The 288358-nt window shown below is 33.9% G+C and overlaps 12 protein-coding genes across 67 annotated transcripts in view; 6 read left to right on the top strand and 6 right to left on the bottom strand.

Annotated features, from left to right (window-relative positions):
* LOC125056299 overlaps positions 1 to 28302 on the top strand; it is a 57455-nt gene extending 29153 nt beyond the window's left edge. Inside the window, exons 27-32 of the mRNA XM_047659327.1 lie at positions 2334 to 2464; positions 3228 to 3725; positions 9384 to 9572; positions 26432 to 26700; positions 27239 to 27421; positions 27732 to 28302. Coding sequence (XP_047515283.1) covers positions 2334 to 2464; positions 3228 to 3725; positions 9384 to 9572; positions 26432 to 26700; positions 27239 to 27421; positions 27732 to 28182 — 1721 coding nt within the window. The 3' untranslated portion in view covers positions 28183 to 28302. The remainder of the gene's footprint in view (positions 1 to 2333; positions 2465 to 3227; positions 3726 to 9383; positions 9573 to 26431; positions 26701 to 27238; positions 27422 to 27731) is intronic.
* LOC125056117 lies at positions 13504 to 18700 on the bottom strand. Its single transcript, XM_047659070.1, has 2 exons — positions 13782 to 18700; positions 13504 to 13691 (listed from the first exon to the last, which is right to left on the bottom strand). Exons 1-2 carry the CDS (start codon positions 18391 to 18393, stop codon positions 13567 to 13569), a joined length of 4737 nt encoding a protein of 1578 aa, XP_047515026.1. The 5' UTR covers positions 18394 to 18700; the 3' UTR covers positions 13504 to 13566.
* A 34183-nt stretch (positions 28303 to 62485) lies between the features above and the next one.
* LOC125056070 (collagen alpha-1(III) chain-like) lies at positions 62486 to 96272 on the top strand. Of its 50 annotated transcripts, none has more exons than XM_047658965.1 (25): positions 62487 to 62676; positions 78198 to 78369; positions 79833 to 80049; positions 80774 to 80967; positions 81411 to 81533; positions 81863 to 82012; positions 82561 to 82635; positions 82918 to 83061; positions 83179 to 83250; positions 83707 to 83817; positions 83895 to 83999; positions 84149 to 84379; positions 84513 to 84743; positions 86617 to 86742; positions 87052 to 87222; positions 87349 to 87393; positions 87619 to 88050; positions 88429 to 89283; positions 89365 to 90912; positions 92827 to 92889; positions 93007 to 93375; positions 93781 to 93819; positions 94207 to 95031; positions 95192 to 95254; positions 95416 to 96272. In XM_047658965.1, exons 1-25 carry the CDS (start codon positions 62647 to 62649, stop codon positions 95976 to 95978), a joined length of 6954 nt encoding a protein of 2317 aa, XP_047514921.1. In that variant the 5' UTR covers positions 62487 to 62646; the 3' UTR covers positions 95979 to 96272. The 50 variants fall into 50 exon arrangements, with proteins under 50 accessions (XP_047514893.1, XP_047514901.1, XP_047514912.1 ...); XM_047658977.1 differs by adding an exon at positions 88177 to 88275 and having other exon boundaries at positions 87052 to 87699; positions 87997 to 88041; positions 88789 to 89283; XM_047658967.1 differs by having other exon boundaries at positions 87052 to 88050; positions 89365 to 89625; positions 89689 to 89715; positions 90040 to 90912.
* Positions 96273 to 101171: 4899 nt separating this feature from the next.
* On the bottom strand, positions 101172 to 111813 carry LOC125055715 (pre-mRNA-splicing factor CWC22 homolog). 5 transcript variants are annotated; one of them, XM_047658209.1, is made up of 14 exons: positions 111697 to 111813; positions 110891 to 110980; positions 109676 to 109798; positions 108712 to 108882; positions 108333 to 108460; positions 107147 to 107256; positions 106259 to 106412; positions 105749 to 105840; positions 105441 to 105543; positions 105029 to 105160; positions 104431 to 104505; positions 103893 to 104027; positions 103565 to 103686; positions 101172 to 102696 (listed from the first exon to the last, which is right to left on the bottom strand). In XM_047658209.1, the coding sequence occupies exons 1-14, from the start codon at positions 111706 to 111708 to the stop codon at positions 101390 to 101392; spliced, it is 2754 nt and encodes a 917-aa protein (XP_047514165.1). In that variant the 5' UTR covers positions 111709 to 111813; the 3' UTR covers positions 101172 to 101389. The 5 variants fall into 5 exon arrangements, with proteins under 5 accessions (XP_047514165.1, XP_047514164.1, XP_047514166.1 ...); XM_047658208.1 differs by lacking the exon at positions 111697 to 111813 and adding an exon at positions 111476 to 111690; XM_047658210.1 differs by lacking the exon at positions 111697 to 111813 and adding an exon at positions 111476 to 111690 and having other exon boundaries at positions 108333 to 108451.
* Positions 111814 to 118814: 7001 nt separating this feature from the next.
* On the top strand, positions 118815 to 147187 carry LOC125055773 (phosphoribosylformylglycinamidine synthase). Its single transcript, XM_047658359.1, has 23 exons — positions 118815 to 119133; positions 119233 to 119546; positions 119656 to 119792; positions 120031 to 120143; positions 120704 to 120957; positions 122777 to 122908; positions 123788 to 123916; positions 125835 to 125963; positions 126965 to 127039; positions 128658 to 128849; positions 130788 to 130961; positions 131667 to 131815; positions 132849 to 133052; positions 134988 to 135183; positions 136492 to 136621; positions 137828 to 137943; positions 139897 to 140162; positions 141654 to 141786; positions 142286 to 142387; positions 143314 to 143460; positions 144027 to 144243; positions 145898 to 146136; positions 146831 to 147187. Exons 1-23 carry the CDS (start codon positions 118856 to 118858, stop codon positions 147028 to 147030), a joined length of 4026 nt encoding a protein of 1341 aa, XP_047514315.1. The 5' UTR covers positions 118815 to 118855; the 3' UTR covers positions 147031 to 147187.
* A 457-nt stretch (positions 147188 to 147644) lies between these two features.
* On the bottom strand, positions 147645 to 149033 carry LOC125055774. Its single transcript, XM_047658360.1, has 2 exons — positions 148555 to 149033; positions 147645 to 148314 (listed from the first exon to the last, which is right to left on the bottom strand). Exons 1-2 carry the CDS (start codon positions 148865 to 148867, stop codon positions 147956 to 147958), a joined length of 672 nt encoding a protein of 223 aa, XP_047514316.1. The 5' UTR covers positions 148868 to 149033; the 3' UTR covers positions 147645 to 147955.
* Positions 149034 to 151500: 2467 nt separating this feature from the next.
* Positions 151501 to 166237, top strand: LOC125056286 (glycine dehydrogenase (decarboxylating), mitochondrial). Its single transcript, XM_047659313.1, has 18 exons — positions 151501 to 151793; positions 152082 to 152160; positions 152317 to 152452; positions 153487 to 153651; positions 154293 to 154521; positions 154993 to 155216; positions 155693 to 155868; positions 156632 to 156861; positions 157659 to 157835; positions 158066 to 158250; positions 158798 to 158999; positions 159671 to 159820; positions 160718 to 160830; positions 162820 to 162967; positions 163471 to 163678; positions 165144 to 165316; positions 165687 to 165767; positions 166103 to 166237. Exons 1-18 carry the CDS (start codon positions 151605 to 151607, stop codon positions 166211 to 166213), a joined length of 2976 nt encoding a protein of 991 aa, XP_047515269.1. The 5' UTR covers positions 151501 to 151604; the 3' UTR covers positions 166214 to 166237.
* Positions 166227 to 169329, bottom strand: LOC125056287. The gene has a single exon (XM_047659314.1). The coding sequence runs from the start codon at positions 168971 to 168973 to the stop codon at positions 166625 to 166627; it is 2349 nt and encodes a 782-aa protein (XP_047515270.1). The 5' UTR covers positions 168974 to 169329; the 3' UTR covers positions 166227 to 166624.
* Positions 169330 to 169436: 107 nt separating this feature from the next.
* Positions 169437 to 184075, bottom strand: LOC125056288 (TBC1 domain family member 30). The gene is made up of 13 exons (XM_047659316.1): positions 183669 to 184075; positions 183046 to 183143; positions 181557 to 181645; positions 180794 to 180946; positions 179425 to 179561; positions 176116 to 176241; positions 175505 to 175596; positions 174890 to 174983; positions 174523 to 174679; positions 173785 to 173956; positions 170141 to 170351; positions 169762 to 169854; positions 169437 to 169631 (listed from the first exon to the last, which is right to left on the bottom strand). The coding sequence occupies exons 1-13, from the start codon at positions 183840 to 183842 to the stop codon at positions 169473 to 169475; spliced, it is 1755 nt and encodes a 584-aa protein (XP_047515272.1). The 5' UTR covers positions 183843 to 184075; the 3' UTR covers positions 169437 to 169472.
* Positions 184076 to 186628: 2553 nt separating this feature from the next.
* Positions 186629 to 190126, top strand: LOC125056107 (UPF0691 protein C9orf116). Its single transcript, XM_047659045.1, has 3 exons — positions 186629 to 186889; positions 187905 to 187991; positions 189989 to 190126. The coding sequence occupies exons 1-3, from the start codon at positions 186736 to 186738 to the stop codon at positions 190111 to 190113; spliced, it is 366 nt and encodes a 121-aa protein (XP_047515001.1). The 5' UTR covers positions 186629 to 186735; the 3' UTR covers positions 190114 to 190126.
* A 2977-nt stretch (positions 190127 to 193103) lies between these two features.
* Positions 193104 to 287397, bottom strand: LOC125056028 (synapsin). 2 transcript variants are annotated; one of them, XM_047658843.1, is made up of 15 exons: positions 287315 to 287397; positions 281707 to 281799; positions 280476 to 280602; positions 278601 to 278744; positions 276698 to 276925; positions 274642 to 274802; positions 272909 to 272994; positions 272303 to 272429; positions 270063 to 270167; positions 201251 to 201343; positions 197907 to 198019; positions 196161 to 196257; positions 193947 to 194114; positions 193531 to 193759; positions 193104 to 193375 (listed from the first exon to the last, which is right to left on the bottom strand). In XM_047658843.1, exons 4-15 carry the CDS (start codon positions 278689 to 278691, stop codon positions 193188 to 193190), a joined length of 1686 nt encoding a protein of 561 aa, XP_047514799.1. In that variant the 5' UTR covers positions 278692 to 278744; positions 280476 to 280602; positions 281707 to 281799; positions 287315 to 287397; the 3' UTR covers positions 193104 to 193187. The 2 variants fall into 2 exon arrangements, with proteins under 2 accessions (XP_047514799.1, XP_047514798.1); XM_047658842.1 differs by having other exon boundaries at positions 278601 to 278723.
* LOC125056029 (tissue inhibitor of metalloproteinase) lies at positions 218026 to 269203 on the top strand. 2 transcript variants are annotated; one of them, XM_047658844.1, is made up of 7 exons: positions 218026 to 218208; positions 260195 to 260321; positions 260531 to 260613; positions 261041 to 261149; positions 261693 to 261814; positions 262779 to 262897; positions 268935 to 269203. In XM_047658844.1, the coding sequence occupies exons 2-7, from the start codon at positions 260210 to 260212 to the stop codon at positions 268996 to 268998; spliced, it is 609 nt and encodes a 202-aa protein (XP_047514800.1). In that variant the 5' UTR covers positions 218026 to 218208; positions 260195 to 260209; the 3' UTR covers positions 268999 to 269203. The 2 variants fall into 2 exon arrangements, with proteins under 2 accessions (XP_047514800.1, XP_047514802.1); XM_047658846.1 differs by lacking the exon at positions 218026 to 218208 and adding an exon at positions 255676 to 255765.
* Positions 287398 to 288358: the final 961 nt, after the last annotated feature.

The raw sequence follows: 288358 nt of genomic DNA, 5'->3' as shown, positions 1-288358 counted from the left end.
CATGCCGGTTTCTTCAAGATACTTTTCATCACCGTAGGAGCGAGTGAGAAATGCGCAAGACCATTTGTGCACAGCCGGGGTTCGAACTTTTGACCTCAGAGATGAGTTTCCCGAGCCACTTGGACAACACTGCTCAAGTGCTCCTGAAAAAACAATTATAATGAAAAGGAAAGGAAAAATTGTCTGTTCAGAAAAGTTCAAGCCCTCTTGGCTCTTAATTAATTTGATTTGATGTGAATAGGATACAAATTAAAATTTATAATTAACAATTTATTTTGAGTTCTATATTCTCAATAATCCTAGTTTATAGATATCATAAGTTATTATAATAGATCTGGTTGCAAATATCACCTATGATTTAGTTTATTATAATTTTATAATTAACATAGTTTGATTTAACGTTATATGTTCTTTTGTTTATGATTTAACGATTTTAGATTCATAGCTACATTAACAATAACAATAATTACATATTACTTATAAATTTAAGTAAGTAATACATTTGGACTAGATATCTTAATATATATAAATTACGTTGTTTGTCCGCTATGGACTCTTAAACTACTTAACCAATTTCAATCAAATTTGCACACCGCGTGCAGTTTGATCTAACTTAGAAGATGGGATAGCTTAATTTATACCCGCAATATTATTTAATTGCAAATTATTTAATTATTATTTGACAGTCACAATTCTAACAGATGGCGCTGTGTTGAAAGTACCAACATTTCACATAAGCTACAATTTAATGGCGTAACCACCAAAAATGCATGGTGGTCCCCATGGCTGGTGTTCTCCTACCGTTTCCCTTGAATAGTTTACTACTATGTAATATAACAAAAACCTTAGCCAAAGCAACGCTTGGCCGAGTCTGCTAGTTAATATAAACAGGGCGTCCCAAGACTATGGGATATCAAGGGAAAGTACCTTAAATATAGTAGGTAGGTAATACTAACTTTTCAAAATAAAATAAAGTTTTCTTTCAGCAAAATATCCTATCTACGATATTTAAGGTACTTTCCCTTGATGTCCCATAGTCTCGTGTCACTTTTGTCATTTCGTAATTTTTTGTCATTAATTGATATTGTACTAGCGACCCGCCCCAGCACGGATGCAATGTTGATACTAAATACACTACAGAAAAATTGTGAACGTTGTATATAAAAACATAGCCGCCCGCTCCGGTTTCACACGGGTATAAAATATTATATATAGTATAAGATCCCGCTATACAACGACCTTCACTGAGATGCTTATTTAATGAAACTTATTTTATATTTAATTTAATATGTCAATAAATATAATCCATATGGGTTGCCTAGCAAATTTCAGTCCAGAGTATGTTTAATTAATATTTAAAAAAAATTTTTTTTTTTATAATTTGCAAGTAGTAAATTTTTTGAACTTTTTTCAATCAATATTTTTAATCAGAGTAGTATTACATATGTATCACTAAAACCTTCTTTTATACTAAAGATGTATATATACTTTAGTGTCACATAAAAAATATACACATAAATAATTAATTGATTAAAAACAACCTAACTTTTGCATATTCTATGGGCTTCATACTTTCGATTGGTATAGAATTTATCTAATAATCATACCGGTGAAATGTTTAAAAAAATATTTTTTTTTTAAATTAATTAAAAATACTCTGGACTGAAATTTGCTAGGCAACCCATATGGATTATATTTATTGACATATTAAATTATATATAAAATAAGTTTCATTAAATAAGCATCTCGGTGAAGGTCGTTGTATAGCGGGATCTTAGACCAATAGCATATGTCACTCAATGAATAAATGATTATAATTGATCCAGTAGTTTTGATTTATTAATTACTGCCCGTGGCCCGCACGCGTTAAATTTGGATAAATTAATAAAGAAATTTGATAAATCTCTTAGGGTTCAGCCTGCGTTTGCAATCTAAGCGGAAAAATGTAATTATTTACGACATCACATTAGAAACCTCAAAAATAAGAGTATTTCTCCACTATTTAATGGATGTTATTATACATATTTAAACCATCCTGTTCAATCACCCTATCTATTTAAAAAAACGCATCAAAATCCGTTGCGTAGTTTTAAAGATTTAAGCATACATAAGGTCAGAGAGCGACTTTGTTTTATACTATGTAGTGATATAAAATTATCAAATTCTTAATTTATAAGTTTATCCTTATACTTGTAACAGACAAAGCAAATATGCTTACGTCCAATTAAGCTAAACAATTTCCAATTAAAAATTCAACTAAAAAATGAAATAATATTTCAAACTTATGCGAATTTAAATTTAATTTGAATATAATAAACATTTTATATTTTCAGAACACTTAAAGCAACGTCTTACAATCAATAACAATGGAGAGATACATCTATCGGCTTCAGCTAATCTTGGTGTCTACAGTTTCAAAGCAACAGCCCGAACAAGAATATCACAAGTCTCTGCTTCGGCAGCGGTAAGTGGGATATCCTTAGTTGGCGACTTACTATCTCCGCTAAAGTCGATTTGCGGCTTAAATCAATGCGATGACGCCACACCTCTATCAATTAGTTTATTATAGTATAAAAACGCGTGGATATGACTTCCCAACTAGTAGAAATCATCGGAGCAGTGAGGTCGCTCCGCAAAGCGAAGTGCTAAGAAAACTTCTAGAAGGAGCTAGGCTTCCCCCAAAACCTGTCACTTCTTGCCTTCGGGCCAGTCAGTCATTAGTTAAATTAGTTGACAATTTATTCAATCAGTACAATTTTCTTCCCTGCACAGTTAATTGGATTTTGTAGGCAATTACAATACATAACAATAGTTTAAGATGAAATATAAAGATAAAACTAAAATATAAAAAACAAGGGCGTTACAACCTTTTAGGTCTGGACTCAGAATTCTGTATCTGTTTCATAATCATTTGTTTTTTCTAATAGGCAGGTAGGTGATCAGTTACCCGTGCCTGTCCCACTCATCACGATGTTTTCCTTCACCGTACGAGCGAGTGTTAAATGCACACAGGCAGAAAATTCATTGGTGCACAACCGGGGTTCGAACCTATGACCGCAAGGCAGTTAGCGATCAACTATTTATGTATGCATCTCTTTTGTTTACACGGAATGTATATCTATTGTACGTTTCTTGAGCGAGAAAATAGCCGATAGTTAGTCGATTCCTCGCCGTTGGTGGGACAACTGCTTTAATAAATAATATGACGTTCATAAATTATATTACAGGTTCAGCTAACAATCGTCGAACTTGGAACCACGTTCAATTTACCACCTCTACTCGTCCTAGAACGCGATGAAGAAGAACCACACTTAAATCTAGTACCCCTAGACCGTACGAAGCATCCGAACTGCGAATACAGCCTTTCAAACAAATGGCCACTGGACCAAAATTGGCTATACGTGGATTCAGAAGGGTTACACACACGTTCTATAGACAGAGAACACGACTCTATTGCATTCATGCCCGTATCTCAAATTCAAGTGGAGTTGAACCTAAATTGTAATAGAAGAAGCAAGCGTTCAAGCAAGAGTCTAGACTACGGTTCCAATAAATGGATTCTAACGGATAGTATTTCGTATAACCCAAGTAGGACTTTGGTGAACCTAATAGTAAGGGATATAAATGATAATGCTCCGAAATTTGAAGACGATTCAGTGACAGTTGGGTACCCAAGCGGTGATTTAGCAGAAATTGTGTTACCAAGAGCATTAGCCGAGTTAAAAGTAAGTACTAATTATAAAAGTAATCTTAATAGTTCACGTTCTGACTGTATCATAATTGGCTAGAGACAAATTCTAGGTCATTCTGTACAATTTTAATAGCTCTCAATTAAGGCGAATTAAATGGAGCGATGAAATGATGATGAAAGAACTTCCTTTTTCACTATTATGAATAAAAAAGTGTCAAATAGTGATTACACTGTGGTGGAAAGAGACAGATGGGAAGTTTAGTTAAAAGGTCATTAATATAATTGCCAATGTTCTTGATAAGAAACTATCTGATTACTTAAACGGATTTTAGGTAATTACGCGTTTTGCTAGTGTTAGATTAATTGAATGGAAATGGAAGACATATTGGCCTGTATATAAAATCTCATTAATAATTACTTTAAGAAAGAAAATACATTTAAGCTTCGATTATTTAAACATTATGTTTATTTATTTGCAAAGTGGCATCAGAGGGATAAGGACAAATATTACAAAGAATTTCGAGTTCAAAAGTAGGTCTTTCGAAATTCGAAGAAATTAAAACTTCCAAACTTTTGCTTTATTCAAACAATGAAACGGCCTACAAAACTGAATTGTGATTCAGCATGTATCTCCATACAACCTGTTTTGGGTAACCTGTATTTGTTAAATTGAAAATGATTACATACCTATTTTATATATGTCTTTATTACTAAATAGAGCTGTAGCTATTGAAAGCAATCAAAAAGTCGCTTTTGACCGACAGTTTGACCTTATTTCTTTGCATAAATTTCACGCTTTTAGCTTTTAATATTCCCGACTTTATACGAGTGTTCATTCATCATTCACTCCTTTGTAGAGGAGTATCTAAGAATCCTTTATGCGGCTGGTACTATTCACTATCAAAACGTCTAGTTTTTAACTGAGGAAAATAAGATTTTCATTAATTGAATTCATGATAAAAGTTGAATAATAAATTGCTTTCAGAATTATATCAAAATCCATTGATGTAGGTTACTTAATGTGAAGGTCAGAAAAAAATAATGCAAAACATACTTTTACTGCCAGTTCTCAAATCCAGGGCGTAACCAAAAGAACTGGCAATCAACTCTCCGTCACTTTAAATCGTAATTTTTTACATAATGTTTGCAAGCATTTGTAAAAACTACATCACGTTCCTTATAACTTGTTTTTTTTTTTTAATTAAATAAAAAACATGAATAATGTTATAAAAAAACAAACGTATCACCTCCAACTGACGACGACTCATTGGTCTAGTGGTTAGTACCCCTGACTGCGAAGCCATGGGTCCCGGGTTCGATCCCCGGCTGAGACGAACATCGATGTGATGAGCATTTGGTGTTGTGCTTAGGTCTTGGGTGTTTAAATATGTATTTATATGTCTATATATCTTTAATATGTATGTATATCCGTTGCCTAGTACCCATAACACAAGCTTCACCAGCTTAGCATGGGACTAGGTCAATTGGTGTGAATTGTCCAACAAGGTATTGTAGGAGCATGCGCTTACATTACTGTGAACAACACGCAAACACGTAGTGAGGTGAAACAAACTGATCCAAATCCAACTATTCACCACAAGTAGCCCTTGCTATATAATCCTTAACGCTGTTATTATCACTTAATATCACATAATTTTTCTATTACACATTATTACCTTTGCTCAATCTATTTTATTTGGACTTATTCCATGTCATGTGGGACAAGACGTAATGATTGCATCTTTTTTTGTTATGGCTCTGGCACGATTTGTGCATTAGCCCGCGTCAAGTATAGGATTTTTTATAATTGGTGCTTGTCTTTAGAAATTCGACCGTGTGTCCTCCATGTACGGTTTAAGCACTCGCCCGGTACCGCACAACCCTCCCAAAGGCCGAGAATAAATTTAAATTAAATTAAAACTTTCCCTCGAACCGGGAATCGAACCCGGTACCCCTCACCTAGCGGCCACTTAATAAGACCGCTAGGCTATTATTTATATTATAGGCGTAGAATAGAGCGTATTTGCCGACGTCGTTGCGCGTTCATTGTGGCGCTGTAATGATTTATGATACTCTACTGGAAGAAATGTAAACGTTCACTCGCAACGCACTAAAGCACTAAAGAACTTGCCTTTCAACTTGTACTAAAATACTCTCCTAAACACTAAGATAATGTAAATCGGCCTTTACAAGCAACTCGGAAATGAAACAGTGGGCGATTAGAAAGAGTGGCAGAGAGTCAGTTTATAAGTGACTACGAACTTTGATTTCCGACAGAACATTTACAGAAAGGAAAACCGAATTCTAATTTCAATTTTATGTTTAATTGTCACGGGACTACTTAAAAACGTTTAGATAGGCACTGCTGCCTTAGTAATGTCATTTCCATACTTATTTGGTATAAATTACACGAATTCGGAACCAGAACAATTGTTCATTAGCATTTTCAATCAGAGCAAAAGCCCTCGGGCGTGACCGCTTTAAGATAGGATTTCTTGAGGATTTTTACAATATTTATTTTTTATTTTATATATTGAGAAAGATTTACAGCTTATTACTAACTTACTTACTAAATACAATGTTCTTTTACGCCATTAAATAAATCTTTACAAATAGTTAAGTTCTAATAATATTAACTGGATTGGTAACAATAAAATGATTTTATTCAGCTATACAAATATATATCAAAGAAAGTAATAAACTAAGTAAAAATTGGTTAAGTAACACTTAACAATTTAGTATAACTTATACACCAACATATGTCATTTATTCCACTGAGGAGCTCAGATGTCATAGCTCTCCTTGCCGACACCATACTTGAGGCGAATAGGTCAATATCACAAGTTAGACTGTTAAACTATCACTTGTTCAAAGTAGTATATACTAAACAATAAATTTAAATAATTATTTAGGAATTGAATTTAAACTCATAAAATATTTAAAAAATCAAATCAAAGTGAAACAAATAATTTTGTTTTAATAGTAGTAATATGAACGTCAATAAAAAAAAAAAAACTACCAGTCTTCATTTACATAGAGTTCACATATACCTTTACTTTTCACATATACCTTTATATGTAAAAATTCATCATAATCAGTACCAGAACCGAGACATAATAACATCATATTCTAGTATGTTTGAAACCAATGTTGGATAGTGCATTGGTATTGCTATTATCTGCAAATACTGCTGAGGATATATTGGGCGCTTAATGATATGAGTAGGTTCGGACTCATGGATCGACAGTAATTGATTACCTTAAGATAACAAAATCATATTTAGAGGTTCTATCAAAATAAAATGTTAACGTATTACGAGAGTAGTCAAAACCTTATGGACTTTTCTTATTTTAATTTTAGTGTTGTAAAGTTACCAAAGTAATAAAGAAAAATTAATATATTTTTCCGAATTTCTCCCTTACATTTAAAATAGAAGTAAGTTCTAAAGCACATTTAAATAATCAGGAGATAGTATTGCCATCAAAAATAAATTAAAAAATTATAAATAAAGAAAATTATTCGTTTGCTCTCTAAACACTAACTATAGACTCTTCACATACTGTACCAGCCTTAACCAATCCCTCTACCAAATAAAAACATTCAATACTAAATGTATAGAACATATTGGGATCGAGCAGCTAACCTCCAATCTTTTAAAGTTTTTGTCTCTTTCTGTCAAATGTGCTGTATGTTATGATGAAAAGAGATAGACTAGTTATATTGTAACGAATTCATCATCAAATAAATCACTAAGAATTGGCGAAACTCCCAAATAGTTCTTTAGAACAATTAATTTCATTGTACAGTAGATTTATATAAATTTCAAAGTTAATTATGTATACTAAAATGTAATAAAATCAAAATTGTGTCGTGACTCACCTCAATGGCGCGGCGTCTTAACATTATTACTATCTACATCCTTGTAGCATGATTTATTGAGTAAACAAACACATATCAATTGAAGTCTAAAAATATTTTGTTTTTCTTACTGCATATGGTCTTGGCAAGATATTTGAAAAACACTTAGATAATATTACATCAGTGCTATAACTTATTAGCACACAGCGTCCGATTCTTTTTAGGATTATTTAATGTTGAATAAATTGTATTGTATTCTGTTTTATAAACTGAATATTTCAAATTTCGAACAACTGAAAGGAAATGTTTGATACATTTTTGCTTTTTTATTATTATGTTGAATAATTTGTCTTATAACAGCTGAAAATTTCAAATTTCGAACAACCAAACGAAAATATTTGGCACATTTTTGCTTTTTTATTATTATTATTCATTATTTGTCTTATAACACCTGAATATTTCAAATTTCGAACAGCTGAACGAAAATGTTTGACACGTATTTGCTTTTTTATTATTATTATTTTGAATTATTTGTCATACCTATATAAAACCTGAAAATTTCAAATTTCGAAGAGCGAAAGAAAATGTTTGAAACATTCTCTATTATTATTACTCGCTTTTGGGCCAAGGTTCTTTTTTCTACGCTAATTTCCACAATCAACAATATTTATCAAAATGCTATTGCAATGTCAAATGCCAGCCCGTCATTTTTTTATATTTAAAACGTCAATTTCGTATGTTTTTTAATATTACTTGTCTGTATTTTTAGCATTTTTATTCGTAATTAGCTTTGTGAGACACCTCCTTTATGGTTATCGTATAATATGGTGTTTATATAATGTTTCATGTTTGCGTTGTAACCCAAATCCAATACATTTTAGACGTTTCGGCTAGATTTTGAGTGCTGGAGAAATCCGTACTTTTATCAGGAAAAACACTACGACTAACTAATTAAAAACAACCTGGGCGTCCAATGACTATAGCAACTAATTAATCACAAGCAGCATGTTTTGTTCACACCGCTGAATATTTTTTTTAATATTTTTTTTACCTATATTATAGAATTTGTTAATCGGTGCAATTATTTTGAATACAAAAATACAAATGTTTCCAGTGGCGCTACAACCTTCAATGTCAATTCAGTCTTGACCTCAGATTGCATCCGTTTCTTTGATAATTTTAACTCAAAATCAAAATCATTTATTCATATAGGTAACACTATGTACACTTATAAACGTCAAAAAAGAAATATATATATATTAAATGCTTCTAGCTTTACATTTACTGCCAGTTCTCAAATCAAGGGCGTAGAACGGAAGAGAAGACTGGCAATAAACTCTCCGCCACTCTTTTTAATCGCCAAGTTTTTTGTTTTACACAATATTTGTAAGGAGCCGCAACTATTACACCATGTTTCACATGACATCTTAAGTAATTAATAGTTAATTAATAATAATGAAATTAAAAACAAAGATCTGTCCTCTATCAGTAGGAGGCATGGTGAAATAGGAGCACGCACTTACATCCTCGTGGGAACAGCACGCAAATATTTCATAGACAATTAGGTGATCACCATCATGCCGGGTTTCTCCAGCATGTTTTCCTTTAGCAAGTGTTAGATGCGAACCTAGACAAAAGACCATTGGTGTTGCAACACTGCTTTTGCGTTATAGTATTAAGTAAAAAATCTGTATTATTTAGTCTCGGCACGTACATTGGCCAGATTTGCTGCTGGGATTCTCCTGTGCTTTGGGAATACCCTAAAATGACGTCAGCGCATTCAATGCCTTTCGCTAACTTATTATAACTTATATACGTATAACGATTGTTCCAGGCAACTGACGCAGATATAGAAGAGAATGCAGTATTACGGTATATGAGTTCGGATGAGAGGTTCGTAGTATCTCCAACATCTGGTTCCGTTCATTTGAGGAATCGTGTTACTTTGGAAGATAATACTCGGCTGGTGGTGGACGCTGTTGATCGGAATGGTACCGGGCTTAAGGGGTCTGTGGAAATTATGGTAAGAAAATCTTTAATCTCTCCCACAGTTTCCAGTATATGTAACCTATATTGCGGGTATATTAAAGACACACACGAGCAGTGTTGGCCTAGTGGCTTCAGCGTGCGACTCTCATACCTGAGGTCGTAGGTTCGAGCCTCGGCTGTGCACCAATGGACTTTCTTTCTATGTGCGCATTTAACATTTGCTCGAACGGTGAATGAAAACATCGTGAGGAAAATGACATGTCTTAGAACCAAAAAGTCGACGGCATGTGTCAGGCACTGGAGGCTGATCACCTACTTGCCTATTAGATTTAAAAATTATCATGAACAGATTCAGAAATCTGAGGCCAAGAGCTAAAGAGGTTGTAGCGCCACTGATTTATTTATTTATTTTTTATATTAAAGACACACAAATGCACGTCAATACAACGCATTTTTTAAATTTAATCGAATATCATAAACCTAAATTTATTTAAAATTAAATTAACAAATGTACATTGTTTATAACTCAATCCTTCAAATGGTTTTAAGCAATCGTGGTAGGCAAGACTTTGCTATATAAAGTTCAAAGATAATTAGTTAAGAAAATTGTGGAATGCCTTGAATGAGGCTTTAACCCGTGGGCGGTCCATATAAATACGACGTTTTATTTTATTATTTACTGGTATGTCTTGTGTTGAATTTGTATGAATAAAACAAACTATATTATTATTATTAAGTTTGGTAACAGACGATTCATGATCCTTGTACACTGTTGCACACGGACCTAAGCCAGTAAACACAGCTTTTATATGGGATTTTTTGAAGTGAAACTTCTTTATCGGGGTTGGAAAAAAATTTAGTGTAAAATTTTTTCGTTACGCGCCATCTTTTGAAGTGAAACATCTTTATCGACGTATGGGAGAAATTTTGTAGCAGGTTACGCGCCATGTTGCTTTTTGAAGTCAAACTTCTTTATCGGCGTTGGAAAAAAATTTACACACATTTGTCACATTTTTCGGTTACGCGCCATCGTTTTTTTGTCCCTACCACGGTTGATCCGAAGAGATTCGAAGCCATTAGTAACAAAAATATATAATAACGATAACAATGATAGTAATACTAATAATTCTATTACAATTAATGAAATTCTGTAATAATCTTAGTACTACATAGTAGTACAGTAATAAGTTAAAATGAAATAATTGTATTTGTATTCATGTCTATGGTAATAAAAGCCTTTTGTTAAACTTTATCTAATTTAACGTTATTTAACCAATTTCTGTAAAGTTGCATATAGTAGATCATTTTTCGAAAAATAAGGTCATAAAGAAGTTTCACTTCTTACGTTTGTACACCTAGTACACGCACACATTTTTTTATTGACATAACTTTTACACATGGAAAACACTTTTTACCGGATTGAAGTTATGTATTATTATAAATTTACAATTATTTTACATCATTTAAAGTAAAAAATCAGTATTATGCTGTAAAGCACGCGAAGCAACGGTTAAATTTAAAATTATGTAAAATAATTGTAAATTTATAATAATACAGAACTTCAATCCGGTAAAAAAGTGTTTTCTATTTTATATGGGTTATTATTCGGTAGAAATTGCAGGTTATTCTTCAAGCAATTTGATAGATTCTTGTAACTGATTTGGGATTATTCCGGTAATGCACAAAGGAACTATTGATACTTTGTTAAGAGTCCATATCTTTACTGTTATTATTAGGTGATCAGCCTTCTGTGCTTGGCACATGTTGTATAATAATAATAATAAAAACTTTATTTAGGACAAAAGGGTTGTGATAGAATTCATATATCCCTAGTCCTCACACTAGGGAGGCCCTGTGTTGTGGGTAACTAGAAAATTATTCCGTGGTATATGGTGGGTTTAAAACAGTTTGAAAACAAATAAACAAATAAAAACATAATAATAAATTTAGTGTTACAAATTATGAGTGAATGAGTGAGTGTGTGAATGGGTGTGTATTTGAGAGTGTAGAATGTTGTGATGATCGTGCACTGTGTCTGTGTTAGTTTTTGAAACCTCAAAGTCCTACCAAGATACACTTATAGTACGGGAGGTAGCAACGTTTTCGAGAAAGAATTTCAGGTCAGCTGATTTTGTGATATGTCTTCCTTCTTGCACTTCCGGTTAGAGTCTGGGCAATCTGGCTGGCGGTAGTGGTTGCGTTCATTAGTGCGCATCCTATCTGTCCAGGTAAAAATCCTGGATTTTAAAAGCATTTTAAGAAGCGTAATTTTTAATTTTTCGTTTTTAAATACGTCTACCTGACATACTTTTTTTATTGCCAGACATTTTTCACGTTGCTAACTATGTGCCAGACGCGATTTTAAGTTTTATTTTTATAAAAATTTCAAAGCGTTTTAGAATGTCTGTAATTTTAATATTATGTTATTTAAATATAAGGAAAACTGAAAATGAATTTGCCAGACATTAATTCGGTTGTTAAGTCTTGAATTAAAATGATAAAGTATTGCAGTATGATGAAGCATTGCATTTTAAGAAGCGTAATTTTTGATTTTTCCTTTTTAAATACGTCTACCTGACATACTTTTTTTATTGCCAGACATTTTTCACGTTGCTAACTATGTGCCAGACGCGATTTTAAGTTTTATTTTTATAAAAATTTCCAAGCATTTTAGAATGTCTGTAACTTTAATATTATGTTATTTAAATATAAGGAAAACTGAAAATGAATTTGCCAGACATTAAATTGGTTGTTAAGTCTTGAATTAAAATGATAAAGTATTGCAGTATGATGAAGCATTGCATTTTAAGAAGCGTAATTTTTGATTTTTCCTTTTTAAATACGTCTACCTGACATACTTTTTTTATTGCCAGACATTTTTCACGTTGCTAACTATGTGCCAGACGCGATTTTAAGTTTTATTTTTATAAAAATTTCAAAGCATTTTAGAATGTCTGTAACTTTAATATTATGTTATTTAAATATAAGAAAAACTGAAAATAAATTTGCCAGACATTAATTCGATTGTTAAGTCTTGAATTAAAATGATAAAGTATTGCAGTATGATGAAGCATTGCATTTTAAGAAGCGTAATTTTAGATTTTTCCTTTTTAAATACGTCTACCTGACATACTTTTTTTATTGCCAGACATTTTTCACGTTGCTAACTATGTGCCAGACGCGATTTTAAGTTTTATTTTTATAAAAATTTCAAAGCATTTTAGAATGTCTGTAACTTTAACATTATGTTATTTAAATATAAGAAAAACTGAAAATGAATTTGCCAGACATTAATTCGATTGTTAAGTCTTGAATTAAAATGATAAAGTATTGCAGTATTATGAAGCATTGCATTTTAAGAAGCGTAATTTTTGATTTTTCCTTTTTAAATACGTCTACTTGACATACTTTTTTTATTGCCAGACATTTTTCACGTTGCTAACTATGTGCCAGACGCGATTTTAAGTTTTATTTTTATAAAAATTTCAAAGCATTTTAGAATGTCTGTAATTTTAATATTATGTTATTTAAATATAAGAAAAACTGAAAATGAATTTGCCAGACATTAATTCGATTGTTAAGTCTTGAATTAAAATGATAAAGTATTGCAGTATGATGAAGCATTGCATTTTAAGAAGCGTAATTTTTGATTTTTCCTTTTTAAATACGTCTACCTGACATACTTTTTTTATTGCCAGACATTTTTCACGTTGCTAACTATGTGCCAGACGCGATTTTAAGTTTTATTTTTATAAAAATTTCAAAGCATTTTAGAATGTCTGTAATTTTAATATTATGTTATTTAAATATAAGAAAAACTGAAAATGAATTTGCCAGACATTAATTCGATTGTTAAGCCTTGAATTAAAATGTAAAAGTCATGAAAAGTATTGCAGTATAATGCTTGTAGTACGAGCATAAAAAGGAATATAAAATTTGATTAAAATTAATAATCAACACTTTATTTAAATTGTCCTAATTACTAAATGTAAGTTATGAATAATTAATATTAAGTTTTACAAGTTGTTTTAGCCTATAGTGACGTCACAAAAAGAGGCATCTTCATAATCATCATCATCATCGTCGCTGTCTTTGTCGGTGTCATTCATATCATCTTCTTGGGAACTTTCGTTATCTTCTAAAACTCTATCATCTGCAACAGAAAAAAATAAACAGTGTGATTTTTCTTGTTCGTTATTAAACATTTTAGTTATTATTGATAAATGTTCCATTTAACACTTACTTTGAACAATAATATCTGCAACTGAGGATGGTAATTGATCTCCCAAAAACCAAACAAAATCATATTTGTCACCGTTAATGGTCCACCCAAAAGCCATTGGAGATAAAGATGTTGGATGTTTTAAGTGAGCATTTCTCCAAATTTTCGTCACGTAACGAACCCTCAATAAATGCTGTTCCAATTCCACTTTACAGGGTGGCAAACTGGATGAGTCAAAGTTTCGAAATTTTTTGTCAAAGTTCTCATCTGATTTTTTTGACTTAAACGTACTTGAAAATAAATGAAATCGAACATCATTAACAATCGAACAATTTTTAACTCCATACATTTGACAAATAAATTTCTCCAGGATTACAAACGTAGTTTCAAGTACTTCTTTATCATCCGAAATTATATTATCAAAAGCTAACTGGTATTCCTCAGAATTTTCTAATATTTTAAAAGGCTTAACTTTGCCTTTTCTAAAAAAAGCTGGCGTGTAATCACATCCGGTGATTGCGTGGAAGCATGGTAAAGCTTTGCATAAAGAGTCACCAAGAATTCGGTACAATTCATTGATGTTTATGTAACGCTGATGATTTCCAACACCCATATTTATCCAAATTTTCAAAGATTTTTTCAGGTGATCCATATTTCCCAGAAGTATAATTAAAATATCAGAATCAGAACAGCGTATAACAACTTCTGCGTCAAAATCGATTTGGCAAATATGAAAAATTATCCTAGAATCAGCTTCTTCGTGTTCTTCACACGATAATGATTCTTCAATAGTTTTAATTACTTTGTTATTTATCACTTTGTATGAATAACATTTATTAAAACTTACGTAAATGTTTTTATTACCAATGAACGGCAACATGTCTTCACTACCCCAGTGATCAATAAAAAAGTTAACCAAAGCTTCTTTAAATTGCACATTTTTAAGTTCAGCTGCGAAATTATGGGGCCGAATTTGGTTAGGACCGATTGAGACAGGGCTGGTTGCTTCTTCTCGCCGTAAACGTTCACAATCTTTGATAGAAGGCAAAAAATATTGGTCGAAGATAATATCAATTCGTACAGATTTCATTTGGGAGATAGTACATAGAAACTTCTTAGAAATACCTTCATAGGTTTGTGGCACATCTTTCATCAGATGCAACAAAAAAAAACCATCAACAAGACAAACATCAAAAGTTGACGGTTGTCGATCTATAGTGTTGTCCAATTTCTTCTCTATTAACTTTGCTAATTGCGATTTGTCGGTTTTACATATTGAACCATCTGGATGACACATTGACGTTGGCATCGGGGTAAGTGGAAATGCCAAAACTTTTTCAATGTCAACCTTGTGAGTGAGAGAAATTCCCAGCATTCTACCAAATAGATCTCTCTGCATTCGCAGCTCAACAACTTTATTCCCTAGCGTCAATTTCTTCTTTTTTGGCGCTTCAGCAAAATTAAAAACTTTATTTTTTTTTATTGGTTTATCAAATCTACTCTCATCATCTGCGCATTCATTGATAAATCGGTTCCTTAAATTCTCACCATTCTCTTGAATATTCAATAAAAAGTCAGCAACTTCAGGAGAAGCAGGCTTTGAAGTAGCAATGTTGTACAGATTTTCTTTATCTAATTGTGGATCGAATGGATTGCAATTTGCTTTGAGAATTTCAATAAAATCAGCAATTTGTTTTCCATAGATTTTAATTCTGTTAGGTTGTAATTCTGCTGTTATATCTTGTAAGTTCCTTAAGCCACAAACATCCAAGACGTGTGATATCAATGCTGCTCTTATGCTGTGACTTTTTGACCATCGTTGTCGTGCAGCTATAGAATTAGTAAAGTGAGCAATACCACTCAATCGTTTAGCTGCATCAGCATTTATTGTTTGTTCCAGAGTGAGATCTATCGGTATTCGTGAGAATGGTTTGTCGGTTCTTTTTACTCCGAAACTTCCTTTATAAAAATCGTCTTCTAGTCCAGGGTGAGTTTTATTGACATTATTCAAATTTTCCGAATATTTTACACAATATCGAGCGTAGTTAGGCTGATTAACAATAAAAAATAAATTTGCCATTTTCGGAATCACGTACTTAAACATTTCAAAGTCACCCATACGTATGCTTCTCGACAGGTTTATGTAGTGACTAATTAACTCGATGTAGATCATATAAAATTGTGCTGTTTTTCCGTGGTTGCCTTGTCTGGAATTTTCTACGTACCTTTTATAAGAATTGAGCAGTTCCGATAACACTTCATTTGGTATTAAATCCGTGCTCGCTGATGGTGGTAACGAAATTTTTTTGTTTTGATATTCTAGCAGATCTTCATAAATTTGTCCTTTCACAAAATCATGTTCAGCATTCTTACTCTTTAAAAATATATCGAAATGCAATATTTGTAAGCCTAATGCAATTAACGGGTGTAGACGTTTGCAACGGTTAAAATGTTTACCCTCAATTATTCCATTTACAGACCCCGAAGCAATAATTTCACTCTCAATCATCATGTGAGATAACCCGCACTTATTGATAAAAGTACCTACCGCTTTAAAAAATGCCATCATTAATTGAAACGAGCCAAGATGTATGAAAAGATTACTAAACTTTAAACCTTCTGTTGCTTGAATTTTATAAGCTGTTTTAGCAATGCCTAAGTCATAAGTAACTTGTACATAAGTTTGACCACATTCTTTACCAACATTTTGTGCTTGTTCCATTGTGTAGGCTACTACTGATACATTTGTAGGTGATAAATTAATAGGAGTAAGATAAGATACTTTCTGTTTTGGACTATTGTCTTCTATAATTCTGCAATTGAATCCTGCCCACGATGGTGTGTTCGGCACGTGAAAAACATATGAAAGCAAATGCAATAGATCAATTGTTTGTATAGATGAGAAATTTTCGGGTAAAGGTGATGTTTGATCGATTTGAACTGGCGTTAAGCGAACCAAAATCTTTAATCGCTTGCTATAAGGAATAATATCTGGAGTAATTTCTGTCAAAGTTCTTCTTCTTTTTTGAGGTGGCCTTGTTGGTGACACATTTTCGGAGTTTGCATTACCATCATCTTGGTTAAATCCACTACAGGAATAACTATCAATGTTTTGGTATATAATCCCCACAGTGTCATGTAAAGTTTCTTTTCCATTCAACGTGTCAACATATCTATCGAAATTATCGAATGCTACACCGGTGCATAGCGAAGGATTTAAAATAATGCCTGGAGGACAAACTTGGGATTGACGTACTGATGAGATAGTTGCTTCTGTTTCTAATTCTTCTAGAGTGGTATAGTTACAGCAATGTCCAAATCTATTTAAAATATTTATTATTTTTTTGCTGCTTGTTAGACTTTTTATAGTCATACCAAGAGTGATATGTTTAGATGGTTTAACAGTACCATTACTTACACAAAAAATGGCATCAGCAGCCAGTGAGGAAGTCAATCTACTACAATTTAAACTATCTCTGCGTCTTATATCTTTACCCCCCATCAATACTTTGAAGAATCGATTTAATTTATCAGGAATCACGCATTCACCAGTAATTAAGTCGTTTGTTTTAATTTTCGATGGTAATTTTGATTTTTCAATTTTTAAAATAGCATTTCGCAAGGTTAATGCAACTTTATCAATTAAGTTGTCTTCTTCAAGTTTTGTGAAATCATTTTCTAGTAAGCTGCAATCTTTATGAATGATAATTATTTTGTTTTGCTTCGATATAAATTTAATACTTTTCTTAAAATGTTTTTGTATTTTTTCTTCAAGATAATGATTAGTTATTAAACTAATATCTGACTGAGGCTCTAGTTTCTGCTCATATTCCAAATAATGATTGTACGTATCACAGAGAGATGATAAAAATACACATTTTTTTTTTTGCATTACTTCTTCTACCGTTGATACAATATGATTAAAAATATCTTTATGAATATTGCGATTTTTATGCCAAGAAGTATGTCGAATGTCTGAAACTATTTTATTATAATCATTTAAATAATTTAATTCACATAAATGATGATAAAAAATTGTTTTATTTTCAGATTTAAGACGATTAATTTTCTGTAATAATTCTTCATTATTAAGTTTTTCCATCCAGTCAATGATTTTGTCATAAAGCTTTGCATCGGGTGAGGAATGAAGATTTTGTTGTTTACCCTTATTCTGTTTACGCTCTTTATCACAAAAAAAACAAACATTTTTGAGTTGTCGATCTTTTCCAACATCTTCAATATTAGTATTAGGAATTTCATTAAAAACATTAATTTCGCTGTAAGCAACATATTCTAACGTTGTCTGACTATCTAAATTTGAAGCAGCATTTTCACTAATATCTACTATAATACTTGGTGACAAAGTGGGTGAAGTGAAGTTACTGGCATAATCTGTTTCTGATGATGTATCACGGTATTTTGCCATTAAAGCAGTAAAACTACTATAACACTGTCTATGATATCCATCTGTCTTATTAATTTGTATGGGCAGCTCAATGTCACTGTACTTTAATTTATGTTTCACACGTACACTTAAAACTTGCTGACATTTTTTTAGTTTATCACCCTCGAAAAGTATTAAATTATCGTTATGTCCTTTACATATAACACACTTTATTTTGTCATTAGCCATTGTAACTAAATTAAAAAATAATCATTAAAATTAAAACAATTCAAACATGTGACATTAGACTGACGCCAACTCCACGCTCCACAAACTTTTTAACTTCTTGCAAACTTTGTGAAAAAAGTTTGCAAGAAGTTAAAAAGTTTGTTTATTTTTGTGTTTTTTACTTTTTTTTTTTTCATCTTTTTTGTGACGTCACTATAGGCTAAAACAACTTGAAAACTTAATATTAATTATTCATAACTTACATTTAGTAATTAGGACAATTTAAATAAAGTGTTGATTATTAATTTTAATCAAATTTTATATTCCTTTTTATGCTCGTACTACAAGCATTATACTGCAATACTTTTCATGACTTTTACATTTTAATTCAAGGCTTAACAATCGAATTAATGTCTGGCAAATTCATTTTCAGTTTTTCTTATATTTAAATAACATAATATTAAAGTTACAGACATTCTAAAATGCTTTGAAATTTTTATAAAAATAAAACTTAAAATCGCGTCTGGCACGTAGTTAGCAACGTGGAAAATGTCTGGCAATAAAAAAAGTATGTCAGGTAGACGTATTTAAAAAGGAAAAATCAAAAATTACGCTTCTTAAAATGCAATGCTTCATCATACTGCAAAACTTTATCATTTTAATTCAAGACTTAACAATGGAATTAATGTCTGGCAAATTCATTTTCAGTTTTTCTTATATTTAAATAACATAATATTAAAATTACAGACATTCTAAAATGCTTTGAAATTTTCATAAAAATAAAACTTAAAATCGCGTCTGGCACATAGTTAGCAACGTGAAAAATGTCTGGCAATAAAAAAAGTATGTCAGGTAGACGTATTTAAAAAGGAAAAATTAAAAATTACGCTTCTTAAAATGCAATGCTTCATCATACTGCAATACTTTATCATTTTAATACAAGACTTAACAATCGAATTAATGTCTGGCAAATTCATTTTCAGTTTTTATTATATTTAAATAACATAATATTAAAATTACAGACATTCTAAAATGCTTTGAAATTTTTATAAAAAATAACTTAAAATCGCGTCTGGCACATAGTTAACAATGGGAAAAATGTCTGGCAATAAAAAAAGTATGTCAGGTAGACGTATTTAAAAAGGAAAAATCAAAAATTACGCTTCTTAAAATGCAATGCTTCATCATACTGCAAAACTTTATCATTTTAATTCAAGACTTAACAACCGAATTAATGTCTGGCAAATTCATTTTCAGTTTTCCTTATATTTCAATAACATAATATTAAAATTACAGACATTCTAAAATGCTTTGAAATTTTCATAAAAATAAAACTTAAAATCGCGTCTGGCACATAGTTAGCAACGTGAAAAATGTCTGGCAATAAAAAAAGTATGTCAGGTAGACGTATTTAAAAAGGAAAAATCAAAAATTACGCTTCTTAAAATGCAATGCTTCATCATACTGCAAAACTTTATCATTTTAATTCAAGACTTAACAACCGAATTAATGTCTGGCAAATTCATTTTCAGTTTTCCTTATATTTCAATAACATAATATTAAAATTACAGACATTCTAAAATGCTTTGAAATTTTCATAAAAATAAAACTTAAAATCGCGTCTGGCACATAGTTAGCAACGTGAAAAATGTCTGGCAATAAAAAAAGTATGTCAGGTAGACGTATTTAAAAACGAAAAATTAAAAATTACGCTTCTTAAAATGCTTTTAAAATCCAGGATTTTTACCTGGACAGATAGGATGCGCACTAATGAACGCAACCACTACCGCCAGCCAGATTGCCCAGACTCTAACGGGAAGTGCAAGAAGGAAGACATATCACAAAATCAGCTGACCTAAAATTCTTTTTTTTCAAACGTTGCTACCTCCCGTACTATTATGGTAGGGGAGCCCACGATGCTAAATGGGGATTTACTCGAGCGTCGTAGAGACCTATTGGGATGCAAAGCTTAGATAATAAGAAGAAAAAAATGTTATATGATATAATATACCTTTTCATCGGTGGGGGAAGCGGCTATAGATTGTTAAATATGTAAAAAAAAACTGTTGCATGGACATCCTCGAGCGCGTCAGATATTGATAGCATCAATGCCCTACGTATTTTTAATAATGTACGTATGTTAATCTGATCGTCTGCATGATGCGGGTGGTTGTATTTAAGGGTTGAAAATGAAAAAAAAAAAAAATTATCGAGCGTGTCAGATTTTCTAAGGGAGTGTTAAGTGCACCAAAAAAAAGCTCTCATTCACTAATCTGACGATTTCAAACCCACGGCCATTTTCAAAATTTGCAAAAAAAAATCGCTATTTTGAAATACTTAAGCGCGTCAGATTAAGATATATGTGGTTCATCTTTATGTTCTAAACGTATCTCTCATAATCTGACGATTATCTAGAGGGATTCGCCTGATCTGACAAATTTTTTTTAGAAAAACGGTTCACCTAAAGGGCCATCCCTGCAACTTCCCGCTAATTCCATTCCTGGGCGCTTAAAATTGATATTTTGAGCTCGCTGAGTTCAAAGAAATAACATTTCTATGCATTTGAGCTCTCCCAGCTCGAAAGTCTGATAGAAGTTTCATAGAACACTATTTTTGGAATTTTCAAACCGCAATAACTTTTGAATGGATCAAGCAATTTTCACGCGGTTGGCGGCATTCGACGCAGTTTTATCATCCTCATAATTTTGCAATTTTAATTGATCGAACCACAAATTTCGGAGTAATCCCGAAAAAACACTTTTTCGGGTTTCTTTCGTTCACGATATCTCTCGAACGAATCAACCGCTTTTGACCAGCTTGGTGGCGATCGACGTGGTTTTTCAAGCTCAAAGGCGGATTAGTTTTTGAAGTTGATCGATAAAGAAACCACTTTAAAAAAAAATATTTCTTATTTTTTTAAGATTTTTCAAAATTTCTCAAAATCTATCGGTCCGAATCGGTTCAAATTCACAGGAAATGTAATTTTGAGGGAAATATTTAGAACGCCGTTTAGTAGATTCCGATCGGTTTAAGGAAATGAAGGCATCACGCAGCTGCACGCATTTAACTTTATCGACGAATTTTTGTTATTTCGGCTTGCGGAAATCGTCAGATTATATATTTTTCATTATTCTTGAATTATTTCCTTCAAAATAAAAAAAAAATTAGCTACGCTCGAGAATGTCGAGATGACCCTCCCCTTTTTTTCCGTCACTCTCAAATTGTCAGATTAGTGGAATATACACTTTTTAGGATATAATAAACTCACCCTACCTTAATCTGACGCGCTCGGGAATTTCTGATGGTCAATTTTTTTTTACTAATCTGATCCTGTCTCCTTCACGGGCGGCCTTATATATGGGCCTCATATTTTGTGGAGGTACTTAACCGGGTACAAGGTATCCCCCTATATATTAATCTTCCGCGCTTTAGTAAATCCCGAAATCCCCTCTTGGGCTCCCCTACCATAGTAAGGCCTCTTAAGACATGTCGGTTTCCATACAATGTCTGCTGAAGATCCAGTGTTAATTGCGTGTATAGAAAGAAAAAAATATATGCACGATCTTTGGATTGAGAGTCGTATGCTTAAGCTTAGGCCAACACTAAAAAAAAACAACTACTATAATATAAATTAAAATGAAATATATTTTTTTAGTTTAGCATTTTCAGCATTGTTGGCCTAGTGGCTTCAACGTGCGACTCTCATATCTGTGGTCGTAGGTTCGATACCCGGTTGTGCACCAATGGACTTTCTTTCTATGTGCGTATTTAACATTCGCTCGAACGGTGAAGGAAAACATCGTGAGGAAACCGACATGTCTTAGAACCAAAAAGACGGCGGCGTGTGTCAGGTACTGGAGGCTGATCACCTATTTGGGTATTAGATTTTAAAAAATGCTCATGAAACAGATTCAGAAATCTGAGGCCAGGAACTAAAGAGGTTGTAGCGCCACAGATTTTTTTTTGAATTCATTTTGATGAATTTCCAAACCTTCAAGGTTAACAGGAACGTAAGTTCTTATCCAATTTTACACAGCTGAAGTCCAGCGTCGAATAAATCGGAATATAAAATATTTAATACAAAAATTCGAATAAAATCTGCAAGAAATGTGGGTCAGTTGGTTATTTATGGGCTACTTCTTACGCCGAACGGCTTCCAGAGTTCGAGAAGAGACATAAATTAAATTCATAAAACTATTTAATAGGGGTCAATTATTTATACCACATTCATAATTTTTATGAAAATTGGATATGATAAGGTTCAAAGTTCAAATGTTCCTGCGCCATTTCTTCTAGTAATAATAAAAAAGGTCCTCCTTTGTCCCATAAGTTCCATAGTTTTCCGATACATAAATCGCAACTGTTTTTCTGAAATAGGCAACAAGCCTTGAGCAGAACAGCTGTTGTTTTACCGGAGTCAAACCTAGGATGCAATTATAAATAAATAAATAAAATAAAATAGCCTTTATTGCTGTTTCTATCTTACAATAATACTCATTAATTAATACATGTTAACATAATTACTTTCTAAATACTTTTCTACTGAATTAAATTTAAATTACTTTCGAAGTACTTATTAAATTAAATTGGTTTAATCATTGTATGTTCGGCAACTGGATGTTTGTCTGGAACAGCTTGTCTGTCGACAAAGGCCTCCTCTAAAGATTAATCCGTTCTGAAGTCCCTCTTAATTCCTGTATGTTTTTGGCGAGGTTTCTTTTAACCATGAATCCGACTCCATATAGTCCAGGCGTCTCCCCGATATGGTGTAATATGTATTTGCCATGGTCTTCAGTTCTTTCCCCAAGTCTTCTCACTTCACTGATGCCAATTATGTCCCATTTAATTTCATCTAATGCTAATTCTAGTTCTTGTAATTTTTCCATGGTTCCTAGTGATCGGCAATTTATAGTTGCTATATATAGATCGTCATTTGTCTTCCTGTTATTTCTTATCTTTAGAGGGTCGTCGAGGATGCAATTAAGCAATTTAAAATTCAGCCATCTAAAACCTTTTTGTTTCTTTATAACTTTTGCGAGTAATTGGATTTTCCCGCAACGAGATTTTCGCAGAATTTCAACAAAAATGTATAAAGTGTAGTGTTGTCGCGTGAGTAAAACTAAAACAAAACATTCATTCGTTTTAATAAGATCATTTCTGTAAACTTTTCGTGCCAATAGCCATTAAGGATGTGAACTTGCACCAAACCAGTCTCACGAGGTTTGGGTCTCTGGTGACAATATCCTGTTTGTACCAATTTTTACTGTTAGACTCGTGAAAAATCCGCCGTCACGTAGCTATGATAGCATCTATGTGTCATAGACCCAAAACTGTGTTTTTCCATATTACAAACGAACGCCAAACAGGGGCCTCATAGCCTAGCGGTCTTATTAAGTGGCAGCTAGGTGAGGGGTACCGGGTTCGATTCCCGGTTCGAGGGCAAGTTTTAATTTAATTTAAATTTCTTCTCGGCCTTTGGGAGGGTTGTGCGGTACTGCTTCAACTGTACATGGAGGACACGGTCGAATTTCTAAAGACAAGCACGAATAACAAAAAATCTAATACTTGACGCTGGCTAATGCACAAACCGTGCCAGAACCATTAAAAAAAAAACGAACGCCAAAGTTCTATATTCAAAATTTACTAGTCAACCGTTTTATAGAGCTGAGAGTCTATGACAGGGCTTCTATTAACTGTGGAATTTATAAAGTATATGGGTGATTGTACTTTTTTATAATTAATTAATCTGAATGTACCTATCGTTACTATCCGTTGTTATAAGTACTTAACACAAACAATTCTTTAAACTAAATTTTATTAAGAGATTCTCGGTTGTATGTTATAAATAATATTAACTTAAAGGTCAAAGTCCATTATTTTAGACTAATCAAATTCTTAACACTTTAGACGACATAGAACGGCCCAATTCAACTTGCAAAGAACTCTCCACCACTCCTATTAATCTCTAAGAATGTTATATAATGCTTGCTGCAACCTTGCTCAATGGATAATAATTTAATGAAAAAAAACTATACTGTTCAGTATCATTTGTCATATTAGTTCCCATTATGAATTAATTACTTACATATTTTTCCTGATTGCAAAACTAACATGTACAAAACTAAACACTTTTCAAACTCGCTTTGTGTATCAACAAACTCGTAATATACATTAGCTTTATTTAAAATAAATCATTGCTGTTTCAACACTGTAACAGGCGATAAAAGGCTTAATAAATTAAAGCCACTAATTAAAGAGTCTTATAAATCTGACAAAACAACGGTACTCGACCCCAAATCTTTGAAGTATCTTTTAATAATGTAAACTTCAGAGAGTATTGTTTACTATCCAGTTGACCTTAACTGTTTACATAATATTATTTATTTACTGCTGACACTGTAATGCACATTGTTTGTCGTTTTAGGCACTGGCCATCCAATTCCTTGTAATCGATATAAACATTATTTATTTATTTCCTATTTTTACAGTAACTTAATACTAATACAATAGAAAACTAAACTAAAAAAATAATAAGTAAAACTTAGTAAGTAAAACTAAACCTAAACCTTCTGATGTGAAACATCTAACCGCACGTAAAACCGATTTCTGGCGTGGCGACGTATGCCGTGGCGACGCGTCGCCACCGTATATGATGATATATATATATATATATTTATTTATTTTAATATATCACTTTTCTACTCCCCTGCCATTGTGTCCAGGGACCTTTGCACATCACACGTCTCGCGAAAGACGCCCCGGCTACATCTGTAATATTTTTGTTTACAATATTCATGGGCGAGCCGGGACGCAATTCCTCGCGAGACCCGTTCTTTATATATATATATTATATATTCAGTCTATATGCAGTAGTGTGTACGGTGTGTGTATTTCGAAGTCACTGATTAAACGAATTAAGTAGTCACGAAATGAAATAAATTCGTAATTTTTTTTTGTATTTAATGGAAATAAATGTATATTCAATAAAGTTATTTATTAATTTATTTTATCATTATGATATATTTAGTTCCTATCACAATCTGTTCTTTTCTGCATATTACTTTTACAAAATAATGTCGATGTTTCACATCTGCCAGGCGTCCCATGACGGCTCACATTTTTTTTATAACTAATTAAAAATAATGCAATTATTGTGAATTCAGCCAGTGTGCAACTAAATATATCCGTCTCACAAGCAATAATATTAAAGTATCTCGTAAATTTATTCTGAATACGCTCCAACATTAGAGAATATTAATTATGTTTCTGTCTGCACCGATTATTTATCTATTCACCTAGGTTCTAATTTGTGTAATTAGTTTCTTTTTTTTCTAATGTGTGGCCTTTTTGGTGCGGTTATAAATAAATAGCTATATATACACTGTGCAGCTTACTTTAAATGTTACTATTTTTTGTATAATAATTGTAACTGACTTATTTTAGCATAGTAGACAAATAAATAGGCATTTTATTTTATATAATCTCATTCGGTAATTATTTTTCTAATAATGAAATGAAATACAGACTTTTAATGGCATATTTTATTTACATACTTCTTTAAGAAAATTAAAAAATAAATTAAAGCATTATTCTCCTAAGAAAACAATGCTTTAAAACAATTTTTTAATTATTAAAGTACAATGTGTCCCGATCAAGGAGGTTTCAATTCAATTTAAGATCACATTATATGTGGTAAGCGCGCTGGTTCCGAGCCAATAGACTCGCCTGCGGCTCGTTTCAAAAACTACACTCATGTTTTAATACCTTCTATTATATGACAATTGCATAAACTACTATTAATTATGTACTTTAATATTCCTTCGTTATGATACTTTTATTTCATAAACACAAGGTCTAGTGTCCGCCAATATGTAGTAAAAGATGACACTCACCCTAACAAGCCTTTTATGAATACTAGCGGCCTATCTCGGCTAAACATTTGTATTATTTATATTGTAAATAAATATAGCCTTAGGGGATAGGGAGAAAGACTTTTAAAATCCGTCCAGTAATTTTCGAGTTCTTAATAATATTATTTAATTATAAAAATAATCCACAGGTGCGGTTACTTGATAGAAATCAGATAGCCGTTGTAACAGTTCCAAGTGGATTTCTTGATGACGAATCAACAATACTGGATGAACTGACTAAGGCTGTTGGATATGATGTAAAACCACTTCGCACTACCGTAATTTCGGAAAGCCGTTATGACAACGAAGGAGACAAATCAAGGGTGCGACGTGATGCAAATACAAATGGTGCCTCGTTAAGACTTTATGTTTATGGCCTAAAACAGCGTCAACCTGTTGATGTCACACAACTGACTGAGTAAGTTTTTAATTAATATACTAACATCTTAACTGCCGACATCAACACTTAAAATACCAACATTTACATGTACTTAACTATTTATGTCTTACGATCATAAATAGTTAAATACAAAGTGTTGATACCAGAAGTATCAGTAAAGTTTAGGTACCATAAGAAACCAGTACCTATGCTAAGGCTAAACCTAAAGTTTTTGTAACTGTTTCGTGATGTTTTTTTCTGAATAGGCAAGCGTTTGCCTAACGTCCTCCGATTTTAAGGTCTAAGTCATGCCGGTGTGATGAGGTTTTCCTTTATCGCGCGAGCGAGTGTGCAGATAGAAAGAAAAATCTACTTGTGCCCAGTCGCGATTCCCATGCACTAACTCGCAGTTGGAGGCGCAGACTAAAGCCACAAGGCCAACATTGCTCTTTAGGTACGACCCACCTCTAAAAGAAGAAAGAACAGCTGGAGTTAGAATACAAATATCTAGAGTTGACAGTTATACAATTATTTTGTTGGTGGCTGAACTACTTTAACTAAAACTTGATTTTTACAGTGATCTTAGTAACATAGTAACGGTCAGCTTGGCCCGTGTCCTATCACTGGAAGATCATCTAGATGAACTACAGATATGTCCTGCTTTTGAACGTGAGATTGGATTGTTAGCGGCAACTATAGTACTAGCTGTGTTACTTCTTATCATAATTGTAGTTTTCGGGGTATGGTTCTACTTGCGAAGGTATGTATTTTACAGAAAATAATTGTACCGTCTTACAGAAAACGTCACGTTTTATCCTTATCATTTTGAATATGGGAATCTGACAAAACTTTCCTGTTTTATGGAAATAGTTTTCATCTGTTTTAAAACGTGTGTAATGAATTTTGAATGATAAAGGTACTGTCTGTAACAAGGTACTAAATATTCTTCCGAAAGATAAACAGTTTTTTGTCAACAAAATTAAATAATGTGAAACTATAACATAATGATGTTTATATGACAAACAGTATACTTCAAGAGTTTAGTAACATAGCAACATATTATTTTACAGGAAAATAGCGAACGACTACGACCAGTTCAGTGATCGAAATAGTTTGCGTTCACGAAACGATTCTATCGAATCACCAAAAGTGACCCCTATCTTTACAACACCAAGGCTTATAGGAATAGAGGAACTACGAAAGAGTGAAAAAAAGCTTCAAGAACGTCTCAATGCTTCCAAAGAAGTGCCAGAAAAGCCATCATCTAAAAATGATGAAAAAACTGAAGCAATAATTGATGTTTCCGAAAATGATTCCAAATGGCCGATTGTAATTCAATCAATTGATAAGTTAAAAGATAACGCTGATGAGTCTGAAGATGATGAATTTGGGGAAAAGGTCAAAAGGCCACGAAGAAAATCAGTTGTCACGTTTAACGAAAACGTCGAGAAAATTATACATCTTGAAGATGTGTCGGTGGATGATAACTCAGAGGCAGATCTTGAAGTTCACAAATTTTAAATTACGAATTTTGAATTTTTTTGTAACGAATTTAAAATTATAATTGGTATTAAAGTGCAAAAAATATTAGGTTTAATTGTGAGACCTAAATCTGAAATTATAATAAATTTACGATTTTAAGACTAGATTATAATTTAAATGGCGGAACCGGTTTGTAAGTTCACTAAAATGTTTTTTGAATAATAATCAATCGACGAGAGAAAATATCTTTTAGCATTCATCAGTATTATGATAATGACCACTTTAATCACAAATAATAATACATAAAAAAAGCATACAAAAGTTGTAATAGGAGGAGCTTCATCAAGGCAACCTGAAGATTGGCTAAAAGAAATCATTAAAAAATATATAGCATTAAAATCAACACTAAATATAAAAAATAAAAGAACAAAATGCTATGAAATGCTAATCATGCCAATAATAGACTAATAATAATAGACTAAGTCCTTGATACATTATAAAGGATACTCCTACCTCTGAGTAAAAAGCATTCAACACATTTATTTATTACTCTAATTTTGTGAATCTGTGACAGTAACTTCGTAATCTATTTTTTGTTTAAACTTAATGAATAATTGTAACATAGATACGTATTCTTTAACGTATAATGTCAACAATTATTATTAAATATTATTTTAACAATCTAATACATTTTATACGAGAACATAATAATTTTTCCTCACCGGTTCTTCAGAAAAAATTAAGTTTTATGCACATGGCCAAAACCCAAACAAGACTGTTTGAGCCAATGTCCTCTTTATAGCTGCTAAGATATAATCGGAGAAGTGAATAAAATTAAATTTAACTGTCATGTCTCTTAGTAGGTGGCAAATGTGCCAAAATTCACGATATTTATGGTCAACATTCTAGGTTACTTTCTACATTTAATATAAATTATTAAAATCAGCTATTTAATGTTTCAAATTCCATAAATAATAATGTTGGTATGCTAAAAGAAATAAAAGTCAGAGCTTTTCTCCTATACCAAAGAACAGGAGAGGGAATTTAATAAGTAATGTGATTCTTTATTATTTTGTTTTTTTTTTGTTTTTTTTTATTAGACTTCTCACACCAATTGACCTAGTCCCATGCTAAGCTGGTGAAGCTTGTGTTATGGGTACTAGGCAACGGATATACATACATATTATATATAGTTCTTGGGTGTTTAAATACGTATTTATGTGTCTATATAGATAGACACATAAATACGTATTTAAACACCCAAGACCTCAGCACAACACCAAATGCTCATCACATCGATGTTTGTCTCAGCCGGGGATCGAACCCGGGACCCATGGATTCGCAGTCAGGGGTACTGACCACTAGACCAATGAGCCGTTGTGTGGGCAGTGTTAGCCTTCAGCGTGCGACTCTGATCCGAGGTTAGTTAGAGTTTAGGTTCGATTCCCAGCAGTCCATTATTGGACTTTCGGTCTAATTGCACATCTAACACTTGGATCTTCATACGTTAAGGAAAACATCGTGACATGCCTTATTTATTCTTGATTCTATGGGCTACATCGAGCTTAAAGTATGGCGAGAATTCGCGCTTGTGATGTACTTCATAAAAATTGTTACATGGCAAGTACAGTAATGTTACAGTACTTCAGTACCTTAGCTTCAATGTACCTGATGGGTACGTCAGAAAGCGACATCGTCCGCCGGGGTAGCGAGCCCTCAAGATGGGCCCTCGAGGTTCGCCAGGCATTCTACCCAAGGGACAAAGAATGTTGAATTACTAGACTACGTGTAATTACCACTCTCGGCCGGGCTAGTGTTACGTACATTATAAGCCTACACAGTCTATTTTCTTAGGTAGCATACTCACTAATTGTCCTAGAAATTCGACCATGCAAACACTCCCAAAGGCCGAGAACAAATTTAAATTAAATTAAAACTTACACTCGAACCATCGTCTGCCGTTACTTCATGTGCCCACAGCTAGGACTAACCTTCTCAAAAGAGCACATATGATTCGGTGTATTAATTTAGTTAACGAATTACATAGGTTAACGGACCTTTTTCATTGTCCGTTGAGTGAACTGGCAAAAGTTCAATTATTTGTTAGTGCCTATTTAGTTTATTTCTTGTACTTTTTATTGTGTAATTTTGTTTTTCCTAATTAATTTCTTGTTTGTTTTCTTTTTGTTTCGTCTGTATATTTTATTCACTTATTGTGCACTCTTGTCAATTTAGGGTCGCCTGTTAGGGCAGGAGTGTTTTTATAAATAAATAAAAATATAAAATGCCTCAAATCCAAAAAAACTACGACATGTGTTATGTCACATGTGTGAGAAGGGTCACCTACTTGTCTAGTAATAAAAATTTAACACTCGTTCGTACGATGAAGGAAAACATTGTGAGAAAACTGGCATGCCTTAGATTAAAGTCGACGGCGTGTGTTAGGCACAGGTGGCTGATCATCTACTTGCATATAAGAAAAACAAATGATTCCGAAACATATACAGAAGGCTGAGTACCAGACCGTGGACTCAAGAATATAATACCCAACAACTCAAATAAACAATGATTAAAAATATTTAAATAACTTCAATTAAATTTACAAGTACTTTATTAAAACAAAAAGAGTTTTTTAGATTTAAACTCTAATGATATTTAAAAATATTCTGAATTAAAATGGGGCCGAGGCAGATACAATATAAGCGTATAAAATAGCTGGGAAAACTTTTTTTTTAATCTGTGAATCTATTTATAGCTAATTTGTTAAAAGATATTTTTTATAATTTTGTCGAGAGTTCATATTTATTCGCATCGTTAAATTTTCTTTATCTTTTGTTTTATTGGACGCGAATCATTTTGCAAATTTTCATTTAATTATTTACGCCCACAATATTTCGTAAGTTGCCAATGAACTTTGTGTTTATATCGGCAAATAATATTATCAGTCAACTCTTTCCCATTGTTCCTGTTTTAATTGTTCCGTCTCCCTACGATTAACAATTATTGTGTGCCTGTTTTGTCAATTGAGGCTTAATATTTATTGTTAATAGAAATTGTGTATCAACGGCCACAGAACCGGCCAAACAGGTTTAATTATAATCACATAATTTGACTGCTTAGTAATTATAAAAGGATGTAACTAGTCACCATTTATGGCATTTTATGGACGCGACCGCTCCTTAAGCCTCATAAAAGTACCGTAAAAAAGATAGAGATAATTCGTAACACTTTACTACTGCCTGGAGTGACGGAAAATGTCCATTAAGATTTCATAGCCGTTTTATTTTCTCATAAAATGCACAAAAACCTCTTTATTCAAATACTCCTCGGAATATCAAGGCAGATGCTGTAAAGAACCTAATCCTGCACCATGTTTTTTTCTGTTACACCGAAGTGTATTTCATTTTAATGACTTTTATTTAACTTTATTATACCTTCAACCTGACATTGTAGTGTCACAAAAATCAAAAACTAACCTTCAAATATAATAACTAAAATATATTATTAAAAAGCAAGGTTCCGAAGATACTGGCAGCGTTCCCCCTTTGAATAGCTAGACTAAATCTGTGTCCAAGGTAGCTGCAAGCTCTTCGGTCTCATGTAACGTCGACTAACCTTTTTGCTATTTCCTTAAAAATTATTATAGGTATAAGGACCAAGGGTCTCGACACCGAATGGGATAAAATCATATTCGGAGCCTAGACCCCTATATTTGCTTGCTTTTTTAAATCTCTCTTGAAATTAATACTAATAAAATAAGATATAGATATAGAATACTGAAAGATGTTTCTTAATACCTTTGGGAAATCGCATATGAAGTTTAGTTGCCTTTCTTTACACTTTCCGTCAACTCTATTGTGATATCTTATAGTTCTTGCAAACACAATTCTTGTTTCGGCTATAAAAAAATACGATGATCGATAAAGGTCGCCACATATATAGTACTCTTGGCTTCAAGAATCCATCAATATCGTCGGTCCGAGGCAAGATTTCGCAAAAGTTTCCATAGTCTAAATCCTCGCAAACTCGTCCGGTCAACTACCAACAAGACCAAAAAACATTTGAGATCATTTAAAAAGCAACCAAAAGCATTATAAACGTAAATCAGGAATAATGATTAACTTAGCTGTATCGATGAATATGTATGAATCCTCGAAAATATTCGTAAATTGAATTATAAAAAGACAATAAATTTCGCCAAAAATGTTCAACACCGCTAGCTGTCGTCTAAACAATTTCGATCCGGACCCGTCTTACAGTTATCCTCAACGGCAAAAAATTATCTTAAACAAGGCGCGGAAAGAGATCAAAGGATAAACGTACTTTAAATGTAATAAAAAGAAGTATAATAAATAATTCTTATCTATTTCATTGTTTCGACATGTTTTAGTACAAAGGTAAAAGCAATAAAATACAACAAATATTCTACATATGTTCGAAAGAACTAATGTGTGTAACTACAGACGCGTTCACTAATAGAACTACATTATTCCTTTAGACCAGTCATTATAGACATTCGAAATCGAAAATTTGATAATAATTCCAAAAGTTTTCAAACTTCGGTCAAGTGAATGGTACATTGGGACGACAATAAATCTCATTTTGCAACCTTGTCCGCAGTCCGGAACATTGTTAAAATTGCAATTAAATTAATTTTTGCTGTATGGTCGTGAAAAAAATTCCAAAAGTTCTGCAAACTTGGGGAAGTTTTCGATATAATATTTCATATCACGTATAAAATTTGCAACCAACCTAAGTGTACGGAACATTTTTTGTAATTAATTTTATTTTCGATATATCTGTCAAATTTGCAGAACTTTTGGAACGTTTTCCTTCAGTTTAATAAAGAAAAACATTAATTTTTAATAACAAAAAATGTTCCGTACACTTAGGTTGGTTGCAAATTTTATACGTGATATGAAATATTATATCGAAAACTTCCCCAAGTTTGCAGAACTTTTGGAATTTTTTTCACGACCAAAACTTATTTTTAACAATGTTTCGGACCGCAGAGCAGGTTGCAAAATTTTATAGTTTGTTTTAATACCACTCCCGACCTTACATCAAAATTTGAAAACTTTTGGAATTATAATGAATTAATTGTCTTGACTGACTGGACTACTTAGTGATGACATATGTGGGTGCGATTCAATTTTTATTTTCCGGTTCCCACAGCTAGTTTAGTCTTTATACTTAAAGCCAGACCAATAAAATAAAAAACCTGCTCGAGGGCGCTAAATTAACTTTGACTATAGTAATGACATTTGACACATTATTTATTGAGTCCATTTAGTTTAGACATCCTTTCCGAAAAATACTTCGTTATATTGCAAATATTTTTTCTTATTATAACTGATTCACATTTTAACGTACTTATATCACAGAATATCCAAGAATTAGACAATGCACAATCTAGTCGACACCGAACCACACTTTGACAGATGACAACAATGACAATCAATAATGACATTTTAAAGATGTTGCCATTTGATGAAATTACTTTCAATACAATTTCGCAATATGGCGAGGTTTTTTAATTTTTGGTTAATTTATTTTTAACTTTTTAGTCCTAAACAGAATCTAAATGCATGAAAATAAAACTAAGAATCTAACCTGATTGGCTTTCCAATTCATGATCACGTTCGGTACCTCAGTATCTTGTTGTCTTGGTTTGCAGGAGCCAAGCGATAGTCACTTGTTTTTTTTACTATATACTTTATACCTAATAGTTTTTTAACTATATACTTACCAGTGGCGTACCAGTAGGGTGGCAGGGCTGGCAAAATCCCACGGGCCCCCAACCTAGGAGGGCCCCTGCCCAAGAGATATTATGTTCTATGGATGAATATGAAGCTCCAATACGCATTGGGCTAGCTTGGGACTACAGATCATTCCCTTTCGCCTAAGAGAGGAGGCCTATGGCCATTAGTGGAACATATACAACGTGTAATTGAGCACGCTGAAAATCTCGAAGTTTATTAAAATTAAACTGAGTACAACGTGACGATTTTTACTGATAGGGCCCCATCAAAAGAATTTGCCACGGGCCCCAGATGGTATAGTTACGCCACTGATACTTACATACTACAATTGTAATGTCAAAGACGCAAATCTAAAGCTATTTATTTTGATTTGGACCGCCTCTTTGGCGTACTGTTCTAAAATCATATAGCTCGGATGTCCGTAATAAAAGTTTTAGGTTGTAAAGCATAGAATTACCTTTTAGTCTAGTCGACAAGTTGAAAATGGAACAAAATAGAGATACTACTCTTAAAATTATGTGCGATAGCTCATTGGATCCGGAATGACGTCTAGAAAAATGTGCTAAAAGCGTGTATTAGCACATAAAAAATTGCAAAAGTTATAGACCATTAAAGATGAAAAAATAGTGGCATTTAGTTTTTTGCCAATATTTAATAAACTTTTAATATTTAAGAAATTTCAAAGATAAAGATAAAGATTCTGAAAGAGGAGGAAATTTCTAATAAAAAACTCCTGACTCCCAGAACTCTATCTCCATTATTTATAATGTTAATTTAACGCTGAAAATAGGTCTGCGGGTGACCTTTTTAGGATTCGCGCGTGGCGTCAAAAGCGACTACGGCACATTAATTAATTTATTTAAGGTATTGAATATTTTTTTTTAAATTTGAAAAAATTATGGTGTGTTCTGAACACTATAATTAATTTATTCCCGTTGAAAATTTTACTTAAAGTTAATTTTTCAACAAGTTAAATAATTGTTAACTAACGAAATTTTCTCGAACGACCGTCTTAATTGTAAGTGAAAAAAAATGTTTAAATAATGGTCGTAAAAATATTTCGCTTCGTAGAGCCTTTCTTACATACATACTTAACAAGATCGTGCCATAAAAGTTAAAAAAATATTTATACTTTGTTTATAACAATTTTTTTACTTAAACAAAAACTTAAAAATCCATGTAATGATGTTAAAAAAAAATTTTTTTTTCTAAATCATCATATAATCGTTTTTTTATTAATACAAGATATTTATTGATTTGCAAAAAAAAAATTCCCGCCATTTGTTGATAAATTTTTTTTAAACAAATTGATTAAATCAATATTTTAAAAAAAAATTTTAACACAACTTTATTACATTAAAAATTTTATGATTTTTAAAAAAAAAAATTTTCCTTAATAACAATTTTTAATTGTTTATAATCGTTTTTTTTAATTTTCTATTGTTTAAATAATTAGTTAAGAAATTTTTTTTTTCCTAAAAATCATAATTGACAGTCTTCTATAAAGTAACAGAAAAAAATTTTTTTTTAATAAACAATTCTATTGTTTATTAACTTACCAATTTGTTATAAACAAATATTCAACTTTTGTTTATTTTTTTTCTAAAACTTCTAAAATTAACAAAAACAACCATATATAACAAAGTATAGTAAAAAATTTTTTTAATTTTAAATAAAAGTAATATTCATGATAATCAAAAAATTAAAAAAAAAAAAATTTCTATACTTTGTTATATATGGTTGTTTTTGTTAATTTTAGAAGTTTTAGAAAAAAAATAAACAAAAGTTGAATATTTGTTTATAACAAATTGGTAAGTTAATAAACAATAGAATTGTTTATTAAAAAAAAATTTTTTTCTGTTACTTTATAGAAGACTGTCAATTATGATTTTTAGGAAAAAAAAAATTTCTTAACTAATTATTTAAACAATAGAAAATTAAAAAAAACGATTATAAACAATTAAAAATTGTTATTAAGGAAAATTTTTTTTTTTAAAAATCATAAAATTTTTAATGTAATAAAGTTGTGTTAAAATTTTTTTTTAAAATATTGATTTAATCAATTTGTTTAAAAAAAATTTATCAACAAATGGCGGGAATTTTTTTTTTTGCAAATCAATAAATATCTTGTATTAATAAAAAAACGATTATATGATGATTTAGAAAAAAAAATTTTTTTTTAACATCATTACATGGATTTTTAAGTTTTTGTTTAAGTAAAAAAATTGTTATAAACAAAGTATAAATATTTTTTTAACTTTTATGGCACGATCTTGTTAAGTATGTATGTAAGAAAGGCTCTACGAAGCGAAATATTTTTACGACCATTATTTAAACATTTTTTTTCACTTACAATTAAGACGGTCGTTCGAGAAAATTTCGTTAGTTAACAATTATTTAACTTGTTGAAAAATTAACTTTAAGTAAAATTTTCAACGGGAATAAATTAATTATAGTGTTCAGAACACACCATAATTTTTTCAAATTTAAAAAAAAATATTCAATACCTTAAATAAATTAATTAATGTGCCGTAGTCGCTTTTGACGCCACGCGCGAATCCTAAAAAGGTCACCCGCAGACCTATTTTCAGCGTTAAATTAACATTATAAATAATGGAGATAGAGTTCTGGGAGTCAGGAGTTTTTTATTAGAAATTTCCTCCTCTTTCAGAATCTTTATTTGAAATTTCTTAAATATGAATAGTTTATTAAATATTGGCAAAAAACTAAATGCCATTATTTTTTCATCTTTAATGGTCTATAACTTTTGCAATTTTTTATGTGCTAATACACGCTTTTAGCACATTTTTCTAGACGTCATTCCGGATCCAATGAGCTATCGCACATAATTTTAAGAGTAGTATCTCTATTTTGTTCCATTTTCAACTTGTCGACTAGACTATTTTTCAATCAATGTCATCCACAGATATGTCTAGACTCCTAACTACACTTCAAATTTTGAAATATAATTAACTTTTATGACCAGTATTAAATATAAATATTATATATTCTAAAATGCACTGAACTCGTGAAACTTTATTTTTTGTTCTCTTATTCATTCCTTAATAAAGGAATTAATCATAATTGCTTTATAACATTCAAATTATAATTGTTTAAATCAATGTTATGTTTTATTGTATTTAATTTTCTTTATACACAATTTTGCTTAGTTTATTTTAACCGTGGGTATTTATCAAAGTTATGTCAGTCACGCCAGCTGGCACTAAGTAGCTTTGTAACTATAATATAATTTAAGACCGTATAAAGCCTTTACTAAGATTGTTTGAAATTTTGAAGCATGTGCAAATAACACAATAAAGTTTATTACAAACTTTATTTAAAACAAAATATGGTATACATTTTCTGATGTTAGTCCCCACATATATTTTTGTTTAAAGATAAATATAATTAAAGAACAACGAATAAGACCTTATGTATGCGTGAATGTTACTAAACTAACATTAAGGTAACATTTTCTGGAAAAACAAACGCAAGGTGTTTGATTCCTTCGCTATGCTAACAAGACGTAGCGAAACGAAGAGCCATTAGAACGTCAACCAGATAATGTAACCCAGCCGTGTAAATGTGATGTTGGAGAATACTTGCTACTCTTTGACGGTGATCAAATGGTAATTGGTCTCCTCGCCTTTCCACAGCATTCAGTGGGCCTTATGTTATCACTCATGCCCTTCAAATGTGTGCAATATTTATAATTGGTATTATAATTGATAATCAGGTGTCAAAGTCAAAGTCAAATCATTTATTTCAATTAGACCATCTAAAATGGCACTTTTGAACGTAAAAAAAAATACAAAGAAAATTCTAGTTGCCCCTTCCAAAAGGTAGTTTCGTGTGGAGAAGAATGGGCAAGAAACTCCACACTTACTCCTTTAAAATAGGTTTACAATATTTTGTTACATTTGTTAAATAATTATATGTGAAGACAATGTACTCTTAGAATAAACTACTATACTAAAAAAGTTAGTATACATGTTCCTCAGCTATTTACAAATATCGAAACCGTAGAATATTAACAGTGTTCTAAAGTACTAAGATTTGATAATATTAGTGTACAAGCCATGGCTGTACATTTTGCTCACTCACTTCTTAGTTTTATAAGCGTGGCGATTACCTAAATCGTCGGAGTTACGCCCCGAGAGTATAGCCAGAATCTCTTCAACTGTTACAATGCATTCATTTGTTACAAAGCAATTAAAATTTAATTATTTCGCTTATATTGGTTGGTGGACCGAGCAACCGTGCAATTAGGTAATTATTTGTTTATTGTACAATCATAATAGGGCGTTCAAGTATTACGTAACGAATTTTGGGGGGGGGGTCCTTTTGTAAAACGTTGCAATGCGGGGCGGGGATTGAATTACGCGTTAATTTTAATATTATTTTCGACTTTCCACTACTTTACAACACATAATGGTAACTTTTAGGTATAAAGAGTCACAAGGTGGTCATGAAACATTTTACTATACTTGGGTACAGAAAAACGTTACGGCGCGTTACATGGGGGGGGGTTCATAATCTCCAAAAATTTCGTGACGTACTACTTGAACGCTCCCATAGTCAGTTTAGTAGCTTAGTTCTTACCTATTTCTTTAAAAGATACTATTATTTACCTATGAATATTCAAGATTGAATTTAGTCAGGATTCGTAAATTGGGGCTACGCGCTAGTAATACTTAATAATTAGTTCTTAAAAATTTACTCTGAAATCGGCTGTTAATATACCTTTTACTTAAATATTTCTTTATTTTTCTCTACAAGAAACATGATGTCATCTAATGTAACTTCTATCCGATGAAAATATAATTTATATTCCCTGACCTACATGACCTTTCTAAGCGAGAACCGTTCACTTTTAAAGTACAACAACCTTTGTATTAACGTAATTAAGAAAATCTTTTAATCTAACCAATTAAGCATTCTAGTCTTAAGTATAATTTTGTTAAATACAAATTGATTTATTCAATGTTAGTTGCTTATTTTTGGTTTAAATCTTTAAAAAAATGGTCGCTTGAGTTATACAATTTTTTTTTTATTGGACAATTCACACCAATTGATCTAGTCCCATGCTAAGCTGGTGAAGCTTGAGTTATGGGTACTAGGCTGGATGCTGATCACCTACTTACATATTAGATTAATAAATGATCATGAAACAGATACAGAAATCTGAGGCCCAGACATAAAAAGGTTGTAGCGCCACTGATTTTTTTATTTTATAGTTTTTTAATATAACTTTGACGAATTTAATTGTGAGTTTCTTATTTACATAAATCAACGTTTCGTGAATATTTCGTGTTTATAAGTTAAAGATGTTTAATTTTAAATAAATAAGTATTAGGGAAACCTAAAGAAAACATTGGGTTTCCCAAGTAAACTGTAAACTGTTAACAAATGAAAAATCTATAATAACTTTAAACTATTAATAACTTCTGTACTCTGAGAATTGAGTAAGAAGGAATTTCCAACTATTAATTATAACATTACCCCGATGCTGAGTAATATTTACCTTTTGAACAAAGGTATTACGAAATCTAGTAGTAGGTAATATTATCGGTATCGGTAAATATATCGTTTCTTAAAACCTAAGCATATCAATCAAATATACAGTATTTACATTATTCTCAAAAATTAATAGCAGTGTACCTTTAACGCTGGCAGCATTCGCTGTATTGCGATACTTATTCGTTGAGCGATGAAAGCACCAGCTCTGGAGTCACCGGTACTATCTACCAGCTGCCAACTTAAATATTTAATTAACAAACAAACTTGAACCCCACGGCGCAAGAGTCTCTATTCCAAAGGGAACAAAATCAAGTTGGAGGAAATAATTATAAATAGTTTAAATTTCTATAAAACATGGTCTGTTTGATCACAATAAACTCAAAAACACGGGTTTTCATTCACCAATATAATTCACGAGAGAGGTTTAATTGTAAATCTAAAATCTAGAAATATAAAAAAAAACCATAAAGACCAACACGGTACCATTTTAGGTTCTGGTTTAAATAAGGAACGAAATTAATAAACAAAAATAGAACTCTTTGAATGCATTTATTATATATTCCAAAAACATAATACCTTTTACGAGGAAAATAGAAAATATTTAATCTATTAAATTTGACCTTTAGAAATCGTGATATATTGATAATAATCGTATTGAAAACACGGTTGTGAACAAAATAGGGGTTTCTTCATTTTGTGGTTTAATTTCATTTATTTCAAGATTAATATTATTTGTTTAGAGCTTTTTTATAGTATCGGTATTCGATAATCTGTAGGGAGATTCTCTTGAATTAATAACGATATGATAACGATTGATTCTTTAAAATTGCTAAAAAAGCGTATGTATGTTTAATACTTAAAATTTCAAATTTGGTGTTTTAAGCAACATTTCGATGCCATTTCACTGTTAGACTACAGTAGTATATCTAAATACAGTCATACAGCTTATATACTTTATAGACTACATATGTGACCTAAAAGCTTCATACAGATTCTAAGCACGTTGCGTTTACATGGAAATTTTGTAAATAAAAACTTTCAAAAAGAAACGTTAAGGATAAATAAAATGTCGTGTAACCTCCTTAAGAAATAAATATTTTAAAAAGTCCTGTCCAAAACGTCATCTATATGGTAATAAAATATTTCAAAAGTAATTGATCAACAGAGTAATGAAAGATTAGACTTTTCAAATTATTTAATATAGGATGTAGTCTATGTTATGAGACCCTTGGTCCGTGGGGTCCTAGCGCTATAAGGCTTTTAAGGAAATATCAAAAAGGTTAGTCGAAATCTGAGGAGACCGAAGAGCTGGCAGCTACCTCGGACAAAGAATTAGTCTAGCGATTCAAAGGGGGAACGCTGCCAGTAACTTCGGAACCTTGCCTAAAGGGACTCCTTTTAATAATATATTTTAGTTATTATATTTTAAGTTTAGTTATTGTTTTTATTGTTCTTTTTTTGTATTTATAAGCTAGGTTAAATTATAAATTATTATTTCTTTAATATGAACATTAACATAATATCAAAATTATAAGTTATTTATAATTGTTGTCAAACTTATGGTCTTTTTTTAGTCTATGTTATCATGATATGGACATTAAAAACCAGAACAATGAGTTCTGGTTTTTGGTTGGTCGCTAATCAACAAATTTTGTTCCTATGTGGTAGTTTCATTAACACTACCATTTGCATGAAATTTACTATAGTCCTGTCAAGTATACGATACGAGAAGAATACAATAACGTCAGTTTTGACAGCTCGAACACATTTATTTCACTACACAAAATCTATTCGCACTACTTATTCCTTCTCCTCCCCTTAATATGCCACGGGAGCACTACACAATTTTTCCATAATAAATATATCTTGATTTTTCCATTAACTATTTAATTTGTTGATATCTTGCTATAAGTGCAGATATTTTTAATTTGAATAGTTTCATTTTCCTTATAATAGAATCTTAATTAACAATATGCATTAAGATCCTACTGTTATAGGCCTACAAGGCTAAATTAGACTCCAAGAAGCCTGGTCTGTTTAGCAAGGCAAGACGGTACCTCATTCCGGCCCCACGTTGTTTTCACCTCTGGGCGGGAGCTCCCCAGTACCAGGTCCTTCGACGTGACCGTATTCAACGAAGAGCGGCTTGATCCCTTGAAGGTGCGTAGAGATGTACGATCTTTCTTCATCATTTACAACGGAGAATGTTCAGAAGAGTGGTTCGGAACCAGCAGCTGAGTTTCATCATCGTACATCGACGCAGAAAACAAAACTCCACCCGTATCACCTCGACGTCCGTTGTTCCACAACTAAGCTTTTTTAAGGCAGTTTTTGCGCGCACCAGCTGCCCACTGAAGTATTACCCAACCCACTCATTTTCATAAAAGATTTCATAAAAGGCCGGCAACGCACTCGAGAGCCTTCTGGTTATAAGACTGTCTAAAAGCTGCGGTATCACTGAACATCAGATGAGTCGAATAAAAGATAATCCATATCGCGGACTAGGTAGGAGCGACTATTGTTTTAAGATATTTTTTTGTTGTCAACCAAAATTGATAATATCGTAATATTATTTACAAATCGCGTAAATACGAGTATTATTAAGATGCGCACGTTTTTCAAATTACGTAATACGTTAGAGTTCGAAAGCAGGATTATTATAGAATCGCGAATCTCCAGTAAGCTACGTATTACTGCGTATAATAGAATGTTATATTTCTTTGGAAATCAATGTTCAGCATATGTGAAAATCTGAATCTAGATTTAGAAGTCACTTTTGTACCTGCGACACGACGGGAACAGCCGTGCAGAAGCAATAAATTTCATTTCCGTCCGAGCTTCACGGCAGCGAATATATTATTCAAAAACGATTCACGCGTCAAATATTTTTAATTTTTATTTTCATGCAATAAAAGTTTAATTGCTTAAGAGGATTATGAGTTTTATCTGTATGTGATACATATTTGAAATTACAAGCATTTTTGACTCGCTACTCTAGTAAGCGTCTTTGACGACTCCAAATTTCGAGTGGAGCTGAAAAATAAATATTGAGTTTTGTATCACGCAGCCCGGGTATTTTTTTTATGTAGCAAACGAGCCGCCGAGCCAAAGTGATACCACCGCCCATGGACACTCACATTGCCAGAATGATCGCAAGTGCGTTGCCGGCCTTTTATGAAAAGGCGTACCATTTCATTTCTTTTCTTGAAGGACCCTAAGTCGAATTGGTTCGGAAAAACTTCAGTGGGCAGCTGCCTTGCGATTCTGTAACTCACTTTTTGAACTCACACAGCGGTTATCACAGCGGCAAGGCTGGTTTCAAATAGTAGTTGTGGGCTGTAAAAATTGCCTTAAGAAACGCTCAGTCGTACATAACCTCACTTTCACACCATCACACAGCACAGCCGAATTAGGTATTACTTATTAACAATTCTTTCGTAAATATTCGAACCTTTTTGTATATCGTGACTTTTGTAATTCTTGTATTTCTTATTCTTTTGTATTGTATCGAAATTCATGAATCCGTGAGATCCGTTAACTTTTTAGTTTTTAGATATTTTTTTTGTAGATATTATTTTATATTACGGTTCTATAGGTAGTTTGTTTTATAAAATTTGGTTGATGCACTTCTTGCACTTTACCCATTTAGTTTCTTTACTTACTAGGGTTGCCTGGAATTCGCTTGTTAGTGATAAGACCGCCCGTTGCATCCCTTATAATTTTTATGTATTATGTTATTTGTTTTTCTATAAATGTAACGAAGTATAAAGAAATAAATTAGCTGCCGTGGGCGAATCGACCTGCCCTGCGATTCTATAACTCTGATAAACAATGAACTACAAGCTCCCACATTTTCAGAATGCCAAATCATAAAATTACTGCTTCACGACTGATTTGAGAGCGACCGCCGATGCGAAAACCGCTGTGTGAGTTCGAAAAGTGAGTTTCAGAATCGCAGGGCTGTACAAAGTTATTTATTTTTATTATATAAAGTTAATTTTTATGCCGTCTACTAGCTGATGATGTGATTCACTTTAATCGCGTTATGATTATAAATAGCAAATCATAAATAGTGGTGACTGTTTAATTGGCTCTAAGTTATTTGACCTATTGAAGTCGACTGTGTCTTTAAGGTACTTGGAAAGTAATGATTCTATTATAACACTAATTAGTTAACCCTCAATAGATGTATGTAGTATTCGGTATTTGCTGAAATAAGCTAAAGACTGTTTTTGATTGAAATATTTCCAAGAATTGTCACAATTCATTCACGTAAATACGGATGTGTGATAAATTACCACATTGCAAGGTCATTTGATTAAGTAATTCTGTTTCTTAATATGGAAAACATATGAAAATGTCCTATTATTCTTTTAGCTATAAATGAGTACATTTCTGAAGATATTTATTTATAGCAATTAAGGCTCGTGTCCCCATGAACAAAGGATTGTTATAAAAAAAATATTTTTATTTAATTAATATTTTTCATGGTAGTGAACTTCCAAAAAATATATTTAATATATAACTTCAACATAGCTCATTTTTTACTTCAGTATCAAAACTAAAATATACAGTTTATACACTTATAGATAAAACAGTTTTATTAGTAATCAAAGCAATCAAATATACAGTATTTAAAATTTTCTTAACCTACATAGTAATAATAAAAATAATTAAAGAATTATAAAAAAAAACTTTTATACTAATTCGTAGCGCGAGAAAAGCACCAGCTCTGGGATCACCGGTACTATCTACCAGGCGCCAACTTAAAACTCACTTGCACCACACGGCTTAAGAGTCTCGAAGTTGGAGGAAAGACTCATATATTGGAGCCGCTTATTATTTTCCGTTTTTTTTTTGTTTTTACTTAATAGATATACCATCAAAAACTATTAAAGTATATTTTTAATTTTACGTAAATACATAAATAACTTAATCTGTAATTCAATGTACTGTTAGATTTCTGATGAAGTGTTATTAAATATCATTAATTCGCATGCATATAATTCTAAGATTAGCTATCTTCGGAACCATGCCTAAAGGGACTCCTTTTAATGATATATTTTAGTTTATGTTAAGTTTAGTTATTTTTTTCAATGTATATTATTTTATTACTTGTTTTATGTGTCTATATTTGTATATTAATATATAAATAAAACTAATATGGTTTAAGTCATTGTAAGATTCGTATAAATACTATATATATTCACGAATACTTTTTAGTTTTCGTGACACAAGCTAATGGAATCTTTTATCGACAAGGGTACAGTAGACGAGGTCGTTAAAAGCATTCAAAATAGGTGGTTATTCCAAAATCAACACATAAATTCAAGAAAATAAATCACATTTACTATCTTTTTATTATTGATACATTTGCGGTGAATATTTTGGATTTAACGACTTGAAGATACAATTAATGAAACATGTAAGGTTCTGAGCACTCGTTTCGTTCATTTGTAAATAAATATATATATATTATATATATGTAAATGTAACAGGATGTATTATTTAATTATTTTATGTAATTTATGACTAAAGTTTTGTTCTCTTTAGCACGACGCAAAGATTTCCTTTTTTGCGTTAAGCACTCAATCTTATATATAAAATTCTCGTGTAGCGGTGTTTGTAGTTAAACTCCTCCGAAACGGCTTGACCGATTCTCATGAAATTTTGTGTGCATATTGGGTATGTCTGAGAATCGGACAACATGTATTTTTCATCCCCCTAAATGTTAAGGGTAGTCAACACCTAAATTTTTTTTTAATTTTTAGATATTTTTTTTAATTGTTTTTTATGATACAGCATTAAAAAATACATACAACCTCTAACTTTCACCCCTCCCCTATTTTTTTATTATAAATTATATACATGGCAAAACAACGTTTGCCCGGTCAGCTAGTTTTTATATAAATTTCTCTGTTGTGCGATTAATTGTTTCATGTTTGAATAAATTTAATTTCGTTGAATATAAAGGACTATTGTAACCCACCCTAAGATAACCCCAGACACTAAGAGATAAACAATAGACAAATCTTATCTTAACTATTAACATAACTATCTTACTATGATAGTCAATTATCACCAAACAATAAAATAGTTTTCAGGAAATTCCGTTTCAGTACATTTATCGCGTGTATAAATATTTGTATTGATAAAAAATTAACAAATGCTGACGAAATATTTCCTTATTGCATTCGCAACAAATAATTTGAAAGATAAACAAATCATATAAAAACTTTGCTGACGTAACTTCGTCTGCCCAGAATCAAATTTGATTGGTTTTTATTGAGGCTGTTTTAGTTTAGATAGAAAGTTCTTCATCCAAAAGAAAGCTAGAAAAGTCTTTTCCCTTCTTCATAAGTATTTATCTATTAATAATCTAACTGTATAACTTGAGATCTAAATGTATTAAAAATGAATATAACAATCAATTTCAAAATGAAAAATAGTTGTCACATTCTTTAATAATTGAATAAGCGTTAAAATTGACCTTTTTAAACTTTTGCAATGAAATTCAGTATTGCATTTTATATTATTAGCTGGGATAGTAATGACATATTATCATGCTGTATTCGCGACTCGTATAACCAGATACATGTCCTTGCAAATAACTTTGTAAGTTGTGAAACAATCTATTAGATGTCTACTTATGTCAGCAACTCACTATACGCAGTATATTTCGTCACATTCAATTCTTTCTTACGAATAAATAAATAAGAATAAATCAATGGCGCTACAACCGTTTTAGGTCCGGGCCTCAGATTTCTGTATCGGTTTTATGATCATTTGGTAATCTTATAGGCAAGTAGGTGATCAGCCTTCTGTGCCTGACGGCCGTCGATGTTTTGGGTCTAAGGCAAGCCGGTTTCCTCACGATGTTTTCTTTCACCGTTCGAGCGAATGTCAAATGCGCACATAGAAAGAAAATCCATTGGTGCACAGCCGGGGATCGAACTTTAGGGATGAGAGTCGCACGCTGATGCCACTAGGCCAACACTGCTCTCATTATCTCATATCGCTCTAACGAATATATAAAATATTAAAACTAACGTTATCAGAATCATTAACATATTTTTTTTATAATTTTGATATCAGCCCTGCGATTCTGTAACTCCCTTTTTGAACTCACAGCAGTAATTTTATGATTTGGCATTCTGATAAACAATAAAATACAAGCTCCCACCTTTTCAGAATGGCAAATCATAAAATTACTGCTTCACGACTGATTTGAGAGCGACCGCCGATGCGAAAACCGCTGTGTGAGTTCGAAAAGTGAGTTACAGAATCGCAGGGCTGTAAATGACATGGAAAATATATTATCATCATGCGATATGGCAGGCACGACGTAATAAAACATACTTTTAAAAGTTCCGGTGCAACACATTGATCGAATGGATGAACTAAGGCACTTAAACAACTGAATTGGATACAGTGGTTCTAGCCGTGCCATTCTGCGGTACGGGTATTGCTTAAATGATTATAAAGTTACTAAGAGACCATAGAATTGTTTGCTACATTCCAGAAAATTCCGAACAGATCAATTAAAGTTACAGAAATAATACGCAAGTTATACAAGCGCGATTATTTTTTAAATCGTTTTTATCTTGATATGCCGTTTGCCGCCCTAAACCATGTACTGTGTATTGTTATTGAATTCTTAATAAATTTCTTTACCATACATGACATATGTCAGTTCTGTATTTAATGAGACGTCTCATAAAATCAAATATTAATTACGCCATAATTTGCTTGCTTAGGCTTAGTTGACACCTTATACGATCCTAAAATATATGAAATTTACAATAAATTTTCCTCATGACAGTATAATTTAAGCTACAAGCCAATTTTTTGGAGAACCCGTAATCTCTTTAGGATATTAACATATTTTTTGCATACTTAAAATTAATAATCGCAAATAGTCGGTAGAAAAACTGTAATATAAAGAACGGTGTAATTTGCAAAACCATCGGAACAATCTCCATTCAGTTAAGAAAGGAAGAAAGCATCACTCAGTGAAAGACATTTTATAATCCTTCAATTCGATTAACAGGACAAATAACGGATAAAATTTATATGGCTAATAGTCCAGTCAACAAGTTCAAAAACGTGAAAAATAGAGATAAAGGTCCTAAAAATATGAGCGATGGCTCATTCGATTCGGAATCACCTTTAGAAAAATGTTTTTGAAGGATTTTGGTGCAGGTTAAAAATTGCAATTGTTATTAACAAAATAGTGAATAAAAAATTAGTGAATAAAGCTGTTATTATCACCACCAAATATAATAAAAATTTGTCACCTCATTTTCATATTTAAAATATTACATGTTATTATTAAAATGACCTCTCTAATTCACTTATAACTATTTTTAATAGATCTATTATAACTATTAGTTAGGTTGGTAGTGAGACTATTAAAAATTTAGGGTTGTAGCGCCACTTGATTATTATAATTAGCTATGTACACAATTGGCCTTTGAGTTAAACGGTTTCACGCTGGTACTCTACAACTCTCAATAGCAAAAGCGATTGCATTGCGAACACTAGAGAGTCTAAAGAGAGAACTAAAGAGTACTAGAGTAATACCAGCAGTATTCCAACTCACCACCTATCATAGCATCGCTTGCTTTATACTCCGAAGCTAATAATCGTGGTAGTAGACAAATTTTAAAACAATACAAAATATTTATTCCTAATAGTTAAATGTATATGGTTAGTTTTAGGTTTATATAATTAGTCACGGTATAAGCTATTAAATCGGAGCCCAAATCAATTAATTGGTGTCCAATAAATTTCAAATCAGATAACAGTATATCTTGTATCAGATAAAGTGTAAATGGAAAACTGATTTAGACAAAAATGATAAAAATATCGTCTATTAAGCTTCAGACCACCTGGAATTCGAGTATTTTAGTGACAATAATTTTTATATTTCACTTAATTCATCTAAAACCATGAATTTTACATTAAAACTTTCCTCAGGATTCACACAATTTATTGGTGAAAACCATGCTAATACTAGTTTCGTAGTTTATTGAGGCGGGGCATTCATTAAATATTTAAGGACTTGTCTATTAAAACGAGTAGGATTATAAAAAAAAGATAAAGTTTTTTGAGATTTTTTTTCAACTAGGCTTACGAGGTACACGAACGCAGCATGCTAATGTTGTCACCGTATCCATTTCCATCTAAGTCTAATTTTAATTGTTACATCTGTTTTTTTCCTCTTTCTTGATAATTGTTTAGTTTTGCTTTGTCTTTAATAATATTAGATTTTTATTTTTGAATAAGGTTCGTTTTTTTTTATCAAAGCTTTCTATTTTTTTGATTGCCTAAAAAAATCGCAGATGTGTTTTTGTTTCTTTTAAATTTATATCATATAAGTCTTTTTATTCAAATTTTTCGATGGACATTAAAAAATATCTACATCAGTTAATTGTTATACAGGCAATATGTTCTCGTTTCATAACTTTGTCAATTTGAAGGCTTTAAAGAGACATAATGGAATTAAAAGCCTTTATATTGATAAACGACTGACGGGGGATTACAGTGTTAAGCTCGAACGGGGCCTGAAAATGGACGTCGCAAATTTTTTATCAGGCCTTATAATTTGACAATGACAACTTAGAACATCTAACATAACAATATTAAAAAAAAATACATAAATATCGTAAGCACCGTGTCGCCCTATACACTATAAAAATCTAAATATCATTGCCTTGTGACGTGATCATTTGTTTTTCGCATGGACAAGGTGATCAGCTTTCTGTGCCTGACACACGCCGTTGAATGTTTGGGTCTAGGGCATACCAATTACCTAGGAACTAGTATCTAATAGAACTAGAATCCATGCCACCTGCTGATAGAGGACAAAATATATTTGTTTTTAATTATTTTATTATTATTAATTACGTAAGATGTCATGTGGAACATGGTGTAATGGTTGCAGCTCCTTACAAACATTGTGTAAAACAAAAAACTTCGCCATTAAAAAGAGCGACGGAGAGTTTATAGCCAGTTCTTCTCTTCCGTTCTACGCCCTTGATTCGAAAACTGGCATTAAATGTAAAATCAGAAACATTTAAATATATTTCTTTTTTGACGTTCATAAGTGTACATTGTTTACCTATATATATGAATAAATGATTTTGACTTTGACTTCACGCTGAATATGAAAAAAACATGTAAATTTATAATCTATGTGAATAAATGCATTTTTATTGTTCCCCAGTTCCACGGCTATTTCCGCACAGTCTAAGGTTGATATCCCAAAACTAGACTTACTATAACTCTAGTATGTTAAAATCTCATACCTTTTTGACATACAGAAGCCCACTCAGTCATGCTTCTGAATATCGGCCTCATTAAAAATTTATCATTGTGGATTGAAGCGTGGATGTTCACCGGGTTTACAAAGTATTTTTTGCCTTCCGTATACGGATTTCGCCACTGCACCTGCCAATATATATGGAAATATTCAACATTGTATTTAGTAATACGTGGGTTACTTGTTAAATTTTCGTACGCGCATAATTATATTGTCAAATTAATTTTGTAGCTGCTTATTGCATTGGCATACTTGAAAAAGCTTAGTGGCATTTTGTAAATGTCGAAGTGCCATCAATAGAAGGGCCGAAACTATACGCATTACGTACTTTATACATACAACTGTCTTCATATATAAGTGCTTAACAGCAAGATATTAATCATAAACACTATTTTATATAACACTTAAGATCCTACTTCCAGGTAGGTCAGAAGGCATCTGGGCTACTCTTACTTCCGCTCCAGATTACGATGGTTAATTTTCAGCTTTGGCCGCTAGGGTATCCAGTCAACACGACTTGAATCCCTCTGGAAAGTTCTTCCATTTTTCTACCTAGACCTAGACTTTCAATCAACAAAGAAGTAGACAAATGTCTTTATACTTCATTCCAATCTTAACGTTTACACAAACAAATTTTATTATCTGTAGGTTTTTGACCCTTTTAGGAGGTTGAGTCATATTAATAAACTGCTTTATTATCTTCACACAGCAATTATAAAAGGATAAATATAAAAAGAGTAATTATCAAGTCCCTTTGTTGAATGTCTTTTGTGGTAAACCTTTTATTCGGAACTAGGAAACCGCACGGCTTCGTTCGTTAATCAACAAGTAACACAAAAGCAAAAGAATCTTAACAATAGTTGCAGTTAATTGTTTGTTATTTTGTTTGTTTTATGTATTAGGAGGCAGTACCTGATGTTAAGTGATATTGCCACCCATGGACACTCACATTGCCAGAAGGCTCACTCACATTGCCGGCCTTTTAATGAGACTTTAAACTTCGTACAAGATCTTGACTGGTTTGAAGGACTAATAGTATATATGATATAATTTCTAAAGCTCTATTACGCATTAAATTGTGTTCTTGACATAATAGCACAGTTAAAAAAATAAGAAGAAATAAAAGTCTTTGTTGCATACGAAGAGTTCTTCTTTACTTGGAAATAAAGGGAAGGAGGAACATGTATCGTTCGAATAGATTACATGTGGTAATCTATAGAAATTAAAAGTGAATAATTTCGAGCTGTCAAAAAGTGATATTATCGCATACTATCACTTTTTGACAGATACAAATACTTGACAAAACTACCGACAAGCCTTTGTAAGGAAATTAAATTGGAAATATAAATCAATCAGGATTAAATTAAATTAATTATATACTGAGTCTCACTTATAAACCAATATTTAGACGTATACATATGCCAGTAACATTGCAACATTTATAAAAAAAAAATTGCAAACTAATAAAACACATACATAACGGATAATTATTAATTTTCATTAGATTCATAAGGTGTCTTAATTTTTTGAATAAAATCATTACCCTTATGATTTTGTTTTTAATACATCGTTTAATGTATTGTTCATAGCATTAATAAAGAAAGAAAAAAATAAAAAACTTTACTACACGTAATAATTTCTAAACAACACTTATAATTTTATAATTAAACTACTGTTGCATAAATTGACACGCCATTAAATCGTTTTTTATCCTAATTCCACTCAGACATCTTGTTATTTTACATTTCAAAACAGAATACAATCGTATTTATCGAACAAACGTTAAATTAATAATTAATTTTATGGGTTTAATTACACGAATTAACTGTATGGTCGTGATCATAATTGCCAATTGAATCTCTGAGATATTCAGTATACAGTTTATTATACCATTTCATCGTACCTGGTTACGTGCTGTTAGAGTCTGGCTAATGAAAGAAGATAATTATTGAATTATTTGAAAACTTTCGGATGGCAACACAGAATGTCATTGAATTTTTTATTATTTATTAGGTTAGTATGATTTATTGTCTTGATACTTCATGCAATTACTCATTTTAATTATGTTATATATTGTTTCCTAATAGTTAACAGGTATAATAGCCTAAACTTTGTTTTATTGATTTTTCGGATTCTGATTTTGATTATTCCGAATAAAGTTGTGTTTTATAATAAAATATATAGTTTAAGTTTTCTATGCAATGCTAGTCATTTTAAGTATCAATAGTAAAAGACTAAATACGTATAGTATTTAATTTCATAGAAATACAGTTACTATCAATGTAAAAAATAATAAAATAAAATCAAGTTTCAAGTAAGTTTAATTCACAAAATATATCAAACTTTTAGGGATACCATACTAAATTTGCCGCACTTTTTCGTTATTTTCTTTCATTAGCCAGACTCTAATAACAGAATCATAGACAAATAAAAACGTTTTGTTAACAACAAACAGGGTTACCAGCTAAACTATTATTATTGAAGTATTTGCTTTATAAAAATTAGAATCAGAATACCCCAATAATTGAGCTTCCTTTTTAGCATAACTTAATAAGACAAAATATAATTTTTAACTATTTATAGTGTGGAAATGCTTCCAGCATTAAAGGTACACTGCCACAGGGGCCAAACTTTTTTAAATTTATTTTAATTTATTATTAATCAATTTGTAATATTAATTCTGTATATTTGTGTGTGTGTATATTCTTTGATACACTCAAAAACCTGGGAAGCCTTAAAGGAACTGGGTATAGAGCACAAATATATAAGAATTATAAAAAACATTTATAAACACAGTTCAGCTTGTATCCGCCTAGAAAAAGAAGGAAATAAATTTCAAATACAAAAAGGCGTGAGACAGGGTGACCCCCTTTCACCAACACTCTTTCTGGCCGTAATAGAAATGATCTTCAGGAATCTGGAATGGAGGGACATGGGTATAACTATTAATGGCCGCGCGCTAACGCACCTACGATTCGCTGATGATATCGTATTATTTGCAAAAACACCAGCTGATCTAAACAAGATGATAAATGATCTAGCATCGGAAAGTGCAAAGGCCGGATTGAAGCTAAACCCGGAAAAAACAAAAATCATGACCAATGGCAACAAAGACCCTGTAATAGTGGAGCAGAACCAAATCTCCTACGTGGAAGAATATTTATACCTCGGTCAACTGATGTCTCCAGACGATAACGGAAACAAAGAAGTCGAAAGAAGAGTTGCAAACAGCTGGAAAAAATATTGGAGCCTAAAAGAAGTGATGAAAGACAAGACCCTACACAATTCAACGAAAAGCAAATTATTTAACACATGCATCCTGCCAGTGCTGGCTTACGGGAGCGAAACATGGGCTTTAACAAAAAACGTAACAAATAAACTCTCCGTATGTCAACATGCCATGGAAAGGAGCATGACTGGGATCAAAAGAAAAGACAAAGTAAGGAGTAGCAACATCAGAGGAAAGACTAAGGTACAGGACATAACTTTGAAAATAAGAAGACAAAAGTGGAAATGGGCAGGCCACATGATCAGGGGAAAGGACAAATGGAGTAAAATAATCACACAATGGTACCCAAGAGATGGAAAGAGAAAGAGAGGTAGACCACAAAAAAGGTGGGACGACGACATTATACAAGTCGCGGGAACAACATGGGGTAGAGTGGCCATAGAAAGGCCAGAATGGAGAAGGTTGGAGGAGGCCTTTGCCATCTGGCAAACGGACAAGCAAAAGTGGAAGAAAAGTACAATATACGAAAAATAAAGAAAAATACTGGCATGTCCGAATAGAGGCTATAATAATAATAATAATAATAATATTTGTGTGTTGGAAATAAATATTAAATTAGAAAAAGGTTTTTTTTTTGTTTTAAATTTTTTGCTTTAAATATTTCTTAATCACATATACGTAAATAGAGGTATAGTCCACACCAACATAGCCAAATATGTGAGGTAACCCATTTGATATTCTAGCACCTCAAAAAATCACACGAGAGCTTCTTGGTCTACGCCAGTAATTTTAATTTTAATTGCGATATTCTTTATTCATCGAGCTACCGGTTCACAAAAACAATTTATTTTGTTAACGATGACACAAAATACCAGTCAGCGAATTGGAAGTAATAAGTAATTTGAGAGTCTTGAACAATCACGAAGCGACAACGAAATGTAAATAGAGCCTATAATGATTTTAATTCAACGGTTTTAATCCAAATGCTTTAAATTGCGTATTTTCACCGGATTGCGAATTTGTATCACACGATGAGTGCATCAACCTATAAACATAGGAAATGAATCATATTTTAGTATACATATTATAATTGTTGTTAGATATTTATTTAATACTAGCGACCCGCCCCGACTTCGTACGGGCAACCGTGACCCGTAAAGCCTTTCAGATTAATATATAGCCACTCACAAATATCGCTTTCTATTAAAAATATTACTATCAAATCAGTTCAGTAGATTTAAATATTATCCTCTACAGGCTTACAAACATAATACTCATATATTAATAATATGTTTGTAATATATGTTTCTGGTATATATCAGTATAAATAAATTTAAGTTTCATAATGTTCTAAATAAAAAAGCAACATACAAAAGTAATGAAAGCGAGGGGTATAAAACAATTACCTGAATATCTTCCCCTAGAAAATCACACGGAGGAAGTTCTTCTTCTTAAGGTGAAATACACCCGTATATGAATGCTCCTTGAAGAATTTAAGAAACAAATAGAAGAATTCAAGAAGAAGCTTGCCCAGACTTCTAGTGAACAGCAAACCGAGGTTAGTTTTTTTAGTGTTTGAGCTAAATTATGCGTCCAACAGAGAAAGTTTAATTGTCTTTGATATTACTTAAAGTTCAACTTATTATATTATAATCTATCTTGTTTTGTCGGTCCATTCGCGTAAGTAACATGGATATCTCATATCACATGAAAAGCGGATTTAAGATATTACTTTTAAAAACAAAGTTAGCTCATTATCTCCTCAGATATTTTAGGTATGAATAATTTAGTTCTTTGAAATGGCGAAATTTAACCACAATTCAAATATCAAATTACGAGTTATTTATTGCCACTCGAAATCATTAATCTTATCGCAGCTGAGACCAATACATAGGTTTTTCTTATTTCTAAATAATTAAACCTAGATTAAATTGTATTACCTACACATTTAAGACAAAATAATTTGGTAAAAAATAAACTAGTTTTATACTAAATCAGTCAAATTATTTATTTCCTGTATCTAAAAATATTTACCTTATTTAAAATGCGACGTAAATAATCGTAAAAATTAATCGCGATTGCAATGTGAATATAAAAAAATATGTGGGAAAAATATTTTTTCCTGTTTCGTTTGAGATTGCCACTTTAATTTCGAATCCGAACACAGTAGCAGACCAAACAATTTTATTTGCATAATCATGAACAATCAGGCGGCCAAGCGTTTAGTGTATACATCTTCAAGGCTACCTCCCGATGAGGATATTTGGGAGGCACAGAAGACCTGCTTACAACTAGCAAAAAAAATGAATAGATGATGGAGAACAACATTGTTGTAAATGGCAATAGATATTATTCCTTTCTGTTGAATAACTCTCTCTATTGATGTATAGCATTCAAATCCCTTGAGTACTTTTAAAGACGGGAAGAGATTTCGTTTCGTCTTGTCTGGATGAACTGATCTATAATGAGAGCAGCTGAAAGAATATTATCAGTGACAAAGAAAAAACCTATGGTTCACCTATTGAAGTGTTATTATGTAATACCTACAATGTTTAAGTAAAAATACATAAGTAATATATTTCGTTCTAAAAAGGCGGTTTATACATAAAAGATCCATACATGGAAGATTTAAAAATAGGCAACGTGTTCGAAATTCAAATTGCAGAAATAGTTTTCTGATTATTGTTTATCATGAAAATTGTATGCATTTCATGCATGGCTAAGCATACTCTGGATGATTTCATATCCGGCAAAACCAGTGTACCAAAATGCTCTACGTAAATATAAAATGTCACTGGAAGTGACGCAAAATTCAATCTGTCATATTATATAGTATTTTTTAAGTTATACTTTACGCGCGTTATGAAAAATTGATGAGAGTGAAATATTACGATGCGCGCGCACCGTGACACAAAATTAACAGAATGAAGTTGCCCACGGAAGATGCTACGGCATTGAACATAATTTAAAATCAGCATTCGAATTATAATATAATTTATGTTACACTTAATGTAAGAGAATAATAATAAATATTTATTTATTTAATTTTTCAAATGTAAACTGAACTTTATAATGACTACTTTTCCAGTCTTTGATTATTTTATTGTAATTAATTATTTTCATGCAATCAAAAACTATTTTTGATAATGCCAAAGAAGTATAACTTCTTACGCGCGTACATAAGTACACACACCCCTTTTTTGTTTTACAATTAAGTGCAGACTATATATTAGATATATCGAAAATCAATTGTATATTTTTTCTCGCATTGTACGTAGGCAGATTATTCCGGTCAACGAACCTTTATATAAAAAAAATATATCGAATCTTGCAATACTTGTCTCCCGTTGCCTTCGAAGAATGAACAGTCCGAAATACCGCTATCTTTATCTTTTGGGTGCCAAATAAACATTGTGTGTTACTTTCTTTACACGCGATTAAGCCAATTTGAATCTTACAATTAATTTTATTGCAAATTTAATCAGTTTTTAATACTCTTACATTTGGTTTCCTGTTAAAAGTGAAGAATGTTGGAACAGCACAGATCATGGCAGATACCATAAAAGAAAAATAAATAAATCAGTGGCACTACAACCTCTTTTAGGTCTTGGCCTCAGATTTGTGAATCAAGTTTCATGATCATGATCATTTTCAAATCTAAAAGGCAAGTGATCAGCCTCCAGTGCCAGGACACACCGCGCCGTCGACTTTTGGGTCTAAGACATGTCGGTTTCCTCACGATGTTTTCCTTCACATTACACAGAAAGAAAGTCCATTGGTGTACAGCCGGGGATCGAACCTACGACCTCAGGTATGAGAGTCGCACGCTGAAGCCACTAGGCCAACACTGCTCAGAGATTTGGCAGATACCATAATCGTCGTAATTCTAAGGGTAATTTTCGAGAGTCGAGACCACTAAGTATGACTGTCAAAACGGATTTGACATTATCTTTCTTATTCTGATCTGAGACACCGGGTTATATTGGACTTGAAACATTTGTTAAATGAATGTCATCACTTGCTTTATTATCTATATAAGATATAGCTATATAAGATCCTCGTGTCACAATGTTCGTTCCCATACTCTTCCGAAACAGCTCGACCGATTCTTATGAAATTTTTTATGCATATTCAGTAAGTCTGAGAATCGGCTACTATCTATCTTTCGAACCCTTAAGTGATGGGTGTCCCAAAAAAAAAAATTAAATTTCTAGACAATTTTTTTGTTTTTATTTTTTTATGATACAACATACAAAAATACATACAACCCATAATTTTCACTCCTCTACGATCAACCGCTATTTTTTATTAAAGTAGATAGTTATTTTTAAGAAATAATATGGCAAAACAACGTTTGCTGGGTCAGCTAGTAATTTATAACAATTAAAAAGTTGTATAGTAACAATTTAAAATAAGGAAATGTTGTCCATGTTACAAGCTACAAATATGCAAGGAACAAAGAAAGTATCAAATAGCCACTTCTTCCTTGCGTCTTTATCCTTCTGTGTAGCATTATTGTTTAGCTTATATGCTCATGCAAAACACAATCATGGTCACACTTACCAGATCCGATCCAGAAATCGCATCGGTGGTAAATGTTTAAATGATTATGAATAACTGCATACAAATTTGTGTTTGTGTAAAAGTGATTTGGTTTTATTTTATATATATGTCACCGTAAAATTGTAAAAACCGTTAGATTGTAATCTATCTCGCGAGATTGTAAACTGTCGAAAGATTGTCAACTCAACATACTGCTTGCAATTTAACGTATTATTATTCGGTAGTGATATGAAATTGTTGGGAAGTAAAATTAATCTGTAATTGACCAAAGAAGTTTGAATGATAACTAAGTTAGTGTAGTACAATCTACCGAATACCGATAACCGATAACCGATAGATTACAATCTAACGGTTTTTACAATTTTACGTTAACATATATATAGCAACAGGCTTTTGAAACAGATTCTTTAAGACTTTAACAACGCTTAAGAATTATAAGAATTCAATAGTGGGTGTAGTTATAAATTCATTTTTTCTAACTGATCCTTCATAGTGGAAAAATGTTCGCAAACAAGTTTTATGTCTCCGAAGATCTCAATCATCCGCATAATTAAACTAAATATTTTTGACAACAAACTTAAATCGATGAGGAAAACGAGTTGTTTTTTTAAATCAGAACAACGGTTCACAAGACAAGTTATAACTAGATCGTTATTTAAATTCATAACTAAACGACGACTTTGACGACTCATTGGTCTAGTGGTTAGTACCCCTGACTGCGAAGCCATGGGTCCCGGGTTCGATCCCCGGCTGAGACGAACATCGATGTGATGAGCATTTGGTGTTGTGCTTAGGTCTTGGGTGTTTAAATATGTCTATCTATCTATAATATGTATGTATATCCGTTGCCTAGTACCCATAACACAAGCTTCACCAGCTTAGCATGGGACTAAGGCAATTGGTGTGAATTGTCTTAATAAAAAAAAGAATCAGCGTAGTGATGTTTTTTGAGTATAATCTCGTTATTAAACAAAAACGTGTCCACACATCGTCTCATACAAATGCACTTTTATAACAGGGTCCAGTGGGTGGACAATTGACGTCAAACGTGCTTTTAATGATACAGAATTGAATATGCATGAAAACCAGTGGCGTATTTACAAAGCCCGGGCCCTTCGCCTTCGCACCTTACAATGGCGCTGTCAAATAGTGAACGTCAATACGATGAAACAGCCCGACCGCCACGATTCCACATTCGATTTGCGCTGTTTACCAATTCTAAACCGTTTATACTGATTCTATGGTCTTTTAGTTTAGTTGTTTAGTTTTATCTGTTTTATAAGTTTTTAATAAAGCAAAACGGCTGTAAAAACGTGTCTAGTAATAAGTTTGTTACATTCCAGGAAATAATGTACACTGGATATGTACCACTATACATTTCTTTAAACAAAATAAAGAATTTTTGAAATTGAATTGAATGTTGCCACTACGCTAGAGCTTTAAAAGATAACACCGACAGAAAATAATACCGTGTACCTTTTCAGTTATTAATATTGCCATACCTAAGTTATGATCATTTTATTTGTTTATTTACAAAAAATACATGCCATCCTTACAGTACTAAACCAATATGAAAACAAAAAATATAATAATTACACAATATCACTACTAAGAACTCACTGTACCAACATATAAAGATGTAGATAGTGTCGGAGACAGCAGTAAGCCAAATTCCATGCCCAGTCCCAAAACACACAAAGATAAGTTACAATTATTCTTTCTATTATACGTTCTGGGGCCCCAGTTCTTGCGTCCCTGCAATACAAAACAATAACTGTCAGTGCTATTAAACGATTCTGCTTACAATTTTCTGTCCAAATTAATTTACGAGTCCACAATTTATCCAAATTCTTTACAGCGTAACTTGACGTTTTCATTAATTCTTAATGGCGTTTAAACGATTCCATTCATTTGGGAAACGATTTTTTAAAACAAGCGTTAAAATATGATTAACAATTTTGAGCGTTTATAAAATTGTTGTGTTAACACTCTACTGAGTAATACATTATATGTAAAGAAATATTTTTTTTATTTTAGATTGATTATCTGTTATGTGTCAAAACTGACGTTTAATTTAATTTAATTTAACAATAATAATTTAATTGTAATTTAAGGTCCAACCCTAATTTTTTAGTTTTTTTTTGAACAGCATAAAAACAACACTTTTTCACCCCTCTACGATCAAATCCTATTTTTAATTATAGTAAATAGTAATTTTTATTGATCTAAAAAAAATGTTTCCTAGAAATAATATACATGGCAAAACGTTTGCCGGGTCAGCTGGTAATTTATGCATAAAGAGGTTTCTCAAAGTTTATGAAAACTTTGAAGGAAAGCACTTCAAATGAATTCAAGAATTTACTTTATAATAAATCAGTTTTAAGAAATTTATCCCATATATAAATATCATAATATAAAAAACTCGCCTCTCATTAATTTATTCTAAGCATCATTTAATGTTGGTTCAATAAAACTATTTATTATAATCCTGTTATAGCCATATTTGGATAGGTGTCTACATTTCTTAATGAGGTTAATACCCGCTTTGCCGAAAAGTGGAACCGAACAACTAATCGGCAAGTCTATTTTGTCGCCATATTTCATTTATAAATAGAAAAAAATTCTACAAACTTTCTATAAATTTTGATGATTTTTTTGATGAATTTTTAAAAAATCAGTGGCGCTTCTATATTTCAAGTCTGGGCCTCAGATTTCTGTATAGTGTAAAATAAAATGGATTTTTGTTTAATTTTTTGTAATTTTAATTTTTTCTTTGATTAGTAATTGTTTTTTTTTTGTTGTTTGTTTTGTTTAATAATAGGTTATGATCTCTATATGTATGTCATATTTGCCTTTAAGTGCTTGTCACATTAAAAATTTTCGTTTGCGTTTGTTTTTACCAATGTGTCAGTGTGCCAAGCGTTGGCAAGCTTTTTCTCAATAAAAAAAATCTCTTTCATGGGATTTTTTGTAAAACAATTGTTTATTTACCGGGAATAGAACCTTTTCTTAAGTGGAACGAAATTGTGTTTCCGATTTTAGGCAATTATCTAAAACACGACATAACAAATTCTGCGTAATGTTATTGCCGTACGTGCAAGTATGCACAGCCGGGGATCGAACTCTCAGAACCTGAACATCAGACGAAAATCATCATTGTCCAAAAAATAAAAACTTTACAGATAGCAAACACTGTGGACGCAGTCACTATGAAATATATTTGATTAGATAATTATACAGAGCCGTGTTGGAATAGTCCCTTCAGCGAGAGACTCTCATACCTGAGGTCGTAGGTTCGATCCCCGGCTGTGCACCAATTTATTTCTATGTGCGCATTTAACATTCGCTCGAATGTTGAAGGAAAACATCGTGAGGAAACCAGCTTGCCTTAGACTCAAATAGTCGACTGTGTGTGTCAGCCACAGGAGGCTTTACTTGCCTATTAGGTGGAAAATGATCATGAAACAGATTCAGAAATCTCAGGCCCAAAACGCAAGAGGTTGTAGCGCCACTGATTTATTATTTTAATTAAACAAGAAATAAGTTATATTTATTAATTACATAGAATATCAGACTTATAAAAATTTAGCAATTAATACTTTAATACTTGCACGTATTATTTAATTAATCATAATTCTTCAATGGTTATTAAAGTAATGAATTCCGCCCAGAATTCTCACCGCCACAGCGCTATCTACACTAATATTATAAAAAAGTTGATTGTTTGAATTGAATAGGCTCCAAAACTACTGGATCGAATTGAAAAGTTCTTTCACCATTAATCCTAGATTATCGCCGCCAAATATAATTTAGAGTATTTTAAAAAAGTTAGATGTCCGTAATCACATCTATATTGTATAAGGTAGAAAAAAAACATCAAAAATATTCGTATGCCGGAACTTTTGACAATAGAGCAAAACAGACTACAGTTTTATAGAGGAGAGCAATATCTACGTTATTGAAACCACATGTATATTATATATTTTACTAAAATAATTATCCACCCGAATGGAACCTCGAACCCGGGCCTGAAAGCTATTAAATACGAGCTGAACTACTAATTGTTATACTTATAAACCTCTCTCAGCAACATCGAAACTATATTAAAATCCTTGCCATAGTTTTACAAAAATAATTTATATCTTGTTAAAATTTTGTAAATAATTAAGCACGTTTCAGTGTAAACTTTATTATCACAAACTTAAAAACGTAACCAATAATCTAAATATAGTTAAAAGAAATTAAAAAAGGAAAAGGTCATATTTAATTTGCGTATATATTATAAATAAGTGATTTTTCCGTTATGTTGTGGCATTTCTGGTTATCAGGGCTCTTAAATTGGCCAGTGAAACTGAATAGCGGCTCGCATTCCATTGTTCAAAAAATAAAAACCCTAAACCTTTTTCGGTCACTGTTTCGAGGTTCCTCACTTTAATTTTAGTCAAAGCACCTCACATAAATAAGATAAAAGATCTCAGAAACATTATGTTGAAATATTATGAAGTTGGCCGGCGAGAACATAGATAAAGTATCTATGCTTTACAAGTTTAATCTGTGCTAATTAAAAGTAATTTACCAACTACAAATGACATCACGGAATTGTATTTTAAAAATGGAACGCAAGTTTATTGCAAAACAATTTAAATTCGATTTTCGAAAAATGTAACAAGAAAGCGTCACAACAAATCATTGCTTTGAAAGCTTCGTTGAACCCACTAATTACCGGTTTGTTAATTGGCCATTAAATTGTTAGTCGCGACTAATGGGTTGCCAATACAGTTTCAGAAATCACAAAATATGGCAAAAGGATATAGGATTTAACACACATACTTAACACATGACACACATTAAAGGCTTCGTCGCCAAAATTCACTCACACATTGACACCTATATGCCAAATACGTTGCGGTGTTCAACGTAAGAGGTAATATAAGAGACGCATCTTCGAGTTTATACAATTTAGTTTTTAAGCCGGTTGCCTGTGAGCGGGGCATGTTAGCGAATTTTAGCACTGAGGCTTAGCTGGCTCTAGAGCCTTTTTGTGTGTTAGGAATCGAATACGGAACTTCGGGTGGACGGTGGCACCCGTCAAATCTACCCGTGCCATGGCGCCGGGAATTTTATTTTTTATTTTGGTGAGTGTTTTATTTTTTTATATAAGACGGCAGTAATTTTAAAAAATATCTAGGAAATATTAAATATCCAACAGGTTAATTATATAAGGAAATCTGTTTTAATTATATGACTAAAATTCAAGAACGTAAATTTTTATATATTCGTATTATAAATTAAATTTATGACAACTTAACGGTCAAAAAGAATCATAACATTTAATAAAAATATCAGAAATAGAATTAAAAAAATATTTAATTGTTTTTTTTATTCTAGAATATTGTTACGTCCTCATAATGTTTACGACCAAACTAAAATACTAAAATTCACACATTAAAGTTGCTAAAAGTATGCAAGTGTTACAAAGTCTTTTATTTAGTAAGTCTTTACTTTGAAGTTTATTTAAAACAGCCTTGACCTTTTCCTAAGATTGGAACTAGGGTGATATTACTTTAGCAACGAAAAAAACTTGGAGAATTTAATTTATTCCACGAAACGTCAATGTTATTAATAAAAGTTTGCAATAAAGGTTATGTTGACTTAAACCCTACCAGGTTTATTTAATAAAAAAAATTATGGCCCTTAATAAATATTACTAATTATTTGAAAAAAATCTTTTGCTTATTATTCCTGTACATTAAAGATACAAAAGTCCAAGATTATTTAACTATAAAGAAATATTTTTGAATTTGGTTATTTTATAACGTTTCTCCGGGAATTAATAATATTAAAAATTACGAGTATAATATCACTGGTTTTTGTTTATCCGATTTAAAAAAACTATATGTTATCAATTTGAGGTGTCTTTGATTGGTATGTTCTAAAATTCTAAAAATCTCGTTAAATACAGTTAATTCTTTTGGAAGAACATTCAATACAATTAAGGAATATTCGTTGAATACTGTTTAGGAGTCGGTTCTATATTATCTTACTTTGAACTTAATACAATAAAATCTAAAATAAATATTCAACAATATAATCTTTTTTAATTGTAAATTGTAAAGTCTTTTAGATTTTCGTTTAGGAGGACGAAAACATATTGAATACTTAAGAAAATAAATTATCTAGAGCTTTTAGCGCAGTATTTAAACTAGTAAAAGCTTTTATAGAAATAAAAAATTCTCTAACGTCTCAAAACTTAATTCAACTGAGCATTGGCATTTTTACTTTATATTTTTACGTAAATGTATTGGATTTTTACATACGGGATGATATACGCGCTAAGACTCGTTTCTGAATCTCAGCCTAAAAGTCGCAATAAGTATTATTTTGGTAGGAGCTAAGTTCTATTTCAATTGTTTTTTTTTTAAGTTTCTATGTGAAAAATGCTAGCCTTTATACAAAAGTGTAGCATTGTTTAGGCATTTTTTAAGCATATTAGGTATTTATAAAACATGATAATCTGATAATAATTTTAAATATTAATAAAATTTAAATAATCTGTATTAAATTTGAATATTTTATGAAATTTATATTAAATTATGCATCACATACAAACATCTGAGAATTTTGATATCGTAAGTAAAGTGGCTGTAACAGGATATTTGTTCTTAGCTATATATTATTGTTAAATATAAATTGTTATTTCTAAATAACTAGTTAGCTAGCTAGACGCCAAATGCATTATGAAAGGAGAAATATATATTTTTTAATTTAACAACAACATTAAACTCTATAAAATAATGTAATGATAATATAATATAATATTATAATAATATTATTTTATTTATTTAATAATATTTATTTAATATATATATTATATAGCCTTTATATTCCGAAACTCTATGATCAACAGTATCTTTATCTCTTGGCAAAGGCCTACTCTAACCCTTTCCACTGTCCTCTATCCTTTGCGACTCTTCACCAGTTGTAGCCTAGATAAAGGAGTTCTTAAAGTCCTATTGAGCGATGCTAGATAAATAATTATTATGTTTATTTGTTAGAGGGTAGTGGACTGATCTTCCCGCGACGACCAACCGGGGAAGGCTTAAACTCCTTTATTCAGTTTTTCATAATATAATCATCGATCTTGTAAGTCAATACTCTGACTGATAAAGTCTAAAGATGTTTAAATGTGTGAAATGGACGAATACAGAACTGTTGAACATTCATGTCTAAACACATAATTATGTGCAAACACTTAAGTAGCATTCTGGGTAAACTTTTGTCCTTCGTCGTGGTCTCAAAACCTTAATTAGTGTTTTGGACACATTTAGACAGTTATAAGAGACAAAGCTGAATTACAGACTCCATTAACTTAGTTTACAACGTATTGTGTGCCACATTGTTTATTATAGTCTGTTAAAAGCAATTGTGTCTATGTCAGATTGAATTTTACAATTTATTTACAAAATATTGCAGCCGATGGAGCCCGAAAACAAATACAATAATTAATGAATTGAAAAAAAACAATTTGCTGTCACAGAGATAGATAAATATATATATTTATTAAGTTGATAATATATAAACCACTAGACCAATGAGCCGTCATTGGTCTAGTGGTTAGTACCCCTGACTGCCAATCCATGCGTTCCGGGTTCGATCCCCGACCGAGACAAACATCGATTTGATGAGCATTTGGTGTTGAGCTTAGGTCTTGGGTGTTTATATGTCTATCTATCTATAATATGTATGTATATCCGTTGCCTAGTACCCATAACACAAGCTTCACCAGCTTATCATGGGACTAGGTCAATTGGTGTGAATTGTCCAAAAAAAAAACGGAAAAAAAAACAGTTTGTTTAGTTAAGTTTACAAAACTAACTTAAAAGTTTAATTAACTGTCGCGCTTATTTAATAACCATAACAGACTATATACAATTGGCTTTTGGATCTGTTCCAATTTCACGTTGTCAAGTGAAAACGATTAAATTCACGTATAAGGGAATAAACTTTTTAACAGTATTGTTATAAGCATCGCACTCATTACTCAACACACGTCCACACAATTTTGCAATTTAAATTCGCCGGTCACATCCCAAACTTAATACTTATACATAATCATTCATCTTGACTCGTATAGAAGAATATACGTAACGTAGGCGGTGAGCACCTACTGGGTCAGTAACCTGTTCACTTGAAAAAAACCATTCAACTGGCTATAAATCTTGGCCTTGTCAGCTGTTGCGAGTTCATAAAGTATTTAAGACAACACGAGCATTTTCTGATGCTGAAATGAATATTTGCAACAAATAAATATAATGATGTAATGGAATGAAAATAACAGGACATCGACATCAATTTACGGACTGATCCTCGTAATGGGCGTGTCGCTTAACGTGAGCCTTGAAATCCATTGACCTGTCAATCATTTCCTCAAAATACAGATTCAAGCACAGAACAAAGAGATAAAGACATCCTTTAAGTATTATCTGTATACCCCCGCCATAACTGAACTTGACAGTGACATTATGATAAACGTCAACCTCATAAAACGTATTGTTATTTTTATAAAATTTTCATTGCTGTCAAGCTAAACGTACTTACATTATTTTTCCAAAATTAAATCATTACACAATTTCGTGGGACAAAATATAAAATAAATGCTAACGCAAGCTGTAATTTCGTAATGTATACCTTTTTTCGTGTGCGCGAATTTGAACTTGGAACACAATCCCAAAAACAAAATAGAGTCAGGTGCGTCAAAAATGAGTACAGATAAGAAAAAACCTTCTTTTATGAAATATTATTTTTCTTTTTAATCGGTTCTGCAATCTGTTTAACTTTAATATTATTCAAGCATGGAAGACAATAACTTTCATTTTTATTCATCCGATGCGAGGAATGTTTACTGAAGATTTTGCAAGAAGCCGTCTTTAAATCTTTTACATAAGTTTCGATGACATGGTTTTATTAATGTGCTATATTTATAGATAACTTTATATATTTCTATTTAGTAATAAGATGTCATCTCCGCCGATAATTAAAAACAAATACATAAATTTAATAAAGACAATTATTTAAATTAAGAATTATAATATAAAGCACCTGAGAATATATGCATAATTTATAATGAATCATCGCTATTTACATACATATACGAAATAAGTCCGGTTGGGAATTCGAGATTTAACGGATTTTGTATGAGTTTAGAATAGTTTAAAGGTTGAAGAGCGGCTCACCTCAAGCAACAGACAATGACGTAATCTTAACGTGCTCATTTGATTAGCATTTATCGAATGTTAAGGAAATAAAATAAATGCAAGACATGAACACTTGTATTTACGCAATTATAATGATGTGTTTTGGAATATTTTCTTTATGTAGAATCTTTACATGAGCTGCCCGCAATTAAAAAACAAATTAAGCCGATTTTAACACACAGGCTTCAGTTAAACACACACATTCATACCCTACACGCATTATCTCTGTATATAAATAATAAATAAATAAATATATATATGTTTAGTCTGTACTTTTAATTGTCGTTCCGATTTAGAAATTATTTTGTATAATAGAAGGCTGTAAGGTTTTTCTAAATAAAAATAAACAAGACGCTAAAATAAAGTCTCAATTAAAAAACGTAAGATTCAGAGTCGTTGACTCGACTTATCGTATGACAGTTTTTGACATTTATGTATCTCAAAAACGTGGACATATGAGTCTCGATTTGACCTTAGTGTATGTATATCGTGCCAAAATATTTTATTAGCGTATTGTATTATTTAGGAAATAAAACATGTTTTTTTGTTGGCCGCGGTTGACACTATAAAAACTTCACAATTTTTTTAAAAATAATTTCGCCCTTAATATAATTAATACGTACGTATATTCATATTATATCTATAATAATAACCAATGCGATATACGAGATATAATCAAACTGTTGGTAGCTTTCCATTGGAGGTTGGCCATCGATGTCTAAAATCACAAAAATACGGAAAAACATCAAAGGTATTTAAGTTTTTTATTAACACATAATTTTATTCATTTGCACTATACAAGGCTACAATCGATTCGTTAACTAGCAAAAAATATTTTGTGAGTTTGAGACAAAATGTTTAACATAATAATTACGTCTAATTACATCTCGCAAACAGTTGTAATTGAAGTTACGTCAACAATAGTGTAGTTCCTATTTACATAGTTTGATTGTTTGCACGCATTTTATTTGATGATTAAACACATATATATCTAATAATAGTTACTTTATGAAAAATGGCGCCATCAGAAAACGGTAGGAACATACAACGTTCGAAAAGAATTCGTGCACAAATGGCAGTAAAGATTTTTGTGCTACTTGTTAAATTACTGCTGTTTATTATTCATTATTGTTGTTTCTTTGTATTCCTTTATCTTGTTTTCTTTTTTGTGTTGTGTAACTGTTAAAAAACAATATTTTTTTTAATAAGTCTTCTGTTTCTTGCCTGCTGTTGGAGTGTTGTAATATACAATTAACTAATAAGCGTAATCTATTATTGTATTAGTATATCTTCTCATGTAAGTGTATGTTCCAAACCGTAAGACATATAGAAGTATTATCTAGTTCAGTTTTTACAATAGTATACACTTAAAGAAAACATAATTCACAAATATATTACGTGCTAAATGAGATTGTTCTCACGCGAATCACACGCAATTTTGCCTAAAGCTCCGAATTCTTCCCCGAATGAATTAAGAAATAGCGTTAATTTTAAGTCACGTTTTTCCTTGTTTAAACGGCCAGATTGCTTCGTTAGACAATCTAGACCAAAGTATTTTGAATGTCTAATATAATGAATAAAGTTACACTTATATAAATAATAATGTTGTAGTAATTGATTGAGTATTTTAACTAACTTAGAGCAGTGTTGGTTTAGTGGCTTCAACGTGCGACTCTCATCCCGTGGTAGGATCGTACCCTGGCTGTGCACCAATTGACTTACTTTCTATTTGTATTCGCATTTAACATTCGCTCGAACGGTGAAGGAAAACATCGTGAGGAAACCAGCTTGCCCTAGACCCAAAAAGTCGACGGCGTGTGTCAAAGGAGGCTGATTACTTGCCTATTAGATTGACAAAGTAAATCAACAATGTATTTAAGTTATTTAATTGGATAAGGATTAATGCTGTATTGGTTAAAATCGCTTCGAAAATTAGCCATTTATGTGGTAAAAAGTAAATGACAAGAAAATGATATTGTGGGATATCCATAAGAGATAGACAGACCATCGAGTTTTCTGTAGACCTTTTCAATGTGTACAATACTTTGATAAATCTCGTAAGGTCGACATCACATTAGAAACCTCAAAAATAACAGTATTTCTCCACTATTTAATGGATAAATATAAACCTTCCTCTTCAATCACTCTATCTATTAAAAAACCGCATCAAACTCCGTTACGTAGTTTTAAAGATTTAAGCATACATAGGGACAGAGAAAGCGACTTTGTTTTATACTATGTAGTGATAATAACCGCTTATGAAAGCTCAACTTACATAATAAATCAATAATTAATGTACCCATAATCGTACACCTATGTTTATTTAAAGAATGCTCGTAAGTAGGTGGGTCGTTTTTCGTTTATTTTGACATCATAATTAAAATACGTCTGACCTCTTCGTATTGAACTGGTAAATGAACAAAAACTTGACGATGGAGTTGTCAAAGCCGATTACACATTTAATACTTAATTAAGTGTACAGCGGGTTATTAAGTTATTAAATTATAAAAAATAGTAATTGCATATAATTAGATGGTGAAAAATTAATGATTCAAATTGTTTGCAAGTTTATAGTTCGAGAGAGAATATCAAACCTTTTTTTTTGCTGGGAATCGATTCACGATATGGATTATACGTTATTAATAACTAAGCCTCTTAGGCTGTGTTTCCCGAGCTTTTTTGTACCATGCCCCATTGCCCCACCTTAGCCATTCTAAAATTCTTATGATTCAGTATACATTATGAAAACATAATGAAAAACTGAAATTGAAATTCCAAATAATTTTAATATATTTTCAAAAAGCCCCGCTTAACAATTAAATTTCCCCCTGTTGGACGTGGGCCCCCATTGGGAAACACAGCTCTAGGGCTATAATAACAAGACTTTATTATTGAATTCATATGTTTACTTTCTTTGCTTAATCACGAAGACTTCCTTCTAAATTTATATATTTAATAATTCATTCTAATAACATAACATACTTATCTAGTGACTAGCTTCACCAACTTTATATCATCACATGACCACTGTCATAAGCTATAAAAACATCTTGTTGATATACAATACATTAGTTAAATAAGACCTTGCATAATAAAACGATGATGCTATACCTACTCAAGGAAATTCAAATATTATGATGACATCTAATGAGGTTTTTGTGTCGCGTTTTTAACATTATTTTTCTATTATATTTTACGGTAAATAATTTTCATATCGTATGCATGGTATATAGTACGCGTTATCCTAATAATATTTATTATTATTTATTTATTAACACTTCGTTGCATATACATTAATATAGTACAATTGACATAATTAAATAAAAGGAGAGCAACTGGCGGCCTTATCGCTTTCGAGCGATCTAATATTATAAATGCAAAAGTTTGTAACTCTTTCACTTAAAAACTACTGAATGGATTTTAATGAAACTTTACAATATTATATCTTATATCCAAAATATCAAGCAATCAGGAAAAAAATATATATATTCTGGCTTGCGCTACCAAAACCGCTAGAGTTACATATATGTATGATGGAAATCTTCATCTTAAATAGTCCTACAAAAAAGGCGCCACAGTATATATCTATATCTTATGTGGAAGCCATTGCCATAACTACAATAAAAATTGATAATTTATTTCAAATGCAATTGGTAGTAATAAATTGATTCCTAAATGAAAATAGATATTTTTATCGCTTCTGGTAGATAAAATATGTTTTTCACGCTACATAATTTGGACAAATAGTATTTTAATCCTGCGCAGACGAAGTCGCGGGCACCAGCTAGTTTAAAATAGTTTCAATTGGTTACGACTTTTTCGAAAACAATTATTGTAACAAGCTTGCACTTTTATAAGTAAAGTAACCTTTCTTTCAAACAATTCAATTCTATTGTTTAATTAATATTTTAAGTGCACACAATCAAAGTTTCTCAATGCATGCAATTGCGTTTTTCATATTGTACCGTTTGCGCCATAGACATACATTTATCTAGCAGTATTTGATAGAACCTCCTTGGTCACACAAACATCTTAATCACGACCCTGTAGCGTTATAAAAATAATCATAAATAATGTATAATATATACATTCCGCTTATTACGAGTATTGCGCTTAGAATGAAAAGTAAATATTAATTAATAAACAATTTTTTATATTCATTTAATATGTTAGAATTTGTCATGCGTCGACCTTCACCTATTGGTACAGTCAGTTAGCGCCTCACAAACAAACAACATGAGAGAGTATGACATAATCTTTGCCGTCAGATTACCTTGACACATCGAGATAACTTCATGCAGAATTTCTTTGTTCTTTTTAATAAATAATATTCGCATACAATTTTTTTTGTAGAACGTTCACTGATCTGAATCTAGTTCACTGACATAGATTATAATATATTAAAAAGGTAAATAAATTAACAATTTTTATTGTAACAAGTAGAGCAGTGTTGGCCTAGTGGTTTCATCGTGCGACTCTCAAACCTGAGGTCGTAGTTTCGATCCCCAGCAGCTGTGCACCAATGGAATTTCTTTCTATGTGCGCATTTAACATTGTAAGGAAACCTACATGTCTTAGACCCATTAAGTCGACGGCGTGTGTCAGGCACTGGAGGCTGATCACCTACTTGCCTATTAGATTTAAAAATGATCATGAAATAGATTCAGAAATCTGACGCCAAGACCTAAAGAGGCCGAAACCAAATCATTAAGTTAATTAAGAGTTAAAAGCTAATTAAGTTATTTCGTAAAGACTTATATCTAGGTTTTTCTAACCGGTCCTTATCGCGGATTAAATTTCGTAGACCATTTGCATTGTTCTTTAAATTTATAATTAAATCTACAATTAGTAATAATTGCATCAACTTACTACGGTGTCTTACTTAAGAGTGCGTAATAGGCTAGCAAAATTCATGGCTTGACAGCCCACTCTATTGACTAGTGAAACAAACGTATGCCTAAAGTTCGCGTGAGATGAGATAGACGATATAGTGTTTTGCGAAACAAAAATGAAGTAAACTCCAAATGCTTTTTATTTAAATAACTCGTACGATACAAAATTTTTGATAAAATCGGTTGTAAAAGCTTTCCGCCAAACAAATGTGCTGTAATTCAGTAATTGTGGCTCTATAATACTCGCCATGATTGAATAAACACGAAATTAGGCAAAAGTTAGAGGTAATTTTGTGTTTGTTTTTGTATCGAGGAATTTATATTGTATTGCGTTTTTAATTAGAGTCAACCATTGAAATTATAGTGAATTAATACATATTTATTGATATTCATGCATCATTTAGATAAAATCAAATCCACTAAGAGTGATTTTGGTTAGGGCCCGCTCTGAATTTTTTATTAAAACTTATGTTTTAAAAAGATTTGTTGTGTTAAAAGAACAATCTATTACATAAATCTCACTATGATGATTGGACATTATCAAAATCAAGCTTGGAACTTCAAAGTTAACCCAAACATAGCGATACATAATTAAGTTTTACACAATATATTTAAATTAAGTAGGAGCGGCTTGCTTATCATGTTTTGTAAGTTTATATAGTGTTCCGCGTTTTAGTTTTAAAGTTTAAGTTACAAAATACTTGGAATGTACTGAATAAAAAAGCAAAAAAAAACTTTAAATAAATTACTTTCTATAATATCCTTTTCCAAATTATATTTATTGGTTTTGGCATTCTACGTTCTTATATGCGCGTTGATTTAGAATAGTAAATAAAGCAGATCATAGACTAAAAACAATTGTATCATACACGATACTTCGGTGCCTAAATATATTGTCTATATTTTTATTAGTAAAAATAATTTATAACATTCTTGGTAATTAAGAGGTATTAAAATACGCAAAATATCCGGTAACCAACTAATTCTACCAACTTCAAAGGATTATTAACTCTTGCACTTAGGTTAATTAAAAACAAGTATTTGACCTTTGATTTGAGATATCTAGGTGAGGAGAAATATCATATTTTTGATTAATTGCTTATTAAGGTGTTTTATTTGCATCAGTCGTTTAAAATGGTTCTACTATCTTTTATAAATTGATTAAAATATTAAAATAATCGTTATTTTAAATGATATGACAAACAGACACTTGTAGTCTTCCTCCTGTGGGTTTTCTGGCGGTTTAAACGTTGTCTAAGCTGGTCTCGACAAAAATTTACTCTCCTTAATTTTTATAGCAAAAAACTATAGTACAAGAATGTGTACAGTTGTCATAATTTAGTATTAAAATTCAAGACACGGGTGGCTTATATTTTAGCTATGTCCACTGCGTCCGTCGCCGTAAAGCTCGACTTAGGTTTCGCTGTCACGTACTCCAGACAAGAATCAAGAAAAATTTGATCAAAGTAAACATGTTCCGTTAACATTGTGAACGATAAAAATTCGCGAAACAATTGACATACAAACCTGAAGCCCTCGAATCATGTTATTGAATAATGTTACCAAAAATCGTCACAAGATATACATAGTTTGCATAGTAGCCTTTGTTGCTTAGTACAGACTACTTTTTGTAGTACTGTTTTAACTAATGTACTCGTACTCTTTTGAGTCAAACTGTCAAACTGTATGTACGCTGTGATGAACAGTGACAGATGAGTATGTACTTCTGTTTGTGGTCTTTACTAGTTAACTAAATAACTTTAACTAAATCAGTCCAGTTTTTATGAATAAAAAATTTAACTGTGCTACTTGAATGTGCCGTGCTGTGCCGGAAACATTTCTGCGTTTGGAAGTAGGTGAACCTAACCCGTACAATTCTTGGTTCGCCGTGAACCCTAGTACCATAGATGATAGATGCCAGTCGTAACTAGGAAAAAAACATTAGAAAATACAATAAAAATAAAATACACAAAAATACCTAGAAAAATAAGTTTAAAACATTTAATAATAATTAACATGACAGAGCATAAAATGGTCTCATATTATGGACCTCTGCAGGAAAATCCATCTGGGAACACGGTTTTACGTAAAATATTACGTAAAACCTAACGTAACATGACTGACTGAAACGCGCAAAATATTTGTTAAATTTTATTTTTATAAATATATTTCTAAGAAGCAAGTAATGAAAAAGCAAGTAATTTGAGAGAACATTTCCATCTCAAAAGCCCGTAATCAAGAAATGCGATCAAATAAAATATTATTGTTTTATTCCTCAAACTTCTTAGAAACCAAAACAAATAGTATAAATATAAAAAAATGGAGTATAAATAAAAAATAAATAAGTGGCGTTACAACCTCTTTAGGTCTGGGCCTCAGACTTCTAATAGGCAAGTAGGTGATCGACGTCGTCGACTTTTTGGGTCTAAGACATGTCGGTTTCCTCACGATGTTTTACTTCACCGTTCGAGCGAATGTTAAATGCGCACATAGAAAGAAAGTCTTGGTGCACAGCCGGGAATCGAACCTATGACCTCAGGGATAAGAGTCGCACGCTGAAGCCACTAAGCCAACACTGCTCTTGAGTATATATATCGCATAAATTAAACGAAGTCTCTTCATTTATGGCTCAATTGCTTAGTTCGTTCATTTCTTAGTAGGATCTTAAATAACTTTTTTAGTACAAACTAGATTCGCACTTCAGTTGGAACCATTCAGTTTTCGCAACCCTAAAATTTAATCTATTCCACTGTATCAAACACGTTGAAGTTCAACCAATAATCCGATTATTATCAAAGTGAAAACTTCAACTGAAGATCCAATAGTAGGCCAGTAAAAGTAGTTTTATAAAGAATTTATGATGTGATCGAGACATAAAGAATTGTACGAATCAAATGGTATTTATATTGTCAAGTGAGTTGAACTTTAACATCTACAAGTATCTCCTTGACAGTTTAGCAATAGATTGAAGATAGCAATTGTCACGAGTTATCGATTTAGAAACAATTTGTTGAAATATAAAATATTTTACGCGGGAGTACATTGGCTTGCGAATTAATATTAAAAGATAAAAAATATTTAATTAAACAGTGGCGCTACAAACTTTTTAGGTCTGGGCCTCAGATCTCTGTATCTGTTACATGATCATTTGGCCATCTAATAGGCAAGTAGGTAATCTGCCTCCTGTGCCTGACACCCGCCGTCGTCTGCGTCTAAGGCAAGCCGGTTTCCTCACTATGTTTGCTTCACATTTCGAGCGAGTGTTAAATGCGCACATCGAAATCGGTACACAGCCGGCACTAGGCCAACACAGCTAAATACTAAAAGATAAAAATAAAATAAACATATAAAAAGTTATAATTGTAAAAAAAAATTTTGTCATCCATAAAATACCTTATTGTTGGCATAAAGAATGCGATATCAATTTAATTATTTTATTTATATCGCTACAGTTACATACTGTCTCTCCCCTATAGATACGATAAAATTTGTTATTTTTTGTATAGCAAGCTATGTACTATCATAATCAAACTAAGACCTACAAAAACAATGCGCACTATTTTATTAATGTACTAGCTAACCCGCGCAAACATTGTTTTGCCATGTATATTTCCAGGAAACATTAATTAGTTCAATAAAAATAAGTATATAAAAAAGAGGTAAATCGTAGAGGGGTGAAAATTAGATGTTGTATGTATTTTTGTATGCTGTCATAAAAAAATAAAAACAAAAAAAAGTTTCTAAAAAATAATAAATTTTTTTTGGGGCGGAGACCCCTTATTACTTAGGGGGTTGAAAGATAGATAGTAGCCGATTCTCAGACTTATTAAATATGCATAGAAAATTTCATAAGAATCGGTCGAGCCGTTTCGGAAGAGTATGGGAACGAACATTGTGACACGAGAATTTTATATATATAGAGATTATAATATTATAGAATACATACGCTAAACCAGTAGGCTTTCATTTATAAAAGCAATTTAAAATCAGGTTAACTCTTTGGCTAAAGTCCAATAAAGGACAGTGGGCAAATCTATTTGAAGTACTCCAAAAGTTGCGATAAAAATCGTTGGCCGAATACAAAACATTTATTTGATTAATATTAAAAACATTCCATAGACGCGTAACGTGTGACAATTGACGTTTGAAATTTGTATTCATATTGGGATTTTAATAAATACTGGGACTCAAGTTTGACGATCCGTCCTTGACAAAACGTGTAATATAATAGAACAAGTTATTATAACTAATGGTTATTATTATATTAATAATTTATTGTTTTTATTCGTCTGTTAGTAGTCAATTTAAGGGTCTGTTTCATAATGTACGGATAAGTTCTACATAAGTTCCAAATTAGCTATTTATTACTTATTGGTAGGATAAACACTATTGTTGCGTTTCACGACTGTCAGATAGCGCTATTCGTCACATAAAGTCTATCATAAGCTGAGTCCGATGAATGTCAAATAGCACAATTTATCTTCCAAAAAATTTATGTGTTGCATAGCTATTTGGTACTTTATCCATACATTGTGAAACAGACCCTAACTATAATTAATTAGAGTGAACTTATCAAGAGATGAAGACGAGAGAAACGAATAGTCACAGAATTATGTGTTCTTCTTTTGAGTAGAGCTAACAAAGTTACCAATTGAAAGTTAAAATTTTTGATGTGTAAAGTTTTAATAAAAAAAAAGTCGGCCTCAGATTTCTGTGTCTGTTTTTTTCTATTATGCAAGTAGATGAGCTTTCTGTGTGTGACACAGGCCTTCGATTGAGGTCTAAGGCATTCCTCACGGTGATTTTCGTACGAGCTAATTAAGTAAAAATCCATTAGTGCAGAGCCGAGATACGAACACACGACCTTAGGGTTGAGTGGCTCAAGCCCAACACTGATCTAATTTGCAAAAATAGTTTGACTTTTTAAGCTTTTCAAACTTCATTACAGTTTGACTAGAATATTATAAAATTTACAGCTAATATTTATATAGTTTTTAAAATATGATGTAGTAAAAGGTTGGTGAAATAACGCACAACCATTAAAAAACAACATATAATAATTAATTACGAAAAAAATATTGGTTGTTTGTAAAGTAGGTTTACGATCGAGATGTTTACGTGATAACGTCTTATTGGTGATATAAGTTTTTGGGAAGTAAGGAATTAATGAAGATAACAATTTTTTCAAATTTTAAATTACATCTATCGTTTTATTCACACTTTTGATGATAAATTTCGGGTGTAAAATGACAAGTTTACTTATTCGACTATGATATACATTTTTCTTCATACATTCACGGAATGACTGGCAGCGCTCGAGATGAGGCGGGAGATCGGTCCGTCTCTCTCTCGTTATACCTGCGATCGCGCTCGTGAGGTTTTGGTGTGACACAAGTTTCTGAACATGTCACCCGACTAAAACAATTTTAAAGACGTTATCACGTCAAAAAATCATCTAATACATTTGCGATTCACTCCTACAAAGTGACCGATAAAGTTACAAAATAATGTCAACATCTATTTTCATTTTAGCTTCGACAAAAGCAAAATGACATCACCTAGGCGCGCCTAGACAATGTTATTAAGCAACTTGCGAAACAATATTAAACGAAGGCTTATGTTTCGTAAAACATTATGAAGGAAAAATATTTTATTATCTTTAATAACGAATATTATGCTTATAATTTTAATAATTAACATTTAAACTACCGTCTATAGTAACACAATTAAAGACCCAAGACGGTTATGTTAATAAAAACATTTGAATAATATGAACGTTTAATATAAATTATTTGCAAGAAATGTTTGCACAGACCAAAGAAGGGTTTCTGTGAGATTTGTGTGTATGTGAGCGTTTGTGTAATAATTATATATAGCATATTTTTATGGCTTTGTACCGTACTTATAATATACTAGTAGACGCGGCCAAGCGTTGCTGTGGCTAAGGTTGTTGTTATATTACATAGTAGTAAACTATTCAAGGGAAACGGTAGGAGAACACCAGTCATGGGGACCACCATGCTTTTTTAGTTCTTAAGCCATTAAATTGTACCTTTAATGTGAAACGTTGGTACTTTCAACACAGCGCCATCTGTTAGAATTGTGACTATCAAATAATAAACAAATATTTTGCAATAAATTAATATTGCGGGTATAAATTGAGATGTAAGCTATCCTATCTTTTAAGTGAGATCAAAACGCATATTTCAAATTTGATTGAAATCGGTTCAGTAGTTTAGGAGTCCATAGCGGACAAACAATGTGACACGTAATTTATATATATTAAGATATAATACCATCTGGAACGGACCCTCAGTCCCTTAACTGTGCATAGAAAACGAAGTAACTGAACCAACTATTCTTTTTTCAAAAATCTATAAATGCACTTTTTAATACATATCGTTTTTTAGTAAGAAATTCACCTCCAAGTGGTGTTAAAAAAATTCAGTATTTTATTTGTCATTAGTAAAGTTAATGACAGTGTTTGATGATTGTTTTTGCTTGTTTCAGGCGTCGCTAGCGTTTACACTTGCCAGCGAAGATGTACCAAAGAATAACCCAAAAGATATTATAAATGACGAAGTTCGCGCAGCCAGGGACTACAACGGAAATGACAATGAAGTAGTGGTTGACATCGAAGATGATGAGAAGAAACAGTATTATGAAACTAATTACGATACAAGTAAGATATTTAAATATGTTGATAGTTGAAGAAAAACTGAACTAAAAATTCAGTAGTATTTCAATAAGTTCACCACCATAGGTCACAATTATCTATTAGAGGGCAAAAAGGGGTTGCTCCGCTCTTTAGAAACATAATCTTCGAGACTTAGTTGTAAGTAAGACTTCTGTATGTCAACTCTAATGCGTTTTTGACAAACGGAGGTTACAATTGGCGCTAAAATACTTGACAATTACAAAAATTACTATTTCACAAAAAAAATACTACAAAAAAAATCACAAAATTTGCACTTCCAATATTAGTTTTTACTAGTAATTGACTTAACAATGCTGAATGAATCATAGTGTAGTTCGTATTGAGACTGTAAGTAGTGTCACATAGTATTTAATATTCTTATAAGCGATTCAAATAAAATCAAATGAATATAGGACTTCAGTCAAAAAAAACAATTAACTTAAAAAACATAGGTACTGCTTAACACAAACATTACTTGTCCTAGAAATACTTTTCAACTTATATAGTTTCCCGGAATTTTCTTCGTCTCAAAACAGTTGCATCTGCCTTTGTGATTACCTCTGGGAAAACAGAACGATGTAAATGCAGTCTTTAGTTTAAATTGATTTCTCTACAGAATATTGCAATTGAAAACTTTGAAACCTTTTCAGAATTCAGTTTAGTTGCTCTTCTTTTGTATACATTTTACAGTTTGTTTATTATTTCACAATTAGAGATGTCAGAAGTCAAAGTCAAATCATTTATGTCAATTAGCCATATTTCAAAGGCACTTTTGAAAGTCAAATGACTTTCGCTCTGTGTGTTTAAATTTAAAATAATTGTTAAGTAAACAAGAAATAACGTTATTAATACGGTAAATAGTATATATAGTATCTTTGTTTTATTTATGAAATAACCATAAAGTCCAAGACATAAATAAATAAAGCTTATAAGCTAGAACTTATGCGCCAATTATAGAGTATATGTTAAATAAAATCCGAAATAAAAGATTCCTCCTATTGAGTATTTAATTACAGATAAAATTATTTATAGCCAAAATAGCTATAAATAAAGAAATACAAAGCCTTTTCATGTAAGTAAGTTAAAAGTCTGAGAGCAGTGTTGGCCTAGTGGCTTCAGCGTGCGACTCTCATACCTGAGGTCGTAGGTTCGACCCTCAGCTGTGCACCAATGGACTTTCTTTCTATGTGCGCATTTAACATTTGCTCGAACGGTGAAGGAAAACATCGTGAGGAAACCGACATGTCTTAGACCCAAAAAGTCGGCGGCGTGTGTCAGGCACAGGAGGCTGATCACCTATTTGCCTATTTAAAAATTATCATGAAAATCTGAGGCCAAGACCTAAAGAGGTTGTAGCGCCACTGATTTATTTATTTTTAAGTTAAAAGTCCAACCTTAGTAACGCCTATTTATGACAGAGCGTATATTTGATTGTACATCTATTTCAGGTGCGTATGGATTTGGTTACGATGTCGGCCCTAATGGTCAGTTTCACCACGAAAACCGAGGACCAGATGGCGTCACCTACGGTTGCTATGGTTACGTAGACCCGGACGGCTACCTTCGAGCCACACACTATGTAGCTGATAGTCACGGATACAGAGTTGTAGAGCCAGAAAAGCCAGTTGAAGTTTACCCGGACACTAACCATGTATACGATGAGAAGTGAGTATTTTTATTTAATATTGAACTATTTTCAATAGAGCAGTGTTGGCCTAGTGGCTTCAACGTGCGACTCTCATACCTGAGGTCGTAGGTTCAATCCCCGTGCACCAATGGACTTTCTACGTGCGCATTTAACATTCGTTTGAACGGTGAAGGAAAACATCGTGATGAAACCGGCTTGTCTTAGACCCCAAAAATCGACGGCGTGTGTCAGGCATAGGAGGCTGATAACTTGCCTATTAGATTGGTAAATAATCATGTTACAGATACAGAAATCTGAGGCCCAAACCTAAAAAGATGGTAGCGCCACTGATTTATTTTTATTTTTTACTAGCAACCCGTTCCGGCTTCGCACAATTGGACATTTTTTTAAACCTTTTTTATATGTTCTTTAATATTGTGGAAATTTTTTTTGTTCTATCATCAATGGTTTTCGCGGCGCATGCGATGAAAGATATCTTGTAAATTTTTTTACATCTTGGGTAACATTATTGTAGTTTTAGTAGGGATCCTTATTTTTTTTTGCAATTAAAATAGCCTATATTAATCAGTGATAATGAAGCATTCAAATGGTGAAAGAATTTTTAAAATCGGTCCAGTACTTTTTGAGCCAATTCATTACAAACATACTTATATACAAATCTTTCCTCTGTATAATATTATATATTAGTATATAATATTAAAAGTGCTTCCGTAATATTTATAAATATGTTTCGTATTTCAGTTCTGGCAACGCATCCGAAATACCTGGACAAATTATTACTTGGGACAAATTGTACTTCCCTAAGGGATGTGGAAGGACCCCAGGTGGTGTTCCGCCGAAACCCCGACCGAAGCCAACCCCGCGACCCCCGAAACCCCCAACAGATAGTACTGGGCAAAACAGTAACCCCAATCCTGGAGTGATTTACCCTGGAGGTATGTTTTTATAACCACGAACCGAGTTTTTTACAAAGAACTTCTTGAACTCTTCTTCTGCTTAAAAAAAAATAAGAAATGATCTTATTTGATGATTATGTCAACAGTAATAATTTACTTTTTTACACATATTACCCACACATTGTCTATGCTTGAAAACGGAATGCATTTTCGAGGATTCCTACAAAAAATTCATACGTTTATGTACTATTATTTGTGCGTTGCTGACCGTATAAAAACTAATAACTGAAACTATATTTGTGTCAACATACATATATGTGTAGCTTGTATTTGTAACAAAAAAACACTTCCATAATAGTTTTATTCATAACCGAACTATAGACCTCAATTACTTAAGAAATCTTTTATGGGATGTATTACTAAGAATAATTAAAAAATCTAAAGGTAGGAAAAGTTCTTACTATTTTTCCTAATCATTTTAGGTCCAGGATACTATCCCGGTACTTCCGGAACCCCCGGCTCCCCCGGCTACCCTGGATCTCCAGGCAGTCCAGGAGGACCTGGTGGACCAGGAGGAGCGGGAGGCGGTTATTACCCCGGATCAGGTATGTTTTCTACCAAATTTTTAAATTACATAAACAATTTCAAAAAAATACCGTACGGCTTCAGCTTTATAAGCGGAAGAAAGGCAGCCATTTTTTCATGTTTCATCAAATTTAGTAGAACAATATAAAAACATCTCGGAATTAATATCTCTGATATATATCTTTAATTTCTAAAGCTCAAAGGATATCCAATGCATTAGTAGGAACTTTAAGTATCAGTAACATAAACAGCTAAAAAATAAATAATACAAAAGTAAATAAACAGTTATACATACACCTTCAATACAATCCTTAATTTATTATCATGAAGAAATCAAATCATTTTTTAGGTGCTGGCGGTCCAGGTGGACCAAACGGACCAAATGGACCTAACGGACCAAGTGGTCCAGGGGGACCGAATGGACCAAACGGTCCTAGTGGTCCAGGTGGACCTAATGGTCCTGGAGGACCAAACGGCCCGAATGGACCGGGAGGATCAGGTAAAGCTTATGTTTTTTAAACAAAGATTAATAGTGATTTAACGAGTACTTATATACTATCAATACGCCTTCACATATCTTTCTTTTTATGTTCTCTTACACAGTATCTGTAATTATTTTACCCAACGTGGAGCGTGGGTCATTTCATTGTTAAGATTCTATTCGATTTTTTTTTAATATTTGGAATTTGAATTTCAGTTTTTCATTATATGTTTTGAAAAGTTACTTATTATGTCCTATAAACCTACCAGTTAACAAGGGAGTGAGTAAGAGTTTCTTAAGTGATTCAATTCAATTCCGATACGAGTATGTTATACAGGGGAAGAATAAGAATTTTAGAAAAGGTGGGGGATGGCACATAATAGGTTTGAAAACACTGATCTAGTGTGATAACAACAAATTGACTATTGGCTGTGAAAATTCATTATATACTTATTTTCAATATTTTTTTCATCAAAAGCAACTTAAGCGACTAATTTAAACAATCGTTCCGCTCCCGTAATGAACAGGACAAAACCTAGTACTTTAAACTGAAAAATTATTTATAGGAGGCGGTTATTACCCCGGATCAAGTGGACCATCTGGTCCCACTGGTGGAGGTGGCTACTACCCAGGATCACAAGGTTTGTTAAATATACTTCCCGGCGAAAGTTTTTAACAGGCTTTCTACACTCCTCTTTCCACGACACAAAAATCTATAACTATAATAAGTCTTATCTATTTGTGCACTTCTTGCTTAAGTATTATATTTCTGTATGTAACACAGTGTTAATAAATAAATGGAAACCTCGCCAAGTCATGTGCGAATATAATATTTGTTATTAAAACAAAATTAACTTCAAAACAGATTAGGAAGACAAGACTGTCCATCACAAAATATGCTTTAAATAACATTTTACGTGCAGATGGTGGATATTATCCAGGACAACCAGGCTCCCCCGGATTTCCAGGATCTCCAGGCAGTCCTGGTGGACCAGGTGGACCAGGTGGACCAGGTGGCCCAGGTGGCCCAAGTGGACCCGGTGGCGGTTATTACCCAGGTGGTCAAGGTAGGGTTTATTACACCAAAAGCAATGTACCTAATGGTATTTAATAATAATTTTCTGAATTATTTGAAATCCAATAGATATCCATATCCATAATATATATCCATAATCACTTTATAGCACCCGGAGGAGGAGGTTATCATCCAGGACCCAGCGGACCAAATGGACCATCAGGTGGTGGCTATTACCCAGGTATTATGATAGTAACGTTTTTATTATATAGTAGATTCTCTAAGATGTAGTTATACAATTAAAAATGAGAATCATTAAAAAGTACTCAAGTATTCTATTCAATAAGGAGCCTAAACTTTAGTTATTTTTATTTATTTATTAAATTTTACCACATCACAATATATGTATATGTTACAAACTCATTTATCTAAAATTTATCACAATTTAGATAAACATAAATGTTACAAAAAAAAAATGTAAAAATTACAATTAAATTATATACAAGATAAAATAAAAATACCAGAATTGTTAAGCACAGAAAAAATCAGCAAAATATAACTGTATGTTAACACCTACAGTGATTTTAATGAATATAATTTTTTCGCTTCAGTTTAATGAAAGAAATAAATTATACCTTCTACAAACTGACGTAATTATCTTCCGGATCTTCCGGAACTTAACTTGATTATTATTTAGGACAACCAGGAAGTCCAGGCTTACCGGGTTCACCAGGATACCCGGGTGGACCCGGCGGACCTGGAGGTCCAGGCGGCCCAGGAGGACCAGCAGCGAGTAGCCCCGGTCAAGGTTGGTATTTTAATAATGGCTAATTAATGAGGTATACTGATTTTGTTTAAAATAAATAAAAACTTCGATTATTTTAGGACCAACTGGAGGCTACCGGCCAGGACAGTCGGGCAAACCAAGCGGACAAGACGGAACAGGAGGACCCAGTGGCCCAAGTGGCCCACCAGGAAGCTATTATCCAGGTGAATAAATTTGTGTTTCAAATTGTCAAGTTTATTAACTTGTTGTTATCTTTTCCTTTACAAATTTAAAGAGGTTTTCGGTAAATAATTATTTAAGCCAAAACCTATATTCTAGAAAGTATAAGATGTTTTAATATTATTATTCATAGGATCTCCAGGAAGTCCGGGCTTACCCGGCTCACCAGGATATCCAGGTGGTCCTGGCGGTCCTGGGGGACCAGGAGGCCCAGGTGGACCAGGGGGACCAAGTGGACCAGGGGGACCAAGTGGAGGAGGCTACTTGCCAGGACAATCAGGCGGGCAAAATGGACCAGGAGGTCCCAACGGACAAGGAGGCTCCGGTGGACCTAACGGGCCAACAGGAGGAGGCTATTATCCAGGTAAATAAAATTATTATTATTACTTCTTTAAAAATATATAATTTCGCTATCAATACTACTAGTTAATACGTCAAACGGTTAAATCATATATGTCGTAAAAAAAATTTGGTCAATACTCTATATTATTCTTTAGGTCAATCTGGAGGTCCAGGTTTACCAGGCTCGCCAGGTCATCCTGGTGGTCCCGGAGGCCCTGGGGGACCAGGTGGTCCAGGTGGACCAGGGGGACCAAGTGGACCAGGAGGACCAAGTGGAGGAGGCTACTTGCCAGGACAATCAGGCGGTCAAAATGGACCAGGAGGTCCCAACGGACAAGGAGGCTCGGGCGGCCCTAGCGGGCCAATAGGAGGAGACCATTATCCAGGTAAATAAAAGTTTTCTTTGGTTCAAAGATACTTTATTTCTCAAAGAAAGAAAAAAAATTATAGATTACTATACCGAGCGAAATCCGCGCCACTGTCGTAACGTGTATCCACAGATAAGTTTTTAGGCAACGAGAGCAATAAGACCAGATTCATCTCACTACTGAAAACGGTTTTCATCAAATCAGACATAGAGGTGGAGCAAGCCGTAGAGGATGCGGATGGTCTAATTATCAGTACGGCTAAGAGAATTTCGCAGGAGTATAGTGCTGTGGTTGTTATTGGTGAGGATGTGGATTTGCTGGTTTTGCTGACTGCAACAGCCGGCGCGTGCAACAACATTTACTTGAGAAAACCTGGCCGAGGCAAATCGACGGACGGTACACATAGCCCATACTGCCTCAAACCGATGTGTGGTGTGTTTGCACGCGATTAGTGGTTGCGACACAACTATCACTTCATACGGCGAACAATTCATTTTGAATTTGTATCGCAAGGCAGATGACACGAATTGTACCAATCTCAACGAGCTCCGATATTAGGGATATAAAAAAATGGCAGGCAGTGGGAGGGTTAAATTAGAATTCCCCGAGGAATGGGGCTGGCGTCGCACCCCCCGTTGATTGCAGCCGATAGCGATGTCATTGAAACCAGCTCCGGATAATTTACTGAGATCGATTGCGCGCAAATGCAAAACCAAATGCGGCAAAGCGTGCGGATGCAGAAAGGCCGGCCTCTTTTGGCACAATGTGTGAAACAGTTTTAATTGTTAATTTACTTCTTACCCAAATTAAATACCTAATTTTAAATAGTTTAATCGATTTACCTTTTTATATTGCGACAGTGGCGCGGATTTCGCTCGGTAAAGTAATCTATAACTCCGAAGGTATTGGCATTACGGAAAAAAGTATAGGAACAAAATTGTTCATAATTAAAAGTTCTACACTTCGATGATCGGTAAAATGTAATAAAATTGAATGGTTGGGGAGAAAACGACGAAAAATGGAAAAAAAGTAAAATTTTTGCCTTGCGGGAGTAATATCTTGAAAAATATTACTGTTAGAAAAAAAAGTTTCAGATAAAAAAGTTAGTAAATTTTGTTTAGAAAAGAAAAGGTCTCTACAATTTTTCGCCTAACACTAATCATTCTCGAGATATCGAGTTAAACGCGTTTCTATCGAAATGACCTTAAGCTGACCTCAGTACAACCCCTCAAATTGGAATTTATGCTCAGAATACACCCCCCTATCGATCCTCAAAATCCCCAAACTGTGTTCGCTCATGTTTATTTATTTCGTAATTTGACTGGAGTATATATAAATAAATGCTAGAAGTGACTTTTTTATGTTTTGTAAATAAATAATTATTCTATTAATTTTTATTGAACCATATAAATTATAATTATATATATGTAAAATATATACAAGATTTTTAAATTTGTAAAAAGGTTTTATTTGTTTAAGTTTTCCGAAATAAGTCCTTGGTTGTATTAACCATAATTGATTAAATGTTCTTAATGAATACTTTTTATCTGGTTTTTGTGAAAATAAAAGATTTATAAGAATTAATTTGTTAATAATTCTGTACTTTTAAATTGAGGTATTGTAAACGTATGTCTGGTGTCTCATATACTTGTTATCTCTGTATAGTTTTTCAGTTGGAGTCAAATAGTCGTAATATAATAGTGTCTTCAATAATTTATTTTGCATTATTTGTGAAGCCTATCATAGAGAAGCATAGTAAAACAAACTACTATAAATTATTTTTCGATAATAAATCATTTTAATACCAATTTAATACTAGTTTATTACAATAAATGGTCAAATTATGGGTGTATAAAATAATTAATAAATTATACTCTATATAATTCTTTAGGTCAACCCGGCAGTCCAGGTTTACCAGGTTCACCAGGATATCCGGGTGGACCAGGGGGCCCGGGTGGACCAGGTGGACCAGGCGGACCTGGGGGACCAAGTAGTGGTTATAACCCCGATTCCCAAGGTAATGTATAAAATTAAGCTCCTATTCGAAACCAATATCATTACAACGATTTATTTGACATAGAACGATATTACAACTTAAATCATATTCTTAACAGATTACATCTAAATCAACGTTTTAATTTTTTTATCCACAAGATATTCGAGCATAGCTCCGCCGACTGGGGACCGTAGACACATTAACGCTTAATACATTTCATTCTCATAGTACAACTTGAGACCATGAATATCAAATAAACATAAATTAATTTTTTTGATAAATATTTTTATTTAATTTTGAGACACCACTCATAAGCAAAATACAATCCAGGACAACCAGGCGGCCCAAGTCAACCAGGACAACCAGGCCAACCCGGTAAACCAGGCTATCCAGGAAAACCAGGTCAACCAGGCACCCCAGGACAACCAGGAACCCCAGGCAAGCCAGGCCAACCCGGACAACCAGGAACACCAGGTCAGCCCGGATATCCAGGACAACCAGGCCAACAAGGGCAAATAGGCCAACCTGGCAAACCAGGCTATCCAGGACAACCAGGCCAACCAGGCTACCCAGGCCAACCCGGCCAACCAGGAACACCAGATCAGCCCGGATATCCGGGACAACCAGGCCAACAAGGCCAACCCGGACAACCAGGCTATCCAGGACAACCAGGCCAACCAGGACAACCCGGTAAACCAGGCTATCCAGGACAACAAGGCCAACCGGGACAACCAGGCTATCCAGGACAACCAGGACAACCCGGTAAACCAGGCTATCCAGGACTACCAGGACAACCAGGAACACCCGGACAACCCGGCCAACCAGGAACACCAGGTCAGCCTGGATATCCGGGACAACCAGGCCAACAGGGCCAACCAGGCTATCCAGGCCAACCAGGCCAACCAGGCTATCCAGGACAACCGGGCAAACCAGGCACCCCAGGCAAGCCAGGCCAACCCGGCCAACCAGGAACACCAGGTCAACCAGGAGGTCCAGGCCAACAAGGACAACCAGGCTTCCCAGGACAACCAGGAACACCAGATCAGCCCGGATATCCGGGACAACCAGGCCAACAAGGCCAACCCGGACAACCAGGCTATCCAGGACAACCAAGCCAACCAGGCTATCCAGGACAACCGGGCCAACCAGAAACCCCAGGCAAACCAGGCTATCCTGGACAACCGGGCCAACCAGGCACCCCAGGCAAGCCAGGTCAACCCGGCCAACCAGGAACACCAGGACAACCAAGCTTCCCAGGAGAACCAGGAACACCAGGTCAGCCCGGATATCCGGGACAACCAGGCCAACAAGGCCAACCCGGCCAACCAGGCTATCCTGGACAACCCGGCCAACCAGGCTATCCTGGACAACCGGGCCAACCAGGCACCCCAGGCAAGCCAGGTCAACCCGGCCACCCAGGAACACCAGGTCAACCAGGAGGTCCAGGCCAACAAGGACAACCAGGCTATCCAGGACAACCAGGCCAACCAGGCTATCCAGGACAACCGGGCCAACCAGGCACCCCAGGCAAGCCAGGCCAACCCGGCCAACCAGGCTATCCAGGACAACCAGGCCAACCAGGCACCCCAGGCAAGCCAGGCCAACCCGGCCACCCAGGAAAACCAGGTCAACCAGGAGGTCCAGGCCAACAAGGACAACCAGGCTATCCAGGACAACCAGGACAACCGGGTCAACCAGGCACCCCAGGCTATCCAGGACAACCCGGCCAACCAGGAACACCAGGTCAACCAGGAGGTCCAGGCCAACAAGGACAACCAGGCTATCCAGGACAACCAGGCACCCCAGGCAAGCCAGGCCAACCCGGCCAACCAGGCTATCCAGGACAACCAGGCCAACCAGGCACCCCAGGAACACCAGGTCAACCAGGAGGTCCAGGCCAACAAGGACAACCAGGCTATCCAGGACAACCAGGCCAACCAGGCTATCCAGGACAACCGGGCCAACCAGGCACCCCAGGCAAGCCAGGCCAACCCGGCCACCCAGGAAAACCAGGTCAACCAGGAGGTCCAGGCCAACAAGGACAACCAGGCTTCCCAGGACAACCAGGAACACCAGGTCAGCCCGGATATCCAGGACAACCAGGCCAACAAGGCCAACCCGGACAACCAGGCCAACCAGGCTATCCAGGACAACCCGGCCAACCAGGAACACCAGGTCAACCAGGAGGTCCAGGCCAACAAGGACAACCAGGCTATCCAGGACAACCAGGCACCCCAGGCAAGCCAGGCCAACCCGGCCAACCAGGCTATCCAGGACAACCAGGCCAACCAGGCACCCCAGGAACACCAGGTCAACCAGGAGGTCCAGGCCAACAAGGACAACCAGGCTATCCAGGACAACCAGGCCAACCAGGCTATCCAGGACAACCGGGCCAACCAGGCACCCCAGGCAAGCCAGGCCAACCCGGCCAACCAGGAACACCAGGTCAGCCCGGATATCCGGGACAACCAGGCCAACAAGGCCAACCCGGACAACCAGGAACACCAGGTCAGCCCGGATATCCAGGACAACCAGGCCAACAAGGCCAACCCGGACAACCAGGCCAACCAGGCTATCCAGGACAACCCGGCCAACCAGGAACACCAGGTCAACCAGGAGGTCCAGGCCAACAAGGACAACCAGGCTATCCAGGACAACCAGGCACCCCAGGCAAGCCAGGCCAACCCGGCCAACCAGGCTATCCAGGACAACCAGGCCAACCAGGCACCCCAGGAACACCAGGTCAACCAGGAGGTCCAGGCCAACAAGGACAACCAGGCTATCCAGGACAACCAGGCCAACCAGGCTATCCAGGACAACCGGGCCAACCAGGCACCCCAGGCAAGCCAGGCCAACCCGGCCAACCAGGAACACCAGGTCAGCCCGGATATCCGGGACAACCAGGCCAACAAGGCCAACCCGGACAACCAGGAACACCAGGTCAGCCCGGATATCCAGGACAACCAGGCCAACAAGGCCAACCCGGACAACCAGGCTATCCAGGACAACCAGGCCAACCAGGCTATCCAGGACAACCCGGCCAACCTGGAACACCAGGTCAACCAGGAGGTCCAGGCCAACAAGGACAACTAGGCTATCCAGGACAACCAGGCACCCCAGGCAAGCCAGGCCAACCCGGCCAACCAGGCTATCCAGGACAACCAGGCCAACCAGGCACCCCAGGAACACCAGGTCAACCAGGAGGTCCAGGCCAACAAGGACAACCAGGCTATCCAGGACAACCAGGCCAACCAGGCTATCCAGGACAACCGGGCCAACCAGGCACCCCAGGCAAGCCAGGCCAACCCGGCCAACCAGGAACACCAGGTCAGCCCGGATATCCAGGACAACCAGGCCAACAAGGCCAACCCGGACAACCAGGCTATCCAGGACAACCCGGCCAACCAGGAACACCAGGTCAACCAGGAGGTCCAGGCCAACAAGGACAACCAGGCTTTCCAGGACAACCAGGCACCCCAGGCAAGCCAGGCCAACCCGGCCAACCAGGCTATCCAGGACAACCAGGCCAACCAGGCACCCCAGGAACACCAGGTCAACCAGGAGCTCCAGGCCAACAAGGACAACCAGGCTATCCAGGACAACCAGGCCAACCAGGCTATCCAGGACAACCGGGCCAACCAGGCACCCCAGGCAAGCCAGGCCAACCCGGCCACCCAGGAACACCAGGTCAACCAGGAGGTCCAGGCCAACAAGGACAACCAGGCTTCCCAGGACAACCAGGAACACCAGGTCAGCCCGGATATCCAGGACAACCAGGCCAACAAGGCCAACCCGGACAACCAGGCTATCCAGGACAACCAGGCCAACCAGGCTATCCAGGACAACCCGGCCAACCAGGAACACCAGGTCAACCAGGAGGTCCAGGCCAACCCGGACAACCAGGCTATCCAGGACAACCAGGCCAACCAGGCAAGCCAGGCCAACCCGGCCAACCAGGAACACCAGGTCAACCAGGCTATCCAGGACAACCAGGACAACCCGGTAAACCAGGCTATCCAGGACAACCAGGAGTTCCAGCACAACCAGGCTATCCAGTACAACAAGGCCAACCAGGCCAACCCGGACAACCAGGCTATCCAGGGCAACCAGGCCAACCAGGCTATCCAGGACAACCAGGACAACCAGGCTATCCAGGACAACCAGGAACACCGGGCCAGCCCGGACGACCAGGTGGGTTTTTCCTTAGTTATTGTGCATTTAGAAGTCCAATCCAAAATATTTTATTCATATATCAATTAAGTAATTAAATACGATTACCAAACTGGATTTTTTAGGGTAAGAAATGTCTAACTGTATTGTTGGACATAAAAAAGCATTTGACACGTCACTGTAACCAGTCTTTTACATATTAAGCTAGAGGCGACTGGAATCAGAGTTACAGCCCTTAAAATGTCTTCCGATTACTTGAGTAATAGAAGACAATTAGTTAGTTTAGTTAGACACACATTTCAGAGTCACTTACGTCTAACAAAGAATTTTTTTTGGTCACACCTAATACTTAAGATATATTAACAATTTTACAAATTTTTGGTTAAATCATGCAGATGTTTTTGTATGCAGTCGGCTGCATACTGGTAAAAACAATAACTGCAGTAACGATACTGCAATTATTGTTTTCACCGGTTTTAGATGTAGGGATGTATTTTATTATACGTAGCTAGGTAGGGCTAGATAAAATTGCTAAATAGGTTAAAATGTAAAAAACATTTTTAGTTCTAACACACAAAATAATATCTGCATATCAATTGACAAACGAAACCAACCTTAAAATTACTGTATGATTAAAATTCACAATTGCATTCGATAAAAAAAACCTTGTGTTTTTGAAGTGAAACTTCTTTAGAATCGTTGCGATTTCAAACCGGATGCAACGGAAAAAGCGACAGTAAAAAGAGACAGACACATAAATTAATAGGATTTGGCGTGGGAGAGAGTGAGAAAGCGACAGTAAAAAGAGACAGACCCACGCCAATTCCTATTAATTTAGAGATTGAGCGTGAGATAGGAGGCATTATACAGTGTATAAACTTTAAATTAGTTTGTATTTGAACATTTTCTGAAATAAAAAAACAGATTTGATGAAAATTAAATAAGTAAGTCAAGTAAGTAGTTTAATTATAAAATTAGATTATTTATCAATTTTATTTACAAATCATTAGTTATAGAAACTTTTTGAAGTGAAAACTTCGTACTACACTTATTTAAAAGTCTATACACTGTATAATGCTTCCTATCTCATTTTCTCCCACATTGGATCTTGTGAATTTATTTCAAACTTTTATTATTTTAGTTTTTACCAAATTAAAGATTGATATTAAAGTTATAAATAAAAATTTAACAATAAAATTTATATTTTATAATATTTTAATTATAAAAACTTAGTTTTTGAAGGTTTCACTTCTACCACGTGTGAATTGGACACATGATTTTTTTCTTCCACTTATAAATTAACTTAACTCAACATCAATAGCCATCATGGTTCTCTTATTTTGAGAAAACTACTGCTAGAATAAGAAAATTCATTTTCAGTTTTAAATACCTTCGACATGTTGCTTCGAATACACTTTTAAACCAAATCTATACCCAATACACCGACTTCACCATAAGGACACATAGGGCCCGTGCCCAGGGCCCCCGTTCTCAGAGGGCCCCGAAGGGCCACATTTATTCTCAAAATTCTGCTAAGGTTAAAGCTTAAGTTACAAAGAAGTGGAAGATTTAATGTCATTTATTACATAACATTACACATTCACGCACACACGCACAGAAAGTCTTCCATGCATACAACAAACATAATATGTATTTATTACCAAATAAGTACTTACTTGAAACTTGAAAGGCACCCACACATTGTTTATAATTTTAGTATAACATTAACACTTGCGTTTTGAATATATATAGACATATATATAATACAGCTACATAATGAAAATATAACATTTTATATAAAGAACATTTTATCTAGGTCAACAATAATATATATATATATATTTATCTAGGTCAACAATATATTTATATATATTATATATATGTCCAGCTACATAATGAAAATATAACATTTTATATAAAGAACATTTTATCTAGGTCAACAAGGCCAGCCCGGACAACCAGGCTATCCAGGACAACCCGGACAACCAGGCCAACAAGGTCAACCAGGCCAGCCAGGACAACCAGGCTATCCAGGACAACCAGGACAACCAGGCCAGCCAGGACAACCCGGTAAACCAGGCTACCCAGGTCAACCAGGAGGCCCAGGACAACAAGGTCAACCAGGCCAGCCAGGACAACCAGGCTATCCAGGACAACCAGGACAACCAGGCCAGCCAGGACAACCCGGTAAACCAGGCTACCCAGGACAACCAGGAGGCCCAGGCCAACAAGGTCAACCAGGAATACCTGGCCAGCCAGGACAACCCGGTAAACCAGGTTATCCAGGACAACCAGGAACACCAGGCCAACAAGGATATCCAGGACAACCAGGCCAGCCAGGACAACCCGGTAAACCAGGCTACCCAGGACAACCAGGAGGTCCAGGCCAACAAGGTCAACCAGGCCAACAAGGCTACCCAGGTCAGCCAGGAACCCCAGGACAACCAGGAACACCAGGCCAGCCAGGACAACCAGGCACCCCAGGTCAGCCAGGAACACCAGGGCAGCCAGGACAACCCGGTAAACCAGTCTACCCAGAACAACCAGAAGGTCCAGGCCAACAAGGTCAACCAGGCCAACAAGGCTACCCAGGTCAGCCAGGCACCCCAGGACAACCAGGAACACCAGGCGAGCCAGGTCAACCTGGCTATCCAGGACAACCAGGAACACCAGGCAAACCAGGAACACCAGGCCAACCAGGAACACCAGGCCAACCAGGAATACCTGGCCAGCCAGGACAACCCGGTAAACCAGGTTATCCAGGACAACCAGGAACACCAGGCCAACAAGGCTATCCAGGACAACCAGGTCATCCCGGTCAACAAGGCTACCCAGGTCAACCAGGAACACCAGGCCAGCCAGGACAACCAGGCACCCCAGGGCAGCCAGGACAACCAGGAACACCAGGCCAGCCAGGACAACCAGGAGGTCCAGGCCAACAAGGTCAACCAGACCAACCCGGTCAACAAGGCTACCCAGGTCAGCCAGGCACCCCAGGGCAACCAGGAACACCAGGTCAGCCTGGACAACCAGGCACCCCAGGCCAGCCAGGACAACCAGGAACACCAGGTCAACAAGGCTACCCAGGTCAACCAGAAACACCAGGCCAGCCAGGACAACCAGGCACTCCAGGCCACCCAGGACAACCAGGAATACCAGGCCAACAAGGCTATCCAGGACAACCAGGCCATCCCGGTCAACAAGGCTACCCAGGACAACCAGGAACACCAGGCCAGCCAGGACAACCAGGCACCCCAGGGCAGCCAGGACAACCAGGAACACCAGGCCAGCCAGGACAACCAGGACAACCAGGAGGTCCAGGCCAACAAGGTCAACCAGACCAACCCGGTCAACAAGGCTACCCAGGTCAGCCAGGCACCCCAGGGCAACCAGGAACACCAGGTCAGCCTGGACAACCAGGCACCCCAGGCCAGCCAGGACAACCAGGAACACCAGGTCAACAAGGCTACCCAGGTCAACCAGAAACACCAGGCCAGCCAGGACAACCAGGCACTCCAGGCCACCCAGGACAACCAGGAACACCAGGCCAACAAGGCTATCCAGGACAACCAGGCCATCCCGGTCAACAAGGCTACCCAGGGCAACCAGGAGCACCAGGCCAGCCAGGACATCCAGGTATCCCAGGCCAGCCAGGACAACCAGGAACACCAGGCCAGCCAGGACAACCCGGTAAACCAGGTTACCCAGGACAACCAGGAACACCAGGCCAGCCAGGACAACCAGGCACCCCAGGCCAGCCAGGACAACCAGGAACACCAGGCGAACAAGGCTATCCAGGACAACCAGGCCATCCCGGTCAACAAGGCTACCCAGGTCAACCAGGAACACCAGGCCAGCCAGGACAACCAGGAACACCAGGCCAACAAGGCTATCCAGGACAACCAGGCCATCCCGGTCAACAAGGCTACCCAGGGCAACCAGGAACACCAGGCCAGCCAGGACAACCAGGCACCCCAGGCCAGCCAGGACAACCAGGAACACCAGGCCAGCCAGGACAACCCGGTAATCCCGGTTACCCAGGACAACCAGGCCAACCGGGTCAACAAGGCTACCCAGGGCAACCAGGAACACCAGGCCAGCCAGGTCAACCTGGAACACCAGGCCAGCCCGGACAACCAGGTAGGTTTTTCCTTAGTTATTGAGCATTTAGGAGTCCGTTAAAAATTCCTATATTAAACTATTTAAATGAAAAACTTTTTATTCATTAAAATAATTTAAAGCGTACCTTTAAGCGTATAATTTAATTTAACATTTTATTCAAAATAAAAATGTTATCTAGGACAACAAGGTCAACCGGGAGCACCAGGACAGCCCGGCCAGCAACAGCCAGGAAAGCCAGGCGGTAATAGAACTTATATGATAAATTATAACGACTATTAATGTTGAAATTAATGACCCCATTATTTATTAATCGTTTAACAGTGGAGGAGTACCGATCACTAAAAATGTTTTTAAAGTATAAAATACGTGTATTGTTTTAATAATTATTTTATTAATTCACAGGTGGTGATTCGGTTGGTGAATCAACTGGCACTGGTGTGCAACCCCCGGTTTATCCACCGGGGCAAATGCCTCCGTTCCCAATGTATGTCATACCCTATCCTTTGCCTATCGTGCCATATCCAGGTTCCTGTCCGTGCTACCTCTTGAATCCAGGAAATAACAGCAGCAGTACAGCTGTCACCCAAGCGCCAACACAAAGCCCTCCGCCATACTATTCACCGTATGGAATAATTGGTTTTCTACCTGTGGTCTTCGTCCCAAGCTGCCCCGGTAACGTAAGTAATATGCAAACTGCACAACAGAACTTCCCCGGAGCTGTACCAGTTCCATACAATTGCGCCCAGTGCCAGGCAAACCAAGACATATATAGATATTTCGGGAGAATTGGTGGCGCTCGAAGCGTGGATTTCAACGATCTAAAAGAAATAACTTCCCTGCCAGAATTGGAAAGTTTATTGAAAAATGAAATAAATGTGCCCAGAAAAAGTCTGCGAAGAATAAAAGTACACGCCCGCGTTTTAGACGATAAGAAAGACGAAAAGAAAACTGTATCGAAAGAGTAAACTTAAATCGACTGTATAAATATAAGTAGCCTATTAGTAATTTAAAATTTTGGGACCGGCCGATTTAATCTTGGACGGTTTCGAAATTTCGTTGAGTGATTCAATTTATAATAAAGTGAACCCACTATATAAAATAATATTGTATGGAGATAGCGACTTATTTCTAGTTAATAATGAAAAATAATACTCGATGTGAATTACTCAACTTTTAATATTTATTAATTTTTAAATAGATATTTATAAAATATTCTGTATAGTATTAAGCAATAAATAATGTGAAATAATATTGTGTTTTATAAAAACCTTAACTTGTTTAACTCTATTGTTAACTAAAGCACATAGTTTATAACTGGCATTATCCTGGATTTGTTTAGAAAACAAAAGTTACAATGTACTTGAATTATTTTGTGTTTTTATAAAAAAGTTTTACCATGATATCAATCAGTAAATTTTAACGCTTTAATGACAGTGATTAACTATAAACGCACACGTTTATAACTGGAGAGGAATTTGGTTTGATTTCCGAAAAAACAATATATACATAGGCACAGAAATGTAATATACCGTAGTGCTAAGACTCTTTATGGCATCGATTAACATCACCTAGCGTTAATTGCAAACAGAAAGAGAAAATCGTTGGGTTAACTCGCAAATCATTCGTTAAGTTATCGCGCACAAATTAATTAGTTATAAAATATTTAGAATGAGCAACAACGACGAATAGAATATCGACTAAAAACAATGCAAAATAACTATAAAACATGTCTGTATGCAGAACAGTTAAATTTTTTATTAAAACAATGAAATTCCACCACACAGAATGTTACTGATAACAAATCATTTAAAACCCATCAAAAAAGAAGTGCTGGTTCTTTAGGATTTATGTTAAAAAGGAATTTGCCGGTATTTGTAGCTAGATACAGGCAAACTTCTTAAGCATCGTCAACGGGACATAAACGTCAAATGATTTACCAATCACGCGATCGTGACTCTCCCGCCGCCCCATTTGATACCTAAAAATCGCTTCTGCGCAAGGACATTTGTTCAAAATGTTTGCCGGTATCTGTACTTCATTAAGTAAATTAGTATTCTTAGTAGGAAGAATTAAACTTAAGGCTGACCTTCACTGCCGGTAAAGCGGCGTTAAACGATGTATTGTTACACTAAAATTAGTGCGCGTCATCTCAGAAGGACGATGTGCCTACAAACAGACTCATTACAGACTCAGTCACTATTCATTGTAACACTCCCACGTTTATAAAGGTTGACCCTACACGCCAGCACGCATAGCGCATCCATACCTATACAGTGTTTGACAAAGGATTTTTAATGTAAGTAAAACCAGTTGAAAATCTTTTTTATTAATATTTAAAATATTTTACGGCCAGTGTGGCCCTTTAAATTATAGGGTTATTTATACTCACTATTGTCCTCTCAAGTAGACTGCTATGTCCTCTTTACTAGTAGCGGCGTTTATAAACTTTAAAAAACGCACGAATAAATTTAGTCTTGTCTCACATACACCAGACTTTTACAGCCAAAATACGTAACGTACGACGTAAACGTCTTATTAGTATTTATTGCTTTCCGTCTAAGAACTGCGCACGTTCTCTGTAACTTCCAAAAGCGATACCTATCTCGACGTTTTTGTATGCAAGTTCAATGTAGTCCCTCAATTCGAGCCGATATCGCATCCTTGGAATCGTACGGGAAAAAAGTCATTAAGGGCACTAGGCCGGATTGTAATTAAGCTCCTTCGAAAGCTTGAGAACTACTTATAAAAATGACGGTGTCGCCCTATATGAGAACATTAAAAAAGTAAATAGAAAAACGTTTTTATTTTTACTAAACGCCGAAAATATTTCACACATTACGATTGTCTTCAGAGCAGTGTTGGCCTAGTGGCTTCAGCGTGCGACTCTCATCCCTGAGGTCGTAGGTTCGATCCCCGGCTGTGCACCAAAGGACTTTATTTCTATGTGCGCATTTAAAATTCGCTCGAACGGTGAAGGAAAATATCGTGTGGAAACCAAAATGTCTTAGACCCAAAAAGTCGACAACGTGTGTCAGGCACTGGAGGCTAATCACCTACTTGCTTATTAGATTGAAAAATGATCATGAAACATATTCAGAAATCTGAGGCTCAGACCTAAATGATATTGTAGTGCCACTGATTTAATTTTTTTTTACGATTGCCTGCACTTTAGCTTTTTATCGAGATTAAAGCACACATAAGCATTACATTTAGCATCTGTTACTAACATAAGAAATATTATTTTGAGACTTAGAAATATTCGCAGAATTCACGCTTGTTAACTACAATAATAGTTGGGGACAAGGACAAAGATATAGTCGTAGATAAAACTATACTAAAAAAATAATAAATCTATTGCTTCTAGTTTCTGCATATAACTCTCGAATACACTAAAATAGTAAATCAAATCAAAATGTATTGATTTATATTGGTACTACACTTATGAACTGTAAAAAATAACAACGTTTATTTGTTCACCGTAGGTAGGTTCATCATATATCTCGCTATCTCTCTCTCGCTCATATTATGAGACGAATAATCAAGTAATTGTAAAATGCCATAACAAAATGACCCTCGCTGCCTTATAGAATATAACTATGCTTACAATAATACAATGGCATATACACGCGCAACATTACTTAAGAACTTATGCTAAGTTATCACGTCACAAATACGAGTAACTTATTGTTCGAGACGGGAATTATGCTCAGGTTACAAACACGATTCTGCGAGGGTCAAACTAATTAGTTTTACCTTCACTATATAATTAATTAGTCACATAAAATTGCAATAAGATTTTTTAATATAGATAGGAATCATTTCCTGATTATTAATTGCATATTAATCCAAAACAAAGGCCAATGTGCTGTTATTTATTATTTTTTCGTGAAATTCAAACTTTTCACCGTTACCAGAATAATTATTAAAGTTAATTAGTTATTTTTATATTTCCAGGATGGGTATATATCATAAGCTTATTTTGATTGTAAACGTATTGGCCGTAGTTATATATGTAATAGATGCAAAACCAACAATAAATTATGAAAGAAATGCACCAGATTCCAGGGATTTAGACACTGCGGGTTCTTCGTGTAAGTTATGTTGTACAAATTCAAGATCATTCGCTTATAAAATATGTGCGTACAAATAGCTCTAGCTAGTGCGTATATACTTCCAAGTTCCGCCTCATTTATCCAATATTGCACAAATATATTTTCGTTAATTTAATAATTGTAATTAAAAAATTATTTGTTAAATAATTTAAATAAGTGACTTGACGAAAAAAAAAGGGTGCGTGTACTTATGTACGCGCGTAAGAAGTTATACTTCTTTGGCTTTCTTTATTTTTTTTAAATATAATTAATATTTAACGTAAACAATTTAATAATATTTAATATTTAGTATATTATTCAATTATTAATTAATATTAATAACAATTATTAGTATTATTTTATTACATTATTAATTCAATTTAATAACTTGGTATGCTCCATAACCTTTTAACTAAGTATCACAAAGACCTATCTTTGTGAAAAACATTGCTAAATTTCTTTGAAAAAATAATTAAAACTCCTTTATTTATTTAAAAGGTAAATGTCATTATGGTCATTCAAAATTCTTGGCTAACCTCACGCATATTCTATTTCTTTTTACTTGTAGATTGTCTTATTCCCATCTCACTCGCGCACGCTATAATCACACTGACAACTTTGTGTCACGGTGCGCGCGCAATCATAAAATTTCACTCTCATAAATTTTTCATAACGCGCCTAAAGAAGTATAACTTCAAAAATTTGCAGTTGCCCAAGTTCAAACCTAAAAGTGTGGAGTCATAAACTGTTTTGCCGTTTCCATTTTACTCTACCTTTGGTTTTTTAATTTACTACAGGTAAAAATAGAGGTGAGTTGATTAATCCCAATTGTTTTGCAGATTCTCAACAATATTACGATTGGGGCGGAAATAACCCAGGTGGATATAGCTTTGGCGTTACTGGTAATGGACTGATAGAAGATCCAAGATTACAATACAATTCTAGACCAAACACTATAAATGATGGCTATTATCCTGATGTTGATAAAAATAATTACAATAGAGATGTTGGTTATCACAACTTAGGTGGGTTTGGAGGTTATGGAGGAAATGGTGGTAATGGGGGCCTGAATTCGTACTATGGTTATAATAATCCATATTATCAAGAAGCCAACCATCTTGGATTTGGGTACTATAAAAAGTTTGGAAACGGGAATATTTATAGCAGTGGCGTAACACCGAACTTGGTAGTAGGTTATCGTGGCTATTCAAGACGATAGATTACGAAATTATCACGATGTTATTCTTTGTCTAATAATGTAAATAGTTAATTAATAATTTTTTAGTGATAAAAACAAAAGCTTCAATAGCTCTTTGAGATTAATTAAGGTCACAACAAGGAACAAAGTCTGTTTCACAATGTACAGATAAGTTCTACATCAGTTCCAAATTAGCTATTTATTACTTATTGGTAGGATAAACACTATTGTTGCGTTTCACGACTGTCAGATAGCGCTATTCGTCACATAAAGTCCATCATAAGTTATGAGTCCGATGAATGTCAAATAGCACAACTTATCTTCCAAATAATTTGTGTTGCATAGCTATTTGGTACTTTATCCATACATTGTGAAACAGACCCTAAGTATCTAAGGGGTTAAAAACATTAACTTTATATTTAAATGGTTGACACCAAAGAATGTCCAAAGGAATTAAATTGTTAAAAATGTATGTTGTTTATTTCGAATCTGTATATATAAAAATGAATTGCTGTTCGTTAGTCTCGCTAAAACTCGAGAACGGCTGGACCGATTTGGCTATGATCTTGAAATATTTCTGGAAGATCAGGGAAGGTTTAAACGATGGGAAACGTAATTAATAATTAAAGAAAAATACTAAAAACGACAATTGAATTTCCCAGTACAAACTGTTCTCAGATGGGGAATTGGACGTCTTTTTAGAAGTAAAAAATTGTCACTTGGTTGTCATTTACATATTTGTATATTCTTTCAAAATTTATGTAGTCTGCTGTATGAGGGCCGACCTCTTTGGTCTGTTTTAAAAGTTTTGACACAAATATATGTTGGTGAAACAAAGTTCACGGGGTCATCTAGTAATAAATAAAAAATATAATTTGCAAACTTTATTCACTAACGAAAACTTCACTAATGAAGAAATAGTCAATTGTAGAAATTACACATCCATTCACTGACCATGTACACAGTGCAAATTAAATATAATTATTAAAAATTTCTACACTTAGAACGTGATAAAACTCATTTATCCTTTAAAATAAGATTAATATGCCATGCAACATTAAAAAAATAGTTTTAAGATGAGAAAATTTTATTCAGATCCAGAAGCACTTGTTTGCTTTTTCATAGACTTAAGCGCTCTTTCCCGGAGTTTTTTTTCCAAGTCTTCGTTATTAACTTTCCCTTCTTCCTCTTCTTCAGCTTCCTCGCTTTCTGACGAATCATCCTTCTTTTTGGATGTTTTCTTATGTTTCTTATGCTTCTTGTGTTTCTTTGAATGTTTCTTGTGCTTTTTAGCACGTTTCTTCTTGGGCTCATCGCTTTCTGATTCGGACTCAGATTCCGAAGCCTTCTTTCTTGCCTTTTTCTTCGATACTTGATCACTATCAGATGACGACTCATCTTTTTCACGCTTTTTACCTTTTCTTTCGCTTTCATCTCGCGATTTTGGTTTAATTTCATCAATTTGTTTGACCTTGGTAGATTTTTCATCTCGCTTTGACTTTGCATCTGGTGATGTGACCTTTGCGACATCTACTTTTTTACGTCTTTGCTCTTTATCAGACGAAGATTCATGTTTATTTTTCTTTTTATTTGATTTATCGTCACTTTCCGAGCTGTCCTCATTTGAATCCTCAGAATTTTCCGTTTTCTTAGATTTACTTTTTGTGTCCAATTTTTCTGATTTCGAATGGTCAACGCTATCTTTACGTTTCTTAGATTTCTTATCAGTGTCAGATTCTTCTGGAATGTTTTTCTGTTTAGTTTTAGAACTTTTGTGTTTAACCTCTTCTTCAGAGCTAGATTCTGAGCTGGAAGAACGCGCTCTCTTCTTGCGGGATTTCTTTGCGAGCTTTTTCTTGGCATTTTTCTTGCTCTTCTTCTTTCTATCTTCTTCCGAGTCACTGGAAGACGAGTCTTCAGAATCACTGTCACTTGAAGACGTATCTTTTTTCGCCTTTTTAGAGCGTTTTGAGGTGGACTTATCCTTACGTTTAAGTTTCGCTTTGCTTTTTGATTTAGGAGCTTCCTCGCTGCTTTCGCTTTCTGATTCTGATGCTTTGGGCTTGCGTTTCTTCTTTACTTCTTCCACCTTCGTCTCTTCCTGTTCTTTATCTGAAGCTTCGTCTCCGGATTTCTTAAAATCTCTTTGTCGTCTTACAAACGGTGATGGAGTTCGGGTAAGGCTCTTTGAATAATCTCTGAGAACCGGAATGGGAATAAAGTCGTCATCGTCCGATGTATGAACGGATTTGGCTCGAGTATCGTCTTGTGATGCCGACTTGTCGTTGGCGACGGATGATTCGCGACTTGAACTGGAGACTTGGACCTTAGCGGTCTCCTCAAGTGGTAACGAAACGCGCTCGATTGACACTGGCCGTAGTTTTTCCAAGTTTTCTGGAAATTCAAAAAGTTGATATGAATTATACTACAGTCAAAACCGTTTATAACGACATCGTTTACAACGACCTATCGGTTATTACAACCAGATTGTATGGTCCCGTCCGAATCCCTAGTAAACTATTCAGTAAACAAACCGCTTATAACAACATCGGATACAGCGACATATCGCTTACAACGGCGAAAGTTTATCGATATTCATCGGCTATAACGACCAACCGCTTCTTTTCTCAGCAAAACAAAACAATACAAACGATTTTAAATCTTATTTATAAGCATTGAATGAATATTTAGGCATATTATTACCTACGCACTTTCTCCCAACGAACAGTTTCAGTCAACAACGATTTCCGAGGCTCTTAACGCTGTAACGATTTTGCAAAAATTTGTTGTCTTTAACCAACAGTTTGATACTGGTGATACTCATACCTTGAGGAGTATGAAACGTAAAATGCAAAAAATATTTGAGACTGGGCTAAAAAAATCAGACTGACTGATTACTTTTGTACCGAATTATTTCGTAATAAATATTTTTGTTGACTTTGACAACGTTACAGTTTGACTCGTTTACATATTATAATATTAACATACCATATTATAACCCATACCTACCTATTCTAGATCGATAACTATGTACATACATATGTACTGTACTTGTGTATATGACATTGCTTATAACGACTATCGGATATAACGTCGGCAACTATACGGTCCCTTCAATGTCGTTATAACCGGTTTTGACTGTATTTTACTGCTTTATTATTTAAAAAAATTGAATATTAATTATTTTTCGTGTTAGCTTAAGAAATGTCTTAAATCTGAATGTTTATAATATATTAAGCAAATAAAGGGTTCTTAAATTTACCTTTCCTTGGTATCGAAACCGACTTTTCTAAGCGTTCCTTAATGAGATCAGTGGATCTCCTGTCACGAGACTTCCGGTCCCTTGATCTCCTATCCTTTGTACGGTCACGAGATCTCCTTTCCCTGCAAGAAAAGTTTAATTTTAATTATAAAAAGAATAATGTTCCAATAAAAAGAAAAATGTTGCATTAAAATGAAAAATAATTTAAAATCCTTCAGTTTCGTTTGCTAGAACTACTGTTTGTTTCTAAAGCATACGAGAAAAGTGTTACTGAGAATTTAACATAGTAATGCCTATAAAAATGCGATCAAATATATAGAAATCTCACCTGGAACGGTCCCTAGAGCGTCTGTCCTTTGACCTTCTGTCGCGGGAACGCCGGTCACGTGACCTGCGTCCCGAGCGACGCACTGACCGTGACCTCCTGCGAGACCTTGAGCGACGACGATCACGATCACGCGACCTGCCGAGGTACTCATAATCAAAATAGGTAAAGGTATGTATAATTTAGACCCAAAACCAACCACTTACATACATACAATAATAAATTTTCAGAAAACAAAAAAATATAAATATGAATAATAATTATAATTAAATTAAATCTTTAAAATGCATAAACAATTAACATACACAATGATTTTAGAACCATAAAATATTCCGCATTACTAATAATGATTCTTTTATAAAACAAACATTTTTCAAGTCTATATTAAAAAAAAAATTAGTCTTAAAAACACGTACATAAATAAAAACTTGTGACTTGAAAATGTGTCATTTTTATATTTAGACTATGATATACAAAATTAAACGTACAAAGAATTCTTATTAGTAAACGCTGAATAAAATAAAACAACCAAAAATTTTACCTGTCTCTAGAACGTCGTCGAGAGCGTGAACGGGAACGTCTACGTCTTTCAAGCGATCGGCGACGTTCGCGTGACCTGAATTTGTATTTTATCTCACTACTAATGTTTAACTCAAAAAAAACCAATACCAATTGAACCAAGTTCAATGAATGTTACAAAAGCCGCTGAAATATTGATAAAGATTATTTTAGAGAAACCTTTGTTAACACTAAATTGTATTGTCCGCTTTATTTTAATATGACCGTTATATTTGAGAGGCTTTTGGGAACTCGAACTCGCCACTCCTCAATATCTACCAAATGTATATGTATTTAAATAATACAGCAAATAATATTTTCTTGCATTGGTGTATAAACTTAAAAAAAAATTGTCTAACAATATTAATTCCAAAAACCTTTTAATAAAAAAAACCGCCTATCATGATTATATTATATAAAAATGTCAGAGTACCTTGTATTGTTTAGAGACAAAAATCTAATTTCAATGAACTAAAAAATATTCAAATCCAACAAGACGGATATTCGTTATATTTGACGCCATTTTCGGCTGGAAATTAAATACAAGGCCCCTTTAAAATAATATTTCATTATGATCATACCTATCCCTCCTGTCTCTCTCGCGACGCCTGCGCTCTCTTTCTCTCTCTCGCTCCCTCTCCCTCTCGCGTTCTCGCTCTCTCTCTCGCCGCTCGATTGACCGACGACGGCTACCACGACGGCGAGACTTGCTTCTGTAAAATATTAATTAAGTCTAAAAAATCGAACGGCACTAATTGTGTACATTGCGTTTTAAAATTGGAAGGCATACAGAATACCTGAAGATTGAAAGAATTTTGAATTTATATTTTACCAGACTTCAAAAATACCGATGGTTGTCATCAAGGCTTTTCTTCTGAGTTCAACAGAATAATCAGATTACCATTGAAATATTAATGATATATATATGTAATAAATTTAGATTATATCTTGTATATTTCATATTACACACGGTCGTATAACTTAATAAAGTACCTCTCTCTACGAGAGCTTCGTCGCGGGCTGACGCTGGTCGAAGAGTCCCGGTTGGAGCGATAGTGACGCTTCTTGTGTGATGTCGGCTTCTTGATGCTGCCACCTGAAGATCAATAAATTAACATAAGTTAAAAACTAGCTTTCATCTTTAAAAAGCTATTCCCAAGTCATTTAAACTTAATCAATTTTAATTACTTTACATAAAATGTTAAGTTATGGAATAGATCCAAATCAACTAAGTTTATTGAAAATCCAAGTACATATAATTCTATCCGAAAAAAATAAACAACAAAGTATAAAGGTCTTACGTGAAGACGCCGAAGATGATCTCCGATCACTAGATTCGCGATGATTCTTCTCAGCCGGCTTCTCCTCGTTTTCCTTATCGTTCTTCTCGGACCTACATTTTAAGTATATTTTGTTTTAATTATTATTAAATTATTAATATAAAAAGTTGAGTACTGTACAATATAATATACAGGGGCCTCAGAGCCTAGCGGTCTTATTAAGTGGCAGCTACGTGAGGGGTACCGGGTTCGATTCCCGGTTCGAGGGCAAGATTTAATTTAAATTTGTTCTCGGCCTTTGGGAGGGTTGTGCGGTACCGGGCGAGTGCCTAAAACCGCACATGTAGGACACGGTCGAATTTCTAAAGACTAGCACGAATTATAAAAAATCCTATATATGACGCTGGCTAATGCACAAATCGTGCCAGAGCCATAAAAAAAATATAATATACCTAAAATACATATATGCATTACAATAATAATTAAAATCACCCAAATTTTAATACATTGTAGTATAAACAAAACACATACCGCGCTGGAGACGCAGATCTAGATTTGTCATCTTTCTTCTCTTCATTCTGCTCGTTCTCCTCCTTCACATCACTGTGGTTCAGCTCTTCGCTTCGCTCGGTCTTCTCTTCTTTCACCTCCACATCTTCAGCCTTCTCTGGTGACTTGCCGTTTTCTAGTTTAAAAACATAATAAATTAACTGACTGATGTTTGCTTGATGTTGAAATTGTCTTATCATAAATAAAAACCAAAAAACCAGTGGCGTAACAACTTTTTAGGTCTCGACCACAGATTTCTGTCTGTTTCATGATCATTAGTTTTTTCTAAGACACACGCCGACGATTTTTGGGCATTCCGGTTACCTCACGATGTTTTCTTTCACCGTACGAGAGAATGGTAAATGAGCACAAAGACAAAAAGTTCATTCCGGGGACCGAACATAATCTAAGAAGTGCTCTAATAAATAACCCTTATTAAATTTCAAGCTATTTTTGAAGTTATACTTCTTTAGGCGCGTTATGAAAAATTGATGAGAGTGAAATTTTACGATGCGCGCTTACCGTGACACAAAATTAACAGAATGAAGTTGCCCACGGAAGATGCTACGACATTGGACGTAATTTAAAAACAACATTCGAATAATAGAATTTATGTTACACTTAATGTAAGAGAATAATAATAAATATTTATTTATTTAATTTTTCAAATGTAAACTGAACTTTATTGACTATAATGACTCCTTTTCCAGTCTTTGATTATTTATTTGTAATTAATTATGTGCATGCAATCAAAAACTATTTTTAATAATGCCAAAGAAGTATAACTTCTTACGCGCGTACATAAGTACACGCAGTTTTTTTTTTATTATGCAGTAGAATAAGCGTTGTATAATATAATACTTGTATTACCTTTGGGTTCAGGTTCAGGTAATTTGATGTCATCAACGGGCGGCGGTGGCTTCGGTACGCTCCTGTCGCGACTCTTGCGCCGGGAACGACGCGGGCTGCTACCGCGATACCTATTAAATACATTCATTTATGTTATGTTATGACTAGCAAGACCGTGTATACAGGCCGCATATTTCTACACTAAAAACACGTTCGCACGAAGAGTACGTAGTTATCGTAATAAAAAGGATACAAGTTAATTTAGTATCCTCAAAGGAGTTCGACAAGGAGACCTTATAGCTCCAAAAAGTTTCACTGCAGTATTGGAAAAGGTTTTTCGAAATATAGAATGGGATTAATATAAGTGGAAATCAACTATGTAACACATTTAAGATTTGCTGATGATATTGTTGTTTGAAAAAAAACCCACAAAACCTAGAATGCATGCCTATACATGCATTCTACGTTTAGCAATTAGCAATAGAGAGGAAAAAATTTGGTCTACAAATAAATTCGGACAAGACCAAGATTATGGTATGGTACCAAATGGTCTCTAGAATTATGTTACATATAAATATAGACACTCATAGACAATGATTAAATCAAATATGTAGGAGAAAACTTGTACCTAGGTTAATTTATTCCACCATCAAACATAGGTAAAAAGATTTCAGGAAGAATATTTAATGGGTAGTAATGTTATTGGGCACTGAAGGAAGTTATGTAAGACAAAATGGAAGTGGACTGGGCAACATATAAAGGTAATAAGGAAATAATGCCAGTAATCTGAGAGAATGTTGTCCACGTTACGGAAAGCGTGGTAGAGGACGACTACATAAGAATATTCACAATCATGATAGGAAATTATGGAGGCGCGTCGCGCATAATGAAAGATATGAAGAAGAGTGGGAGAGGCCTTTTCCACTTGGCAAGCTAGATATAGCACCAAGTCCACATCTCTATCATTAGAATAGAACCTAACATTGTAAATACTTAATTTTCTGAATAAAATATTTTTTTTTTTTGCTTTATTTACCGTAATAAAAAAAAACAAGCATATGGTGGAACTCTGAAGCCTGCGAGAATTTGTGCAGTAAACTATAATAAATGTTGGGAAAGTCGATATAATTATATTGCAGTCAGGAATTGTGTCGTTTATAGTAAAGAACTATACTAACTAGCAACTTTAAATGCATACAAAACTTACTTCCTGTCATTAGATCTATCTCGATCCCTTGATCTTGACCTTGAACGGCGACGATCACGCGACCGTCGAGAGCGAGACCGCGATCGCCTTCTGTCTCTGTCTTTGTCCTTATCCTTCTGCTGTTCTTCCTTAAAATAAAAATTAAGGAATTTCGTGAAATTAAAATGTCAAGAAAATCTAATTATACTAGAGATATCGAAGCCACAAGTCAGCTTATGTTATGACATCATAAGTAATAATCTTTAGTCTACACTTGTCACTAACATAATAAATAAAAAAAAAAAAAAAAGTATTTCTCGATTCAATAATTTTAACACTAAGAACTGAAAAATAAATCATTTTTTATAAAGTTTGGGCAGGATTTCAATATATTACAAACCATGCGTTTCTTAATCTCTTCTTTTTTCTGCTGTGTGAAAGACTCTGGGATGCCATTCTCACTCGCCTGTGCACTCAGCAATAGCTCCCATAGCTCCCCCATAAACAGCCGGGCATTCTTCCCATTGAGAAATCCCGTCAGGTTGATCTGCATCTTCTTTGGGCAAGGAAACTGGGGACAGGAGCGGTAAAAGAACCAAATTAATTTCTTGAACACACCCTCACTAACATTCCTAATGGTTGCCCTTATAGCCTCTTTCCTCTTTTCAAATTCTTGGTTCTTTCACATGAAGACGATCAGAGCTTGTTAATTTGGTCAGATGTTTGTCTCAACTGACATGACTCTAGTAGGGAAGTGGGCAACATTAAATACATCATTATCGTTGTTGTGGAGGCTTCAGCAGCGATGTGATCGCAGCAGACGAAGGCAGCATGAAGACGCAGTGAAGACAATAACGATGACTGGATACACTGCATGTAGACACCAACTGATGCACGCTGACTGTAGATACTTCTTTCTTGAATCCCGTATCTGTAAGGGTTTTGCGAACACAACCACATTATGCTGACCGCAAAGCCTACGGGGGAACTTCCTTACCAGGAGTCATGTCACTCTGACCGCCTTGTAAGATATTTTAGGCTTGTATTTGCTGAGGCGTGTCCTTTAATACTGAATTATCATTAAGTACTAAATTTCCCCGTAAATACCGATTGATAATGCTAAGGGCCTCCGCAAGGTGTAGTGGCGCGCGACGGCAGCGGGCGGCTCGGGCTGGGGGCTGGCGGCAGCGGGCTAACCGGCGACCAAAAAATAGCCATACGCAATCAATCACATATCACAATATTCATCTACAGTTTCTTTATCAACGACGTTGCGACTGCCTATACAACAACTATGATGTGTAAAGAAACTGCAATGATTACATAGCTTGAATAAAAGATAAAGTATAGAAAGTATAAGCCACCTTTTCCTCCAGTTGATTGTTGACGTAGTCGATGACAACATCATCTTCCATCTTCAGGATTTCTGTGATTTTCTGTGTGATCCATGGCTTCAACACGTCAAGCTTCACCTTTGACATGTCCACCTAAACATATGGTACTTTGTTATGAATTTTCTAAATATTATAACAAAGCCACAACCCAATTTTTTATACATATTATTGTATAGTAATGATTAACTAAATGATGTTAATATACAAATAATTCGAAAGGACACAATACAAAGATAAGACAATCCTTAACATAGAGCAAGAATTGTTTTACAGTCCATTTATTGTGAATGGATTTAAAAAGTAAACAAAGATGGTGTACTAGTTTTCGTTTAATTTTGGCTTAGGTATACTACTTATATTCACTACCAACACTTAAGGATGGTTAATTAATATTATGTAAACAATATAATATGATAATTATAATAATACTTAATCATGTACTAAAGGATATTATTATTTTAAATTCAACAGTTTTTAACTCCTTAGGTAATTATTATTTAGCTAGGACTGTATCCAAAAATACTCTTATATAAAGGTATGATTTAAGTATTAATCAAATTACTTAAAAAATAATAAAAAATAAAATATTATTTTATATTATATTTTATGAAATTTCATCAATCATGCTGTAGTATACAGCTCTTTGATAACATCATACCATATAAAGACTAACAGAATATTGATATGTGAAACCGGCAAGCTAATTTTGCAACATATTTCTGCAATAATTAATGGTTTTGTGGATTTTTAAAATTTAAAATCTTTAAATTCAAGTTGTTGTTTAATTTGACTTTACATTAAATCAATGCAGATTAAATGGACTGTATTTGTGTAACTGTATTTGTTACAGATAGAAAACTTAAATTGCAAATAGCACAGATATTTTTAGATCTTCAAAGATATTTAAGTTATTTACATTAGTTTGGTAACAGGTTGCCAGTTATAAACAAATTAAAGATATATATAGCATACAATAATCACAATAAATGTGCAAAGTTTAACTCCTTAAATAGATATAAGCCAATTAATTAAAAGATAATTATCTTACTGGGGTTTCAATAATTTTCCTAAACTAACATTACCCCAATTATGGTTTGAGCAAATAGGCTTCATAGTCACATTTTTACAATTATTTAAATACTAGGAATTAAGTTTGATTTTTTAATGCTGAAACTTGCAACTAACCTGCTGTGTCAAACAATCACCAAACTTCATTTGCTTCATGAGCTTCTTCTCCTTATCGCTGAAGCGGGTATCTTGTTCTGTGCTGGTTCCCTATTTAAAATAGCTTCAGGTTAGTAAATAATTAAATTTTATCAAGTTTATGGCAGAACTGATACAATCAATGCCTGGTTTATTGAGGAATATTTATAGCAGGGTTATGAAGATAGTAATATTATTTTTCTAGGAAAATCCAGGTTGGTGCCTATAGATATTGTTATTATAGATAATAACAATGATGTTGGGTGACAAAAGTAAGTAATAGTAAGTAGCAAAGTAATGGAATTATTTAGAGGGTCGGAGGAGGAAATATTAAGAGGAATTAATGCATGCCTGGTTATTTGCATAATTGTTATTTGGAGATACAGTTTAAATTACTTTGCATTAATTGATTTACATCTAACTAATAAAATATGTAGAAATGCTTATCAAACCAGGTTTGAGGTTAGTTCTTGCTGCCCTATTCAGAGATTTAAAATCTAATGGATATATTTAAATGCGATTCACTAATGTAATAACGTTTGTTTTAAATATCTAGCGAATTCTTACCGTATACATCAACATTTTGAATATTTGAAAGATATCGATAAATCAATAAAAATTGTGCGGCAAGGAAACTCCCAGCCAAAAAATCTTAAGTTAATATCAAGTCTGTTGCAAACGAATCTACATAGAACACTTATAAACGTTAAACATTTCAAGACACAATATTTTCACATTGTACACTCTAAAATATAACAAACGCAATAAATATAACCAGTGTGACTAACCGCCATATTCATAGAAGCACAAAATGGCCGCTTTAAGCTTAACGTTTCCAGCGTGTGCCTATTTCATGCTTTGTTCAAACGACATTGATCGTTATTTGAGATTGGAAAGATGAACCAGACATATAACCCACAAGTCACATCTGACAATGACATAAGAATTAAGATACAGTTAATCGAAAATACAGATTAGTTAATTAAAAAATGTCAACAGAGTTTTCGGAACTTCGTATGGAGAATGGAGATTATATTATATATATTATACATACCTATAGTCCATTGAAATGTTACATGGGCTGAAAATTTGTTAGAGGACGCAATTTTATTTATGGGACATGTAGGGGGGGCCAATACAAGCTTAACCCCAAGTTTGTGTGGTTGGCGCCCTTGTTGCTGGCCGCCATTTTGGAAAAAGGGGTGAAATCACGTTTTTGGCTATATCACTTAACTATCAATCTTACAAAAAAATTGTAAAGACACATTTTATAGCAAATCGCTTTGCCTATACTTTTGTCTATGTGACTTTTTATCATACATCCCAAATTCAAAAAGTTTGAAGTAAAAAAAGTGAACAAATTCCCTTTTTTGCTTAATAACATTTTTTTTTTAATATTTTTGAACAATTTTGGAGAAGATTCTCTTTCCGAAGTTGTTACTTGTTCCTCTATAATTTTTTTAAGTGCGTTTTCCAATTACAGCACTAGAGCGCATTATGCGGCATAATGCTCAACGTTGAATGTTCCAACTACAGCAACGCTTCGCACAATTGAGCTCTCTCAAAACAAATGCTCTCGCGTGCTTCTCGCAATCAATACCAACACAGTGACAGAAAATTGACCAGTGTTTTTCTTTAAGTTGGCATTGATCGAAATTTTCGTTAGTAAATATTATTTATTACATTACATTTAAAATATGAATACAATTTCATTTTAAAATTCGGATTTGTAAACAAATTTATTTTACAGGATTACTTTTGTAAACATTGCAATGGATTTGAAAAAGTATATATTTTTTTTAGAAATCATTTAAAAAAATTACTCAAAACGTAAATTTTACGCTTGGCTGTGAGAATATTTAATCACCTTCCTAAAAATTATAGATCGCTGCCATGTAATGTTTTCAAGGGGAAGGTGATTAGGTTTTTGAAGTCAAGGTGCTTGTGCAGGTGCACGTGACCAAATATTTAGAACATAAGTTTAGAACATAAATTTAATAACGTATTGTAGGTGATTGATTAACGTGTCGTATTGAAACAGTGATGTGTTCAGACAAGAACATATCAGAATAGTTACGGTCGTGTGTTCTGAAAAGAACAGTTTCATCGTGTCGTAAGACACGGTAATTTGCCCTGACAAGGGCAGTTGTCAAACGTTTTCGTCGTGAAACAAGAATAATTTGTCCTGAAAAGGACAGTTGTTAGACGTTTAGTCGAGAAACGTAATTTGTCCTGAAAAGGACAGTTTTTAGCGTTATCGTAAGGCTACGATACCGAAGCGTTCTGAGAAGAACACGTTCGTACGCTTCGACGGCTGCGTGCAGAAAAAGGCCAACTTTTTGCCGCGCCGCATTTTTATCGCCTACTCTGGTACCTGCGCAACCAATCAACGCTCCGCATCTTGGCACCACATGTCAATATTAGTTGTAAGTGTAGGATAATTTTTAAGTATAATTGTACACAGTTTTGTAAATAAATATCATTCAATCATTCACTATTCCATTTTCACCTCTTCTCTACAAGTAATTAGGGAGTTTTATTTTAACATCGACCAAGTAATTCTGAACCACAGTCAACCTCAAGCAAACACCCCCAAAGTGGTGACCCCGAGAAGAACAACCCGAGAAGAACAAACCCGAGAAGAACACCAAGAACATTGAAGATGTCGACAACAGAAAATTCCGGTGCAGAGCGTCAAACTTCATCAACACCGTCGAGCCAAGAAGTCTCCGGTATTTCACAGTTGCTCCGCGTGCCACTACCTCATCCGCAACAGTCAACCATCGACACACTCATCGGTGAAATAAGAAGATTGTCTTTGGAAGTTGCTGAGCTACGAGCACAACCTCGCGACAACTACCGCAACAGTCGCTCTCACCACCGTTTACAATCACGCTCGCAGAACGCATCAACAAATCGTAACGAAAACCAACGAGAGTCGCAGCTGGAAGACCGAAGTCGCAAAAAGTCTCCAATGCCGTACTGCTACTACCATCAACGCTACGGTATGGACGCGAAGAAATGCGCACCACCATGCAGTGTCAAGCCTATTAACGAGTCGGAAAACTAAAAGTAACGCTGGCCGCGGCGGGAACTGGCGTTACCGAATCATCACACCGCCTTTTCGTTACCGACAGGGTAACAAAACTTACCTTTTTGGTCGACACAGGAGCCAATATCTCCGTGCTACCAAAGAAAAAAGGCTCACGCGAAAAACCACTGCCGTTTCAACTCTACGCCGCTAACAACACTGTAATTCCTACATACGGAGAGAAGTCACTCACACTCGATCTTAACCTCCGAAGACCATACACATGGAAATTCGTCGTAGCAGATGTGTCCAAGCCAATCCTGGGAGCAGATTTCTTACAGTACCACCACCTCATTGTCGACGTAAAAAACCGACGATTGATCGACGGGAAAACACAGCTGGTAACTAACGCTCAACTCAGTACTGCGGGCATACCTACAGTTCGCAGTATAGACATTGGGCAAAATTACCACAGCATACTAGCCGATTTCCCAGGCACAACTAGGCTCACTTCAATGAAGCTAAGTCCTAAACATTCCGTCGAACACTTCATTGAAACAAATGGACCGCCTCTTCACTGCAGACCACGCCCCATTGCGCCGCATCGCTACGAAATGGTCAGGAAAGAATTTCAGAACATGATAAATCAAGGGTTATGCAGACCAAGCAAAAGCCCTTGGGCATCACCTCTTCACGTCGTGCCTAAGAAGAGTGGAGAGTTACGCGTGTGTGGCGATTACCGAAGGCTCAACGCCATAACCAAGCCCGATCGGTATCCCATACCACGCATACGTGATTTCACTTACCAACTCGCAGGGAAGAAAATTTTCTCCACACTCGACCTCAACCGCGCCTACCAACAACTGCCAGTCAGCGAGCAAGATGTGGAGAAAACCGCCATAATCACACCATTTGGCCTTTTCGAGTTTCCGCGCATGTGTCCTGGTCTAAAGAACGCCGGCCAGACATTCCAACGTTTTATTCACGAAGTACTGCGCGAACTCGACTTCGTATTCCCTTTCGTTGATGATCTGCTGATAGCGTCAATCGACGAGGAAGAGCACCGAAAACACCTACGCACCGTATTACAGCGACTAGAAGTATACGGTATTACCATCAACCCATCAAAATGTGTTTTCGGCCAGCCAACTGTCAAATTCCTCGGTCACCAAGTCACGGCGGAAGGAATACAGCCACCCCAAGAGAAGGTACAGGCTATCACAGACTTTCCAAAGCCACAAACCGTAGAGGAACTGCGACGTTTTCTCGGTATGATAAACTTCTACCGCGAAAATATCAAAGACGCCGCCACCATACAAGCGCCGCTAAATACCTACCTGCACAACATCAAGAAACGTGACAAAACAAAGATCGACTGGACCGCTGAATCGACGCAAGCTTATGAAGCATGTAAAGAGAGCATAAAAAACGCCGCTTTACTCGCTCATCCGTCTCACCATGCGACGCTTGCTATATTCAGCGACGCGAGCGACAAAACAGCTGGTGCCGCACTAAATCAATTTGTGAACAACACATGGCAACCACTCGGCTATTTTTCGAAGAAATTCAGCGACGCACAGACTCGCTACAGTACATATGATCGAGAGCTACTCGCCATCTATATGGCTGTCAAACACTTCCGAAAAATGTTCGAGGGACGTGAAATAATAATATACACGGACCACAAGCCGCTAACTTTCGCTTATACAAAATCAAATACAAACAGCGAATCACCGAGACGCACCCGACAACTACTTTATATTAGCGAATTTACCACTGATATACGACACGTCAGTGGGTCTCAAAATGCAGCCGCAGACGCATTATCACGCATTGACGCAATCACGTGTCCATCGCCGATTGACTACAATCAACTTGCAATAGCTCAAGAGCGCGATAGCGATACAATGCAAGCACTCAGTCTACAGAGCAACCTATCTTTCAAGGAAGTTAACCTGCCCGCGTCAAACATTAAATTACTCTGCGAAACTTCAACCTCATACATACGTCCGTACCTACCTAAAGAATACCGACGTACCGCATTCGACGCAGTACATAACGTTAGCCACCCTGGAATAAAGACCACGAGGAAATTAATTACGCAACGCTACTTTTGGCCCTCAATGAACGCAGATGTCGGCAAGTGGGCAAAAGTATGCCTACAGTGTCAGCGCGCCAAAATACAACGCCACACAACAAGTCCATTATCAATTTTTTCACCAACCGAACGATTCGAACACGTGCACATCGATATCGTTGGTCCGCTACCTACCGCGGCCACCGGTCATCGATACCTCGTGACAATGATCGACAGAGCGACGAGATGGCCCGAAGCATACCCATTATGCGAAATAACAGCTGAAGACGTCGCCAAAGCAGTGTACGAAGGTTGGATTTCCCGTTTCGGTTGCCCTGCTACAATAACAACGGACCAAGGACGCCAATTCGAAAGCAGAGTATTTGCATCTCTTTCTCGCTTACTCGGAATTGAAAAAACACGTACAACATCATACCATGCACAGTGTAACGGTATCATCGAAAGATGGCACCGTGTCCTTAAAGCCGCATTGAAGGCAAGACTACAGACCGCAAGAAGCTGGATCAACGAGTTACCAACCGTCCTACTCGGATTACGCGCCGCTATGCGAAGTGACACCGGCGTAAGCGCCGCCCAACTTACCTACGGATGCAACATACGCTTACCCGGTGATTTCTTATCTACGACCCGAGATAACATCATTATGGACTCTGCCTACCTCGATCAGCTGCGCGACGCAATACGTAACTTGCAACCAATACCTAACCAACCACATAGCAACACAAAACCTATATTCGTACACCGCGACCTGCAGACGTGTGAATATGTATTCGTACGCATAGACGCCGTAAAGAAGCCATTACAAGCACCCTACGACGGACCCTATCGCGTGCTAAAACGAGACAGCAAGATATTCACGCTGCAGTTACCTAACCGTGAAACAAACATCTCTATTGACAGACTCAAACCCGCCTACACAATTGCCGAGCCAGATGTGCCCACTGATACAATACCGAGTACCTGCAACAAGCAAATCACATCAAGTGCGAGCGAACTACATAAACCATTAAATAGCCTGAAACATCAAAACGACAACAACCTGAAACATCAAAACGATAACAACCTGAAACATCAAAACGACAACGACCTGAAACAACAAGACATTGGGAACAACACAATACCTACAAGGACAACTCGCCGAGGCCGCGTTATACGCCTGCCGGTACGCTTCGCTAGAGGGGGAATCCTGTAGGTGATTGATTAACGTGTCGTATTGAAACAGTGATGTGTTCAGACAAGAACATATCAGAATAGTTACGGTCGTGTGTTCTGAAAAGAACAGTTTCATCGTGTCGTAAGACACGGTAATTTGCCCTGACAAGGGCAGTTGTCAAACGTTTTCGTCGTGAAACAAGAATAATTTGTCCTGAAAAGGACAGTTGTTAGACGTTTAGTCGAGAAACGTAATTTGTCCTGAAAAGGACAGTTTTTAGCGTTATCGTAAGGCTACGATACCGAAGCGTTCTGAGAAGAACACGTTCGTACGCTTCGACGGCTGCGTGCAGAAAAAGGCCAACTTTTTGCCGCGCCGCATTTTTATCGCCTACTCTGGTACCTGCGCAACCAATCAACGCTCCGCATCTTGGCACCACATGTCAATATTAGTTGTAAGTGTAGGATAATTTTTAAGTATAATTGTACACAGTTTTGTAAATAAATATCATTCAATCATTCACTATTCCATTTTCACCTCTTCTCTACAAGTAATTAGGGAGTTTTATTTTAACATCGACCAAGTAATTCTGAACCACTTAAACCATCAAACAAAACATCCCTAAAGTATGATATGATATGTACAATAATATAATGATACAAATAATATAAAAACTGACCAATTCATATGACTAATAATGTAAAATGTAAAATTCCTTTAAATACAAATTTGCGCGCCATTATGTGTGGCAGAATATGCGAACTTATGATTGTACCACCTGACACAGTTTTGTACCATATTCTTGCAATAAATTATTATTATTATTATTAATGATGTAAACTTCTTACATGAAACTAAATATTTTACTGTTAATTTAGCTTGTTAAAACCCTATATTCTTTAAAGGTTTTCCCTTATTTCAGTAAAAAAATGTTAATGAAATAATCAAAATCCAAATTACTTAAAATAAACGTAAATAGTTTTCAACCAATTATTATTGTTTACCACATTATTTATACATTAACGAGGTTGCTAACTCTATTCAGAACATTTTTTTTTTCAACACTGACTTAGCGCACTCTGCTGATGCATTTGAAAACAAATTCACGTTCCAATTAAGCTTCAGCATAATGCGGCATTGTGCGGCACTGAGTCGCATTATGCTCTGTAATTGGAAAACGCACTAAATTTCGTTAATTTTATACAAATTTTCGAAAATTTTTGTTCCATTCCAACAATTTTACTTATTTATTACTGACTCCCACAATCTTGGGGTTAAGCTTGTATTGACCCCCCCTACGTTCAGTTTCGCCCTCAAATTAAAACATTTCAATGGACTATTAGGCCTACAGCTACTTGATAGACTAGTGTACAGCACGGTACCCAATGATAAGAGATACCATGCAGAATGGAATCTATAATTAAGATATAAACTTTTTAAAGTTATTTTCAGGGGCTTGAGACATTAATAGTCGTGGTCTAAATCTAAGCCCCTGAAAATTCACCATTTCCTAATTTCTTTGCTTTGAGTGGATAATGGATATTGCCGAGAAATGGCAAATGACAGTTGACAACAGTGTTAGTCATTTGAAGTTGGATTAGCAGCATATTTTTAAATTTAAAATAGTGAATACTTTCATTTCGTTGTAGACGGGTGTCTCGTACGATGTGCATAATAAGATTTTTCACGTGTGAGGCTTTTAGTGCTCATAAAACTAAAGAAATACTTGAAAAACTTAAGAGAGTAGACAATGATATCGCAGCTCTATCGACTGAACTTTGCTATCACGTGGAAATTGCAGAAGGATGTGATTATTTAAATATTAATCAAATTAAAATCTTACAGTGGTTACTAAGTTCTCCCTTGCAACCGCATTCCTTAAAAAACGAGTCGGTTTACAAGTTTGTAAAAGACGATCAACTAATAATTGAAATTGGACCGAGGCGAGTTAAACCAACATTACTTGAGAATTCAAGTTATATTAGAATTATAGTGTAAAATACGAATATAATATATCACTTAACTCGCAAAATTATTTCTAGGTTTAACTTCTCCACTGCTGATTCAAGTAACTCAGTTCAAATCTGCAAAAGTGTTGGGCTGTATGATGTGGTGCGCCTGGAGGTATCCACCCGTTACCTTATTACATTTAAAAGTTCTAAAGTGCTCAATAAAAAAGTATTTGAGGATCTTGCTGCGTCTCTACATGACAGAATGACACAATGTATTTATACAAAGGAAAACCTTCCCAGGCATAGTTTTAATGAAGGTCTACCGAAAGACTTGGAGCCATGGTATGTTGTGCCTCTTAAAAATGAAGGTATGGCTGCCATGAAAAAAGTCAATCAGAAGCTAGGTACGTAACCACCTTTATATTGTACTGTATTGAAAGTTTAAAAAAATATTCTGCAATAAGTAAGGCCCTATATACCTAAAGGTTTTTGATTATATAATTTGTAACTTAGGTTTAGCATTTGATAGTTGGGATATGCAATTCTATATGGACCTTTTTGTGAATAAACTGAATAGGGATCCTACAAGCGTGGAACTCTTTGACCTAGCTCAGAGCAACAGTGAACATTCACGGCATTGGTTTTTCAAGGTAATTATAATTTTTTACTAAGTGGCCCTCAATGATCAATTCTTGTCTTCATAAAATTTGTATAAATATAAAGTATGTGACCTGCCTTGTATACCCTGTCCCGTCCCATACAAATAATGTATGTAGTTCCTCACAAACGGCTATTGTTAGCCAATTTGCTATAAGTACTAGTTTTATCTCAATCAACTTGTAAGCATCAGGGTAAGTAGCATGCTATAATTCTTATCAATGGTTGCAGGGTCAAATGATATTAGATGGTGTGAAAATAGATGAGTCTTTGATAGACATGGTTGCATCAACCCAAAAATATTCCAATGATAATAATGTCATTAAATTTGGGGATAATAGCAGGTATTTTAAGTATTAATATTTCTCAATCTTATCACTATGAGGCTGATATGAGGGCAGATGTCAATTACCTCGGTTTAAATAGCTCAATGATTGCTGATATAATAACTTATGTTTATTACATGTTAGGTAATCTATTTTCGTTCAAAAAACATCTGTGATGAACTATGAACTATTTGATCTTTCAAGTAGTTAATAATTGAAAATTTCCATTTAGTTTTCAGTTTTTGAGAATTGGTGTAAAACACCTTGCTACATAAGTAATCATTTTACTTCTAGGAGAAATTATTGAACTAAATAGCTTCGGTTCTACTATAGAAATTAAGGACCTATAGCTTTTATTGATATAATCACTTCTGTACTTAAGTAGTAAAATACTTATGTTTTCTAGCTTTTTAATGACAATTTATGTTCACATTTTGTTAAATTTTATTCCACATGTGTTGCTAATGTGTCAGATCCAGTTTACTGAGTAACTTACTGATACTGAGCGTAATAAAAATTAAACTGGTTATTAAGAAATTAACTTAAGTTCAGGAGGTTTATAACATTTAATATTGCAGTGCAATTAAAGGATTCAAGCATACAAAACTCAGACCAAGCAATGTTAGGGAACCATCACAAGTACTCACAGAAGTGACTGAATCAGATATAATTTTCACTGCGGAGACTCATAATATGCCCACAGCCGTGGCTCCATTCAGTGGAGCTACAACTGGTACAGGAGGAAGGATAAGAGATGTCCAGGGAGTAGGAAGGGGCGGTCATACAGTGGCCGGAACTGCTGGGTATAGTGTGGGCAATTTGTTGATACCAGGTATGAATTAATCATGAATCTTCTTCAATATTTGTCCGGTTGCCGATGGTATAAATTTACTGGACCTCTATTGATAAATATTTAACAGGTGTCTCTAAGATTAATGTAAAACCTCTATTTATAGAACAAAATCAGTTTTATTCTTTTAACTAAAGTACTCTTCTGTCGTATTTATTTGTTTGCTAGCTGATAAACATCCTGACTTAGTAACATTACAGAAGGCGAGTTTAAAAGTAATTTGTAATTGTTCCATTCAAATTTGTAAATTTTTTTCTTTCATAAGAATGATAATAATAATTTAATTTGAAATATTATATATAGATTATGTTGATTACATAATAATAATAATATGATTGGACAATTCACACCAATTGACCTAGTCCCATGCTAAGCTGGTGAAGCTTGTGTTATGGGTACTGGGCAACGGATATACATACATATTATAGATAGATAGACATATAAATACATATTTAAACACCCAAGACCTAAGCACAACACCAAATGCTCATCACATCGATGTTTGTCTCAGCCGGGGATCGAACCCGGGACCCATGTATTCGCAGTCAGGGGTACTAACCACAAGACCAATGAGCCGTCAAATAACCAATAATCGTTGAAAGTAAATGTAAAGTGTTACGTTCATTAGGTTGCTAAACATGAATTGTATTAATACAGAACCTTGCACATGAATTGTAGTCTTTGCTTACAAAGTTTAAATCTCTTTATGCTTAAGAAAAAACCAGCTAAACAAATAACTCATATTTTAATGAATGGTAATTGATGAGCCGGGTGTTTGCTTCAAGTTAGTAATAATTATTACTTAGAAGTATATTAACAATCTTGTTAATAGTGTTTCTGGGCCTACTGATGTTTATCTTTTGTTTTGCCAAAGAGATTTTTTTGTTAATCGACCAATGACTGAGGTCATTGGTCGATTAACAAAAAAATCTCTAATCTAAAAAACCTAATCAAATAGACTGGAACATGATGTAATGATATTGTGCCATATACGCAACTCTTTCTTATTAATATGAAAACAACTGATTACGTATTTACTTGTTGGCGCGTAGATTGTTTTCCTATTATTGAATTTTTCTTATCAGCTGAAACTAAAGCAAATTAAGTAAGGTCAAATCACGGGATCATAAATCACAATCAATAAATAATACAAAATTTAAATATTTCTTTTCCATAATGCTTAATGTATTTGACATATACGAAATCTTAAAGTTATACTTTACATAATCTCTGTTTAAGTTTACACTTACTTTAAGTTTCATAGTATTATTCACATTAACTAGCTTTTTTTTTTTGAAGAATCGTATCATTTACGACTCCGTATCGAGTCTAGGCTTACCTTTTATGCTCCTAGTTACTCGCATATAATGCACTTTCTACTTTCCGGATTAAAGAGCATTTATGATATTTTTAATTATAACAAGACCCGCGGGTATTATCGTCCTGTTACCCAAACATTAAAGTTGTATAAAATTCAATTCTAAATAATAATATATATTTATGTATCTCAATACGCTTTTAAGATAATTTAAACTGCAAAAACTCGTGCAATCCCCGCACACTGTGATATAATATTATAATTGTGATTGAGTGCATTTAGAATTGTAGTTAGGTAAGTCTGATTTAAAAATAGGACGTATAAGCTACCGAATGGAACATTTAAAGTCTTTGTAATATTAGATTAGACCCTATATAGAACGAACGTTTCACGATACGATACGTCGCTCTGGGTAGATCCCGTGAGTTGAAGTAAAGGCTTCTAAATGGCGAATAATGTTATTAAAAAATACATTTTCTGTAGGTTATGACTTACCCTGGGAGGACAAAGATTGGAAGTACCCAAACAACTTTGCTAGTCCACTTCAAATAATAATAGATGCCAGTAATGGAGCTTCAGATTATGGAAACAAATTTGGAGAGCCTTTGATATCAGGTAATTATAGGAAATGTTTAAATGTAAACGTACAAACAGTTGAGAAAAGCGAAATATGAAATATGTAGACACGCAAAAAGGACTATTTCGATTTTTTATATGATATTTACTTTGCTGGGAAATACAAAAGTACTGTTTTATAACACCCTTTGTGTGGATATTCAAGAAATGAGCCAGACACCGTGAGCCATTTCTGCCAAAACCCTCCATCTTTTAGTCGATACCAACTCCGGGGAAATAAATACAGATAACACAACTTTTTTTACAGCTGTGATACTTTTTGACATTCAACACCTTTTGTCTTCAGTCACCGTGACCACGCACGCTGTAAAGCACGCGAAACGTCGGTTAAATTTAAAATTATGTAAAATAATTGTAAATTTATAATAAAACATAATTACAAATCCGTTAAAAAAGTGTTTTTCTAAAGCCTTAAAGCTTTTGAGATGTCGTGTCGCCGTCGCATGCTTCGTATCGGATATAAAGAATGTAGAATGAAAGAGTTGATGACATGCGTATGCATACTAATACGGAAAGTCGCATATCTTGGTCATGTTTTGTGGCACCATCGATACGACTTCTTGCTCATAATGATGTGCAAAATCCAAGGCAAGAGACGGGCTGGTGCAGGAAGACGTAGTTGCGGAACGTACGGGAGAGTACGTGAGAGATACTCGGCAAGTTGTTACCAGCCAAGGTTTAGCAAGTGGCACCTGAAGAAGAAGAAGAAGAAAAACATGATTTTTATTCTTTTTCACTTCATTATTATGAGTAAAGCACTGAAATCTTCACTGTACAAACACAATTTAAAACAAAAATATTTGTGCCTAAGAACCAAAAAAATAAGGCGATATGTTTAATATATATATATTATTCTAGGTTTCGTGCAATCGTACGGTTTGAAGAATGGAGACAACATCAGAGAGGAGTTCATCAAGCCAATAATGTTCAGCGGTGGTATTGGTTATATGCCACACCAGATGATTAAAAAGAACAAACCGGAAGAAGGTGAGACATAGTTTTTTGAAGTTATACTTCTTTAGGCGCGTTATGAAAAATTGATGAGAGTGAAATTTTACGATGCGCGCGCACCGTGCGCGTGACTTAACAGAATGAAGTTAGTAGCATGGAATTCTATAATAACTGTTCAGTTGTATATTCTAGTATTTTTATATTTAGAACACGTGTTTTGTAACAGTACAATTAAACAGTGTGAATAAATAAATATTATTTTGGTGTCTTTACTAAATCAATTTCATATATGACGATGATAGTATTTACTAATAATAATTTTATCGATTAATTTTAATATTTATCGTTGATCACTACTGCATTTTAGGTTTTTTTTCCATACGCCAAAGAAGTACAACTTCTAACGCGTGTACCTACATTAGTACACACACTCTTTTTTTTATAAATGAACAGTTAATTGTTAAATTAATATGAAAATTCAAGGTTTTCAACACAAAAACCTTTTTTTTTGTTGGTTGTTTTAACTTTGGGTTTGTTCCCAAATATGATTAAGGATATAAATCGTAAGATACAAGATGGCGCGCTTCGTTTTACTGTGATTGGTCAAGCGGTAGTTATATGTGTAGTTAGTACATTATGTATTTATTTACACTTCGTTGCATACAGAAATACATTATGATTAAAATAATTAAATAAATAGAACAAACTGGCGGCCTTATCGCTTTGAGCGATCTCTTCCAGACAACACTATCGACGTATCATGTCGCGTGCCAATGCGTATTGAGTTAGAGATGCTGTTGGCTCATCACAATCGAAGATAGCGCGCATACCTTTCGTTTGACTGTGATTGGTCAAATGGAAGATAACGTGTCGCGTGTTTGTGATTGGACAAGAGTTATTGACAATCAAACGAAACTAGCTATCATTGTCGTTTGTTTCACAGCTAGGTATTAAGACATTCAAATCATTAGGAGTTTTTAATTAAATAAACATGAACCGGATATTGAATTTTTTAAAAGTAATGTATGTAATAATATGTTATATATATGTTCTTTCTATATAGATTAGGTCATCTTTTATCGTTTTCTCAGGTTTTTTTTAAATTTTTGATACTCTTCTTTATTTGTTTCTTGATTTTCTAATAGGCTAGATGATCAGCCTTCTGTGCCACACACGCCGTCGATTGGATTGATACAAGCCCGACTTTTTTGAAAGACATGCCGGTTTCCTCACGAAATTTTCCTTCATCATACGAGTGTTAAATGCGCACATAGAAAGTCCATTGATGCAAAGACGGTTTTCGAACCTACGACCACAGGGATGGGAGACGCTGAAGTCACAGTCACTACGGCCAACACGGCTCCAATATTTTTTGTTGTTTATTGTCTGCGCTCTATGATAATTTTTTACTTGAAATCGAAATTTCTTCTAAGAAATTGTCTACTTAAACTGTTTTAATTTTATCTGTTTCATCACCGCGTATACACAATACGACAAAAAGAGCCGAATGAACATATGACAAGATTTCGAAGTATGTACACAGAAATAAAAGATCGCCATCTTTTGTTTCTGATACCTTATATTAGTTACATTTTTTTTCATATAACGATATATTTTTATTATTAGTTTAAATATATTAATTACTAAAATTCTATGGTAAAAATAAGAAAATATTAAAAAATAATTATTATTTAAATATATATTATATATCGAAATGGCCATGAAATTTTTTATTTCAATTTAAGGCGTATGGCGCGTGCTGTGTATTTAAATGAATCGTTCGTTAAAAAAATAATTCAATGTGATTTCTGAAATAATATTAATAAACAAAATAAGTCTCTTTCCTAAATTTCCTTATTCAGTTTTTTATTAATAGCTATTTTTTAATGTAAGTAAATAACAATGATTTAGTTACGAACTCTTAATTTAATATATTTAATTTTATTTGTTATAGGGATGCTCTTGGTGAAAGTGGGTGGCCCGGTCTACCGTATCGGGGTTGGTGGAGGAGCAGCTTCATCAGTTGCAGTCCAGGGAGGAGACTCTAGAGACCACGCCTTGGACTTCGGGGCTGTGCAAAGAGGTAAATTTAGGGCCATTATTAAGTGCTTACAATTAATAATATTAATAAATACGGAATATAAAAAAATACCGAAATTTAGAATTTCTCTCGTTTGACATACGAGAGAAATTCTAAGCGCTTGTAACGAACCGAATGGGAAAAGGGAATTTTTTTTTTGTTTTTTTTTGATATCTCTCATATTTTTTTTTAAATTCCTTTTATTTTGTGTGTTTATGTGTGTGTGTTTTTATTAGTAATAAGACGTGTTATGTCTTTGTAAAAAATCACATTTGAACAAATGTCTTATGATAGAGTATGTGGAAGAAGAATCGTACTTCCTCTGACCTAAAGGATCCTTAAAGCTACGGTTTCCTAGAAAAGCGGTGCCGTTAACTAACGGCCGTAATGTAACGTTGGGTGACGTCACCCACACATTGTCTATAAATAACATCGGAGTAGCTTTTCTAGAGAACGTTGAGTGTCACCGTAACGTCATATAGCGGTGCTGTCATTTGCATGACGGCCGTCATAGCGGTGATAAACATTACTTTAACGTTTTTCGCGTGTAGCGGTGCCCATATTTAATTAATACAATGACTTGGACGAGCGAAAATGATGAACAATTAATTGATTTTGTTGAAAATCATGAAGCTTTGTACAATATCAAATCCAAAGAGTACAGACAAGCTCAGATGAAGCAAAATTTGTAGAATGAAATTGGAATAACACTTCAAAAATACGGTCGCACTACTTTCTAGGAAACCACAGCTTGGCCACCGTCCGTTATTAACAACCGTAAAATGACGGCCGTTAGTTGACGGCACCGCTTTTCTAGGAAACCGTGGCTTAACTAGTCTTACTAATCTTGACTAGCCGGACCTAAGGCCCCAGTGGGTGGGTGGTGGTGGTGTCCGAGAAGTTGTATATATTCTTAGCGGTTGGAATATCGCAGCCGTACGTATGTAGGTGTAGCTACAATTACAAAGTTTTTAAACTGAACTTATATAAATAATTGTCTTCAGGTGACGCGGAGATGGGAAATCGTCTTAACCGAGTCGTTAGAGGTTGTCTTGAAGCCAAAATTAACCCAGTTGAATGTAAGTAATTTGTAATTTAAAATATATGTAAGAAAAACATAATATATTTTCGTATACAAACTCTTGTCTATATTATATTTTATATGAACTCTTTTGTAATGTTGTCTTTGCCGTCTGATCGACGATGTTTAATTTATGTCAGTTGACATAGTATATGTAAGATATTTTAATTTTTTTCATTATATTATTTTACTTTATAAAACCTAGAATATAGGCTTTAAATGTTTTTTTTTTGTATTCAGAGGTGAGTGAATAATTTGTAAATATATATTTTTTATTAAATGTAAATTAATAGATATTTCTTTTGTAAATAAATCTTTTGTATTCACAGAGAAACGCAGTTGCGCCTTATTTATTCCCAGTATAAGCGATTGATACTATCATATATATTTAACATAGAAAATGTAATAATGCTATTGAAATTTTTCGTATCTTGGTACAACCATATATAAACCGTTAATTTATACTAGATATTGTACAAGGTTAATTAATGTACTGTTTTAGTATAAGTTACATGCGCGACCCCAGTTGTGTTACAATCATTTTTATATCCATTTTTAATTTTTAAAATTAATTAACTCATTGAAGACACAGAAATTCGTCTTCCTTCAAGGAGATCCTTTTCTTAAAAGGCTGGCAATGAACTTGGGAGCTTTCTGCCAATGTGAATGTCCATGGGCGGTGGTATTAACATCAGATGAGCCTCCTGCCCGTTTGCCCCCTGTTTCTACCTCTGTTTTGACGTGATAACGTCTTTAAAATCGTTTTAGTCGGGTGACATGTTCAGAAACTTGTGTCACACCAAAACCTCACGAGCGCGATCGCAGGTATAACGAGAGAGAGACGGACCGATCTCCCGTCTCATCTCGAGCGCTGCCAGTCATTCCGTGAATGTATGAAGAAAAATGTATATCATAGTCGAATAAGTAAACTTGTCATTTTACACCCGAAATTTATCATCAAAAGTGTGAATAAAACGATAGATGTAATTTAAAATTTGAAAAAATTGTTATCTTCATTAATTCCTTACTTCCCAAAAACTTATATCACCAATAAGACGTTATCACGTAAACATCTCGATCGTTAACCTACTTTACAAACAACCAATATTTTTTATTTAACATTGTATGCCCTATGTAAATTCTAAATTTTCAAAATCTAAATTTCACCAACATCATCTTGATGGTTGGAGGTCTTCCACAGTCCGTTTCACAAGGCATTTTCTTTTGCGAACTAGCGAACTGTGGAATCGGCTCCCGGTGGGGGTGTTCCCTCAGAGATACGACCTCCAAATGTTTAAATCGAGTGTACTCCTCCCGCAAAGGCCGGCAACGCACCCACAAAAAATGGGTGTCTATGGGCTGCGAAGACTGCCCTTTTTGGTCGTCCCGCAAGCTCGTTTGCCCCCCTATTATATAAAAAAAATGTAATGTAGATTTGTATTTTTTTTAATATTATACATTTTATCATTAAAGAACACATAAAAAATACAAATAATTACTTTAATCAAATCGTGGGTGCTCAATAGCCTTAACCAACACTGATTTTCAGTGGTCAGCCTTATGTTTAGGGCCATAATTTTTAGGCAAATAATTGTATTATTAAATAATCCTTTCAGCGATTCACGACCAAGGCGCTGGTGGAAACGGAAACGTGTTAAAAGAGCTGGTGGAACCAGAGGGCGCTGTCGTCTTTACAAAAGAGTTCCAATTGGGTGACCCCACAATTACTACGTTGGAACTGTGGGGTGCTGAATACCAGGAAAATGATGCACTGCTTTGTTCAAAGGAGAATAGGAATGTTCTAGAAGGTATGCACTTTTATCAAGAAGGAAATATAAAAGATATCTCACAGCTACAAATCGACTGAGGGGTCAATAGGTAAGTAGGGCATGGCAAGGGATAGAAAGATATTGCCTTACTTTTCGCACAATAACGTAGAACAAAACGGGTCGCTTGTAAAAATTATCATATGTAATACCACAAGAGCTTCAAAATTATCGGGTATTTCCCGATAGGTTCGTTGCAATCAATTAATATAGTTGTCATGACGACGACAGTCGTCATGACAACTATATTTGTTTGCAACGAACCTTGAGGGAAATACCAGATAATTTTGAAGCTCGAGTGGTATTCGGGGGATTATTTTTCCGACCCAAATGTCGGCCAATAGAATTGCACCATGAGACGAAATGTACAGTTAACAAATAAGAATTTCATAATGAATAAAACAACTACTTAATACTTTTCTTGAAGCAACGACCAGAGAAAATTTTCACAAAAAATTTTCAGTATAATACCATGTAGGTTGTACCACGTGACGTCGAATGGTGCAATTCTATTGGCCGACATTAGGGTCGGAAAAATAATCATTGATAATTTTTGTATTCTACTATATAAGCATTGTATTTTACTAAATACAATATGATGTTTTTTTGTAAAAAAAAACATTATTGTGACCAAACGGCTTTACGGGGAGCATTCAAGTATTACGTAACGATTTGGGGGGGGGGGTCCTTTTGAAAACGTTACGATGCGGGGCGGGGATTGAATTACGCGTTATTGTTAATATTATTTTCTACTTACACCACATAATAGTAACTAAAGATTCACTAGGTGGTCACGAAACGTTTTACTAGACTTGGGTACAGTACTGTACTTAGGTACTGAAAAACGTTACGGTGAGTTCATGGGGGGGGGGGGGGTAAAAATGAAAATCGTTTTATATCGTTGAGCTTTTGTGCGTTATCAATTTAATGTGATTACCTATGAAAGGCATTGTAAAAAAATAAATACATATTATAATAATTAGAGATGTGTCTTAGCAGAGGTATTAATATTATTATCTTTCCCCGCTTCGTGTAGTGAACTTATTTTAATGCTTTAATACAAATTTATTATTGTCTTACCGCAATTACAAAGAGTTTCGTAAATTACCTTAAAAATAATGATGCCGCCAAATGGTATACGTGTTCACGTACATTATTATCACTTCGTGGTTGCATTATTATCACTAATAATTTGTAATTTTCTTGCTAACTTTAAAAGGAGTACAGATAAGGTAATTTATTGCATATATTAAGTATCGCGAGAGTTAGATAGAAGGCGAGTGTAAGAAAAAAATAGTTCTAATATAAGTGCACCAATGGACTTACTATGTGCGCATTTAACACTCGCTTGATAATAATAATAATCAGTGGCGCTACAACCTTGTTAGGTCTTGGCCTCAGATTTCTGAATCTGTTTCATGATCATTTTTAAATCTAATAGGCAAGTAGGTGATCAGCCTCCAGTGCCTGACACACGCCTTCGTCTTTTTGGGTCTAAGACATGTCGGTTTCCTCACGATGTTTTCCTTCACCGTTCGAGCAAATATTAAATGCGCACATAGAATGAAAGTCCATTGGTGCACAGCCGGGGATCGAACCTACGACCTCAGGTATGAGAGTCGCAAGCTGAAGCCATTAGGCCAACACTACTCTTAACACTCGCTTGATGAAGGAAAACATTGTAAGGAAATTGGCGTGCGATAAGTTGGTGTCAGGCACAGGAGGCTGTTCACCTATTTGCCGAGTAACTGTGGAAATCATGGGTTTGGTTGTTCGTCTTTAAAATTGATTATTTAATTCTAATAGGCAATTTTCCTTCCAAATTTGTTTCTTCGAGAATCATGTCTAGGACCTTGACATACGTTAGTAATGAAGGCAGACAAAATACTGACAAAAAAATAAAATCACTAAAATTTTCAGACATCTGCCGACGTGAAAGATGTCCGGTATCGTTCGTTGGGGAAGTGACCGGTGATGGTTTCATGAGTTTAGTTGAAGATTCCTTCAAGGACTCGTATCTTAAGAGATCAGATCGACAGAAGCCGGATGTAGTGGAGAAGATGCCGTATGACTTGCATTTGGAGGCTGTGTTGGGTATGCTGTATTTAGTTGCTTTAATAGCTTAAAAAGTTTTATAATTGAAGGGTACAGGGAAAGAATAGTCAATATTTTTATAAATAGAGTTGACATTGCCATCTAGTCGTAAATGTAGAAAGCTATGGAATGCTTAAATTAAAAGAAAATTAAAAAAAAAACACAGTCAACATGAGGCTCAAAAAGTTTACAATAACATTTAATAATGTGTTTTATAATATGAATCATTGGCCTATTTTAAGTTTGTAGTTTAAGACACTGATTTTAAGAGTAAATATGTTTTTTGTTATTATCTCAAAAATATTTTTTCTTGACAGTGGTCTTTCTTTCCCTGTACCTTTGTAATTCTTTGTAATGCTCTGTGGACCTTAGCCTATTGATTGTATTGTATTTTAATATAGTAAGTGTGAAAGTAGGCTTGGTTTTGCACGCTTAACTACTGAATTGATTTATGTATGTATGAATCTTTTTTTAAACCATTAAAAAAAAACTTATGTTATACCTTTTGTCTCTTGTAAGTTCAAAAATCATTAATTGACTTATGACGTAACCATAAGTAAATCGTGACTTGGCATTTCTATAGTAATTAAAAATGTCAAATGAGATACGCAATAGCCACTTTCGGAAACCTAGGAACTCAGCCATCATCATTATCAGAAGTAATCTTAGAATGTTCCAGAATGTAGTAGAACTTTTTAAATGCAGGTAACATGCCGAGGAAGACGTTTGACCTTCAAACGGAAAAGCGAACTAAAGTCCCACTCGCGCTGCCCCAAGATGTAACAGTCGAAAAGGCTCTTAACAGAGTTTTAAGGCTGGTGAACGTGGCAAGCAAGAGATATCTGACTAATAAGGTATTTTAATTATTTTATCAATGTCATTAGGTAAGGTAGGTAGGAATCAGTGGAGCTACAACCTTTAGGACCTTAGATTTCTGCTTCTGTTTTGTGGTCATTTGTTTTTTTGTAATAGGTTTTCTGTACCTGACACAAGCCGACTTTTTTGTTGTTCTTAATTATAGTTAACGCATGAAAAAACTTAGTTAAAAGTGAGCATTTTCAATGACGCAGGCGGGAAAAGAAATCTACAAAATATATAAGCACTAAAATAAAACAAAAGCTTCATTTTTGAAGTGAAACTTCTTTAGGCGCATGAGGGTATATTTTTACGGAAAGGTCACGAAGATGTGAGGCGTTTTAGTCGAAGAAAAGGGAGAGAGCGATTGAGAGAGAGTGAGAAGGGCGAATTACCGCATAGAAAATATATTTTTAATATTAAAATTTCGTTAATAAAATTTATGAAATATTAGTATTTTATATTTTATGCAAAATAATTTATTGAATTCTGAAATGTCGAATTGTAAATTAAAATGCCGCGAGTTTTATTATCTAAGAAATGAAAAAAAAATGAATTTTAAATTCATTTCAATTATATTCCTAACATATCTTCCTTTTTACCTCCCTCTAAGTCTCGGAAATCTAAAGTTTTAGGTTTGTATATATGAACAAGACTTAAAAATTAATTTGCCAAAGAAGTTTTACTTCTGACATGTGTACTTTGCTAGCTATCTTCAATAAACGCGACAAATATTTTTTTTTTAAATGCTTTGATTAATACTACGTTTAGACATAGACATAACATTTCTTACTAACGAAACACACACACAGAAACACAAATAATATTAAAAATAAATATTGAAAAACAAAGAATAATGTCATTTTAAGTGTGTAATGTGTGTATTATAGTTATAACTAGCCCTGACTCAACATTGGTTTGATTGATTTGTGCTGTGGAGCAAAAAAACAAAAAGGCAATAAGATAATTATTCAATTGAATTAATTGAATAATTATTATTCAGAATTAATATTTATATTAATTATTAAACAGGTGGATCGTTGTGTAACTGGTTTAGTTGCGCAACAACAATGCGTGGGTCCCCTCCACACGCCGCTTGCAGACTGCGCGATTATTTCCCTCTCTTACCACGAGAAGGTGGGATCGGCGACATCTATTGGCACTCAGAATATCAAAGGCCTTTTGGACCCGGCTGCTGGCGCCAGGCTGTCATTGGGAGAAGCGCTTACTAACTTGGTAAGTTGTAAAAAATTATGTTGCAATTATTTGGATTGGATGTTTTGCGGGTATATAAATATTTATTAATGTAGGTAACTTATAAACGAAAAAATAAGTCAAATCAAGTACGTATAACTGATGAGAAGAATTGGCACGAAATTCTTAAACTGTACAATAAAATCTTTGTTTGCTAATTACATCCTCAATGTTAGAGATTAGTAGGCAAGGGTGGCGCCAAAGGGTTTTGTTAATTAATTTGTCAATTTTATTTTTATTGCTTATCTTGTTAGTTATGTCTCTTCTTAAAGCCACAGCCAGCATTGGAATACTTGGCGTTGACATATCGAACGACGTTCAGTTTCGCGGTCACTTGGAGGGAAAGGCTAAATTAGCCTCCAAAAAGCTTGGTGTGCTCAGCAAGGCGAGACGGTACTTCACTCCGGGCCACCGCATGCAACTATATAAAGCGCAAATTCGGCCCCACATGGAGTACTGCTCTCACCTCTGGGCGGGGGCTCCCCAGTACCAGCTCCTTCCACTTGACCGTATTCAACGCAGAGCGGTTCGAATCGTCGATGACCAATCCCTTTCCGAGCGGCTTGATCCTTTGGCGTTGCGTAGAGATGTGGGGTCTCTCTGCATCTTCTACCGCATTTACCATGGAGAGTGTTCAGAGGAGTTGTTCGGATTAATACCTGCAGCTGAGTTTCGTCATCGGACGTCGAGGCAGAGTACGAAATTCCACCCGTATCACCTCGACGTCCGCCGTTCCACAACTGAGCGTTTTTCAAGGCAGTTTTTGCCGCGCACCACCACTTTGTGGAACCAGCTGCCTAGTGAGGTATTTCCGAACCAATTCGACTTAGGGTCCTTCAAGAAAAGAGCGTACCGATTCCTGAAAGGCCGGCAACGCACTCGCGAGCCCTCTGGCTTTGAGAGTGTCCATGGGCGGCGGTATCACTTAACATCAGGTGAGCCTCCTGCCCGTTTGCCCCCTGTTTTATAAAAAAAAAAAAAAAAAAAAAAATGTATTACATGTTTTATTTACTGTACAGTCAAGTACTTCAGAACACAAGAACAAAGTGTCTTCCCTTTAATAGAGACTGTAAGTAGTCTTATTAGTAAATTAGGTTAGACCTTAATTACTTATTAGTCTTAAGTTAGGCTAGATGTCTTAGTGAAGACTCATGTATAAAAAAAAAACCGTACAGTCAAGACCACGATGCTCTTTTAAATTCAATTAATACAAATTAAAATTTTAAGGGTAGGTGCGTAGGATAGTGTATAGTATTTAGACGATAGGTTTTGACAACAATTATAAATAACTTAACTATTCTTATTATTATGACATGATAAATAATATAAAATTTGCATGCGTATTTTTATATGGGTGCGCGGGTTTTTATAATTAATCAATCTGAATGTCCCATTTGCAAATAAACGATATTATTTGTTTATTATTCACTTGCTTTATACAATTTATACTTTTCTCCATCTTATTCTCATCTTATATCTACCTATTTCTCTTCTTCTATTCTTCAGTCTTCTGTCCGTGCTTGACATTCTGCTGTCGAGGCCCTTTTTAGTAGGTACAATAGGGTTTAGCTTCTAGATAGTAAAAAAGTTACCTATATTTATATTTAGTTTTTTATTTATTTATTTATTTTTCTACAATACAGTTCACTAAAGAGAGTGCGATTTCACGTGAATTACAATCCAGCCTATACTAGCGTATTGATTTATAACATTACCGTTCATACGAAATAATTAGCATATTTATGTCGATTGCGCGCACTCGTTTATGTTTAAAGTTAGATTAATGTATTTGACGTTTACCGACGAAAAAATAATGGGTTAGTAGACAGGGTTACGTTTACTCAGAAAAAATCGGACGCAGATTGAATTGCGGATGTTACGGGATTACAACATAATTGAACCCGAATTTTCATCTAGGTGTTTGCCGGCATAAGTGAATTAGAAGACGTAAAATGTTCCGGCAACTGGATGTGGCCAGGAAAGACAGGCACTCAAGGGGGTTCACTAGTTGTGGCCTGCAAAGCACTCACGAAGGCCATGGGAGAACTGGGCGTGGCCATCGATGGTGGGAAGGATTCATTGTCCATGTGCGCGAACGTCGGTGGACAGAACGGTAAGAAAAATGTTATATACACATAATTCTTTTAATTTATACATAAATTTTTAATCTATGTAAATTCATGAGATAATTATATAATAGCTTTTTGGTGTTTTATCTATAATATGTAATTGCATATAAATAGGAATTGTTTCAGCATACATAATAGATTAATGATATCAATATACATTACTTTTAATTAATAAAATAAAGCCTTTTTTATTTCCATTTCAAATGTTGTGAGTAGTGTTGTTAGTACTTATAGCTTAGAAGTATTATATGTTTGTCGCCTGTAGATATGGACCCCTCTAGGCTAAAGGCCCCCTCCGACCCTTTCCAGATGTGATGTCTGCCAGTCTTTTCCTATTTCTATCGTCATTGCTTTTAATTTTAATAGTTATAAGAAATATTAGGATATAATTATAAGATATATAAGGCAACTGTGGATGGTAAAATCGGGTTGGGTATTCCTTGTCGTACATACCTGGACCAAATCCAGGATGTACTAGAGAAGGGACAAGTTAAAAATACCCATAACCGGCGAACATGCAAGGTGTATGTCATGAAGGTGGATGAAGCGAGAGGTATGCCGGACCGTAGCAAGTGGAAATCCGTGGTCTCTGCATACACCTTCGGGAAAAAGGCGTGATGATATAAATAAATAATGAGAAATATCTAAATTAATCCTGACGACTTTATGCATAGTCAGTACATTCAATTCAATTCAAAATCATTTATTCATATAGGTAACACAATGTACATTTATGAACGTCATGTACGCGCGTAAGAAGTAATACTTCTTTGGCATTCTTAAAAATAGTTTTTGATTGCATGCAAATAATTAATTACAATTAAATAATCAAAGACTGGAAAAGGAGTCATTATAGTCAATAAAGTTCAGTTTACATTTGAAAAATTAAATAAATAAATATTTATTATTATTCTCTTACATTAAGTGTAACATTAATTCTATTATTATTCGAATGTTGTTTTTAAATTATGTCCAATGCCGTAGCATCTTCCGTGGGCAACTTCATTCTGTTAATTTTGTGTCACGGTGCGCGCGCATCGTAAAATTTCACTCTCATCAATTTTTCATAACGCGCCTAAAGAAGTATAACTTCAAAAATATGAAATGCTTCTAAATTTACATTTAATGCCAGTTCTCAAATCAAGGGCGTAGAACGGAAGAGAAGAACTGGCAATAAACTCTCCGCCACTCTTTTTGTGGTCAAATTTGTCAAAATTTACATGCGTGACTGCTTCCTATCATTATTTTAATCATTTATATTTCTTTTTAATTTATGTCTAAATAATTTTCAGTCCAATCTCCGGGTACACTAGTAGTCTCTACGTATGCCCCATGCCCCGATATTACTGTGAAAGTGGAACCTGCTCTGGTCAAGGAAGGGTCCGCGTTGATCCATGTAGCAGTGACTCCAGGACAATATAGGTATTTTTATTGAAGATTTTTTCGAAGATAAATAAAGGTCGATTCACATATATCAGTGAAGGCACAGTTCCGTCAACGTGTCCGCTCAGTTCAGTATTAGTTATACAGTATTGCGTCAGTCATTCAATTCACACATGTCAGTACTCAGGGTCCGTTTTTAAGTAACGTCATTATGGCTCTGATCAATACTACGGAGCTACCAATGATAAATGAATGCTTTATACGAAGAAGAAGAGCAGCATCAAAGAAAAAAGAAAATGGGTGCATGAAGCCTGGCAATTAAGAGAGACGGAAGGAGAATTCATCACAAAGAATTAGTTAAAGATGAAAGAAAATATTTAAAATGTCAGAGAGCTGCTTCAATATTGTTTATTCTTCTGCAATAAACAAAATGTAACAAATAACAACGCGGCGTCAGTGATCCGACAAAAAATATCGTTGTCAACAAATCCGTCCGTGATTGCCGGTGTCGGCACTGACACTGAGAGCACTGTCGTCACTGACACTGACAAGTGGGGATGCGTTCATAGAGACTGTATGAAAGAATATTTAGCACTGTGCCGGTACTGTGTCGGAACTGTGGCTTCACTGATATATGTGAATCGACCTTAAATGTTCATGTCTGTTTCATCTATCGTTTAAGTCGAAGGGGACTTTGCAATAGGTGCAAGTTCATAAATATTTGGTGGGCTTAAAATAATTAAACAAAACACCTAGATATATAGCTAAATATATTAAGATGGTATGTTTAATAAATTGCATATTTGGCATATCATTACGAATGATAATGATAAAATATATTGTATTCACCATACATGTAGAATGTCTTTTGTTTCGGTTCGGTTTTTTTAACGATGGCCTGATAACGGGACCGTTTAGCCAAGTTCTTTTTTTTTGGGTTCTTAATGTGAACAGTAAGATGTTTACCGTTCTTTTAATGTTTAAAAAAAATCTCATGTAAGTGACATGTATGTTTTTTTAATGCGAATAAACTTCTTTAAACCGAATGAATGGAAGCCCAGTTCTGATTAAAAAAATCTTATGCCAGTATAACACACCCAAGGATTATCAAACTCTATACAAAAAACTATTATTTCTTTGATTTCAGATGTATCAATTTGAATATAAATAGTAGAAAATTCACGATAATCGCGCTGACTGCTAAATATTTGTTAATTTACTAGGTTTTAATTCTTTTTATTCTAGGATCGGAGGTTCAGCATTAGCTCAATGCTACAAGCAATTAGGCGACAACCCACCAGATCTGGATGATCCACGTGTATTGAAATCGTTGTTCAAAGTTACACAAAAATTACTCAAAGGTACTGTTTCATAATGTTTCACGCAACGGGTATATGGCTGGTTTCGGCCCCTAAAATGATTTAAATTTACAGTTTTTCTTTCAAATGTGATTTAATTTATGTATTTTTTTTTATTTAATGTTTTAAACATGATAAATAAACTAAAAGTAAAGAAAACATAAAATACCTACTGAGGGGTTTCACCTTGGTGTCTTAAGGGCTACACCACAGTTCATTCCTTATAAGTGGTAAAAATATACAATCAATACAAAAAAATTAAACGAAAACGTTACAACAAAAAGAGAGAGAAAGAAATATATACTGTATGTGTTTTGTTTGTTTATTTTTAAATTTATTTTAGTTTTTGTTAATAAGCATTTATTGTTGAAATTTTGTACAAACCAATCCGTGATACGAGGCGCGTAATCGTATTTTGTATGAACTTGCGTGTCTGCTCCTTTGGTTCCAATATTTAACGTCCCGTATTCAAATTCGTATCTTCGTCATAATCGCGACTTAAGTCTCGTCCTTCTCGAATAGCAAATTAACTTTAGTAAAAACATTGGTGAATTGACGAAAAAAATTAAATGCAAAATGTTCATGGGTTTCGTTACTGTCAAACGTTTAATGTTCAATACAGTTAACTCTCGCCTAAAATTAAATAAAGGTTTCTAATCGACAAGATCCACAATATTCGGATAAAGGCGTATTTTAGTTAAACTATTCGGATAAAGGCGTATTTTAGTTAAAGATGTAAGGGCCTCGGAAGGAACAAAAAGTAGATTTTTTTGAAATATTTAATTAATCAATGTATGTACCATTGCTATCTATGCACTTTTGCCATCTTATAAGTAGTTCATTGATCCCTTTACTATAAAAACATTGGGACGGAAATCAATAAAATCTTTGAAGGCGGTTTCGACTGCGAGAGTTGAGTTTTTTACCTTGCAAGAAGTTATCCACATTTCGGATATATTGGTTTGTCAATTTATGCGTGCGTTCAGAAACTTTGTGTAAACTAAGGAACCTATTACAAGCTTCTATAATATACAACAAATCAAGGCACATTGTACCGTGGACTATTGCAATTTGGTGATAATAGTAAACTTAATATTTGTTTGTATTAAGTCAAGTCAAAGTCAAAAATAATTTATTCATTTAGGAAACACAATGTACACTTATGAACGTCAAAAAAGAAATATACATTAAATGCTTCTAATTTTACATTTACTGCCTAAAACTTGCTCAATAGAAGCAGGTTGTCTAGCCAAATTCTTTGCTGTTATTAACAATAAATATGATAGTGAATCAGCTATCTGTCTAATAAAATATGTAGGTAGATTATATCTATCCTTTGTCAAAGAGTAATTATTACAACTAATGTACCTATTAGTATCAATTCGTCCATGCGTCGGGTTGTCTCTCTCCCTAAAATATGGAGAGGGGGCCGATGGCTGGCCATGCGTCATACTCGTGAACGGGTGCTACTTGTGGTGACTGGTCGTACTTGAATTCGTATATGCGGTGATGTTAATTATTTCGACTATGTGTTTGCGTGTTGTTCCCGCGAGAATTTTACTGCGTGCTCCAATTTCACCATGCCTCCTGCTGTCTTTGTTTTTAATTTATGTTATTATTTTTAATTACTTAAGATGTCATGTGGAACATGGTGTAATGGTTGCATCAGCAGAAACGTTGTGTATAAAAGAAATATGGCGATTAAAAAGAGTGGCGGAGAGTTTATTGCCAGTTCTTCTCTTCCGTTCTACGCCCATACGTTCGTAGTCGTACTACGTTCTATTCTATTTGAGAACTGGCACTAAATGTAAAATTAGAAGCATTAATATGTATTTCTTTACTGACAAGTCATAAGTGTACAATGTGTTACCTATATGATTAAAAGATTTTTAAATTGAATTTTGAATGAGCGTAAAGTTTTAGTTCGCTGGATAGTTAATAATATTTACTTTTCAGAAAAGAAACTCCTCTCCGGACATGATATAAGCGAAGGAGGTTTTATTACAACCGTCTTAGAAATGGGAATTGGCGGCATTCGTGGGTTAGAACTGAATATACAGAAACCTCAAGTATCACCTATAAATATCCTGTTTAATGAAGAGCTGGGTATTGTTCTGGAAGTGGAACAGAGTGACGTGCAATATGTATTGATGGAATATGAAAAGAGTGGTGTTACAGCAAGTGTTATTGGTGTCGCGGGCAAATATGGAATGCAGTCTAATGTAAGTGTTTTTTATTCTTTTTAACGCGGTTCTTAATTCAAATTTTAAAGGTTAACGTGATTTTTTTTTAATACAGTTGCTCAAAAAGTGGCGTTACCTTTTCCGAACTCGTGCGTTCTTTTTCCCAACTGTCAAAATAATGTCTATTAAATAGAAAAAAACCAACTACGAAGTTATTACTAAAAAAAAATGATTTAATGATTTGATTCAATGAGTTAGGTTAGGTTTCATTTCATCTGATTAAATTTCATTTTCATTTCATACAATAAAAAAAATCTTCGCTGTATGCGCATAGTTCCTTTTGCCTACCCAGAATGGGTGAAGAAAAAAAAATCTCTGCTTATATTATTTTACTGTTGGCGCCATTTTCCAAAAACGTTATTTATTAAATTGCTTAATTTTTAATAGACTAGATAATATAAGAATTGACTTTAACTAATAATTCCTTAAGACAAATTTGCGTGCCATCGTGTGTGGCAGATTATGCGAACGATTTACTATTGTAATTTGTATCACCTTAACATTTTGTACCATATTCTTGCAATAAATAAATAATTATTATTATTATTAAAATAGTTGTTCAGTACACGTGCAGATTCGTCTTTGCAACTTGTTGCTACTGTTAACCCTCACCTTTGGCTGCGCCTCGGCTCGGGTAGACATTTGTCGGAACTCTTTGCAATGACAGGCTTTCCGCCCTCGTAATGAAATATACTATAAGACACGTGTTTCATTGAAATAGATACTACAATTCTATGTCTAATAACGTAACAAGTTCAGCACATAGTAACGAATTTTAATTAATTTTTTTGGATGTAATTAATAAATGTAGAGCATTGTATAGGCGTATGATATCGACCGACGTTTTCTGCGATGGCCCTGAAATGCGCTAACAGTTATTCCAACCTTTATATAGAGGAGTAGCATCTTCCTTCCTCCACAATTGTTTTGTGATCAGCCGTGCGATTCTGTTAATCCGTGAGTTCACCTCGCTCTAACAACGCTCCCTTCGTCACTCACGTCATTTTTGGAATCTCATGGTATTCTGTTAAGCAATTTCACATTACGTCTTGACAAGAGGAGGGAGCTAGGGAGTAAAATGACTGCTTCACGGCTGATTTGAGCGCGACGATGCGAAAACCGCTGTGAGATTTCGAAAAGTGAGTTACAGAATCGCAAGGCAGGATTAGAAAATTAGGAAACGCAATTTCTCAAACTTCTTCTTCTTTTCTTCAGCATTTAATTTTATACATATATCTTTTCTTCTTCGGTCTTGGCCTCAGGTGATCAGCCTTCTGTGCCTGACACAGCTTAAGTCTAAGGGATGCCGGTTTCTTCACTATGCTTTTCTTTACCGTACGAGCGGAGTGGTTGCTATTTTTTTTGCGCACATAGGCCGAAAGTCTTGCTGTACAGCAGGGGTCGGGACCTCAAGCTAAAGCCAGTACTGCTTTATTTCTTTTAAACTGTAATTAAAATTTCTTACCTCAGGTAACAGTGAAAGTAAATGGTGAAGCAGTACTTGATATGAAACTGATAGATGTTTTCCGGATGTGGGAGGAGACCAGCTACCAATTGGAGCTTCTTCAGGCCAACTCTGACTGCATTAAACAAGAATGGGAAGGTACGTGGTAACGTTTAGTAGTATCTACTTGCTCGGAAATTACGTCATAGATTGTTGACGTAGAAAATTCGTCGTCCCCGTCGATATTCCAAATTTAAAAAATATTTTTTTCTTTAATTGTTTGGTTCATAACAAAAAGTTTTTATTTATAAGTGCTCAATCGAACTGGCCATCTAACTTTAACTTATTATTAACGTAAAAAACGTGGCGTTTCTTTTATTTAGGCTCATGACAAAAAAGTTTTTATATGTCTTAGTGGACTATGCACGTAATGGACAGTTAACTTTAATTTCAAATAAAGAAATAGGAACATTTACTTTTGAAATCGTATTTTTATGTATCGCCGCTTTCACTCCTATTCAATTTCACGCAATTTTTTTTATAAAAGATAAGTTAGCCAATCTCACACTTTTTATGTTTTATATTACTGCGTTAGGGCTGCTCTTTTTATCACAACCAGAACATAATTTGTTAGAAAGAGATGAATATATTTTTTTAGGTTTGGAGAAACGCAAAGGCGTAACATGCAGTGTACGTTTCGACCCATCAGCTGCTGTGGTTGCAACTAAGGCAGTGAGAGTAGCTGTTTTAAGAGAGGAAGGTAAAATAGTTTGTGCTGCTAATTTATATTATTACTTATAAACACCAATTTACTAGTTCTCATATCAGATCCGAGTACAGTACACGATTGTAAAATATCCCCTAAATTTGTATTATTTATTACACTTATACACTTCGTTACATTTATAGAAAAATAAATAACATAATAAATACAAATTATAAGGTATGCAACGGGCGACCTTATCGCTAACAAGCGATCTCTTCCAGGCAACCCTAATAAGGAAAAATCTAAAAATTCTTTAATTATAAAAAAAAATATGGAATCACCAACCTTAATCTAAACTTATGCAAAAATAAATTAATAAAATAAACTTATAATTAAAAAGTAATCACGGATCCATGAATTGCGATGCAATACAAAATAAGAAATAAAATTGCTAATAATTGCTATTGTTTTTTTTGCTTTTTCTAAAAAAAGGTTGCGTGTACTGTACGCGCGTAAGAAGTTATACTTCTTTGGCATTATTAAAAATAGTTTTGATTGCATGCAAATAATTAAGTAAAATTAAATAATCAAAGACTGGAAATAGAGTCATTATATTCAATAAAGTTCAGTTTACATTTGAAAAATAAAATAAATAAATATTTATTATTATTATCTTACATTAAGTGTAACATAAATTCTATTATTATTCGAATGTTGTTTTTAAATTATGTCCAATGCCGTAGCATCTTCGGTGGGCAACTTCATTCTGTTAATTTGACACAAAATGTGCGCGCGCATCGTAAAATTTCACTTTCATCAATTTTTCATAACGCGCCTAAAGAAGTATAACTTCAAAAATCTGCCAAATACTAATGCTATGCAAACGTATTCGCTAGACATAGGGAGGATTAATTTCCGCCAGTTAAATTTCACAAAAACCTAGTTTAACATAGCGTTAAGTTTATTACTTCTTTCTACAGGTACAAATGGTGATCGAGAGATGATTGCGTCACTCATGATGGCGAACTTTGACGTGTTTGACGTCACCATGAGCGATTTGCACTCGAAGAAAATTACCCTGGACGCTTTCCAAGGACTGATCTTCCCTGGAGGATTCAGTTATGCTGGTAATTTCAAACATCGTTTTCTATGTCTCAAGTGTTTAATACTAAATTTTAATTAAATCTATATAATACTAGCTGACCCGGCAAACGTTGTTTTGTCATGTATATTATTTCTAGGAAAAAAAAATTATAGTTGAACAAAAATAACTATCTACTATAGCAAACCCTAATTAATGCTCGTAGAAGAGTGAAAGTTCCCCTAACTTTGTATGTATTTTTGTATCCTGTATCATAAAATAATTGTCTAAAAAAATTTTTTTTTTTTTGTGTGAACACCCCTTTTTACTTAGGAACGAACATTGTGACACGAGAATTTTATAAATTAGATATAGATAAAAAAAAATCGTAAACCTCTGTTTAAATTTCATAATACTATTGGCTTACTAATCGGTAGTTCGGTTATAGAGAATAGAGCTATAGAGCCCGCTTCTTCATTCCTCATGTATAGCCATGATGTCTCTAATACTCTTTGAAAATCCTGTTCGTGACGTAAAAGAATACATTATAAACGAAAAACCAAATCTTTTTTGTGTTGACTTCTGAATTGTGATGAATGTATTTGTTTCCAGACACCCTTGGTTCCGCCAAGGGATGGGCAGCCGGTATCCTATACTCCGAAGCAATCTACGACCAATTCTCCCGTTTCAAAAATAGAAAAGACACCTTCTCACTCGGTGTCTGCAATGGATGCCAATTGATGGCTCTCCTTGGATGGGTTGATCCTGATCAAAGGAACACATCGGTTCGCAAGACGCAGATATTCCTGGATCATAATCAATCAGAACGGTATGGTATAACATTTAAAACAAAACATTCACTTTACAACGCGCTTTGCGAGTAAGGGTGCGTACAGACTATGTAACATATTATATAACTTGTGTTTTATAACACGTCCACATTTGTAACCTTGTTATTCAACATTATAACATGAAACAATACTGTACACATTAGAATAACAATGCAATATAACAATGTTATATAACCATTTTAAATAACAAAAGAAAAACAAAAAAACGTAAATGCTGGGTTCGTCCTAGCATACATATCAATAACATGTTATTATAACATGTTTTATAACATTCAGTGTCCACATTATCTGAAACATGTTGTATAGCAATGTTGTATAACATGTTATGTTATATAGTCTGTACGCACCTTTAGTCATCAATTACGGTCTAAGTAGTTACGGTAGAACTTATCCAACGTATCTCAACCAAATATATAACCTCCAAATGCGAATCCTCAAACACGTTGTCTCGAGAAATGTACTCGACTCATATACTCGTTTTCAATTCTTGAAAGGCCGGCAACGCACTCGTGAGCCCTCTGGCATTGAGAGTGTCGATGGGCGGCGGTATCACTTAACATCATTGGTGAGCCCGTTTGCCCCCTGTTCTATAAAAAAAAATGAAGAAAGAGGATTTTTTAAACACTGCAAAATACTGCCCATATCAGAAAAATTAAGTAAATGTCTTCTAGTCGAGCACTTTTTTGAGATGTCATAAAAAAACGAGTGGAGCATGACGTACAGACCCGAGCGTTAACGCAAGTTCGACTTTGTACATCGAGAGCAAACAACGTATACGGCAAGAGAACGTTGAGGTATTTGCCCAATCTTTTTCAGGAATTATTTTTCACTTTTTAGTGTGATGTGCTTTAAAAGCGTGTTTTTTTATTTTTTTTTAACTATTATTTATTTTTTAGTTAATATTTTTAAGTTTTATTATATGCATTTTTTTTTTCGGATTATTGCATTGTCATCGATCTTTGACAGGTGCGCAAAGTTTGAATTTAATATGTCAGTTAAAAGTGGGTCAAAATCGAGTCCGAAGGAGTCGGTTACATACATACATACAGGTGAAGCTATTATAAAGCGTGTAAAAACGTGTGGCACTCAGGGACTGCCGCGGTAAAGCTATTGCATAATTTTTTTTTTAACTTATGCAATTATATTTATTTATGCAGTATTTTTTTTTCTTTGATATTAATTCAAGTTTTTTCTTTGATAAATTAATTCAATCTACCACTCTACCAGACTCAGACTAACTCGCCTATTTAGTCTGTCTCACTCTAACGCGCACCGGCTGCACCGATCTGGTCAGAGAGAGTGTGAATACGCGTTCTGTCCCGCTCTAACGCGTAAGGTTTGTTTCGTTACGGAATTTCTGGATTCGGTCTCCACGCTCGACGCCCGTGATAGAAGCTATGCAATAGCTGAAAAACTACTTTTATATGAAACAAGGCTGATGTGGTTACATTAATACAAACCACAGCGGTTTTCTTATGTAACATATTGTGATTGTACTATATTATTTTGTAAAATTAAAAAAAAACTATTTGTCTTGTGTTTTTAATTTCTTTGTAAAATGTGTGAAAATATATGCAATCATGCACTGTTCCGCCCAACTTGCTTTGAAATGTTGTAATGCTTTTTTATCAGATTCGAATGTCGCTGGAGTGCCGTAAAAATAAACGAATATGTCATCCAAGATGTCTGGTTCCGTGGTATGGGGGAAAGTGTTTTGGGGGTGTGGGTAGCCCATGGTGAGGGTAGGTTCGCCTTTTCGCAACCCTCGATTAAAGACCAATTGCTGAGAAATGGACAGATTGCCTTGCAATATGTGGATGATGATGGAGTACCCACCGAAGTGTATCCTATGAACCCTAATGGAAGTCCAGGTTAGTACGTTATTAACACATTAAACAACCGACTCCACACGATTGGATTCCTCTCTATCATCTTTTAAAACTCTTCTGTATAAACATTTCTTTACCTTATCCTATCCTGATCAATCGTGACTTGTGAAATTCTTGTGTTTTCTTTTGTATTGCATTGCTATTCGCTATTCATGAATCTGTATGATTAGCTTTTTAATTTGTAATTAATATTTATTTGTATTCCTTTAGATTAAGGTTCTATATTTTTTTTTATAAAATTTAGTTCTGCACCTCTTGCACTCATCATTTTTTTTTTTTAGTTTTTCTCTTACTTGTTGCCTGGAAGAGTTCTTGTTGCATTCCTCCCAATTATTATGTATTGCAACTTATTTTAATGCATTTCTTTTGTTTTTTTTTGCAACAAAGTGTGAATAAATAAATAAAATACTAACAGATTATATTGAATAAGTAACACTTTTTTGTAAATAATCTTATTTATCTACGTAAAAGTCAATCGTAAATTAATAATAAATTTTCTATGACTAGCATTTTTGCGTATGTTTCATTTACCATATAAGTGCAAGATTCAGACAACGTACTAGACCGAAACAATTTTCGCCAAGAATAGACCCATGTTGTCCGGGTTATACGCAATATGCTAACACCACCTAGCTGTGTAGTCATTTGTTTTTATAAACATATCTTATTTGTATAGATGGACTAGCAGGACTAAGATCCCCAGATGGTCGCCATTTAGCTATGATGCCCCACCCTGAACGTTGTGTCCTCCGCTGGCAATGTGCAACTCCACCTGCTACTGCATGGCACCCAGAACAACCTGACAGTGATGCTTCACCTTGGCTCCGTCTATTCCAAAACGCTTATATTTGGGCATCAGAACAACAAATTGGCTAAAGAAAACCTGTGTATATCATATAACCATAGATACACAATGGTCTATCATAATCAGATCATTTAAGTATAAATTATGAAATCGTTTTAAAAGAATCCTCATTATGACCTGAAGTCTGTGCAATAATTCAATTTTTTGTAACATTCTAAAGATTATTATAGAACCTTTTTAAGTTCTAGTAGAAAAATTTTCATAAGTGTTATTACTAAAAATAATTTAAAAAAAAAACAAATGAATTTAAGATTCATGGAACTCCATTTTATAATTCTAATATCATACACATTCCAATATTCTAATTCCTATTATACTCACTTTTATATTTGATAAGATAATGTTCAAGTAGATATGGTAAAACCAGTGTCATTTTTATGATGCAACCTGTAGGTAATTGGGTCTTAGAAATATTACTTTAAGAACACTTTTGTTTTTAAATTTAATCTGTATGTCATAAAAGTACAGGTTGTTTTTCCGACTTCAATTGTGCTTGAATACAGGTTAATTTATTAAACAAATGAAATTGTGTGTTTCAATATGATTTGCTATCTACTAATGTACTATGAATTAGAATGTATCTTCTATATTTTGTGTAGGTAATTAAATAAATAAAAAACTCTTATTTTACAAAATATTTTTCTTTGTTGGTTATTCTCATTTGAAAATGTACAGCGTTGAGAATTATCAATTTATTTTCTTGTTAAATTGTTATTTAAATATGTTTAGAGTTATAAAATGATTTTAAATAAGTAAATGGGCACAAGGAGTTAAGCATAAATAATTTTAAGGTAACATAAATGATTAAATTCTATATACATATACTTTTGATAAAAATATTTTTAAGTATAATTATTAATTACCCTTAACATAAAATGTTATTATATTTGATATTAAACTTTTACTTAATCTAAATGAGTATGTTTTTAGTAATATTTATATGTTCATAACCATTATTTCTTGTAGTTTTCTACACAAATCTTTTCGTCTAGATTTCTCCAAAGCGTGGCATAAAACAAGAAAACCTCTCTGTGGGTCAGCTCGGTCTTCGTATACATGCAATATCTCATAAGCTTTATCTTTTAATGAATTTTGTTGTTTGTCAATTTCATCTATTCGATGTTCTTGCAATTTCAGATTTCTACCAAGATCTCTCCAGGATGTGCCAATTTGTTCTACTATAGTTTCATTAATACGGTTCTTTTTTCTTAGAGTAATGTTTCCATATGGATGCCCAGATGGTAAAGCTGTTTCAGTTTCTTTATAATATGATGAGCTCTGTGTATTTTCTGCAGCTGTAAAGTATAATTTTTAGTTTAGTTCACTAGCATTCTATTACAAAACTTAAAACTTTGGTTTCTTGTAAAAGATATGAATTGATACATCAGACGGTGGTTTAAATTTATGCCTAAATATAGCAATCTCTTACACAATTCAACCTTGGAAGAAGTATAGGTTTTAAATAAAAACCTTCAAAATAGATTGCCTATGATGCACCATTAAGTTTTATAAAAATAATTACACTTTAAACTTACCATAAAAGTTCAAATGTTCCCTATGATCATGGGACTGCTCATATTCACTTATTTTCTTTAATAATTCATTGTTTTTAATTCTTCTAGCTATTTCCTTCAAGGGCGTTACATTGTTTTCGGAAAGAACATCGCGTATTTCTAATACTCGTAAAAGTTGCCCAATAGTTTTTATTTGTTCGAGTCTTCTTGTGGAGTCTATGTCATCTCTGTAAAACTCTTTTAATTGGTTAAGAAGATTACCTTGAATGTCACTGCTTCCAACATTATATACAACTTGCTGTTTTAGATGTGTATAAGAAGATAATAAGGTCATTTTGAAAATAATCTACACTATACTACATAATGAATTTTAATCATTGTATGTTTTTGAAACTAGGAATCCCCTTTTATAAACTTAAAATCACGACCAATTTAATTACGTTAATGTCATCTGTCATTTATGATTTTAAAGTGTACGTAACTTCAGAAAATAATATTACCAGGCTAACGTTATTTCACATTATTATGGCTATTTTTTGCTTTATATCCCAAATCCCAATTCTAGTGGCGTAACAAGTAAGTACAATGGCAGGGCTGAGGGCTGGCAAAATGACACGGGCCCCCAACCCAAGAGGGCCCCTGACCAAGAGAGAGATAATAATATTATGTTCTATGGATGAATGTGAACAACTTCATAGTAAATAAATGCTTACAGCGCTCCAGTTAATGCCATCGGTACTATGGTATGGACTATGGTACGAGAATTTAAAATGGTATGCAAGTACAGAGTTTTTAGGAATAATTTCATGTAGAGAAATAAAAGAAGGAGTGTACATGTGTAAGAATTTTATTAATCTACAATAATTAAATTAATAATGTTAATATCACAACACAAAAGCGTCAATATAGCACAGTAAGAGTATCTATCTCGTTAAAATATTGATATCACAACACTAAAGCGTCAATTTTGCTCTGGAGTCTCTTCGTAAATGATGATTATACAGGACAATTAGCTTTTTTGCAGTAAGTCTCTTTTCAGCAAGATCTGTTTACGTTAATTCAAACACTGAACTTTTGTAAATGAATCGGGCGGTATAAAAGAAACAGCAAAACGTTTTTGAGATTTTCACTTCACAACTTGTTGTGTTACTACTAAAGAAAAACTTGTAGTCCTTTAAAAAATTGTTTAAAAATGGTTTATTTTACATCAGTTATGTACCCAGTGTAGCTTTATATTCTAATAAATTTAATAGATAGCCATTATAATAATAAAATAATACATCTATAGATACTAGTGGCTATACTAGCAAGTGTGGAGACTAAAGACCATTCCCTCTCGCCTAAGAGAGGAGGCCTACGGCCTTTAGTGGGACATTTTGGCATTGAGAGTGTCCATGGGCGGCGGTATCACTTAACATCAGGTGAGCCTCCTGCCCGTTTGCCCCCAGTTCTTTAAAAAAAAAATACAACGTTTAATTCAGTACGCTGAAAATCTTATATGTAATAATATTATAAATTAAAATAAACTGAGTACAACGTGTCTATTTTTACCCATCAACAAATTTGCCACGGGCCTCTGAGGCCCGTGGCAAATTTGTTTGGTATAGTTACGCCACTGGAAAATTCGGAAGATAAAATTTTAATAAAGTGTTAGACGTTAAAGGGTTTGTTGTTAGTTTTGTGGCAACTACGATTATTTTTTAATTATTACCTTGTCGCTTAAAAGATTACAAGTAAAAAGCAAGTATTGACATTGACGCTTGATCACATGGTTATTATTCCATTATATTTCACAACATTCATTAAGCAGAATAAATGTTGTGAAGTAAAATACCTAAATAAAATTATAAATAATTAATACATTTATAAAAAAGTGCATATACCTATAAAAATATTGATTTTTAATTTTTATACGTCAGTCATGTTATACTAAACGGTCACAGATTAGTAGAATCGACAATGACGTACATGCTTGTAGATAATATGTTTTCGTCTGTCTAATCCACTGTCTTGGAGTTTTATAATATGTATTATGTCCATATTTTTTTTTAAATTGAGTTTAGTCTTTAGTTCTAAAACATATTATATTATAATTAGCGTTGACTCTAGTGTGAGGCTTTACCAAGGTCTCCGCCGAAGATTAATATAACATTATGGCAGTATTTGCGCAACAGTCCATACATATATTATGTAATAGAAAATGTATATCACTTTGCGATATCATTAAAAACTACTTTCTCCACACACTACAATCAAAAATACTTATTGAGTTTTTTAAAATAAACCATATCAAAACAAATCACAGCACATTTTGTATAGTAAAGGTTTTTGAAGTTATACTTCTTTAGGCGCGTTATGAAAAATTGATGAGAGTGAAATTATAGTACGATGCGCGCGCACCGTGACCCAAAACGAACAAACGTAACAGAATGAAGTTGCCCACGGAAGATGCTACGGCATTGGAGATAATTTAAAAACAACATTCGAATAATAATAGAATTTATGTTACACTTAATGTAAGAGAATAATAATAAATATTTATTTATTTAATTTTTCAAATGTAAACTGAACTTTATTGACTATAATGACTCCTTTGCCAGTCTTTGATTATTTAATTGTAATTAATTATTTGCATGCAATCAAAAACTATTTTTAATAATGCCAAAGAAGTCTTCTTACGCGCGTACGTAAGTACACGCACCCTTCTTTTTTACTATACGATATGTTATGTCCAGGGTTTTAGGTAATTTGACGTATTCCCATTAAGAGGTGGATAGGGGCGACTATTTGTAATACTTTTAATCCACATTTGCATTATGTATGTATGATGAAAAACAGTAGGCCATTTTCCGCTCCGATAACCCATCCTATACGACTGTTTTGACTATCACGTTAAAGCTTATTGAAAGTAAATTTGTGATAACAGAGGTCATCATGCAATATAGTCGATACATTTATAATTTAACTTATTTGCTCGTTTCTTATCACGAATAGACAACGAGTCTCAAGCTTTGACCTCTCAATCAGTATATTGTTTAGTTTTGTTGTAACTAGTCGATTATGTACTAAAAATGTTACGCTCATTTAGGCCGAATTTATTGAAATTAAAACATAGTTGTAAAATCAAACATGGCGCCCGTTGCGTATCAAAGAGTTCGAAAGATGAAAATTTGTTTCCCGAACGAGTTGATTTTCCGAGTCGTCACATCGGACCAAGAGACCAGGACATAGTTACCATGCTGGATCTCTTAGGATATAAGGTATTAAATAATAACCCAGTGTCAGATACAACCCTGTGGGCCTTGGTCTCAGGATACATTCTTTCCTTAAACAATTTTATATTAAGGAGAGCCCTCTGTGCTTGACCCATGTAATTTTTGAAGCAAGACAGAAGAAAGAAAGACAAGCCCGTTTCCTCACGATGTTTGCCATTACTGCTTGTTTGATGGGGTAATATGTCTGGTTTTTTGCTAAGGCGAATGGTGGATGACGCAAGCAAAAATGCGATTTCGTGGTGTTCGTATCTATATTTGTTATTCATATTTCAGAGTTTGGATGAACTAACAAATAATGCTGTACCCAAACAGATTCAACTCAACGGTCTCATGGAAATAGACGAGCCGATGAGTGAGTATAATTATTATCTGACAGACTTTATTACCTTATTAATTCAGTTAAAAAATATTGTATTACGGTATATGGAATTTAAATCCCATTGAAAAAATGGTACAATATTTTATTATAATCATAATTTTTATTTAATAAAGCGACTTTTTTATACAGGCGAATACGATTTGATTGAGAGAGTAAGAAAAATCTCGGAACAGAATCAAATATGGCGATCTTTCATCGGGATGGGATACCACAATTGCTGTGTGCCGCACACTATCATGAGAAATATGTTTGAAAATCCAGGATGGTATGGGGAATTTTACATTACTTGTCTTTATTTTTTTACAAAATAGCATGCAGATGGGCTGTATGATGTTCAGTGATATACCGTAGACGCATTGTTAGATGGTTCGCAAGTGCGTTACCGGACTTTAGGGAATTTTTGGAGCTTCAGCATTAAAGGCTATGCAATAAGCTTTTTCTTGCAATTAAACCATGATAGTACCTTTAACGTTGGATTACTTTAGAAAATAATAACGATTTATATCCACTTGTTCCGTGTTAGGTGTCATTTTATTTTTACTTTACCCTTAAAAAAAACATCGATTAGTCAAAAAATTTCACAGTTTTTATTAATTTTAAGACATATAATAACTTATATCAGAACTAACTAACAGATTAAACAGTACTTATCCGGAGCTGAATATATTCGGTATTGGGCTGATCAATTTTAAAGAAAGCATTGTTAAGTGCTTATCTCGTACCTAATCCGCTGTTTTGCTGGTATTTTTTTTTCTTCTTAACAAAAATTTCTGGTATTTTTACACGCTTTATATTAGCTTCACCTGTATGTATGTATGTATGTATGTAACCGACTCCTTCGGACTCGATTTTGACCCACTTTAAACGGACAGATTTTATTCAAATTTTGTGCACCTGTCAAAGATCGATGACAATGCAATAATCCGAAAAATTAACTAAAAAATAAATAGTTAAAAAAAACTAAAAACACGCTTTTAAAGCACATCAATATTTTTCGTCTATCGAGCAACCCACGCTTTTTCACAATAATACCAGTATTTTTTGTTCATTACCATTTTCAGCCTAAATTAGGAATTATTTTTCACTTTTTGTTTGATTTTTTATTTTTTTGTAACATATCCCGTAGATATAGATTTTTTTATTAAATAATACATTGTAAAATAAGAATACATTAGTACATTTTTTTAAATTTATTATTTAATAAATACATAATATATCAATGGACCGCTAGTAGATTGCTACTAACTTCGTTATGCTTACGTTCGTTAAAGTAGTACAACTTCATTACACTTGTTCTAGGACAACACAATATACACCCTACCAACCTGAAGTATCGCAAGGAAGATTGGAAGGTCTTCTAAATTATCAGACAATGGTCTGTGATATGACAGGTTTGGATGTAGCAAATGCATCTTTGCTTGACGAAGGTACAGCTGCTGCAGAGGCGCTATCTTTGTGTCACAGGTAATCTACACCCAAGTTTATGTGTAAATTTATTTATTATATTATGTTACGTATATAGGATTAGGATTAATTGGTCCCAGTCAATATTTCCTTTTCAAAAATTAGTAGGCCTACTCATATACTTCATCTGTGTAGTTAAAGACAGTCTAACCCCAAAATAATTGTTTCGGGATTCATAGTTTCAGGCCTGCTTTTCTAAGCCACGAGACGGTCAGTTCTTTGTGATAAATAAATAATGCCCTACATGTGTTGGAGAAATATTGTCACTCCTTCGACATTGACATCGTCATTAGAGGGCTCAGTGGGCGTCTTGTGGGTAAAGTGCGAGCACATTAATTCGTTTAGTATTAATTCCAAACTATGAAACAATTATACAATAACAAAACAACTAAAATCACATATGATTCTTAAAAGTAATAGAAGTAATCTCATAACCAAAGCAAACATAAAAATCAATGGTCAATTGACTCCATCATAACATACATATCCTGGTAATCATAACATTCCCTGACAAACATATATAATAACTTATCATAGTACATATATAATCCTTCTTGTCTGGACTTCTGAGCGTTTCACAGAACTCTTTACAGAACCAATACCAAATTATAACCTATAAACGTTATTAATTAATATTTCAGACATAATAAACGTACAAAATTCGTTGTATCAGAACGTCTTCATCCACAAACCCTAGCCGTGGTTACGACTCGACTGGATGCTTTAGGCTTAGAAGTAAAAGTATTGCCGGATGTCCGAGAGGCCGATTTTGCGCAACGCGATATATCCGCGGTATTACTTCAATGCCCCGATACAAGAGGACTTGTCTATGATTATTCCGGATTGGCTGCTACTGCGCAAGAGCATGGTGTACGTTTTTTAGCTTAATTAAATGATATACCTATATATAATAGGCATAATACAAAATAGCATCCGTATCACCTTGAAGTCCGTCGTTCTACAACTGAGCGTTTCTTGCAATGGCAATTTCTGCCGCGTACCACCGTTATGTGGAACCAGCTGCCCACTGAAGTATTTCCGAACTAATTCGACATAGGGTCCATCAAGAAAAGAGACTTTTCTAAATTCTTCGATCAGTTACGGAACGACGGACTTCAAGGTGTTACGAGTGGAATTTCAAATTCTGCCTCAACGTCCGATGATCAAACTCAGCTGCAGGTATTAATTAATCCGAACAACTCCTCTGAACACTCTCCATGGTAAATACGGTAGAAGATGCAGACTGTCCCCACAGTTGTAAGAGGACTTGATTTTAATTGATAATCACAAAATGCTTGCGCTCCTTTGACAGCACATTTAAACTTAACGATCCCTTTACAGTCACTAGTTGTGGTAGCAACAGATCTTCTGGCCTCAGCGTTGTTGCGCCCACCAGCGGAATGTGGTGCAGCTTTAGCCGTAGGAACCTCACAAAGGTTCGGCGTACCTTTGGGTTATGGAGGACCTCACGCTGGATTCTTTGCGGCGAAACATGCGTTGGTTAGATTAATGCCTGGTCGTATGGTAGGTGTAACACGGGATGCTTCTGGAAGAGATGCGTATAGGTAAATACATATCCACTAGTGGATTTTTCTTTATGTTTAATTAATGTCTCGTGCCTATAAAGGGCTCAATCTATATAGGGTTGTAGAGCTACTTGATTAAGCGCTATGAATTTCATTGGGCATCCTTATGTGCAGTGTTGGCTTAGTAGCTTTAGCGTGCGACTCTCATTCCTGAGGTTTGGCTGTGCAACAATGTACTTACTTTCTATGTGCGCATTTAACATTCGCTCGAACGGTGAAGTAAACATCGTGAGGAAATCGGCTTGCCTACAAAAGTCGACTACGTGTGTCAGGCACAGTAGGCTAATCACCTTGCCTATTAAATTGACAAATGATTATGAAATAGATACATAAATCTGAGGCCCAGACCTAAAAGGTTGAAGCGCCAATGATTTATTTATTTAAGAGGTCTTCTTAATGGTCAATTTACAGGAAATATTCATGAAAATTAATGATGTAAATAATTCAATTACTAGATTAGCTCTGCAAACAAGAGAGCAACATATACGTAGGGACAAAGCCACATCGAACATTTGTACTGCGCAAGCGCTTCTTGCAAATATGTCTGCGATGTACGCGGTGTACCACGGACCACAAGGTCTTAAAGATATCGCTACCAGAGTGCATAATGCCACTTTGGTGTTGGACCATGGTGAGTTTATTCCTAGTGCCGACTATTTGCTAATGAGCCGCTTAATCCGTCTCTTTATTTACCAGAAAAATATGAATTGTTATGAATTTGTATTACAAATATAGTTATATCATCGAGGAAAGAAACAATTATTAAGATACTATGTTAATGGAAATAACTCCTTTGTAAAGATGGCGTGAAGTCATAAAACGTATGTATGCATAACATATACAAGAAAATATGACTTCACAAATTTTTTAATGTTTAGTTAATGTGTAGTTAATTTTACACACACTTATCAACTATATTAGAACAAAAATTTCTAGCAAGGAAAAAATTAAACAGCACAACAAGCAAACAGCAAAAACAGCTAAATCGATTTAATTGAAAACAGATGAAAACCACGTAGTATTTTAATTATATTCATAAAACTATTACTCGGGTAGCTGGGAACCAGTTTCCACCACAATCCAACCACATAGGGAGCGTTGAAGTATTACGTCACGCAATTTTTGGAGATTATTGACCCCCCCCATGTAACGTGCCGTAACGTTTTTCTGTACCCTATAGTAAAACGTTTCGTGACCACCCAGTGCTCTTTATATCTAAAAGTTACCATTTTGTGGCGTAAAAATAATATTAGCAATAACGCGTAATTTAATCCTTAACGTAACGTTTTTACAAGAGGACACAATAAAAATTCGTTACGTAATACTTGAACGCTCCCATAGCCAAACATTCTTCTTCCTTCCTTTTATTAATACTTAAATACCAATATTGACAGGAATTAAACAACGCGGACACACACAAACAAACGATGTTTATTTCGACACCCTACATATAATTCCAAATGAGGAACATAATGTCGACGCAATAAAATCAAGGGCTCAAGAGAAAAAAGTAAATCTACGATACTTCGATGATGGAGCGATCGGTGTTGCGTTGGATGAAACGACGACTATGCAAGATGTTGATGATTTATTATGGATATTTGACTGTAAAAACGTTGGGGAGGTAAGTTTTTAGAATAATAAAATCTGTACTCACTTGGGCCCGTGTGAGTGTACCAGGATGAATCAATCGATATATAAACATACGATTTTGTTTGGTCTAAAACCTATTCGGTTATTATGTCAAAAATAAAATGAAACAGTTCGTCACGCCTAAACAAAAATATTTTATTATATCATAAGTCCATATGATTATTATTGTTTTAGTTACAATATTGTCCTAAATATTATATAAGTAGGTTAGCTTTAAAGTATATTCAATCATAAAAAAATATGGAAGGGCAATCCTGCCTTTCCGAATTTACCGCCAGCATGCTGCTAGGACTCCCCTGCACGCGGTTCAACAATGATACAGCTCGCAGGATCATTGTGGTATAAAATCACAACAAAACAGTTTTTGAATTAATTGAAAATAATCTTACAAACGATTAATTACATTATTTTACTTCACAAATGGATTGATCTAGTATGACCAATTTTTAACATTTCATACAGATTATTCAAAAAAACCCTAAGCATAACCGGACTTCTTAGTTTTTGGCGGAAAGTTTCTTGCCAGTTTTTCTTGCCCGCTCTACGCCCTTGACTTGCGAACTATTAGTAAATGTAAATTTACAGCTAATTTAACTTCTTTTTTGACGTTCATAAGTGTTCCTATATGAATAAAGTTATTTTGAGTTAGTACTCATTGGTCTCTTTTCATCGCAGCGTAAAGTCTATTCGTCTGAAAGAGACGTAAGCGGTTGAAAGAGTGGGTAGGCCTCGAGAATCAGCGACAAATAAATTCTACTTTTCCTACAGGTGACGGGAACCGGTGATGCAAGATCCCGTAGCATACAAAACGGACCTTTCAGAAGAACATCACCGTTTTTGACACATCCGGTGTTTAATGCACATCATTCTGAAACACGATTAGTCAGATATATGAAACGACTTGAGAATAAAGATATTTCATTGGTGCATTCGATGATACCTTTGGTAAGTTAGATGAAAACTTTAAAAAAAACAAGTAAATTAAAATTTAACTGAGATAATTATTGTACTTAACTTAACTTTAGTTCTCGGCGTCAGATTTCTGTAGTCTGATGAAGTAGGTGATCAGCCGGTATCGAATTTTTGGGTCATGTCGGTTTCTTCACGATGTTTTCCTTCACCGTTCGAGCGTATGTTAAATGCGCACATTTCTGAAAACCCCCTCCGAATTCCAGGGTTCCTGTACCATGAAACTAAACTCCACAACGGAAATGATGCCATGTTCTTTCAAACATTTCACCGATATACATCCTTTTGCCCCTCTGGACCAATGTAAAGGGTATCATGTGTTATTTGAAGAGCTTGCCAGAGATCTTTGCGCTATTACCGGATATGACCGTGTTTCGTTTCAACCTAATAGGTAAGATTTTATTTAACGATTATTGAAAACATTCTGCTTTTATTAAGGTAACAAAAACATGTTTTACTATGAAACAACAAATTCTGTTGTAGTATGAGTTGAATATAAATCGTAGGGACATTTGTGTTATCAAAGACAAATATGTTAAGAACTGCTTGGGTTCTGGTTATGTTTCTCTAGTATGATTTATTATGCGCATCCTTTTTGGCATAATATTTTAAAATTAAAATGAAATACAATAATATTATCACCCAATTTTTACGGCTCCAAAGAATGAAAGGGTGTTGGCACCTCAAACGTGTGTTTGTGAATACATTTTTAGACATTAATTAGAGTAAAGTAAAATGTTGAATGGCAAACTCGATTTATTCAAAAATCGTCCAAAAGTTCTTCTAACCTTATCGGTTAAATCATGATATTAAAATCAATATATATACTGTAGCATCGAAAATGTTTACCTTTAACATTCAAAGTTTAACACATTATGTATCTACCGAAAACAATTACGTCAAAAACTTCGCGAATTAACCGAAAAACCTAATTCCAGTGGTGCCCAAGGCGAATACGCTGGTCTGCGAACAATTAAACGTTACCACGAATTCCGTGGGGACACGGGACGAAACATATGCTTGATACCAGTCAGTGCGCATGGGACGAATCCTGCATCAGCTCACATGGCTGGTATGAGAGTTTGCGCTATACGAGTGACGCCCACTGGTGATGTTGATATGGAACATCTTAAGGATAAGGTGAGTAAATTTAAGAAAGAGGAACGTGGGTAGGAAAAAAAAATGATGTTATTAGTTTAGTGTATTTTTTATACAACAATTTACAGTAAATGTTTATACTATTTTAACTTATTTCTCAACAAATGCCCTCTCCAGGTGTCGCCTTTTTGATCTGTCACTGAAAGAAAATTTGTGATTTTTATACAAATAGCTCTGCTGAGCTGATACAGAAATCTGAAGCCCACACATAAAAAGGTTGTAGCGCCATTGAATTTTTTTTTTTAGATGTGGATAAATCAAGGGTTATTATTCCTCTCAATAAATACTATTCTATTATTTTTAATTAGGTATTATTGTATGCATAATTAAAAAAAAAAGAAATTTACAATAGTGTGGTGGAAACAAAAACTAGGCATAGTTTTTGTCTAGCAGGACGTCAAACTAATTTATACCTACTAAAACCAATATATTTGTACTCGTATAACATAAAAATATATCTATTATATTGCGCATTCTACGACAGTAAATTAATTAGGGTAATGTTCGCAATGAATAGAGTTTGTTTGGTTTTTCGTTTTTATTAATAATCGTAATGATACTTAATACGCGGACCATAGAAATATAGGACAAGAAACAAATGGTTCCAATCATAAATAAAATATTATGTATATTTAAACCTAATTGTTATTCAGGTCGAGGAACATAGCGCAAATATATCGTGTCTGATGCTTACCTATCCCAGTACTTTTGGTGTGTTCGAGGAGCGAGCGGCTGATGTTTGCGCATTGGTACACAAACATGGCGGTCAAGTTTATTTAGATGGAGCCAATATGAATGCACAGGTAATACATTTGTTCATAAGTTTTGCAGTATCTTCATACTGCGTAAATTTTTCCATTTTACCTATCAATGGATACCGCCTAGTACAAAGCAAACAATACTTGGCCATTACTATAGTGATTTATCCCTGGTAATAGCGATTGGAAGCTACAGAGTATGGGCATTAGTCTCAAAAGATTTTTGCCAGAATTAAACGCAAATACTAATTTGTGAGTGAATTGCACTAAACCGTTCACCTAGGAACTGTCCCAAGAATACCTGCCTCCACAAAAGAGGATAATATGAAATTCCACCCTTATCACCTCGAAGTCCGTCGTTCCACAATTGAGACTTTTTTCTGAGACAGTTTTTGCCGCGCACCACCACTTTGTGGAACCAGCTGCTCACTGAAGTATTTCCGAACCAATTCGACTTAGAGTCCTTCAAGAAAAGAGCGTACCATTTCTTAAAGGCCGGCGCGGCCCTCTGGCATTGAGAGTATCTAGGGGCGACGGTATCACTTAACTTCAGATGAGTCTCCTGTCCCTTTGCCCACTGTTTTATCAAAAAAGGGTCCCCAACTATAGAGACTTTATTAATTAAAGAATCTAAAATTTATTTCGCAATTAATGATTTGCTGGAAAACTTTTATTTGGAAAATAGTTTGGGACTACGTGCCTCCATTCCTTTGCTGCTCCGAGGCACCCCGACCTCTAAATCTGGTACTGTGGTTAGTAGGAGAGGGAAAAATTTCTAACCTTCTGGCGGCTAATGTATGAATCCCCAACTGAAGAATAATGCTTGTCTAACGAAACGAAATTTAAATTTCAGTTAATATATTGCAACGTAATAACAAAATCACATTTCCATTCGTAACTGACATATTGCAGAACCTTTTGAAAATTATTAATAAATTACAGGTTGGTCTGTGCCGACCAGGTGATTATGGCAGTGACGTATCTCATCTCAACTTACACAAAACCTTTTGCATCCCACACGGCGGAGGTGGTCCAGGAATGGGGCCTATTGGAGTGTAAGTTCTATTGGAGTTTAAGAAGTTTTCCTTTTAGGTATTAAAGATCTCTGCAGGACACCGTTGGGATATTTTAAATCTTATTTTTAATCTTAGTTTTAAATATGTGTTTCTCAGTAATTGAATTTTGTATGCAATTCTTATGAGAAATAAAGTTATTCTTAAACCTATATTTTAAGCTAAGGATTATCTAGTTGATAAAAGGGCCTGGGACTAGTGCTAGACAGGCTACTTCTAATTAATTTACGATATTTGTTTTAAAATAAGTGTTGTTTGATGATTTGCTATTTTAAAAGAGTACCGAGAGTTTTTTACTCCGGCTTTTTCTCTCGCCCTACACCCTCTGTCTTCTTTGCCGATGAGTAGGGATGCCTACAAATTCAAATTTAATGACGTGGAATAAGTGATACATGTATCTTATGTTCCATAATAAACATATTTTATTTTTTATTGTTTTGGAACTAATAATTTTATATTATTAATAATAGATCATATACGTACTTTCTGATAATCAAACTATTGAAAAAATTACCTCATGAGTTACACAGTTGCGTGACTTTAACAGCCCTTTATAAAGGGTATTTCAACAAGAAGTTTGTTTTTCAATTGTGGCAACACCGAGAACGTGATAGTTTTGACATTTAGTTTTTGGCGGTATTCGTAGCAGGTGCTTTGGCAATTATTACAATGAATTCAATTTCGCTCGAAAATCGCATTAAAATAATTCAAATCCACTATAAAAATGGTGGTTCTGTTAAAGTTACATTTCGTAAAATTCGTGATATTTTCGGCCAGCATAATCGTCCTTCTGAGACCGCTGTTAAGAATTTGGTCGCGAAATTTGAGTCGACAGGCTCGGTACAAAATGTGCCAACACCAACACGTGTTCGACCGGGTCGTTCAACAGAAAACATCGCCGCCGTGAGCCACAGTGTTGAAGAAGATCAAAATTTGTCAATTTCACGACGTTCTCAACAATTGGGGTTATCCAAAAGCACAACATGGCGAATTTTGCGAAAGGATTTGGCTTTGAAGCCTTACAAGATTCAACTGGTGCAGGAATTAAAGCTGATCGACCATTCAAATCGCCGCAGATTCGCTCAGTTCATTCAGGAACAACCTGCTGGTTTTTCTGAAAAAATCATTTTTTCAGACGAAGCCCATTTTCATTTATCAGGGTACGTCAACAAGCAAAATTGTCGCATTTGGGCTTCTGAAAATCCTAAAGCAATTATTGAGAAGGCTTTGCATACTCAACGTGTTACTGTGTGGTGCACTATGTGGTCTGGAGGCGTGATTGGGCCGTTTTTTTTCGAAGATGAGGCTGGAAATGCGGTAACAGTCACGGTATCGCGAGATGTTAACCACTAAATTTTGGCCTATTATTGATGACATGGATATCACTGAAATGTGGTTTCAACAGGACGGTGCCACATGTCACACAGCCAATGAAACGATCAATTTATTGCAAACCAAATTTCCCGAGCGCATAATTTCGCGAAATTCAGCTGTTAAGTGGCCAGCCAGATCGTGTGATTTAACACCACTGGATTATTTTTTGTGGGGCTATGTTAAAGACAGAGTCTATACGGAGCCAATCGAATCGATTGCAGCCTTAAAACTCAAAATCCGTGATGTCATTAACGAAATAGACCCTCCATTTTGCCAAAAAGTGATTAAAAATTTTGATGAAAGAATCAACATCTGTCAGCGTGGTCGTGGTGGACATTTGCCAGATATCATTTTTCATTCATAATTGCCAAACTTTTCTCTTTGTAATACAATAAAAAATTTATTCATTTTCCTCTAAATTCTTTGTTTTATTTTGTTTTAGAAAACAAAGTTCTTGTTGAAAAACCCTTTATGTTTTGATAATATTGTATCGTTATTATAACGGTTTTATTTATAACTATAATACAATGCGAATATTTTCACTTTTCAGTTAGGGGTATAATAATATTTTTAATATGAAAAAACATACTCTTACAGAAAGGCCCACTTAGCCCCATTCCTTCCATCACATCCGGTGGTAGACCCACTGGCAGACCTTGGTGACGCAGCCCATAGCTTTGGATCCGTCAGCGCCGCGCCTTACGGCTCTTCAGCCATTTTGCCTATTTCTTGGGCCTATATTAAAGTAAGTAGAAACTCCGTCAGACGTTTTAAAACTGAGCATTTTGAATGCACTTTTTGCCGCGCACTACCACTATTATAAAGTTCAGCTTCTACATATTTTCAAACGGATTAAACCTACGATATTTTAAGATCCTTTCGGACTTAGGGGCCTTCAAGAAAAGAGCCCACATTCCCTGAAAGGTAACACACCCGCTAGCTCCCGTTGCAGCTGACAATGGGCCGCGGTTATCACTTTATTCAGTGATAACCTACTCGTTAGCCTTCTGTCACATAAAAAAAAGAGGTTAGGTTAGGAGGTACAAGGTTGGCAACGCACTTGCGTGCCTTCTGGCAGTGTGAATGTCCATAGGCGTATCACTTAACATCAGATCAATCTCTGGTTTGATTTCCCTCTGTTCTATAAAAAAAGGTTTAGGGTAGTTGTTCCTAATTATGAGCTTTGCCGAATCTTGACTGTGTACCAATAAAATTATTTCGGGTGATCACGCATATTTCAAATTTCAGATGATGGGCCCAAAAGGTCTCAAACGCGCTACCCAAGTGGCTATTCTAAATGCTAATTACATGTCACGAAGATTGGAGAATTATTACAAGACACTGTACAAGGGAGAACGCGGACTTGTTGCTCACGAATTTATCATTGATGTTCGAGATTTAAAGAAAACGGCTAATATTGAACCGGGAGATATTGCAAAACGACTTATGGACTTTGGTAGGTTAATTAATTTCTTTTTATCATCGGACATCGACCTTTTCATCGCAAATTTAAGAGCCGTGCTCTTGTCTCATTAATCGCCACTCTTTGCGGTTCTGCGTCAGTGTCTTGACCTCCTGGTATGTCACGACCTCAGCTTTTTTCTTGATCAGGTCTATGTAAGTTATTTTCGGTCTTCCTCGTCCTCTCATACCATCTATCTTCCCCTCGAAGTTCCTCCCCTCCAAGTGAAGTTCTCGTGTCACACCAGGTGTCCAATCATCTTCCCTCTCCGGCTTTCTATGGTACTCAGCAGATTTCGTTTCTCTTCGACCATATCCAGCACCTCTTCATTGGTCTTCTTTTCGGTCCAGCTTATCTTCATCATTCTGCCCCAGCACCACAACTCAAATGCTTCAAGTTTTTGTCTTTCTTTTTTAGTAAGAGTCCATGTTTCGCTACTGTAGAGAGCAATGCTCCAGACGTATGTTTTGATAAATCGTTTTCGTGTTCTGCATGCTATGTTGGCTTTAAATAGGTGTTTTTTCTGGTTGAAAGCTCTTTTTGACATCGACCCAGCATACGAAATTCCATCCATATCACCTCCACGTCCATCGTTACACAACTGAGCGTTTTTTAAGGCAGTTTTTGCCGTGTACCACCACTATGTGGAACCAATTGCCCGCTGAAGTATTTGCGAACAAATTCGACTTAAGGTCCTTCAAGAAAAGAGCGTACCAACTCTTTAAAGGCAACGCACTCGCGAGCGTTCTGGAATTGAGAGTGTGAATATCACTTACCAACAGGTGTCAGGGAGCGTTCAAGTATTACGTCACGCAATTTTTGGAGATTATTGACCCTTCCATGTAACGCGCCGTAAGGTTTTTCTGTAACCAAGCACAATACTGTACCCAAGTTTAACGTTTCGTGACCACCTAGTGACTTTATACCTAAAAGTTACCATTATGTGGTGTAAAGTACTGGAAAGTCGAATATAATATTAACAATAACGCGTAATTCAATCCTCGCCCCGCATCGTAACGTTTTACAAAAGGACGCCCCCCCCCCCCAAAATTCGTTACGTAATACTTGAACGCTTTCTGAGCCTCCTGTCCGTTTGCCCTATTTTATAAAAAAGAACATTACAAAACCTGAATATTAATTTTTCATATATAAAAAAAAAATATGAGATTTATTTCTGTAAGATGAACTTCCAGTCTGTTCGAAATACATTACGATTAAAGCTTGTCCCTGAAGATATCGTAAAACTCTTTCCCCGAGAAAACGCGATTTTGACTTTATAAATCCTTAATAGTGTTGCTAACGTAGTACCTCTTAACTGTAGCAACTTTAATGAGTTTTATAACTAAACTAAATTCACCGTTTTAATCAAAGTACTTATGTACTTTTTAATTTTAATAAGGGGTTAATAGATTGCAGACGTTACTTAGTTTAATACATCATTGTCAATTGTTTTTTTTAGGATTTCACGCACCGACAATGTCCTGGCCGGTTGCCGGCACGTTGATGATAGAGCCCACAGAATCCGAAGATTTGCAAGAGCTGGAGAGATTTTGTGAAGCTCTTATCACGATTAGGAAAGAGATTAAGGATATAGAAGATGGAGTTATGGACAAACGGTTGAATCCATTAAAAGTACGTCTCAAAGATATTTTTGACTAGGTTCTATTGAACTAGTAGTTCACTTTGGGACTGTAAGTTCGTGCTTCCGATTTTCTTAATACCATGGATCACTGCTCAAGTGATTCATACAAACGCTTATAGTTATTATTATAAGAAACAATTATGGTATAGTTCCATTCAATGTGCCCAAAGAACAATTAATAGTACGGTAAGGTAAATGAATAAAGAAAATTTATGAAGAAAACCGACAGAGAAATGTGTCTGGTTCTTGCCGTAAAAATATTTTATACTCTTAATATAATTGTTAACAGCGTTGAGAATATGTCTTTTATTTATTAAATTTCGTTACTGAAAAATAATATAATTTTTTTATGTTCACTAGATGGCGCCACACACACAAACTGATGTTATAACAGAAGACTGGAATCGACCCTATAGCCGAGAACAGGCTGCTTTCCCAGCGGTAATTAAAATAATAGCATACATTTTATATTTTCGATATTTACACACATATTTTGATATTAACTTATTAATTAGTTTATATTTCAATAAATAAAAATTTTAAATATATTCGGGAAATATTGTAGTACAAAGAACAAATATCGACGATTAAAAATAATAAAATTTAAATGTTAATTTTACATACAATTAACTTTATTTAACATAAATTGAAATTTCTAACCAGTACATAAATTTTTTCAAAGCACGATTTTTCCATTTAAACCTTATTGACGAGACTAGACTAAAGACTAAAATCCTAATTCTGACTGCAGTTTTCAATTGCTTCTTTTTTTTCAGGCATTTGTCAAAGGTGAAACGAAGATTTGGCCCACAGTAGGAAGAATTGACGACATGTACGGTGACAAACATTTAGTATGCACCTGCCCGCCCGTTATTGATGACTTTTGAATAAAATAAACCATTTCAGTAATATATTATATTTTTGACAATATTCTCTTAACAAATATCATCACGCTTTCCTCTTATTAGAAATTTTAGCTATAGTTATGCCGAGAACAAATTTTCTATCTGACTTATTATAATTTTGCGCTAATTATCAACATAGTTAATTCAAGGCAACTGGTTTCATTTATTTCTACAAGAATTCGAATATAGCATTCAATATTTAATTTGACTCGAATCACAGTACAAAATGTGTTTAAAAAAATCTATTGCTCCATTTACCAATTAAAACAGCCGTCACTCTCAGTCTGCTTAAAATAATACAGCTTTATTCTTAAGCAAAGATACAACACAACTCCAAGAAATCACACATATAAACGATTCAAAATGTAAAAAGTTAGAAAAATCCAAGTAACATTATTTAGGTGGAGAACTGATTGTCTCTTTTGGGTAGAGCCCTAACCTAACCCCAAAGTCTTTAGGAGTGCGTAGAGCTGGTCTTGTTGGGAACGGATAGTACGAACTTGATGATGGACTACGAGGCATAGACAAAGACGATAATGTGTCTGTTTCTAAAAGAGACGTTATCGCACTACACGTATCATCTGATTCTATTCGCACTGTATCACTTTTTATCGTATAGTCTTTTGGAAATGAGAGTGTCTCACGCTGCGGAAACGTTTTCGGAGATATTGGAGTCGATATTTGGTCCAAGGACGTTATTTGACACAATGTATCACTGGAATTACTCTTTGCACCCATCGGCGAATCATCTTCCATTGAGGGATCGTAAGTAAAACTAATAGAGGACGTTACTTTTTGGGAAAAATCACTCAACTGACTATCTGTTTTTGTTTCACATATTTTTGGTTCTTTATCAAGTGTCCTACTACATATATCACTAACTTTTGATAACACATAGTCGTTGTATTTACTGGAAGTTGATATCGGATAGTTGTAATCATCAGAGGTGTATTTCCGTTCATATGTAGATGTGTCCTTTAGTTCCGATGATAGAGTTACAAACGTTTTCGAATCACTTGATAAAGAATATCGGTTATAATCAGGTTTTTTATCATTTGAGAGAGATTCCATTCGAGAATTGGAATTTTGAGTTGTTTCAATATTATTTGAACCTGTATCTTTAGTTTCATCTGCTTCGAGTAATGTTGTTTTAAAATCACATTTTGCAAAAAATCCTTTATTTTCCCAACCATACAAATCAGTTTGATTACCAAGAGAGTCGCTACTAGGACTTTTTAAGTGTTTTAAGGAAAATTCTTCTGATAGTAATTTTTTTCTCATTTCAAATGAGAAAGGATCATCGATTGAAATTGGCCGAGCTCTTAAAAAATCATTTTTATCGGATAACTCACTATGAGGTTTCCTTTTAATGCCGCCGATTAAAGAATCTGAAGTGGATTCTTTGAGTAATGGAGAATCAAGCGATGTTGATATAATAAGATCAAGTTTACTATCTTTATCCTTATTTATAATTTTTTGGGTATGAGCTACGTCTGATGTAGTATTTGTTACATTTTGCTTTGTGAGTATTCTACTAAGAATTTGAGAGTTTTCTTGAATAATTTGTAATGCTCTTTCACTATTTTTGCGGCCAGATTGTAAAAAATATTCATGTGGACTATGATCTAATTTTGGGGTTTGTATAGAGGCAACTTCTTTAACAGGCGTTTTAAGAGTTTGACTTTTAACATCAATACACGTCTCATTTCTACTATCTATACGGATTTCTACTTTAGGACTGTCTTTAGGTTTTATCTCTTGGACTTTATCAGGACTAACAGATTTTTTACAGACAAATGTGTGTCTTTGCGGCAATGAAGAAGCTCTTTCAGTTTCATTAGTTATCTCATCTTGATCATCACTTGTTATAGTTAATGAGTCAGGTTTTTTGTGTACACGGGAATTTCTTTTCATTGGCCTTCGACTGGGAATGTTATCGTTATTCGGATCTGTCAAGCGTGCACCAAAAAATGCTGGACTATTTTCAAAATATTTATCAACTTTTAGTGGAATAGGTGGCTCATCTTCACTTACAATCGCACTATCAGATTCTGGACTCTGAAGTGGACTTTCAATATCTGATGCGTATTTGTCCGATATGTCAATATCTGGTACAAAATTAGGATACATTGTAAAACTATCGATTAAATCTGGTGGTCTTATGGATAAATCAGCCTTAGAAGTAGAAGGTCGTCTAAGATTAGATTCAAAGTCATAGCAAAAGGAAGACTTTTGTAGGTTTAAATGATGGTATGGAGATAAATCAACTGGACTTAAGGCAGTAAAATTTGCTGTGGAAAAATTGGACCTGCCACCTCGAGAAGTTCGAGTTGATAAGAATGTATTCTCATTACCAGATATATACGCATTATCGCTAAGTAACGCATGTGATTCAGAAAGGTTTAGGTTGAGATTATCTTTGTTTGGTCGTATTGGATTGCTTACGCTTTCTTGAAGTTCAGTTGATAAATTTTCTTTATTTGTAGATTTAAAGTTTGTGGTTTCTAATGGTATAGCTTGATTTTTTGTTGGTGATGATATTTTTTCAATATTAGAGTTATGTTCGTTTTTAAGCGGCTGTGTCTTTATATTTTCATTTTCTTTATCTACATCTAGTAAATCGGTTTCCGATTCGCTTCCACCTTCGTTTTCATCGCAAAGGCTTGTGTCTGTACTTGATCTAGAATGCGACGAGTATGATGAAGATTCACTTGAACTACGAGAACGAATAGAGGCAATCATCTCATTCGCTTCTATTTCTGATACAATAATACCATCTCCACTTTCATCTAAATCTATGGATGGTTTTCTACCTACTTCTACTTTTTCTTTTTTAATATCTTTCCACTTAACAGAATTTCGTCTATCTAAAGTCTTACGCGTTTTTGCTTCTTTCCATGTGATTGTTTCATTTAAAGTTCCTTTCGAAGACGTTTTTTCATGGCTTGAGCTTTGGCGAGAAGGAGGTACAGCTCCGGGAGGAGGTCCAAGTCTTCTTCCTCTTGAACTAACTATAGCGCTTTTACCAAGAAGTAAGTTATTCACTGTCAGTGAAGTAGGTGATGTCGGTACGCCAACTGTAACACATTTAAGGTAGACTAAATTAGTTCCTCTATTTTAGTTATGCTTATGGCTTGATATGGTTAAAATTAAATTATGAATGAAATTGTTTTTTCTGCAAAGCATTATTAAGTTAATTACAAAATTAAGTTTATTCAGTCCCGAAGCTTCAGAAGGTAGCTCAAATATTACCTGCAGCGTGACGAGCGCAGGCAGCCGCCAAAATGACATGAGCTTGTCTTTGTCGCTCTCTGAGGCGTGCGTACTGTCTCTTCAATGCTCCAATATCTAATGTAAGTCTATCACCCGTTCCTGACCGGTTGTCTCGTCGGGGAATCACCTGGGAGTTTAGTTGATTAGGTTATTTCTTAAAATGTGAGATTTATATCTAAAGCTAAAGTTTAAACAAAAATGTTTGCCCGAAATATAATTTTATTGCAGTAGTAATACTTTAATATTCAAATATTTACCGTAGCTAGGGCTAATTTATTGCCATCATCACTTGAGTCGCCTTCATCTTCCGAATAGAATAACCGCAGACCTCGCTTCGTCATCGACTGCATCTGTCATTTCAAAGAAAAGGATATTTATTCAAACCTAATTACCTTCTTTGCAATTAAAAGTATTGTTTGTATTAAATTATATTTATTGGTTATTTTCAATTAATAATTGTAACAAGAACTCGATACTTAATGTGTGACATTTGATAAAAAAATATGGTTATTCGACTTTGTCTTAAAATAAAATACGGTGTATATGAATAAGGGCTTTGATTAAAAAAAAATATTCCTAGAAATAGCTACAGAGAATTATGGAAACTTTATTGATTTTTATTTTTAAAACATTTACCGCTGATTGTATAGGTGGATGTGTAGGCGCATTTGGTGGTACTGGTGGGGTCACCCTATACCGATGTAGGTTCCGAAGACCAGGCAATTCTGGTGCAGAGTTCAGAGATACTACCCTAGCGACTAGAGCATCACTCGATTCCCACACAGTACTGGCCCCTCCCCCCATACAACTGTAGAATTCGTCTGCAGAACGGGCTGATAGTATTCGCCTGGAAACAAATAGTTCTATTTTTAAAACTGCACTGCTACTTTGTAAAAGCGATATTGTTTCTCATGACTATAGTTAGGCAGGCATTAGTTCTTTATCCGCTGGTGATGCAATCTTAAAATTATTAAATATAGAAATCGCTTTTGGAGGTAAGTTTTAAAAGCTGCTGTGAATTTCAAATTACAAACAACATGGATAAATACAAAATGGCATACACTCTAATATATAAAATTCTCGTGTCACAATGTTCGTTCCCATACTCCTCCGAAACGGTTTATGTTATTATTAAATTCAGTAAGTCTGAGAATCGGATACTATCTATCTTTCAAACCCCTAAGTGATATGGGGTGTCCACCCCAAAAATTATTTTTTATGATACCCTTAATTTCACCCCTCTACGATCAACCGCTATTTTTTATTTGTTAATTAAAATCTTATGACTTGAACTTTGAGGTTTATATAGAGCAAAATTCACAGAAAAAACAAAAAAGTTTTCATTCCAGTAAACCGAACAGTCTCTGGGTTAGTAACTGGTTTATTGCATTAATACATATAATTTCATAGTTAAAATTTAATTATTGCACATTTTATTAAGTATTTACATCACTTAGATTAACTTATGGGCACTGGAGAGATATACAATTATGATAAAGATGGCAAAAATTAAATTAATTTCTTAGTACTTTACGTTACGATAAACCAGAAGAAAATATATTTAAAATATAATGGAAATGACGACAAACAGACAAAACAAAAGACGAAAGAGGAGACACGCGACACTTGACCAATCATAACCGAACGAAACGCGCCATCGTTTCTATTTTGTTTTACATTCTCACTTCTATAAGCATGATGTTTATTGAATATTCAATCTTAAGTGAGACTCTTTCCCCTACCCCTAGGTCCACAGTATGAATGACGCAGGCACATTTTTGGCTCTATATATTTTTAATAAGGTCATTTATTTGAAAATTATTCACAGTATTTAATGTGCAAAGACATTATGCCATACGCCATGGGGTATGTCTGTCAACGTTTAGTGTTAACTATTTTTTACGCGATATGCGCTACCACAAAAGCTACGAGTATTATTAGCATCACAAAAATCTTTAAAAAAACTTGAATTATAACAAAATATTTTCTTTGTTTACAATTGATACCCAATATGATAACATTTTATTAAAATCAATAAAAAAATACATAAATATCGCTTGATTTTTCACACGTAACAATTTAATATCGAAATTCATCATATCGGTTTAACTAACAATATTTAAAGCTCATACAAAACAGCCATTTTTCAATCACGATTTAGGTCTAACGATATAATTCTCTGGCGTACTTGTCAATAACACTGTCATCACCCAAAAATGTAGGCCAATCATATAAAACACAATAAATATCCTTATTAGGGGAAATCGTTTGAGCATGAGTCCCATCCTTAAGGATAGTTTAGCGAGTGGTGACGTGTTCCGCCTCTCGTAATTGACGTTGACAACGTGCGAACGAGCGCGTAGTGACATCTCAGTCTTGTATTTGGTTTCTAATTTATCCAACTGTATTTTTAGCATGTTATTATCAGCCAAGAGAGAATCAATTCTTCCCTGTTTCTGAACCACTACCACTTTTCTATGGAATGCATGACGTCATAGTCTCCTACGTTTAAGGCGCTTGTGTCTGTAGTAGGAGCTGAATTTTCTTTAAGAAGCAATAATTCTTCCTCTTTATTGTGTAGTGCTGCTCTTAGATTTGCTATAGTTTGGCCTGATTGTACTTTTGCTGTTTGAAGTTCCTTGCTCAAACTATTAGCATGTGCTTCAGCCTTATTTCTAGCGGCTCTCTCTTCCTTCAAAGCATCTCGAAGTCCAGCTATAACTCTCTCTGCATTACTGTTGCGTGCTTCCAACTGCGCCATATGGTGTTTCATTTCACTGAATTCAGTTTTAACTTTTGACAATCCTTGGGATAAATTTTCCCGTTCTTCTTTCAATCTGTCAATCTGCTCAATCAGCTGCTTTGTATCCTCTGAAAGATTACTTCCATCTCTCAAAGCCTTGATTTCATTATCTTTAGAGAACAACATACTTTTAACCCGCAGTTTATAAGCCTCCCACTCATTTTCAAGACGAACACACTCTAATTTCCTCTTTTCTAAGTCATGTTCTAAATCATAAATCTGTGTTTGTGTGTGCCTTAACTCATTTTCTAATTTGTTTTGTTGGGATTGTCTATCATGAAGTTCATCTCTCAAGTTTCTTATATCATTTTGTAAGTCACAGTTTCTCTCTTGTAACCTCCGATTTTCACTGTCCAATGCCTGTTTATCAGATCTAAACTGTGACAACTCAACAACGCTCACTTCCTCAATCTTTGATCTCAAGTCATCCAATTGTACCAAAAGACCTTCTTTGTCCAAAATTAATCTCTGGTTTAATTTAGACTGTGCTTCAGCCCGTGTTTGCATCTGTTTTAATTCATTCTCAGTTGTTCTTAACTTATTAAGTAAATCTGAAACTTCTCTATTGACAACATTAATTTCATTCTTCAGCATTGCATTTTCAACTTCTAAATTCTGCATATCAAATGTAATATTTTCATGATTGGCAAACTCCAAATCTGTTGGTAAACTGAACCTTCTCTGCCTCAATCCATAACTTTCACAATCATCCTCCATTGTATTGGGTCCATTATTGTGAAATGTAGATTGTGGAGACTTCTTTCCTGCTGACTTCTTACGGTGGTCTTGTATTCTTGCATGGTCTAAACTTTTAGGGGTTGACCGAGTTTGATTAGTTGGTGAATTTTTCGGTACTGGGGTAAAACTAGATCTATTATCTAGTAAGCTTCGTTTATTCTTCGATATAAACTTCTTTTTCTGTACAATATCTGGCGGTGAGGAGTTGTCAGGTCTCGGTTTGATACCATGGCCATTTCGTAAAACTGCCCCAGTTTGTTCGTCTAAATTGTTTAAAAGGGTCTCAGCCCTGCCAGCGAGGTTTGCAAACCATGACATTTATATATCTTGCATTTCACGCCACGAAAAATAATTTTGGTTTAAATGAAGTGGAAACATTACTAAAAAAGAAAACTAGTAAACTAATAATCACAAAAATTTAATATTTTGATTAGTATAGCATAGTATAGCAAAATGTTCCATGATGTTATGTACTAAAAAGGTAGGCTAAGTAAAATCACATGGAGAAACTAAGTTCGCGGGGGCAGCTAGTGTTATATATATTTTGTATGTTTTTAAGATCAACATATTGTTTACATCCACAATAGTAGCACGCAGTTTCTGAATATTTTAGATTAATAGTAAGCATTTAAATTCTATCGCCATGATGAAAGCCTGTCTAAAATCCAAGATTGACAAAACATTCATATCAATTTTATATATATTATAAACTTATACTAACTATAGATAACATTCTTACTCTTGAAGCATATCCCAAATAGCAAGAGCTGTGAGTAATAATATTTCGTTCCCGTCAAGTAGAATCAAATCCCATATCCTTAGTAAAGCATCTCGAGGAAGCCACGTTGCGTATAACGTCAGGAACCATTGCATTGTAAACACATCCGGTAATGGAGGCTCTACTCCACCGCCTGAAATTAGTTAATTACTAAATAATTAACTATAAAAAATCCACACAATTAGCCATATAAAAATAGGCATACAAAAGTCCTATTAATTTTCATAATGTCATAATATAATAAGAACATTAACTTAATGTCATAAGAATAAGTTGAGTTATTTATAATTGTTATCAAACTTATGGTCTAAATAGTCGCCTACGCTATAAAGGCACATTGACTTTAAAAATTTAATCACGTTAAATTATGCTGTTTCAAAGTAATTTTAATTTGACCATAATTATAAAGAGATCTTGCATATATATTATATTATTTCTTTTGTAAAATTTTCAATTCATGTTATTTAACAGTTATGTGTCGTCATATTAGATAGGTCATATGACGTCATCGAAGAATTCTTCAGCATATTGTCTTTTCTATCTCAAGATTTACATGAATAATACGATTTACTTACAAAGGTTATTAAGTAAGAAAATAAATAGGGACAATATTATCTAGCCGTATTTAAAGTTGACAAACTTATCTCAAACCAGGTTAGCAATATGGTATTTTATGAAATAATCAATATTAGTTGTTACCATCAGATATTTTCTGTAAATAATCCATGTGGTTGGCAAGTCGTGGTAGCCGCAGTCGCAAAAGGTCCCGAAAGGCAGCCATGTCAGCTGACAGTCCGCGGAGGTCGTCAGCAAAGTAACCTTCGGGTAAAACAGCCTCCACCAAGTAAATCATCACCTGTAATCGCCAAAAATATTGATCAGTAACGATAATCAAATAAGTCTATCAAATCAAATAAAGATAATCCATATTTGTTATCCACTCCCACTTATGAGCAATAAACTAAAATTGCCTTGCCTTGCCTTGTCTTGTCTTGTCTTGTCTTGTCTTGTAAGGCGATTTGACTCAACCTTAATACTTCCAATTAGTAAGAAATAAAAAAAATACCTTCAAAGAATCTGGTTCTGCTTTCTCCATTACTTCTAATATGATAGCGGCCATCATATTGAACCCCTGGCAGTATCCTACTTCTTTGTTCCATCTGAAAATAGATGATATTTATTCATCAAAATCAAATCAAAGCTTATCGCTGAACAACTATTATAAATTTGCACAGGATTTATCAATTTAAAGCAAAATGTATATTATTGATAATGAAATAAAGTATCGTCTATTCTTAAAGAGTTTATGCCGACTCGGCAGAGGTGGTGGTAGAAAGAAAGGAGTTTGCCTACGCCTCATTCATTGAAAGGTGCACGCTATAGTGCTAACTCACGCCTGCCTAAAAAGTTCTCTTATTTTTTATTCCTGCTATTTTTTACCGAAAAGGGGGCAAACGGGGAGGAGGCTCATCTGATGTTACGTGACACCGCCGCCCTTGGAGACACTTAATGTCAAAGGAGTGTGTTGTCGGGCCTGCTATTACCGTTTCAAATCCCGTGCCATGACTACGTTCCCGGACAACCTTTTTATAAGAGTGTAACGCAAATTCTCTTAGCAAAATTAAATGGTCTATGTATCACCACGTGCCAATATGAAGTCGAATATAACTTGGTAACATACCGAGCGTAAGCCAACAAAACCCTCTTTAGCATCGCCTGATTCTCCCGTCCCTCAGTCCCACAGAATAGTGAGCAACCGGTACGATGCAAATCCTAGAAAATAATTTACCAAAAGAATTGAAGAACCAGTAAAATATAAATAAAATATTACTACTTTACATTTCTATGTATAGTTTAGCTATATCCATGGAATTACTTTTGACATATTAGGCTTGACAGAAATACGAAGAGAAGAATATATATTCTGCTACAACGGAGAGACCGGCATGGTATGGGTTTTTATTAGAAGGAATTCTAATAAAATAATGGAGTATAAAGCGTTCTCAAATTGCGTCGCAATTCTACAATTGATATTCATAACAGCCTGGAGCAGGTCTATACTCATAAAGACCCAACCAAACTCTAAACTTTATGTTATACATTCTCAAATCTCAATTCTGTGTTGTATTGTAAATATTATATTATGTTGGAAACAAATAAAGGCTTAGTAATATTAATAATATAGTTTTGAATATAATATCAGCCGCGTGTCTTCATGCAATTTTATTAAACCTGTTATTTCTTTATATATAATAAAATCGTCTATTGTTAAGATGATTTTTTAATGAATACCTTAAGTATTTGAGCGCTAAGCTCTGCATCATCTGGTTGTGCTGTGCCTCTGAAGCAGGCTCGCTCTGCTGCAGGCCAGTCTATGTTCCTGGAGCTTAGATGACGGTCCGCCAAGGTAAGCCATAGCTGAGGCAATCGTAAAGAAGAACATTATAAAGTTAGATACAAACCAGTTAAAGCGATATAGAGAGTTAGAGAGACATACTTAATAAGCCTTAAGCACTTTGAAGATCTAAATAAAATATTTAATTATATCGACAGTTATGTAACCCAACTATAGTTAAGGTACCTACATATAAATATTTCAGGTAATAATTAGATGCGTAAACCAAATGTTAACAATCATCGTACAGTTGAAACCAATATTGAGCCCTTTAGTTTTACCATACTTATAAATTGTATTTTAACGTTTCCGATAATAATGTCTAATAACATACATGTCATTTAAACCTCATATTTTAAACCATTAAAGTCAGTTGATATCCAGCTTTTAACAAAGAGTTTTATTTAAACATCTCCATACAAAAACCACCACCGAACTTAATTCTAGCGATGCTAAAATTTTAAAGATACAATCTTGCGTTGTCTCTTAGTTCGACCAGAGAGGAGTGAAGATATAAGTATAAGATTGGGGCACGTATTTTAGCTAGAAACATTGTATAATCTTCTGTCGATCTATTCCTATCACACTCAATATTCGATTTACCTTGTGAAACATTTAAATTTTGTTTGAAATCAGTGAATAGGGCTTATCACTTGGAGATGCTAAGTGCCAACTAGGGATTTCAAGATAATATCAAAAATATCTCCAGATGTTACTATTCAAAGCCTAACCTTTTCCGAACATATTTATAAACCATATCAATCTTACGTATTTGCAATTCATCACTTGCCTTTTAAATGGCAATATATTATGTAATTTATATTTCAAATCCAAAGATCTGATTGACAAATCTTTATCTCTAGTCAATTATTTACTACGCGTATTGGCGTATTTAATATATCAGCAGCCGAAACACTGATTTGTGCAAACTTAGAGACATTGAAGTGAAATCTATCTCGCTCTTCTATTTACAATTTACTCTATAAATAAATAAATCAGTAGTGCTACAACCTTTTTAAGTCTGGGCTTCAGATTTCTGTATATGTTTCATGATCATTTGTCAATGTAATAGGCAAATAGGTGATCAGCCTCCTGGGCCTGACACACGCCGTCGACTTTTTGGGTCTAAGACAAGCCGGTTTCCTCACGATGTTATCCTTCACCGTTCGAGCGAATGTTAAATGCGCAAATAACCAGAAATTCCATTAGTGCACAGATGGGGATAGAACCTACGACCACAGGGATGAGAGTCGCACGCTGAAGCCACTAGGCCTACACTGCTCTACGCTAGAATTTACCTAATACTAATAATAATACAAAATATCATAACAAAAATAGTACTGTGTGTTTTATCACAAAATCACGCAATCTTTCCAAGTGGGTGGGAACAATTACAATCCTGACATACCACTTTCGCATTTCGCACTTACTTTATAGTCATCAAACATGCCATATAGGTAGGTCATAAAATAAATGTATTAACCTACTTATAAACACGCATTATTGTATGGCAAGAGAGAGAAATGTGGAGTAAGAAAGTACTAATCTGGTGCCCAAGGTACAATAAACGAAAAACAGGAAGAGAAGATGGTCTATAGGAAGATAAGGTGGACAGATCAAATTAAAGAAACAGCAGGTTTTCTGTGCCAGAAAGTGACACAGTGCAGACATGAATGGTGGGATTTGAAGGAGGCCTTTGCCTTTTATTAAAAATAAAATAAAATATGTTTATTATGGAACATAAGATACAGGTATCATATATTCCACGTCATTAAATTATTAATCCCTACTCATCGGCAAAGAAGACAGAGGGTGTAGGCCGAGAGAAAACGCCGACGTAAAAAACTCTCGGTACTCTTTTAAAATAGCAAATCATGAAACAACACTTATTTTAAAACAAATATCGCAAATTAATTAGACTAGTCTAGCACTAATCCTAGGCCCTTTTATCAACTAGATAATCGTGAACTTTATAGTAAGCCTTTTTACACAGCTTTTCTTCAATACATTTATTAAATTTAAAAAGCAGAGATAAAAGAGCCTCTGGGATTTTATTAAAGAAGAGTATTCCTTTTCCCAAAAAAGAATTACTAACTTTAGATAGTCTAGTACGGGGAAATTGCAGCCTGCGTTTGTTCTGAGCATTAACATTGTGCGTATGTGTTTGTAACTATTCTATTCTATATTTTCATAAATATAATTCGAGGGAAAGGTATGTAAGTATATGCATTTCCTGGAATTTAAATCTCAGAGATTCCCTACATTTTAAATTATAGATTGCACGAATAGCCCTCTTCTGCAGGATGAAAATAGTTTTGACATCAGCACCGTGACCCCATAATAATAAGCCATAAGTCATTAATTAGATAGAAATTTAATTGTGTTTAAGTGTTAAAGTATCTAAAATAAAGGATATTATTATTGTAAGTACGAGCATTGCTTTGTATTGCATTAAGTCAAGTTAATTTCAGCCTCGCTTGAGAAATTCTAAATATAGAAGTACTCAAGCTTCAGGTGAATGACGTCAAATAACTTTGGCTGTTTGCAAGGGATTTAGAAGGGAATTCAATTTATTGCCAAGACAGGCCCGCTTTGTTTGAGATACATTAGAATTTATAAATAACTTTATGGATGCGAGTGATTGATTTATTGCCTTATGAATACATAAACAAGAAGTACCTAGACCAATAAAATAAGATTAATTTTTGGCAAACTTATGAACTCGGTAATTGCAACTAAAGCTAATGATAATTGTTTTTAGTTGAATATATTGCGATTATAACTAGATTTTAGTGTTTTGAAAAGATAAAATCTTATGCAATCACAATTAATAAACCCATTTGTATGATACGATATGCGAAATTATGTAGTTATTGCGAAGCATGAAGTTATTAAGAATAATTAAATAGAAGGAAAGGTTTCAAGGTTATATCCATATTTAGAAACGGTTTGAAAAGTTACATACAAATAATTATTCTATAGTTTTTGATGCCGCACTTAAAAATTTTGTTTATATATAACCTACGTTCATTCAGAGAGCATGTGTCTTGATGTCATGAGTCTCTATGTCATACAATGTTATCTCAAACAGTTGGGCGCTGTCAACGATGACGTCACAAAAGTCCGCTTTTATGAATCCCTTTTTAAATGATCAAATTTTACAAAAGATTTATATGGAATCAAAACAGTGTATACAAGTCACTCACTCTTCTGCGAAAATGCTGAGGTACTCCAGCTGGTAGACGGGCAACTAGCCGCATTGCATGCAGCCATTCTGCGAAGCCTCCCTCTCCTGGGCCTTCGCCGCCTGGAGTCACTCCGAACCGGGCATTTGTGTCGCCAGCTAAACCATGCACAATTAAGATTCCTTCAATTTTACGTATTATATAAAAATATTTTTCAGCTTCAGTAGAATATTTACTGAAAAATCTTTTACAACTTTTGTTTATGAACAGTAAGCTGGGATTTCACATTGTTCTCTATACAGATATGTAAATAACATACCTAATACCTATGTTATCTTAATACCTATTTTACAATACTCAAAACACGTATTACGTGAGCCGACTTCATTGCTTTCAATGACAAATCATCGCTAATTCAATTTGCGAATCAATCCATACACCTAAGTATAGGAAACCTTTAAAACCTGGTAAATACCTGACGCGGTCCTCGAAGAACTCGCCAAATTCCTGAGGGAATTTAAAATCGCACTCATCTGATTCGAATAACACGTTCATTTGAATTCATAGTTTCACATCACGCGCATCACTGCAATTTGTATAAATTCTATCTATTCACAAAACACGTCATGACGACTTGATTTCGTCCAGCTGATGCGATGTTTACTGGGCAATATTGGGCACTGCGCAGCCTCTACGGAATAGGGCCTATGTGGAATCGATGACTCAATAGCAGTATGCAGGAAACAACAGAACAGCTTAACGTGGTGTTTTGGGCATGCGCAGAACATTTTTCGAGTTAGTGTGCTGTATTGATTCCACACGGCTGTAGGTTCTTTGTGATGCGTATGTTATTTTAAGCTGAATGAACCGTATTTAGTTCCTTTCATAAACGAAGATCGAGGTAGACAATAGTTTTATCATAGCGTTTTTATGTCATTTTTATCTTTGAGTTGCGTTTCAATAGATTGTACTGTAAGTACGGGTTTCAGACGACAAAAGCTTTTATAGAAGTAAAAAAAATGCAATTTTTTATAAAAATAAATATGTCTAACTTATCTAAAAAATTTTTGATTGACAATTTATAAATACAATACCAATTAGACTAGAAAACCTTAAATTAAAGCAAAACTGATTTCTAGAGAAATATTGGCATTTTCATTGTTTCTAAGAAATGGGTTTCCAACGCTGTAAAGAAATATTTTAGAATTGTGGTAATTATAACATATCAATAACGTAATTGTGTTCTAGAATTACGCTTTTAAAAGTGACTGAAACTTAGTACGTACTTTTGACTGTATTTATATTTTGTTTAACCTTGTATTGGTTTACCCCACCTCTTATGGCTAAAAGCGCTGAAAACGTTGAGTAAATATTGTAATACATTACTTACTAATATGTCTCAGCAGGACGCTAAATGCTGCGCAGAGCTTTTTCTGATAACGGCGTTGTTTGTCTCGCATTCTTAAATATTTTGCGAGTCGAGCCCCAGCTGTTTGTAAACTCCTCTGCCATTCTATGACTTGTGACCGAAGCTCTTCAGTATCTAAAATAACGAATTAAAATAAAACATAATCTTAAGCTGAGATTTTCAATGGTATAGGTAACATACAGAAAATCGTTGACATAGAGAAAAACTCCTGCAAACTTAGATATACATATATTGTATAACTACAATAGCTTATTAGACCTATTACATATATATATATATATATATATTATATGATAACTAGCTATTTCAACCTTTATTCCGATTAAAATATTCGTACCACTTAACTCCAACTTGAGCAGTGTTGGCCTAGTGGCTTCAGCGTGCGACTCTCATACCTGAGGTCGTAGGTTCGATCCCGGCTGTGCACCAATGGACTTTCTTTCTATGTGCGCATTTAACATTTGCTCGAACGGTGAAGGAAAACATCGTGAGGAAACCAACATGACTTAGACCCAAAAAGTCGACGGCGTGTGTCAGGCACTGGAGGCTGATACTTGAGGCACCTACTTGCCTATTAGATTTAATAATGATCATGAAACAGATTCAGAAACCTGAGGCGAAGACCTAAAGAGCTTGTAGCGTATAGTCCTAGTTAAGAAAGCAAGCACGTTTTAATTCAAAGTAGGGACTGAAATGCCTTTTAGTAACTCTTATAAAATATTACCTAAAGATTCCAAGTAGCTTAGTTCGATGGCATATGTTTGGTCTTCACAGTTTGATTGGCCTGATGTCACAGAGGCGACCGTTGTGGATCTGCAATATAAAACTAGATCACGACTTGCCGGCACGTAATAGTACAATTGTTCTGTAGAGGGTAAAACTTGCTGAGTTTTACTCTTTACTTTGCTTTTAATTTCCTGCTCGTTCTTCTTAGAACAAGGCCTCCTGGTAGATTTGCGAACGGATGGCGTAGTCTTGCTCTTTCGCGAAATTTGTAAACGTTTTTGACATTCATAAGCATGCCCTAAGACGTATCTAAACTGAATAAACGTATTTTGATTTGTTAATAAAAACATAAAAAAAAACTATGACTTTGTATTTAGACGTAATGTATAAAGTGTGTACGTGGCTTGAGACGTTTTAATATTGCATTAATCACTCTTCTTAATGTCATACAAGAAAGGAAGTGTACAAGAAATTCGTCATTATCGTCATAGAGTATCCTGGCGTTGCAGATGAACCGCGAGCAATAAGCGAACATTTGCATCGGCCTGATTTCAAAGCTATATCACGAAACATCAGAATTCGACTTTTTTATTATTTTTATTATATATGATGATATTTAAATTAATTTTTAATAATATAATATATAAATAAAATTAAATGCTATAAGGAAATAAATATATAAAGAAAAGGAAAAAAACTAATCATTTTACATATATACGTAGTGGAATACCTATAGAATCGATATACCAGACTATGCTCTAATTTTTAATTCCGTAGAATTCTGACTTTCTATCATTTTATGACATGTCAGAGATGATAAACCTTTTGCCCAGGCACATTTTTTAATTTCAATGGGAGTCTGAACATCTGAGTCTATTCATTTTACTTGTTAGTGAATGTATCCATTTTATGTTATTGGTGCAGTGGTCCACATTAAAAGTGGTTTTACGGCGAGTGATTATTACGTCTTTTTTCATCATTAACAGGAAAAAAGCGAAAAAGTAAAGATATCATTGTATTTTTTAAAAAGGTTTACTAAACCTGGAATTAGTAGACAGTTATGCCAGCTAAAGAATAAAATATAGTAATAAAAGTTAATTCGATATATTGTTCGCGATATTGAAATATTGTATTAGGTCACTTGACTAAGTAAATATTTAGATTTACCTTTTAATAGAACGTAAAAATAAGTCGCATTTTACTTTTTATTGCCCTCAAATTTGTTCCTTTTTTGGTGGAGAACTTTTTAGTAGCAAAAAGAGTGCCAAACCTTTTAAACTTTACTAACTTTGATAAATATGAAGTATGTACTGAAAAACAAATTCCCATCTGACATGTATGTAAAAGAATAGAGATAGAGAAGAGATAGATAGAGAACTATTACAAACCGAACTAGGAACTGGGGAAATATGTAAAATATGTAATTTTGTCTTTGGTAATTTATATGTATAAATATGTAATTTATACTAGTAAAATAATGAACACACCCATAGCTGCATCCCACCGCACTGCTGTTACACCAATCATGCCGGTCGCCATATAACTCCTCTAGTAATTCTTCTATGAGAATTTTTACATCCTTTTTCTGTAAAAATAAGATTCACCATTAAATATTTGGAGGAGACAGCCCTAAACCTGCGCAGCCATTTGCTCTACGCCTATTTGAATGCGGATTACATAGTTGAATTGAAGTTATATTACTCAGGCCTTTACTGTCGCTCCTTTTTTTTCCAGGGATGCAAATTCTCGAATAAATTCATATTTTTTGTAGGATTATGTTGAATAATTTGAATCGAAAAAATTAAAAAAAATATACTATTATATACTGACGAAAAATAAAACAATATACTTGTATAAAAACATAGAAGTCACTAAGTACAAAACACGCACTTATCACTTATCTATCTTTTGAAATTACTTACATTTACATTACTTATTATAATTATTATTTTATATAAAATCAATATTCGCTAACAACTAGCAACTATTACGTTCCAAAGTCTTTGAATACGCAATGTTTAATCGATCTAACAGAGATATTATGTCTCTAGGCCCTATGGCCCAGGACAGGAATAATTTAATATTTGTAAGGGTTACAATAGGTACTTACTTTCTGTGGATTTACAACTGGTGGTGAGGGTATTTCAAAATGTTTTTTAAATGAGGGTACTTTTATGTCTTTCTTTCTCCTCTTCATCTGCCTGGGCTTGTATAGACTTGAAAAATCTAATTCATATTTCACAACTTTTAAATTGAATTGTTCGTTTATTGTTATTGTTTTCATTGTTGACACTTGGTTGGTTTTAGCCACAGATACAGATTTGTCTATGAATAGAATATTGGTTATAGTTGATTAAAAAGGTTAATTGGTCGCACAGAATTACTATGCACAATATTATATATATGTTTGATTCACAATATCGTATTTAACACATATTTTTTTCCGTTTCAAGATCCTTAAACACACATATTTTCGTATTTTACATTGTAATTTATTTCTTTAACAATTATTATTACATATATTGTTAGCTATCAACCATTTGAAACTTGTTTTACCAATGCACAGTTTATTTAACTAACATACTTATTTAAAATTTTCAATTATCAAAATATACGAAACCGATCTTTATTTGGTCTATTTACTTTGGTATAGTAAAGTTTTTTTAAACAACACAAACGGTATTAATTTAAAACGCTAATGTTATGAAAGGATGGCACAAGGCGATAGACTCCCACTCAATTGTTGTTCGGCCTGATACTGTTGATAACGTTTAATTTATTCACTGCATTGCTTATACAATTAGATAAAGGTCACCACTCAATAATTTAATATTCTTTTAACTAGATATTTAAATACACCACATCATTTATAAAATATTTTCTACAGTATGAGTTACAATCTATCAATTCTAAAATACATGACAATTTCAGTGAACATAAATTTACCAAAAAATAATAGTAATTATTATTTTTTCTAGAATTTTTTTTACTTAAAAATGCATCATCATTTAACAATAATAGTCGATAGACGCTCAACAACGTTTTTTTTTAATCGACAGCCTTGCGATTCTGTAACTTACTTTTCGAACTCTCACAGCGGTTTTCGCAGCGGCGGTCGCGCTCAAATCAGTCGTAAAATGACTGCTATTTACGATTTGGCATTCTGATAAACAAAAAACAACAAGCTCCCTCCTTATCAGAATGCCAAATCGTAAAATGACTGCTTCGCGACTGATTTGAGCGCGACCGCCGCTGCGAAAACCGCTGTCAGAGTTCGAAAAGTGAGTTACAGAATCGCAAGGCTGCCCACTACCGAATATATCAAGCTGTGTATAAATAGCGTTCATTCTATTGTATTTGCGAAGAATTGGAATAAGAAATGCCTGATTTTTTTGTAAATTAATAAAATATGGAACTATTAATAACAGCCAGCTTCTAGAATATCTAGAGGGCCACCAGCTGATTAGAGATTGTCCTTTCTTGCACCTTCTCGTTCAATTTACTCATTGGACAGAGGCAATTGAGTCTAAGGGGCAGCGCTGGTGGTTCCTTCGTAAGAATTCTTAAAAGGCCAGCAACGCACTCTAGCAGTGTAAGTGACCATGGGCGGTATCCCTGAACAGGTAACTTCCTAACCCTCTGATTCCTGTTCTTTACAAAAAAAACAAATGAGGGATATATTTTATTACATATCCAGAAAACTTCGGGATTACTTCTTTAAAAGAACCCTTTGAATCCTGAATTAGTAATACAGGGAATCTGTCTTTATATATATAATTCTTCTGTGAGTGTGTATGTCACTGAACTTCTCTCAAACGACTGGACCGATTTTGATGAAATTTTTTGTGTGTGTTCAAGGGGATCTGGGAATGGTTAAGATTCACAAATCAGCCCGCCAGATGGCGCTGCAGTCGGTACTTTCATACTTTAATATCCTAATAGCTTGAAATATCATGCAGGACAACGTCTGTGGGGTCCACTAGTTTCCTATAAAATTTGAATTTTATTTATTTACGATTTTTACGAACTCAAATAAATTGGGGCAATGTTTAATTGTAAAACGATCCTTAGCACCATTTTTACGAGTACTTGATAAGGTTTACTTAATTATTCCCAACGAGTGCCTAAACTTAAAGCATTTCAGTTAATTTATGCTATCAGCAAACGTAGTTAAGATAGTTATGCTTCACGAACTAACTTGTCTAACTTCGATATTAGCGTAAAGCTAAACTACATATCAACTACACTTAGCTGGTTCAGCCTTGCGATTCTGTAACTAACTTTTCGAACATTCTGATAAACAATAAACTACAAGGAGGGACCTTATCAGAATGCCAAATCGTAAAATGACTGATTTGAGCGCGACCGCCGCTGTGAAAACCGCTGTGTGATTTCGAAAAGTGAGTTACAGAATCGCAAGGCTGATACCATCTTTGCATTGTACCTTCTAGATTTTAAACTAAAAATAGCCTTCATTTCAGACAATTGATTAAAAACAAACAAAGTCTGTTTGCAGATCACAAAAGCCTCCTTCAGACCCTTCCACCCTGCCCATACTCGCCCCACTCTTGACCAAACCTCGCCTGCGACCATAATTTCAACTCCTTTTTTAGATTTTAAACTTATGACATTATGACAATTCCAAAATTTATATTTCCTATTCGCGAGCGAAGCGATGACCAGCCGTGCGATTCTGTTAGTCCATGAGTTCACCTCGCACTAAAATCGCTCCCTTCGATTTTTGGAATCTCATGGTATTCTGTTAAGCAATTTCACATTACGTCTTGACAAGCGTAGGGAGCTTGTAGTTTATTGTTTATCAGAATGCCAAATCGTAAAATGACTGCTTCACGACTGATTTGAGCGCGACCGCCGCTGCGAAAACCGCTGTGAGAGTACGAAAGTGAGTAAGGTGAGCAAGGCAGTAACTAAGTCTTTCAAGTCCTCTTTTAGGTCAGAAAGGAAGATATTTACTTAAAACCATACATTATGTATTAATGAATTGTTAAGCACAGTAAGCACAGGCCAGGTATAAAATAATATTTCTTATATAGGACCTTCATAAAGAATTCTTCAACGCAAACGATCGTTGCCGTTCTGTTGCCATGACAACAATTAAATAGTTCATATCTGCCTTCGCATTTAGTAAGCTTTTACAAAGTATTTTTTGGAGAAGCATGAGTGAGGAACATTCATCAGAAAGACAGTCAGGATTCTGTTCTGCGACTTGCAGTGATAGAGCAAGTTTGCGGAAAGAGATCGGGAAACAAGAAGTCAAGACTTCGGACGTATTTGTTACCTGCAATTTGCCAAAGAGATTTGAACATCCACGTAAGAAATGGAACTTATTATTTATTTATTTCGTAATCCTACAGCTAACATAAATTATAATATAACAGAAAAAATATACTACAGATAAGCCAAAAATGGAATACATAGGTAATATATACAACAAGGTTCAAATATTTACGAAAGGAAGAAATCAATAAAAAATATAAAATAGATATAACTAAGTTATACCTAATTCGGCGGTGTTGTGTGATGGTGTGAAAGTAGATGAATGTATGTATGAGAGGGTGTGTATGTTGGGGTGTGCTTGTGATGCAGGCTATTTAGCGCTGGATATTCTTGATATTTCTTTTTAAGCGGGTTCCGCGATAGTTTTAACAAAGCTTAAATAGTGAGTTTTTTGCATAGTTGATGTTGATGTGATGAACGTTAATATAGAAAATGAATCTATATAAATATTTTGTTTGTTTAAATGTTATTTAAACAAGAGCTCTTTAGCCGTTTTTGCTACAAGTTCCTATTCTTTCTGATATACCTATTTTTAGTTACCTCGTTATTATTAGAACGACACAGTTGTACTATTTATTAGTGGGATTGGTATTGTTGTCGCTATTGGGAGAAAGATTAAATTTCCCGCGCATCCGGTTTGTTGTAACATCGAACGAAAAAGTTTGTATTTAATCTAGAGTTACAAAGTACAGTCACAGACAAAACGTAGATATAATTAAACGAACCCGCATCAGTGACTATCGATATTATCTGTGCTATGAATGGGTTCAATGACTTTTGATTAACGCTAGTTTTAATAGAATCAAAATCTATAAGGTATTATAGGCATTTCTTGAATCATGTTAACTGTTAACAACGGGAAGTAAAATTTCAGAGAGAACATATTATTATATTATGGTGTGAGAAATTATATAACTAAAACCTTATAAAGATATGAATAAGATACTGTAAATACTTCTGGCTTCGATAAGATTTTTTTAAGTCGAAACCATAAACAATCCAGCATCTTAAATGCAGAAATAAGATATTTATTTTTTTATTATTTCAGATTGGTTCAATGGTTATGGATGTCAATTGAGTAAGCAACATCCATTTTACAGAACTTCGGCAAGTGAATACGGCTGGTTTCCGCCAGGTATGTTTTAAACTACGACCAGTTATTAGGAGGTCTTTATTAGTGTTTTTCTACTTAAAGTACAAGCCCTGCCTTGCGATTCTGTAACTCACTTTTCGAACTCACACAACGGTTTTCACAGCGGCGGTCGGGCTCAAATCAGTCGTTAAGCAGTCATTTTATGATTTGGCATTCTGATAAGGAGGGAGCTTGTAGTTCATTGTTTACTACTTTGACTACTTTGGCTGTCATAGAAACTATAACCATAACGACTTTCGCGAAGCTCTCATATTCTCATATCATAGCAGCTATCCATAGTATATCCTAATAAATACGATTGATTGATATGAAACGGCAGGGGAACATAGCACCGCTCTGGTTGTTTTTAAGCATTGCTTGCCGAATCCTGATTACGATGTATTGCAGCGTTTTTATGTATTGTTCCATGTGATTGTCATAAAAGTGTTTTATATATTAAAGATGTTGTATTTATGAAAGCCTCACGCTGAAGCGTCATACGCATCTATATTTCTATCAACCTCAAGAATATGAACATTGGGAATACACACACCTAAGTACCAATTTCATTATTTGTGTGTTCTATGTTTATTGCCATTTTAGGTTTGCATTCCGTTCCTACATCGTATCATCCGAAGAGCCCAAGTTTCTCCAATTATCTTGCAGCGGCTGGGATGTATCGCAATTATTCGTTGAACACAAAAATGGATCCACCATTTATTTAATAATTTTAAAGCATTATAAGCAAAAATGTATTGATAAGGAATAAACGTATTTAAGCTGATTTGTATGTTTTATTCGTCAATATGTCAATTATTCTAATTATTACTATATGCCACACTTTTTTCAGTTACTTACTTTTTTATTTATAGAACTGAGGCTCATCTGATGTTAAGTGATACCGCCGACCAAGTACACTCATGCCAGCCCTGCGATTCTGTAACTCACACAGCGGTTTTCGCATCGGCGGTCGCTCTCAAATCAGTAGTGAACAGTCATTTTATGATTTGGCATTCTGATAAACAATAAACAACAAGCTCCCACCTTTTCAGAATAGCAAATTATAAAATGACTTGACTTGAATTATAGAATGATGTGAAAACCGCTGTGTGAGTTCGAAAAGTGAGTTACAGAATCCCAAGGCTGAATGCACTCGGCATTGCCGGGCGTTTAAGAATTGGTACGCTCTTTTCTTGAAGGGCCCTAAGTTGAATTGGTTTGGAAATTCTTATCAGTATATCCCGTGGATTCGTGGATTGAAGTATATCGTTGCCATGGTTACCATTCGTTTTATATGATGTTAACATAACTAACGCTTGCTTTCTTGCCAAATCTACATCTTCTAATTAAGCAGTGTTATTTTGTTTGATTAGAATAATGTGTGTTTTAGTGTATTTTATAGCCACACCTTCAATCTACGGCTTTAATCACTGCGATAACGGTATCACTGATACGCGCTAGCACAGTTAACTCGACCACAAAGGATATATAGATATTCTTGATCTTAGCCACTGGGGCTTTCGAGACTGCCGTTAGACTTGTCGAGGATCCCTTTAGGTCTAAAGCGCACAACATCCTTCTTCCACAGTAGTATCTAAAGAAAATATAAGAACAACTAGCTGTTTCCTGCCACGCTTCGCTATGGCACATTGTGATTGAATGGTTGAGGAATGAGAAACAAAACAAAGAAAACATTTCATATAAGTTTAATTTTGCAATACTTGTGAAAAAAAATGGATAAAAACAATCCTTGATGCGTATTATATATCATTCTAAAATATCAGCTCGATCGATGCAGAACTTTTTGAGTTTTTGTACCATTGAATGGATTTTTTGGTTCTTAGTAATCTTAAGATTTTCATCATATATTTTCTAATAACACTCATTATTGAATAACGTTGTTTTTAATTTTACGTAAAATAACATCTCAAGATAATTAAGCCTTATTGTATAGTTGTCAATGGGTATAAATTATAATAAAATTATGGTTCTCATTCTAGGTTACCATTCAGTCCCTTCGGTATTTTTCCCCGCTGGTCAAACGTTCACAAATCGTTTATCCGCAGCTGGCATGTACAGAAATTACAGCCTAAATACTGGCATGGACCCCGCTGGATATCGTTAATTTTAGATTTACTGCAATAGCTTATCTATAATCTATTATTCCTCATGATTGTGATATTATCTGTTTAGAAAATATTTAATTTTAGAAGTATTCTGATGTTCAAATCAAAACTTTTTACTAATTTGTTTGGAATTTTATTTTTAAATTTTGTAATTTGAATTTAGAATAACCGTGAAACTTTTTTAATGAGTTTGTATAGGTTAATGAAACAACAAATAAATTACTTACCAAAAGAGGTATTTGGTATATATTAATTATATAGATTAACATGCAATCAAATTCCTTTAAATTTAGACATGGATGTCATTAATATAATGAGGATACTTAAACAAAATTATTGCTTTGATTACGTGATAAATACCCCAATTAATGAACTATTTGGAGATTTTATACAAATAAATGTTGGTGTTATATTCACGACAGACCATGTCTCTTTAATTATATAAGATTGTGTCAAGATATAACCGTTTAATTTTATACTGTTACGAAAACTACAAGTGAAATAATCTAGTTTTCGTACGATTAATTTGATTGCCTTATTAAAGTGATCGAGCTTTATCTCACCACGTCCAGGCTACGTGTATAACGGAAGTATGTATTGGTTTTTCTTGATTCTTGTAGCTTTCGCACAGTATATTTTGATTTTATCATGACAAATCATTTTACGAGTAGATACATGTATAACTTTTTTAGCAACAACAACAACAGCATTATATTAAGTTTATAATTTATATTTTAACATTTATTTCGAGGATCGTCTAAAAAAACAAAGGAAAATCAGTATAATCTATAGCAAATGTTATGAGGTCTCTAATGTAATGCCTTTTTGGTTGTAACTTTTTGATGAATTACTTTTCTTTACTTTACTTTATCAGGTGTTGAGCAAAGGAGTCGTCACAGAGGTAAACTTTAAAGAAGTCAAAAAATACCTGTATTATAATATTTGATAGTTAATAAATAAATCTTTGGCGCTACAACATTTTTAGGTCTGGGTCTTATGTATCTGTCTCATGATCATATGTCAATCTAATAGGCAAGTAGGTGATCAGCCTCCTGTGCCTGAAACACGCCTTCAACTGGGTCTAAGGCAAGCCGGTTCCCTCACGATATTTTACTTTACCGTTCGAGTAAATGTTAAATGTGCACATAGAAAGAAAGTGAATTTGTGCACAGCCGTGGATCGAAGCTACGAGCTCAGGGATGAGAGTAGCACGCTGAAGCCACTAGGCCAACACTGTTCAATATTGATAAGAAAATAAAAAAGTTGTATGAGTCTAAAATAGCATTACATTAAAGTACTCTTTTTGTCTTAACCGATACAAATTTATATTTGCTAATGGTTTCGTGTCAAAATCTAACTACGAGTGCAAATACATATTTTCTACACATATTGTATGTTTGTGACTCAACACCAAGGCCCCAGCAGCAAATACACAATTCTATTGACTTCAATTCACAGACTAAATCTAGTTGGTCTAGTCTAGTCTGTGCTTATCATAAACTCAACTTGCCCATTCTGAATCCTCATCCTCTTAATTATAACATGTAATCTTCGTTGTACAACAGTAAATGGGATGATATAACTTGCGAACATAAGTTTAAAATGTAATTTCTACGAGATACACATCTTCTATAAGTACATATCTCTACTGTGCAGATTATCAATTCCAGTACACACTTGTGGTGACAATAATTATTCGGTACAACCGCGGTCTACGTCGTTTTCTGGATATCTACTATCTCGATCTCTAACGAGCAACTTTGGAAGCGCTGCCAAGAAACCCCGATTGGCCAGCAAGTCAAGCGAAATACATACAATCTGAAGAGATTCCAAATATATTGCCAAGGAGGAGCTTGGAACCCGCAAGGAAATCGGAGGCGTGGCCGTCCCAAGCAAACATGGCGTCGTACAGTTCCAGAAAAAGAGAGCCGGAAAGACTTGGAACGAAGTGAAATACGAGTCTCAAGACCGAACGCGATGGATACTCACTGTGGACGCCCATGTATCTAAGGGTTATAGGAGATTAAGTCAAGTCGGTACTGCCAGTATAGTATTTACCAGAATGTATGGTAAGACTTTATGTAAATACAATAATATGATATAAATATTCTCTGCAATAGTACTTATAGAAGCCTCTGTTATGTGTTCTGTTCGCTTGTCACATAAGTTATCTTACAAAATCAGCTACTAATAAAGTTATTACTAGATTTGCTACTGAATATTAAGATAGATTTATAGTCGAAGCACGCACAATAATAACAATGTGAAACGTCACCTGATATGATAAAATTGATAATGTCAGAGCAGTCTTTTTTGCTAACAAATTTATACTAAGCAAGGAAAATAATAAACATATGAAGACAGAAAGCTAAGAGGAAGAAAGCAATGTAGTAGACGTTATATAACTCCTTATATCTAATTCTACTAGGATTAAATAATACTATAAAATGTGGAATACACTGCGTTCAACAATATTGTCTTAAATAGCTTATAGATACTAACAATACTCTATAGATAGCATTTCCGTCGCCCACGAAATAAATAAATCTGAAAGATAAGCTATATTTGGAGCAATATCATGTTCTTTGAGAATATTTCAGAGAGATTCATCCAACTACAACTCTCATTCTGAATTTCAAAAGTATGAGCTTCAATCACAATATAGCTTTTATGATTTGTAAAATTCACATATTTTAACTAACTGTAAAAAATCTATTACTATCAACACTTAAACTAAATGTTCAGGAAGAGGCAAACAGGAAATCCGTTATGGATTAATGCTACTTTTAATTTATCTTATTATGCTTTGAATAAAATGTTTTAATCTGAATAATATTGCGGTTAGACAATTTAATCGTAAAATGCAAAAACACATTCTGTAATTGATTTTAAGTACAATTAACGTTTGTTTTTGTTTGTGAAACGGGAAGCATTAATAATACCATAATTTAATTATTACATAATTTCTGTCACAAAACGTAAAATTGTATTTGTTGGTTGCTCTACAATCTTGTAACCGCACTCAAATACAACTCAATCCTTTAAACGAAAACAAAATTATCAATTAAACCGTCTACATATCCCCGAAGATCCCGGCGAAGGTCTTTCGGAGATTCTTCATGGTGTCCTCCGCGTCTTCAGTGAGCGCTGCGCTCAGAGATCCTTGGCGGGAAAAGCGGCTTCCGCCAGAGGTTGTTGTAGTGGCAGTGGCGGTGGTAGCTGGTGCGGCAGATGTTGAGGAGACCGTTGACGATTGGGATACTGTAAAGTTCCGTAAATTAATAGTAATTATCATTTGGCTTATTATAGAAAGGCGTTTGAAATAAATATTGACCGATTTCAATTCATAATAACTCATTGAAATTAATACACAGTCAATTGATGTCGCATTAAGGGTAACATTTAAATTAAAATACTTTGAGAATCCCGACGAGTTAGTGGTGGTGGTGGTGGCTGTGAAGGCTCCGCTGGTATTGGAGGTAAGGGTCGGTCGATGCTAGTGGCTGTAGCAAGAGGCGCGGGAGGTGGGACGCTAGGGGGACCTCCTGGTACGTGAGCTGGGGTACGTTCTTCTGGCGAGGCTGCTCCACTGTTGGATACGGAGCTTCGGGATGTCGTTTTGGTGATACCCGGACGGCAGACGTTCTGAAAATTAGAACAGGTTATGGTTAAAAGTGCACGTTTGAGACAGATTTAGAAATTTCCAAATCTAATTAATTTAATACTTTTCTTGAAACTTTGTCAGTAATTATAAAATGATATCACTCGATTATATCATTGCGTAAAATATATAATCTTTTGTTTTCACAAATAACGAGAGCAATAGGTTTACCTGCATCCGTTGGAAGACAAGTTCGGCAAGATGGCGCCGGTCTTCTTCCTGCGAGTCACCCATGAATGAGGTAGCTGAATCGTTTAGCTCGATGATGTGTTCGCGGCCATCCTTTCCAACTACTAGTTCTAGGGCACATACTTCGAGACCACCGAAGATTTCGCTCACCTATAAAATGTAACGATTTCATTATAGCATTAATTATTAATAACCTCTACGAATGTATCTGTATATACATTTTCTTAATAGGGAAGTATGTTAAAGGTTAATGAAAATAAATAAACTTAAGTGGAAATTTGCGGGGCACATGGCAAAGGGAACAGAAAAGTGGAGCAACAAATTCCTAAGCAATAAACGCAAAACAGGAAGACAATTTAGTGGATAGACCAGATTAACAGCAGATGGCAGTGATTGGCACAGAGCAGACATAAATGTCGGGATTTGGATTTGGCCTTTGCCAAAGAAGCGAGATAATGGATATATAAATGTAAAGTATCCGAAATAAAAGGCTTTTATTGTTATTATGTCAGGCACAGAAGGCTGAAAAAGGTAGTCGAAGAGTCTTGAATATAGCGGTTGCCTTGAAACTTTCCATCATCGGATTAGTACTCATTAATTGCGCAAATAAAAAATACATTGGTCGAAAAACGTAGGCTTTATTAGATTATCACTATTATTCTACTTAACAAAAAGACATGTTTAATGTTATAGGACTTGGGGTATTTCCATTATCGTTTAATTAACCAATTTTCGACGAATCAGCCGAAAATCGAAGCGAATCACATTCAAGTCCTCTATGTCAAACGCCATGTGCTATCAATTCAGCTGTGGTGACGGGAAAACGGAAAGTAAACCGAAAGGAAACCTAAGATTTTTTTTCCATATTACATTATTCTATCTTTACAGTAATTACTAATTCGATAGAACGACACAATATTTAAACCCACACCAATTAACCTGGATAAAAAACATTAAAGAATATATATTTATATACCTAAATCTTATAACTAATAATATAGTAAGCAACTCTTGTGAACTCAGCCAGTGTACAAACAAATAACAATTTGTACAAATAAGGGATAGCAATTTATTGTGAATTGTTTATTCTATTTGAGCTTTGAGATCCCAAACGTGACCTTCCGAGAAACAAGGGAAATCGATACTACGATATTTTATTTCACCAATAAGAGGTTGAAGTGAAAATAATGATCGCGGTTGCTATAACATTGTACGATTTAGTTATTTCTGTTCAGTTCATGCTGTCTATTGTATTTAGATTTCTATAATTGATGTTTAATACAAGAACAAAAAAATCTTATATTTTAACTATGTTCGAAATACATATATTTTATTTCATAAATTTTGATGAGGGTAATCTAAAATATTTTGATCGCTTGCTTTTGTTTGGCTCGAGTTATGCTAAACGCAACTTATTAGTAAAGTCCGAAATTTTATAATTTCGTAGTGAGTGTTTTGTGCGTATTGTAACTAATTTATTTATTTGCTCATGAGTATTCCTACAGGTACTCATTAAACAATTACATTATATACGGAAGCCAAAAACGGAATACACATTCAAACATAAACATATACCGTATATAAATATATCGAAATAAGGTATTCCCTCACGGCTTTTTATTATATGTAATATAAAATTTTGTAACATCGGCCATCGAACCGTTCTTTGTGGTACAAACTATGTAATACGCTTGATTTGCCCATCCGGTGTTGTATGAACCTTGTATTTATTTGATTTTGAATTAAATGAACAAAATAAAATAAAAATAATTTTATTTTAATTTTATGAACCTTGTATTTGATTTTGAATTAAATGAACAAAATAAAACAGGCTTTTCACTTAGTATTTATGGTGAATTAATAAATAATAAATAAATATAAGCTACGAATTTGATACTTGAATAACTAACAACTAATGTAGGATAAGGAATGATAGAGCAGTACATTTCCATTTTCCGACGAGTTAAATAAAAGCTTTTAATTTAATTTATTAGTAGTTTAACTAACCCTAATTGAAGGCTTATTCCAATTCGTATCTTAGCTCATAATCTCTTCAAGAAATGTAAAAAATACATTAAGCTTCACATATACGGTTCCCAGTAATTGCAAATACTTGAAATAAGTTTTACGTTTTAGAATAAAGCCATAACGACTGTTACAAAATACTACTCGTATTTCATATAAGGTCTCGCTTACCTCATCAATCCACATCTTGTATCTATCATTCATGCCGATAGCTTCCAGCATCGCTGATCCCTGATTAGTTTTCCAGTTGCCAGATATAGACTTGCGCCTAAAACACAGTAATAAATATTAATCATACTGTTTATAGTAAATGTTCACATTTGCGTCTAAAGGTATATTGCCTTATAGTTTGAAGAAAATTAAGACATTCCAAATTTGAAAATAGCATGGTGTCGTAGCAAGCGAGGTGATGTCTTAAAAATTCGTTTTATGATAGTATCACGAGTAGTAAGGAACATAATACCTAGACCAGTCATGGGCAAAGTACGGCCCGTGGGCCAAGTGCGGCCCTCGGGCTAGTCTGATCCGGTCCGCGACACGATTTTGATTAACCCCTAAAATTAATTGCACATAAGAAGTGATAATTTTTTTTGTGCAGCTATAATAGTTAACGGGTGCCTTAGGTATGGTATTATCGCATCTAACACTAACTGAGTTTGCATCGCGTGTTTTCTTTCCGTAGAAGATAATTTCGATGTATTCCTCTTCTTACATCTGTGAACAGGTGTTTTCTACTATGAAGCTTCGCAAAAACAGTGTTAGAAACCGATTGACTGACCATAATTTAGCTTCACTACTGCGAATCAGCTCATCTCAGTTTCTACCAAATTATGATCAACTTTTAGAATCTCAGTCACAGTTTCATCTGTCTCATACGCCTTCATGCTCTTCTAAAGATTAATCATTTTTTGTGAGTTGGTTGGAAGTTTTTACCATTTTAGTATATAAGTTGTGTATGATGTAAAATTAAACAATAAAAAGGTTTAGGCCTATAACTTGTATTTTTTTTTTGTCCCGCCTGTAAATTTTTAAATTTCATCTGGCCCTCCTTTTAAAAAGTTTGCCCATCACTGACCTAGACTGTTCCAACTAAATGTTTGGCTTTATTTTAACACGACCTTAATATAACCTTGGAGATTTGTATTTCCAATAAGTCAATGGGACTTATTTTAATTCGCTGAATTATGTACTAAAGTGTAGTGTCGTAATAGTTTTGGCCTATTGCATAAATAGCCATACAATAATTTTGACTCTCTGATCTCTTTGTGCTCCAGTACTACGGTATAAATCACATCAGAAATTGAATAGCAGCATATGACCACAGATCCTATAAATTGATACCGAAAGCCTTTTGTTAGTAAAAGTCTTACAACATATTAAACGTGAAATATCGATCAGGCGCTTTATGTATTAATTAATTATTAATCTACAAATTACGCTTATTTCATTAATTACTCTTCCTATTAAAAATAAATTCAAAACACAAATAAATTCACACAGGAACTATTGATTCTAAATGGTTTTTGTATAGTTAATGTATTGTAGCCTATACATGAGTATAATTATAACATTGCGCGCGTGTACCTAATTATAACGCGGGGGATGACTTGACGCGAAATTCTAATCTGAGACGTCTTGGATTTAGTGGTACCGTTAATTTTTTTATTTATATTGTCTCTGTACAAAGACATCATTTAACATTAGAGTTAAATAAATACTAATAAGGAATATTACTATAAGAATGTGTACATTAACACTACTTACAGTCTCTATTAAGGGTAAGACTATACTTGTATACTATTCTTTATCCACTTACCAACGTGCACTCACACTAATTCGAATGGGTTTGTCCTTTTCTATCATCTCACTAGGCCCGTGGTTGTTTAAATAAACAGAGCATTAATATTTTATACTTACATAAAAGCTTTATAGTTGGTGCCGATCTTCTGTATGTGGATATCATATTTAGCGTCGATGTATGGCTCAACGGTGCAGTAGCTACCCAACATTGCAACAACGCCCGCAATGTCCTTAAAACAAAAACTAATCGTTAAGATTTGTTGAGTAATACGTGAATTTGTTTTGACGTGATAACGTCTTTAAAATCGTTTTAGTCGGGTGACATGTTCAGAAACTTGTGTCACACCAAAACCTCACGAGCGCGATCGCAGGTATAACGAGAGAGAGACGGATCGATCTCCCGTCTCATCTCGAGCGCTGCCAGTCATTCCGTGAATGTATGAAGAAAAATGTATATCATAGTCGAATAAGTAAACTTGTCATTTTACACCCGAAATTTATCATCAAAAGTGTGAATAAAACGATAAATGTAATTTAAAATTTGAAAAAATTGTTATCTTCATTAATTCCTTACTTCCCAAAAACTTATATCACCAATAAGACGTTATCACGTAAACATCTCGATCGTAAACCTACTTTACAAACAACCAATAGTTTTTTTTTCTTGTTAAAGTAAAAATGTTGTGTGTATTAGTTTTTTATTTGATTGTCTTTAGCTTTAGTAACGGGTTTTTTTTTTAATATGATGATACTCTTGTAAAAATCCTTGTAAGAGTAGAGTACTTCTTTGTGCTATTGATATTATTTTTCTTTGTGAAATCTCCAATCTACATATTTGAATTTGTTGTAGTTTATTGTAGGATTATTTTAATGGTACGGTAGGTACGTTCGTTGTTCAATGGCTTGTTATCAAAGACATAAAATCCTAATAAATTATATAGTGTTCACAGAATTAAATTATTTATTTAATATATATATATAATTTTACTGTAGTTTAAAATTTTGTTAGTAAGATATACGAAATAATGGTTTTAATATATTATTGCTAGCCCCCGCGCACTATGTTTCCCCTTAATATGTTACATATCAATATATGGAACATTTTGCTAAGCTACCCCATACAGAGTGTTCTCTTTACCGGAATAAAAACCGAAGTACTAAATAAAACTATTTTCTTAACTTTTTCAAGGAATAATAAAAAAAATATTATTCGCATTGGTTAATCCATGTTCGAGATTTGCCCTAAGCAACATATTTTGCAATTCATATTTATGGAGTATAACCATTAAACCTTCGTGATGCTTGGCTTCGTGATTTTTGATTGCTAAGTGCTTATAACTGTAACATACCTTGTGTGTAGTTAAAATATCGTGTTCTACTCCGATATCAATCGACAATTTAGTAATTACAGTGTTTATGACTTAGCTATAAAATATAAGTTATTTTTAATAGTTTATTGTAATGATGGATTTTGGCATATTTTGATAGTTCCCGCTACCAGGTTTCAAAGTCCAGACCTAGTGCTAAGGATGAATTTCGTATGTCAAATCCAATACGTTTTTGTTAGGCCTAGTATTGATTCGTACTGGATGCATATAGGATGCATTTTTTCCTACGGGAGTCAGTCTTAGCTCTTAGTCAGACTAAGATCTTTGTCAGTCTTAGCTCTTAGTCAGTCTTAGCTCTTGGTTAGTCTTAGCTCGTAGTCAGTCTTAGCTCTTAGTCAGACTAAGATCTTAGTCAGCCTTAGCTCTTAGTCAGACTTAGATCTTAGACAGTCTTTTCTCTTAGTCAGTCTTAGCTTTTAATCAGTATTAGCTCTTAGTCAGTCTTAGCTCTTAATCAGTATTAGCTCTTAGTCAGTCTTAGCTCTTAGTCAGCCTTAGCTCTTAGTCAGTCTTAGCTCTTAATCAGTATTAGCTCTTAGTCAGTCTTAGCTCTTAGTCAGCCTTAGCTCTTAGTCAGTCATAGGTCTTAGTGAGTCTTAGCTCTCTGACAGTCTTAGCTCTGAGACAGTCTTAGCACTTAGTTGTTAGTCAGTCTTAAAACGCTTGAAACGCGTTAGAACTCTCGTTTCTGAACTTTACCCTGATGCTGCTATGATCGAACAAGTCCTAATAAGCAAAACCGTGCTTCAAACTCGTTGAGATTCGCGAACTTTACCCTTAGGTAACACACGTAGCCGATTTTCATAACGTTACCATAAAATCACTATTTTATTAGCTCACATAAACTATTGTGAATAACTATAAAATTTTAAATTGTACAAAGCTAACCATAGTTAGGCTATAATTATGGTAATTATTAAGTCGCTTTAATAGAAAGTCTATTAAAGCGACTTAATAATATAATTAATAAAATAATATAAATAAATCGTATAAACTGTTTATAATTTAATTAATTCTATACAGTGCTCAAATAAAGCACAAAGTATATCTCAAAAGTATTATTTTGTGGCGTTTGAAGGGAATAAAAGTTAAGCTGGGATTATAAGGGAGAGTGTGAAAGTCTATAAAAAGCGAATGTGGTTATAAAAAAGTTTGTATAGCTTGTTTAAATGAATTTTGGTCTCACAGCGTAAACATTTTTCCAGGATTTATTAATTGAGGTGAAAACCTTGTGAGAGTGATTTAACGAATATTTTTGTATCTTATGTGTGTCTGCTTCTGTTTTGCAGATAATTTATCTTTATACATAGGTCTTCTGAGCCTGATACACAATCTTTAATAACATTTTAAACCGACTTCGATAAAATTTTGATCGATTTGATTTTTTGTGTGTATGTTTCAGCATACCCCAGTGAGTGAGTGAAATGTGTAACTAGATATTAGGTTTCAGAAGCATCTCCACACACAGCATAAGTTCATAAGCCAGTCCTTTAATGAATTTCTTTTGAAAATATTTTTGTGTTTATACATTTTTATTTTAGTACTAGCTGGCATGGCGAACATCGTACCGCCTTAAAGTCGATTCTTTATTTTTTTTTAATACTTATTCTGCTATTCGGGACACCGGTCTAGCTAGTAAGATAAAAAAAAGAAAGTTGATAATACAACAAATACATTATGTCAAAAAATAAAAATTTACCTTCCCGGAACCCCTCCACTAACACTTGAACTTTATGATATGGTATTAAAGTTCAAATTGCCTTTAAATATTATTACGAATATTTTGTATGGGAATATAGAAAAGTGTTGTTTTTAGACTTTTTCACTCATTTTTTTTTTAATTTTTCTCTCCGTAAGAACCATCCTCGTACTTCAAGGAATATTATAAAAAAAGAATCAGACAAATCGGTCAAGCAGTTTTCATGTTATGTCGTGACAACGGAAAACGGGTTTCATTTTTATATATATAGATTACAGAACTAGTATTATGTAAATGTAACATAAGTGTTGCTTTTACCAATTAAAAGCTGCGGAAGCTTTCTTTATTGTTTCTGTTATACATATAGGGCTTACCTGGAAGTCGGCCAAAGAGTCCACTTTCACTTTGGCGACGCCGCTGTGCGCATGCCCGATTTTGATCACAACTGGGAATTTTGGTGCCGTTACCTGTAGCAATGACAACAAAATTCAAACATCAACAATACTTATAGGTATGTTATCTAAAGCTGGCGGCTTCAACACATTTACACTTTGTGCTTGTGTAGTGTCTGTGAATAAGCGCGAGACGTGATGTCAAACTGAAATTCAATCACAAATACATCACGAAAGGACTGTCCGTCTCTCTCGCGCTCGGTCAAACCTATGAGTATAAAAGAGACAGTTATTGTTTTTCTTTTGCTACTGTTTATGTTGATCTTTATACATGAAAAATATGCATTACTAGGAGCCAAAGTTAAATGTATGAATCATAATAAGGGGCATATTAAAGACATAACAATTAATATTTAGTAATATTTATTCTGAACATGTTATCATTCTGAAAATTTTAAATAAATAACTAACCTTACATATTATAACTAAAATATATTATCAAAAGGAGACCCTTTAGGCAAGGTTCCGAAGATATTAATAGAAAATGAGATGAACTCGTATAATACTTAGATAAATATGTTCTATGAAAATTTTCCGAAATTAATATAAATAGTAAATACATTGAGAATTTTTATAATAACTTATTTATATTTTAATCAGTGGCGCTATATAATTTTTAGGTCTGAGCCTCAGATTTCTGTATAAGCTTCATGATCATTCAATAGGCAAGTTGATCAGCCTCCTGTGCCTGACACACGCCGTCGACTGGCTCTAAGGTAAGCCGGTTTCCTCGAGATGTTTATCGTTCGAGCGAATGTTAAATGCGCACATAGAAAGTCCAATGAAGCACCGAACCTATACAAATGCAGTGATGCAATCGGGCATGGAACCTACGACCTCAGGGATGAGAATACCGCACGCTGAAGCCACTAGGCCAACACTTCAAACTTTATTTTAATAATAAAGACTTTTTTACTATGAAAGCACTACAAATGATGGATATTAGAAATGCAAAGGACTAATTGAACTATTTATAATAAGAAAATATCAATTTATAAACCTATAACGCATGAATTACCACAAACTATATATGCCTTAAAAAATTTGTTTAATTTAAGATAATAGTAATAGTTTCCACCGCATTGCTGGTTTTATTAAATTTTCTTGTCCCTAACATCGCTCATCTAGAAGCATGCTGGAGTTTCGCCCCTTCATTGTCAACTACCCCAGGTCCTGCACTGCACGATTTGGTTCGTCATTTCTTTTAAAAACAGCAAAGGAGTGGATCCCCCTTCCATCTTCCCTAGACAGTATAATATGGGTTAATTTAAGCGGTGGTTAAACAGGCATCTAGACAAGCATGTTCTCCAATAGGCCATATCTCACTTAACATCATGTGGGATAGTGGCCAAAAGCAAAAAAATCCTTTAGCAGAATACTCAAATCTGTCTAAGACATAAACATATGGAGCGGCAATTACTGCTGAAATTAAAATAAATAGTCTATCATTAAAACGCGCTTGACATTATAATTATTAAATGAACTGGAAAACCATCAAAGGCAATATAGAAATATGAGTAATAAATGTAGAACTGTTAATAATGCCGGTACTGTGATTATACCATTAGCATTATCATAGGATCGACCATTAATCAAAACGATTCATGTTTTTTGTTTATGCGCATAATGTATTATATTCACATTGTTTTTATATAAGCCGTATACTTTATATAAGTATACTTTATAAGCAGTATACTTTAAATCTACTTATAAGCGCTACATTTGGGGCCAGCCTTGCAATTCTGTAACTCACTTCTCACACAGCGGTTTTCACAGCGGCTGATTTGGCATTCTGATAAGGAGGGAGCTTGTAGTATATTGTCTATCAGAATGCCAAATAATAAAATGGCTGTTTCACGACTGATTTGAGCACGACCGCCGCTGTGAAAACCGCTGTGTGAGTTTGAAAAGTGAGTTACAGAATCGCAAGGCTGGCCTCGGAGTTAAAAATATATTTTATTAATAAGAGCAATTGTTAATGGAACATAGAAAATTCTATTAATGCAGACTCTGAGTTTAAACTAGACTAACACTGCCTCTTGTGTTTTTAAAGATACCCTTCGAAGACGGACAGCCAAACAGCAGTCCTTACCAAAAATTGCTATCTTAATTACCTTATCCCTACAGGGTATTTAAAACCAATAAACTTAAAATAATAACGGTTATGAAACCGTATCCAGTTCCTATATTCGTTATCTATACGAAAACTAGAGGACCCGACAGACGTTGTTCTGTGAACAATGAATATTGATTTTGAATTGGTATAATTAACTAAAAAATATTTCAGAAACAAAGTGTTTATTATTCTAATGCTTAATGATATACAACAATCTTTGTTTTTTTTTCTGGTGCGTTTATTTTTACGTATTTTTAGTTTTGTTGGTACTCCGACACGGGAATGGGCCATGTGATAAGTTATTTTATACGTATTTTATCAATGTAACAAAAGTCAGGATTACGGTGGTTAAGTTATCTTAAATTTTCTAATTTTCCGCGCAATTTTCTTTCATAAGAACCTTCTCCTGACAAAAACAAACACATCAAAAAATTTGCGAAATCGGTCCAGCCGTTCACGCGTGATGCCGTGACCAAGGGAAATAGGGATTCATTTTAATATAATATATAGATTCATCATAAATGATTCAGATGTTTAGGCGTAGCATGACTACTCTTGTCAAACAAATTCACTAATAATATTTGGATGTCATGATCTCTTAAAGTGATTCAATTTTGAGATCAAAGATTCAGATGTCTGGAATCTTTACAAAAAGATTTAATTTTCTGATTTGGATATGTTTGGGCGTAACACTTACTGTAATATAATACATTCAAGTATTTGTTTAAGATTTTCTTGCATAAGATAATGGTAACATATACTATGGCATTGTACGCACGTGTCTTCTGTCTACGCCAGATTTATTGTTTTTCATTTTGACCGTTAAAATGTCTGTGTCGGGTCCAAACCAAAGACGGATCGCTTAAGTGTCTGCAATTGAAGAGATTGACCCATAACAATCAAACAAATCATTATTTCGTCTTTTGTTTTATCACAGTCTAATACCATTAGTATCACAGTGCAGTAGTTTAGCACGAATCATATAGTTTCATCAAGTTTATCAGTTTCTGACAGCTCCACTATCTATTTTTCATACATTTGGTGTACTACACAAATTGTATCCGAAGGATTTAAATCTAATATATAAAATTCTCGTGTCGCGGTGTTTGTAGTTAAACTCCTCCGAAACGGCTTGACAGATTCTCATGAAATTTTGTGTGCATATTCAGTAAGTATGAGAATTGGCTACTATCTATTTTTCAAACCCCTAAGTGATAAGGGGTCCCACCCCAATTTTTTTATAATTTTTCATAATTTTGTTTTGTTTTTTTTTTTACGATATAGCATACAAAAATACATACAACCCTTAATTTTCACCCCTCTACGATCAACCCCTATTTTTTATTAAAGTAGATAAATAATTAAATTCAACTAAAAATAGGTTTCCTAGAAATAATATTATCTATACATGGCAAAACGAGGTTTGCCCGGTCAGCTAGTTTCTATATAAAAGTTTAGTGTAACTATTTTATTTTTTTATACACTTACGCCTGTTCCTCGAAGGGTTAGATAGAGGCTACCATCTACACTTGCTACGGCCCTGGCTTCATCCACTTTCATGACATTTTTCATGGACCTTTCCCTTGTCTAGTATGTCCTGGATTTGGTCCAGGTATGTACCCGACTCAACTTATTTATTCATAGAAAAACCACCTAAGCATTCCCTCTTTACGTTCTCTTTTATACCACATTACGTATCTCATTTACTATTCTATTACGTATTATTGTTTAAGTATTATTCGTACTTCCTACTCCTCGATCTTAATTACGCAGGCGTTAATGTTTGAAAACTTTTGCACTCAATAAAATCGAAACGGATGTAAAGTCAAATAATGGTTTCTCGAAAATGTATGCATTTGTCATAGTTTAGAAATTGGCACAAATTCAATATGCAATATCATTCTAAATATAACTCACTTGACGATCAAACTAGTGAAGTATTGGAAACGTATAAATTTCAAAACCTTGCAAATTTATAGGAACAAAATATTTTGAATTCTTTTAAAATATTTTGTACCTGCCCTGCGATTCTGTAACTCACTTTTCGAACTCACACAGCGGTTTTCGCATCGGCGGTCGCTCTCAAATCAGTCATTTTATGATTTGCCATTCTGAAAAGGTGGGAGCTTGTAGTTTAGTGTTTATCAGAATGCCAAATCATAAAATGACTGCTTCACGACTGATTTGAGAGCGACCACCGATGCGAAAACCGCTGTGTGAGTTCGTAAAGTGAGTTACAGAATCGCAGGGCTGAAATAGACGCATCTGATGTGTTACTCTATAAATCCAATTCGGTAATGAAATACCCAATATTTCTCTGAAAATCCGTAACGCAGGTTTCGTAAACTTGGAATTACGTTGTACGAAAATGTTATATTGAAATTGGTGAATTTGTTGTTGGTAGTTAGTAGTAGCAGGCTTGACCATATCCTAGGAACTACTCTATAACCTATTGTTCTGGGTAAACCTATACTACAGAACCCTTCTACGACTTCATTATCGCAAAACTTTGTTACACAATACAAAAGATTCGAAGAACTACAACAATTAGGAGAACCACGGTGAACAGTCTTCCCTAGTGAAATAATGCGTAAAAAATTATGGAAAAATAAATAAAACAAGTAATTTAGGTACTAGTGTAAAGATTATATACGTTTGAAAATAACTATTGCAAATCCATTACGTATTCTCGTGGGCGCCTATGTAATGTCGATTATAGCGAAACTAAATTTATTTTTATAAAATGCGTGTTTAGATCATACATCTCACATGTTGCAGGTAAACCCATCAGTTTTTAAACAACTCTTTCAAATAAATCATTTTTTCATAAACACGAAAGCTATAAATTTTCAAATTTATGGACACTTTTATGACTCCTTAAGTATTGCTGGATCTATAAATCGCACTTGCTTGTGTTCAAAATTGGTACGTCCTTAGATTCTAAACGTAGCATAAATGAGCAGTTCTGGCCTAGTGGAACGGATTAAAGGCATTTTCTTATTATGTGCGCAATTACTTGAACCTCCTACGATGAAGGCAAACGTCGCGAAGAAACCAGAATGTTCCAAACCCAAATATCGATGACATGTATCAGACACAGAATGCTCATCTTTATATATATAATTCTTCTGTGAGTGTGTATGTCACTGAACTTCTCTCAAACGACTGGACCGATTTTGATGAAATTTTTTGTGTGTGTACAAGGGGATCTGGGAATGGTTTAGATTCACAAATCAGCCCGGCAGGTGGCGCTGCAGTCGGTACTTTCATACTTTAATATCCTAATAGCTTGAAATATCATGCAGGACAACGTCTGTGGGGTCCACTAGTTTAGTATTTAATATTAAAATTAGGGGCCTCATAGCTTAGCGGTCTTATAAGGTGGCAGCTAGGTGAGGGGTATCGGGTTCGACTCCCGGTTCGAGGGCAAGTTTTAATTTAATTTAAATTTGTTCTCACTACTTGTTCTTACTACCCAACGCTAACAATAATTGTACATAAATAGAATAATTATATGTAAGTAATAAATCGTTAGATAACCTTATCTTATAGTTTAAAATATATTTGAAAAGAATGACATATAACAATTAAGTATTTAGTTCTTTGAATTTGTAAAGGCAATGTGGGCGTCATTCGTAAGTTATACTTCCCAAATGACGCATCATTCAAACAAAATCATATTACTATGTATGGTGCGGTGTCCAATAATAACATCCTACCATTCGTTAAGGATATTTATAAACAGCCTACTTGTTCTTATGTTGATATAGAGAAGTAGTTCCGTAGAGTGACCAGGGGGTGAAATTAATTATTACTAACACTTTATTTACTTCACAAATAACAACCAAATAACTGAGTAAAGAAGACAAGTAAATGGGCAGTCTACCTGCTGAAAAGTTTGGGCCTAGTGAATTCAGCGTGCAAATCTGAAATCTGAGGTCGCAGATTCACACCCAGACTCTACCAATGAACTGTATATGTGCGCATTTAACACTCGCTTGTACGGTGAAGAGAAATTTCATGAGGAAACCGACATGCGACCCTAAAAAATTCGAAGGCGTCTGTCAGCTTCAGAAGGCTACTAACTACCCTATCCTACTAAACAGATACAGAATTCCGAGGCCCTGATTTCGAAAGGTTGTTCTCCACTGGTTTTTTTTCTTACTGCAAAATGCAGTTCTTGCAACTCAGTCTATGAGACAACTCCGAACGTAAAACAATAGACAAATAGCTATTCAATTGTTTGTGATTGGCTAACATCATACTAAGGAATCCAATTACTGACTCGATCCGTCTTTGTTTGACCAATAACAATTGTCCTGATAGCATCCACTGCCTCTCGTTTTACATTATAACCCCAATGATGCCTGGGTATCAATTACGTTATAAATTTGTAATTATTTATCTCTGGTGACTTATAAGATCACATGATCAACCCTCTCATATGGCGTGTGCCGTGAACTAACTGTCATCTATGACAATACTACTGCGGTAGAAAGAAGATTGGTCAAAGATAGCAATCGGGTACAGAAATTTCCTAGTCGGCGTTGCCTGAGATTATTAGACCTTGAACACCTTAGGAGAAGGCTTGTTCGGCCTAAAACACTGTTTTTTTAGATTCATATACACATAAGAGACAATTTAGAATAGTACACACTACACAATTTCCTTGTAAATCAAAAACTTGGTGCTTTCAAAGAGATGTGGAGAGTTTCTTGTATTCTCACCCGCTATATTAAATATTAACGTCATAAGTTTATCTAAATGAATAGATACATTTTGATTTCATTTGTCAATATATAAGTGCCAACTTCCTTGATTGAACAAGCTATGTATTTGATATATAGAGTAAATATCAAAAATAAATAGTTGGAATATTCGATTATAAAAGATTTATGAAGATATTATATTATTAATAGCTGACCCGGTAAACCTCGTTTTGCCATTTATATCATTTATAATAAAAAAATAGGGGTTGATCATAGAGGGGTGAAAGTTAGGGGTTGTATGTATTTTTTAATGTTGTATCGTAAAAAAACAGAAAAAAAATATATTTAGGGGTGGACGGACTACCCTTAACATTTAGGGGGATGAAAAATAGATGTTGTCCGATTCTCAGACGGAGTTTAACCACAAACACCGCGACACGAGAATTTTATATATTAGATGAGGTCTGAGACTATATTCTAAATGTACTTGAAATTTTATGACTAACATTTTTAACCAAAAACGATCTAAAGCATGCATGAAATGATGAGTAAATGACATTTTTGCGACGTGAAGTCATATTTATTAGTTTAAGTCCTTTTATGGACATTACGTCTCTTTCGTAAGTTTCTGGGACTTAAAAACTAAAAAACTATTGATGAGTCCGTGCCTTGGATATTAAAAAACATTGAATTTAACAAGCATTAACCAAACTGAGTCATAGAGGAAGCTTTGGTTCAATATTTAGGTAATAATGCCTCTATCTACAAACAAATACAGTTTTTAGTAATTTTACATTACATCTGTAGGGTGTGAATTATATAATATTTATTTAATTATTCAGAAGATTCACAGCACAATACATAAATAGTTTTATATATATATAACATTGTAGGCCAATTACAAATCTCCACATATAGTTTTTTTTTTCATAATACAAGAAGGTAAACAGGTAAAAAGAAAAAACAGAATTTAATTAGTTGACAATGAAAGGTTATCAATGCACTTTATTCATCATGGTTGAAATAATTTGATAGTACATGTGTATCTTTTAGTTTTTTACTTTATATTTAACTGTATATTTAATGGACAATAAGGAATTTTTTTAGCCTTTAGCACTTTCAGTCATACTTACAGGTCGTTTATGTTCAATCGCATGTTCAGATTTCTCTATCTGTTTATTTGTCAATCTAATAGGCAAATAGGTGATCAGCCTTCTGTGCTTGACACACGCCGTCGACTTTTGGGTCAAGCTGTTTTCCTCACGATGTTTCCCTTCCCGTTTGAACACAGTTTGCAAAGCCGGGGATCGAACCTTCGACTTCTGGGATGACAGTCGCCCGCTGAAGCCACTAGGCCAATACTGCTTCTATGCTTCACAATTGTTGAGACATTAAACTCATCTAAGAGTACTTGGGATTGATTTGTTCCAATTCAAATATTTATGGCTACTCAGCCTTATAAACAATTTGTGTGACTCAAAACTTGGCAAAAAGAGTGGCGGAGAGTTTCTTGCCAGTTCTTCTTACCCGCTCTTCGCCCTTGACTTGCGAACTGGTAGTAAATGTAAATTTAGAATCTTTCAACATCTTTTCTCTTGACGTTCATAAGTGTATTTGGTTACCTTTATGAATAAAGTTATTTTGAGTTTGAATTTAAATAAAACCTCTTTATAAGATATAGCTTTTAACCGTCTGTCACCACCAAGGCTTTGTAATGACAGCGGTTATAATTTGCCCTATAACTAGAATTCTTATCTGCCGATGGATCTGTTTGATAACTTTGCGGCGCCTATGCATTCAATTCAAATCGATACAATAGCTGACAATGCGTCTTAATGACTATAAGACCACGTTCACAATTACCAGTTTACTTTATTCGAGCCCGGCTTCTTACATATTACATGCCAACACATGCCGAACTCAAGCGTTTCTACACGTAATGTCCAAAATGCTTACAATCTGTCTTTTTTGATATTGGCTTAGCTGGCTCGCTTCTGGGTTCTATGAAAGCTGTCTACCGTTACAGACGTTACCTAAGCGAGAAATAATATTGCACAAGTCTCGATGGAACATATATTGTCCTCAAAGGACAAGACAATGTCATTTATCAATATAATGACCGCCTTTGATGTTATCTTTCCGCCACGCGCGTTAAGTATAGAATAAATGCACAATAAATCGTCATCGCTCCATCAAGCATATCAATGAGCAATATCGACTCCTGGCTTTTCGATCTGTAATAAGCAGTGTTGGTTGCGATCAATTTTCTGTTAGAGATCATTTAGAGCACCCGCTTTCGTAATACTCTCAATTGTGAAACTCGCAAGAAATTAACTATTTATTTATTGAGAGATATACTAATCCTAGAACATAACATGCATTTCGCATCGTTTATGAACGAATGAAAGATTATTATAGTAATTGCGTCCTTTTTTTTATGGCTCTGGCACGGTTTGTGCATTAGCCAGCGTCAAGTATGAGATTTTTATAATTCGTGCTTTTTGCCTTAGAAATTCGACCATGTCCTCCATGTACGGTTTAGGCACTCGCCCGGTACCGCACAACCCTCCCAAAGGCCGAGAACAAATTTAAATGAAATTAAAACTTGCCATCGAACCGGGAATCGAACCCGGTACCCCTCACCTAGCTGCCACTTAATAAGACCGCTAGGCTATGAGGCCCCCAATTGCGTAAAAGTCTATTAGAGCATCAGGGTGGTTAGTATGTAAAACAAAAGACGCTAGAAGAAACGTGTTCGATTCTGATTGTGGACGTAACATGACGTATCGACACATGTTGGATTAGAGATGATGCCGATCAATTACAATTAAACGGAACGTTATCTTTATCTAATTCTATAGATTGTAACAATAAAAGTTATTCTATTATTAATTAAGCATTTACTACGAGCAGAGTTAACCTGGCTTGAGCGTGAGACGTTCAACCCTGCCTTGCGATTCTGTAAATCACTTTTCGAACTCACACAGCGGTTTTCGCATCGGCGGTCGCTCTCAAATCAGTCGTGAAGCAGTCATTTCTAATGAGGTGGGAGCTTGTAGTTTATTGTTTATCAGAATGCCAGAAAGTTAGGGGCTGTATGTAAAAAATTAAAAACAGAAGAAAATATCTAAAAATAAAAATAAATATTTAGGGTTGGACTACCCTTAACATTTAAAGGGATGAAAAATAAATGTTGTCCGATTTTCAGACATAATATGCACACAAAATTTCATGAGAATCGGTCGAGCCTTTTCGGAGGAGTTTAACCACAAACACCGCGACACGAGAATTTTATATATTAGAAAGATATAAAACCATTAACCATTTGAAACCTTTGTCAGTGCCTTTGATGTTGATAATTTTAGATATAGTGTAAATAATATATAATTAAGAATATAATTAGGAATTCCGAGCTGTATAACACCTGTGCAGTGTGCACATAAACTTGCTTACGAGACCGATGAGGTCACTGTGGACAAATTGGTATATTTAACTTGCATTTTTGTTTATATGAATATAAACTCCAAGCGGTTGACCGTACTCAAGGTAATATATTCATCTACAAATTAACACCTTTGCGTTTATCTTTTCCATACTTGATCTAAGAAGATATTTACGAATATAACGAAAGACGTTAAGCGTATTAAGCTTTAGTTTTTTGAGTTTATAATAGGCATTTTTAAAATACTCCTATTAAATTAGTAATAAGTACTTGTGTGTTATAATGGTTGTATGAGTTATATTTAAAAACCAACATTATGTGTAAGCTGCCCACTGAAGTACTTCCGAAAAAATTCGACTTAGGGTCCTTCAAGAAAAGAGCGTACCAATTATTATTAAAAGGCCGGCAACGCACTCGCGAGCCATCTGGCGTTGAGAGTATCCATGGGCGGCGGTATCACTTAATATCAGATGAGCCTTCTGCCCGTTTGCAGGGTGTTCCTTTAAAAAAATATACAAACAGAATACAAGAACAGTATTCTCTTAATGGAATATAGTTACTAAGTTAGAACACATTGTTGTTAATTATTCTCTTAGTAAATTCAGGTAGATTTCAATTACCTACTTATTAATCTTAAATTAGGGTATATTGTATTATCCAAGAATGTCTCAGTTACGAGACAATTTAGTAAAAAAACTAACCGAATCACTGATCCATAAGTAAGACAAACCAATTTGATATTAGATAATAACAAGCAAGTGTTTCTTTCTCTTTTTACCATAGACAATTCAGCTACATGACATTCTCCCAACCATAAAATCTTCTAGGTATGGTGTTGGATATCGATTTATCCGCAAGAGTTCGTCGCTATTTGGCATATCTCTAACAATGTTTGCGTCATTATCATGTTCTTCAGTTGTGATTTGCCCAAAATGTCTGGATATTATCTGTTCTATCTTGACGTTTAATATGAGAAACGGAAACCTAAGCTGTTTTAGCTACAAAAGCAGAAGCAGAAAGGTGAAATAAACAAAATACATATTTATATTAACGCAATAGTTTTGCGTTGCCGGCCTTTTAAGAATTGGTACGCTCTTTTCTTGAAGGACTCGAATTGTTAGTTTATGCAAAATACAACGAAGTCACTTGTGATTACAATTATAATGTTTTGAATACAGGTCTTGTTTGAAAATCGATGTGTATTTAGACGAAGTATCGCTTATATCGGTCATTGTTTAAGGATGTATGTATTATAAAACAGCAGTTATATCAACATTATCGGAAACCTCATAACTGATAACGATTTCGAAGAAATGGCTTCGGAAATCTTTTGCTAATCATTAATGCAGTGGTTAATTTTATGACGATAGGATTATTTGATAAGACTTTGGTTTAGCAACAATCTTTTAATTATGAAAGATCACAAGTCACTAAAACGAAAAAAACTAAACGCGGTCGAGAGGGAAGGATCACGCAGAAGATTGCTGTGTTCAAATAAACAATCGGATAGCAGATTTGTTATATTGGCATGCAGATTGGAGATCGGTCTTTAGATATGAATCAATCCAAGATTGTTTTTAATCTTAGCTTGAAGATATATTATTAATTTTGGCCGTAAGAGTAGTCTCTCAGAAGATTACGAAGTCTAGACTAAATTCTGTTAGGTACTATGCTGAATGTAATTAAATTATTAATAAAAATAACACTTACACTAACAATTTGAACGTTTTTTCTAAATACTATTAAAATTTCCATATTATCGACGTACGACGTTCCACAACTGAGCGTTTTAAAGGCAGTTTTTGCCGCGCACCACAACTATGTGGAACCAGCTGCCGACTGAAGTTTTCCGAACCAACTCCACTTAGGGTCCTTCAAACGTGCGTACTAATTCTTAAAAGGCCGGCATCGCACTCGCGAACCATCTGGCAATAAGAGTGCCCATGGGCGACAGTTTTACTTAACATCAGGTGAGCACCCTGCTCGATTGACCTGTTAATAAAAAAAATTAAAAGAACCCCAATTTACATCTCTGTATAATAATACTTATTTTAAATATAAATAATGCTTAAATATATATAATATTTATACGAAGGAGACTCGAAATATATAGGCGATTATTTTTGATCAATCTCCCGTCTGACGACGCCGTTGTCAAGAAAGTCATAAATAAATATAAAGAATACTATTTATAGTAGCAATAAGTTCTAAAAGTAATCATTAAAATATATAGGAAGAAATGAATGTAGGATGTAGAACAATACATTGCATCAGAGCGACCCACATTGATAACAGCAAGACAACAAGTGTGCAACAGGCGAGCTAATTGAAACCTATTTCTGAGCTACCTATCAATTACGGCTAGGAATTTTCCTGCATTTTAAATTATTTTACGGCTGTAATTTACGTACTTTATTGTAGTCACAAATTGATTTAATCCTTAATTCTTAAAGTGATACGAGTAATAATACTAAAATTTATGAATAGGTAGGTATTCTAGAATATTAGACTGGAATAATATACTTAAAAATATAAGTATATTAAAAATATAAATATAAGTAGTAAGTAAAAAAGCTTTGATGTTTTAATTATTGATATGTTTTAATAATGCTATAGTTGCCATCAGGTTCTATGAAGATGACATGCGAGTGGTTTTATATTTTGAAAATGTAACCTGTGGTACGTACTATTTTTATGAATATATTCTACGCGCCATTTCGTGTTTCGTGTTCACGTAGGTTTGATTCACAAAAGACGTCCCCAAAACGCAAGCTATTTGAATATATAACGCATATTGATATTAATTGCACCCTCGTGAAATGGCAGGTCAACTAGTTCTTAATAATTTCGCCCTATAAACCCGAGTTTAATTATTAACGCTTAATTGCGCAGAACTTAAATTGTACCTGGGCGATGTGACCACTAACTACCTATGCCTACTCGCATCCATATCCCAGAATAATGGGAATAACGGGTAGAATTACGACAGCGAGGGAGTCATCTGTATGGTGATTCTGTGAGTGTTAAAAAATTCGAGACAAATTCGCGTCTCCAACTGACTCCTTGAGTGAAGTGAACGATTGAACGGGGTTGGTAAAACGAGTTGTTCACGAGTAACCTCCAGTATAGAGGTTCTGGTAGAATAAGAATTTTGTTTAAATTACAGTATAAATGCAATTTTATATGGGACTTCGTTTTCAAAATCTTCCGTACATTGTGCATGGTTGTCATTCAGAATATTTTAGTTAAATGTAAGTCTGTTAAAAACATTAGGGTCAACATCCAGTATTATTTTTTGCCAATAAGTAAAGTTTTCGCACATTTGCTGAGAAATATTGCGAATAAGGATAGCATATTAATTAAACGTGGAAATAATTGAAGTGAAACTTCTAATGCGTCTTCAACAAGGTTGCGTTAAACGTTTAACGCAACCATGGAAGGGGTATGAAATCACTGTTGCGTTAAACGTTCAACGCTCGTGGGGAGGGGGAATAGAAAGAGACACAGCGAGAGTGAATAATCCCATTGAAAATATTATAGATTTGGATATTTCTCCACTCGAAAATGATAATTAAAAGATCAATTGTAAATTGTTATCAATGCCAATAAAGTTTATCTTGAAGAAACAATATGATTTCACTAAAAATCAATTTCTACCTCTTCCTATTTTCATTTCCACTTTACAAAGTTTTACTTCTTCCGCGCGGAGGGACTCCACGCACTATTTTTTCTTTATCCGTTTAATTTCTATTTTCTCAGGAATGTAAAAGACCCTTAAAGGGCTTTAGCGCCTATAGTATAAACTACTGTATAACTAAGTTGATTATGAGAAAAATACATGCTTTACTAACAATGTATATAGGGAACGATATTAACAATATCACACAGACACAAAGCCCTTCTGCGAGGCGTGTCAGATATTAATAACGCTATCCGCACTACTATTACAAAGACATAATGTACGAGCCAAGGCATGGCGATTTCCTAAATCGTCGCAGTTACCACCCGAGAGTATAGCCAGACGTAGGCACTCTGTTCAACTGTTACATTGCATTCGTTACATAACAATTAACATTTCATTATTTCGCATAAATTCTATTGTTGTATGCGAGTGGTTAATATAGAGTAAAACTAAAATCCTCTATTATTTAAGTCACCCCGATGACCCAGGCCGAACTTTGTAATTAAACCCAAAACTTCTGGACCGATTTCGTAAATTCACACTACATTATCAACTATACTTATCACACAAAGCTATATATACAAATATACAAAGCTTCTAACGGGTAGAATAAGTACTTAATACCGATTTTTTGAAACAAACACTGACCACATCACATCATACACAACGCAAATCTACATACCCAAAAGGGTTTTCTTTTGCTTTTTCTCTTTCAAAAACCCTTTCAACGTTAACTTCTTTCTTAAAAATGTTTACTATCGATTCAAAACTTTATAGATTCACTTACAATCTTTAGCAATATCAGCCTTGCGATTCTGTAACTTACTTTTCAGAATGCCAAATCATAAAATGACTGCTTCACGACTGATTTGAGCGCGACCGCCGCTGCGAAAACCGCTGTGAGATTTCGAAAAGTGAGTTGCAGAATCGCAAGGCTGCTCAAAAAGTATTCTTCTTGTTCAACAGTAGTTAAATTATAGTAAGTGTTATGTAGAATTTATTAAGTCAAGTATCTAAAACCATTAATATGTCAAATGGAAGAGAGTAGCTGCCCACTACACAGGGAATCCTATTGAGGGGGCTAGTGCACTTTCTCTTTTAACTATACATCCATTTTTATTATGTGTTATAAAGCTTTTCTTTCTTTCTTCAATAATAAGAGATAAATTTATTACGAGACTATTGTCCAGTCATGCGAAGCGGGGACAGGCCGCTTCTTGCATTTTTAAATTATAAATTGAGTCACAATTTAATATCACGATCTAGCCCAACTTAAGACTATTATGTTCTTGTATCTATTTTAAATAAGAAGCTTCTTGCAAAAGAAAATATGTTAATCAAGAATAATTTCAGTTGAATAATTTCATTAATGAAACGGAAAACGTAATGTCACGATTTCAGGTACAGATGAATGTTAATTAAATACAATTTGTGTTACTATTGAGGAAAACCGCATAATATTCCTTTAAAAATGCTTAGTTCAAAACATGTTATTAGACAATTATGTCATTAATAATAATTGCGGGAATTTTATTTAAACATAGCAACACAGTAATAATTATAGTAAAAATAAATTTGTTTGATTCTTTGAAATTACTATTCAACCAGTCATATGTTTTGAAAATCTTCACCAAATGTTAGGTAGTATTACTCAATAATTATTTTAAGAATAGTACATAGACACTATTGTATGTACTAAGTCCCGTATCCCCAAATGGGGCATGCAAACATATTTCTGCAAGATCAGTGTTATTTTTAAATATTAACGTATTTATTTAATTAGACAATTACAGTGTCATGCGTCTTATGAGTTTTCTAGTAAAATAAACTTGTTTAAACATACAAAATCTAGCATTGACGGTAATCATTCAAATATCCACCTTACTTAATAAATGGGAAAAACGATTACATACATTTTGACTCATTATCGCAAATATGAAATAATCTCCTGAAATTGATAATAGAACTTGCGTCACTGATAACATGCGGAGTGCACACTTTCTACATTCCTAAGGATTTGTTGCATCGCTGATGTCATCCGCTAAATCTGAATCACAGCTTTCGAAGGTTTTCCTCATATGTTATATACACGCTCGTTTAACTTGATTCGACTTCTCTATTTCTCTTCTTCGGTAGTCCAAGAAGTACTACGAAATGGCCTTTCAATATAGCCAAACCCCTTAGACACAAAAATCGTCAGGTACAACAGGCTGATCACCTACGATATCCAGTCAAAGGGTAAGAGGTATAAAATAATACTAAAGAGTTAAAAACGCTGGATTTGACCAACCTTTTTTTTTCTGCGGTTATTTGCAATCAGCCCCAAGGCTATGAGCAAGTTTTTTCTGTGGTGCTGTCATGTGCAGTGAGTTCCCATTTGAAGCATCTACTCATCTTATTTCTAGAGCTATTGTCGGTCTTCTAGCAGTGGAATATGGTGACGTTTTAGTCGACTCACATACTGTCTAATGGTGAGTTGGCGAGCAAGTTCATTCAGTTGACAGCTTAACCGCTCTTTGTATTTAGCTGCCAGTCTCCGGATTTCCTCACAGTATTTGACAAACCTGGAGAAAGAGATCCTACTTCGAGAGAGTCATACTAAGCGCTAAGTCACGACTCTGATTCTTACCCAAAGAATCTCTTATAAGAGCAATTGAAACAGACGCCTATTTTCCAAAAAAAAACTGCACCGATAAACATTTCATCCTGATACCACGTGTCGAAGAGCATAATAACTGGTTCGGTCTGACTAAATGTTCAGTCAATGGTTGCTCGCGAGATAGAACGCATGTCCGTTGTGTTATAAAACCGGTGTTGCGCGGGAGTTGATACGTTTTTGTTTTTACTAAATTTTGATAGTGACAGTTGCAGTGTATCTCCAGTGGATGAAACTGAGAACTGAAAGCGAAACTCAAACATCTACGTGTGCAGGTGCTTACATTTTTAATACCTAGTATATAATGACCGGTATATGTACAGCAATGAATCAATATTTTATATAAATATTTAACGTTATTTAATTATCAAAGCCAAGGTTTCATTTGAAGGATATTTGAATTTCGTAAACAAAATTAACTTAAGTTATTTTATCCGTTATTTTGTAATTAACTGGCCGGCCCCGAAATCACTGGACTTTTTAAAATACGTATATATTAGAAATAAAATATTTAGTGTAATGTAGCATTCTGATATTGAAAGAGTTCTTTAAAAATTATTTCCTCTTTAAAATATCAGTAAATAATAGATGTATGGGCATTTCCAACTGCGATAAATGTAGAATAATAATACATATTATTAGGTAATCAGCAAACCTTATTGCTTAGCAAACACTGAGTCACATGTACCTAATTCCAAGATTTGACTTCTATGCAAATAAACTTTATTTAATAGAATAAATTTACACAATAAATTCTAAAAATAAATTCGTTCCTATGTATTACAATGAACGTAGTCATAAAACTATATAGGTCACATTTAGAAACTTCAATGACACAATAGTTTAATGTGTTATTTAACTGTTTCAACAATGTTTGTTACTTCTATGTATAGTTTGTAATATAAAAAAATTGATACTATTTGACGATTTTTCAGTCGTTTACACTAACAAATAAAAATATCTCAGCGGCTAAATATGTAATAAATAGCATCTATATGCAGCTGTATGAACTAGGCAATTTTGATTCAAACAACGGTTGTACCAGATTCAATTGAATGAAATGAAACTATATTAATGCACTCGTAGTGTTCTCGTAAATAAAAAATAACGCTTCAATAATTTCTTATACAATCTAGTTGAGACTTTTGTCTCAAGGTTTTGAACGATAGAATTTTAATGCACGCATTTTAAATAGAGTTAAGGGGCCATCCATAAAGTACGTCACACGAATTTTAGGACTTTTGAACCCCTCCCCCCGTCCTTGTCACAGGTTGTCATATTTTTATAACCCCCCCCCCCCCTCCTGATGTGACGTCACACATTTTTTAAATCTATGTATGTATTTAATTTATGTATAAAAAATTAAATCAATTTTTCAGAACCCGGTCTCAGAATTCTCTATGCTAAATTAAAGAACACAAAACATTCATAGATTTATGAATAGGTAACAGTTGTAGATCAGTTATGTAGGGGACAAATAAACTAGAAACAAAACTGGAGGAAGTATATTGTTAGTGCGAATGGGTCGCAGGAGTCGGCAGGACCCACTCTTCTCTATTGATTAATCAAACGCCTTTATTGCATAATGACCAAGATTCAAGAGCTATTGACCGCTTGATACATGTAGATCATTCTGTTTGCAACAATATGTCTCCATGTGCGGTAGGACTAATGTATCTTTTTAACGATTTTCTTAAACCTAGTATTTGGCCCATTTTGGTATTCTAATTAGAAATGCATTTACACATCCTATTCACGTCTTTCTGCTACTTCGAGAGCTCTTACGACCGACTCGACTCTAGGACGTCGTTTGTAGAATTGGACAATGACACTTTTTATATTGACGACTTCATGGACTAGGCATCCACGATCTTTTTTATAAAAGCTGGGCTAAAGGTAGTTTTAGCTGCCACACTATTTCTTTACATAAACACATAAACATGCTGACTTTTTTAAATACTTAGAACAGTGGGTAAATGCGCAGGAGGATCCCCTGATGTTAAGTGATACCACTGCCCATGGACACTCTCAATGCCAGACGAATCGCGAGTGCTTTGTGGGCCTTTTAAGAATTGGTACGCTCTTTTCAAACACATCAGTGGGTAGATGGTTCCTTATAGTGGTGGTGCACTGTAAAAAGTGCCTTAATAAACGCTCAGTTATGATACGACGGACGTCAAGGTGATACGGGTGGAATTTCGTATCTGCCTCGATGTCCGATGAGAAACTAATACAGGGGTCCGAGACTTTTTATATAGAACAACTTACTTCGACCACAGGCCATTCCTAGTAAAATATGCCATTAACAAGTGCACGGAACCGAAACTGGCATTGTTAAGTCAATTAGGCAACTTGCTGCAATTTAAGTAAATGTTAAAAACGCGTATATGGCGCCATCCTGATACATTCCTTGCAATAATAACCCATAAAGCCTTGTATGGTAATGGTATTTATTCTTTGTTTGCCTAACATGATTATTTAAAGCTAAAGGCATGTTCTGGAATTTTAAAAGATGTTCGTTTTGCGTATGTTTTTAAGTCTAAAGCAAATTCATATGCATTATCATCTTTATATATATAATTCTTCTGTGAGTGTGTATGTCACTGAACTTCTCTCAAACGACTGGACCGATTTTGATGAATTTTTTTGTGTGTGTTCAAGGGGATCTGGGAATGGTTTAGATTCACAAATTAGCCCGCCAGATGGCGCTGCAGTCGGTACTTTCATACTTTGCTTTACTAATCGCTTGAAATATCAAGCAGGACAACGTCTGTCGGGTCCACTAGTGTGTATATATAATAACTAAATAGTTATTATAAATACTATCAAAATTTACTCTGAACTATACAAAAGGTAAATTCTTAACCATAAATAATACTGTGAACCTAAAATTCGTCTATACGTAATAAAGTTAAATATTTAATACAATTTACTTTAGAGAGGTAATGAAATACGGTTCAAATATTTAAATTAAAGCGTTAATAATTTAGGGATAATCCCTTAGATAGGCTCACTGTGACCCTAAAGGACCCCGCTCTCGGATATTAATCATAAAACGGGCAACTACTATAGAGATAAAAATAGGACATCAGATATATAAATGATAGACAAACATAAAAAAATATTTTGCTTACGTTTTTAAGATAATAAGAGAGTACCTGAAAAGACGCTGAAGATTTTTTGTCTTTAATGATACTGAGTTATTATAGACGCAAAAGTATATCACATCAACAATCCTTTACTGGTATTCCACTTCTTTAGATTAAAGCTTTTAATAAAAATAATCTAAACGGGCTTCAATATAGAATTAATTGCTTCAATGAATATAATGCCGGGCATCCAATCATCCGTTGTATCTATTTGACCCAATCTTAGCTCATAGGCCAAGTTCATGAGCAATTTTCAATATCGACGGGCTCGTAAATCGAGACAGAAATTGCTGCTCATATTCCTATACAGTATTTAATAGTCAATTTAAGCGTTTATGTTGTAACTTACATACACATTTCGTTGTTACATAGATATTAGCATAAGTCACTCGTAGAAAAAACAAACGAAAAATTATTTCCCGCCGCGCGATTTACGTGACGTTTCGTGAGTGACATTTGGCAATTAACACATTGTCATTGTAGACCATAGAGATAAAGACATCGCAAATTGTCAATACAGAATGTTGTATTATTTTGATTAATGATTATATTACAATGAATATTAAAAAAGTTTTAAAATAATATAATCACTAAACCTGCACCTGTTATCTTAATGCAAAGCTATGCTATGGTATTTATCGATTGAGTTCATGACTATAAACGTGAGTAACTGAATGAAAGTATACTCAACGATTATTTAATCTCACACGACATTATGATCATGTTTAAGGCCCTTTCTACATTTTACGATCACGATAGAATAAAATGAATTATTTATTAATGGACCGCGCCTTAATTATAAGATACATATTTTCAGTTTACTGGCCATTATGAGAGATAAAATATTTACTGCTTCAATCAAGATAGCGATGGTTTACATTGTTTCAGGAATGTTTAGAATCATGTGATTCGAAACATTATACTTAGAAATAATCGAGGTACCGACTTTGTAGCGGTCCCACGCTGCCCGCTAGATCGCATTACATAGCATGAAGGCAAACAATCAAATGTGTTGGAATATACTAACAATTATGCTGACACTAAAAATGACAACCGAAACTGGTGTTTACATATACGAAAATCCCATTCCAGTACAACAGAAATGTTTGATTTGACAAACAGTTATTATTATTTTAGATTTATGAAGCATTTTGTTTATGGTTTTATCGTTGGAAAAATACCCACGTAATGAATACCTGAATATTTAAACTAACGTGCGTTATAATAAAAAAGTCGACAAGTAATTTAAATTAAATTATGAATTTCGTATGAAAACGAACTTGCTGCCAATCCTATTTAAACTTGGACGATGACTAAATTAAATTACAAGTAAACAAATCGTTAAAGAAAACATGTTTAGTATTCCTCAGGGCATAGGTTGTCAATGAAAGACATCCCACGCAAACAGAAATTTATGGTTTAGTTTAATGACTTGTAAAATAATATTTACTACTTATCTAACCAATTTTAGTATGGAAAATAGTCCAACTATAATGTATTATTTGCCGACACCCCTTAAATACGTAGTTTTTTTGTTAGTCGACAGTTATATTTTGCAAGTCTTACTTAGACACTAACATCATTAAGGACCTATCTGCCTTGCAGGATAAGGAGGGAGCTTGTAGTTTATTGTTTATCAGAATACCAAATCGTAAAATGACTGCTTCACGACTGATTTGAGAGCGACCGCCGCTGCGAAAACCGCTGTGCGAGTTCGAAAAGTGAGTTACAGAATCGCAAGGCTGGTCGCCAAACTCCAATAAAGTACATTGTTTCTTTCCATATTTCGTCATCATTTCTTTGAAATAGGGCGAATGGAAAAAATATATGGTGGAGTTGAGTAGTTTATGTATCCATTTTGAAAGATCGATACACCATTTAAATAACTTCGCTCGATAGAAAAAAATCCAGACAAAGCTTGAATTTGAATTTATTTTATGACGAAAATGTATATAGAACATGATTTTAAAATTTACACGATATATTTTATCGCAAGCCAAGTAATCCATTTCCGAAAAAAACTTGATAAAATTAAATTAATTTAATGTTTTACATAACTAATTGTTATTACGGGCCGTGCATCAGTGCTCCAGCCTCCAGCTCTTCACTGCGACTCGCAGTCCACTCCGAGACACTGACACAGCAATTCGTGCTGGGATAGGGCCTTAAAGATAATTTACAAAAATCATATTTTACTATTGTATTAACTTATAACTTGGCACAATCTTACGTAGAAACAAATGACAACGCTGAAGTCTCTAAGCGCAAAACCTTTTACAAACCACAGACCTCACTTAAGTTCACACAGGTATTTTTCTTGCTAAAACTATTTTAGTGGCCTATATGCATAACCTGTGCATACCCTGTGGATAACTGGCGCCATCTGGTTCCTAACGGTAATACTAGATGCCAAGCTAACGTATTCTGAATTATGTGATACATCATAAGAACCGCGTAGAGGAGGGGCCTTGATTATCTTTTGCATTACACTGATAGTACGGATATTTTATTTAATATGAAATTCTTTATAGGGGCTTAGTTGAATTTATAAACGTTTTTCAAAACTAAATGTATGAATAAAAGTCAATGTTTATAATCAAACGTTAAATCCGATAATCTTGTTGTCTTTCAAATTTAAAGTAAAGATTTTAGAATCATATCAATTTTTGGCGAGGTTTGGATTACCAATGACTAAAGAGGTTAATGCTAAAATTCGAATGTTTATAGATTGATTATACCCTACAATCATCAATGAGCATTCGTCAGATATTTCTAAAACAGAACAAAATAGAAATATATTAATGTTTCATTTTATATAGGAAGAAACAGTTGATTAGAAAGCGTTACGCTAGAACTATGTATTATTCAAACTCCATTCCATGACCAACTAAATTTGGAATCGTAAAGCAAAAGACGGTACCTTAATGGTACAGCGTTGAAATTAAGGATGTATTACAAGTTCTCAAATAGATCGTTGAAAGTTTTGCAGCCAAATTTCTGAATCACGCTCAAAATGGGAATTGAAATGCGGCTTCACGTCGCCAAATGCACAATGCACGGTGAGGTAATGGAATGTTTTAGGCAATTGAGTCAATAAATGGAAAACTAACACAGTCAAAAATTTGGTTATCCCTATATACTGTTTATATTGATTCATTATCGCATCCAAAAGGGGTACAATTTCACATTTTATAAAGCATGCTTTGATTGGAGTTTTGGGGTATCTTAAATAATATAAGAACGTATCAGTATAATTTATTTCAGAAATAATTAATTAGAAAATAAGAAATTATTAATATATAATTTATTTCAATGCCAGTCCTCGTGAATCGCGAATGTTTCGTTTCGTTCATTTACGATTGTCCATTAATTTCAACTGTTTAATTTCAACGAGACATTCATGCATATTAAATAGCAAAAACCCAAATTAAAAACAAAATAAACTGCGTATTAAATTATTGTGTCCTGTTACAAGCGTCGCAAAATAAAACAAAAGCTATCATATTGCAGTACCTAGTGTTTACTGTTGGTCTAGACATTTCTTATATTACACAGCGCATTTTTAAGTGTCGAATGATGTCAGCTTACGATGCTTTCAAAGTTCTCGAATTTCTTCTAAGATATTAGATATTGTTTTTAACAAAACGGGTATGTATGATATACTGTACTCATCTGACACTTCATGACAGCGTACATACAATTTGATAGAAAGAGACAAAACAGTGCAATTAAATTGAATTAGTTTTTATGAATAAGTATACAAATTAAACGTGGTTTGCAGTCCGGCAACAATTTCATGGGACATATGGGGCTTGTATTACCACAGAAATATTAATTATTTTACCCGGAATCGAACTTAAAACCACATGTTTATACTATAGGCATTGTTAACTTACAGATGCCTTTAATCTTCAGTCTTAAAAGAAAAAGATTTAATACACGAGAGTTTAATAACGACCTCTTTTCCTTTTATTTCAAAGTAATTTCAAAATCCCCAATATTTTAGCATTACAGTGTTTGTTAAGGGATTACCTCAATCGATTACGACATGCGTCAGTCACGTAAATTTGTCCCGAAATAAACGTGAGCAATGATTTCGATAAGGTAATGTAAATACTTCAGATATTTGCAATAGTATATCGCTGTAAAATCGATTTAATTATTTGACAGTATAGTGACAACTGCGATCTATTTCCATTTTATATTGTCTACTTTCCTATATTTTATAGGTCAGTCGGAACTTTGATTGAGTAGTTTGATTATAAAATTTTAAGTGTTATATAGAAATAATTACAAGAAGAGACTAGCTGCCGACGACACAGGGAATCCTAGTGTGGGGGCTAGTGCACTTTCTCTTTTAACTAAACTTCCTTTTATATTTTTTTTTCTTCTCTTTCAAAGCTGATATTTTTGTAAATATCGATATTCTTATCGATTAAAGGAATATGCCTATCGTTGGGCAGTGGGAAAACTAAAATGATAGCTTCTAAAGTACAAAATATTGTTGACTATATGAAAATTACATAATTTATTCGGAGTATGTTTCAGGTATATCTGAAATTTGATATAAAACAAAAATATATCGGGGCATTGATACGATTTATAAATATATACCTACCCGATTATCAAATGTCATGTTTTGACACTTAACAATACAAATATCATCTTTCCGAGCCAACAGTTTTTTATATCAAAACATTATCGTTAGATTAGGACATTTTAAAAACAATTTATAAAGTCTCCGCTACTCAAAAATTGTTGTCGCGAGTGCGTTTTATTTTTTCATTTTTCTCGTTCCGAAACACGTTTAGCCTGAATTAGGTATAGGATCCCTTTATACAGATGTTACAGACTTGAAATGTGTATAAAAGAGCTCACAATATATTATAGTAGCTTCGTATTCGTGCATACTATGCGGTGAGTGCGTACCTTTTTGTAAAGTCGGTAATAAGTCTGACTAATGAAAGAAGATAATTGAATTATTTTAAAACTTTCGGATGGCAACACAGAATGTCATTGAATTTCTTAGGTTAGTATGATTTATTGTCTTGATACTTCATGCAATTACTCATTTTTATTTCTATTATATATTTTTCCGAATAGTTAACAGGTATAGCCTAAACTTTGTTTGTTGGTTTTTTTGGATTCTGATTTTGATTATTCCGAATAAAGTTGTGTTTCATAATAAATATAGTTTTAGGTTTCCATGCAATGCTAGTCACTTTAAGTATCAATAGTAATAGACTAAATACGTATAGTATTTTATTTCATAGAAATACAGTTACTATCAATGTAAAAATAATAAAATAAAATCAAGTATCAAGTAAGTTTAATCCACAAAATATATCAAACTTTTAGGGATACCATACTAACATTTTTTTAATTTGCCGCGCTTTTTCGTTATCTTCTTTCATTAGCCTCTAACATATTATACTGTATGTTAAATGGGTGTTAGGTTAAATTCTTATACATGACAACTGAGTGTGAAGAGAAGCTGCATAATTAGCACCAAAATAAAAATAGTTGTCATAGCATATGTCTAAACAGCGAGATAGTACACCCATAGATCAGTCCACACGCTTACAGGTATCAGTTTAAAAACTTTACGATGTTAACTAATCAATGGAGTTTATAAACATCCTGTTGAAAATACGCGCCTGGTTTGCTCTCAGCCTTGAATCTTGACCTTGGAGCGCAGATTTAGTTTAGCACAGTAGTTTGTTTACCTGTATTTTTAGGCCGAACAGCGATAAAAAGTAGATAAGCAAATTACATATATCGCGTAACTTTGATTGTAGAATAACTATCTGGGTTGATATAAAACACATCATTCAATTAATAAAACTGTTTTAATTCAATTTTAAATTATATTAGTTAAAACTTATAATCAATTTGTCTTACTCCACTGTTCTATGGTAATTTCCATCTTTCTGTCAGATTGTTTTTTCTCTGTGATAAAGGAGACTAGACGAATAATAGAAGCGAGCAGTGTTGGCCTTGTGGCGTCGTAGGTTCGATCCCGGGCTGTGCACCTACAACTTTCTTTCTATGTGCGCATTTTACATTCGCTCGAACGGTGAAGGAAAACATTGTGACATAACCGGCTTGCCTTATACCCAAAAAGTCGGCGTGTGTCTGGCACAGGAGGCTGATCACCTACTTGCCTATTAGATTGACAAATGATCATGAAACCATCACAAAAAATATATTTAAATAATATATTAGAGGCACTATCAAATAAATGAGTTCAAATAGCATAGGATTAATTTTAAATAATTACGTATTAGAAATAATATTCTAATAATAAAGATGAAGTAATTATGATTTTCTTACGTCAATACTACAATAAGAAAACACCTCATTGCGAGAAAGACGTCGTAAGGTCAAAACCATTAAACATGTTTAGCCGTGTGTTTAATCATACTAAACGTCTCTCATCAATTAGCATAGCAATGCAATTCCAAAAACTCTAGAACAATATTTAATCTGTGTTTCATCAATGTCAATTGTCAAAGTTGACGAAAATACTACCAAAGAGGGTTTTATGAGATGAATTACCAGCGAAATAATGTTGGATTCGGAATGGAAGATTACTGTACTGCATTACATGTGTTTTGTGTCAATTGTCAAAGTAACTAAATAACAAAATGATTTTTGTGTAAAAATAATTGTTTTGTGTTAAATTGTAGATTCCAAAAAAGAATGGATTCCAAAAAAACTATTGTTTAGTAGTAAACAAACAGAATGATCATCTTTTCTTTTATATTAATTATCATTTAGTCAAAGTGTCTTACAATATTATTGAAAGAGACATGGGCGTCCCCCAGAGAGGTTAAATTTTAAACAATTGTGTTTCCAAGATATTGAAATTATCTTTGTTATCGTATTGTTATCAAGCTATCTATATAGATTATACTATAAATGATAAAATATTAATGAGTCATAAATACGTCGAATTGTAATAAACTTGCTTCATAGGGTGGATGTTTGCCAAATCTAACGTCATTTATCTGGCACATCTACGGGAAACGCTTGTACTTCCTAATTGTATTCCGTCATTACAATATTATGAAGGATGTTTACAATAGTTACGCAGGAATGCGGAATTTTCGTTTATTTTACACACACATGAAGAAATTTGATACTTTTAAGGAAAATATAATACTGTATCTGTCATCACGATACTATGGTTGTTTCACCGAAAAAGTTAAACCAAGAAGTCGTATGCTTATTACCCTATCGTTAAGCGAAAAAAAGAAAGAAAGCAACTTTCAGAAACACCGACAAATAACAAACACAGAGCTTTAGAATAAAATTCGAAATTCAAATTATTAAAAAGAATACGAAGATAATGAAACTTTTTCGTCAAGATCTTTTTAATTAAATTTTAGTCCCAATGCATTTAAACGCTTTAGATCACGTTACATCAAAAAAGTAAAGATATTTTGGCAGCTAATGTAATGAAGCTTTAATGAATATGAGCAGATGATTTTAATCGCTCACTTAAGTAACCTTGACCGTAGCGTTGAACCAAAAATCCATGCAGTGTCTGTTACGCTGGCGTGCGTCCAAAGCTTTCTAAAAATGGTTTAACTGCATTTCAATTAACTGACGATTCATCGGATAAAATTTTAAAATGCCTTAAGCGATCGTAAAAACTTCGCAAGTGATTTACATCTGATTTACTCGATTGCAGTTTTTTAACTCGCAATAAATTTTTAAAAGATCGTCTTTTGTTTTATGGCGTCATTATAAGTTCTCCGTTTTTGTTTTCGTCGCCTTGGGACGATTAATAAACATTACAAGTAGATTTTTATATCGTTACCGAAGTTATATTACAATTCGTAAAAAACATACTAAATTTAGCTAATTACTGTGCCAATAATGTCAAATAAAATCTGACATCACACAGTGCGTAGGAAAATCTGACACCACACATTTACTGTCATAATCTTTCCAAGTTGTTATTTTACAAAATATTATTATTATTTGATATAATATGAAGATGTATATTGTATCAAAATCTTCATAATAAGAAGTGCCAAATTCAAAGTGGTTTCTACAAAGTCAATTGTGCGCCACGCTGACCTTCCATAAAAACGTCGAGTGGCCATTTAGATAAGCCTTATTAGTAGGTTCTATAATACTATTACGTAATTATGAGTGAGGAAAATCACTCTCTTTTGTTTTAAGACTATAAGTAATAAGGTTTATTAAATGTGTAAAGTCAGTAATATATTTAAGTTTTTAACCTGTTATTTATTCTTATAATCACATATGTGGGGGTTTTTATTTATCGGGGTTTTTATATATTAACCTCTAAATATATAAATGATATCTTCCTTCACGATACTAGAATGTTTTAATTGCGCATTTAAAAATTTCATAATCCATTGCATAATCTAAGTTCAACCAAAAACCGTATTTTTATATTAAATATCTACGTCATATTGTGATAATATAAAACAGAGATACTTATATACAAGGTTAATAGAACCGAATAATGTATATTTTATTTTAAATTCAAATATGATTTAGGAGCTTAGTACAGTGTGGTACAAAATAAATAAACCTTTAATCCTGCGTAAGCCTCTTCAAATGTCAACGCAGTATAGACTATTAATCGATTGAATTACATAACAAGAAAATACGTTCTATACTAGAACTTTAATTTTAATATTGGTTAGATACCCCTTTGGCTATCGTATAGGATTTATAAAGTGTAGGAAATATTTAAATTTGCCGGGTTATAATTTACTAATTTGCAATAGCAAATGCATTTGTTCAATAATTTCTATAAATGTTTTCGTGCTCCCATACCCTTGCATCATACCTCATTAGAAGCATCATCTGTTTTATTGGTATTTTTCAGGCAAGTAGAGAGTCTAAGCCAAAACAATTGAGCGTCCATTATCTCATGTTACCTTTAAGCCACGGTGACCTACCCTCTTATACATTAGACTTAATCACTAATTCTACCGTTTAAACAGTTATCTGTCTCTTTTCATCATAGCGTAAACACAACTTAACAAAAAGAGACAATAGTGCTCAGTCAAAACAGTGCAATTAGGCTGAGTTATCTTATGTCTGCATGAAGCAGGAAGATTATGTATAGTTTTATCTCAAGTCTATTAACGGACATTCGTAAAGTTCCCACTCAAATGTGCTGAGTGAAAAAACCCAGTGCCAATTGGTGAAATTCTTCATAATTGTAACAATTAAAACGTAGTAGAAATTCATTGACGCGTCCAGGATATAATTAGACGCGCGTCAGATTGCTTATGCGCATCGGTTGCGTATTTGCCCCATTTAATACTGTGTATTGTTATGTAAATACAATTCTGTACTTTCTGTTGTGGTGAATAAATTTATCCTAATTTATTGGTGACACCCTCGCAGACACCGTGAGTTAATTGTGATTGTGAAATCACATAATGACAAAGTTCTAAGTTAATTTATATTATCTGTCTGTTTGGTGATATTTTGAATAGGTTCCTTTCAAACGAGATACAAACGATCCCTTAAGGCCGATTTACATTATCTTAGTGTTTAGGAGAGTGCTTTAGTACAACTTGAAAGGCAAGTTCTTTAGCATAGCGTTTACTAAAGCAAGTAGCGTTTACATGTTTCAACTAAAGTACCTACTATCCTAAAGCACTTTCCTAAATACTAAGATAATGTAAATCGGCCATAACGAGTAATAATTATGTTTAGTAGAACAATTAATACATTGAAATCACAAAAATGTATAAATAAAAATAGTTATTTCCTTGCCCTGTTGAATATAAAAAAATACGTATACTAAATATTCTGTTATAAGTCTACACTTAGTAATCTGTCTCTTTTCATCTCAGCGTAGACCCAATTGGTCAGAAAGAGACGAATGAGTACTTGAGCACTACTGTAGATAGCTACGTATAAGGACTTTAAACCCATGAAGTTTCGTGTATTCATGGTCACAGTTGTCGATAATAATTATTTGACAAAACATTGTAATCTGATAATATAATAATTTATATAAGATACACCCAACTTTAGTTTTTAATTTTATAACAAATAATAAAATGCGTAATAATTCTTGTTCCCAAAAGGCGAAAAAACACTATAATAAACTTGGTTCACACACCTACATTCGCTCGTAAGGCTTATATGGGAAACCACCCAAGTTTACGAGTCCGAGCGCCGGAAAACAAAAAGTAAACAAATTTAAATACATATGAATGAAGGCCTAACCATGTTTTACAACCTGTTATCATTATAAATGTTATCAAAATATACGCCCATAAGGCTGATCGAAACATTTTGGTATCGCATCAGTTTAATAAGCTTCAAATTAATAAACAAAACCTCTTTTGAATATCGACATTTCTTTAGTTCCACAGAGGTAACCGAAAAAAGGTTTTATAGGTTTTAAGAGTGAATATAATTATTTTTACCGGGAATATAATGCCACAGACTAACACATAGAAATTCGATTTTTAAAATTGGAAGATCTTGTTGTTTGTAATAGATCTTGTATAATTCAATCGTGGTCTTTTTTGTTATCTATTTCAGCATACACTTTAATAAAAGAAATATCAACTTAATAAAAACTTGGAGTAATTATTAGTAATTTTAAGTATAAATAATGCTTTAGCGATTAGTATGAATGAATAACATCTCACAACCTGTTATCAAAACTATGAAAACATTTTTACTCTATAGTTTATGGCTCTGATTAGACATAACAGAATGTAGGCCACAGCCACCAACACAACACCTACGTTGTGTCTAAACTAGAGTTCACAAATTTTATCGCGGCAAGATAACGCGAGATTAATACAAATATTGATTTTGTATTAATTAACCAAATGTTATAATTTTTATAAATCGCTAAACATACATAAATTGAAGGCGAAACAAAATATTACAAATATTATTAATATTTGTTTTCGTAACTATGTATATTGTATATATTTTTAAAAGTCTCTTCTCTATGTCACAATCTACCAAAAGCCTAAACAAATTAGCAATTTTAGTGCAAAAAAAACTACTAAATGTCGACAATATTCTGTCTCGGGAGTTGTGTGAAATGAATGAAATTTTGAAATATTTTAACAATTTCAAATGAAGCCAAAATATTTTTCGAACAACCCCTGGTATGGTCAGTACGTGACTTGTTCTTTAATCCCTGCATTTGAATTCATGTCAAGATTTTAATAAAAAAGAGATTTATCCAGGTAAAACTTTTTTATAACATTCCTCATAGAATAAAAGCCATCACCCAAAAAGCAAAAACTGTACTTTGATCTTTAAATCTAACTTTAATATATATTAATAGCTTACAAATTACGTATAATTTTCAACTTTGCATGAACAAATTTTGTTTATTATGTATGGTATTAGACAATCTGTTTGATTCAAATAAAAACAAATAGCAGCTTCAGGCAAATATAGTTAGATAAATAATAATTTACTGTCTTATTATGAGCAATATAATAATTATAAGTTTTTCAAACATAACCAATATAGTGCTGGGAGATACAGTATTCCTACATCGAACCACTACAGCACAGAACCCGACCAATACATAGACACCAATTATTAATATGTATACTGTCTTTATCGGCTATTTTCTTGAGGGTTTCAAGACGGGGCACTGGTGATACACCAGCTATATGCTGTTAATCAATATTTCGCAATTAAAATTTTAAGTATATATCCATTGATATATTGATGATATAGTATATATGTTTTATATTAGTTCGATGTCCTGGTGGACAGAAAAACTATGTCTATTTTATGTTTCCATCAAACTATTGTAAACTTCGTTTTATACATAATTACAGTTAATAAATAAATAGGTATTTAATATGTTAAGTTTGTCGGTTTTGCTTAATTTTTATTGTAAAATGAATGACTAACATGTGACTTTAATTTATAATATATATTATATATATACGTTTTACAAAACAATATATTATGCTACAATGGAACTGTTAAGCCCTTTTAGGCTAGATCACAGTATCAACTGTATTACCTACTATAAAATGTATATCTAAACTTCTAAATTAATACGCACTTATTACAATATAATATCTAACACACTAACGTACGTAAGCATTTAGTAATAGTTATAGTAAACTCTAATTGACTGCTTCTTCCGGTTTCAAATAAAAATGAATTCAAATACCAATGTTCACTAACGCGCAGCGACCTTGCATACAGACATGCGATAAGCACGCTAACCAATGCAGCGCAACGGTGCACGAGATTAACAAGATAACGATCGTCACAGTTACCTAGCCGACATTCTTTAACATTTATAAAATTCACTTACAAATGCTTCCGTTCTCAACTTAAACCCGGAAATAATCTCACCCGCGTTCAAACGTAGCGCGATGTTTGCTATTAGCTTCCTCAATAAGTGGACCAGTAGTTCTTGATATGTCAAATACACTAACTCTGTAGCTGAGATATATCTTAATATATATAAATTACGTGTCACGTTGTTTGTCCGCGATGGACTACTAAACTACTGAACCGATATCAATCAAATTTGCACACCGTGTGTAGTTTGATCCAACTTTAAAGATAGGATAGCTTACATCTCAATTTATACCCGCAATATTATTTTATTGCAAAATATTTGTTTAGTATTTGATAGTCACAATTCTAACAGATGGCGCTGTGTTGAAAGTACGTTTCACATAAGCTACAATTTAATGGCATAACCACCAAAAAAGCATGGTGGTCCCCATGGCTGGTGTTATCCTACCGTTTCCCTTGAATAGTTTGCTACTATGTAATATAACAAAAACCTTAGCCAGAGCAACGCTTGGCCGGTCTGCTAGTAGATTATATTTCCTTGGTAAAGCCGAAGCGCACGGCTAAGAATCAAGCAACTTACCCCGTATGTTTAATTCAATCTAATGAAACATTTTTTATGAATGTTACTTAAGTGTGTTCAATTTATCACTCCATTTCCCCCATAAAATCTATTCATATAAAATTCTCGTGTATATCAAACTTTTCCGATTCTTAAGATTTTTTTTGTAGATCGGTAGATCTGAGTTCGTAAACTATTTACCTACACATATAACCTACCTAAACCCTAGGCCCACCCCAATTCTTTTTATATATTTTACATTTTTAATTTCCGTTGAATAGCTATATAGTGAAATAAAACAAAACAACATTTGCCTTGTAAACTATATTATATGTGAAAGTTTTATTTAATTAGTGGTTAACTAAATTATAGTTTAGTACAAAAGTACAAAATGTTTTTTCGTCAAATAAACTGATTTTTATTTTTTTTATTTTATTATTAACTCAAAAGGCATTTGGGTTGATGATGTTTATCAATAAACATATGCAGAGTTGGCATTTTGTTCGCCCATAATACAATTTTCGAACACTTAAATAACAAGCCTACTATCATACGAAGCAGTACACATATGGTCAGGAATTAACAAAACACGGCTGTTCAATTTCGCTTATTAAATACACACATTGGTGCAGTCTATGCCTACACAGCGGTCACAGAATCTAGGGTAATGATTGAGCGTTGTAAGAATTCAATGGTGCCATAAATTGAAATGTACTATCGAGTCATCAATCGCTAAATGAACTGCTTTATTGTATGCACTAGGTGCAGCCTGGATGACTTCATAGGTTAAAGTAAAAATCTTCTGTCCGCTTATCCATTGTTGTTTATTTGAGTTAAATAGGTTGATTTTGAATGAGGCTGTAAGCAATGGTGAAACTATTAAAAGGGAATAGCTATTCCAAAATCGTAAATCAATCAGTTGAAGTCAAATTGTCATGAGCTGAATGATGACAGTCAACTCTTGATATCTAAGTTAAATCAAGTTCCATTTTTGAATTTCTGCAAATGACTTAAAGAAATTTTTAAAACAACTTTGATACAAAGATAAACCCGAGAGAGTTATAATACTTATGATTTATTTAATTAATTATTAAGTATTGTAAAACATAGTATTTTATTTATATTCATTATTGGCACAAAATGATGTTATCTGGTATGCGCTTGTCAATACACAATACATCGATTTATAGTGCAAATTGTAATTATTGTACCCATATTATTGAATAACGTTTCAAATAAGACACGTTTTTTTATATTGATTTGACAAGGCAATGCTTTTGCTTTGATTCGCAAATAGAAGAGATTTTATACTTTGTTAAAGAAGAATATCATTCGCCAGTTGATTGCAAGCGGTTTTAAGTGTCAATTATACTAGTTAAATCACGTGTAGAATTTAAATTGTAAATGTTAGTGTGTAGTCGTGTAAATGTAACAAATGTTCTGCAACAATGTCCTCGAGAATTGTTTATATTGCTACTAAACAGTGAAAATGTTCGAAGAATATTTCTCTGCCGACACGGAGTAATATACTCGTATAGTTCACTCGAAAATGACAAGTTTTGTATTTATAGTAAAAACCGTAACAATTTATTTCTTGGGTTTATAATATAACAATATTGCATTAAAACCGAGAAAATAGCAAATTGTATTAGTAACAATGATTCGTACATAATACATTGTATTGTTGGCAATTTAGGCCACTTTTTTAATTAATTACGAATTTTTTAAATCAACTAAGTTATCTAGACAGCGTCGTAGATCTACTTTTTTATAAACTTGAAATTAAATTAACGAAATGAAGAACGTATTTATAATAAAAAGGTCGTGAAAATGATGTAAGAGATTGTGTAAACAAGGATTTAAATAAGAAAGTGTATATTTTCCCGTTTATGATTCATGTGAAGATTCAAACAATATGGCTTAAGATTTCTTCGAAGCATATCAGTCATAAACCGATTAATTTGCAGAACGAATGAACCGTGGAGTAATTTCTATGAATCACTGGAATAATTTCTAGGCTATTTGCATCAGTGAATAACGTAACAGGAAAGTTATTATTTTTGGCACTTATTTGTACAACTCAAATATTATACTTCCAACTTTTACACTAGTCTAGTAATTTAAGTATCACAATTGCATTTTGAGGTCTAGGCCTCAGATTTCTTTATCTGATTCATGATCATTTGCCAATCTAAAAGGCAAGTAGGTGATCAGCCTCCTGTGTCTGACACACGCCGTCGACTTTTTGGGTGTAAGGCAAGCCGGTTTACTCACGATGTTTTCCTGTATCGTTCGAGTGAATGCTAAATGCGCACATAGAAAGAAAGTCCATTGGTGCACAGCCGGGGATCAGAACCTAAGACCTTAGGGATGAGAGTCACAAGCTATGCAATTATCAATGATGCAGCAAGGTTTTTCATGAAACATTTTTCACAAACCGATTCTCTTGAAAGTCTAAATAAGTACATTCAATGTGCGATCTTCTTATCTTCGCTCTTAAAAAATAAGATAATGCCAACGAAAGCCTGAATTTAAGCTTTGCTGCAATAATGCAACTGATGTATCATGAAATTAAGAGTGCCCTAGTTGTAATCGGTGTTAAAATATAAACCTGTCAAAAAATAACGTAACCATAAATTACGTAAGTTTAATTTAAGAATATTGATTATTATCACAGTTTTTGTACCTACTTAATTTAGCTGGTTGTGTCCGCATGTTGTAGGGACAGCACCGCTTTTAATATTATTTGTATGTAGGTATGTCAATTTGTTTTGATTGTATCCTGTGTTTGGCCTAATGTATCCATATAAGAGATAAAAAACTTGTGTGTACTTATTTACACGCATTAGAAGTTATACTCCTTTAGCGTAACAAGATAAAAATCTTTTCAAAAATTGTATTATACGACACTAACAATATGATAGTATTAGCTTAGTTCAGGGTGTCGGTTTTTTGTGACGGAGTGCGCGCGCATCGTAAAAATTACCTCATATTTTTCCCTTAACGCGCCAATAGAAGTATAACTTCAACAATAATATGTAGTAAAGTATCAGCACAAAAACATACGTGTAAGCTTCTCACTTATATCTCAAAGATTACAAAGGATAAAAGAAGACAATCTACATCCTTGACATAGAGCTGGCTTAATTGCAATGCCAGGTGTTAGATACGCTAGTGTACATTTCACGTTTACATTAGCATAAAATCAAGGGGAGAGAAAATTTATGTGAAAACATGACTCACGTTCGTGCGATACGTTTAAAAATATAATTTTTATCAAGCCGAGAATTGCGATACGATTCCTGCATTTATTAATTCATTTACATTCATACATACCGTTTATGCTTCGATGCTATGTTTGTGCTTTATTTGCTATATAAATTATTTTGTATAGCAAAAATTGAGAAATATTTGTGTAAATTTGTATAATCATATTATTATAATTAAGTATTGTGTTTCTTCTTGATGTCATCTGTCAGCTAGGCTGGTTTTATTAGTCAGGACTTAAGACGCAACGGATGAAATGGGCGTCGAAGTGCGGAAACTGAGTCCACACTAAACTAAGTATTTTATACTCTATTTATTTATCTATAAAAAAAAAATTGTATCGAAAATATATCTTATATATGCTTCTGAATGATCTACATATATAGTAAATATAGTTTTCAAAAATCATTTAATCATATAGGTAACACATTGTACACTTATGACTTGTCAGTAAAGAAATACATATTAATACTTCTAATTTTACATTTAGTGCCAGTTCTCAAATCAAGGGCGTAGAACGGAAGAGAAAAACTGGCAATAAACTCTCTGCCACTCTTTATAATCGCCATGTTTTTTTTTTGTTTTTTTTACACAACGTTTGTAAGGAGCTGCAACCATTAAACCATGTACCACATGACATCTTAAGTAATTGATAATAATAACATAAATTAAAAACAAAGAGTTGTCCTCTATCAGCAGGAGGAGTGACTTGCATATGTATGCCGAACACAATTGATTCTACGTACTCGTCTAGAATAGATTACTTCCCTGCATTAGTTCTAAATCATAACGCTCTAGGTCGTAATGAAGACGACCTCGACCTGATTCATGTAGACATTGATATTTTGACCATTCAATAAACGAAATGAGCGCAATGCATAAATAAACTGCCCGAATTCCAGACATAATAAATGCGATGGACTTACTTCATATATCGTTTGGTGTTAAGGCAGGTTATATGTCATAGAATCGATTTATCAATGTGTGTAGAAAAGAAATGTAAAAAGAAAAATATTAAAGGTGTATCAAATCCTACATTATCTTCAAGGGGAAGGTGATTCGATTTTTTAAGGCAAGGTGCTTTTATAATGTGGGAGAGTATTAAGACAACAATTATACAGTAAGCCCCCTTATAACGCATTTTCATATTACGCGATTTCAGTTCCTCGTTTAACACGGGTATTCCCCTAAATACCGCGGGGATTGCCCACGTAATATTTCTGTACTTTACATTTTAATTTGTACGCACATGTTTCGATCAGAATATAGATTTTTCTTAATATTCGATTTAACGAGAAAAAGTCATATCATTTGTACATAACGCGTTATATGGGATCATACAAGCGCGTTCTGCGAGAATACTCCTAGAACCAATCACCTGATCACAGTATATAACTTAACTGATAATTTATGACATTATGAAAATTAATATGACATTTGCGTGCCTATTTTTATATGGATTGTGCTGTTTTTTTTTAATCAGTCTGAATAAACTTTGCAAATAAAAGATTTATTATTATTATATTAATGCAGAGCCAGACAAAACAGATATAGTGTAGAGAACACTATAGTCTATTTTTGTCTGAATAAAGTAAATATGAGCTAAATAATCGCTAGACATTTTTAATTATGATTAAGTTGTAATAATAAGTATACTTATAGTCGTATTTTTAATTAGACGAAGCCAACTGACAGTAGCTAATGTCACTTTGTAAAATAATGTTGCCATATTTAAATTAATAGTGATGCGTTCAGTTCTTGTTCAATCAGATGAATGAACAATGAGTGTGAATAGTCAATCATTTCAAACAATAAAAGAATATTATTTCTATTTCAAAATTGTATAAAAGTGCTCTGATATAAGTTAGGTACTAGTACTATGTAACTACAATCAGTTTTTAGACGTCTTATTACAAAGCGCGGCGCGGCGACTAGTGCCATCACCGATCATTAATTCAGGGGTTTTTACTTTGTCACAACACTATTTTTATTTCATTAAAAACTGACAACACCGTAAACGTCAGTTGACTTCGTCTAATTAAAAATTCGACTATAGTTGGAAATATTTTCTCTTTTGTATCTTTTTATCGAATTGTATTTACGCTATAATGAAGAGAGACGCTTTTGTTATTATTGCGGTAAAAACCGACGATTTAATTCCGTATATAGCATTGTCTGTTAATAAATGTAGCCATAAATAGAGAAATTATGAGCCTCGCTGTATTTTCACATTGCAGGAACATAGCTGCATCCTGTATTATGGAGAAAGTTATGAATTTGTGAGCGTTGTAGAAAGTTAATCTGCTTTCCAATATTGCAACCCAATAAAGGGCTTTCAATGCTTTAGAAAACCCTTTTATTTTTAAGAATGTTAATTGTCGTACTGTGTAGTATGTAAGACAATCATAGAGATATTGTTACACGCTTTATATTAGCTTCACCTGTATGTATGTATGTAACCGACTCCTTCGATTTTGACCCACTTTTAACGGACAGATTTAATTCAAACTTTGCGCACCTGTCAAAGATCGACGACAATGCAATAAATGAAAAAAATAAAAAAAAATAACTAAAAAATAAAATAAATAATAGTTTAAAAAAACTAAAAAACACGCTTTTAAAGCACATCAAACTAAAAAGTGAAAAATAATTCCTAATATAGGCCATTTTCAGCCTAAATTAGAATTTTTTTTTAAACTATATTTATTTTATTTTTTATCTGAGTTTTACGTAAATGAATCCAGTTAATGGATAAATACTTGAATACTTGTCAAACTCATTTAATGGTGCCCATGTCCATCGTTACATTTCACATACAAAAACTTATGAACTATGATTATTTATTAGATACAGGACTCTAGACTTGACAATTGAAAAACACTGTCGCCCTTCCATAGTTATTCCGTGGTCCTTACCATTGATGTTAAATCTTATATCCATTAAAAAAAAGTACCTACTGTATACTAGAATCAAATATCTCAATGTGTCAACGATTTTTCTCAGCCACTGCTTATTTTATTAGACCTTGAACTAATACTATCGCCATTAAAATTGCACATACTATTACCTAGTGCTTCTAGAAATCGATAAAATCCAACGACATTTCGCATGAAAGTACTTAGCGCGAAAGTTTCTAAACCTTAACAATTGTCCGAGTACTAACGAGAAGTTACACTCTCTTGTCAAATGTGTGAAGTTGTTAAGCAGGTCATATACATATGAAGGGCCGCATTCGCAACTAATTTGTTTAGCAAATAGCTAAAATATTGCATGTGTCGAGGCGAGTGAAATACAAATGCGTGGCCGGACGGCACGCGTTTTGACGCACTGACATTCCGTCTCAAAAAATCTATTTTTGGGAGTTTTAGAAGACGTTAAATTTTACTGTATCATCAGACTTTTGATAAAGGGAAATTTTGATGTCGGGTTATGATCACAAATATTATTTTATTAAAAGTAATACTTTTCTGGTGACCCCACAGCTGATGCTTTCCTCGCTCAACGAATAAGTTTCGAATAACAGCGAGGATATTCAATGCATTAAAGGTACACAGCCACAGGGACCAAAGTTTTCAAAATTGTTTAAATTTTCTATTTATCAATCTTTATAAAAATGCTCCAAATTACCGTAAATACATAATAATATAATGTATGTATGAAATAATAGAAACGATCTGGCAAAAATTGTATCCATATGTACATATTGTAAGTCTACTATGTAAAAACAAAAGCTTATAAAATAAGAACTGCTTTATAATATCAGGTGAGCCTCCTGCCCGTTTGCCTCCTATTACATAAGAAAAAAATAAGGACGTACCCTAATTTAGAAAAAAATACTAAATTTAAATTTTATTCTTTCATGTCGAGACAATTGGAATCTAATAAGCTACTTTTTTTAACAAATACATCTGTTATCAAATAAAAATATAGGCTTTGACTTAACCAAATTTAATCGGCAACTTAAACCTGAATTATATTTCCCCGAACTCGCGCCATTATATTTCCTTCTATTATTTACTATTGATGTTAATGGTTCTTGTAAGGTCTTTTTAATAAATATGATAATATGGTTATATAACTGTACGCAATTTTATATATAATATTTTTAATATAAATATATCTACTGTTTTATACTTGTACTAAATTAGGTGCAGAAATAGAAATTCAATTATTTATTAGTAGTTGGCATAAGTAATAATCATATTGTTCAAAGAAATTCGAACCGTACCACGTAAAAGAAACATAAAATTTCTAAAAGTTATTATCGAATTGCTACCGTATTTGCCGCCATTTTAAGAACCTCAATAAAAGTCTGTTCGCAACTCGGGAACAAAGGGTAATACGTCTTAAAATTGTTCTGAACAGGTGAGATCGCCAGTCGCCACGAACGACGGTCGTTTTTTATTTTCAATGGATAAAGTTACCGTAATTACAGTAGATTTTCACTTTCATACGTTTACTGTAATAGAATATAGCGAACCAACCTTATTTTCTTTTGGACAAGAGGCAAATGAGCATGTGTATCAGTTGTCACCAAATTCCCATTCCATCGCTCTTCCTCTTAAAGTTTTTCTCTCTACTTAAGTCTCTCTCTACGTTCCGAAATACTTCGGTTAGAAGATGGTTGTATTGTGATGCTGATTTTGACGTATACTTTGGAATAACAGGTCAAGATCTACTGCATTTTGTAATACCGTCATTTCAAAATATTTCGACTAGGATTGTGGTGATGATTTTGACGTATACTTTGGAATAACAGATGAAGATCTACTGAATTTTTTAATACCGTCATTTTACGCTGTAACTTTCGCAATCTGAAAGCACTGCTTCAGCCCACCTGGTATGCGTATTTGAAGCATTCATAAGTTTTAAAGTCGTAAAATATTTTACGAATGTCTCGTTTTAGACATTACGTCAGGTATCTGTTTTCTTCGGAGTGCATCAAATTTTTCATACATTCTTCAATTAATGTATATAGTCAAGGTCTTGATACAAGAAATATAAATGCTGTTTTTAATTACTTGAGTATTTCTTGTGTATCTCCGAGATTTAAGGCTGTATAAATCAGGCTTTATAAGCCGATAATTTTATCTTGTAAATTTATGATATTCTCGTAAATTTCAGTGCATGTTCCTTTCATTTCCACTACTTTATAATATAAATGTATATACAATTTACCTTAATATAAATCTCCTGTGATTGTGTTTTTAATGAAAGTTGAGAATAGTTTAGATTAGTCTGTTGGATCCACTAGTTCTATATACAAATCCAACGAATATAATTCTAACGTTTTTTCCTTCTACCACCGATCCATTCCTATATCTAAATTAATAAATAAAACATGTTTCAGAGAATAGATCAACCCAATAAGTGTTCTGCAAATGTCACTTAAACACATTTTAACTAAAAGCTTTTAACAACACGACTAACACGTTTTAAAGTCATCAAAATTCATTTAAAAAACTAAACCCCAAAATAATATTGTGTGCCTATATATGGTATATACGAATACACAAACGAATTCTTCAGTCGCGTGAGCCAGCTATTATCATTATTACGAGCAAGGAATGTGCACAATTATGTCACAAATCCTGTTCGTATGGATACAAGACATGACGCCTACAGCTTGTGGTTTCATCTTGAAACGCGGATATAAGACGGTTTTTTATTTCTATATTATATAATTATAATAATACAGTTTCTCCTAATGGGGGTTTTGCCTTCCAATGGAGATAGAGAAGGTATTTGGAAATCCAACTCATACTACCGAGGCGTTCTATCGACCATTAGGGATGGCGAAAGATTGCTTTTGTACAATTTACATATCGGTAAAAGAACGCTTATAAAACATATGACTAACGTTAAAGGCCGGAAAAGCATTCGCGAGCCCTTTGGCATTGAGACTGTCCATGGGCGGGTGTTGGATTAACATCAGGTTATCTTCCTGCACATTTGTTTGTTCTATGAAAAAGAAATACGCTAATGGATATCAAATTTAGATATGAGTAAGGTACAGAAAGTATCTGACAATGCGACCTGAAAATTCAAACATAACGTCAGACTCGAAACACGTCATCGTTTGAGTGCGAAGACGCGTAATCTCTTACACGGTAGGTACGCGAAACGGCGTGGTGCGGTGCGATAAAAACATACAGTTGATATTCAAGCGGACTACGTGAAGAAAAATACGCGTGCGATGCGCTGCAAAAGAACGCAAAAGCTCTTGGCTTATAATTTTCGCACAAAACAAAAGCAATGCGCACGTTTTGCTTTTGTTTCGAGATGATTCGTGCGCACTTAGGATCACATTGATTTCACATCGGATAGCTTCGCAATCCCTTTCGTCAACATAATCCTCAATTTGCAATTGTTACTAACAATAAGCTGAAACGTAATAGTAACTCTCATCAATATTAATAGAGGATAAACCAGTACAAGTGGCCCACAATTATTCACAAGACTGATCTGCCCAAAGGCACCAATAAATTTCGTAATTGTAAGAAAGTGAGTCTGACTGTATAAATAATGCAAATATTTTTACGACTAACATCATGTTTTATATCTTAAAATACCTTGGTATAAATCGACCAAAATTGGGTATAAGTTTTGAAATATAAACCTTTTTAAATTTAGAATATCAAAAGTTTATATTCTATTTTTTTTACTTTAGTTATATAATATATTGGTATCTTAAAATACCTTCCCTGGGTATAAATACACTAGCACGATTGTCTAAATCAAATATAACATTGTTTCAATACATTTTGAAATATAAACTTTTTAAAGTTATACTTATTTAGGCGCGTTATGAAAAATTGATTAGAGTGAAATTTTACGACGCGCGCGCACCGTGACACAAAATTAACAGAATGAAGTTGCCCATGGAAGATGCTACGACATTGGACATAATTTAAAAACAACATTCGAATAATAATAGAAATTATGTTACCCTTAATGTAAGAATAATAATAAATATTTATTTATTTAATTTTTCAAATGTAAACTGAACTTTATTGACTATAATGACTCCTTTTCCAGTCTTTGATTATTGAATTGTAATTAATTATTTGCATGCAATCAAAACCTATTTTTAATAATGCCAAAGAAGTATAACTTCTTACGCGCCTACATAAGTACACGCACCCTTTTTTAAATTCAGAACATCAAAAGCTTACGCCCGATATCGTTACTTTATGTAGGACTTTGATAACTAACATAGTCATTAGTGTACAAAAGTCTACTAGCGCCACTATGTCATAGTTAAGAAGTATAATAAATTAGTGGTCACGCATTACTATACATTACCCACATTTAATAATTTCTTTTAAATATCTAAGTTATAATATCATACACTGAATGAACGAAACATGTATATTTAAAAATGTCATGTTCGTAGTAAATAGCTGGAATACCGTACTAAAAATAAATCAGTGAATCATGGCTCATTCAGTATTGAAGTGACGCAGCCCGCCGGGATGATAAAAGGAACTTCTACGAAACAACAACTTGACACTAGCAATCAAGGGATATTGAATAAAACTGATTGCCGACAGCTACCAATTATTGCTTTCGCCTGCTGGTTAGTTCATTTTAGTTTATAAAGACCCTATAGTTATTTTCAAGCCATTTTTTATCGAATATTTTATTATAAAATTGCGTCTATTGCGTCTACTCTTTCACTTATTACAACAACACAAAACGTCTAAAACAAGTGAATGGTATATAAAGTACTTCTGAAACAATTGGTTACTGGTGTAACGAACACGTGGCCGTTCACCATCCAGATGGTGAAAGACTCATCACGCAAGACTCATCATCGAAACAGATTGTTCTCTCCAGATGCTGACCACGCTCAGACATGAGCTACCGATTGAAGAGTGTAACAAGTATCAATCTAGGAAAAGAGCATTTAAAACTGCAGTTTGACAATTGATAATAATTAAAGATTATAAAATAAAATAAATCAGTGGCGCTACCACCTCTTCTAGGTCTTGGCCTCAGATTTCTGAATCTGTTTCATGATAATTTTTTCAATCTAATAGACAAGTTGGTGATCAGCCTCCAGTGCACTCCGCCTTTTTGGGTCTAAGACATGTCGGTTTCCTCACGACGTTTTCCTTCACCGTTCGAGGAAATGTTAAATGCGCACATAAAAAGAAAGATCATTGGTGCACAGCCGGGGATCGAACCTACTACTATTAATAAAATAACATTAAATTTCAATACATAGACTGTATTAAAATGATTATATTAATGCAATTAAAATTCACAAGCAATAAAAACGTTTATCCGTGTAGCATCTTTAAGTATTTTATAAGTAATAACAACATTAATGGTTAACATTTAATCATTTTATTTGAACAAGTTTTTTCGAGAAGCAATTGAAAAACTATGTTTTGTTGCACAATAAAGGTGTTATTTTAATTAACTCGTATTTAAAAATACGAGTAAGCTTTATAACACGAGAATGACGATAATTGACCACTCTAATTATGTCAACACCCAAATATACATATGCAAACGTGCATAGATAGCAACGGTACATACTTTGACTAGTTAAATATATTCTATTTAAAAAAAACTACTTTTTGTTCCTCCCATACAAAAACCCAGTTTCATATGTAAGGACCTAATAAAAAAAATATGTAATAATAACTATTTTCACTGAATTAAATAAGCCGAAGGATTCATCAATTCAACGTATAATTGAAAATAAGTTTAGTTCAGTGTCCTTTGAACAATTTGACGTTGATTTATGTGAAGTAATTTTTTGGTTAATGTCCTACACGTTATACATGCGTATTAAAAATTAATTTCCTGTTAACATTAAAGGATTTTTTATACATCATTAAACAACTACAAAATATCTTGTTGATAATCGTTTATTTTTACGAACAGGTTAAACAAATACAAATTTGAATTTAATTTATAATTAATTGAAAATTATATCAATTCGTAGTACCTGTGAAAACCTATGAAAACCTGTTTGCGTAAACAATTATTTAAAATATATTCTCTACGGAAAACCTCACTCATTAATTCGATTTCGTTCTAAAACTGTTTCCAGAATATTTGTTGGTGCAAAATATTAAACCGCAAATTTCCGAAATTTCAGGAAATGAGGTTGATACTCCGAAATTAGATCCATTTCTGGCAAAATAACAACAGCTTTGCAATTACTTTTAAGTACCTTATTATCTTTGGCATTATCAGAGACAACGTTTTTTTGTTATTTATACAATAATTATCGTTTGGACATTTATCCAAAAATTTTAAACACTTAGGTATTGATACAGGTGATAAATTATTAATAATTTTTTAAAATTGTGGAACTCGTATATAACATATTATATTACTTTAATTGTCTTCGGTATCAGGAATGATACCTTACTCTTTGATACATAGAAAAACATTTAAATCATACATTCTATTGACCATTTTATAATTATTTAACTAGTTGGAGTAGAGACTATTGGTCCGTGGGGTTCAAGTGCACAAGCGTTAATTAAAGATTTAAGTTGGCGCCTGGTAGATAGTACCGGTGACCCCCGAGCTGCTTTCCTCAACGAATAAGTATCGCAATACAACGAGAAAATGCTGACAGCGCTTAACGTACTAACTCGTAAAGTATGTTTTAATTTTCTATTATTATTACTATGTAGGTTAAATTATAGTAGATAATAATACTAGTTGTTTTAAATTGTCCCCCCATATGTTGTTACGTTTGTTTTGGTGTAGTATAGTTCCTAGTAATAAACATCTTTATACAGATTCTAGAGTTCTAGTTACGGTATAGCTTAGAGTCCAATTAATAGGGCTAGGTAAACAATTTTTCACAATAACGATACGCTATCTCAACTATCTAGAATTTATCAGGTATTACTGAGGCATTAAAGATAATTGGTACTAGCTGGCCGCGAAAGTTGACCTTGCTGCCGAGATTAACAACCTCCATACCAGACTTTCGCTATGCACCATGCGTTATTGAAGAAGTATATACGACTCTTTAAACTAAATAACAAACATGTGTATACACACCCATATACGTAATATAAAGCAAATTTGTTAGATTTTAACAATCAGTCGTTATAGTGAATTTTTTATTTTTTATTGTCTATCTTTTTTATTAAAAAAAAAACAATATACCTAGTGATATGCTAAGTATTTTTACCTAACCTGAACTTTACTGTGTACTTTACGGGGTGTTTCACAGTAATAATTTTTTTTAAACACACCAAAGAAAAAATTGACAGCTATGTTTTTATTGAAAAATTCAATTATCGTTTTTATATTTTTCTATACTTAAAGATCATAATTGGCTAAATCAGTCCAGCCATTCTCGAGTTTTAGCGAGAAAAACACACAGCAATCGATTTTATAGACATATAGATTGAATTTACTTTTTCTGAAGCTGTCAAAAATAAAAAACAACAAGATAAATTCAGACATATCGTAGACAAGATTCCGTTTGCATTATTTTAACATGACTCACAGATCATCAAGTCATACATATTAATAGAACATTACTCGCAAATGCTAATTATTTGATTGTGTATTCGTATTTCCCTTTAAGGGGATTTATACTACATGCATACGTATGCATTATAGTTACGTCAAGTATTACGTCAACTCCGTATTGTCATTTTGACAGTTAACCATTAGACATATAACCTAAACTTTTTAGAAAAACGATTCTCTTGGAACGATGCATGTGCTTTAGTTCCAAATTCTCCTACGAAGCGCTATTCAAGTTTCTATATCAAAAGGTATTAAACATTACGTGTAGTTACTAAAAAAACTCATAATCTTTGTCAAGAAACTTTTGTATTAGAACTGGGAACGAAATTTTTACTATATATTTTATTTAGACCGACTTCAATCCAAAGATTTACAATTTGACTTGCATTTAACCTAATGAAGCAACGGATACAACTTACCTGTTATTTCTCAGAAGCAATACATCAATGTATCAATTACAAGTTACAACGAACTGATAGTTGAGTGATTGACGTGTTACACATTTATGTCATTTCACCGAGCACAAATTGACTAGATTTACAACGACAACTTGTCAGCAGATCAAGGCAGTTCAGGACAGATCTTAAGATACATATATTACATATATAATTATCAATTACTATATCAACTGCTGTTGCCAAATACCAATATATAGCTAAATGGCATTTGTATGTGTTAACGTAAAATTGTAAACACCGTTAGATTGTAATCTATCTCGCGAGATTATAAACTAAAAAAAACTAATTAACAAACAAATATGGTGGCGCGTGGCATATTCCGTTCAACCAATAAGCGCGCGAGGTGCGATCCGTTTCACAATTTAACGGTTTCACTTCGACAGATTACAATCTACCGAATAATAATACGTTAAATTGTAAACAGTTCGTTGAGGTTCACAATCTTTCGACAGTTTACAATCTCGCGAGATAGATTACAATCTAACGGTGTTTTCAATTTTATGGTGACATATGTATCATTCTCAGCTGGGTACGATACTCGAAAACTTTATGAGGATATACAGTATCTAACACGCCCATGGGGTCGAATGGGACTTTACACATAAAAACTTTTAGTATTTAGAAGAAGCCTAAGCCCAAACGTAGACTAAGTATAATAAAAAACTAACACCTCTTATTTGTATTTTAAATTTTTTATAGTTTTAAATTAAAGTGTTTTTATTATTAATCTAGAAAATAAATAATAATATTAATGTAGAAAAGTGTTTTACTGATGTTATCGAAGTCGATATTATCATTGTTTGAAATGTCCTATACTGAAGTTTTTATATTTTATTATATTGGGACTATAAGCTTCGTTATGTCAAAAATGATGAATCACAATCTAAACGGGGTAATAGTTTTAAACGCATCTCGACTATATACCATATTATTAGGCAAGTTATGAAAGCTTAAAGCTGTAGGCGTTCGAGTGAACCTCGGGGTCATAGTTCAGTGCCTTAGAAGAGCCGCGGTGAGTCATACAGTTCGGTTCACCTCAAAGACTGTAAGGATATCTTCGTTGCGGCAAATGTTTGTATGCCTGTATAAAACCATTGACCGAAATGTCAACAAGACACGTACGTAACATGCGCGTCTAAAAATAAACGTTTCGTGTTCTATGTCGAGACGTAATTTTATTTTGGAAAATGAAATATTAAAATTGTACAATGTCGTTAACCGTAATTTTAATGCACCTAACGCGTTATAATGAATACTGTAAAAAATATCATGCTTTTACAGTAAAACAATTTTTTTTACACGCTTTATATTAGCTTCACCTGTATGTATATGTATGTATGTAACCGACTCCTTCGGACTCGATTTTGACCCACTTTTAACGGACAGATTTAATTCAAACTTTGCGCACCTGTCAAAGATCGATGACAATGCAATAATCCGAAAAAAAATGAAAAAAAATTTAACTAAAAAATAAAAAAAAAATAATAGTTTAAAAAAACTTGATTGCTTGATCGATAGAATGGCACAGAGCGCCCCACGCTTTTTCACAATAATACCAATATTTTTTGTTCATTACCATTTTCAGCCTAAATTAGGAATTATTTTTCACTTTTTAGTTTGATGAGCTTTAAAAGCGTGTGTTCTAGTTTTTTTTAACTATTATTTATTTACCTTTACAATTATTTTTCATAATTTTAAATTTAACCGACGTTTCGCGTGCTTTACAGCGTGCGTGGTCACGGTGACCGGTCGGTTAAATTATGAAAAATAAATGTAAATACATAACTTAAATCCGGTACAAAAAATTGTTTTATTATCATATGTGTGAAGTTTATGTCAATATAAGACAATATCATGCTTTTACTTAAATTTCAATGAAGAAATACTTTGAGTAAATTAAATTACGACTTTAATCTGTAGCTGTCTTAGATTTTACTGAAAAAGAGATGGTATCTATGTCACCGTAAAATTGTAAACACCGTTAGATTGTAATATATCTCGCGAGATTGTAAACTGTCGAAAGATTGTGAACCTCAGCGTACTGCTTACAATTTAACGTATTATTATTCGGTAGATTGTACTACACTAACTTAGTTATAATTCAAACTTCTTTGGTCAATTACAGATTAATTTTACTTCCCAACAATTTCATATAACTACCGAATAATAATACGTTAATTTGTAAGAAGTTCGTTGAGGTTCACAATCTTTCGACAGTTTATAATCTCGCGAGATAGATTACAATCTAACGGTTTTTATAATTTTACGGTGACATCTACACTACTATTATAAACATATACTGTCGACACACACCAAGACACAAGAACACTTCGTAAATTTGGTGAATTTTCGAGGTAATCTGATAATAAATGCTGTTTCTGTTTTCAAACTAGTGTTATATAAACTTTGTTATATAAAGGTGCATAGCAGGAAGCCTCGAAAACGGCCCACATAAGTTCCAATGCGTGCAAGTTTTACATAAAATCTCATCATGAATTTATGTAACCAAAAACCATATACAACAACCGAAAAAGTCAGCAAAATCATTTAACAATCAATGCACTAAGAGAAGACTTTGTAACATCATTACAATCGCATCAGTTTTTATTTGCACATTACACTCTTGCAATAATTTAAATATCATTGCTAATAAATCTCCACGAATGTCCCCGTTCTATATAAATTATAAAAGATGGTTTGGTATGAATAGAAAAATTATTTTCCTATTCTACAGTATCGCAAGTGAAACCCAGCCAAAATTAATGCGTTGATCAGCCAAGATATGAGAAATTTCTAAACAAAACACTGGCGCTAGTTATGCCATTTAAGCACCATGACTAACAAGTATAATCAACAGTCGAAGTAAAATAGCTGACACCCACGCAGCAATTAGTAGGAGCACTTGTAAACAAACCACTCATTAGATTAAACACTAGGTCTGGAACACGTTAAAGTCAATGTCAGAATGTTAGATACTGTATGGAATTAGATTTGAAACGTCTTCGCCACGGCTATAATTCTCCGAATTTAACTTCAATAGGAGTGCAGTGTAGGCTGGTGGTGCGATTCTCAACCCTAATGGTAATGTGTTGTGTTTCCCTAAGGGAGTCGGTACAGAATAAGTTTAAGGAATTAAATATTATGACCCTATCTGGTCAATATATTCTTGAAGCTTTGTAAAAAAAATATAAGCGATTTTAAAACAAATGGTGACTCTATATAATACTCGAAAGAGAACTTATCTAAGTGTACGACCAACCAGGCTCCAGAAGATAAATCACTCCCAAGCGAAATTAGAGAATTATTACTGAATAAATTCAAAACTCTCTCTTGGGATTGATTTGCTCCAGTTCAAACAATTTGTATGACTCAAACTTGGCGATTAAAAAGAGTGGCGGAGAGTTTCTTGCCAGTTTCTCCTTGCCCACTCTACGCTCTTGACTTGCGAACTGGTAGTAAATGTATATTTAAAATCAATTTAACGTCTTTTCTGTTGACGTTCATAAGTGTACTTGTTTACCTATATGAATAAAGTTATATTGAGTTTGAGTTTAATAAAAATCCTACTAGATGTTTCTTTTTTTATTTAATATGTTTATTAAATAAAAAGGGTGAGAAACGACGCAAAGACACTGTCTTACAGTCAATTTTTTTTTATTCATGATATTATCTAAGATTAATAATATCTACATAAACAATATAATTTAACAAACTTTAAAAATCAACTTATTTTGATTTCCATAATTACGATTATAATTCCAGCTTCAATTAGACTGCATCTCAGAACATCTTAACATTTTTCGGTTAAAATACAAGTAAATTTTTGACAGTTAGTAAGAGTGCGGCGAGATGTATTTTGAAATGGGGCAACGAATTGTTTCACAATAATAAAATTCTTTCAGTTAAAATATTTTTTTTTTATCGTGTCATTACTTGCTATTTTTTAATACGTCTACTACTATCAAAATATGAATTAAAAAAGATATTATTGCTAAAATGTAGTAATCGGCTTAAATATGTCTTTCCTCCAACTTCGAGTTTGTTCCCATTGGAGTAGAGACTCTTGGGCCGTGGGGTTAAGTGCACAGGCGCTAATTAAAGATTTAAGCTGGCGCCTGGTAGTACCGGTGACCCCTAAGCTAGTGCTTTCCTCGGTCAACGAATAAGTATCGCAATACAGCGAGGAAATGCTGCCAGCGTTAAAGGTACACTGCCACAGGGACCAAACTTTTTAACTTTGTTTGAATTTTTATTAGTACTATGTAGGTTATAAAAAATGCAAATACTGTATATTTGTTTGATTGTTATGATTACTAATAAACACATAATAATTAATAATATTATATTTATATATGAATGGGAAGAACTGTCCCTTTTAAAACATTAATTAACAAGTGAAATTTTCTAACAAAATTAAACCAGTAACCGAGCCCATAATAAGCCTTTTAAATTGCATTACAAAATGCCATCATGGACTAATATAGAGATAAAATGCAAATTACATTAAAGCTTTCAAAACTCTTATGGTTTTTAACGTGAGAAAATTGTTTTGATAGGAATTAAATATAAGAAACAAAACAGGTGCGAGTGAGGAATATCTTACAAGTTAAAATTGTATTAGGTTAAGATGGCATTAAAGTTATGGTATTTTTATCCGACTTTAAAAACCGAATGGCATTTAATCTCATAGGTTTTCTTGTCCTTATCTATAAAAAACGAATTAATGTTTAATTCCCTTACGTAATACCAATATTGATTGTTTAGTGCTAATAGAAGGTCATATTCAAATTTGTTATGAAAAAATATTATCCCCTAATAAGCCGGCAACGCACCTACTAAAATGGGTGTCCATGTGCTGTGATGACTTCCCTTTATGGGCGTCCCGTTACAAGCGTCATTTGCCCCTATTTAAAAAAAATATTTAAAAGAAATTTCTTACAAAGTTTTACACCGTTGTCGACCTTACCGTCGAGAAACTAATATTTCTACTGTTAAACATGAATTTTAAATATACTAAACTCCAAAAATACTTATTGGGTTTGACATACGTAAACCTAAGATTTCAAGATTGCACCATGATACAAAGGAAAGAATTGATATTTATTGCACTCTAAAAAGTACTTTAAACTTACGCAATCTCACTTTCATTAATTCAACTTCAAAATTAAGTTTAATCCTTATGAATTAATAATAATGAGTTGCGCGAACGGCGCCGCACCTGTCAGCGAAAACGTATTTATGACAACTGAGGCCTTTTATTTTTTTAAACTTTATTCAAAATAAGAAATCAATGTCACTTGTGATATTTGCATACAATTAAAATCGTTTACAAATATAATTGGATTTTTCAAGGATGTGTGAAGTTTTTATTTATTAAATGAGTTGTGCTAAATTTTATTTAAGTAATAAGCTTTTTATTTCTTCACTATTTCTGAGTTGGTTGACTATAAACTGACTTAAATTAGATTCATACTATTTCCTTGGGTAGAATGCCTAGCGAATCCGGAGGGCCTACCAGGCGTGTGAAGTGCTTGAGGTGTTTTTAGTGGGTGGGGTCTCTCTACCCCTCTGAATAGCAGAGGGATTTGGGTGTACCAGCCCCACAGTCCCCGGGTCAAGCTCGACATTCTTGACGCGGGCCTGCGTAAGCGCATTTTATCCTCATTTAAAAAAAAAAGACAAACTATTTGTTATGAGAGTAAATCCATCTTGAGTTTCAAACCTCAAAATTATATTAAGCTCATTAAACTAAATTGTGAATGTGAATGAGACAACAGTCTTATTCAATCTAAGAACGATGTGGCTAATCTCGAATGAGACAATAAGCTAACCTGTCTTATATTCCACTACTGTATGTGCAGAATACGTAATTTTGATAACTCCCTAAATATCAGACCCGACCTGAGTATGGCCAGAGCATCACCAGTATTCTGTGATTGGGGTCACTATTTCAATAGAGTTTTTGTACCATGCCATTCCATAGTTGCGTTATCAATTGTAAAGAAAATTCGAAATTGGATGGAATTGAATCAATAGGAAGAAAAAGAGTAGCGGCACAGGCGCATTGCCGACAGGTCTCGCACTCGATGATGGGCCCATAACAGCTTTTCGTGACCATCTACATTCTACAAGCACCGCTTACTTCCTTAAGGCTTAATATGAAATACTTATCGAACAAATCGCAGTAGTATTTTATATTTTTGGTTCCACAAGCATTTGAGACCTCAGAATATAGTTATATTGTTGTTGTTAACAGTTACATATAATTATAAGATGTTATCATAATCTCGTTGTATTGATTGATGCTTAGCGATTTAATTGATATGTCACGACCAGATTAATAATACACGTCGGTTTATTGACAGGCAGCGTGATCGTTAGCACTTGTTAATCTTAGATGATATATTTGAAAATCTAAACTGTTTAATAATAATCTATTGATAGATACGAAATAATTCTAAATTTGCTTTCATATTAAGATAGTGCGTTCATTTTATAAGATAAAAGGAGTATTAGATAACATACCACAGAATTTATTTTTAAGAAAATAAATTAATATTATAATTTTTAAATGAAACCGAAGGTACGTAGGATGCATTACCGTCTCTTAGATGTGACTTCAAAGTAGTTGAAGGAAAACGTTATCAAATTGGCGCGTATTTTTATATATGACAAGCATTGTCTGTGGACCAAGCTATGCTTGTCTGTATGCTAAGTTAAATATGCTAATAAACTATAGTTATTATATGAAGTCAAAAATGAGCAATGTTTAAATTAAGACATAGTGGCAGCTAGGTGAGGGGTACCGGGTTCGATTCCCGGTTCGAGGGCAAGTTTTAATTTAATTTAAATTTGTTCTCTGCCTTTGGGAGGGTTGTGCGGTACCGGGCGAGTGCTTAAACCGTACATGGAGGACATGGTCGAATTTCTAAAGACAAGCACGAATTATAAAAAATCCTATACTTGACGCTGGCTAATGCACAAATCGTGCCAGAGCCATAAAAAAAAATTCAGACATAATTTTGAACAAAACCCTGACGGACGAGACACTTCTCAACATAGGAAGAGTATACAACTTTAGAAACGAGCCTAATTTACACAAATTGATTAGAGTTCTTCAAGACAAGAGCAGATCAATTTAGAAAACTGTCAAAGTGGCGAGCCTGTTTGGACTCTTCTACGAGGAGCTTCTTCTAATACTATTTCTTTTACTTCTAATGCAGGAAAACCTCTAGGTTATGACGATCTCAATCGAGAGAACTTCTACGGAGAATAAAATAAAAAACATCTCTAAATTGATTGGCTTAAAAAATTAAGCTTAAACAATTGACTAACGAAAACACACGATTTTGAAAACGCTACACGCTTGAATATATTATGAACAAAGCCTAATAATCTCATGATCCTCGATGATCCCTGACAAATGAGGCATTGTTGCGCTGATGCGATGACGTTAATCATAAATGCATACAGTATACACGACCTTTTAAAACTATTTTCTGATCCGACGCCGTAGCAAAAGGATGTTTATTCAGTGTCGTAAAATATACTTATAAATTGAGACCACGGAATGTAAGTTTTTTATGTATTTAAATAGGCCTTTAAATAAACATTAATTATACCATTTAAACAAGGTACCTACTTACTCTAAAAACATCATTAGAACCGTATAACTAACATGACTTTTAGTCAATAATACTGCTTGCTTGCGTGTGTGTATTACTGAATATTATCTGATTAATGCAATCTATAACATAATTGCTTTAATGTACCGAGGAGGAAAGAAATTACATTCACGTGAACTTCATATACTCGTGTAGATAAGAAAAGCTAACTTCCATTATCCAAAGTTGAATTGCGTCAACATCTGTTAATAGTGTATGCATTTCGCTGGTAACTACTCCCACACATTCCGGCCCTAATGCTTCCTTTATTGTGCTCTAACATTGTTTGAAAATGACAGGCCATTACCAACACTATGAGAAAGTACACACGTAACATCGCATAGTACATATTGTATTATCAATACTCTTAGTATGTCTTCGTTTATAATTTCTAGATATTATTAATTTTGATTAACGGTTATTTCCAAAAATCTAGTCTATTATTGTATATATGTCACCGTAAAATTGTAAACACCGTTAGATTGTAATCTATCTCGCGAGATTGTAAACTGTCGAAAGATTGTCAACTCAACGTACTGCTTACAATTTAACGTATTATTTTATATTATTCGGTAGATTGTAATCTATCGAATATGAAACCGTCAAATTGTGAAACGGATCGCACCTCGCGCGCTGATTGGTTTAACGGAATATACCCCGCGCCACCATATTTCTTTGTTAATTCGTTTGTTGTCGAATGTAAATTGGTTATTTTGATGAATGTACATTGATGTCGTGTCGAAAGTAACTCACAGTTTTAGCTATATGAAATTGTTGGGAAGTAAAATTTTACTTCCCAACAATACAATAAACATATGAAAGGAAAAAAATAACTTATTGAAATTAAAATTATTTTAAAAATTATAAAATTTCTGCTCTATATAGATTTGCTTTTTTAAACATTTTAACTATATTTTTTATCGTATTTTAAGTTAGTATTAAGCAAAAGTTAAGTGAAAAGACGTCATCAGTTCTTAAAGCAAATTAAGCAATATTTTACATACAAAGCCCTTTCAACTGAACGATTTGAATACGAAAAATCTTTTCACTTTTGTTAAGTTGATTAACTCTCGTAACTTAAGGGCAAAACAATACCTGCACACGTCATTTTAAAACAACCGCGAACAAGGCCGTTGTGTGCACATACCTAAAGTAGGCCGCAAGTCTCATCTCTTATGTACATTTTGTAAATTAGTAAACTATTTCGTAGGTATTTTGTATATATTAGAATATGTAATTAATAATTAACCGGTGTGTAAGGTTATTTACACAGTCCTAACAACAGCCTGTATTAATTCATAGTAAATTAATAGGCGTTCTAATTACTCTATTCATTGACTAAGATTTAGTTTATCTATCTAGTACATTACACATCTATCAACAAAATTATATATAACTAACTGTTCCCTGCCACGTTTCGCTGTGGCATATTGTGATTGAATGGTTGAGAAATGAGAAACAAAACAAAGAAAACATTTCATATAAGTTAAATTTTGCAATACTTGTGGAAAAAAATAATGAAAAAAAAAACCAAAAAAATAGATAAAAACAATCCTTGATGCGGATTATATATCATGCTAAAATTTCAGCTCGATCGGTACAGATCTTTTTGAGTTTTTGAAGCGTACCCAAACCAACATAACATTTTTATATATATAGATAGTACACATGGTGTATTGGGCACATCAGGACCCTGAGACAAAAACCTTTTTTCCAATGCGTGACTCGCTGTTATTATAATAACAGCGAGGTAACAACAACAGGTAACGTGACAAAAAGAAATCAATTCTTACCGTACAAGATATATCACACGAGATAAAAATACAACTAAAAATATCCTTTTATGTTATGTATGTCCTTTTATTCACGTTCTTAACAACCTGCACAAATGCTTATAAATTATGCCGAACGAAATTCAAATTGGCATCATTACAAAAACAATTTGTACTTGTTTGAGTTATTTTACAAAGCTACTGATTAGGGGGTTTGTATTGTAATCGGTTCAAAGCCAGTTGTAATTCCAAATCCCATTGAAGTATTTTGGGCATAAAGGATGCATACAGACGTCCGATTAAATACTAATCATGTGCTTCATTTGAAAATAACATTTGTTCATTATCATACAGATATCACGTATTCGAATTTCGACGTTTATTGTATTAATTTATCAATACAACATCTTTGTATGAAAGCTTTTGTGTCATGAGAAGCCACTTCGAGACAAAAACCAATATTGCGTAGTTTCTTTGACTTTGATTATTTTTATTTTCAATTTAAGGCTAAAATCGTTTCTTAATTGAGCTTAATTTAATAAGAATAAAACTTCGATTTATTAATGTAGTAACATCTAATATATAAAATCCGGAACTGGGAACGAACATTGTGACACGACAATGTTCGTTCCCATACTCCTCCGAAACGGCTAGACCGATTCTTATGAATTTTTTAATGCATATTCAGTAAGTCTGAGAATCGGCTAACTTTCAAACCCCTAAGTGATATTAAATATTTTGTTTTTTAGAATTTTTATTGGTTTTTATTTTTATATGATACAGCATACAAAAATACATCCAACCCCTAATTTTCATCCCTCTACGAACAACCCCGTTTTTATTATTGTAGATAGTTATTTTATTGAACTAAAAAAATGTTTTCTATAAATAATATACATGGCAAACGAACGTTTGCCAGGTCAGCTAGTTATACATATTCTTATAAATATAAATAAAAAATAACTAAATCGAAGTTATTTTTAACTCCTCGTTGTTAAGTCAAAACAGATTTAAACTGCCATTCAACAATGACAATGGATTGTAACGATAAAAGATCGCAAAATAAGATTTACGTTACAATAATATAAAGTTCAGCACGTTTTGCTAGACATTGAAAAGTGAAATGCCGTTCCAACATGGACATAACATGTCTGATGAATTTAACTTTAATTATTTCCGGAAATCGAACATTGGCGCTAAATGTGCTAATTTTATTGAATTAAACAATGTAGCATCACAAAGCAAAGTTAAGCGAGAAAAGTTACAATAAACATTGAAAAAATGTGTTTATCAAATTTTAAATTAAAGTGCCGGCTAAATTGCGGCTTACCTTTTCTATATTTTGTTCTTGTCATAATGCTTTATAACAATATGCTGATGAAGAGGTAATCGCCGAAACTGAAGCCTATTTTGAGGCTTAAGACAAATCGTACTATAAAAAATTGTATGACCGCTATTATCGTTATATCGCTCTCGAAGGCAACTAAATTAAATAATCAAATCAAATACTATGAAAAAAGGCTTTTCGTTAGCCTACGAACTTATCAGCTCACCTAGAAAAGAACGCTTAAGGAGAGGTGACGAAGCAGTGTTACTCTAGTATCTAAGTGTCTTTCATCCCTTAGTGGGTTAAAGTCCCGGCATCTTTTCTTTCTGTGTACGCAATTAAGACACTCCTACGGACTTGGCGATTAAAAAGAGTGGCGGAGAGTTTATTGCCAGTTCTTCTCTTCCGTTCTACGTCCTTGATTTGAGAACTGGCAGTAAATGTAAAATTAGAATCATTTCATATATATTTTTTGACGTTCATAAGTAGGTATACATTTTGTTACCTATATGACACACGTGTAATCATTTGAGTTAAACGTATTAATCGAACGCTATCCGATCATGTACCTATAAATAGCTATAGTTGATATTTTATTGAGCCGCTGTATTCGTCTAATAAAAAGTTTATCCCGGCCATAAAGCTATATTGTAAAAATCACGCAAGGTGTTACCATAAAAAAGAAGGTTTAAATTTTATTACGTCTTATGCAAAATCTGGTGATAAAGAACGAATATAAATCATTTTTATTTGCCGTTTTTAGGTCAAATTTGAATGGATTCAAAATATTCATAAAATATCTTGATTGCGCCCTCAAAGACTTTTTCTTTTATTATAAACTAATCTCGACTCTTGACATAATTTGCGAAGCAAAGTTCTACAAATAGGCTCAAGGTTTTATCGTGAACGTTAAATAATTACTATAACAATTCTTATAATATCTGTCATATAATAAATAATACACACGACATATACGTCGTACGCGGTTCATCTATAAAACAATTGTAGGTTGCTACACATATATTTGTCTATAGCCAAAAACGTACTCTATGGATATGTATTCTGGTAATGAAATTCGCGGGAAACTTAAACCACAGAACATATTATTATAGAATAACAAAAAAATATAGCTTTAAAAATCCTGGCTGGTGACACATATTGCTTTTTTAATAACCTAGAAAAATCAATTACTTCAGATAATCAAAACCACCCATTATTAATATTTTTTTACATTCCAGATAATCGGAGAGAGCATGCTGACTAGACTGCTGACGATAGCACTGGTGGCAGCGAGCTGGCGCACCAGCGACGCTTGTTCGTGCACGCTTGAACATCCACAGACACACTTTTGTAACAGTGACTTTGGTATGCAATATAATATACTTAAATATTTCTTACGCAAGTTAACACTAATAAAAAACAGACAATACATATATTATTTGGGTCTTAATTTCAATCTCCTAGACAAATAAAACATATATACACAGATACTACTGCATATATCGGAATAATTATAACAAAATATCTGACTTTGTTAAATCATATTAATTTTTAATGAGTGCGTAATATTTCAGTAATTGTTGGACGAGTTCAAAGATTGTTTAGAGGCAAAGATTTCTACGACGCTTACAAAGTGAAAATCCGAAGCGTTTTTAAGGTATGTACTCGTATATCTGTTTAAGTTCTTTTTCTTGCTTTCGAAGCCGTGACACAAAATTATCAGTATGAAGTTGCCCACGGAAGATGCTACGGCATTGGACATAATTTAAAAACAACATTCGAATAATAATAGAATGTATGTTACACTTAATGTAAGAGAATAATAATAAATATTTATTTATTTAATTTTTCAAATGTAAACTGAACTTTATTGACTATAATGACTCCTTTTCCAGTCTTTGATTATTTAATTGTAATTAATTATTTGCATGCAATCAAAAACTACTTTTAATAATGCCAATGCTATAACTTCTTCCGCGCGTACATAAGTACCTACACGCACCCTTTTTTTTTGACTTCGATCCGAGATTTGTATACAAGACAATATGGCAGTTTAGGATATAATAACTGAAATTTGTTTTCAGGCAACTCCAAAGGCAGCTTTAGCTTTAAAATCAGGTCGAATTTTGACGCCTTCACAGGATTCATTATGCGGTGTTAGCCTACAGCCTCGAGAGACCTATGTCATTACGGGTAAACCACAATTCATATTTATTTTATTTATGTGAAAGAAACGCTGGTGGTCTGGGGTCAATTTAAATACTCATAATTTTTAGATCTAACAATAATTCGAAATAACAAATTTAAAAAAGGTAATAGTAGATGATTTCTAGAACTCTTTCGAGTAATCGCACAATATAAGGTTTAAAGAACAAAATTATGATTTTTTACATGAGAAACTTAATATTGCGAGTCGCCATCAGTCGACCTTATTTTACTCTACTAGGCTCATGTGTATCTTTAATGCCCTTTTACATTGATAAAGCAGCTAAAGTTCTTGAGATAAATATATTATTAACCTACCTAATTCGATTATTAAAATTGTCATAATAACTTGCAAGTGATAACGACGCAATAGTAATTGCACGTTTATGACTTTCTTCTCAAAGCGCCAATAGGAACTAAAACTTGCATTCCAAATTTGAAATTGACAATTGACATACTGGCCACAATTGCTTTTTATACTCTTTGAATTTGTATTCAGTCGTTGGTACGATAATATGTTGTATAATGCAGGTCGCGTGATGCACCTGCAAGCACACGTCCAGCTGTGTAGCTACATCAACAAATGGCGGGAGGTCACGCCTAGACAGAGGAAAGGCTTCCGTGTTTTGTATAGACAGGGCTGCACGTGCAAGGTAACTTCTATTGATTATATTTTTTTTACAAAATTAACGTCAGTATGACAGTATTTATAAAAAACTAAATTAGTCTAATTCAGACATTCGTGTCAAATTTGGCTAAATCTGTGATGAAAAGAAGATACAGATGAGGATTTTAGATAAAACGGTGCTTAAGACATGAAAAGTTTAAAAACTTCTTATTAGGTTAAAATCAAACAAAAAAATTGACGATCAATCCTACAATATTATTTTTTTTCTAACAAGAACTTCTTTCTCAAAAACTAAAACTACATTATTTACTAATTGTATTGTTTAATATACCAGGTAATGCTTGTATATAGAAGACGAAAATAATGCATAATCTTTATGAATATTTGTCTTCATGCAGATTTGGAGCAGGACGTCTTATATGCGAACATTTATAAGTACATAAACAAGCATTAAAATATCCAAGTCTTGCAAATTTCGAGGAACAAGGCCGATAATCTCTCTTAATACCTCTTATTACGTTCGTAATCTGAGCAAAATAATAACCTTAATTGAGACTAAAGCTTTTTTATTTATTTCTTGGTATTGTATAAGCAGTGTTGGCCTAGTGGCTTCAGCGTGCTACTCATCCATTAGGTCGTAGGTTCGATCCCCAACTGTGCACCAATGGACTTTCTTTCTATGTGCGCATTTACCATTACCAAAGTCGACGGCGTGTGTCAGACACAGGAGGCTGATCTGACCTACTTGCCTATTTAGATTGACAATGGATCATGAGACAGATACAGAAATCTGATGCCCAGACCTTAAAGTATGACGCGCCATTGTTTTTTTTAAGACAGAAATAACGATAACTCCTAAAAACCCACGAGGTGCCAATACCAAGTTATCAGATTAAGTAAAATAGTCTATAATAACTATGTAAAACACTCGTGCGATACAAATAAAACCTACTTAAGACAATTTTGTAAACAGTATCACTTTATTCCAGGTGCACATAAACCGACGCAGTACGAAGTCTCCAAACACATGTGTCGCAGGCTTCGACGAGTGCTACGAACGACACGGCATCTGCTTACACGATAGGGACAGGCGGTGCAGGTGGACTAGGTAAGATTTTACCTCTATCTATTTGATTTTATATCTATCTATTTATTTTATATCTATTTATTTGATTTTATATCTATCTATTTGATTTTATATCTATCTATTTGTTTTATATCTATCTATTTGATTTTATGTCCATCTTAATTAATAACTATTGATCTATCGATCGATTGATCGCGTTTGATGTTGTGTAAAGCTCATGAAAAGCGTAGAACGCTTTCGATAATAGAACGATGTTTTAATCATTAGACAAATAATTGACGGCTCTGAAGTAAAATATTTCTTTGAAATAGAATTTTAAGATTTATATAGATAAAACTTGTATAGATATTATTTGCATCTTCTACCGCATTTACCATGGAGAGAGTTCAGAGGGGTTATTCGGATTAATACCTGCAGCTGAGTTTCGTCATCGGACGTCGAGTCAGAGTACGAAATTCCACCCGTATCACCTAGACGTCCGCTGTTCCACAACTGAGCGTTATTCAAGGCAGTTTTTGCCTCGCACCACCACTTTGTGGAACCAGCTGCCCACTGAAGTATTTCCGAACCAATTCGACTTAGGGTCCTTCAAGAAAAGAGCGTACCAATTCTTGAAAGGCCGGCAACGCACTCGCGAGCCCTCTGGCATTGAGAGTGTCCATGGGCGGCGGTATCACTTAACATCAGGTGAGGCTCCTGCCCGTTTGCCCCCTGTTCTATAAAAAATCGGTTGTCTGTAAAGTCGGTTTACTGACGATAGTTGAACGTGACAACGTCATAAAAAATATTGATGGGATGGTTGCATTTTTCAAAAAAAAAGTGTGTGTATGTTAGCTACGACGCACGATTGGAGTTTACTCCTTACGAACGATAATTATGATATATCGAATAAAATAAAAAGAGGGTAAATGAACGCATCTGCTAAAATGATAAGAGAAACAAACATATATCTGTAACTATTCGCATTATTTATATTACGTCAATAAAGCGTATTACATAAAGTATGTTACAAAACAATATAATAATAATAATAAACGAGTCTATTATTTAAAATAAATCTTGATTTCTATACAAAACGGCACGAACGACTTCCATACTTTATAAGCTGTGGTGTTAGCTGATGTCCCAGGCTTATAGTTTCGGCTTGTGTCAAATGCACTGCAGAACAAAGATGGCGATAATGTTCTGTGGCTGTCGACCATATTTTCATACTAAAGGTGGTATAGGTCGGTTATCGAAAGCTGGCGCGTTCACAGTACTCACACTAATGCAATTTCACTATACAGTATGTTTAAAAATATTACTTTTTTGCCAAGCTATATATTTTAGTCTACTCTGGTTTTAGTAAGGTTGGGTGGGTTGTAAATAAATAAAAATGTGTCAAGTACATATAAATATTATGTGCATACGAGGGTGGATCCAAAAGTTCTAAGCCCGACCAAGAACGTATAAGAGTAGTTTGTGTAAATAATTTTTCATTTTTCGACATAAGCTCCACCTAGATCAACACACTTCACTTTTACTTCACTAACTATTCTTTCAATACTCCTCATAGAAACCCCAATCGCATCTGATGTCAAATTAAATATAACATTTTTTCATAAAACTGTTTTTAATAAGATGCTTAATATAATTAAAAACATTGTGCACCATTTCACGAGATTGCCCTGGTAATGTTTGAAAAAAGATCAACATGTATAAAATAATAATAATATAAAACAGTAAAGATCAACATAAACAGTAGCAAAAGAAAAACAATAACTGTCTCTTTTATACTCATAAGCTTGACCGAGCGCGAGAGAGACGGACAGTCTTTTCGTGATGTATTTGTGATTGTATTTCAGTTTGACATCGCGTCTCGCGCTTATTCACAGACACTACACAAGCACAAAGTGTAAATGTGTTGAAGCCGCCAGCTTTAGATAACATACCTATAAGAATATATGTTTTTATAATAAAAATGTTTGTAGTAGTAATAAAACGTACCTACATCATCTATGCCCAAATAGGATTTTCTTTCTGTGACCAAAGTTACCTTTATAGTAAGAGAAGAATAAGAATGAACAATCTTTTTAGTTTTAATTTCAATGACCATTACTATTGACAAAACTCTGTGGCACGCTAGACAAACTACTTTTATTTTTTACACCTGTCAACACTGACAATGTTGTAACGTGGCTGTCAAAACGTGAATTAAAAATAGAAAAGTCTGTGTAATGTATTCCATCTCATTCTTTTACACGTTCAATCCTACAGATATATATGTTTGTCTCTTTCTACATAACGCCTCAACTTTTCGTGTTACACTTGATTTTACTCCTCATAAAATTTCCGTACCGGGCCTTATAACTCAAATCGTTTCTTAAGGAGTAAACTCCAAAAATTAAATTTTATTTGTTTGATAGGTATTTTGTATGGATATAGAGAAGGAGGTAAATGGAAATCACAATTGAATTGATCAAGTTACATTTATTTGTACACATAAATATAGTAAAATTATGTCAATTTTAAATGGAACGCCTCAGAGCGAGGTAACGCCTCAAAGAAAGGTAACGCCTCAGAGTGAGGTAACGCCTCAGAGCAAGGTAACGCCTCAGAGCGAGGTAACGCCGCATAAGTCATGTTTTTTCGTCCGTGCAGCCGGCTCCATCGATTTATAAGACGTTATCACGTCAAAAAATCGGTTGTCTGTAAAGTCTGTGTAATGTATTAATCTATCTCATTCTTTTACACGTTCAATCCTACAGATATATATGTTTGTCTCTTTCTACATAACGCCTCAACTTTTCGTGTTACACTTGATTTTACTCCTCATAAAATTTCCGTACCGGGCCTTATAACTCAAATCGTTTCTTAAGGAGTAAACTCCAAAAATTAAATTTTATTTGTTTGATAGGTATTTTGTATGGATATAGCGAAGGAGGTTAATGGAAATCACAATTGAATTGATCAAGTTAAATTTTTTTGTACGCATAAATATAATTGTGTCAATTTTAAATGGAACGCCTCAGAGCGAGGTAACGCCTCAGAGTGAGGTAACGCCTCAGAGCGAGGTAACGCCGCATGAGTCATGTTTTTTCGTGCGTGCAGCCGGCTCCATCGAATTATAAGACGTTGTCACGTCAAAAAAATATAATAATTTAGATTTGTATAGACAAATACTTAACAGAAATATTAGTTTATCAAACTACTGTTGGGCACTGTGTTACCTGAGCGTATTTTCACCTCAATTAAAAAACTAAATAATTCGTAATTTTGTTCATAAAATACAAAACCTTATAAAGCCAATATGATAGTATAGTAAACAAAATAGTAATATTAGTTTTATTACGCGGCATATAAAATGTCGCTACTGTAAACGCGCTCCATGAAAATTTGATTATAGTTTGTATTCGGATTTAGACATTTTAAAATTCTGCATATAATGATTTTGCAAAAATAACTAACACCAGTTCCATTCAAGAAATTGTCTTATACTTAGCAAAATATACACCTAATATCTTTTATCATTATACCGTTCCCTTAACACTTCTGTCAGAACGAGATAAACACTAATGGACGCATTAATGAGAAGGAAAAGTCATTAGGGTTTAGCGTTTTAATGATTGAATGTAATAGTTTCGTAAATTTGACATGGCCTAAATGATGACGAGCTGAGAAATTCGGAGGCTCCAAAGGTTCATTCAGTCTACACTTCGTAGAACAAAGTATTGTAGAATCATCTGTGATCAATATACGGACGTATCGACTTTAAATCTCGCCCTTACATTTATTTTGGAAGAACAGAAATGCTTCGTTTTGAATCGACATGTATCACTCTTGTTACACAATATAATTTAAATTTACATTTATTGAAACAGATTTGAAAATAGCAAGCACGCCGCTTAAGCTGGTTATAAAATTGGTATATTTGAAGCGATCCCTAGAACTGGTAGGTATAATAAAAAGATTCTCTCTAGAAGATGAATAATTCTTTAATGGGTCATTATATAGTGGTATAGTCGGCGCCTGGTAGATAGAACCGGTGACCGCAGAGCTTGTGTTTTCCTCGCTCAACGAATTAGTATCGCAATACAGTGAGGAAATCCCAGCATTGGGATGGGACAAAACTTTAAATTATCCATCTTCAATTATTATTACGATGTAGGTTAAAAATATTTTAAATACTTTTTGTGTGTAATGAATTAAATAAATTAATGTTCAATAGATTATAATAATAATAATGATATTATACATTATTATACAATATTAGTGCAATAATGTAAGCATGTATTTGTAGATCCGGAAAACGGTGACTTGGACTTTGTACTTACAAATATGCTTATTAAACGTTACGTCGTCATACGTAATGCAATTTAGCAATTATATATAAACAAATCAAATTTCTTTTATACTAACTACATAAACAATTATTACTTTAATAAATTAGAAACCACGTTTGTACACATTTTGTGTAAATAAAAATAATCCACGTGACGCTGGAAAGGTCTTTTTTAGGTTGAACTCCAATTGCACCAGCAGCCCTGCGATTCTGTAACTCACTTTTCGAACTCACACAGCGGTTTTCGCATCGGCGGTCGCTCTCAAATCAGTCGTGAAGCAGTCATTTTATGATTTGGCATTCTGATAAACAATAAACTACAAGCTCCCACCTTTTCAGAATGTCAAATCATAAAATGACTGCTTCACGACTGATTTGAGAGCGACCGCCGATGCGAAAACCGCTGTGTGAGTTCGAAAAGTGAGTTACAGAATCGCAGGGCTGTACTGTTTAGTCTTCCTATTATACGAGATTGCCATGGCGATTGTGATTATGACGTTTTTATATCCAATTTCGACCTGAATTGAAGTCGGGATCACAATCATTATTGCTATTGGGAGTGACAAAGTACCTTTACGTTTCTGATTGATTTTGTTTTATAAAACACGTCCTCAGTTTTGAAAGTCACTCGCTGAACCACTAAGCAAATATTGATCTCTTTTTTGATTTTTATTGTTATATATTTATTTATTACAAAGCAATTGATCTGAAAATGAAAGCGCTTAGATTAAAAGCTTAAGTATCTTTCATCCTACATGAATTCTCAATAGAGATTAAATTAAGCTCTATATAGATTAACAACCACGCCCACTAATATATTTATCACCAGTAAAAAAACACTACTGTCAATCTATAAAATCCGTCTATAGTACTTAAGCCAAATAAGATGTTCCTACGCAGTTTTTGCTTCAGTATTGACAATGAGTAATGCGGACTGATTAAATCATCATTTTCGGAGTTCTCTGACCTTTAATAATTAATTATACGCGAAACTAAGACATAGTGCTGACATGTCATGTTTGGTTTTTTATGATATGGTAACACTGATTGATTATCTATGCCATCGCAATCCTGGCTGGTAAGTGTCATTTGATGCGCAGAAGTCGTTCTTTTGTTTTTTGCCACTAATAGTACATGTGCATTTTCCCCGTTGCATTATTAATAAAAAAGTAAACGTATTATTAATAAAGGCATAAAATCTGCGATTTTATTTTGATAAATTATTGGTTTTTATTGTTCAATTCTCCTTTGTACTGTAAGAATTACTTTATACAGTAATTTTAATGTACCGTCTTAGATCGGTACGGCTACCAACGGGCTTCCATTATCAAGAAGGTCCATTCTATACTAATGTATGTAAATTCATAATTAAAATACTAATTGACATCATGTATTGACCGTGAGCCTATATACACTATTGTGCTATGTGGTTTACCTGTAAATTTTTATTACTGAATATATTTTTATATCACCACATACATTACAAATTTCTTAACGTACTTAGTAATAATAATAATAATAATAAAAAATTAAAACAAAGTTTAAAAACTAATTGAATATAAATTTGATTAGTTAAAATCATTTTTTACTTCTAAATGAATTTATATTTCAATTTTTACTAAGCTATAGGAATTCAATTTCTTCTATTATTCGAGATTTGTACCAAACTTGCTATTTCAATTAGAATAAGTAATATAAGTAACCTGAAAAATATTAATAAAAACCATTTTATTTCAGAGCACCAGCCCTGACCAGGTGTCTACAGAAGCAATATCACAACAATAACAGCACTATGACTTGATTCACGAAACGAATTATTAAAATAATTAAAAAGAGGAATGGTCATTTTGTACCCTATGGCGAGATAACAACACAAATTATAATGAAAGAATATATTTAAAAAGATCCATTAAATGTTGATATTACAAGAACGACGCTAAAGCAGTAGTAAAAGATTGAAACTCTCGTTTCTTTAGATAGGAAATAACTTCATGTTTATTGCGCTTCCAGCTATCTTTTCCCTCATTCGCGTCGTTCACTATTGGCCATACATATCTGGATCCCAGATGACCATTTCTCTTAAACTCCTGATCCGTTACCGTTGAGTTACTAATGTAGAAGCTTTAACCTCAATTTTGTCTCAAATGTTCTAAATTATTTGCTTGTATATTGGCGTAGGCAGCACGGGCTAAGATTTAATGGTTTAAAAGTACCAATTGTTACAGCCTTCTATTTGTTTTGTCTTTAACGGACATTATGTATTATTTATTTTAAGTTAACTATGAGTAAGTGAAAGTATTGTAAATTAACAAATAGGTTTAAGAATAAAGAGTTAAGCGAAGTGCCTATTTTTTAACGCCTGTCGGATTATTTAACCTAAATCGCCTTTTGGTAATTTGCTAGTTTAATAACGGCAGTTAGCTCCGACGATGACAATAGTATTTTATTAGTGTCTAAGAACGTTGACCGATTATTAAACAATTAAATATTTCTTGGACAATCTGTTTCTTCACGTGTGAAAAGTGTTACCTGCCATTACTTACACATTCAAATTCCAACAGTATCTTATATTAATATGTAATAAACACTGCATAAAAATGGAGTAAGTGAGTATAGAAATGGCTCATATATAATAATATCAGGTTAATATGCTTTAATTTTAAACAAAACACATAAAAATTTCTTCACAACAAATACACATACAAAGTCAAATAACATATTTATTAGTCTTTGTACTACAAAAGATACATTGTAGAAATTGTGTTCCCGTACTAAATTTTTACGTAAATTCTGGCTTTACCGTCAGATCTTAAACTTATTTTTGAGACCAACTTGACACACATCGAAACTTATAATAGGACTTACCATATCAGTGTGGTTGTGGTAGTAAGTTTGTTCAATAAGTGGGAAGTTCTCACGCCCCAAACGTCGCTGTAATTGAAGAAGATGTCCGAATACCCAGGGTCGATCCTGAAACCAATTAAATCTTAAGTGCTAAAACTTTGTCAAACTCGATTATTGCTTTGAATGTCACACCGGAAACATTTCCGTTATAATTAATATTAGAACATTTATTTTAATGAATAAAATTCCGTAATTCTATTCTGATTCCGGCTTTATTGTAGTATTCCTGTTTGATTAAGAAAGTTTCCTCCTAAATTATTAGTAGTATAAAAGACAGAAATAAGGAAAGAAGCTTTTAGTATGAAACTCAAAAATTTAATCAGTGATATTGTCATAGTAAAAATTGTATTATTGAATGTTTTTTTGGGATGTAAGTGTTTGAACAAATGAGTTTTTACCGAGGAACCCAGGCCATGAAGTAATAAATTTAATTTCAATTTTTTTCATATAAATTACGAGTCATAAAAAAAACATCACAAGATCCAAATATCAACTGAGACCTAGATCCACTGGTAAAAATAATAAAGTGTCTCAAAATAGCTTGCATTTACGTGAATACATCCGCTGCATAGCTTCCTTTATAACAGGACTATTAAATTCTGGTTTAAATAACAATTTTGCTTTACGTTATTTGCATAACAATAAGTTTGCCGCAGTAGCAGTGACATTTAAGGCATCCCCAAGGAACGAAGTGATTTATTTCTCATCGTATATTAAATGTTGCCTACGAAGTGAACATTATCCTAGTCTGTTGCTGATTATAATTTCTGTCGTTATTAATAATGTACACGTTCACATTACGTTCTTCTGTTATCACGTTTAGCTAACTCTTAGTTTTTTTATATAATATAGCTTTATTTTAAAATTTAAACTTTATCTTTAATATTTAAGTCGGTTCAAGCCTCCTCCAACGCATTCCACAATGTTCTTTTTTATCTCCAGCCATCTTTGCCCCGCCGTCATCGCAATTTCGTCTCTCCATCTGGCACAAGGCCGGCCTCTCGATCTAGTTCTTGTTCTTTTTCGGATATCTGAATTCCTTTTTTACACAAAGCACTTACGAATAGAATTTTCAGTAAGACTGGTTGGGAGAGTGGAATCTGTTTTGATATGACTACAGGCAATACTATCTATACTATCTATGGTAAATGTAACAAATTTATAATCGATAGTCGAATTCACATGTCAGACAGTGGAGTGATTTCGCTTCACGCATCGAATCGAAATCAGTTTAACAATTTAATAGCTTTACTGAGTTAAATGGTATTTTATGATTCTTGCATAAGCATTGCTTTATACGTTTTATGCAAAGTCGCCGATGCCATTATAGCTGCAGTATACCAAGGAGTAGCTTACTAAATAGCTTTATTTAAGTTTATTTATTCAGAAAGCTTTTCTGCTTACTAAACACAATACTTAATACCAAATAAAAGATTAACAGACTAAACAATAATATTTCAGAGAGAATGCGTGTAGGATGGATAGGATGGAACGTCGTTTTAGAAAATCAAGTTCTACTTATTTAAAGAAAAACGCTTTTTACCGGATTAAAGTTATGTATTATTATTATAATATAATAATAATCAGCAGTCTGTGAACACATACTAGATAGGCCTAATCACTACATACGCTTTGACCAACCGAAAGTACTTGCGAAAGAGAAAAGATTCTTCCCAAGATTGGTACGCGAAGCCATTGAAATCAAAAAACACCCCAATTTCAATAGAGAAGACGGCCTAAAATTGTCAACGCCTGGGATCCAATAATATCCAAATTAAAATCTAAAAAGAAAAACAATCCGCGAAAATAGAGGACACCGTGAGCCATTTTTGCCAAAACCCTCCATCTTTTAGTCGATACCAACTCCGGGGAAACAAATACAGATAAGGCAACTTTCTCTGCAGCTGTGATACCTTTTGACATTCAACATCTTTTGTCTTCAGTCACCGTGACCACGCACGCTGTAAAGCACGCGAAACGTCGGATAAATTTAAAATTATGTCAAATAGTTGTAAATTTATAATAATAATACATAACTTTAATCCGGTAAAAAGCGTTTTTCTTTAAATGTGTAAAGGTTATGTAAATCAAAGACAATACTAAGTTCTACTTAGCTATGATATATGGAACTACAATTGTGTCTGGCTTGTTAATATACCTGCTATTACAAAAAAAAATCATAATAAAATCTAATATCTCACCTGGAAGTGGTAAATTGAGTTAAGGCTGTTGACAGATGGAACGCCTCCAAACTTAAGCCCCAGCAGTAATGCACGGTGGTCTGAGCCTGCGTCGCGCACGTTCTGTCTCACCAACACGAAATCTGGCCTATTTAATTACGATTTACATTTTGGTGCTATATTATATGTCATATCATGGTCCTAGGGAACTCCCTATTACATAATACATGACATATTATTGTTGATAGTTGCCCAGTTAGGCCCATATGGCAGCACTAAATAATTATTGTTTTGCCAAGAATCGAACCAATTCTGGGTGCAATAAACGCCTGTATAAAACTAATAGCTACCAGAGTATACAATTCGTTTGGTTTATAATTGAGGCAACGGATGAGATCTTATTTATTTGCTTTTCAGCTTTTGCAAGATTTTTTGCGACTTTAACTTTAAATATTTCAGTCAATTTACATGACAATTATACACTAGAACCTTCCTTAGTAAGGGTACAGACCGTACAAAAATTAGTTGGATAGCTTTTAAGTTTATCACAGACTTCATTTAATATATAAGGATATCGAATGAATATTGTCTATGTCAAGAAAATCGAAGCGACTGAAAAAAACATACTTGAAACATCGAGTAACTTTGGTGCCGCCACGATACACTGCCATAGACACATTGGTGCCATCTGAATTCGCTGTCACTGTCAGTTCCTGGACAAACAATAAATAGATTTAGAATATAATAAAAAAAGAATGCCGTAATGTCAATTGTCGTCAGCCATTACAATTAGTTGTCTTATATTTTAATAGCTGACGCGGCAAACGTTGTTCTGCCATGTATATTATTTCTAGGAAACATTTTTTAGTTCAATAAAAATAACTACCTACTATAATAAAAAATAGGGGTTGATCGAAGAGGGGTGAAAATAAGGGGTTGTATGTATTTTTATATGTTGTATCATAAAAAAATCTAAAATCTAAATGTTTGGGGTGGACACCCCTTATCACTTACGGGTTTTAAACAAAGATAGTAGCCGACTCTCAGACTTACTAAATATGCATAAAAAAAATCATAAGATTCGGTCGAGCCGTTTCAGCGGAGTATGGGAACGAAGATTGTGAACACGAGAATTTTATATATTAGATTAGATCAGCGACTTACTTTTAGCATTTATTAAAACCTAAACTAACCTTCTTTAGTTACTTAAGCTAATTTGGAAGTAGATGCAACAATGAGTATATCACTTTCTTACAAAATGAGTCCGTAAAATCATGCAATTTAATAACTTATAATTTTCAACTCGGCGATGCTTAAATTGAGTTAAGTTTCATTTCATTTCGGACGGAATATTTTAAAATGAAATATTATGAAGAATTTCGAAGCACTGCAAGTTAATTTAAACTTCATATTTAGTTAACAAAGCTTAAGACTAAAACTGTACAAATAACGATTGACTAAAGATATAATTTATATATTATAGCGCTAAATATATAACATTTGACAACGGTAATATAAAAAAACATTTTTCATAATATTTTATGTCTGATTGCAAGGAACAAGATTTGGGGCCCAAAATTCTGCTTTATTCTCTATTTCAGTGTCGGGGTACCGTAACAGCATAACACTAGTTTTATACACGTTATTAGAATAAAATATAACACATTTTATTTATTCGAGACTATTCGATTTTAATCGATATTAAGCTTATTACGTATCAAAGACAATGACGTATTTTATTACGTGACCATAGACTTGAAATATTTACGTAATTATAGAGAGATTGAAATAATCCATTTAGTTAGTTATGTCACTACGTTAACATTGACTAGCGCAGCTGTGTTTAATCCATTCATTATTTTTAGACAAAAAATCTAGATCTCGGAAAAATGTCTAAAATATATGTTTTAGCCGTCTTTAATGCATATTTGTATTCGCTTATTCCTATATAATGGAAATAGTGTTTATTATATGTTCGCTAGTTAGCTTAAAACTTATAAAGCATCTGCAAACCAATGTTAGTCTTAGTATCATAACCGCTTACTCGACATATTTTATAAAAGATCCCAAACACTTAGTACTGCGTAATATATAAATTTGACGACTCATTGGTCTAGTGGTTAGTACCCCTGACTACGAATCCATGGGTCCCGGGTTCGATCCCCGGCTGAGACGAACATTGATGTGATGAGCATTTGGTGTTGTGCTTAGGTCTTGGGTGTTTAAATATGTATTTATATGTCTGTCTTTCTATAATATGTATGTATATCCGTTGCCTAGTACCCATAACACAAGCTTCACCAGCTTAGCATGGGACTAGGTCAATTGGTGTGAATTGACTTTAAAAAAAAAATACTTACTCTAAACTCAGCTTGTTCCACACGAATGTCCCACTCTCCCGGTAGACGGCGATTGCGGAAATATTTTGACCAGTCCGTGTTCTGATCGTCCACAACCAGCAAAGTGACGCAGCGGTCCCGATTGTACCCGCGACCGACGGACGCCACAGATGTCACACTCCCTAAATATTATGTAATGTTCTATCAAATCCAGGAAAAAATTAAGACTTTATTTTTGCTACCAAACATCTCACATGTTACAAGGAAGATAATCAAAAACTTATGAAAATATGTTATAGAAAGGATGTATATCCTTTACTATACTACTTTATTATACACGTATGAACATGTTACTAGAACTTATGAAGGCGCAGCGCTAACCAGATCCATGGAAGTTTCTCACAATCGAGTAGCCCACAATATCGCAGCACACAACTCACGAGGGACTCTTTATATTGAAGTAGTAATTGAATTTTCTTACGATAAAGAATTGTTAGCATCAACCCGAGAGACGATGTTATACTAACGTAATATATAGAAAAAGTTATGTCTTTAATAGTGTATTGGATAGTAACGCAATAATTTAATAAGTTTTTAACGTTTCGGTGTTTCGCAAGAATTAACTACGACACAATAGTAAATAATAAGTTTTATATTAATTTAAATTGTATTTGTTATGAATTGTTTTATCTGGGATATAATAAAGCATATAATTATAGCGATGAAAACGAAGATCTGTCTAACACTAAAGACTGTTTCACTTGCTACAGAAATTTAAAGAAACAGATGCGGAGTCACGAAACTTCATACAAATAACAGCACAAAATAACAATGAAATAAATATAGTTTAAAAAAACTAATATAAAAAACTAAAATTCTTATATTGTCGCTGATTCTTTATAAGTGTACAAAGTTTGAATTAAATCTGTCCGTTTAATGTGGGTCAAAATCGAGTCCGAAGGAGTCGGTTACATACATACATACATACATACATACAGATGAAGCTAATATAAAGCGTGTAAAAATAGTGAAAAACTTATACAAAGTAAATATTTCTTACAAAGCTTAAATTAAACCCATGTAAAGTATGCGGTCCCTTTTATTCCAAACGGGAAAAGGACGGGCAGATTTAGATTTATGCTAATCAAAGGACATGGAAATCCTCTTTATACTTGTTTATTCAGCCAAAAATCTCATTTCTCTTAGCCCCGTAATGATGCTTAAAATGAGATGTTCATAATTCTACCAAATCCATTTGCCCTCAGACGTAACCTACATTAGGATTGTCTTCATTATGAAATTGAGATTTGTCTCTGTTATAACTTGACTTTTATAAGAATATTTTTTTAAAGTGATTTATTATACGTTGAAATGGTAATTCTTGCGTCGTCTTAAACAGGGAAGCGCTTATCAAATTTTGATATGATAATTAATAGCCGTAATGTAAACTTGGAACGTTTCTTGAAATCGGAATTATTAACGTTATTTAAGTTAAATGATGTTATTTAGGAACGCGGAATATAAAATACACTAATCTTATATAAAACTAGCTGGCCTGGCGAACATCGTACCGCCTAACAGTTGATTCTTTATTTTTTTAAATACTTATTCTGCTATTCACCGGTCTAGCTAAGATAAAAAAAGAAAGTTGATAAGACAACAAATACATTATGTCAAAAAATAAAAATTTACCTTCCCGGAACCCCTCCACTAACACTTGAACTTTATGATATTAAAGTTTAAATTTACTTTTAAGTATTATTACGAATATTATGTATGGGAATATAGAAAAGTGTTGTTTTTAGACTTTCTCACTCAATTTTTTTAATTTTTCTCTCCGTAAGAACCATCCTCGTACTTCAAAGAATATTATAAAAAAAGAATTGGCCAAATCGGTCAAGCCGTTTTCATGTTATGTCGTGACAACGGAAAACGGGTTTCATTTATATATATATAGATAATATATATATAAAATAATATTAGAATAAATAAATCCTCACAATACGTACTACGAGTCGTAAAAGATCTTGTTTTTTTTTAATTTAATTTAAATTTTTATCTGTATCACAAAGCTTACCCAATAAATTGGCGCCTTGATCCCTCGCCGCACCAGTTAAAGATTGAACGCGTTGTAAGAGAGATTCTCTCGATTTCGCTGGTGACGAGGGAGCTGATGTTCCTCTAGACCCTCTTTGGAGATTCAATGACAGGTCTCCGGAACCAGCAGTGACCGCAGTAGACGTTGCTGGGGCAGCCGTTGCTGCCGCTGGTGGTGCTGAACCACTCCCAAGGCTACCACCAGTCGCTGTTATCAAATGAAATTATACGTAAGATAGTGACAATAAAACCTTAATGAGAGATTATCGCCACAAGCCTATATACCTATATAGTTTACAACTTAAATTTAAATTACGCAATGTTTTTTGAATTTTATAGGGTGTAACTCTCATCCCTCAGGTCATAGATTCGAGCCCCGGCTGTACACCAATGGACTTTTTTCTCTATTTGCATTTGACAGTCGCTCGTTAGGAGAACGATAACACTGAGAGGAAACCGCCATGGCTTAAACCCATAAGGCGTAAGTAAAGTACAGTACACAGTAAAGGCGTGTGTCAGGCACAGACGGCTAATCTCCTATTTGCCCATTAGACAAAAGGCAAATGATCACGAAAGAGATACAGATATCTGAGACCCAGACCAAAGGTTATTGCGACATACGTATACATTTTCTTAATGTTTCGATTAAATTAAGAGGAATGTTTGTATGTAACAATCCCAGAATGAAATGATTGTTATAAATAAATAATACTCATGCTTTTAACATAGAATTATTTTCGTTTTTTCTGAAAACTTTAATTACAGTCGTTATAACAAAAATATTGATCTGAGTGTAAAACAACAATATGATAAAAATATATGTATTAAAAATTTTCATTTGGAACTAAAATGTAGACTTATAAATCAGTTTTCCAGGTGCATAAGAAGAATCATGATTCAAATGAAGTCCAAAACTAGCGAACGGATTTTTTTAGATAGATTTTATTAAGATTATTAGAAAATGTGATTCTAAGGAAGTTTTAAGTTTCTCATTATGGTTTTATGTAAATTTACTAAAATATAACGATTACTGTCGAAAAGATCGTAACATCTTTTTGATTATCGTCGCGTCGATTAAATAGCTCGCTAGTCAAAAGAAATTGTCTAAATTTAAACAACTACAACCAACAACAACATTAGACTCGATTTCAGTAAAGCATTTAAATTATGTATGAGACAAAAACATGTTGTTATCTTTCACGAAGTTTGAAAACATACTTTAAATTCTATATCCTTTCCAAGTACTTTCATGAGAAAAACCTAAGTAGCAACCTCCTTAAGTTGCGAAGTGCAAACACTTGACCTGTTATTTTAACACAAAAACATCATAGCTTTAACCCTGCAAAGAAAATTTTTATTTAATACAACTTTATTAATACAAAATTCACTTCATATTTACACTTGGGATAAAAAGAACTTATAAACTTCCAAAAAATTCCCAAACACCCATTTATTTGGTAACTTTCGTAAAAGTTCGATAATTTTATTAAGAGTACGCGGAAAAATAATATAATTTAATATGTTTTTTATCAACGCTACATGTTCTGTGTTTTGACTAAACAAACGTTTTTAACTAAAGCTATTCTAAAGTCACATATGAAAATAAAAAGCTCATTTCGTAGAATAGTCTTATTTTTAACAAATTTTCAACTTTACTTTTATAGCAACACTTTTACAACATTACTCCTCGAATGTGTTGAATAATACAATACACGAATTGAGAACTGTTTTTGAATTATTTATCGGTTTTTAGTAAGTTACTTAATTCAACGTTCAAAGTCTGAAGTATAGGATTATTATAGTACATGAGCTATATTTATTAAACTAAGGGCGGTAGATCGTAGCAAATACTATAGTGTAGTTTATAATAAAAATGTAGTTACATAATCTTACCCTGGGAGGCGGGCCTCTGCTGCGGCTTGGGCTGGCTGGTGGTGGCTGGGCGGCCAGTGTAGGGGTCGACCTCCCCTTCATCGCACTCCGACTGAAGGTCACCGGAGCTGAATCTGCGCAACGCGTCCGCTGAACTACGCGCATCACCGCACGGCAGACGGGAAGGAAACCGACACACACTATGTAGCCACTCATTGATGCCTAGCACCCTACTCTTAATTCCCTAAACACCCTACCAAAGATATCAACCAAGCTTTAAGGCAAAGCAACGTCACATTACCACGGGGCAATGTACGGAATTATTATCGGTAATCAGTAACGTATTCTGTAAACCTCGACTCAAGATCCAGAGCAGCAATGGTTATAGCGCATCTTCAGCCAATCGCAGAATTGGGTATAGTTCGACATTGTAAACCAAAATTTGCAGATTAAAAAGAGAGGCGCAGCGTTTCTTGCCAAATCTATATACGCTATACGCCCTTGATTTGGAAACTAGTCGTGAATGTAAATTTCGATTTTTCTTTTTTTAATACTGATATTTCATATGCACATATAATTAAATAAATGTTGATATGATTTAATTTGAATTAAAATCCACTTAAAATACTGTACGGAATAATTCTTATATTGATTTATTATATTCTAGCGATAATGCTAATGAAATATTGCTTGCTTTGATAGCTTGAAATCTATTATTGATCCTAAATGAATGGGAAGCTTATTTTAAATTTCGAATTAGCAATTATCCCATTGAACGTAAATTTCAAAGCAAAACAGATTTACAACATCGATGGAGGAAGCACATTGCCATGCAATGACGATGGTAGACTTTATTCTTTGACAAATCAGGGCTATGAGTGCTACACGGTGTGACCAGCGTGGGATGTAGGATGTATCTGATACCATACGATTCTTACTTTAACTCGACAGATTAGTCAAAGAACACTTCCTCAAGCTTAACGATAGAAAGATACAGTGAAAACTTTTTAATAAGACTGTTTCAGATTTCAAGAGGTTAGTTTCGTTACGTTAATGTGTGTATAGTTACGGCTTAATCTTGATAATGAGTCGTATGTAATCAGATATAAGGGAAAAGTAAGCTCAAGCAGCAATAACTAAAAAGCTGTAACTAATATGTATACACGGCGTATCTCGCGAGACGCGTAACACGTCATTCGTGAACTATTTTATTGTAATTAATATATTGTTTCTTTTTAATAAAATTTAAGAGAGAAAAAGTCCCTGGACACAATGACAGTAGAGTATTATTAGAATAAAAAATAATTAATTACAACTTTTTTAAACCAGCTTTTGCTTATGATGTTCGGATAGGAGGGAAGTGCGATTTTGAGCAGTGTAGCGATACTTAACTTACAACTAACTCTCCCATATGTCAATGCAATGACAGATGAATGAGATAACATTATATATTAATGCAGGTTTTATCAAAAATATTACTATTCGATTGAGTAGGCATTTAATAAGTTCACATAATTAAGAGCACTTTAAAATCCTTTTAATTAACAGCCTCCACGAATAGTTAATTGAAAAATATCGTTTAAATTGTAAATACATAATTATTTTATTTAAAATTAAACTAATAGTAACAATCAAAAATATAAATGCACAAAGCATTTTAAGAAATGAAATCCAGAGAGAGTTGAAATTATTAAACTTTTTAAAAGGATAAACAAAATTATTAACATACCATACATCATTCAAAATATTTAAAAGAATGTGAACCATGACACAATTACAATCTATAGACAATTTTAATTTCTATATATCATAGATTATAAATTTCTTATTAGTCTTTGAAATAGCTATACCACGAGTAATTGTGAGCGTTAATAACACAGGCTTACCTTCGTTTCAGGTAATTGACATTGGTGGTGAAGGAATTCCGGAAGCTTGAGAACGACAGGGTTGAAGTGGTCGCGGCCTGCGGGCCACAAATGCCAGGGCACCCCGAACGATCTATCTTGACCGCAGCTACAAATGTTATGTTATTGTTATGCTGCACGAACAATACGTCAAATCGAATAGCTCTTGCAATAGACACGTTACGATACACTTTTCTTTGGAACATTTAAAAAACGCTGTGAGCGAACTTGAATGAAAAGGTTACTAATTATATGAATATAGTCGAAATATTTGATAAAACTTTCAAAACTTGAAATTATCGTTTTACAAATCTGTTATTATGCCATTGTATCGGATATACTTTGTTACAGCGTACGCCAAAATACTACTGTTTTTTTTAAATAATCATAGTTACTTATATCAACCATACAAAAATATATCAAACTCTTGAAGTAGAGAAAACTGAAGTTTAGGAAACTTCCATTGTGTTGCTATATAAATTTTATCAAAATTAATTTTTATTTTTCAAAAGATAAAGATACCCAGTAATATTTAAATAAACAGTAAATACTATTAACAAAACAAGAAAAAATTACGTAATATATTAATATATTAATTACTACATAAATTTAGGAACATTCCTTCACTAGTATATCTACCCCATATAGGTCACAAACTGGTTCAAAGCGCTTTTGTGAACTCGCTGTAGAGAATACAAAATTGTCGACTATTTCAGAGACGGTATTTAGTTCGCGTAAAATCTTTGTTATAAATATCCAAATACAAAATTGTACTGCCTTATGTTAACTAAAGTACAGAGGATAGTGCATACGCAGGGATTTTCGGTTTGAGCCCTGAATACGATAACGAAAAAAACGTTAAAATGAATATAAAACGTGTTCCTACTGTTAGGTTTTAATATTTATTTAATTAAATTCTAAATTATTTTATGAAACATATTCTTAAGAATATTGCTATAAGTGCGCATATGACATAGTTGCTCATTTGACTCGATGGTTTACGAATTGACGTGGAACATCTGCCCGAATTGGGATGGTCCAGTCGGAGTAGGGAATAGGTAATAAAAGAAGTCGTATCACATGCACACGCTCAATTCCTCGTAAGTGAATTATAGTGAATCAAGTCATTATTGGAGTGTTTAATTTCTTACCCTTAGAACTACATTTACTAGCTCTTACACTATTAAAACATATACAATACAGCTATGCATACCTCGGTAAATTCACTCGCAAGTTGTCTTGCAAGCTGATCGTCGAGCGGAATACGCTGTCAAGTAACACGTACACGTTCCGACGGGGTGGTTTCCTGCGAATAATATTATTACAGTAAACTTAATTTACCCTGAACTCTATTTATCTTGTGGCCTCAACGTAAAATTGAAACATTTGGCTAATATAATTTAAAAAGTAGTTTAAGAGAGATTTTAAAAATCGTACATTACACAGGGTAGTTACCGGAGATTTTAAAAATCGTACATTAACCGTTAGAGATCGTATTTAAAACATTCTTTGACTGTAATAAATGGGTGTAATTTTAAATTTCTCGCTCCCCGTTTATCTCGTAATCGGAGGGAAGAGACAAATGCAAAGACATAATGAAAGTCTCATTTCAACTTAATTATCTTTTCTTGTCTCATTTTAAACTTTTTACATTTGTATTCGTCTCTGTAGCTTAGTTGCGAGCTCTAATAACCTAGAGGTCAGTCACCGATGAACAATTATTTCCCTTAGGTACGGATAGAAACACCTATCTGTATGACTATCGGTGATTTTTAAAATTACATGTAGCAAAATTAATTAAGCGTTTTAGGCAAGAAACTAGTATAAATATTCCCGTGTATGTAACAATATAGAGATTTAAACATGTGTGTGTTACATAATATTACGATTATAAAATCTCTATAAAAACTCATTTTTACGAAATTATATTTTCGTGGTAAAACATAATAATATATATGATAAATGGAAAAATGTTAAACAGATGTTTTTTCAGGAAATATATTAGAGTCAAAGTCAATAGCAGGTACTTTTTATCTTAATGGCACGTGGGCATCACTTACCCCGTTTCTAAAATTCGCACACATACATAGCCATACAACACAGACAAACAATAAAGCCATAAACATCGTCCAGTGGATCTCGTATAAAATACACACTTTTACAGGGCCATAAATAAAAATAATTGGGTCTTTTTCCACTTAAAAAGGGTTCCATGTCCCGAAGACTCCGGCCTTATTTACTTTCACATAAATAATCTAGACTATATAACGCTAACGTTACTTCAAATTGGAATTCGAGAAATAATGTTTTTACCGAGACTAAAAAGGTATTTCTCTCCACATCCCTGCCCTGCGATTCTGTAACTCACTTCACGAACTCACACAGCGGTTTTCGCATCGGCGGTCTCTCTCAAATCAGTCGTGAAGCAGTCATTTTATGATTTGGCGTTCTGATAAACAATAAAGTACAAGCTCCCACCTTTTCCGATGCGAAAACCGCTGTGTGAGTTCGTGAAGTGAGTTACAGAATCGCAGGGCTGTACGCTATTCAATTTCCTTAGGAATCGACCCCAAATTTGCCGAACAGTAAAACCAATCAATTGTGTTCTCTGAGTAATTCAGTAAAATAAACGTTAGAATTACGGGTATAAACTCTGTTACAACGTTAAAGTAATATCGAAGTTTAGTACGATGTTATTCGGGGCGGGCAGTTTGCCAATTCGACTATTGAATTTCCCTCCCTACGCAGTTCACAGCCCGCTTACAGCTTCGGTCCATTGACTCCACGAACAATGGCCGTGAATATGTTACTGAGAATAGGATCATAAACCCTTTAAGCTTTTTAATTTACCAGATTCTAGAAGTGTTAATAAACTTTACAATAAGAAATAGATTCCCTAGAATACACGTCCACGCACGAAGGCTTTTACAGTTTAATGAGACCCTAGTGACGAAAGTATCTCATTATTCAGTTCATAAATTGTCACAATATTTCACAAAAACACATTAACGTAATTTTAAAACTTTTTGAAGTTATACATCTTTAGGCGCGATATTAAAAATTGATGAGAATGAAATTTTACGATGCGCCTGCACCGTGACACAAAATTAACAGAATGAAGTTGCCCACGGAAGATGCTACGGCATTGGACATAATTTACAACAAATTTTTCAAATGTAAACTGAACTTTATTGACTATAATGACTCCTTTTCCAGTCTTTGATTATTTAATTTTAATTAATTATTTGCATGCAATCAAAAACTATTTTTAATAATGGCAAAGAAGTATAACTTCTTACGCGGGTACATAAGTACACGCACCATTTTTTTATGCGGTAACGCTTGACTTAAAACCTTTAATTATTACTGATTCCTGAAAACTAAATAAGGATACTACGTTTAAGAAGAGCACTCGTTGGTGACAATGTTAGACTTAAGACGGAACGATTGTGATATTCGTTCGCTCGTGATTGGTCAACAGCATCTCGTATGCATCATATGACGTCTTTTAGTCCAATCACAACCGAGTACAACGTTTAGTCTTGCGCGTTTTCTTTCTTTGACGAATACGCCTAGCTTGCTTCAAGGTGAGGAATTTAAACATTAATCACTTCAAAAATAAATGAAGAGAACAAAAACCTTAACAAATTGCTATTTTTATAACTTTGTTGAACGAAGACTTGTATTTTTTTAATTCAAAGTACACTATTATTTTAATTAGACACATATGTTTATGCTTTTGAAAGGTTTATTCTACGTTGACGCATTTCCAAAGGATGTTGGGATCACACTGAATAAATAGAATCAATTCTTAGATAAACTTATAAAAATTTGATTGGAATCTGATAACTGATACCCTTCCTATTATAATTGAAGTAATAATATAAGTTTTGAAGATAAATAACAGATTCAGCGTAGAAGCTCGTAATTCAACTGATTTGACTGGCACCATTTCATTTCTTTATATCTTTATATATATAATTCTTCTGTGAGTGTGTATGTCACTGAACTTCTCTCAAACGACTGGACCGATTTTGATGAATTTTTTGTGTGTGTTCAAGGGGATCTGGGAATGGTTTAGATTCACAAATCAGCTCACCAGATGGCGCTGCAGTCGGTACTTTCATACTTTGCTTTACTAATTGCTTGAAATATCATGCAGGACAACGTCTGTCGGGTCCACTAGTCTCATATAAGTTCTATATGTTGTGTTTAATTGTACGCCATTGTATATATATATAGCCAACATAAGTCTTTCACCCTATTCTATGCCGCAAACTATGTAGACACAAAATAAAGTAAAGAAATGCAGCGATTAACTACGTAAATTTAATTCAAACCAACATCGCCGGCGACGAAAAACTTATACCTATAAATAATAACACAATCAGAGTTGACATAAAAATCAAATATTCAGGGGTTCTAAGCGACTTGAAAAGTAGTTGGAGACGTGCCAATTAAACGACACGAGGATGGGTCTTATGAGAAAAACAGTTAACAATCGCATTGATTGTGTAGGTATGTGAATTCAATTCAATTTCCGCAAAATTGGAATGAAAATGATTTATTTTACTCGCTCGCTTTTATTTTGTTCGTTAACTTAGTGTATTTGCACTTGCATTGTTCAATCGAAATTGATTGTACAGAATATATATTATATAAAGTGTAGAGATTTAACGGAGTTCATTTTTTTTAATTCAAAATTTGAATGAATTCACGTTTGGTCTTTGTCTATAGCTCTAACAGTCTATAACTAAAATGCATAGAATATTGTAAATGAAATTGATACTCTGTAAGATAGCTTGATTACTTGAATAGAAAACACTTTTGATTATTTATCCAGATTTTTAATTAAGAAATTGTGCTTTTGCACTAGCTGAATTTTTTGTATATATTTTAATTAATAGTAACAAAAGTAGTGTTCATTAATCTTCTGTTTCCGTGATATTAAAACAAATTTATTATCTTCATACAACAGCGTAGCGGTTGGAATTTGCATATCCTGAGGTGAGATTAATGCAATGTTTGCGTGTTACATTTTGCTATTCGTTTTCCGAGTTTTCCGTGCTGATACTTAAATTTTCATCAAAAGATTTTACTTGAATACTACAAAGCTTTTTCATGTCGGAGGGCAACAGTTATTTGTACTTAAAGGAAAACATAGCAGGCTTTATTTAACAAAACAAACACTAAATACTAAACGATTTCATCGTTTCATGATCAGACGTCAAGGCAGAATACGAAATTCCACCCGTTACACAACTGAGCGCTTTTTAAAGTAGTTTTTGCCGCGCACCACTACTCGTATTTCTGAACCAATTCGACTTTGGGTCAGTGCCGGACTAGCCATATAGCAAGAGTAGCAAATGCTACGGGCCCCGCTTTTGATATTTTACGCTACTATCTAAAGTATTAATTTAGATAGTAGCGTAAAATATCTTGCATACCTTTAACGTGAAGCGCTTAGTCTATGCTTCACTTCCACATAAAAATAAACTTGACTTTGTCAAGTATAATCGTAAAAATAAGTACGTATGTATTTATCTTTTTAACGTAAATTTTCAAATTTTAATTATAATCGATATACATATTTAGACTAGCATGTTATTTGTACCCTTCAGATATTTATTTTTATATAGTTATACATTTATTTTGCGAGTTTACGTAGCCGAGATTGTACTTTTCTAATCGATTTTAATATAATATCGATTATAAGTATTTCGAGGAAACAGGCGAACTATTTAAATCCTAAAGCCTAACCAAGGGCCCCTAGGCAGAATTTGCTACAGGCCCCGCGCTTGCTTTATCCGGCACTGCTTTGGGTCCTTCAAGAAAAGAGCGTACCAATACTTAAAAGTCCGGCAACGCACTTGCGAGCCCTCTAGCAGTGTGAGTGTCTATGGGCGGCGGTATCACGGTGAGCCGAGCCTCTTGCCGTCCGCCCAAAAAAAACGAAATCTGATATTTTTTTGAGATGTTGAGGTACATGCAGAATAAATGATTATTACATTGATTTATGATTATTAATTATTAGCATTTATTAGTAATTATCGTTTTGCATTATTATTAATTTTCTTATATTATTATATAACGAATGTGAATCTACGCGTTAAATTCCGTAAGAACGCTGTTGTGGGCAAAATAAACTCAATACTTTATTTAATAAAATCTTTTATTTGAAAATTTTTAACAAATTAAGATAATATTATGCATACTACGATTAAATGCTGAGTCTGATACTGATATTTTTATATTGCTTAAAACCTTTTTCTTGTAACAAAATTAAGGAGCATCATTAGATAAAATGAACAATCGGTATAAAATGAACTTTTTCCTATTCTAGGAAGAGACGTGCCGAAAATATATTAAATAAAATTACATTATTTTAATTAGTAGAACTCACATATATAACATATTCAACAATATATTCATTGTGATTAATAATAGAAGCAATAGCTAAGTATATTAAGTAATAAAAGTTGTTATTATCAATAGAACTATTGTATTATTCTTAATAAATTAACATTGTAATTAAGAAACTCGTAATCGAACATCAAATTTAGGTCAATGGAGTTTTAATCAATGATCAATGAAGTCACTATTAAATTGTTATTATGATAGCACTGTTACTATTCTTATTTCCAAATAGTCCTATTCAAGACGAAACCCATTATTTTGTACCTCCGCCCTACATACCCATTTAAACCGGACAGCTTCCTGACACAAATTTTGAATAATACCTACATTATATAAAAATCCTTTTTCGTAAATGACAACCTTATTTTATATAGAACCTAGAATTATATAAAAGAAATACTCACAGATAATTGTTATAAATCCGTCGAATTATTCGCACAAGCCGTTTACGACTAGGAAAACGAGTAAATGGGGGTGGCTTCGGTGACACTGAAGTGAAAATCGGCGGTACAGCGCACGCCGGGATTATTGATTTTGGGCGGGAACGAAGTCGGTGGCGCCATCTTGGTAAAAACTACATACGTGATGCAAGGGAATGTATCGTGATGGCGCCATTATTATGTGTATTTGAGGTTCAAACCTCGGTTGTGCACCGATGGGTTCTGTTATTTATTCATTCAACACTGGTTACGGTGAAGGTTTATAATAAACTGGCATGCTTTAGTCCAGAAATTGAGGACAATGACAAAAGAAACAGCCAAAAGGACCAAAATGTTGTATATACAACCCTGTTTTTTAAGTTGTTAAAGTTTTCGGGGAGTTGTTAGTAATCCTAATGTTATCTCTAAACCTAATTAATTGGTACCAAACGGCTTTTTGCAGGAACGAAAGTTATTTGCAGCCCCTAGGAGGAGAACGAATTTGTCGCACCCTTAAAGGCGTTGCGAGTGCTTAAGGGCTTATGCCCACGAGACGGGTTTACGTCCGGTTGACAGACTTGTATGGGACACCATGACGCCAATCAAACGTGAGGTGAGAGCGCTAATTCTATCTCCGAAACGATCGATATTTTTATATGTTTTCAGAGCGAATTCGCAAAAAAATGGAACAACTGCGTCACTCACCCTACAGCCAAGACCTGGCCCCTAGCGACTATTATTTGTTTTCAAATGAAGAAAGAGCTGTGTGGAAAAAAGTTTTGCGACGATGATGAAGTGAAGTCGGCAATTTCAGCCTATACGAAGACAAATATGTTTTTTTAGACGGTATTAATAAGTTATTTGACAGATGTCATAAATGTATTAGGGTTAAGGGATAAAACATTGAAAAGGATAGTTTAATGTTTTATTTCATTACCCTTCCCTGTCATTCCGCGATTTTATTGACCGCCCCTCGTATGTTACGGTTAATAAGTAACACTAGCGTATATTAGCTGTTAGGGTAGTTGA

This window comes from Pieris napi, chromosome 14, assembly GCF_905475465.1.
Source record: "Pieris napi chromosome 14, ilPieNapi1.2, whole genome shotgun sequence".
Taxonomy (NCBI): domain Eukaryota; kingdom Metazoa; phylum Arthropoda; class Insecta; order Lepidoptera; family Pieridae; genus Pieris; species Pieris napi.
The sequence above is the reverse complement of the archived record's forward strand: the minus strand, read 5'-3'. Positions and strand labels throughout refer to the sequence as shown.

Coding starts and splice junctions, on each gene's coding strand:
- LOC125056288 (XM_047659316.1), bottom strand. CDS start 183,842: ATGAAAACAATAACAATAAACGAACAATTCAATTTAAAAGTTGTGAAA. Junction 174,984..175,504: donor GTTTTGTTGGCTTACGCTCG/GTATGTTACCAA, acceptor ATCTATTTTCAG/ATGGAACAAAGAAGTAGGAT. Junction 174,680..174,889: donor CAGAACCAGATTCTTTGAAG/GTATTTTTTTTA, acceptor TGGCGATTACAG/GTGATGATTTACTTGGTGGA.
- LOC125056107 (XM_047659045.1), top strand. CDS start 186,736: ATGAGTGAGGAACATTCATCAGAAAGACAGTCAGGATTCTGTTCTGCG. Junction 186,890..187,904: donor AAAGAGATTTGAACATCCAC/GTAAGAAATGGA, acceptor TTATTATTTCAG/ATTGGTTCAATGGTTATGGA. Junction 187,992..189,988: donor ATACGGCTGGTTTCCGCCAG/GTATGTTTTAAA, acceptor TTCTCATTCTAG/GTTACCATTCAGTCCCTTCG.
- LOC125056287 (XM_047659314.1), bottom strand. CDS start 168,973: ATGATTGCCTCTATTCGTTCTCGTAGTTCAAGTGAATCTTCATCATAC.
- LOC125056117 (XM_047659070.1), bottom strand. CDS start 18,393: ATGGCTAATGACAAAATAAAGTGTGTTATATGTAAAGGACATAACGAT. Junction 13,692..13,781: donor TGCAGATATTATTGTTCAAA/GTAAGTGTTAAA, acceptor TTTCTGTTGCAG/ATGATAGAGTTTTAGAAGAT.
- LOC125056028 (XM_047658843.1), bottom strand. CDS start 278,691: ATGAAGGGGAGGTCGACCCCTACACTGGCCGCCCAGCCACCACCAGCC. Junction 201,344..270,062: donor ACCACAACCACACTGATATG/GTAAGTCCTATT, acceptor TCATTGCTACAG/GTAACGGCACCAAAATTCCC. Junction 198,020..201,250: donor ACTCTTTGGCCGACTTCCAG/GTAAGCCCTATA, acceptor TTTTGTTTTAAG/GACATTGCGGGCGTTGTTGC.
- LOC125055773 (XM_047658359.1), top strand. CDS start 118,856: ATGTGCATAATAAGATTTTTCACGTGTGAGGCTTTTAGTGCTCATAAA. Junction 120,958..122,776: donor GGGCAATTTGTTGATACCAG/GTATGAATTAAT, acceptor CATTTTCTGTAG/GTTATGACTTACCCTGGGAG. Junction 131,816..132,848: donor AGAGATATCTGACTAATAAG/GTATTTTAATTA, acceptor ATTATTAAACAG/GTGGATCGTTGTGTAACTGG.
- LOC125055774 (XM_047658360.1), bottom strand. CDS start 148,867: ATGACCTTATTATCTTCTTATACACATCTAAAACAGCAAGTTGTATAT. Junction 148,315..148,554: donor GGAACATTTGAACTTTTATG/GTAAGTTTAAAG, acceptor TATACTTTACAG/CTGCAGAAAATACACAGAGC.
- LOC125056286 (XM_047659313.1), top strand. CDS start 151,605: ATGTTACGCTCATTTAGGCCGAATTTATTGAAATTAAAACATAGTTGT. Junction 156,862..157,658: donor ACTGTAAAAACGTTGGGGAG/GTAAGTTTTTAG, acceptor CTTTTCCTACAG/GTGACGGGAACCGGTGATGC. Junction 165,768..166,102: donor AACAGGCTGCTTTCCCAGCG/GTAATTAAAATA, acceptor CTTTTTTTTCAG/GCATTTGTCAAAGGTGAAAC.
- LOC125056029 (XM_047658844.1), top strand. CDS start 260,210: ATGCTGACTAGACTGCTGACGATAGCACTGGTGGCAGCGAGCTGGCGC. Junction 260,322..260,530: donor CTTTTGTAACAGTGACTTTG/GTATGCAATATA, acceptor GTAATATTTCAG/TAATTGTTGGACGAGTTCAA. Junction 260,614..261,040: donor AAATCCGAAGCGTTTTTAAG/GTATGTACTCGT, acceptor ATTTGTTTTCAG/GCAACTCCAAAGGCAGCTTT.
- LOC125055715 (XM_047658208.1), bottom strand. Junction 105,544..105,748: donor ATCATCTTCGGCGTCTTCAC/GTAAGACCTTTA, acceptor ATTGATCTTCAG/GTGGCAGCATCAAGAAGCCG. Junction 102,697..103,564: donor GGTTTCGATACCAAGGAAAG/GTAAATTTAAGA, acceptor TTGAATTTCCAG/AAAACTTGGAAAAACTACGG.
- LOC125056070 (XM_047658936.1), top strand. CDS start 62,647: ATGGCGCCGGGAATTTTATTTTTTATTTTG. Junction 84,380..84,512: donor AGGAGGAGGCTATTATCCAG/GTAAATAAAATT, acceptor ATTATTCTTTAG/GTCAATCTGGAGGTCCAGGT. Junction 89,284..89,364: donor AGGCCAACCCGGACAACCAG/GCCAACCAGGCT, acceptor AAGGACAACCAG/GCTATCCAGGACAACCAGGC.